General features: G+C 38.3%; 20 protein-coding genes and 3 long non-coding RNA genes across 33 annotated transcripts; 11 read left to right on the forward strand and 12 right to left on the reverse strand.

The window, feature by feature from the left end:
- Positions 1-8612: 8612 nt before the first annotated feature.
- LOC108067638 (uncharacterized) lies at positions 8613-144867 on the forward strand. 3 transcript variants are annotated; one of them, XM_017156760.2, is made up of 15 exons: positions 8613-8929; positions 12589-13522; positions 41740-41814; positions 78902-78988; positions 83804-84541; positions 86863-87251; positions 94157-95402; positions 98179-98277; positions 98731-98857; positions 98953-99049; positions 108402-108534; positions 114735-114955; positions 139556-139817; positions 140837-140912; positions 143424-144867. In XM_017156760.2, the coding sequence occupies exons 5-15, from the start codon at positions 84244-84246 to the stop codon at positions 143650-143652; spliced, it is 3177 nt and encodes a 1058-aa protein (XP_017012249.2). In that variant the 5' UTR covers positions 8613-8929; positions 12589-13522; positions 41740-41814; positions 78902-78988; positions 83804-84243; the 3' UTR covers positions 143653-144867. The 3 variants fall into 3 exon arrangements, with proteins under 3 accessions (XP_017012249.2, XP_017012250.2, XP_070075821.1); XM_017156761.2 differs by lacking the exon at positions 78902-78988; XM_070219720.1 differs by lacking the exons at positions 8613-8929; positions 12589-13522; positions 41740-41814; ... (1 more) ...; positions 83804-84541; positions 86863-87251 and adding an exon at positions 92555-92832.
- On the forward strand, positions 27199-27696 carry LOC108067641 (uncharacterized). Its single transcript, XM_017156765.3, has 2 exons — positions 27199-27358; positions 27420-27696. The coding sequence occupies exons 1-2, from the start codon at positions 27354-27356 to the stop codon at positions 27592-27594; spliced, it is 180 nt and encodes a 59-aa protein (XP_017012254.1). The 5' UTR covers positions 27199-27353; the 3' UTR covers positions 27595-27696.
- LOC108067640 (uncharacterized) lies at positions 88911-89768 on the forward strand. The gene has a single exon (XM_017156764.3). The coding sequence runs from the start codon at positions 89023-89025 to the stop codon at positions 89581-89583; it is 561 nt and encodes a 186-aa protein (XP_017012253.1). The 5' UTR covers positions 88911-89022; the 3' UTR covers positions 89584-89768.
- Ptp36E (protein tyrosine phosphatase 36E) lies at positions 117853-121429 on the forward strand. Of its 2 annotated transcripts, none has more exons than XM_017156762.3 (2): positions 117853-118067; positions 118291-121429. In XM_017156762.3, the coding sequence occupies exon 2, from the start codon at positions 118363-118365 to the stop codon at positions 120406-120408; it is 2046 nt and encodes a 681-aa protein (XP_017012251.1). In that variant the 5' UTR covers positions 117853-118067; positions 118291-118362; the 3' UTR covers positions 120409-121429. The 2 variants fall into 2 exon arrangements, with proteins under 2 accessions (XP_017012251.1, XP_017012252.1); XM_017156763.3 differs by having other exon boundaries at positions 118294-121429.
- On the reverse strand, positions 133273-134068 carry LOC138912022 (uncharacterized). Its single transcript, XR_011417655.1, has 3 exons — positions 133905-134068; positions 133520-133834; positions 133273-133460 (listed from the first exon to the last, which is right to left on the reverse strand). It is a non-coding gene; the product is annotated as an uncharacterized lncRNA (long non-coding RNA).
- A 647-nt stretch (positions 144868-145514) lies between the features above and the next one.
- On the forward strand, positions 145515-147050 carry JMJD4 (jumonji domain containing 4). The gene is made up of 2 exons (XM_017156794.3): positions 145515-146240; positions 146295-147050. Exons 1-2 carry the CDS (start codon positions 145639-145641, stop codon positions 146947-146949), a joined length of 1257 nt encoding a protein of 418 aa, XP_017012283.2. The 5' UTR covers positions 145515-145638; the 3' UTR covers positions 146950-147050.
- Positions 146976-148131, reverse strand: LOC108067657 (uncharacterized). Of its 2 annotated transcripts, none has more exons than XM_017156795.3 (4): positions 147897-148131; positions 147587-147813; positions 147356-147532; positions 146976-147303 (listed from the first exon to the last, which is right to left on the reverse strand). In XM_017156795.3, exons 1-4 carry the CDS (start codon positions 148101-148103, stop codon positions 147051-147053), a joined length of 864 nt encoding a protein of 287 aa, XP_017012284.2. In that variant the 5' UTR covers positions 148104-148131; the 3' UTR covers positions 146976-147050. The 2 variants fall into 2 exon arrangements, with proteins under 2 accessions (XP_017012284.2, XP_070075770.1); XM_070219669.1 differs by having other exon boundaries at positions 147587-147830; positions 147897-148029.
- Positions 148132-148195: 64 nt separating this feature from the next.
- LOC108067608 (uncharacterized) lies at positions 148196-149097 on the reverse strand. Its single transcript, XM_017156717.3, has 3 exons — positions 148865-149097; positions 148629-148805; positions 148196-148578 (listed from the first exon to the last, which is right to left on the reverse strand). Exons 1-3 carry the CDS (start codon positions 148987-148989, stop codon positions 148341-148343), a joined length of 540 nt encoding a protein of 179 aa, XP_017012206.3. The 5' UTR covers positions 148990-149097; the 3' UTR covers positions 148196-148340.
- Positions 149098-150941: 1844 nt separating this feature from the next.
- LOC108067607 (uncharacterized) lies at positions 150942-152144 on the reverse strand. Its single transcript, XM_017156714.3, has 4 exons — positions 151944-152144; positions 151641-151873; positions 151405-151581; positions 150942-151338 (listed from the first exon to the last, which is right to left on the reverse strand). The coding sequence occupies exons 1-4, from the start codon at positions 152133-152135 to the stop codon at positions 151101-151103; spliced, it is 840 nt and encodes a 279-aa protein (XP_017012203.2). The 5' UTR covers positions 152136-152144; the 3' UTR covers positions 150942-151100.
- Positions 152145-152599: 455 nt separating this feature from the next.
- LOC108067617 (uncharacterized) lies at positions 152600-154440 on the reverse strand. 2 transcript variants are annotated; one of them, XM_017156727.3, is made up of 4 exons: positions 154330-154440; positions 153498-153786; positions 153031-153437; positions 152600-152969 (listed from the first exon to the last, which is right to left on the reverse strand). In XM_017156727.3, exons 2-4 carry the CDS (start codon positions 153708-153710, stop codon positions 152705-152707), a joined length of 885 nt encoding a protein of 294 aa, XP_017012216.2. In that variant the 5' UTR covers positions 153711-153786; positions 154330-154440; the 3' UTR covers positions 152600-152704. The 2 variants fall into 2 exon arrangements, with proteins under 2 accessions (XP_017012216.2, XP_070067568.1); XM_070211467.1 differs by lacking the exon at positions 154330-154440 and adding an exon at positions 153936-153998.
- Positions 154441-156081: 1641 nt separating this feature from the next.
- On the forward strand, positions 156082-170663 carry Socs36E (Suppressor of cytokine signaling at 36E). Its single transcript, XM_044393496.1, has 4 exons — positions 156082-156441; positions 166623-167430; positions 168032-168851; positions 169595-170663. Exons 2-4 carry the CDS (start codon positions 166677-166679, stop codon positions 169902-169904), a joined length of 1884 nt encoding a protein of 627 aa, XP_044249431.1. The 5' UTR covers positions 156082-156441; positions 166623-166676; the 3' UTR covers positions 169905-170663.
- Positions 163252-164181, reverse strand: LOC138911958 (uncharacterized). Its single transcript, XR_011417587.1, has 3 exons — positions 163903-164181; positions 163616-163839; positions 163252-163557 (listed from the first exon to the last, which is right to left on the reverse strand). It is a non-coding gene; the product is annotated as an uncharacterized lncRNA (long non-coding RNA).
- A 2465-nt stretch (positions 170664-173128) lies between the features above and the next one.
- Positions 173129-181892, forward strand: kel (kelch protein). Its single transcript, XM_017156749.3, has 6 exons — positions 173129-173701; positions 175473-175874; positions 176777-178015; positions 178081-178667; positions 179150-180165; positions 180226-181892. The coding sequence occupies exons 1-6, from the start codon at positions 173253-173255 to the stop codon at positions 180973-180975; spliced, it is 4443 nt and encodes a 1480-aa protein (XP_017012238.2). The 5' UTR covers positions 173129-173252; the 3' UTR covers positions 180976-181892.
- Positions 181893-181905: 13 nt separating this feature from the next.
- LOC108067631 (uncharacterized) lies at positions 181906-192208 on the reverse strand. Of its 5 annotated transcripts, none has more exons than XM_017156750.3 (8): positions 192136-192208; positions 188297-188844; positions 185117-185477; positions 184006-184409; positions 183809-183930; positions 183596-183711; positions 183422-183539; positions 181906-183367 (listed from the first exon to the last, which is right to left on the reverse strand). In XM_017156750.3, the coding sequence occupies exons 2-8, from the start codon at positions 188601-188603 to the stop codon at positions 182897-182899; spliced, it is 1899 nt and encodes a 632-aa protein (XP_017012239.2). In that variant the 5' UTR covers positions 188604-188844; positions 192136-192208; the 3' UTR covers positions 181906-182896. The 5 variants fall into 5 exon arrangements, with proteins under 5 accessions (XP_017012239.2, XP_017012240.2, XP_017012243.2 ...); XM_017156751.3 differs by having other exon boundaries at positions 192010-192189; XM_017156754.3 differs by lacking the exon at positions 192136-192208 and adding an exon at positions 190645-190691.
- On the forward strand, positions 186481-187970 carry Grl36b (Gustatory receptor-like 36b). The gene is made up of 3 exons (XM_017156755.2): positions 186481-186812; positions 187044-187653; positions 187767-187970. The coding sequence occupies exons 1-3, from the start codon at positions 186481-186483 to the stop codon at positions 187968-187970; spliced, it is 1146 nt and encodes a 381-aa protein (XP_017012244.2).
- Positions 192209-198731: 6523 nt separating the features above from the next.
- Positions 198732-199311, reverse strand: LOC108067609 (uncharacterized). Its single transcript, XM_017156720.3, has one exon. The coding sequence runs from the start codon at positions 199268-199270 to the stop codon at positions 198932-198934; it is 339 nt and encodes a 112-aa protein (XP_017012209.1). The 5' UTR covers positions 199271-199311; the 3' UTR covers positions 198732-198931.
- An 819-nt stretch (positions 199312-200130) lies between these two features.
- Positions 200131-200630, forward strand: LOC108067628 (uncharacterized). The gene is made up of 2 exons (XM_017156742.3): positions 200131-200227; positions 200292-200630. Exons 1-2 carry the CDS (start codon positions 200223-200225, stop codon positions 200518-200520), a joined length of 234 nt encoding a protein of 77 aa, XP_017012231.1. The 5' UTR covers positions 200131-200222; the 3' UTR covers positions 200521-200630.
- A 20105-nt stretch (positions 200631-220735) lies between these two features.
- Positions 220736-222284, reverse strand: Slc25A46b (Solute carrier family 25 member 46b). The gene has a single exon (XM_017156724.3). It carries the CDS (start codon positions 222165-222167, stop codon positions 220827-220829), a length of 1341 nt encoding a protein of 446 aa, XP_017012213.2. The 5' UTR covers positions 222168-222284; the 3' UTR covers positions 220736-220826.
- A 5251-nt stretch (positions 222285-227535) lies between these two features.
- Positions 227536-229486, forward strand: LOC108067612 (uncharacterized). The gene is made up of 2 exons (XM_017156722.3): positions 227536-228326; positions 228957-229486. Exons 1-2 carry the CDS (start codon positions 227551-227553, stop codon positions 229285-229287), a joined length of 1107 nt encoding a protein of 368 aa, XP_017012211.2. The 5' UTR covers positions 227536-227550; the 3' UTR covers positions 229288-229486.
- Positions 229487-239693: 10207 nt separating this feature from the next.
- On the reverse strand, positions 239694-241782 carry LOC108067599 (protein croquemort). Its single transcript, XM_017156704.2, has 4 exons — positions 241354-241782; positions 240180-240976; positions 239933-240026; positions 239694-239870 (listed from the first exon to the last, which is right to left on the reverse strand). The coding sequence occupies exons 1-4, from the start codon at positions 241780-241782 to the stop codon at positions 239694-239696; spliced, it is 1497 nt and encodes a 498-aa protein (XP_017012193.2).
- A 247-nt stretch (positions 241783-242029) lies between these two features.
- Positions 242030-243345, forward strand: LOC138914976 (uncharacterized). 2 transcript variants are annotated; one of them, XR_011420676.1, is made up of 4 exons: positions 242030-242186; positions 242247-242431; positions 242646-242721; positions 243180-243345. It is a non-coding gene; the product is annotated as an uncharacterized lncRNA (long non-coding RNA). The 2 variants fall into 2 exon arrangements; XR_011420675.1 differs by having other exon boundaries at positions 242045-242431; positions 243180-243343.
- Positions 243346-245650: 2305 nt separating this feature from the next.
- On the reverse strand, positions 245651-247667 carry ninaD (neither inactivation nor afterpotential D). Its single transcript, XM_017156796.2, has 5 exons — positions 247515-247667; positions 247148-247450; positions 246251-247062; positions 246098-246188; positions 245651-246041 (listed from the first exon to the last, which is right to left on the reverse strand). Exons 1-5 carry the CDS (start codon positions 247641-247643, stop codon positions 245835-245837), a joined length of 1542 nt encoding a protein of 513 aa, XP_017012285.2. The 5' UTR covers positions 247644-247667; the 3' UTR covers positions 245651-245834.
- Positions 247668-249045: 1378 nt separating this feature from the next.
- On the reverse strand, positions 249046-251188 carry Arr1 (arrestin 1). Its single transcript, XM_017156792.3, has 4 exons — positions 250958-251188; positions 249880-250687; positions 249368-249497; positions 249046-249307 (listed from the first exon to the last, which is right to left on the reverse strand). Exons 1-4 carry the CDS (start codon positions 251064-251066, stop codon positions 249260-249262), a joined length of 1095 nt encoding a protein of 364 aa, XP_017012281.2. The 5' UTR covers positions 251067-251188; the 3' UTR covers positions 249046-249259.
- Between the last annotated feature and the right edge of the window lie 3558 nt (positions 251189-254746).

The following is a 254746-nucleotide window of genomic DNA, read 5'->3' on the forward strand; positions in this document are numbered from 1 at the left end:
GCGTCGCTGAAAGGTGCAAATTAAAGCGCCACCTGTGGCCAGTCAAGTGCCCCAACAATGCGGGAATATATATCAAAGGGCATGTGTCCAAGTGATTATACCAAAAGAAAGGTTTCGGGCATCCTTTTAAAGATGCCACTCCAAAATTCGACTCAAATTGAAGATTGGGCACCAGAATTTCATTCAAATTATTCTGTAATTTTCCCAATTTATGAGTTAAGAAGCATTATCGATATGTTGATGTTGTAGAAGTACTTACACTTTAAATATATCAGGCTACTGATAGTCTGACTCAAAACGCAATATTTAATTTTGTTAAATAATTTTACAATTTAATAAATGTCAGCAAAAATTTAATTTAATCCCCACTCGGGGCATTTAAAATGTCACTCCATCCATATTAATTTTGGTTGGCAGGCACGCCCAAGCAGGGGCACACTCACGAACCGCTTAAGGACTTCATCGCAGCCCTTGGTCCTGTCATGCAAGGAATCCATCCAGGAAAAATTCACGGAAAAAAGGAAAAACTTTCACACATGTATGCTTATTTCTTGGCCATTTAACGAGCTTTATGGGCAGTTTTACTTTACACTTAAGTGGCGTTTTAAAGCCCGAGGGGAAATCGCCGGAGGAGGAGGAGGGCCAACGATCGTTTATCAGTGCCAGAGGAAATGCAAAAGAAAAGCCGCTGTTAATTTCATTACGCCGACTGCAAAGGCTGCACAATCGTAAAAAAAGACATTTAATTGCAGCTGCCAAACGATGCAAAGGCGGCGCTGGCCATTTTAACGATCAAATTATGGCCGAGAAGGAGTTGCCGCCGCCCAAGAGAGAAGTCACAATTCCAGCAGATATCCCCGGCAGATAATGTCCTGTCCTTTTTTGCCATGGCGCCAGCTGTCATCGTCCTTCAGCACTAAAATCCCCCCTTTCCAGCTTAATGAGAAGGGAAAGCCCGGGTGCCAAATGTATTTAAAGTTTTCCCCACAACCTTCATCGTTGCATCTTTTTGACTACCAATATGGAAACTCATCCCATGGAACAAGTAAAAGATTAGAGCTAAGTAATCGCCTTTAACACAGATAAAATGTAGGTATTTTGAACAAATTGAAAATCTAAATAAACAAAAACCAGCAGAGCATGTGCTTAGCAAAAACAGACCAAGGCGTCGATTGACAAAATATTAATGGAAAAGTCATACAAATGAAATTCAATAGCCAAGGCAAGCGAGTACACGGGGAAAAATAAGTAATAGGTAATATGGTAAAGGAATAGGTATTTATGACAAATATTTATATCCGTTAATCGTAGAATAAAAACGTATATAAAAAAGTTTTAAAATCGGAGAATCCATTAAAAAGTTAGGAGTAAGTAACCGGTAACGGGTATCTGGATCGTTTAAATATATATTTATTAAGGATTTTTGAAAATATACTTACAATTGTACCAATTTCTTTGTATTTTTTCTTTATGTAAAAACATTAGATAATAACTAAATACAGGTTACTGGTGCACAAAGGCCACCAGGTGAAAGCGTTGTGTGCGGGGCAAGGAATAAGTAGGTATGTATATGAATATGTAAAGATAAAACCCCGTTTTGGGGCAGAGCTTGAATAGAACTGATGACAACAACAGAAAGCAAAACAACATATATGTATGTAGTTAGATTAGGTCTCTGAGGCTCTGTGGGAGATGGCATGCAGAAGATGCAAAAACCCAAAGGCTTATGCATGCATTTTGAGCAGAGAAATTGGCAACCAGTTAAAGAAACTTTGCAGATTAAATCTCACTCTTTTTTTGCCTTTCTGGTGAATTTCTCCCCCTAATGATTTCGCATTGAATCTAGTCATCATTAGCGTTCGAGTACTAGAACAATGTGTCGGTAATGTAATTACTTTGCTTGTGCGTCAAATGTGGCAATCGAATGGGATTATGTCGGTTGCATCATCGACAAACAATAGACACACTTTGCGGTCGAATGTCAATGAAAGAGGATTATGTTCATACTCAATGGCATAAGTAAAAGGATTATTAAAAACCAGATTGTGTTTAAGTAAATGTGGTAAAGCAGATTCAAAAATAAGCCCTTAATAGAAAGTCTTATTAGAAGTTTAGGCTTCGAGTTTAAAGTGCCATAGCCATGTGAACAAAATGATAACTACATTTATGTTTTCTTTGTTTCTAAAATAGTTTTTTTGTTTAAAATTGAAGGGCAAAAAAATGGGATTTTGATTAGATATTTGCACTATCCTTGTACTGTGTTAATGTCCTTGTATTTATGAACACCTTAATACTCCTTAAAATGTATTTTAGCAGCCAATTTGCGATTCCATTTTATCACAAAAGTTTCGTAGTGCCTTTCTCCACCACCCGACTTCTTAGCCTCTTATCTCACAAGCAATCCCATTAAGAATGCAAGTTGTGAGCACATAAGAAAAGGAAAGGAGCACAGGACTGGTTCATTATGCATGACAACTGACATATCAAGACATATGGCAAAAGCTGGCAGCAACCTTAACACCCTACTGCCCCCTGCCCCCGGCCATACATTCCCTTCTCCTCCCACTTCCATATACATATATTCTTTCATTTTAGGGGGCGTTTTAATTGCAAACTGGCACACAAGGAACCCATTCGCGTTGCCTTGGCAGTCGCCTCCAATATTGCCTCCTGACCATGGCCATTAGGGGCGGTCAAGTGGCCACCACGCTCCCATTTCCACAACCTCCGCCAGCACCGACAATCAGGCGAACAAATTGGGTTACTGCTCAACTGTCTGGTTAATGGCTACAATGACACAATTAATTGCATGTTGGCGGCCATTTCCAGCACTCGAGAGCCTCAGCTGCCACCGCTGCCAACGTGAATTAAGTTTTGTGCAAAAATTTAATATGCGGCAAATGCTAGAAATAAATTACTAATTAGTTTGAAGATGCCCCAAGGCAACGAAGCATCAATATCGAAATGGGCACAGGCAAAATCGAAACTTAGGCACCATTGATGGCTGAAAAATAATGACTTTTTGGTGAAAACTGAAGATTTTAAAATAGTATACATTTAAAAATAAAATAAAAAGCCATATTTTTTATGCGGTGCAAAAATTTTTGCTAAGAATTAATAAATATTTTATTCTGTAATTCTTAGGAAAAAAACAAATAAAAAAGCCATTTTTTTTACAGTGCAAACACCTTTCCTAAGTAAATATATATAAATATTTTATTTTTTATTCATTCTTATGAAAAATATTTGCACTGCATAAAAAAGATAGCATTTTTGTTAAATATTTTATTTTTTAATTCTTAGGAAAAATTTAAATAAAGCATATACTAATTCTTAGGAATAATATTTGCACTGTATAAAAAAGTGGGCTTTTTATTAAATAAAAAATTGCATATATTTCGTTTACCTTTCAGAAAATTAAATGAATTGAAAATTGAGCAAAACTTTTAGGACACTCTTTTCAGAGAAACCTGTTAATAACTTTTGCCTTGGCCTCCCATCGGGGCATATCTCACATATTCCTTTGCCCCTTTTTTAGCCAAACTGCCGGCGCCGGAATGTCCTGTCCCGGGTCAAAGCATACTTCCTGCGATTGTATTGTGTTTAGCCGGGATAAGGAAGCTGATGCAGAGCAGAGCGCTTTAAACTGCAAAAAGCTTTCGCCCTTCAGTCGCCCGGTCTTCCATTTTCCTCCGCAGGGAAACTTTGCCAGCAGAAGGCAGCTCATAACAATGAAACTTTGCACGCTTTGGCAATTATGTGAGTGGGCCAATACACACACATATGATCCTATATCCTTTGGAAAATTAACCCACTTCTGCTCTGCCATCCAATGTTTTCTTAGTTGCGTCTGCAGTTGTACAATTTTCATTCCGTTTTATGGAGAGTGTTTTTACATTTTTTCCCTCAACTTTCTTAGGTTTGTTTCGTAAGGTTCCCCAGCAATTGGCCAACTTTTGTTTAGTTTCCATCGAGCTTGAACAAGAGTTAGTCCAGACTGGGAAGTCCTTTGATGGGTTTTCTTCACACCCCTTGGAAAGTGCATTTCTATGTTGAGTGAATTTATGTTTCACATATTTCTGCCTTACCGCTGGCTCGGTCAACTCGTAATATGCAAAGGAATTCCTGCACGCAAATGCATTAGGGCTTTTTATATCTGAACCATGAATATGCAACTTTGGCGACGGTCACTCAAGAAAATTTGCATTTTTCCTACCGAAATTGCTGTTTGGCATGAGCGGTGTAAAACAAGAAAAACTATGGCCTCAACTGGTGGCTCATTAAAATGCTTTTGAGTCGCCAAAGTCAAGTTGCTAATGGTGCGCCCTCAAACGCATGAAAAGCTGGTAAAAGTTGGTAATGCGTTGGCCCGTCAGGAGCTTGCCACAAATTTTCCTCTTCGCAAGTCCAAGTAAAGGAGTGACCAGAGTCAGCGAATCGCACGACTGAACGCCAACCAAATTACATTGTCCATAAAAAGTACTGCGAAAAACGGAGTGTGTGTCTTTGTTAACTCCATTTAGCGGCTATTAAAATTTTTGTACGTTGCAGCCACAGATAATGAGCACACACAAAAAGTTTTAAGGCGTTAAGTTAAAATGTTGTTAAAATAATTAAGGAAGAACTAAATAGGATCTTATAAATATGTATTAAATGTATGAAGTTAAGTGGAATTCGTTTTATTTTTATAGTTAAACAAATTGTTACTTAGCACCTTAAAATGAATGTTTTAATGTAAAAAAAAAATAAGAACTTGTTGATTTGTTTATTCATATTATTTTAAAAGTAGCTGGGGTAGCAAAACATAGCATCCCAAATATATAAGCTTCCATGACCTTACATTTTCAAATAATTTTTAAATAAGAAACATTGAAAACTGTTCTTCTACTCCTCGTTATTAATAAAATTGCATCGCCGGCTACGAGCTTTTACCCCACAAAGGGATTGCAACAAGATGGCTTGTAATACCTCCCTTGGGAACAATTCGTCTTGTCCTTGTCCGCAGCCGCGTCCTTTGCCTAATGCGTAAATGCCTAATGAAACGCGTCGCGGCCGAAAAGCGAAAAGAAGTTTTGCAGTTTAGCACAGGACCACCCACATTTCCCGCTCCCGCTTATTTCCCAGGGAAAAGCCCTACAAGCCAGACGACAAGCCGAACTAAGGCGAGGACAATAACGACAGCGACAAGGACAACGGAGCTGCAAGGATGCAGCCGCCCAGTGACAATAATTTAATTTAATGTGTTTGCATGCAGCGACAACAAGAACAACCTTAACCACCGAGGAGGATGCCGTTCTGGGACCCCAAGATAACTCACAATTTGTGGCCGCTGCAACGCGACTTGCAACGCACATCTTGCCACGCGGCAATGGCAACGGCAGCCAAAGGCAAAATTTATGGCTCCTTCCGTTGGAGATACCCTCGCCCTCGCCTTCTGGGAGGGCGGAAAATTCATGCTGAAATTATTAGTGTAAACATTTTGCATTTAATTAATAATGCGAGCAACGAAGCCGCGCTGACAGCCGTGGCCACAGAAGTATGCAGCGAAGTGGGACCAACTTTGTTGCCAGCAATGCGATAATAATGAGGCATCGACTGAAATGGGATTGGGAAAATAGATTTAAATTAATTTACAGGACTGCAAGCTGATTATAAGTATTTAGAACGTACGGCATCCACGGCAATAATCCATCTATAACTTTAACCAGCAGCAAATTATTACCAAATAATATTAGGAAATTACAAATAATCATTTTAGGCATATACAAATTTAATAAAAATATAATAAAGTAAATTGAAGTCTTAAAAAAAATTCAAGGCGAGTTTAACGCTCTTAAAGATTCTTCGAACAAGCCTACCCCAATGAGAACCCAATAGCCAACGGCCTAAGTAGCGAAAATCCCTAGCTCCCAGCTCGGCTTTTATCTCGCCTTTCCTCGCTTATGGGAAGGCATAAATTGTCTGGACATTTTCTAGACATCATAATATAAAGCCTAATAAATATGCGACAACAACAAACAAACAAATGGAAATCAAATTAAGCTTTTGGAAAAAAGAGGAGAGGAACCAACTTAAAGACGGAGATTGTTGTAAACTGAAACGAGGGAAGAGAGAGGTAAAATGGGGAGCTCAAATGCGAAGTAATGAGCATAAAAATGCTAACAGAACCACAAAGGAAAAAGGTAAAGGGGCTGTGAGTAGGTGCCAAGACGACCGTAAATCTTTTTGTGGCGCTTTCAAGGTAAAATAACAATTTAAGTTTATTACTCGGATAAAAGACAACAGTAAGAAAAACTCCCCCATGAAGAAAAAACTGGGAAAAAGGAGACACAGCACTGACCACTGAGGGGCTGGGGCTGTTGCTCGGAAAACCCCCGCACAAATCTATGATATATGACAGAGAGAAATGTGCGTCAGTTGCCAGGACAGCTGTGTGGAGATTTGTTCGTCCTTACTTTCAGCTTTTATTCCATTTGGCGCACACACAAAAAGTTTCTTCAACCCAAGAGCAGAGGGCGAGAAATAAAGCAATGACGACGATGCTGGGGCGGGAAAATGTTGAGGAAGTCTCCGAGTCGCTCTTTTATGTAGATTGTCACAGTTGTTGCTCGCTCTTATTTTTCGTGGTATCTTTTTTTTACAAATCTCCAAGATTTTCTTTTATGGCGGCACCATACAAAATTAACAGGCCAACTACCGTAAGAAGTTGGCCCAAGCAAACAGCAAGTGGGAGAAAGAGTAAGTGTCCTTTTGGTGACTAACAAAACTTCTCCGAGAAGCAAAACTGTTTCGTGGTCCTTAAGGATGAACAAGGTTTCCATATGACTGCCTGGATAATTATTTTGACAAGCCTGTCGCCTTCAGTCTTGTTTTATTGCCCTCCGCTTTTAATTCATCAAGGCTTTCAGTAGATTTGCTTCATAAAATGATGAGAAGATTAAAGAAAACAAGAGAGAAAGCTATAGCCGCGTACCTCGACTATCAGACACCCATTACTTAGCTAAATTGAGAGCAAGGGAGATGAAGATACGCAGTCGTCATAGCTACTGGCGCCATCTAGCGGCTGTTTTAAATTTTGCTCATAAATTTGAATGGATTTTCCGATTTTAAATTTTTTCTCTACATTTCGATACTATAGTTTATATATTTGCCCACACATTTTGTTTAAAGTTCATAGTGATAGCGATAATTAAGTGCATAAATTATATTTCAAGTATGAAACAACTCAACTTTTGTGATCGCTTGTACGAAACGAATATACCCAGAAATTGTGGCTGCAAGGGGTATAAACAATTTCCAGGAATTCATACGCAAGATTTCTTGCCGTGTAGTCTGGAGACACCTGTGCGTTGGCTACCACCTTTTTGGCCAGCTCCGAATCGACTGGAGTGGAGTGGAGTGGAGAGAACTGAAGGGCAGTGGTGTGAGCCAAACATGTGCGCCACTTAATGGCCAAAAGCAGTCGAAGGAAGTGGAGCAGCAGACGGCTTGACTGCCGGCTACTGGATGGCCCTGCCACTTTGACAGAGTGCTCCATGGACACGGAGCGTCCCAGATTCTCCCCTTTTCCGCCCCGCTGACAAATCACAATTCGATTGTCTCTACGTGTCACTTACAGGACACGGGGGCTGCATTTAGGCAGCGTCCCTCCATTATACAATCAAGGTGCCACCTCCCAATTTTTCCTGCCACTTTCCCCAGCCCGATTTCCTCGGGCAAACAAAGCAGTTAATGGCTTGCAAGTTGAAACAACGCCTGGGTGTTTGTGTGTGCGTTAGTGTGGGTTCTGGCCTGCTCCACTGATTTTCCAGGGCCTTATATCAGTTTTAATGTCCTGGTTTTTGGCCATTGCTCGCCGCCATGGCTGCCATCCGTGTGGTTTAATTAGCGCTGTCTGCCAGTCAACCATGTGGACAAATTTGTAGATTGGCCACCGTTGAGCGTTTAGGCCAGCTTTTCATTCGACCAGCAAACCGTAGTTCGAGGTTCGGGTTTCGAGCTCATTGATTGCCTTTCAAGGAAGCTGTGATTAGGTTTATTGTGACGTACGAAATTAGTGGGCTTTATTGTGGTTCGTCTGAAATGTATTTCAGTTTTCTGTTCATAAATTGTTTTGTTTAAGACAGCATAAATATTAAACTATTGGTTATAAATATCATTACGTAGCCAAAAGATGTTCCAATTAAGTTGCACAAAGTATTCAAAACTATACAAAAAACGGAATTCTTAAAAATATCTTGTAACGTTTTAAGTATTTAAATCAAACTACTAAAAAAAATAAACAAAGTCTATTTGAAAGCTTCAAAAAGCTCTCTCCCAGCAAGTGTCCTTTTCAGCTCTCTGGATGTGGACTGCAAGCTCAGGCAATTTCTCTTCCTAGAACCAGATGCTCTTAAATCAAAAGCTTGCCTAGCGAAAGCTCTCGCAGGGATGCTGTAATAGGTAGAAGTCGCTGCCAACATCCTCGGATCTCTGCCGCCACTCCGGGCAGCTTCGTTCGCTCCTCGCTTTTTTCGTCCTGGCCTCGTCGGTTCTGGCCTGATGTTGTAGTAGGTCCGGCCACCGTTGAAAGGCTGGCTAGTTAACCACAGCGTTTTAGTCAAGCTCCAGCATCCGTTCACTGAGGCGGCCCGATGCTGCTACGCTCCCCGAAAAATCCCAGAGACGAGCAACGCGTGCGGTCGGTTGTCTGTGTGTGTCAGTGGGTGAACAGTGCGTATGAGCGATTTTCGGTGGCACTAAAGGAGGCCCGAAACGAACCGGTGGACCTTAAAGTTGTTGGGTAAACAACGAAAAGTCGGTTACGCGTGGCGAGTAACGGGTTGCGGATTGAATAAACAAGGCCAAGAGCGAACAGAAAGTGCACAAACTGGAAGGAAAAATCCTAAAAACTTCTTAAATATTAAACAAGAAAAACCAAGCCAAAAATGTAAGCTCAGCTAAATTGTGATTCCCCTAAAAAATAGCCATCAATCCTTCCACACAATATACCCCCTAAAATCAAAATCAAACATACCCTAAAATAAAAAAAAAATTAAAAGTTACCAAATCCTAAATCCTACAATTTAATCCTAAAAGCAAGATATAATTACTAAGTAAATAAAAAGAAAAGGATGATGACTTAAAAATTGTTAATACCGAATCACAACAACCTATCAGAATATTTACGGAAAAATTCTAATATTTGAAAGCCAGACATTTTGTTCTACAAGAAAACCTTTAACAAACAAAACAAAATTCAAATTTAGCAAAGAAAAAGTAATATTCCCAACAACTCACAGTTGCAAATTCTTGCCGTAAAACTTTTCGGTCTTTGCTGCAGGATTTTGCTGATAAATTTTGAAGTATCTCTCTCCGGTACCAAATTGTGTTCGATTTTCAAGTAACCGAATAGTTGGCATAGTTTTTGCTCTAAATGCCGAGCGAAGGCCATAAAAACATATTGGCAACATTTCAAACTCTCCAAAGTTCTTTTACCTTTGGCCCAGTGCAAGACCCAAAACAACAGCACACAAACAGCTAACAAACAAACAGACTGGCAAACAAAAACCATTTCGCCCAATAAATCATTGAGGAAAGGCAGCAACAGCAGCAGGAAAACTTGTGAAGAAGACGAAACTTTTTTGTTCCAAATATTTTGTAAACGGGAATGTGAGCAGCAAAAGTTGAGGAAGTCATAGGAATTAGTTATGGAATATGGCCGGACAGTCTGACGTTTGAGCAATGTTGTTTGAGCGGCGAGATGGATTTTGCCTGAAAAACTATTTATTGAAAAATTTGCATCGATTTCTAAGCGCTGTAACTGATGTGCATCGGGATTTCTTACTTTTTCGGAGAAAGGAAACTTAATTTTTTGCCCAATCTCCAGGGATAAATCAAGCAGCAGGTTCGTTTACCTAATCGCAACACATTCGCAAAGCCATCAAGCCCGAAATCACAAAGTGGCCAGCAGACAGTAGACGCCCTGCAGGATATTTGAACTGGCCTCTGAAAATTCTCGGGCATCGTCTCTCTCATCAACTTAAATTGTGGGAAATTAATCAAGTTGAAAAGGTTTCTTCTGGTCCTCTGGCCTGCAAAGACGCCACAAAAGATTGCGCCTCGGGTTTCTGGGGCGGTTCGGTCTGCCCTTTGTTTTCTGTTATTGTTATGGCCTCCAAAGTCTGGCTCTGACTCACAAGACAAGTCAACATGCGAAGGGCGAACCTTTTTTGTTGCTGCCAAAAAACCTTTGCTTTGCATTCAAGCGGAAATTAAAGCAACTGCACTGTGAGAAAACCGTGGACTTTTGAGAGATTGAAATACTTGAGAGAGAAACCTATTTTTTTTAAGTTTAAAAGACATTTTAAAATTATATAATGACATTTTTGAGGCATCAAAAAAGTTTGAATATCTAGATTTTTGTAGTATCAACACGAAATAAGAAGCATTCATAATAGCTTTTGCTAACTTTATCTACTTACATTTTAAAAATATATTTCCGAAACTTTAAAATGAAACCTCTGAAATTGAGCTTTCAAAGGGGATCTGAAATTGATTTGTGTTTTTTTATGTGTGGTTTACAAGGCAGTGAAAGCAAAAGGCCGTTGGGCGTTTTTGCCCACACTGCTCAAATTGAAATTGTGTTCCTCGAGGCCTGGAGCCATCAGCTCATATATATACATACAAACACACGCACACACACAGGGAAAGGACACGTGTAACACTTTCTGCAAAGGAAAAAAAGGACCTTAAAGCGATCCTTAAACGCCAGCCAGAGTTTCAGTTTTTTCGCCTTTCTGGGTCAACGCCTGGTTGACATTTTAGCTCGGGCGCAGAGTTCATGGAAACCCTTTTTTAATTAATACAGTCTGTGCAGCAGCAGCAGCCCCTCTCCAGTTGAAACCTCATTAAAATGCGTTCGAAAATGAGACCGCAGACTATGAACATTTTGTGTTTGTGCAGCTCTCCGCTGCGTCGGCTTTAAAAGCGCGAAATCATAAAACGACAGTTGATGAATTTTAATTTTTATTATCAGTATTTTTATGGACGCCCACTCGGCCCTCAGGTATTTAATATAATTTAATTAATTAGCGCACTCGAAAATGTGTCACCGGCTCTGAAAGGCTAATGAAATATGGAGCCTCATTAGCAGATCCGTCAGAGCAAAAGGCTCAATAGCCGATTCAAGTATATCCAGATTATGAGTAAGCAGATTGTGTGTGCGAAAATATATAGTCAAAGTGCAGCTCTGCAAGTGAGCAGTTCTCATAAATAAAGCAATCGTAAGCTCTTTAAATATATAATTGTATGTGTTTGATTTTCCACAAGCCGTTTGACTGGGAAATTATTATTTGATTGAGACTTAACTGCAACTAATTGCCAGCAGTTTGACTTTGATTCTGAAATATTGTTCATCAATAAATTCATTGAAACAAAGCCCACAAATTGATTTATTTGTGCGCAGTATTACTTTGTTTGGCTCGAAAATTTCCAAGCAAATATTGAATTTAAGCACAACGTTCACTGTTTAATCCCCATTACATTTTACGTTATTCCAGGCCATAAAGGAACACAAGTGCATATAATATATTTGCGTCGCGCAATTTCCAAATAAACCATTTACATTTGCGTTGGCAAAAAACCATCAAAAATAAATGAAGCATAAATGCCAAGAGCACACGAAAAAAATAAGAGAATTCGTGGAGAGTGAGGAATGTGAAGGGGCGAAGTGATTTAATTTTTCTGTAATTTTCTTTATGGTTTCTTTTTTTATTTTGTAAATCAACGTGGGAGTGTGAGGCCATTTTAGGGGGAGAGTAAATAGGTTTTGCGAGGAATTAGAAACACGAAGCGCCATTTGGCGGCAAAAATAACCGGAAGGAATTATAGCAGGCCTCTCCTGCCGTCTCCCTCTTTCACCCGGAGCCCCGTCTCTTTCTAACGTCGGCATCCGCGAGGAGGAAATTAAATGTTTTACTGTCTGCGGTAAGAGATGAGAACACAATTATAATTTCATGCAGGCGACAGCAGGAAGAAAATACTTGGAATAAAATCAGTGAAAATGGAAAACATTTTCCCATTTTTTGCGGGTGTGTGGGTGCTGCATTTTGGTTTTGTCAGAATGTTTCCATACACACCAGGCAATGTCCTGTTAAGAGGATCAGTGGAAAAGGCGGAAAAGCATGAGGGAAATGGCGGGCAGAGTGGGAGAAGCTCAAACTGAAAGGCGGAAGCGTGGAAATTAAGTAATATGCGAGGCGCAAAGCGCCTGGAATTAAATTAAAAAGGAAATGGAATGGCCATCAAGTAAAAAGAGATCTGGACTATAAAAAATGCTCTTAGTCACAATCTACAAAGTGCTCATAAAAATCTTTGAAGATTTGTAGTTTGGCGAACAACAAACTATTTTAGAAGTATTGTATGGATAATATATTCTCAAGTTCTAGAAAATAAGAGAAATATTACATAACAAATATTTTCTGTTTATGCCGACTTAAGAATCTTTTTACTAACACTTTTTTTAAACTCACATACCAAATATATTTTACTAATTCAATTCTTCTTTCTCTTTTCTCTTCTCTTCCTGCCTTTTCCACACCACAACAGAAGCATCAACATCAACCGGAAATCAACTAAATTGTCGTCACTCCAATCAAGTGGAAATTTGATTAAAAAAAGGAGAAAAGGCAGGCACCAGGAAAAGAATTCAAGGGAGAAAAGAGGAAAATTTGATAAATTCGAAAGAAGGCAATAGACGAGTGCGGAAGGAAAATAGAGTGCGGGTCTATCAAAAGGTAGCAGCAAAGGAAATCAACACGCACGCACATGAACGAGTTTGTTGCACGGTTACGGCGAAACATTAAAAATCAGCGGAGCGTAAAACTTACACAAAGCTTGAAAAAAAGAATCCAGAATCCCACGTGAACAAAGAGGACGAAAAAATACATAGCTACACTAAAAATAAAAACACAAATACAACAGAGTAACGAAGTGAAAGAACAATTTTTAGTGGAAAAAATTAAAAGATTTCGCTGGGGAAAAAAAACTAAACCAGAAAAAAGGAAAAGAGGCGAACAACAAGGTCGAACCAGCTGACGGCCAGGACATATAAACGTCTTTCTTCTGCTTTGGGCTAGAGCACGAAATTAAGTGCAGATTATCAGAAGATTATATTTTAATAGCATTTCAAGCTGTTTCCTTTCGGCCAACAAAGGCGAGACAGGACCTCCAAGGACTCCCTCAGAAGAAGCCTGACCCCACAGTTTGTGTGTGTGTGCGCTACAAGTGCGGCTTATTGCATGATTACCGCCAAGGATTTTTTTCGGGCCTCCGTCCCAGGATTCTGTGCCCGGGAATAGCTAAGCAAACATATAAGCGTGCCAGAAATTGAAATTAAAGAAGGAATTAAGTGTCGCGAGTGTGTGTGTTCGGCTTAATAAATTGTATGTGCTAGTGCCAGTGAGTGTGTGTACACTGAAAGCCAAATATCAACCATACGCCGTGTGGCCAGCCTTGAGAAAGCTGCGAAAAATAGCAACAGGTAAGATTCCATCTTATCTATTCACACACAGTCTTTTACACTTACTGGGTGGCTGGTGGCTTTTGCAGACTGCCTAGTACTTACTTTCCCAGATATATCGGTAATATTTCTGTGATAAATATAAATTGTCTTCTATTTGCGTCATCACTTTAAAACAGAATTTTTGATTTTAATAAACGTGCAAATATTTACTTTTTCAATCAAATTTTTCAATTTGATGAAAGGCAATTTAAAACTTATATTGTGGAAAATATTATTTATTTTTGTGTATTTATGAATTTTCTATAAAAACTAAAAAAATAAAAAAGAAAACGCCTTTCTATTTTTCAATAAATAGTTGTGTTCAAAATATACTTGCGCAAATTTTGTGTGCTATTGGCTTTTCATGCTGAATTAAAGAGGCATTCGCATCCTTTTAATGCCCCATAAAATATTGAGCAATTTCCCAGACTCGTATTTTTCCCAAGCCTTTTTTTTCGCACAATCCTCCGCAATGTCTGCAAGTCATTTAGGAAGCCCTTTTCGCTATCCGCAAAATCCTACGCCACAACAACTCCGTGGCCTGCACTCCACTGTTAATTAATGCCAACCGAGTTTCCGCTGCAGCATATTTAAAAACGCATTAGCTCTTTTGGCCGCTTTAGCTGCCGAGGCTGTCATAATTCCAACCGAGCATTAGCGAGCATAAAGAGCGCAAATATCTTTCACACACACGCACAGAAATGTGTGCAATGGAAAATTCTTGTAATTACTTTAAATGCAAACGAACGCGCGCTGTTCTCTCCTGTTACTGAATGGAGCCTTTTCTTTTTTCGGTCGGTGTCCTGGGTGTCCTGGGTCGGCATGTGTTGCTAATTTCATTTCGCCGACAGAGGAACAAAGTCACAGTGGGTGGAATTTGCCAGTGGGTATGCGTATGGCCACTGCCATTAAGTCGGAGGAGTCACAGAACGAAACTTTCATTCACGTCCAGGGATAAGGGCGATCCTGCCATTTCCACATCCACCTGACACAAAGGACACTTGCGAAAATTGCTTTTGTTTCGAGATTGTGACTGCATACCCAAAAGCTTAGGGCAAGTTTGGTTGTCCCTCTACAGAATTTTCAAAAATAAGCAATTTATTCAAAGATTCTCTATCACTTACTAACTTGAAAAATCTTTAAAAGTGTTATATGTATGTGATAAACATAGTTTGTTTTGAAATGTTACCCCTTTCTTATGGCTTTCTTAAATGACATTTTTCCCCAAGTGTAATGATGATGAGACCGACTGCCTCCCGCTGCCGGAATGGCCCATTGTTGTTTGTTGTTTTAATGTTATTTGCCTGGCTGCCATCGTAGTCTTTGGAATCTGTCACCGTTTTACGTGACAATACAGCTGCAACTTTGTGTCCTCCGCTCGGAGTGGCGATGGTGTGCGACTGCGGTGGACCGCTGCGGTGGTGCGGTAGCTCATGAAGTGGGTGGTTTCCAGGTGCTTACTGGGCTCGGGCTCCTTGGCCGCTCGGCTGACCCTAAGCCAGCTTGCTGTTGTCGCATTGCGTGGCTGCTTACCTGTGGCCTCACCTGACAAAACTTTAACACAAAAATTTCATTTAAAAGTTTCGCTCTCGCTGCCTTTTGCCTTCATTTGGACCTACGCCAGATGCTTAAAACTTTCTGTCCCGGGATAAGGAAAAGGGAAGGGGAACGGGAATGGCATGGCAAGGGCCTTTCTTTTATGGCAACTTTAGCAAATGGACATTGAGGTCGTTGTATGACTTTGGGTATTTTCTCCGTCATAAATATCGCTGGCAATTTTTCCCCGGTCCTCGGGTCCTCGGACACTCTATTAGCATTGGCGAGGCGAACTCGCCTCCTGCTGAGGACATTTTTAATGTCCCTCCTTTGAAGTTGGGAAAATTGTTGTGAATGTCCGCGCTGAAAGGAAAATGTCGGAACTTGCTTTTGAGATCAAAAGTTTGTGATTTACCTGAACTATTTTGTGTACCCACCGACGACTGCCTGCATTGTTAAAATTAAAGTTAATTTTAAATCCTTAATTGTGGGTTGAGCTTCGTGCAATTCCCGGAATTCTTGCTGTTTTTCCAATTTCATTCGCTTAAATTGGTTTTTTGGTTTACGCCAAACAAACACAGCCCAGTAAATTGTTAAACTGCTTTTTTTACTCGGATCTCAGCTGCACTTAAAGCGAATATTTATTTAACATCTGTTGTTTTCACTGTTTGTTGTTATATTGGCCTTTGCGTGACTAATTAAACTGTTTAATTGCATAAATTAAAGCCACGATTGGCAGTGCTGAGCATTGGCTATTTGTTTGACATGAAATTTTGAGCAAACATATCAAGCATTTGTTTAGCATTTAATGTGGCAAAAGTGCAAGAGTAAATTAAATGATTAAATTCAATTCAGATTTCAGTTTCCTGAAAAGGAGGAGAGTAAACCGTTTCAAGGAAGCAGACTATTTATCGACCATAAAGCTGATTAATATAATATTGGAAAATGTCTAGCATCAAATATAAAAGACACTATTTATTTAATTAAGGAGGCTTATTATTATTTATTTTTAATGAGACAAATAAGAACTTTAAATTGACAACGGTTTTGTCAGAAGAACTGATACTCAACAAAAATTTTATTTTGTTACCCTGAAAAAAGTTCATTCGAACAGATCTACGGCTTATAATCGCTTACATTTTGTTCAATATTTATCGACTGGGAATCGATATGGCCCCGGGTGCATTTTTTGTAAAACAACACGCTGTGAAGCACTCGAGATGAAATCGCTCCCTCCAGCCCAAAAGGGATCCTTTAAAGCACTGCCGTCGCCTTATGACGCTGTAAGCACTTATTAGACGTTACAGGGCGGGGACAAGGACGAAGACGAGGACGAGGCCCAGGACAGGGGACACAAAACTCCGGACAGAGACCCCAGGCAATGGAGCGTGCTGCTAAGGAGTATTCAACTAATAAAAATGTCAAAACGCATGAAGCTGATGACAAGTAACGCAAAATGACAGCACTGGCAGAATGGCAGGACTAACGTCCTTCCACAGAGAAAAATATTTCATATTTTCTGTACATTATTTTCCACCTTCCTGAAAATTTGTTATCAAGACATAATTATTTTATTTAAATTTATTAAAGGAGGAAAACATTATTTAACATATTTACCTGAAGAACATACTTCGAATTTTTCTCTCTGTAGATTCCCGGCTTTGGGTAGAGAACAACTTGAATTCATGGCTTGTCGCATGCGGGCTTCGATGTCCCTGTGCGGGCAGCAATTTGCCACACCTGCTGGGAGTGTGTGTCTATGTGGCAGCCTGTCCCACCCCACTCTGCTTTCCGCCCGCAATCCTAGGTTTTCCCCAGCTAAACTTTCACAATTAAAACTTGGCACTTTCCCTCGCTTGCTGCGCACGCACGATTCGCATTCTCGCATCGCAACGCAACGCTTCAATTTTGGTCCGCCCCCCGCTGTTTGTTTATTGGATTAAGTAGATTTATCATATCAGATGGCAAACGCTGACTAAATTTATCCGCAGCAAAACTGCCTCCCCCATTACAGAACACATATCAAGAGCCCAACGACTTCTCGTTTTTAATTACGCTGTTTTTTCCACTGAGATCACGTACAAAATAAAATATAAAAAAAAAACACAGCGCAATGCGTTTGCTGGCAAAAGTTTTCTTTGCTACGTGTCCTGCCAACAGGCATTTTCAATAAATTTTCCTATGCTCGTGGAATTAATAAAAACACAGAAAACTTTTGCACTTGGCCTAGCTGCAGAAGGTCAAAGCTTAGAAGAAGCGTTAAAAAAAAAAATTAAAGCCAGTTTAAAACATAAGTAAAGAAAACAATTTTAAGTACTACAAATCGGGGAATGCGTACTCTATATATTTTGTTTATACTCCTAATTTATCTTAAGTAACACGAAATCCTGACATTTCTCTGATATTATACCGAAATCTAGTCATGACCTGAAAATAGATGATATATCCAATTGATTCCTTCGTGTCACAGAATTAATTCTTGCTTCTTGGCGAAGCAGCTCAAACATTTCGCTGAGCAACCAACTATATTTCATTCGTTTGCTTTCATGTGACGCGGTCGCACGACATCAAACACACCGAACAAGCGGCGTATGCGTCATATTAAGTATACGCCCACGCGACACACGCTCTGTGTGCTGCTCTCCCCGATTTCTCTTTCGAACTCCAGGCTCGTCTGTTATTTAAACACAACAATTAAAACGATTTTGCCTGCGCACATACACACGCACAGCAGCTTTGTTGGTGCTGTTTATTTAGACGCAGGCATGTAGACATAACATTTCGGTCCAGGAACAGGAACAAGGAGCACAAAACTCTGGCTGAAGCAGAAACAAATTGAATGAACACGCGCCCCGAAAAGCGTTTAATAAACACAAAAGCAACAGCGGCAGAAACAGAAACTTAGGCCCGAAAGCGAATCTTGACTGTGGCGGCGGCCCCCTTTTTTGGCCTCGGCTTAATGAAATGTAATGATGAGTGGGCGGCCCCCGGCTCAAGGGGGCGTGGCCGGGACATCCAGAGACACACTGAAAGTGGAAGGAGAAAGTGAGAAAATGGCAGGCCTAGACAGCAGTTTTGATGTAAACTGGAAGTGTAACAAATAACAATGGCAAACTGCGTGGAAACAACAATGGAAATGGGGCAGGGGATTATGTTTGTAGAAGGGTGGGTATATACGAGTATGTGCACAAGTTGTTGTTTTTAAATGTAACTTTAATATGTATATATTTACATGTGTGGATTGTTGTCGTTTGTTCGAAAGCGGAAGAAGTTCGACAAATCACATCAAAAAGTTCCTAGAAAATACACAGATACTTAAATCTTATTTAAATAAATAACAAACATTATTTTCTTTTTTATATAGTTAAACTTGAAATTGAGCAATGAAGATTCATTTTGTTGTTATAAAAATAATAAAGTATAAAATATTTTTTTTTAAATAGTAATATTTATTTGTAGTTATTTGTCCCACATAAAATTATTGGAGTCAAAGGGAGCGGGAAGAATGGGGTTTACCTTAAGGGTTAGCCCACTTCAAGGGCTCTTTGGTTAAGCAATTTAATGCGCGCACAATTAAGTCAACAACAGCAGCCAGGACTTCACTTTCGGGGTCCTTTTTGTTTCCGTTCTTTCCCTCTCTAGCACTAATTTGCATATGAAACATCCAACCCGCAACAGGAGCAGGAGTACCAGCAAATTGGAGCAACATTTTTTATAACCAGGGGAACTTCGAGCTGCGCAGTACAGTTAATGTCAACTGCATACGCTTTTCCCATGTGTGTGTATTTGTATTTCCCTCTTGTCTGCAGTCAATTGCCAACAAAAGTTTTGTACCCCAACAACGGACGTGCATTTCATTAATCTCTCCCTGGTTTTATTTTTCCTTATTTCTCTCACATACTCACTCCTCCATGCCGTTAATACAAGGAGCAAATCATTTTAAATGCCATATCAGCGTAAAAAATCGTAATTAACGTTAAGTGCTGATTTGTTGGCAACATGGGGGAGTTGCCTTAACTTTTTATCTCATCCCGAGCCCCTCTTAACCACTGCGGTCGATTGGTTTAATCAGAGCTCTTCGATTGAAGGTTGTATTTACGCAGATATATTTAACCGGTTACATGGCCATTTTTGCTGAGTTATTACAGGCACGGAAAATCATTAAAATTGCTGCAGAATATGGCAGCGAAAATAATTTTATGATTACTACACTGAAAATGCATTACAATTTTTAAAACTTTGTTTGTATGCAATGTTATTTTTATTGTAAACTTTGCAATGTAAATGTACTAAAAATAAAGGTGAACTAAATCCTTTCTGCCAGCTAATTTTCCCATTTCCAGTTCTAATAGAATATGCTTGACAGGTAAAATAACTAATTAGTTAATGAACAGTTAAAGTAACTTATTAATTCAAAAAAAAAGGTACAAGTACAACATTTTGAACAAATGAAAAAAAACGCGGGGATTAAATGAAACTCGTAAACTTTTTTCTCTGTTCGATTAAATCGATCTGAAAAGCCAACGGGTTTCAGGGCCACGATTTTCTGAACAAGTCAGCATTTGTTACGACTTATCAGGGTGCTCTCCCCCGAACTCAGTCAGCACCTTGCAGACTGTTAACGATCTTTAAACGCCAACTGACACACATTCTCCAATGTGATGTATGGGGGACAGAGTGCGAAAGAGTCGCCGGAGAGAGACGGAGCATGCTTGAGTGTGCCATGCGTAATGCCAAAATGTTCTACATACATTTAAGTTAAATGCCAGCCATATACAATCCTCTGAGCAGCTCCACTTGGAAATTACGTGACACATTTCTAAGGGCCGGTTTCTCGAGTGCCGGCTAACATTTCTCGAACAGATAAAGTCCCTACTAAGGCATTTTGGCTTTCTCAAGCATAAATGTGAGAGCTAACTTTGACAGGGACTCGGAGTCCCTGTTAAGCGTTTTCGACTCGATAGAATGACAGCTGATTTCCCAAAGCCAACTATGAAGATGAAACGAAATCACAGCTGACTTTTCCTTTAAATTATACCCAAACAGCTGATGAAATAATCGAAGCACGCCATTTTTTACCCTTCACAGCACAATTCTGTGCGTTAACAGCACTCTGTAATTGTTTCTCGTTCAGATAAATTAAAGCAGTCGAGAAAGCCGATTTGCTTTTACGAACAGTTTATCTGGTATTTAAGTTTTTCGAACAGATAGCTATCAGGGACTTTGACAGGGACTCGAGAAACCGGCCCTAAGAAAGCAAAACTAATGTCACTGAGCTTCAGAGATATATGCCGGAAGAGTAGGGGCTCTGGGGGTAGTTTGGGGGTTCTGGCTTGACAAGTTGGCATCATGGAAAAAAGCTAGCCCAAACACTTTAGATGTCATTGTACCGCATTTAGATTGAGTTGCTCTCCAAAAGCAGGAGCAGAAGCAGCACCAGCAGCCAAAACATAACACCAACTTGAGGAGAGTGCGGAGTGCTTTTGGGGTTATTTTGGAGTGGGTTTCCCGGGCCGCAACTCCCAACTCCCCGCTCTTCCACCCAACTCCTCCCCAAGTGGTTAGTGTCACTTAAGCCCGAGACTTTGGCACTCGTACATGCAGATGGATGCCAAGGGAGATGGATAGCGAAAATGTTTCTATACGCTCCTTTGGGGTACTCTTAATGTGGCTGGAAATTGGTGTTTTATGGGGATGTGAGGGGTCAAATTATAAGAGATTTATGGGGGTATTTATTCTACCTATTGTTGTCATTATTTCATAAAAAATGTATTGTTGTTTTTTTTATAAATATTATTTATTGAAAACGCATTTTATAAATGAGGAAACACTTATTTAATATTATTTATTTGGTTTTATTATTTTAATAACATTTTGGTTCAAATAATATTAGTAATTTAAAGAGAATTTTAAGACTGATTTTTGTATCAGTACTCCTCGAAAAATAATTTTTTTTTAATGGTTTTCCTGAGTGTCAAAAGTTTCGACCGCAACCACCTGTCCTTTTCACCACCATTTCGGTTTTGGCTTGCTAACTGCGCACTTGTAAATAATTGTCTATGTAAAGTTATACAGCATCATTGCTGCTTCATCTTCTTCTGCTTCTTTGGTCGACACGCCCCCTCAACACCGCCCACTTGGGCTCTTCTAGAGCCGAGCTCTGCATGCGTTGTGCATAATTTGAGTGGATTTTGAGGGGTATTCAGACATTCATACATGTGGCAGCGCATTAAACATAAATTTGCAACTGCAGTGCGATAAAATATTTATAAGTCAAACGCAAATGTTTAATGGGCAAACAGACATCGGACGACGAGGCTATATCGCCTGATGTTTGCCCCGCAAATAAGCAAATATTTGTGCCCGGCTTTTGGCGCCGGCTAAGCCTCAACCATCAAACACTCCACGCCTGTCAACAATATTATCAATTAAATTTATGAGCCCAATGGGCCCAAATCGCCTCTGCTTGTCTAATGAGACTATCTAGCATGGTTTGGTATTTCTGTGTGTTTGCCCACCAGTCGAAAATATGGTAAATTAAAGCGCTTTAAGGGCTTTGAAACTTTAAACAGCAGGCTTGGAAATGAGAACAGGATATCAATTATAATCGTACATTTCGATTATCCACCATTTTTAATTTAATAAGCTTTATACATTTCCAAATATTATTTTAGTTTATAATTTTTTTATTAGATCATAATCCTATTAAAAACTCTAATTTCGGATTTAAATCCCACAATTTCCACTACTGCTTTTCAGGTGATTGAATGCTTTATCTTTAAATTATATAATAAAGATATGTCATCCCAAAATGCGTTTTGATTCGAACAGGAACTTAAATATTACATTTTTAAAGTAGCTGTCAATTTTTTCAGTGAACTGTTTAAAGAACATTTCTGAAATATTACAATCACTAATTTCGAAATGAACGCATTTCCGCAGTTAATTCCCAGATTCCAGGCCATCTGCATAAACACCTCTGTGTGCGTTTAAACCATATCTATCAGTGGCCTATTGATCTAACAAATAAAGCACAAATTGTGCACTTCCGGGGAAAGCGTTCAATGTGCTTCCCCAACCCTTCCGCACCTCCCTCAAGTTTCGTCGGTGCAGCAGGGCATAGATCTCCCATAACTGATTAACGTTCAAATTGTTATCAATTTGTAATTATGAAAGCACTGTTGGGCTTCTGCCCATATGCAGACATCTCTTCCCATCCCTTTCTGTACATGTAGCTCCTTCTCTTTCCATCTGGTTTAATTCCCTCCTGCTGTTTTTGGGACGAAAGTGTTGGCTTGGCATGAAAAAGCGTTTGCGGTTGGGAGCGGCTGTTGCGGTTGTTTTCCAACACCCCCGCTGCTCGTTGAAAATGCAACAGCAGCAACAGGAATAAATACCCTAGGAAACCAAAATTGGAAAATGCCAGAAAAAAAATTTAAAAAAAGGTTTAAAAAAATGGTTAAAGTTTAAAAATCAATTAAAGCAATTTTTTACTATCCTCATTACTTTTAAAAAATTGACAATATGGAGGGCAATATAATTTTTTGCCACAAACAGGCTTACAACTTTTTGTTAAGTACTAAAAAACACTATTTTATAGTAATCAGCCAAAGCAAAAGAATTAAATTATCACATTTATGTATGTTCAGAACTTGAGATATTCCCAAGTCGAATCTTTGAAGTTTTACTACACCCGCACCACCCTTAAGTCACCGAAAACTCTAAATTTAAAAGCACCAAAGAGAACGTCTACAATGTACAAAATTTCAACTCATTGGCTTGATAAGAAAGTCCTCCCAGCGTAGTGATCCATTTTACAAGTTTCTAACGAGTAAACCGAAAGATAAATCTGAAGAGCAGGGAAAGGGAAATAAACAAGAGTCGGACAAATAAGCAAATCAAAATGATGCCAACGAGTGGCACGAAATCAAATTGAAATTGAAACTAGACAAAGTGAATTGGCAGGGAGCCACAGTTGCCATTGTGCCAATTTTGGGGTTCGTGGGGTTTGAGGGGGCTGGGGATCGGGATGCGATGTGTTATACAATATTATCATGCTTATATAATTTGCCCGCACATACATACACACACATTGACACAGAAATATATAGAGACAAACACATGCGAAACTGCGATAAAGCTCGAGTAACAAAGTTGAATGGCTGTCTACATCGCAGGACGATTTTCGGGGAAGGGGAATTCCGGCGTATCAAAAGTTATCGTGCTTGTGTCCCTGTGAGTTTGACTGGAGCCAAGGATTATCAAAGTATTAGAGGAGCAGCGCTCCAGACTCGGATTCAGACTCAGTTTTAGCTCTAGCCTTTGCGCCAGCTTCGTCTTGAGCTTTGACTGCTCCTAAGTTTTCGCACTTTATGGGACATCGTTGTCGTTGTCCTGCTTGCCAAAAGCCTCGGGGGCTCATGTGGCAGGCTCGACTCGTCATAAAATCTCTTCCCAAAACACTGGGAAAAATATATAATATATTTCTTTAAACAATATAATATAATAACTATAAGAAAATATCAACTTTCATGACAGTAAATAATTTATTTGAAAAAATTAATGATACGCTTTTTAAGGATAAACGTTTCCTAACAATTTTTCTTACAAGTGCCGCTTTTTCTCCCAGTGTAACTACCACAGTGAGTGGAAATCGCAGAAAACGGAAGCTGGGCCAACGCACATGCATAAGTGAAAGACAAAAGACGCCAAAAGACAAAGGCACTGGGCTAACAAGAAAAAAACACGAGATAGGGAAAGCAATAGGAACTAACAGGGCAGGGGGACCAAGTTAAAGGAGCAGGAATTGCAACTTGCTGGGACATGTAAGAATTATTATCTGCTCTTGCACTCTCAAGTGGCCCCCAAAGAAATGGGGAGGGGGACAATGAATAATGTCCTTGGCGCGCAATGCGGAAATGCAGGCTGCTAGGACCCAAAAGGATACAGCAGTAGGTAAATAAAACAGAGTAATAAAGGAAATATGCTTTCGCGAACATTTCAATCGAAATAAAATTTTATAGCCACCGTTTTATTTTCACTCAGCAGGCAAACCAAAAGCGCTCACACCACACCGAAGTATACACGTTAAATAAACTAACTTTTTCCAACTTCCGCTTTATTTTTACAAATTTTTGGCAGCAACAAATTCCATAAATGTCTATAACGCATTGAATTTCTGCGGTGTGCGGTTGGCGGATGTTTTATTTTTAAAATTCTCTTCTAATTTGAAAATTGTTTGCTGCTTCAAATATGTTTTGCGCCCTCTGCCGTTTTTGGCACTTAGTTGGCCTTTGGCCAAATTACTCGGTGCTGGCTAACGGGGCGTGTGCGTAATGTGCTGCTTTGCTAACTTCTCTTTGAAGTGGCACACGTGAGCATGGCAAACAATGTGCCATCGGGCATTTTTGCGATATTTGCGAATTGGCTGCTCACTTTGTGGAGTTCTGTTTTCCTGTTTCACAGTTTCCATTATTTAATGGTGGCCAATTAAAATATAATCAGTTGGCTAATTGAATTGCGTATTATGTGGGTCAGTTAGTGTTTTTAGTGGTTGGAGAAAATTAGAAATGGAGATAAAACTTTGTATGAGATTGCAGCTATTGGAACATTTAAATAGAGCTTGGATTGCACCAATTTGAGTTTCGACAATAGCATTTATACAACATTGAAGGGATTATATCTTTCTAAAAAATAAGACAATTCGGTTTCTTCTAAATTTCTAAAAAATAAGACAATTCGGTTTCTTCTAAATTTTATCAAAGTAGTATCCCATGTTAGCTTTCCATATTTTGTAATGTTACTAACTTACTAACGTATTTCATTGGAAATTTTTACTAAAGTTTACAAAATAAAGGGCTTATACATTATATCGATTTTTTTTTAAATCGTAGGGCCGTTCTTTGATCTTCCTTCCACCACCTCTCAATATAAAATCAAAACCACATTATTACCTCGACGCCAAGCCAAAAACATTCCCGAGTCATTTGTATTTATTTCTTTGTATCCGCAATGCAAATGAAGTTGTTCCTCTGGCTGTTACAGTTCTATCTTTGTTTTTATTATTTTTGCAATTAAATTTCATTTGTGGAAAGCACCCACATACACAGAAATGAAATTGCCAGAGGGAAAAACAGCAAGAAGCAATTGCTGTGAAAGAAGTTGCCAAAAAAAGGAGGGAGAAAATGTCTATCAGGGCAAGCGGAGGGGAAAAACAACAAATAATAACGGCGTTGATTTCATTTCTCATCTGGACCTCCGCCCTTCTGGCCCTTTATTTTGTCATCCCCTTCCATTGGCCGTCACTTTTTTCGTTTCCTCTTTTTTGCCCGCTTTGTTTGTCTACTTGTTAGCAGCCGCCTTGGCATTAACACGTTAAAAATTCGCTGTCCGCTTTTCCGCCTTTCCCTCTCCTTTTCACTATTTCCGCTTCCTTTTAAGTGAGCCATAAAAAACAAAAATCAACGAACTTTCTGTCGCCCAACGCCTCGTTATTTGTTTGGCCATGTTTACGGAAATCATTAACATTTTCCTCAAGCTCCCAGCGCAGCTCTAATGAATTGGAAGTGAAACCCCCAAGAAAATGACTGAGTAAAAAAACAGCACAAATATACTGCTGTATAAAAGTAATTTGCAAATTGAAGAATCAAGCAAAGGGAAAATATTCCTCTTAGATAGGGGATCGATAGCTCAGTATTATTTTATCTAAAGAACTACTTGAGGGAAACACAAGTGGTTTTAAAATTGTTAATTTTAAAATTATTAAATTTATTACAAATTAGAAAAAGTCAGTAGTTAAATATTGCTGGGTAAATTAGTTTTTTGGGTTACCAAAAATTTTGCACTTTTAAAAGGAAAATTTAACTGAAACCATAAGTAGGAACTTTAAAGTTTAAACTAAATTGGTTCCGGTGATTTATTAGGCTTACTTTGAAAGTGGGTAATTGCCGCACTTTTCCAACACTTTCCCCTATTTTCCAGCTTCCATCGCACTGCGATGGCCTTCTTTTCAAGCCCCATAACGCGACCCCAATGGGGCTTTTCCCCCCAGCCACTCTCGGCACAACTCAACTTAACTTTTCACTTTCAATTTGCCAGGCTCTGCGGCCCATAAAGCGGGGCGTTTATGGCCAACACGCGTGGCCAACACACTGAAACCCGAACAAGCCACCGAAAAAAGAAACTTTCATAATTCATAAGCTGGAGGAATAAACTGCCGACTGAGAGAATCTACTAAGCACACGGCAGCACTTGGATTTACGCTTTATAGGGGGCAAATGTGGTATGGGATCCGTGAGAAGGCCGCAAATCATGTTTTAACAACTTAATAAGTTGGGAAACGCTCGTCCAGCCAACCGAATTTGAATATTGGCCCAGAGTCGGGACATGTGTCTAACATTCTGTTTTTTCCCCAGCCAAATCTTATGCGTCTTCTACCTCATGACGTGCGCATTTTCCTGCTTCATCATCAGAGGCAAAAGGAAAAAAAAGGGAAGAGAAAGATGAGACCACTCCTCGATGCTTTTTATTTGCGCTGGCTTTTTATGACATTTCAAGGGAAAATTTATATAATAATCATAAAAGCGGGAGAGCATGACCGTTGCGGAAATGCTGCGATTTATTTGTATTTGCAGAGTCTTTTCCGCTCACTATGTTTGTGTTTTATTTGCAGCCAATTGATTTGACTGGCGGCGGGCAACTGGTAAGAGCGATGATGGGTCTGATTTTCGTTTTTTTTCGGTGCCCCGGGGATTGTTTTTGGCGATGGCGAACATAAAAGTGTAACATCATATGGAGCACTCGTCTTCTGGTGCACGAAGCCATCATTGTTGCCACTGCGGCTCACTTTATGTGGCATGAATGCTTTTATGACCGCCCACACATCGCACGGGCAAAGTCGGAAAAATCGCTGGAGAAGCGGGAAAAGCTTGCACGGCTGTTTGGCCGTTTCACTGCGCATCAAATCAGGAAATTGTTGCAATTAAAGTGTAAATAATGATGCAGCTAACAATGAATTACGAGTGGATGGGAAAAGAGAAAGGAAGTTCCTACCCGCTGGTTTAGGCCTTTAAACGTTTGCTAAAAACAGAAAAAAATGTTTTATTCATTATACATTTCCAAAACCTACCATTTTATTTAAACAACGTAGGCTTTGACAGAGAATTCCTTTGCCACGTTCTCCCTTCCCTAGAAATTCTTTAGTTTACCCCCAAAACTCTACAAGGAAACATCTAACTTTCAATTTTTATTTCAGTTTTCGAAAATAACTATCAGAATGTTGTGAGTATAAAAAAAAGAAAACATAACCTACCTATTACAAAAAAATAAAATCTCGACTCAGTGAATCGTTCAATTGGAATTCGGGACTAGATCTGAAGAATTATCGTGATATAAAGCAACGTGTAATGAAAAAAATCGGGGATCTGGAGCGCAGGGGAGTCATTTGGGGTCGTCTCATTGGCATCGAAGATGGCAAGGACGATCCTTTTTTTCGATTCATGAGGGAGAACGCCTGAGTCGGTTCACAAAATTATAATAATGTACATTTATAAGTTACTTTAACGCAAGACAAGAATATACTCGTTCAATAAACAAAATGCATTATCATGCGTAAATAATTTGAATATATTATTTTTTATGGCACTCGTGTCTCTCAATTATTCGCTTAGCCTTTTATTATGACGCCGTTGCCTGGACAACGATTCAACCGCAAAAATGGGAACTAAAAGAACGGCCTGAAACAAGACAACTTCGAAAATGTTTCCCAGGTTCAGCCAAGCTGAAACATATTGCACAGGCACAGGGAAAACTGAAAAGCGAGTTGGGTGGCGTAAAAAAGTTACTGAAAAATTGCAGAAAAATGACATTAATTTTAATGCATCGCGACAACCCGAACAAAATGGAAAATACAAAAATTGTCCCAGTTTCCACTCGTTTTTTAAATTAAAAATTGTTTGTGGCGCGCATTTTGCATTTTTGAAAAGCGGACACTGGATGTGTTGCCGTGAATTTTTATTGTGGATTTCCTTTTATTGGAACGAAAGGAATCCTTTACCTTTCCTCGCCTCCCCGCTTGTCACTTGAACTGTCAATTACATTTGTGAACCGCTCATCCTCGAGCTTCCCCACATCAAACTCATTTTCCTGTGCATGCATGCGAAATTTTCCTTCGATTCTCTTTATTTCGGTTTCATCTTTTTCGGATCGGGGTTTTCCGCTCATATTGTACTTATGTATATTCCTCAGTAGCGGCATTTGATTAACATTTAAATTTGCCTTCGGCGTATGTGCAACTGACAGTTGAGTTTGGCCTGTACTGCGGTACATTTTCTTCACGTTTCCATTTCGATTTCCCTGGGCTCGAGTGCAAAGTGTGTGCTTATGACACACAATAATCAATTGTTTTAGCCCCACTTATCGAGTGCCAATAGAATCCTAGCTGCGTCCTGTTCTGGACATTCGATTCGGTTCCAGTCAAGTCTAGTTATTGATGATGGCTCTGGAAATCGGACTACACTCTGACATATATTTATATTACTCGCTGCGGCAAATTGTTTATTGTTTATTGAAATGAAATATTGTTCTCGGGTGCCTCGGCAATTTGCATGCGTTGATTGCTAAAATAAAGTGTTCTCTCGAAGGCAAATCAAAATGCTGCCGTTCGCTTTGTTTGAGGGAATAACAAAAAGTGCTCACAACTATTGCCAAATCCTGTGTGATAGTTCATTGGATATGCAATTCCATTTTTCATTATCTGCTCCGACACATTTATTTATATTTTATTTAACCATTTAAAATACAATATTTGGAGACTTTTGGAGGGACAATTTAATTTATAATTTAATTATTTTTTAATTAAATTTCCAATTTTACAATAGAAAGTCTAAAATATTTATTAATCACTATGGACGGCAGTCCATGTAGTGACGAAGCGCACCAGGAGAGTGTGCGAAGGCGACTACTATATATACACGAAGAAATGAAAATCTGCTGTGATTGTCAGATCGTAATGAGTTATACACCAATCGAAAGGTATTGCAAAAACTTAAAGGATTGCATACCAAGACTTTAAGAAAACCAATTGGATTGGGAGAGAGAGCGGTGAAAGTGAAAAAGTGCAAATTTCGAAATTTGGAGCTGTTGGGGCCGGTGGGGATAAATGCCCCCTCGCAATGTTTTAGTTGTGTTCCTATTGAAAATACCGGTCATATGATAAAATCCGACGCTCCGTTCAAAAGTTATAGCCAAAATAAGATTTTCTTCTTCTTCCCAAAATGAAAATTTAATTCTGTTTGTCAGTTTGTCCACTTGTCCAAAATATGCTTTTTAAGTTCTGAAAATTTGATATGACGTTCATCACATCGATATAAAAAACTTTTGTTCTACCACTTTTGGAAAAACCCGCTAGTTTAGCGGGAAAACAGCTATAAATAGCTAAAATTCGGAAAGCCGTAACTTCTATACTACTAAAGCTACAGACTTGTGCTGCATCTCGTTTGAAAGGTATTTTTAAATGCTATAAAATGCTTCTATATGCAATTTGTGTAAATGTAATAGTTAAAAAGATATGAACAAAATAAAATTTGTTTAAACTTTTTTTTTAGCTTTTTTTTAATTTTCTCAAAAACGGCTCTAACGATTTTCCTTACAACTTTAAACTGTATAGCCCTCGAGATTCCTTAAATTTTGGTATATATCATGTTTATGTAAAAAATCGCGTTTAAAAGTTATTCAGAAACGAAAATAGCCACTTTTGCCAGCTCAGAACAACTAACGCTCCCTGAGTATTGAATTTTATGGAAGGGTATCCGAACTGTATTTTAGGGTCATGGAATCAGTAAATTTGCACTTAAGAGTTCCATATAGGAATCTTTTGTTCTACGACGTTTGGAAAAAGCCGCTACTTTAGCGGGAAAAAGCTAAAAATAGCTAAATTTCGTTAGCTTGTAAGTTCTACACTACTAAAGGTACAGAAATGTGCTATACCTGGTTTAAAAGGTATTTTGAAATACTTCAACGCCTTTTTAACTTAATTTGTTAAAATACAATAGTTTAAAAATTATGATTGACCAATTTAAATTTAAATTTATATATTAGCTCCTATGAGAGCAAATGTAAACAAACAAAAATTCTGATATCAAATAAAAACACCTCTTAACGAGGTAAAAACCTAGTGACGACCGCACCTTCAACATACAAAAGTTCTGATATCAACATTTGTGACGAAAAATTATTACACTCGTCATTAAATAGACTTTCTAATATTTTCTCATTCGGCACGCTGCTATAGAAAATGCCTGTGAAGGGAAAAAGGCTGGAATAGTTTGCTACGGCGGGCCGAATGTGAAAATATTAGAAAGTCTATTTAATGACGAGTGTAATAATTTTTCGTCACAAATGTTGATATCAGAACTTTTGTATGTTGAAGGTGCGGTCGTCACTAGGTTTTTACCTCGTTAAGAGGTGTTTTTATTTGATTTATTAATACAACAATTTAAAAAATTTGAAAATTTTTTATCTGCGAGCCTGATATTTAAACACAAGGTGTGAAATATGTGAAAAATTTAATTTCAGATACATTTCATATTTTAAAATCATTTAATTAGGGTTATTTTTTGAACGTGCTTATATATGTCAATAAGAACATTTTAAATTGGCGCAATCTTACCAAGGATGTATCTTTAAATAAAATAAGCAAAGTTAATTGGCTATGTGCAAAATATATATTTTCCGGATACTGCACTGTAGTGGATATTCCAATCCACAAATACCTTCCTCTTTAAGAACTTTACTCGAAAACTGCAAATTCTGCGCCATGTGAGTGTATGGGATGCAGCCAAAGTAAATCCTGGCCAGAATGGTGGCAGGACTTAAGTACGTGTTGATTATGGAGCGTGTTTGTTATTATTATTGTTGCAGCAACATCTTCTTCTTCCTTTTCGTTGTGGTTAATGGTAGTGAGCAAGCACCCGGGAGGGTGGGAGTTGAGTGGGGCGGTAAAACTTATACACCATTTACCATATCCCACGACTAGCAGCAAACGTAGTTTTTTATGCAAATATTTAAGAGCATCATCGAAGGCACGGCGAGTGCAAGATTCTTTCCACTCAACGGGGTGCAAGTGTGCGTGTGTGTGCAATAATGCCCCCTGCGTGTGTGAGAGTGGGTGTGGTGGTGATGGTGATGGTTTAGGGGGAATCCCCTCCTGCGTAAGCCATATGTAGATATATGTTTATGTCTGTGCACTACACTCGACGATAAAATCGTCATGTAGTCGTAATGTCTGCATCAAATTGCATTTGCCCAACGCCTCTGGCGCGTTGCTAACTCTCAGTCCCGCCCACTTTTCGCCACCGCCCCCGTTTCCCACCACACTTTTCCCTATTTTTACCAAGCGTGTGGATATGGGGGCTCCATATGTGTCGACATCGTCAACGCAATGTGTATTTATGCGTAGTTTAATGCGGTTCAATGTCTGGTAACGACATCAAAACACAGCCAGGATGGAAAGGAGTCAATGGGGAGTTTTCCACCCACTCCACTCACTGAAGTCATAATCATAATCAGGAATCATAGTCAGTCGCAGGAAAAAAGAAGAAGAAGCTGCGTCTGACTTGAATAGATATTTTTATTATTTTCAAATTGAATTCGCATATCGTTAGTACCGGCAAAGATCAAGGGAAATCGGGGAGCGTATTGAAAGTGCGCTTGAACGCACGTTAACCAAATCGGATTTGTTTAATATATGATCCGGAATGCGAATTTGATTGCTAAGTGCATTTCATGTGCATATCGATGGTTTGACAATGTTATGACAGGACTTAAGTGGGGGGATTAAATGACAAAATACGAAAAGTCCTAAACGGTTGCTAAGGGGGATTATTTGGAGATTTCAAAGGAGCGGCAAAAATAGGGGAAAGTAATTTAGGTTATTTTAAATGGTTAAATAGCTAAATAACCCTTGCGAAATCCATTTTTATATGAAATCAATTTCCTGGTTACAATCAAATAAATTCAAATATTTAGTTACAAGCAACAGTTAAGTTTGAGTCTAAGATAATTATTTACAGAATTTTACTTAAAGATAAGACAAACGATATATTACCCTGGTTGGCCTCTATTTTGAATTCATCCCGGGCTCGACCTTGGCTTTTTCCAACCCGAATAAGACGCCCCATTCGTGTCATTCGCTTGTCTAGAGGCATTTTATCATTCTGCTGATTTCAAGTACCAGCAGAGATGTATTTCACTCAGTGTCCTGGATCTTGTTGGCTGCGTATCCTCGTGTCCTTTGCCACTCGACGATTTGAAGATGCAAAAATGTCCATTTAACCGAGATTTATGGCAGCCAGCAGGGTTATTTATGGCAATTTGTTTTATTTACACGATATCTGCCAGTGGCCAGATGGAAAGCCACCTCCATTCCCTGGCACTAAGCACTCGCAAATAAATTTGCACAAATTATTATGGGTTAGGGGATTAAATGCAAACACGCCCTGGCAAAAAACAGCAAGAAAAACCGGGGAGATGTGCCTATAGCCATGGTTAAATGGATAAAGTTCAATGGGAACATTTCTGGGGAGAGGGAAATGCTGGGGAAATCCAGCCCGCGGGTCAGTTTATCGCATTTATTGGCGCTCTATATTTTATACATAAATTCTGAGCCACGTTGCGTTGTTGCAGGTGCAGCAGCTGCACACAAAAACAAACTGGCAAACACGCAAACAAACGGAAAAATGAAACCAAATGCAAATAGCTTAATACACATTTTTTGGCCTGGCCAAAACAAGCTTTTCCCTCTCTTATTTTATCCGCACCTATATACAAACATATATCTGCCTACATATAGATGGAAAACAGGGAGCCCGGCAGCATAATGAATGCCACATAAATCCGCTGGCTCCGTGCACTAGATTTCATGGCTATGATTTTGTAATAAAAATGCATTTTTATTACGAAAATAAATTGCATTCCTTTCGCTGCCTTTTCTTTATTTATCATTTTTTCTCTCTTTTGTCAAATTGTTTGGATAGTTGAAGTGGGTGAGATAAATCCCTCAAATCTTTATTTAAATTCCCACGCAAAAATTACCCAACAAATGCTGAAAGGAATGAATGGAGCACGGAAAATGCTGGCAAAACAGGCAAATATTAATTAGTTAATTTAGGTTCAATGGCCCAGAAACGTGGGAAGCTGGAAATGATTGCTTATTTAGCTGAATATCCATAGGTTAATGTGTCGTGTCCGTAATAGGAATTAATTTCGGGAGCTAGGCAACTATAATGGAGAACTTAAAGACTGTGCACGTTCAAATTTTCTAAGAAAATTCTGCAGAAGGGAAAATGAGAATGAAATTAAATGAAATACATAAATTATTGATTATTGATTATAAATTTCAGCTATGCAACTATTTTGTATTATTTAAAAGTCACGCATTTAAGTTGTCAATCTTCCCTTTTTCCGTTCCATTTAAATTGATTTAGTATAAGCTCCAAAATGTATTGCGTATACGCGATGTGAGCCGCTTAGCGTGCAAAACTGTTGCATGTTAAACGGGATTTCGTGTCGTAAAAACCGCAAAAGCCAAGCAGCAACAAAATGGCACAACAAATGGCAATGCAAATCCAAAATGGCGTCAACTACAAGAAGAGCAGCCAACAACAAGAATGTTTATCCCTTTTTAAAAACTTTTATTGTGCAGTCGAGTGTAAACAAAAAATTGCCAAAAAAAATAAATACAAATACAAAGACTAGACGGAGACACTCATACAGAGGCGCACACAATATGGCAGCGTGGAAAACTAATATGCTGTAATGGCTTAGGACTTTCAGGACTTTGAATGGCTGCCCTCACATTGTTATCCTTTTCTTCAGCCTGCGTCCCTTGGCTTTTTGCGTAAACAAGTCAGATGGGTAAAAAGCCATGACAAACAGTTGGGCACTGAGAAAAAACATTGCTCTACACCTAAGTCATATTAAAAAGAAGAAACAAGAAGAAGGTCTATAAAAAATAGACCAGTTAAATTTATTAAATTAATAATAATTGTTATAAGAAATATCAAAATAAATTATGTTTAAACAAGAAAGGAAGCTAGCTTCGGCAAGCCGAAGCTTATGTACCCTTGCAGATCATTCTATTAATTTACAAATCGCAAAAATGTTAAATTTCTTATTATTTCACATTAATTTTTCGATCGTTTCTATCACAGCTATATGATATAGTAGTTCGATCTTTTAAAAATTAAAATCGAAATTCGGAAATATTTCAAAATAGTCATATCCCAGAGTAGAAGGAACTGTAATAAAAACCAACAAAGATATAATTTTTTTCCCATTAATTTCCATTTAATTTTTCGACCGTTCCTATGGCAGCTATATGATATAGTGATCCGATTTAAAAAACAAAAAAACCGAAATTCAGAAATATATTAAAAAAAATGTTCCCAAGAGTAGAAGGTAAAATTTTAAAAAACACCGGAGCTAGAATTTTTTTACGTTTTTTTTTTTTGATCCTTCCTATGGGAGCTATAAGATATAGTTGTCCGATCCGTTTGGTTCCGACATATATACTACCTGCAATAGAAATACGACTTTTACGAAAGTTTCATCCCGATAGCTTTACAACTGAGAGACTAGTTTGCGTAGAAACGGACGGACAGACGGACGGACAGACGGACAGACGGACATGGCTAGATCGACTCGTCTAGTGATGCTGATCAAGAATATATATACTTTATGGGGTCGGAAACGTCTCCTTCACTGCGTTGCAAACTTCTGACTGAAATCATAATACCCTCTGCAAGGGTATAAAAAAGAGTTTAAAGTAGCTTGCTCAGATGATCTAATAAATAATTTAAAATATATATAATGAAAATTGTCATACATGTTTTAAAAAACACCGCCAACTTTTGTATTTTTGTTCAAGTACTATTTTTGCACTGTTTAGGAAATTTCCCTGTTATTTTTACCCCCTTTCCTTTTATTTTTAGCCATCCTCCGATTCCGTCAGTGACTGCTGCATATGTTTGGCTTGACTTGTGTCTGCTTAATGCGCAAAATATTGCGATGATCAATAACAATCGCCTGTCCCCCGGAGCTCTAAGCCAAAGTACACCCCCTCCGTTCCGCCCCTGGAAATCCTCCATTAGCCCCCTATTGCCATTTGTTGTTATCATGTTTGGCGTCATTATTGTTGTAATTTATTTACGCTCTGCACATTTTTCGCTTACGCCTTCGCTCAGTTTTTGCCTTTTGTCCATTTTTATTTTGTGTGTGCGACTTTTATCAGTTGCGACAAATGTGGCAAGCTGGAAAAGCCCCATTCCACCCCCTCAAACACACAGTTTTTCCGCTGCCTTGGTGTGTGTGTGTGTGCATTTGGCATGTGTGTTGAGCGTTTGATCTTTCAATTATGGTTTATGGTTGATTGATAATTGAATGTCTAATGTGGGCAGCGAGAACCGAAATCAAAGTCTGCCGTCTGATTAGGAAATGGGTTGATGGTGGGGTTGATTTGTGGGTTCAAGTTGAAAGAGATATATACTCTAGATTCCAGTGTTTTAAAAATATTGCAACATTTAGTTACTATAAAAGCCATTGAATTGAGAAGTATGATTCGAAGTTACATGCATTTACTTTGTTTATTAAGTAACTTTATAATTTTGTTTACAATTAGGTTGTGCTTTTCTTATTTGTCCAAATTATATACATTTTAATGTAAAAAGTGAATCCAACCATTTTATTTTAAATTGTACAAAAATAATTTCCCTCTTTTTTCAACCAGGTCGCATTAAATCACCGTTTTCTTTTCCCCGAGATAATAAATTATATAAGAACGAGGTTAACACATACAGTTGACCTTCCCTAAGAGCTGCCCAAGTGAATACCTAAATAAGCAGCATCTGCTTTTTGTATGCCCCCTATGCCACGCCCCTGCTTCCTCTCACCTGTCATGCATTAATTTGCGCAAATGACAAAAGCATGTTTGCTAATGGAAAACCTGTCTGTCAAATTTGCTTAAGTGAGTAAAATTTATTCTCACCTTGGTTATTTTTCCACTGCCCTCTCGATTTCCTTTCTTGGATGTCAGGAATGACTTTCCCTGTTGACTCGACATCGGGGTTAATAATGAGCTAACATAATTAGTGGGAAAAGTGCAGGTTGAGTAGAAATTGCAGTGGCGAGTGAAATGGCTGCGAGACTCTCCCATTTATCATCCGATTGTGGAAATCGTCTGCATTTGACACTTTCCTCCTGGCAAACAATAAATTTAAAGCCAGTCCGAAGTGAGAGCAACAAATTATCCCCCAGCACACATGCCGACACAATTAGTTAGGAGCTCGAAGGAGAAAAAACCAAAACACCACAAAAATAAAGCTCAAAATGAAAACTATGCTCTGGTGATTTATGTTCTTCGAAAGTTGCCCAAAGAAACGAGCGAGACAGTGCCGGAAAATACGAAACTATGCTATGCAAAACTTCAAAAACAACTGCCGAGGGGCAGGGGGAAAATCGAGGGGAAAAGGCCAAGCCGCAGCAATAAAAATTGACGGCAGGGCCAAGGATAAAGGAGCCTGCCTATAAGGGATACAGGCTCTGGGCAAAACCCAGAGAAACAGCAACTAAGCCACATGTGTCGCGCCCCGATCGAAAGCGCCGTAAATTAGGTCAGCGGGAAAAAAGGGAAAATGTCGAGGGCGCTGCGGAAAAGCGGAAAAACCTTCAACCAGAGTGTAACTCACCCACAGCGAAACAAATCGCTGAAGCATACCAAATCATGAGGGTAAAACGTGCTCACACTTTCAAGCTGGTAGGTTTTATTTACAGTGAAAAATATTTCGGAACTTAAATTTATCTAGAAATTCACGTAAAGCTACGAATAAAAGGTGAACATTAAATGTGTGAATCAAAGAAACTATTACTTTACCAACATTTTGTATGTTTTAGCAGCTGCAGATAAGAAAGGATTTAAAATCATATGGTAACATAATTAGAGCTTGAATAATTTAATATCTGTTTTCCCTTCGAAACAATATATTGTCCAAATATCAAAAATATCGAACACTTTCAAGCTCTAAACCTAATTTCACACCAGCATGCGGAAAATTTTATTAATTATTTTAAGGACTTCTTATTTGTTTACAAAATATTTTTTTAGCTATTTTTCAATAATCGTCAACGTTTTTCTCAGTGGATAATCAGCTCATCTGATGAATGTGCAGATTTATAAAACTACTCCATTTTGCCGCAGTAAATGTATTTATCAATTTGCAATTGCAAGTAGCGCAGCCAGACAAAAGAGAAATCTCAGGGAATTACATTTTATTGCCATGCGGTTATATACGTTTTTCGTTTTTTATCAGCTAAACTCGTTTTCTTTGGATAGTCAGGTGCCTAAACCTGCACTAAATAACTTAGCTCCATCTTCCCCACGGTATCTGGCTTTCTGGGTGGCAAACTTTATTTTCAGTACGGTCGAAAGTTTCAGGAGTGTGTGTAAGCCACGAATTCCTTTATTTTTAGCCATTGCTGCAGTTTAAAGTTAAGCCAAGTCGTTGAAAAGTTGGCTTTGCGGCCAACGGCAGCCGGAAGGCTTCAAAATAAATGCGCTGGGAAAGTCAATCAAGTGTTGCAACATCGACTTTCTATCCGCTGCCCTGTGCCACTTGCCACTTTCTCCCGGAGTTTCCCAGTAACAGCATTTACATCTTGATTGCAATTGATAGGTGGTCGGCAGGGTAAGTCGAGTGCAGCAGGAGATAGTTAAAAGGGCCTGGCATTTCCTATTAAATATTAATCACGCTGAAAGTGGACGATGGAGAGTCTGCTGAAATCGATTGATAATGGAATGCCGTTCAGTAATTAATTCGAATGATTAATGCCTCAATATATATACGCGAAACAGCTTAAAAATATACAATTTAAATAAATCCCGCTAAAGGAAATCCTTTCATATAATATTATAAGTATTCTACCCCATTTTTTTGATAACTTTATTATCCTTTAATTTTTACCATATTTTTTAAATTTCTTGGCATTCATTTTCTTTAATGTTCAGGTTTCTCGAGATGCTACCTGCTTTTATTTATTTCCCCCAGCCTCGTTTTTCTCATTTTCTTTTTTGGCCTACAAAATAATTGCCTACTTTTTCGGTGCCGCCAAACTTCATTTGAATTCTCCGAGGTTTTGGAACCCATGGGAATAAGTTTCGGTTTCCTCGAATGGCGTTTGTGTTCTCCAAACTTCCCCTGAACTTCCCTCATCAACCAATTGCGACTGTAAAATTATACAAATTAATTTGGGAGCGACAATTGCGTCGAGTCTCATTTGAGTGGGAAAATGGGTTGGGAAGCAAAGAGGAAAATCCCTAGGCGGGAGGATCTATTCCGGTTGCCATTTCCTGTTTTGGCGGCGGACTGTGGGCGTGGCATCGCATTAATTATGCTCAAGTGTCCGCTGGGAAAGCGGCCAACACTTGTTCCATAATGACTTTTGTACCATCAGACGACACGCCCTCAAAAAATTAAAAAATAGGGAGCATCAGGCTTTTGATTTGATTTAGGGTCCAAGCAGCTTTAAAAAGCAGAAAGCAAGGGAAGAGTAAAGGATTTTATTGCACAAAAATAGCGTCAAGAGTCGAGCTGAAAATTTATCGGTACAGCAGCAGCAAGGCAATATATCAGAGATTTATGTCAGCATCATCACCCACCTAAAACAGACAGAGACGAAATGTGAAAAATAGAAAGAGAGCAACAATGAACCAACTATAAACCCGAAAAGAAAGTAAATAAAACGCAGAAACGCAATACAAGAAAAACAGCACCGAAAAGCTAAGGAAAGCTGAAATTGGTGAGCGTAAAAATGAAATTGAGCAGCAGGCTCCAGTCTATCTTATGTGTGAGTTGGGAAAAGCGGAAAAGCAAATGGCAAGCAAATTGTAAACCTTATCAGAGCCTGTAGCTTCAGGATGGGAGAGGAAAATGGGAAAACGGATAAAATGGAGGAAAGCAAACATGCAAATAAATCTGTGGCTCCCAGAAGTTGCTCGACTTAATTTGATTGAAGGAAAAGCTAAAAAAAATGTGGGAGCAAAGGGAGTCAAGTGACCCAACTAGGAGACAACTGCTTCTAAGATTTCCTCTCAGCGGAAAGTAAAACTTTAATTTGTCCAGGAGAAGTTTTCAAGCAAGCGCTGTTGTAGAAATCTTAGACTATGATTTCTACTTTGTGTAGATAAGAAATTAGGGGTGCCACAGAAAACAAGAGGGTTTTAAAATGAGCTAAAAGGATAAAAAAAAGAAAATTCAGTATTCGAAATACAGTTTCAAACTCTACTTTCTTTATTCAAAGTTCTACAATATCCACTTTAAAATTATTTATTTATTTCTCCCAGTGCGTGATTGAAATAAAAGTTTCTTTGTGGAATGTCATTGATTTATTTCTTATCTTCTTGAAAAGAATTTTTTCTTTAATGCGTTCATTTCATTACTCATGCTCTCATATTTCGTTTGATTTCCCCACATTATTCAGCTGTGCCTGTTTGCTTTTATCTTTATTTTGCCCACTTTTTCCTCGACTTTTCCTCCTCCCACCGGCCACTTGTATTTATTTGTTCTCAATTACTCTCGCATCTTGAGGCTGCCAACATTTTTAAAGCTTAACAGCATTTTTCCACCCACTTGACTGCTGAAAATAATATAAATTTATACATATACATATATATGAAACCGGGAAGAAAAAGCGAAATTGTTCAGCTCTTATTTCCATTTCTGTGGCTTATTTCGCTTTAGCCCATTTCTGTGCCATTTGTTATTGTTGTTTTACGCTTTCGCACTGCCGCAATTTTAGATATTTCTTTTACTCGGCCAAAGGGAAAAAGAAGCAGAAACAGAAATTGTGGCCGGCAAAAAGTTGAAGTTTATTTATTCTGCTGTGGGTGTGGAAAAACAGGGAAGCGGGAACGAAAGCCACCTGCACTTTTTCTTTCACGTGCCAGCGACCACGAGCCACTTTTCCAGGAAAACGGGATGGAAAATGCCTGGACTTTCATTACATGGCCAGAAAACGCAGAAAACTTTTCACTTGTTCTCCCGCTTTTCTTTTTTTTTTTTGCTGTTTTTTTTTCTTGGCCTGCGGCTCTGGCTGCAGGTATTTATATTTAAATGCGGCTTGCGGTTCGCCATTGCGCCTATTGTTATGCAATGAAAGTTTGTTCGCCAACAGAAACTCCCTTAACCTCAATTTCGGATGGGTTTCCCTTCCTTCTCGAGAGCGCCAGTCCATTTTCATAAATTTCCCGGACCCACCCGTCTTGTGGTTTCATGTGTCTATAGCAGCCATTCCTCAGCGACCTTCAATGTCAACGTTTTTATTATGTTATTGACTTCTAACCACATTTTCACACCAAATAAATGTGTCCTTGACAGAAAGGACACACAAAGAGGCAGATAAATGCGGAGAGATACCAAAGAGTAAGAGAAAAAACGTTTAGAAAACTCAGTGAACCATAATTTGTGGTGGTTTTCCTCTCTCCATTATAGTTTTTGGAGCCTATCTTCAATTCCAATATAAGCTCAAAGCAGACTATAGATAAATATGCATAAACATAAATAAATATATATAATTTTTGTAGTATATGGCCGAATTCTTTCATACATTGTAAACCGCCCAGGCATAAATATATATATTTTTATACATATTTTTTTAGCCTGTGACGCAAAAAATGTTTGCCTTGCCGACTTCTTGCCTCCTTTTGGGCTTTTATTTTTTGCTGTGTGCTTGCAAAGTGAAATTTATTAGAAACGCAAAATCTGTTTGCAGATTGTGTATAAGATTTGATTATTTATGGTCAGTTGTTTGTTGTGGCCAGCAAGCCAGAAGCCAACATTGAAAATTGGCTAACAAAACAAGCTAGCAAAAGCGGAGGAAAAAGCGTAAACAGATAGCGAACGCTGGCCAAGAGAGTTGATTTATGTAAATTTCTTGGTTTCGCCCACAAAAGTTGAGGCGGAAATGTTGTGGAAATATGGAAAATTATATTCAATAAAAATATCCTCCTCAAAAGCCACAAATTCGCATTTAACATAGAAGGAGAAAACTACGAATTTCTGATCAAAGTTTGGATAACAAATACATGCTTTTCAATAAAAATATCTGTCAAACGCCATGAAATATAAACATAAGCTAAACTGCCAATTCTCACCCAATATTTTTGCAATGCATAGTCGAATTTAAATCAAAATATACTTTTAATATTTTATTCAATTGTTTTATTTTTTACCAATCTTTAACACACCCTAGTTAAAAAGTGCTTTAACTTGGCGAAATCTTAATTTAAGTCGGTCCTGGACCCAAACAAATCTCTCTGAAAGTTGGGGTCTTGGGTGAATACTCTACAACATTCTTTCAGCGTTTGTCTGCCTCGCTTCCCCATCTAGACACAAGTTTTGCATCCACTAAATTAAACTAGGAAAAATTCCCCTGCTCACACAAAAAACTCTTCAACACAAATTCAACTAATTAACTTAAGGCTCCTCGAGGAAGCAACCAAAGCAAAACCAGACCATTCCAGAATTCTCCCTCCATCAACAACAGGAAAGGCAAATAATTTTCAACAAATTTAACTAACGTCGAAAAAAACTTTACCCTGTTGTTGCTTTCAGAATTAACCCGACAGAGAAAGGAGAAATTGAGAAGAGAACCGGAGAACTGGAGCGTGAGGCCAAACTAAACAGCAGGTAAGTTGGGTAAACAACTCGAATCGCAATTAACGCAAAAGGTAGGGTAGGGTCCCGGGAATACCCCAAAAATAACCGCCACTTGCCGCATGCAAGTGAAAAACTATTGGGCTATTGGGGTTACCTTAATGAAATACGCGTTACGGCATTTGCGTTTTCCATGAATAATACATGATCCAGGTGGACACAACTGCAACTGTTGCGCCAGGCGTGTGTGCGGCTTTTTTGTGACTGACAAACTGCCAATAAGTTTATTTTAACCGCCAGTTATCCAGTGGGAAAACTTGAACCAAACTGCCATTAAGGGGTTAAATAGGAACTGTTCTTATTTTTGTATTTTTCCACCCTGCCCCCTGTTGTACTTTCGCAAAAAGTTTTTTCGCTGAGTTTTCGTTTTTATTTCGTGCGTCCGCAAATATTGACCGAATTAACAAAAGCTGCTGCAAAAGTTTCACCGCAAACAAAGGCGAGCAAATGGCGGGGGCGAGGAGTAGTCCCTTCTCTTTTACACATCCATTCCCCCGCTCTTTCACTTCCCCTGTAAGTGGGTTACTTGGACCTGTCCTGCGAAGTGTCAACATGTCTTGGTAACCAACAAAAAAGTGAACTCCCTGCAGATCGTAAACTTATGACTCTAAGCAAATTTGTTATCTCAAAGGTGGACAATGAGGTGAAGAAATTTAATCGTACCTTTTGAGGCTTAAATTAAACAAAAAGTCTAAGAGGAATTCCGTTTAGCAATATTAAAAACTTATTTTAAAATGGTGATACTTTCTACAGGGCATTTTATATTTAAAATATTCTTAGAAATACATTATGTATCCGAAAACAATGTTAGAACACTTTTGATTTAGAAGGCAAATATTTAAAATATATATTTACTTTGCAAACACATTTTTTAGAAATTCGACCAAAACAAACTTGCTGCTCAAACGAAATAGTTTCAATTTAGGCAGAAATCTATGGCCAAAACAAATTGTAACCAATCCAAAATATTCCGAACTACAAAAAATAAACTAAAATGGAATTCAAAGGGGGATGTGGATGTCGGAAGCCAGGGGAGTTTGGCTAAAAAATGTGGCCATGTTTAGTATTTGTATTTGGAAATTCCGTGCACGTTCGGCCACGGGGGTACGTGTTTGGTCCTGGGAATCGAGGAGCTGCACAACAGATATCCACCCCCCGGGCAGTTAGAGTCCAGTTAGTTTGAGAATCGGGCGGGGTGGGGTGTGGAGAGCTCTGAGGTTTGTCGGGCGAAATGCTAAAAGCAAAAAGTCATGCAACTAAATCCTGTCGAAAACGTTTTAAACTCCCAAAGAAAAGGAATAAAAAGGATTTGTGCTAAAAAGCAGTGGAAAATGCGAAAGTCAGCGGGGGTTGGCTTAGAGCGGAGACTAATGCAAGTGGCTGACTTAAAAAAAGCCAAAATATGTGGTTCGGCCATAACGAACTTAAATGAGCCAAGAAGGGATTTTCTCGGCTAGTGTCCCGCAAAAGGAGCCAAAAGTGGGTCCTAAAGAATTCGATCTCGGCAAGTAATTTACACGTCTTAAGTGCCTAAATTGAAACTTGTAGTTTGGAATTGATGGACCTCAAAATTAGTTTAAATTATTTACAGATATTTGGCCAAACTCAGTGTTGGCAAGGCTTTCATATTTAATCTAATCTAATTTATATTAATTTTTCTGTCTGTCCAAAGTCTTAGAAAGTTTTAATTCTGTAATTGAATTTTCAATTTACCAAGCAGTCCGCCTTAATCCAAGTAGAGTACAAAATATTGGGTATTCCCCATTACAAATCCTCTAAGTGAAGTCTGTTGGCAAATAAGAACTTATATTGCGTTGAGTCAGCACTTAGTGCAGACCGGCATGCAACATTGCATCCGTGCCATGCAGCTGTACCCCAGTCCTCCTTCTTTCCATTCCTCCTAGCCCAATTCTACCGCATTTTCGCCCCAAAAACGCCCCTTATCGGGGAACTTCCGAGTTGTCAATGACTGTCAGCGGCAGACAAGCAGAAAAGCGAGGCACGACATTGCAGTTGGGTATCAAGGGGCATCTGTATAGCGGGCACTGAGAGGCGGTGAAAAACTCCACACTCGACACTGAACTGGTGACATTTCAATTTTCACACACGCTCTGCGGTTTTTGGCAAACGAGCAGCTCGGCAGGAAAACCAACAGAGGGCGAGAAGGGCGGAAAGGAAAACTGAAAAGAAATCAAAGCGAATCGATGTCTTAAGTGGAAGTCCAAGCAAAAAGGCGTGGCTGGCCAAAATAGGGGTGTGGCCGCTATTGACCGCAAACCACAAAGTGCAAATTAAAATTCAATAAAGCACAAAGGGCCTAACCCAGTGGAACTTATCAACTGAGAAACTTCAAATACAGTGGACCTTTGGTAATGTGACTTTATTAAAATAATACCATATATGTATCCTTTTTTTCTGATATATTTTTGAGAAGGAGAGTTTTTCTATCAACGATGAGAAATGATTTTGTTTGGTTTAATTATAAAAATAATTAAAAATACATTTTTAAGGAATGTCTGTTTACATGAACAAATGTCGCCAGTCAATAAAATTAATTTCGTCACATTCATTTACCCTTTCGATTGACCTCTGTAACTTGAAATACAAGTTTCGTTCGGACTGTAAATTTCATTGGAAGTTAATTTCAAGCCCCAACCCCGAAGAATGTCCTCCCTCAAATTGCGTACTAATTAGCCACAGAAATTACTTGGTTACTGGGAAATAGCAAATGGGCGTGGGAATTCAGGGATTGGGAATGTCTGGGTCCTTTGTTAGGACAGTTCAAGGTCCTTTGACAAGGTCAGTCGTTAACCAATGCCCCCCCCCTCCCTTTCGCCATGGTTAAGCTTATTTGCACCCCACTTTACCTTACTCTTTTTCTCTATTTTCTTTGTGCTTGAAATTGCATGCAAATTTCATAGCCCGGGGGCTTTTCATATGAGGCTTTTCCGAGAGCAACAAAGGCTGAGCCTGCCAGGGTTTTTCACACTCGCCTCCTGCTCCTTTCCTCGTTGACATTGTAAATAAATGGGTGTGACTGAAAACTGTGTCAAGCTGCAACTGCAACAAGAACAATAAAAACAATGGCAAACAGGAAATGTGCAAAAATTTGTTTAAAATTTCAACAGTTAAGCTTCAGACTGTGTTTTCTTTTGCATATGTTGCACACTTGTGTGACCACGTTTGTATGTAGATTTAAATACACTTTATTGTTTGCGGCGCGAATTGGGTCAAGCAAATTGCAGAACAATCGGACATGAGAGGCCGTGAGCTATTAACAACTGGTAATAAGTTATGGAGGATATAGAGGAGGTGCCAATGTTGACGGGGTGTACTAATTCTGAAATAAGGATAATAAGAAAAGTTTCAAAAGTCCGCATGTATATTTCACTTATACCATATTTTTCAAAAGCACTAATAGCTTTAATACTCACTTCATATTTATGTCTCACTCACTATCTCTTCAGACAGTCTTCATATCTGCAGCTCTTTATCCTTGGTTTCCCCTCCAATTTATGCTCCTGTGCGAAAATAAATCTAATAAAAGCATGGCAAACATATTCATATATCAAGGTGCCACATAATTTTTATGCGGGCAACAAAAAGCGAGAATAAAACAAAATAAAAAGCAAAGAGATAGAGGGAAACCCAAGGAGATAAAAGGGAAGGAAGGGGTGAGGCCCAGTACAGAATAAAAATCCCACAAGTGCATAAATTTCAAGCGGATTCTTTGGGGTTATGATGCTCTCAGGCAATAACAACATCCCCGGGAATGAGGTAAATTTAATATGCCCGTTGCACTAGGCAATGAAACAGCTTGTGCAACTGCAATGGTGCAACACGTGCATGTGAGCCACACCTGCCGAGATTTTTGGACATGGCTGCATTTCCCCCTTTGCCTTACGTTACCCACCAAGTTATGGCCACAATTTCTGGCTTCCAACTCCCGCTTTCTTCCACTCTCTTTATGCTTCCTAGGGCTTTTTACACCCTTTTTTGCATTCACAAGTCGAGATTTCCAGGGGCAAACTTTACACTCTAGAAAAATTATATTATTTTTTTGTCAGTATGTAGTTTTTCTAATCATTAATGAATTTTCTTTTCTTTTTATTTTTCATTCTGCTGAAGCTGATTTGTCTAATTGTTGTATTTCCTTTATTTTTAAAAATTGCATATACCAAATCAATTCAGTAGATAAAATAAAAAGTGTAAAGATCATCTACTGCTGATACCTTCAAAATAAAATCTTCTCTCTATCTCTAAACAAAATTTAAAACCAAAAAACGATTTTTTATCGTGTGCAACTGGAAGTGAGAGAAAATAAGCTCTGTGCCGCATAAAAAACCAAAAAGTGTCACCAGGACGACAAGGTAGCTTCAGGTTCTGTTGCTCCTTGGACAGAACTTTGCTTCAGCTTGAGCAAATAAAATTTTTCCAAGCTCTGCAGGTGTGCCAGGAGCGTTTTTCTGAGGTGAAGTAAGGTACACCAGTGGCAGTGGCGGAAGGCGGGGGGCGTGGCCCCTCCTATTAGCCTGGTTCGCATGCCAACTGAAGTGGCAATAAGTGCCATGCATATTGTCGCCAGCAGCTGCCGCAGACTCTGCGCAGCCAAGGGAACAGGGGCAGAAGAGGGTTAAGAGATTGCAAATGCAAGTTAGCTGGCAGAGCAACTTGGCTTATTAGAATTACAATCGGTGGATAAGAAGTATAAGAGGTCGCGACGTTCTAAGAGCGGAAATAAGTTCATAAACCATTCAGGAAAGTTTTAAAATACTATCATAAAAATTATGAATAAATGGGAGCAGGAAGGAAACAAGTTTAAATTATTAATATTTCTATATAAGAAGCACATATCCATTATTGAATTGTTTTAATCTTTAATTGTAATATTTTATTTAAGATTTTATTAATTTTTTAGCTTAAATTTAAAAGTACATTTTTAGCTGATCACTTCCTACATTTACAATTTTTTTCTGTAAAATCCTAACTAACTTCTAACTATTGATTTATACTTTACTTGTGGAGCAAAGTTATGTACAACTAGACATGGCCATAAATCTTGTTTCTTTTCAACAAACTCTTAACTTCAGTGTTGTGTCACAATTGTATTAAATCTAAAATTTACCAATCTTTTATTAAGCACAATACAAACTTCATACCCAATTCTTGTTAGCCAAGCCGTAAAAGTTTCCACCCACCGCAGACACTGCGGTCACAACAACATTTATTTCAACTTTTTATCAACCATGACTTTTCCAACTCCGCTCTTGCTGTATTTTATTTATCACAAATTTCTAATGGATTTTCCTAGGGTTTTTATGAGAGGGAAGGGGAATGATTGGCCCGGGCCTTCGACTTTGGCTTGTGTGCACTTGACTTGAAGTGGTTTATCCATGTCAACACGGCTGCCTTGTCAATGTTGGTGGGTCAGTGGTCTCGGTGGTTTCTGAGCCCTATGCAAATTCGAGCCGCGTTCAAAGGTCAACAATGGCGGGCAACAAAGGAAAAAAGGTCAAGCAATTAGTGTCACATCTGCCTGTCCGTCCAACTGCCAGACATTTGTTGAAGCTTGTTCAACAAAAATGGAGGACGGGAGTCCCTCCTTCCCCCGGGTTGATAAGATAACAGATAAGGGTATTATTACACAGGCACTGCGTTTGACTTTGATTTGTGTGCCTAAATGTGCATGTGTGTATGAACTTTGACCTGGCAGCTGGGATTTTCCAATCACTTAACTTTTCACAGCTTCCACCTTAAAGATCACATTAAATAGCATGCAAATGTGCCTGCCACATGTGACTTGAGCTCGTGTTTTATTTACACCTCGCAGACAACCTGGTTTCGTTTGTGACACATTCTGTGTTTTGCCTTCTTACACATAAAATTTAATTACGCATACGCTCAGTAAGCCCGGGCATTTCTGGGTAAACTCTTCATATTACTTGCACTATCCTAATGAGCAGTGCCAAGATACTCACACAGCTGCTTGCACACAAACCGTTTAAGGGAGTCACAGGGTAGATGTGGGGCGTATGAGGCATCCAGGTAGCTTGTGGATTAAGTGCTGTTGCTTAAATGTCTGCCAAAAGCACAAGTGTAATTTAACCAATTATTTCCATTCCATTAAATATATGTGATTGAGAAATAAATTATTTGTAATACCAAATTCTGTCTGGGCTCAATGGTATTGCTTTTGTGGCTTTAATTAAGGAAATTATACTAATTTGATTCAACAATTTAGAAAGCTTTTCAATAAGCTAAAACAGTTAAACTAAAAATGAAATGAATAACTATTCTGTGCTTCTAAGGAACTGGCCGTATAAATTACAATAGAGTATACTGAAATGTACCAACAGACCTCTCATCATTTATTTTACTTTCCAGAAAATTGTCCCACTTTAAAGTAGAGCTCACTCCCCGTTCGAGTATTCTCAAACCTCTTCCTATTCCCCTTTTTACATATTCATTGCGTTGTAGCCTGTGGGTGCTTGCGCATGAGTACGTCCCTTTTTTAGGCTACACTCTATTTTCATTTTACTTTTGGCACACGGAGTCACTATTTTCTGGAGTGGCTGCCTCGGCCTCGACTTCTGCCTGCAGTTAATGTAATATAATCATCATCATCAGGGTTCTCCGGCTTTAATGGCCTGGCGTCCTAAGATATGTTACACTTTTGCACCATCGTGACTGGCACGAAAATGAAATGATTTGTATTCGCGCGAAAATAAATTATGTGCAAGTATTTTAAATACATTCACTGAGCATTTTTTCGCCAGCTGTCTTTTCTTTTTGTTCCGTTCAAAATGAGCGCACAATTTTTCACCAGCTTGGCCCGGAGGAAAATGGAAAAGGAGGTGACTCTGTCTATGGGTTCAACATAATGAAAATGTCGAAGTGAAAGTAGTAAAATTTACATAATCTATGCGCACGAAAATAAATGAGAAAAAATCACAAGCGACTCCATCCCCTCTTACACTGCAAAGATAAACATTTGATTAAGCGTATTAGAAGGAAGGAAAACGTAGGGAAAATGGCAGTGATGGAGGGAAAATATCCTAGCAGGTAATGCTCCACTTGATAGTGGAAAGCAGCAACTTTTGATGGCACAGCGCCAGCGATAGAGAGACGAGAAAACTTTATTAGATGTGAGAAATATTAACATGGCTCATAGTGTATATATATGTATCTACGGGTGAGAGAAAAAGTTCCCCTGGGAACAACAACTATGCAAATCGACATGGAGCACTAAAGGCAGTGAAATGGCAAAGTTGTTGATGCTAAATTAAAATGCATTCTAAATGCAGCCACGACAATGGAAGTTCTTTGAAGTCAAGACTTTTGAAAAGCAAAAGGAGTAAGGAGCGCGCAGACAGATGGAATAATACATAGAAATAAGCGCAGAATAATAGAAAACAATGGCAAAGTTGCAAAAGAAGTCCACTGTGCTTTTCATGATACAATGAGAGAAAGTAAAGGCTGTTGAATTTTTGCCTCAACAGTGGCTTCTTTTGCTTAATTGACTGAGGGTCTGGGAACAAAATGTTGAAAAATTAATTTTTCCTAAATATTAATTTCTGTGTAAGATAGAAAGCATTGGTAAAATACATAATATTAAAGCAAAAAATATTTATTTTTTAGGACCAACATTACTAGTTACTTTAATTGTCAATCTACAGCCTCCAAAAATAAAAATAATATTTAATTTGTGGAAAGCTTTTCTAATACAAATATATATTTTACTGCGAACGGTTTCTCCTCTTTTCCTGCTTTATCAACGCTTTCAGCAATTGTCAGTCAGTCAGTCGCTTTGGTGGCGCGAGCTCTTCAACAATGCGAAAGCCAAGATAAGCTCAATAAAACTGTCGCCTTGCCACTTGGCAAATACATTTACATATGCTCTCTCTTCCCCGGTTTTCCTCAGATTTTCCATCTCCCTTTTACTTTGTACAAAGGAAAAGTGCAACATCAGCGGGAAAAAAATGTGATAGTCAGACTCACCAACGCTCCTCTCTTTATTCAAATGTGCAAAATATTCATTTATATATTTCAGTTCTAGCCAGGCTTTTCCGCAACCAAAAAAAAAAATAAAAACACCCAGCAAAACACTTGAAAGGAAAATGCAAACGTCATCGACAACAACAAAAGGCTCCATCGAGTGGAGTGAACTCTTGTTTCTTGCCCAGGTTCCACAGCTTAAATTGGTTTAACCTCTCAACTGTTCCTGCAAGATGCCTGTCCCAGAATTCGGCAGGAATAAAATATTAGGCAATGAGGGATCTACCGAGGAACAACATTTAAAATTCCCTTTCTGTAGCATTTATTTAAAATTTATGCTGATGTCTCCGACTGTCTGTGGGCCCACAAATGACACTCGCCGAAAGAGAGGAGCACATCCTGGGTGAAAGAGACGGCCTCTCTCATGTGTGCTTATGTAAATGTATTTACTTGTCTGTCGTCATTTTGAGGCAGTCGCCAGTCACAATCTGCTACATTTCCATAAATATTTTAGAAAATTTACATAAAATGTTAAAGGCGCAGAAATTCCAAGAACAAGATGAGCCGCAGAAAAAGCGACAGACAAGCGGAGAACACAAAATAAAAATTAATTCATGACGACAAAAGTCAATTTTGTAAATCCACAAAACATATGGTGCAAAAAAGCCACAGCACATATGTATATATGAAATGAAAATGCAAACGATGTGCGGATGCCTCGGCTTTTCCACCTCTGTTGTTTTTTCTCCGCCACCACTTTTAGCTTTCCCTGGCACGTGGCAAAAATTTAGACGCATTGGGCCGCATAAAATTGCATTAAAAGCTAATGAGCTTGAAATAAAAGACAATTTGCTTTTGAATTGAAATTTTCTCTCCTTTTGTGGCATTGGCATTTGGTCTTTTGTTTCCGTTGCGGCCAACCAAAGAAAGCCATTAAGGCGAATTTTCTTCAAATTACAAAACCAAAAAATCACCAAGGGGTGGCTGCAAACGTGGAAATTGCGGTTGGAATGTAAAGTGCTGACCTCAAAATGCTGCAGGGAAAAATTTACTGTTTGCTTTAGAAATACATTCACATATTTATTTGCACATTTATTTGGATGATGGAAAAATACAAATATTTAGGTAATTTTTTCTAAAATTTCGAATGTCAATATTTCTCATGTGTGCTCGTATTTCTCAAATACTTCCAGAAACTTGATTACATTTTTCTGTAAGTCTTTCGATATCTTAAATAAAAGCCTAAACTAGTGCTTGCTAATCTCTAATCAGCTCGTAAACTGTTTCTAATTACATTAATCTAGCCACCCAGTGACCGGTTATCTCAAATCCTTATTCCCCACATACTCTCAACTGCCTCTGTATAACCATATCAGTATCTCTTCCTTTCAAGTAGTTTGCATAGCTCGTAGAACAATTTGCGAGTAAAAAATTTGCTGCCATTGCAGTTAAATGAACCAACAAAGTGGGCGAGAATCTCCCTATACAGGGTGGGCGTGGCATTGTGCTGAAGTGTTGTTCAGTCTTCTAACCTCATCAATCGTTTACTTTATGGTGGAAAGGCTTGGCATTTATTGAAGCTGCTTGCCAAGGCTTTTGTATATACGATGCAGCAGCACGATATTCCACAAACACTGGAGGAAATATGGTCAGCATCTATTAATCCCCAAAAATAGAAACTGTAATATTTTTAAATCTTTAATTGATTTTATATGAACATTTTTCGGAAGTTTAAATTTAAACATGTTTTATTAGCATGAATTTGTTTTTGAAGTCTTTAAAACACAATTTCTCAGTGTAACGCTTGTAGCTCCAGGTCCTTTTCCTGACTGCATGCGTATTTACAAGAGGACTAGGGGGCGAAATCTCGTCCGACTCGACTGCGTCTGTCGTTTGCATGAGGCTCGTCATTTCTCTACCTCCCGAACCAAGGAAGGCCCACCAAACCGCCCGGCCCTTCCTTAAATCTGGCCCATAGAAAGTAATCTTAATGGCTTTTTTGTTGCTGGCGAAGCAGGAGCTGGATGCGGTTGCAGCAAAAAGGGAAAAAAAAAGTCCGGGCAGGCCATGAAAATTGCAAAATGCATTCAACGTTCCGGGGGCCAAACGCATAAATTGTAACCCCAACAAAACTCCTGGCCTTTCTTAGACAGCCGGCTCCTGCTTTTGCCTTTGCTCCTGCTCGTGTGGCGTCTGCGGATTTGAATAGCCAATTTGTTTGGCATTGTTTGCCCAGATACTCCTGCTCGAGGAGGCGGCTGTGGGAGTTTCGGGAAATCTCGCAGAACGGGCATTTGCATTTCTAAGATAAAATGCAAATATTTCAATTTGTAACTTAAGCAAATTGCCTCAATGAGTGCAGCTGTCAGTCAACCTCAATGGCATTCTCCACAGCCCCCTATCCCTTTCTTTTTTCAGACCAGAGCCTTCGCTACATAAAGAACCTTTAGAGTTGATTGCTTTCGGCAATTGACCGTAACATATTTGCCACATATCGTTCTGAAATGCACACAGTTGTGTGGGAATTTGAAAGAAGTTGTCTTTGGATTTTTGTGCATTTTATTGATGCATCAATTAGCAGAAAACGATTTTTGGGAATTAGAAAGGATCGTACTGTTAATTGAACCATAAAATAGTAAAACCATAAAATATTTTAAAATAAGTAAAAAATCCTTTGCAAAGTCACCCAAAGTGCATTGTGAGGCAATTTTATGGGCGCACGTCTATTTTATTGAGTTTTTGTTTAATGGGTTTACGAAAGACTTCTAAAATTGTCTTAATTTAATGGTCAAAAGGAAATTGTTCATCGAAGTGTAAACCACCAGAAATCAGTTCATACGTGTTGTGTTATTTATTCTTGGTGTAAATAAAATAATTTATTTTCTTTGAAAAATATTCATGCTCTCAGCTTTTTTGAATTGCTTTACAAAAATTAAATAAAAATGTAATTGGATTTATGACTGGGAAGATGGAATGTAGCTGTGACAACAGATGTTAAATACGAAGTTATGGATCACTTTGAATTTATTTATATTTTTAAATTTTAACTTTTCGGACATTTAATATTGATGCGGTTTAAGCTTAGCATTTCCTTGAATTATTTAATAATAGTTTACGCTATATTATTATTTCGCAGCTGTCAAGTAATCACAATCTTCTCAGGGCTTATTAGCCAAAATCAACATCCTAATTACAGTAAATACAATTTGGCAACAAGTATGTGAGAATGGCAAGTAGCGGGATGTTAAGTATTCGCTTACAAAACAAGAGGAACACAGTAGGAGCCCAATAGATTCGACAGCTACACCTACTGTAGAAACTAATAGCGAACTTGCATGAACCACTTTGAAACCAGCGGCAATGCCTTGGAGCAATATCAGCCAACTAATCATCAACAGCAGCAACAGCAACGAAGTATCTTTTTGGTAGCAAATCATCAGCATTAGTAGCAACAACAGCAGCAACACCCTGCAGCAACAACCGTAGAACAGATAGCAATAACAGGAGCACTACAGCAACTCCAAGCAACTCCATCAGCAACAGGACACGAATTCAGCAGCAGCAACTTTAGTTTTCGAGCTGCAACAATAGCAACACATCGGAAACCTTGCAGCAACCACTTTCTGAGCAACAGCAGCAGTATCCCCGCAACAGCCTAAGCAAACAAGCAACACGGACAACAAGTTTGTGAACAACGCTGGGCTTTTGCTTGTTCCAGTTAGTGTTGCTGCTGTTGCTATTGTTAGCAATAAACTTTTTTTGTCCTTTCTCAGTGCAAGTCGCACTCTTTTCTCCATTTCGCCAGAATTTCTCCACAGCCGCTGTCCAACTGTCTTATGGGCTTGTGTACTTGTTACTCTTGCTGTCTGTCAGTCAAAACGTCATTATTGTTGCTATGGCTGCTGCTGTTGCTGTTGTTGGTGTTGCTGATGTTGCCGCTGTTGGCTTTCTTGTACAAGCTGCGTGTTGTTTGAACAAAAACTATGCACACACACACACTGAACACGTCGAGCAGCTCGAGAACTTCTGTGGCTGCACTTTCAAGTGGGCGGCGTAGGCGGTGAAGGATCTCGGGGGCGTGGCCAACTGGGTCCTGACACTCTTGTTTGCTAACAATGCAATGTATGTCAAGGCAAAATATGTTCATTCAACTCAACAAACAAAACAGCTGAAAAAACCGCCCACACGCACACACGGAGTGGCAAAAACAACGGGCGGAGGGGGCATCAATAATGCAAGGAAACGAGGGATTTCGCCCTGATATGTGTGTGCTACGCTGGGAGAAAAAAGGTGATTTTAAATCATACTTTAAAATTTTATACAATCTTGAAGTGATAAAAACTTCCTAATGGTTTATTTCAACTTAATATTTCCTTAAATTAAAAATAAATATTAATTTGCAATATTAATTATTAATAAGTATTCCTAAATGATTTCTATTATATCACTTTCGTTCTCAGCGCATGAGTGTGTGTGAGTGCTGCTCCTTGTTCGTTGATTACATAAATGCAATCGAAATGTACGAACGCTCTGCAATGGAAATTGAAATTGCAAATGGCTAAAGGCTAAAGGCCTTTGTCCCACCCACCCACTTTCCTAACTTTTTGGATGGTCTATGTGTGACCTTGGATGGGAGTGGGAGAGCCACTTTCACTGCTGAAGTACAAGAATGTGTTGGAAATCTGGTGAACATCACAATTGAAATGGTTCAAGTGCTTAGAAGTGAAGTATGGCTCTGTTTAACAGAAATCACAGAAAGTGTTCTTGTGTTCTGAGCTTTTGCAAATTTTGAAGAGGTGATTTTTATAACATTTCATCTTTTAGGTTTCTTTAATAAATTTAAACCAATAATTTTGAATTAAATTTTTATTTATTTTGTTATTACGAAGCTAAAATATTTCCTAGGACGACGCATTATGTACATTCATAGGACCCTGTCCCTAATAGACCCATGCTAAATAAATGTCCGTTTCCAATGAAGCCTATCTGATGTTCTCAAAAGCATTTTCATGGCCCCACTTTATTTGCCTACACCCAGAGAAATGTGGGACTATTTTTTAGGTAACGTATGACCTAAAAAATTTAAATAGACTAAAATGTCAGATTTAGGTAATGGGTTACCTAAAAATATTAGCATGTGGACTATCTTCCTACTTTTTAGGTAAAGCTAAAAAGATTTTTAAGGCCATCGTAACCTTAAAATTGGTCCATAAGACCTAAAATTTAGGAATAATTTGAAGTCGATTTTTACTCACAATTTAATACAAATATTGGTCCCTAATATTAATAAACAAATTATTCATTTTTTATAAGTTTAATATAAAACAAATTTATTCGACTTTTCTTAAAGCTAGTGATGGAAAAGATTCAATATATAAAATCAATACCTATGTGGACTATTTTCCTACTTTTAAGGTAATAGTGCCCTATTCTAAAAATAGAATTAGCCTGTGCCCTTAGAAGCAGGCTTTGGTTTTGCCGCAGGGCCTTTAAGTAGGTCCGTAGACCAGAGGCTAGCCTATTGGACTCTCGCGCAGAAGACCCGGGATCGATTCCCACCGAGGACCAAATAAAATGATTATTTTTTCAGAAAGATAAAATATTTACTTATCCGAATAAAACAATATAAGCAATTAAAATAAGCAAATATGTTACTATCAATGGTAAAAATGTTAGCTTTCTTAAAAATACCTAATATTTAGGTAATTCTGACCTAAAAATCTAGTTCACTAGCCATTTTTTGAGGTAACCATTACCAGAAATAAATTCAAGACTGCGTACAAAATATAGTCCACATGGACAACATTTTAGGTAATGCATGGCCTTGGCGCGTTTTTCTGGCCATGTTTCCTAAAATTTTAGGTAATTAGGCCCCTTTTTAGTCTATTTTGTTTTCTGGGTGTACCGTCATTTGAATCTCTTTATGCGTTAGACATTCATGGTCCAACTTTAATGACAGCAACAGCCCCGTCATCATCGTCAGCAAACATCTTTTTAATTAGTTGTTTTCCTTTGCCCAAGGAAAAATAACAAGAGATATTGCAAGGGAGAATAATGGGTAGGGGAATTGCACTGCTGCCTTTTGGAGTCTCCTCTACCGGCAAAAATTGCATAACAACTGCCATTAAAAGGCAGACAAGCAAATTAAAATGCACACAAAACAACAACGGGGCGAAAGGGAAAAAATTGGAAAACAAAACAGCGGCAGCAACAATGGGAATCAACAATAAAAACAACCGTGACGAGGCAACAAAAAGTTATAAACTTTGTTTAAAAAACAATTACAAGCGCCGTAGAAAGACGGCATAAAGAAAATATTAAAAAATATAAACTTTACAGTCGATAAAAAGCGCCAAAAGGCGAGACGCTAAAAGAAAACTCTTTATGACAAAAAGGAGAAGTAATAATAAACCGAAGTGGGATTCCGGAAGGAGTTCGGGATCAAACAGGGACGCAGATACGGGCTCCGAGCGGGTCAGGGATACGATTACAAGCAAGGATACGGATACGGAGGAGATACAGATACAGGTCCAGGCGTAGGCACTAAACGGCCACTTAAACGTTAACTTGATTTAGCACCTCGTAACCAAGAGAATCCCGAACAATGGAGGAAAAGGGGCCAAAAGTCACAAGTGGCCACTGTGGGCGTGGCACCGAGCTATAAAAACAGATCAGCAAGCTGGAAAAAAAGAAGAGCCAAGCCTCGGAAGAATTGTTTGGGGGAGAAGCAATAAAAAAATGGACAAGCAGCCAGAACGAATGAGCAAACGAATAAACGAATGAATATGATGGCCAGGAAGATTAACAATCAGAGTCCTCCTAAAAAACGGAGCGTATGCGAATTGAGTTCAAAGTGATTAGATAATTGTCGTGAGAAAATCGTAAAGTTCTAGGCCAGTTTTTCATTTTAATAAATGTTTGCAGCACTAAGAATATTAAAATTACTAAAACATGTAATTAGTCATTTACGAAATACCTTCTAATTACCTGAATAAAATACTTTTGTATTACTCCAAGAAAACTTATTATTGGATATTAATTTAGTTCGTTTTAGTACAAATGCCTTGCGTAGGCTCTGAATACACTTTTTAAATATTATTATTACCCAGCAGTTTGCTTTCATTTTCTGCATAATTTCCACCCATTCAATTGCCTTCCCCTCCACAGGACAACAGAAACGAGCCTTATTATCACTGAATTGTGCAATTTATTTCTCCCTGAACTCGCAGATCAAGTTGGCAGCACTTCATTCATATTCACCTGTAATCGCTTTCATTTGTCTGCGAGTACAGTTGCCCCAACTAATTGCGTCATTAGTTCGGCGAAATGAATAATTGCATATTCTCGGGGGGCGAAGCGGAGAGAGTGGGATAGATACTGGGGGGAAACCTGTCATAAGTTTTATCACAAGTTTATCTTCAACTTCTAGCGACTGCAACAAAAAACATTTGATAGCAGGGAAAGGGAGTGAAGCCTACAAAAAAACGAACTCAACGGCAGAAGGCAAAATGCACACAAAGAAAAAAGAAATGCCAAACACACAGGGAGAAGATGGAGACATATTCATGGCAGAAGAATGACAGGCATATAAGGGTTCCTAAAAAGGGGGTGGCAAAAAAAATGGAGGGGTGTGTAGTCCAAGGAATAATGTCCTGCGGCCGCTTTGGGAAATGAAAACTTCTTTGTAATGTGAATGACTCTCGGCCTTTGTGGATCCCTCGTTTCTGTTGCTCTTCTCGTTTGCTTTCTTTGTATACCCTTTAAAGGTTCAAGTTACTTTTATAAGGGTATCTGGTTTCATAGATAGCATAAATCATACATGGATATTAAATAAAATGCTTTAGTTAAGAACCTAATTCTATATTGAACTTAATTATCCAGTTTTATTTGTACTTTTGTAAGTCTGAAATTTAGATTTGTAAAATCCCTAAAATTATCCTTGAAATTACTACAAGTGCATTCAAACTTCGGCTTGCCAATTTCTATTAACTTCTTCTTTTTTCCCTGAGTTTTCCTGGGTTTCCCACATTTTTTTGGTCGGAAAAGTTACGCGAATCGCTTGCAGCTGATGAGTAGTCCAGTGTCAGTCTGGGGAGTAGAAAACTATGTGGGAGACTGGCCGACATGAAAGTGAACGCAAAAAGCGGTGGTATCGCTGAATTTATCGCCCAAAAACCGCACAAACCGCAAAAGGCGGTGAAGGCAATGGCAAAGGCAAAGGCAAAGGAATTCATCATCGTGCCGCCCTTATCATCATCATCATCGTGATGACCATCGTCATCTGAAATATCACGTATACGGAGGTGTTGCGGACGAAGTCCTTTGGGCTCCCAGCGGTCTCCTGTTTGATGTGGCCGCCACCGCCATGCCCTTTATTATATTTCTTTAACTTTTTCGCCTGTCTCCTGTCTCTCGCAAAGTTAATCCTTGGGCATCAATTTCCCGAAATAATTTGAGCAACATCAAAAGTTTTAATATGCCCAATGATAATGGCGCCTCAGTCACCCGGCCGAAACTTTTTTATTGCTCGCGCTCCGTAATTTCTTTGTCATGAGTTATGGCACCCAGCTGGCTGGATGTCCCCGTTCCGCTCCCCCGCTGACGACCTTTGACCCGGCTCCATTATATGGCCTGCGGTCAGCGATAGTCATTATGCTGTTTATTGGGCACCTCACCTGTGGGGCGGAAAACGCAGGATGTTCGCGACGGGTGACTGAAGCACTTCAGGATGCGAGTCTCCCCGGATCTGATGAATCGTTCCTGGTCCACCGCGGTAAAAGGACAATGAGGACACTCAGCAGGCGACTCGGTTGAAAGGGAGCCTTTGTGAACTCATTGCGGTTAACGATTGCCAACTGATATATCGCAATGACTTACTTAATGAAAATACTTCTTTTCATTTTATTTGTGCCAGCAATCTTATTAAATAAACATGACTCCACCAATAAGGAATTTTAAATTTTTATTGAGATTTTTTAAAGCAAATAATAATTGGAAAATTTTACAAAAGATATTTATAAACATCGATTATTTGGATCTAACAAATCTCAAACATTTTACTGTCCGAGTTTTTAGCTATAATAATCCTCACTGTGTCACAAGAATCAGCAAACAGCGTTCAGTTCTTTGAAATTAGTGGCATTAGCGATGTTTGCCAATAATCGCATTCGATCGCCGTTTTCCAATTTGGCGTTTTCTAATCAACGGCCGGCCCGGAAAAATTCGCAATTAAACCGCAACGCTAAACAGAGACGGCAGGATTGGCACAGAAAGAGAGCGAAGGCAATAAGCAATCTCGGAAATAATGCTCATAATCAACAAAGCAATGCAATTAGGCGATATATCCAGGACACGGCCATCCTATGGATGACGGAGCCCCGAAATTATGCAACAATACTTGGCTGCGTAACAACGGACTCGGTCTCTTTATCGCACCACGCCTCCTCCGCCTGCTGCCGCCCCCTTTTTCTTTGCCAATTAAACGCATTTGGTAAAAAACAAATTTCGAGCAGGAGGAGAGGACACAGGATGCTGAATCCTGCGGTATGCACACTGCCATCGATGGGACACACCGACACAGCGACAGGCAGCAATAAGCGAAAAGCCTGAGAGCAGGTGCAACAACAGCTCGCTCATTTGTTGCAGATACACTGCGAAAAAAGAGTTTTCTTTAATTTAGGGCGAGACACATATAGAACAGCAAAGGTGGCACGCTTTTAATGATTTCTTTCACCAATAAGAGATTATGGCATGTGTTATACAATTTTAAAAAATGTTTATACTTAAGTATAGATAAGGTTACAAATTAAAGAATTGACTTTTTTACACATTTTAAATAAATTTATAATAGTATTGTTGATTGGTTTAATCTTAGAGATAATTTTTGTGAGTGGACTTATAGGTATTTTTATTTTAACAAAATTTTTGGATTTCACAAATAAAACTTTTACTAGACTTAAAAAGTGTCCAGTGTGTCGTGCCAAAAAAGGTAATCCATTTATGATCGCTTCGACATGCAAAAACCTGAATTATAAAATGTTTAATTACTCTACCCTTTTTTCTCTGTGCACATTTGCTTTTTCCTGTTTCAAGGACTGTTCAACGTTGAAACAAGTTTATCAACGTGTGAAAATTGCGAAGCGCAATATGCACAGACAATAACACCAATAAGATGAGGAGAAAGAGGAGCACACAATGTGGGCGAGGGGTTGGGGTTGGAGCAAATGGGAAGGGGTGGGTAAAAGCGAGAGGGTGGAAAAGCTCAGAGAACGAAGGAAAATACGTCGCCATGCTGGCCGCATATTCAAATGCAAATCACGCCATCAATATGCAGCACACACTGACATAGACTCATATATAGGAGACACCTACTATACCACATCCGCCCCCTATTTTTGCCCACCCCTGTGTGCTCTCCAATGTCGAACGTTGCATTTTGACAAAATTATCCCTGGACGGGGTTAAATTTTGTGGTCATGCGATGCCGGCACTGAAGCTCCAATGTTCCACTGATGATGATGAACTGGATGTCGATGACAAGGCAATCTTTTTTGCACCAGCCTCCCGCTCAGTCCCTCGCAACCGCTGAAGTTACCGCTTACACGTGTCAGTCGCCAGGCGACTTAGGGCATCACTATAGTACTTATGCGATGCCACTAAAAACTTGTAGATTTTTAATTATGACGGCAAATGGAAAGGAATATCGAAGGCCACCACAGAGATTCGATTGAGCAGTTTCGAGGATAAAACCCCCAAAAAGTACAAGAAAATTTGATATTCAAAAAATATGCAACAAAAAATTTGTTATGAAATCTCCCTCCACAAACAATTTATGGATCCGCCCCTGATGTATATCATATATGATAAATTAAAAAATAAATTTAATTCATTTAATTAGTAATCATAAATGCTCTTATGCTCCTTATAATATTTCAAATTCAATCAAAATTTTATATTTTTGTAATAAATTCATTTTTTAATAGTTACCTTTCTTTTCTTCAAAATTATTTTTGACACCGGCGCGCTATCCATTGCAATTTAATCAGCCCGCCCTCGCTTAACCGCCTGCATTGCACTATGGGGCATTTGACCACTTTTCTTGGCCGAAATTAATAACTCGGTCAATTCAAAAGATATTGACTTAAAACTTTACCAGTCGAAATTTTTTGTCCCTACGCATATTATATATGAGAATCATCCGGATCGGACAACTATATCATATAGCTGCCAAAGAAACGATCAAATTTACTTTGCTGTTTTTAGAGATAAATGCACATAACTTTAAAAATAGCAATTATGTCAGTTTTTAAAACAATATTAAAAGTTTCGTACAAATCGGAAGACTATATCCTAAAGTTCTCAAAAAGAAGGGCAAAGGAAAGTATTTAATCTACATTTGTACGACTTTTTTGTTCAAAATTTTTTTTAAAGCCGCTAAAGTCCACTTAAGTTAGTCAATTACAAAGCTAAGTATTTCTACTCTATTTTGATAATAATTTAAAGCCAGAAAATTACTTACTTCCTTAGCCACCAGTGCAAACGATAGGAGTGTGTGAAATTTGAGGTTAAGGTCTTAAAAATTAAATTACAGAAAAAGTGGCAATAAGTGGCGATTCTGACCATATACATTTTAACAGCAATTAAATAATCTACAAATCCCAATAGGTTCCAGAAGTGGACTCCGCTGGACTCACTTTGTTGCTCCATTTGAAATTTAGTTTTCTTCCGAAAATGTACTTGCTAGACCGCTTCCTTTAACACTCATTTATAAGAAAAAGCCGTCTGATTTTTGTCGTCTAACCACACAACTACTTAGTACATAGCATAATCCTTTAAATCCAATCCAAAAAGTTTACTTGGATTGCTTAAAAACTCAAATTTACAGCATTTTAAAACTGCAAGCAAAAAGTCGAAATACAACAGCCCAATAATTGAATTTCGAACAGCTGATTTAACAGCTTCTAACTTCACAGAGGCGACCTCTATCGGATTTCTGTAAACGTAACATTGTTAAATGGTCTTCTGTTAACACGTCCCCAAACAACATTTTTTGTTTTAACGACTTTTAAAAAATGGGTTTTGGCCAACCAAGGTGGTCAAATGCCCCATAGTGCATTGGCCAGCTCAATTAAGTTAAAGCCTTGTGTTTGAGATGTCACGGGCAACTGTGGGATGGCCAGGGCGATGACGATGCCACTTTTGCCGGGCATCGATTTAAAAGTTTCGCATCTCGGGCTCACCCCCAAATTCAGAGGGTGGCAGGGGTGCAAAAAATAAGTCACTCACTTAAAAGTTGGGCGCCTGCAACGTTGCAAAGTTTGCTCAGTGTCCATGTCCATGTCCGTGTCTGGAACCCATGTCCCTGCTCGTCGCTGGTCAGTTAGTTTCAATTTTAGTTTTTCAGTTCGCAGTTTGCGTTTTCCCTTTTTTTAGGGCTGGGGAGAGGGATCTGGAATAACTGGACACTGATTACATGTGACAAGTTAATGAGTTTGCGGCCAAACATGCTTTGTTGAGCAAATAAATTAATTAGCGCTCTAATTGAGTTTTTTTTCGAGTCTCCGCTCTGCTTTAAATAATGCACATAAATCACATTTCAATTACGCTTTCAGGCCTGATGAAATCCTGCCGCCCGACTTGAGCAATTTAATTTATAGGCGAAGCAATTTCAATTTCCGCGCTGCAATAAATAAACATATAAATGCATGCAAGTTCTCAAATGAGTTCGTTCAACTGAGATTCAACAGTCGAGCAGTGCCAAAAAACGAGAATTTATACTGAGCTCCCTTGGTTGGTTTCTGTTGCCATTGCGCATCATTAAGCGATAATTATTTGGAGCACAGCGCGAATTCGAGGGGAGAAAATATTGCATTTTTAACAAGAGGCCTGCCAGCAAATGATAAAGCGAGAGTAAGATTGCAGAGTCGAAACTTAAATGGATGAAATATGGCCGCGAAGAAATTTGTAACTTTTGTTGGTATAAAATTTGATTTAAACTGCCTTACTCTTGGAGTGTTCTGTGCAAAAGAAAGCTAATTATTTTTATGATGTATTTTTCAGTAGCTTTTGCTAGACAAAATGTTATAGGGGCTGTCCATATATTACATAATCACCTAGGGGGTCATTGAAAGGATTATGATTTATGTTTGATTACATGCACAATGTTTACGTAATCATTTTATATGTAATTTTTATTTTAAAGAATTTATTTAAAAAGTTTTTTCCTTTAATTATATCACAAACTTGGATAGGAAAGCAGAAAAAAATTTTTTTTTGCTGGGCGGCGAAAAAGAGAATGTTTATTGGTTCAATCACACGAAGGAAGCGAAGACCTGGAATGGCTTGACGAAGAGTATGTTGAAGATAATTTCAGCGTAGACGAACCGAATGTGTCATACCAAACTCCATTTATAAACAATATTAAAGATTGGGTTGCATCTCCGTTTGAATCCACAGATTAAAACAACAAATTTTTTTGTTTATTCCTTGTTTATTAAAAGATTACTTTTAATCACTAGGTTGGTGGGGGGGGAGGGGTCAAAAATATTGGAGATAAAAAATACAATTTTTAGTGAAAATAAAAATAGGATTGATATTTTCTCAATAAAATAGTTTTAATAGTTTAAATTAGTTTCATTCAAAAAATAATTAAACAAGTCAGATAATAACTCCCTCCTTTTTTATAATATTTCCCCTTTAAAAAAATTAATTCCAAACCTTTTTCCAGAAACAGTTTGGAGCTCTCTCTATCGCTTTTTCCTTTTGGCTTTTCCGCCTATTATGCTAAATTAATTTTCAGAAACCCGAATCCCTGGAAAAGTGGTCAGGCAAACGGAAAACCCTTGGACTAGGCCTAAGCTCTGCTCAGTGCACTAACAATTGACTTTTCCTTGAAAAGTCCAGAAAAACCGAGAGGCTATTTATTTGTCAATTTGGAAAAGGCAAGCCAGAAAGGCAACTAAGAAGCAAATAAATATCTTATACAAAATGAAATGAAAGGCTGGGCCCAAAAGAGTTAGAACAGAAGCTGAATTCGAAAAAGAGAGGCAACCAAATCCCATAAACACGACATGTCACAAAGGGAAAAAGCTGCAGAATGGTTCTTACCAATTTAAAGAAATATCAAGCCAGGAAAGAACCGAAAAATAAAGCTGACAAAATATTGGACAGCGGCTGGGACTCTAACATATTGAACAAATTTCCCGAACTGGATTTCCCCAATGACTTTGTTGTTCTATTTCGTTTCTTTCCATTTGCATTTCAAATTCTATTTGAATGACTTTCCCTTTGGCAGTTGGCAGTTAATGCTGGATTGACAAAAGCCCTGACCAGCTTGACTAATCAGGATCTGCGACTTGCCCCTAATTAATTTGCTAATGCATATGCATGACCCGAACAATTGCTGGGGGGGCAATGGAAATTTGGTTAATTGAAGGAAAGCCACATTTGTGTTTGGGCATAATAATTGAATTTATTTTTCTTTTGGGTTAAGCAAAACAGAAGCCAAACAGGGTATAAAAGAATACCGAAAAACAAGCCAGGGACGTAGTTTCAAATAAAACCAAAAGGAAGCACTTTTGATTGATTTGTGTATTTCTTCTCATTCCTTTTTATATGCGACCAGTGATTTATTTTTCCAACGAAATTGAATGAAAATTTAGTTTTGCAGGTACATAGTCCGAAAATGCTATTTTTATACATTAAAATATATAATACAAATTTTTTAAAAATATATTGTGTCCCCCTCTTAACGCCCTTTTCTCGCCTTGCGGAAATATGCAAAACAACATTTTCAGCCTGGTAGTAAACACACATTGCCCTTCTCTTCTTTTCGCGCACTCATTTACATAATTATAAGATAAATAAAAATTTTCCGGCAATAACAACGACCGAGCTTTTCCATCCTCGCCAGCTTTTGTTTCATTTTTGATTTCTCGCTGCCAAGGACGACATCTAACAATTTATGCAAAGTGCTGAGGGAGGAAAAGGCGGAAAAGCCGAGAATGTATGGGGGCGTGGCAGGCACATGGAAATCATAAACAAAAGTTTTACCGAGTCTAAGCTAAAGTGTGTGACAAGCGGATGGCAGAAAGTGCCAAACAGGAAACTAACACGGACAGTGAAAATTTCTCTGAATTTTATTGTAAAATGGAGAATGAGTCTACGAGTGCCCACAGTTGCATTTTATTCCGGCTGGCAGCTTAAGTGGCCATCGTGTCGAAATCCATCGCAGGCGGAATCAGCATTAACTTTTGACACTTTGATTGGTTGGCCAACAACATCGGTTGTCCGTTTTTTAATTGAAATCAGAAAAGTGCAAAAAAAAATTATTTTCACTCTTTTTTTTGTTCCGGCTCTCTGGGTTTGTTGCATAATTGAGTTTATTAAAATTTGAAAGGCGAACGTTAAATGTCTTTCCCTTGTTTCATTTACCTTATGAAATTTTAATTTGCAACTTATGAATATTTCATGCTCACAAAATGCTCTACACAATTTTCTTTTTTCGGTCATGCCAACTTTTTGGGGGTTTTCGAGGGTTTGTACATAAGAGCGAAGAAACTTTATTTCCAAAAATGTAGGTCAGCTGTCATTGTGCGAAAGACTGAGGTTTTCCACACTTAATTGAGCTAATTGGGTTGAGAAGTTGGGGAATTTAAAACGTAAGTTATTGTGACAGAGAAGAGGGCATTCGGATTAAGATTTAACTTTTTTATTTAATGTAGAAAGCCTTTTAAAATACCTTTTTATAACACATACATTTCTTAATTCTTATACTATTCTAATTTGAATAAAATATTTTTATTATACTTAATTTTTGTTATTTCTAAAGTTTATTTCATTTTTATGGTCGAAAAATCAATCTCCTGAATGTTTTAATTTATTTCTCACGATTATTTACGTAATGTAAATTCTGTCTGAAAGTCTTAAATCTTTACCATACAGACCGCAACAGCGAGCTCACTTTGTAAGGGGCAGCTCAAAAGATAAATTCCCCAGCGCAACAAAGGATTTAAAATTCATTAATAAACACCTGAGAGTCTCTGGGAGAAGGACCACCACGAAGAAATCATCAATACCCGTCTGCCTTGCTCCTTAATTAAACAGTTGATACTATTGCCACCCCCATTTTCCACGCCTCCCATTTTCCCGCTCTTAAGGGTGCTCGATTGGGCGGACAACGAAGCAAACAACTTAAGCTGATATGAAAATTATTTCGCTCTTGTGTCGACAATTAAATGCCACGCCCAGTGCATGTTGTGCCGCCCCAAAAAGTACATAATTAAAAACAGAAATGCTGGGGGCGGGGCAGGTTGAAAAATCTGTGCATTTAATTGAAAGCCGCTGGAGAAGGACAGGCCGCAATCAGCTTGGTCCTTGGTCCTTCGCAGCGGCGTCTTCTCATAAATAAAATACGCCAAAGTGAGCCGCCAAAGAGTTTGTCTTAATGCCCCCGCCATGGTTAACGTGGTCCTGTCCCCGCTTCCTCCTCCTGCTCCTCGTCTGTCAATCAGGCTTTTCATCAGCTGCTGTCGCAGTTTGGTTTTCCGTGAAAAGTCCATGTTGCTGCTGTTGTTTTTGATTACAGGGAGCCGAGGCCATTTAGCAGACAGGCGGGTTTTTCCGTCCTGGGCCACAGAAACTCTGACATATTAATGAAGTTCAGGACGAACAAGTTGCCGCAGCAACAAGCTTTTTAAATCAATTCGCGAAAACAATTAAAAACTTGACTTTCGCTGCCACGCCTTCTTCGTTTCACTCCGCCCCCTTGTGGGTGAAATGCTGACACTGCGCATACGACATGTGGCCCTAGAGAAAGCGCAGAAAGAACTTGCTCCAAGTTTCTCTGGTTACTCGACGGTATTGTCATGGACACTCGAAAAACCGTGGTCTGTAATAATTATCAGAAATTCTTCATGAAAAAATTAACAAATATTTTTTAATTAAATATATATTTACAAATGCTCTTACAATTAAGTACTCAAAAAAATTCTTTAAGAATTTTTATTTTTAAAAAAAATATTTCAGTTTAGAGAATGTTATCTATCTATAGAGGAAATAGTATAAATATAAATGACTTGAGTGTTTTCCATCTAAAAATATAAAGGTTTAAACAATTATGGTTCTGTTTTTGTTTACTTATACTAAATATTTTTATTTTGCTCAGTGTAGTCACACAGAAAATCATACGAAGTTAAAGAAAATGTAATCGGGTGGGAGGGAACGGTGAACAAGTGAGTAGAGAACTCTTCTAACAGCAAATACAATTCAACAAAAAAGTTTCGCTGCGCTTTGCATAATTAATGTTTTAATGTCAATCATACGCACTGTGTGCCATGAAATATATGCAAACTGATTTTCGCGTTTTCCAATTTACACCAGCTTTTGTCTGCCGTCTAAAGTTTTGCTGGTAATTAAATTTGTAAAATTTCCATTTACAATGCTAAATGTCTGAGGAAGTCTTGTGCATAAATTTCAAATAACACAAAACTTTAAACTCAAAGACCGATATCTTTTTTCGAGTGGAAATGAAACTGAAAAGCGAAAGCACTCAACGGCAGAATCCTTTAGACACCTGCTGCCAAAGAAAGGAAAATTGATTACACATGACACGCCCACACTAATGTGCAAAAAGCAAACTATAGTGAGATGAAAAATCACAACAAATATTCGACAACAAACAAAACACTGACAATGGCAAATAGTAATGGCATTGCCTTTGGCAACAACTATGGCTCAAGAACAACATCAAACACCATGGGAAAAGGATCTCAGATCCTGCGGCGAACAATGTGACAAACGATGTGTGAAGGAGTCGCTGCTGCTGCTCCTGCTCAGAAATCCTGAAGCGTTAAGACGGGGTAACAAAAAATCCAACCACACAATTGTCACGGGGGTTCAGAGGTTAAGGGGGTGAGTTCCATGGCGGGCATTACGTATACGCAGCGTTGAATTCGGTCATTTTTCATGGCTGGCAAAGACATGGAATGAGCTGAAGACGATGACTACAAATCGTGACAAATTCTTGATGCGGGTTAAGTTACACATTTTTTTTGCCCCAACTTTCGGTGATTTTTCGTTTTTTTGCTGCGCCAACTTTTTGGCTTAGGAATACATTCTAAAATATTTCTGACGTCTGGTCGACATGTAGGGATTGCCTAGACTTAACTCCCTTATCCGCTATTCAATTCGGGCCACCATAAAAATCGAGACGAAGACCAAGGCGACAATAAAATAAAAGGCGGCTCCCGGGTAAAATGAATTTTAAATATTTTACGGATGAATACGCGGCGTTTCCGCTGTCAGCACTGATGGGTTTTTGCCCTATATACACGATTTTGCATTTAAATTTTCGGTCATAAATTACACTGCCCAAATAGGGCGGTTAGAGTGGGTTTTTTTTTTGCTACTTGCTTTCCTATAGCTCCACCACCTGACCATTACGCAAAAGCATATTCAATGACAGCATTTTTAATGCAATTTATGGTCGTTAAGGCGACAAAATATAATAAAAATGAATAATATGCCAACTGCTGTGCGGGTGATGCAACACGTGACAGGGTCCTGCCACAGGACACAGAATTCTGAGTGCGGCATACAGGACCCACACATTACCGCCATCACCACACCCACAATATTTATGGGCGCCGTAAATAAATCGACGCGCCAAATGTGCGAAACAATACATAACTCAAAACGAACGCGAAATGAAACGAGGACAGCTCGAGAATACAGGGCGAAAATATTAAAATATTTATGGAATGTAGGAATAACCACAAAAATTAAAAAGAAAAAAAGAAATATTTTTTCCAACATAAAATGGCAAACATTGAAACACTTTAGCTAAGAAACTTCATCAAAAACTAATCAATAGAAATCTCCTGACAAGTGCTCAATCAATAATGCATTCGATTTTTTTCCAACTCGTAAGATGAGGCCAAATAATATAAATATTTGATGATGGCATTTTATATAAGCATTCAGGTAGAGGGAATACATAAGAAGTTGCCAGGTACGCAGCCGTAAGATAAGCTTTCAGATAAACAATTCAATTTATCAAAGCTTGAAAAGAATGTCAGGCGTTGATCTGAAACAGAAATTTTTATATATTTTTTTCCTGGCAGTTATATATGCAGGCTTATAAAAAGCCCAAAAAATTGTAATTATTGACATTTCTTAAGTAAAATAAAGAAAATATCTAATAACAATACAACCTATTTTTACAATATTGATGAATTTAAAGAATTCCTTTAATTCTTAGACACTTATGAAAGTCTGTAAGTGCACCTTTATCTAAACCTTCCCCCCATAAAATCCCCTTTCGATTAATGAGAGAAAGAGAGGGCAACTGACCTCCCTCCCGATCATTATCCATCATACACCTGAGCATGTATAAACATTTATATCAATATACACGAAAAAAACATTATGACCAAGGGGAAGGGCTCATAAAAAATTCAAAACGGCTTAAGTAGCTTCAAAGTAGCGCCAAAAACAACAAAACAACTCGCTGCGAAAGTGAAAAGTACACAAAACAGGGCCGGTGGAGAGTTCTGGTTAGGGGCTCTCGAGTGGGATGGGGTTGCAGCATGTTCTGCACTGACCCGGAACAGAAACCAGACCCCAAAAAAAACCGACCCAACTCGACACGCATGTTTATGTGCTTTTTACAGCTGCTCTCGGCTTATCTTTGGCCCAAAGTTTCTCCATGTGAGTGTGTGCTTGCTCGAAATGATTTTAAAAATAACTTTTGCGGTCATTTCACTAAATGTTCAGGGGCAAGGGTCCATCTGGGTAAGGCTGCTTGGATAAGGGTTAAAAATATTAGAAAGATGAAGGTAAAGTATGCGTGTTGTGGGTGGTTATTAGGTGGCTGCAGCTTCAACTGTTTTTTGGTCTCACGCGTCTGGCAACTTATTAATAGGTTTTTAAATACGTTATTTATTGGGGTGAGAAAAAGAGGTTGAGGTTATTCAATGCCTCATTAAAATTAAAAACGAAAATTAAAGAACGAAAGTTTGTTGGTCAATACTAGTAAGGAATTTATTAAAAACAAGAGAGAACGCTATAGTCGGGTTGTTGTCCCGACTATCTAATACCCGTCACTCAGCTAAAGGGAGTGCGAACGCTGTGTCGGGTTGGTGTCCCGACTAATAATCGTAACTCAGCTAAAGGGAGTGCGAGGGAGATAGATATATAATTTTTGATTGCGTATAACTTTTTAATGAATGGTCCGATTTGAAAAATGTCTTCTACATTTCGATAGATATAAATATACACAACAAAATTGCATTTATACTTCTCGGAAATCTTTAAAGATGTGGGCGCAGGACCCGTTTTAAAATCGTTAGTGGGCGATTGTGGGCGTTAGAGGGGGCGTGGCGCTCGGCTAAAATAAACTTGCGCTGCGTAGGAAGCCAAAGAATATGTGTGGGAAATCTCAACCTTCTAGCTTTTGTAGTTTCTGAGATCTCAGCGTTCATACAGACGGACAGACGGACAGACGGACATGGCTAGATCGACTCGGCTAGTGACCCTGATTAGGAATATATATACTTTATGGGGTCGGAAACGCTTCCTTCTAGCTGTTACATACTTTTGCACGAATCCCGTTACTCGTAGAGTAAAAGGGTATACTAGATTCGTGCAAAAGTATGTAACAGCTAGAAGGAAGCGTTTCCAACCCCATAAAGTATATATATTCTTGATCAGGGTCACTAGCCGAGTCGATCTAGCCATGTCCGTCTGTCCGTCTGTCCGTCTGTCTGTCCGTCTGTCTGTCTGTATGAACGCTGAGATCTCAGAAACTGCAAAAGCTAGAAGGTTGAGATTTCCCACACATATTCTTTGGCTTCCTACGCAGCGCAAGTTTATTTTAGCCAAGCGCCACGCCCCCTCTAACGCCCACAATCGCCCACTAACGATTTTAAAATGGGTCCTGCGCCCACATCTTTAAAGATTTCCGAAAAGTATAAATGCAATTTTGTTGTGTATATTTATACCTATCGAAATGTAGAAGACATTTTTCAAATCGGACCATTCATTAAAAAGTTATACGCTTTATAAATTGTCAACATATATCTATCTCCCTCGCACTCCCTTTAGCTGAGTTACGATTATTAGTCGGGACACCAACCCGACACAGCGTTCGCACTCCCTTTAGCTGAGTGACGGGTATTAGATAGTCGGGACAACAACCCGACTATAGCGTTCTCACTTGTTGAAGAATAATTTCAGAACTTATAAAAGTAAATGATTTTCCGTTTTAAAGCGTATTTTGTGACAAACATTGTTCTCTGCGTTTTGCCACGAACTAATAAAATGTGTGCGAGACGCTAAGAAATTGGTAAAAACTTTTGCGTGTTGGCTGGTAACCATTTCCAACTGCCAAACAGATAAAAACGCACTTTCCAGGTAACAGTCGGCGAACTGTGGATGGAGGACGTGGAAAAGGTGCGTTGGGAAAACTGAAGAAAAACACATGCAAGGCTTTCCTTACTTCTGTGCGCGTGTTTTTTATTATTGTTGAACTTTTACATGGCTACAATATAAATTAAAATGGCAGGCACTCTACGGGAAACGAGGGCTTGGGGCATGGCCAATGAAGTTTATGTGCCGCGCACTTTACGCGAAATCACCACTCCACCCTCCTCACATCACCCTATTGCATTTTCCCTCTGGCAGCTGCCATACGAGATTATGTATCTTACATACAGATGTGGTTTACGATTTAGTAACAGCCGATATAAAAATATATATAATATGACAATATTTTTTAATTATTTATTGTAATAATTTTTCCCTATATAAGAAATTAAGTTTTTATTAAAATAAACAATTTAAAAAATGTTTAGTGCTGATTTAAAAATAACATTAATTACCATTTTTTTGTTAATGTTCTACTGTTTTGCCCACTATTGTATATACCAAAAGATATTCATGTGCAAGTGAAAATGTAGAGCAGAGCCTACAGAAAGACAGACAGAGACAAGAACAGCGCGGTAGAAAGAGATGGCGGAGTGGCAGGATGCTGAAACAGATTCGACTCTTAATAATTTCCGCACTCGAGTTGATCGAAATCATAAAATTTTATGAGCCTGCCAAGAGCCGAGTAAGTGGAGCCTGTATCTCTCTCTTTTTCTGCCCGCCACTCTCCATCTCTTTCTACTTTTCCAGTCCGTGTGTTGGCAAAATGGCTGCCACACTCAGTCAGTCAGGAAAAGTCGGAAAAAGGCCAACAATGCGACAGATAGACAGTCAGACATGAAACCCGAAGGGTGGCCAGGCAAAGAAGGCTGTCAGGGAACCTTTTTTAAAGCCTCCGGCTAAATGAGCGTTCAAGTTATACTCGTTTTTTTCACCACATGCTTGGAAGGAACGAATATGATAGATGGTTAAGGGAGTCTGAGGAAAATAAAAAAAAAATGTGACGAGGGGGATATAAATAATTGTTCTGTCTGAAGAAGATCTATTGATTTTATTTAAATGTCACTTCACTTAAAGAAAAGAAAGTGCTGGCAAGTAGTAAGGACTGACAGTTCCATATTCTCTTTATAAAATCAATAAAGAAAAGAATTGCTTTTGTAAGGTATATAAAATTCTCATACTATAATTTGTTGGCGAAACGAAATCGTTTTAAAAGGTTTGCGTTTATATTATTCCCTAAGGCTTAGTACTATTGTTGTAAGTAGACGAAGCTTTTCAGCTTATTTAGATTTCCACAAAAAAATATTAAATTTTTTGGTGGCATACTTCTATAAAATGGTAACCAGATTAATAGGACCAAATATTGCTAAATGAACAATTTCAATAAACATAATTATTAAAATACAAACAATAAAAAAGAAAGCCAAATTTTAAGTTGAAACAAGAGAGAACGCTATAGTCGGGTGCCCAGACTATCAGATACCCGTTACTCAGCTAAAGGGAGTGCGAAGGAGATGGAGATAAAAACTTTGATCCGCCGTAACTTTTTAACGAATGGTCCGATTAAAAAAATTTCTTCTACATTTAGATAGGTATTGATAAACACAATAAAACTGAATTTTTACTTTTCCAAAATATTGAAATTTTTAAAATCGTATATAAGCGATTGTGGGCGTTAGAGGGGGCGTGGCACCCTTTTGAAACAAACTTGCGCTGCGTAGGAACTCCTAGAATCTGCATGCAAAATGTCAATCTTCTAGCTTTTATAGTTTCCGAGATCTCAGCGTTCATACAGACAGACAGACAGACAGACAGACAGACAGACAGACAGACAGACAGACAGACAGACAGACGGACAGACAGACGGACATGGCTAGATCGACTCGGCTAGTGATCCTGATCAAGAATATATATAGTTTATAGGGTCGGAAACGCTTCCTTCTAGCTGTTACATACTTTAGCACGAATCTAATATACCCTTTTACTCTACGAGTAACGGGTATAAAAAATTGAGACCTCTTCCGAAGCATATTCCCAGCTAAAGCCCACCAAGATTTTCTGAGATTTGATTTTTGAAAACCATAAAAGTAAAACGGTGAACAGTCCCCGAAAATTCTGACATTCCCGGCTGGCTTTCATTTTTCATCATACTCGCATTATGTGGAGCTCCTACCGTTTTATTTTTTCCGCTGGCTACAATTTGCCATTACGTCGATTTATGCGCTGCTGGGACTAAAAATATTCTCCACCGCCCCGCTAAATAATGCACTTGGGAAATTAATTTTCCAACTCTGGCTCAGCATTGGGAACGCAGAACGTCTTTGGCTGCATCAAGTCATAATTTTCGTGGGAGGAACTTACGGGGCGAATTGATTGAAGTTTTTCCAGTCAGAATAAATTAATTCGATTGTGCAATACAAGCTGCTCAATTAGTAGGAGAGCCTTTGAAGAACTGGGGTCCCTGGGATTCCCCCTGCAGCTCTCCACTAATTATGTTGTTTGTGCATTGCACTATGGGGCATTTGACCACCTTGGTTGGCCAAAACCCATTTTTTAAAAGTCGTTAAAACAAAAAATGTTGTTTGGGGACGTGTTAACAGAAGACCATTTAACAATGTTACGTTTACAGAAATCCGATAGAGGTCGCCTCTGTGAAGTTAGAAGCTGTTAAATCAGCTGTTCGAAATTCAATTATTGGGCTGTTGTATTTCGACTTTTTGCTTAAAATGCTGTAAATTTGAGTTTTTAAGCAATCCAAGTAAACTTTTTGGATTGGATTTAAAGGATTATGCTATGTACTAAGTAGTTGTGTGGTTAGACGACAAAAATCAGACGGCTTTTTCTTATAAATGAGTGTTAAAGGAAGCGGTCTAGCAAGTACATTTTCGGAAGAAAACTAAATTTCAAATGGAGCAACAAAGTGAGTCCAGCGGAGTCCACTTCTGGAACCTATTGGGATTTGTAGATTATTTAATTGCTGTTAAAATGTATATGGTCAGAATCGCCACTTATTGCCACTTTTTCTGTAATTTAATTTTTAAGACCTTAACCTCAAATTTCACACACTCCTATCGTTTGCACTGGTGGCTAAGGAAGTAAGTAATTTTCTGGCTTTAAATTATTATCAAAATAGAGTAGAAATACTTAGCTTTGTAATTGACTAACTTAAGTGGACTTTAGCGGCTTTAAAAAAAATTTTGAACAAAAAAGTCGTACAAATGTAGATTAAATACTTTCCTTTGCCCTTCTTTTTGAGAACTTTAGGATATAGTCTTCCGATTTGTACGAAACTTTTAATATTGTTTTAAAAACTGACATAATTGCTATTTTTAAAGTTATGTGCATTTATCTCTAAAAACAGCAAAGTAAATTTGATCGTTTCTTTGGCAGCTATATGATATAGTTGTCCGATCCGGATGATTCTCATATATAATATGCGTAGGGACAAAAAATTTCGACTGGTAAAGTTTTAAGTCAATATCTTTTGAATTGACCGAGTTATTAATTTCGGCCAAGAAAAGTGGTCAAATGCCCCATAGTGCATTGCCTTCGATAGCTTCTTGAGCAAGGCCGAAAAGCTACAAGTTTCTGCCATTTCCCTACATGCTTTCCACGTCTCCCAAGGCTGTCTGTTTGGTAGAAGGACGAGGAGGGTGGGATAACGGGAAAGGAGACCATGTTAACCATCCAAATGAAAGCAGGAAGGCACCCAAGGAGAACCAACAACAATCAACAACAGAGGCAGCGGCAGTAAAGCAAACATAAATCTGAGGCAGGGGTAAAAATGCAAAAAAGGCTAAGGACTGTTAACTACCTCATAATACAAATATCTTATTAAATATTCCATGCCTAAAGTAGTTTAGATTTTATTAGGAACAATAACTGTTCGTAATTTGAAGGATCTTTAATTAGTTAATATTTCCTTAAAATTATATTTGTATGAGTTGCAAAAGCTTTGACAATTCCATTTTACTCTTTAACTTCCCAATTACTAGGTATTGGCGGCATCAAAAACAAAAGCCAAGGCTGAAGCTGTTATGTTTATTATGCCAGGCATGTGAGTTAATTCTTTGAACTGTTGAGGTTGTTGTTATTAGTGTTGTTCTTATTTCTCGCTGGTAGTGGGAAAGCTACGAATATGCCATTCCTTTTCCCCCACTTCGCCCTTCACTTTTCCATACTTGCCTTGATCATTATTTTTATTTCAGTCGCGTGCATGTTACACAAAAATGTTTGATAAAGATGTTATTTGATACCACAAGCACACACCCTCGAATAGATAAGGTGCCTGCACGAAAACACAGGAAAAACTAAAGGAAACGCGGAGAAGAAAGCGGGGCAAAAGTGTTGCATACTTAGAAGGGCGATAATCGAGGGTGGGAAAACGGGCTTATAAATAAAGTGAAAAATAAGCAGTAGCGGCAAACTGGCAACTAAAACTAGTTAGTTAACTATGTTGAACTTCATAAATAGTAATTTAGCTTATAGAAAAAGGGAGAATCTTTGCAAAAGCTGTGCAAATTTAAATAGGAAAGCGAACGAATACAGAAACTTTATGGCAACGGTTTAAAATTACTTATTTTCTATGTGTTATTCAAATATTTTTATTAATAAACTGGAAAATATATTTATGAAAGCCGAAACAATAATAATCTATTTATTTTTGTTGAAAGTTTCAAATTAAGAGATTTTCTGGTTACAGCTTTAAGAAGACCACTGTATAATAAATCCCCTGAATCACCGATGGCATGTAGCATTCCACTTAGTTATGCCCAAAACCTAATTACAGCTACGGTCATAAGACATTACTTCTCATCCACGGAGATTTCCGTTCGAGGAGCTCGAACCCTTAACGTAGAGTCTGCTCGCTAACGACTGCATCATTAACCGAAGTAGGACTTCTCCAGGCAAACCATCCAATCTGCCCTTCCCCCCGACAATCTTATTATCCCAAAAACCAAGCAGGATTATCGACACCGAACTCCTTTTCGGGAACAGAGCCAAAAATTCAACTTAACTGATACATTTAATTTTATTTATAACGCACGCATGGCCAGAGAACAAGAGTTCCGAGTGTAAGCATAAATATTAATGCACTCACCAAGGTTAGTGGATAAGGATAAGGATGTCTTGAGCAGGGTTCGGTATACCTGAAAGCAAACTTATTGGCTTATTAAAGTCTAATGCTACACGGGACGGTGTGTGTTTTGTGATAATGAAGCCAAACAACACCTCCGACAGGATATCAACCATTTAGGCCTGCTACACAGCAAGAAATTTGGTCAACAGTGTCTATTTTACAATGGAAATGAAATTTAGAAACAATTTAATAATTGAGGAAAAAGCTATGAACATTATTGTTTCTCTTAAAAAATGCATTAAAATAAATTATTATAACGTTTTAAAATAAATTAGGGCCGCATGTTTAATTTAAGTTAAAAATCTCACTTTACATTACACATGGACGAAAAAGGCCTTTTAAAGTACTAGAAATTTTCATAAATTAAAAATTTTTTTTTTAAAGCAAAATTAATAAGTAGTTCACTTTTTCCCGGTGGACCCCACCTCTTTAATTGCTTCACCTAGCCATTGAAGTCGAGTTCAACACTGAATATTAATGCCAAAATTTTCTGCTGCCCGCCGCTATTTAATATCGATGTGGATTCCCCACCGGCAACCTTATAAATATCCCAAAAAAGTGAGAGAAGAAAAAACTTTTGGCCGACAAAGTTGAGCTCATGAAATGGTCAAAACTGTTTAAGCCAAGGCCAATATTGGGCATTAAGTAGGCTTTGATGAGCCATACCCATGAATAAGAAAGAAGCTGCCCAAGTTGTTGTTCCTCTCGATTTTATGACGTTCAAAAAAGCAAGCCAATAAAGTTTCAGGGATGGTACATATGCCCCTTCCCTTCGAGGAAAACTTTCCTACTCAATTTTGCTTCGCCACATTTTTTGTTCTTTTGGTTTTTGGCATTTTTAAAATATTTATGTTATTACGCTGTGCTTAAATTTATGAATTTGCCAAAGTATTTAGTCAATAGCTCAGCCTGATAAAAGCCAAAGGGAAAACAAACAGAACTTTTCGATGCTGCATATTTTATGCTAGCTCCCATCGAAGTAAGTGGGTAATATTTATGGGAATAAGGTCTTGAATTTATGTCGAAAGTTTCGGCTGCTTAATGTGCGGACAGTTGAACAAAAGGCTGAACTACATTATGAAATTTTAATAGATGGTCGGCACAGGAAAACTATTTTAGCTTTCGATTGGATAAGCTAAAATAAATGTCTTTCCTTACCACCTGACATAAAATTTAATTAGGTTTTTTAGAAAAATTTTCCTCCACCACCTACTGGCCTTATATAAAATAATAAATTAGTAATTGAATAAACTCTATTTTAAAAGGAAGACTATAATAATATGCACAATTAATTTTACTTTATTAAACCATCCGAAGAACTATAACGTTATATGTTGTTTCCATTTTTAAATATTTTCAAATAACATTTTAATGTGGTTTTATTATTCCAAATATCAAGAGCAATTAAATTGAAGGAAAAGCCATTAGCCTTTGCCATTAACAAATAAAATTAATCGGAGCCTACAGAAAAGCGAATAATTTAATTTAAATATCAAATGTCAAGAGCTGTCAATAGTGCATGTAAAACAAACGAGTAAATCCAATTCAAATCGAGCAAGAAATTTTACTCTAAAGTGAAATTACATTAATTTAATGAACATTTTAATGCAGACACTAACATACAAATGCGATTGGGACTCGGCCGACTGTTGTTTTCCCATCCAACGAGTGCTCTCCGTGAGCATTTGGAATTGAAATAATTTAGGGAGGTATGTCCTGAGTGCAGTTCTGCATCTGACCATTGTTTTCAAGGCCCCAAACGACCCGGCCCCGAAACTCGAGCAGCGGCAATTTCCGCTCCAAATGCTCTTCTCGGCAGGGGAAATTATTAAAAGCGAAACCGGGCGCGCTATTATTTTTTGACACTGATAAATTTACGGAGCAGGGCGGAAAATGTGGAGCAACGAAGACCTTGTAGCACTAACCTCCTCTAGAAAAAACGAGGACTTCATGGCTAACGGGGAAGTAATATAAATCGGTCCCCGGGGATAAATAACTCTATATTAGTTATGACAGTGTGTGTTTGGCAACTGCATTCGGATTTTTTTTTCTTTGCCTGGGTGTGTGCTTGTGGTTTTCATAATTGTTGGCCCGCATTTCTTTATGACCAACATAATTATGCAAATTAATATCATGCAAATATGCAACGCCACAGCCAAAAGCAACTCTGACCAAAGCACAAACAAAATTATTTAAATTGAATTGCACACAGAGTTGGACGGCTATCTAACCCAATTTGTTGTTGTTTTATAGCTGGAAGCAGTAGGTAAATACTAAGATAGGTAATAAAATTACTGAAAATAAAAATGGAGATATATATGCGTTTGAATTAGAAAGAAGAAAATGTGGGGATAAATAAAATACTAAATAAGTAAACTAACGAAACCAAGTAAAAATTCTACGAAAAAATAGATCATTTTATTAAAAAATTTTATAGCCTTAGGAATAAAGCATAAAAACAAATATAAATAAATAAACAAATACTTATTTTTTCAATTTCAGAACAGAAAACTGAAATCCCTTGAAGTCAAATGCAACTAATTAAGCAGTCACTTTAAGCCAAGACAAAGGATAAAAACCGATTTCGAGGTACGTAAATAAGTCAGAGTGCAGTCAAAAAATACATTTGGTTTTAAATAAAAATAATAACAAAGACCAGACCTCTCTAAGTCCCAGCCACAAAAGATTCCGAGGACAAAGAGGAAAGTGCTAAACTTTTGGGGCTGACTGTCACAAGTGGAGGGCAAGTGAAGGGAATGCGAGTTTCGGGTTAAGCTGTTAAAAATTCAAAACTCTGGCCAAGACTGCATTGCTCCGCCCACATATATCTAGGGGGAGTTTACCATGTTAAATTCTTCGAGAAAATGTCGCGCATTGTTTGACTTGAACTATGCTGTAAGTTATTTCTTTATTTTAAGTCACGCTCGCCATTGTAAAATTCTTTTTTATTTTGCATCCGCAAAATTCACACATATACGCACAATTTCCAAGCGCGACTTTTTGAAAATTTTTAGGAAAAGCAGGAAACCCTTTCTTTGCGACATGCTTAAGCTCAAGCTTTATGAGGCCACTAAAAAGGGGAAGTGAATGCACAGGAAGGGGTGCAGCCATATATTAGGGAAGTATGTACTTTTGTGGGCACTGAAAAAAAATCCGCCGCCCATGAGTTGTAAGGGTTTTATTAATGTATTTGGCTTTATTAGTCCAGCAATTTAATACATTTGCTTTTTTTTTAAAGCACTAATAAATACAAAAACTTACTTATACATACTTAGTGATTTTTTTAAAGAACGGTTTTTTACAAAACACATAATTAGAGTTATAAACAAAAATCCATATTAAATTATGAATTATTTTTTAGTCCTATTAAGCCATCATTAAATTTATGAGGATGTTTCAAGAAACGTAAACGTATTTTTTCTTGGTGGATCTGAGAATGTTTGTATATGCTCGTTTGCTGGTGTTAAGTCAGCTAAAAGCCTTTGGTCCAACCACTTGAATTTTCGGGTGCAGCGTAACTTTTTAGAAGCGGATGCAAGCTGAATTACACGAGATAGAAGCGAGGAGGGTTCGGAGCTTGGAAGGCGGGCTTCACAAAGCCAGATGACTATTTGTGGGGTGGCGAGAATTCCGGGGGTTTTCGGGGGGTCAGTGAGCCCGAAAAAGTTTTATGCGAGCGCCAAAAGTGCAGTCAACGCACTTAGGACCAAAGTCTAAAAATATGAGTTGCGAATGGGATTGCTAAATGTGCAGAAAGTGGACCAGAGGGGTGCTAGAAAGCGGTATCCAAAGCTGAAACTGCGAAAGTTTTCGTTTAAATAAATGTGGCAGCTTAGCCAAAGGCAGCTGGCTGTGGAAATAAATTCCGTAATGAGGCGAAATGTGGCTGGAATTTGTTGAAATTGATTAGAGGCTACCCGGGAATCGTCCTTGAAAATATTAATGGATTGCCGTAGGCAAAATAAAATTAACTTTTTCCCTGTTTAATATATGTCTGTAAAAATAACAGTTTTTTGTACAAAATACCAAAGTTTGACATTATATTTACACCTCAATACTTATTGAATCATGTGTATACATTATTTGTTAGTTGTTACCTCCCAATTAAATCATTTAATAATTTTACTTTATTTTTAGATTAAGTATACACAATTTAACAAGAATTTAAATTGCGAAAATTTACTAAAAATAATTTAATTGGAGTTATTAAATAAAATGCAAACAATATCAGACATTCACATAATAAATTCAATTTTGAGACCGAGTTCAATTGTTACAATGTTTATCCTTTTTTGTGGCGTATTGTTGCACTATTTGGTTAACTTTACAGCCTTTGCAGCTCACTTTTATTTGTTTAACACATTTTCTAGTGTTTTTCCTCTCGTTCTAACGCTATTCTATCTGCCTCTTTCTAAGTACCTTTTTGCTTTATTCTCTGGTGAAATGATTTATTGCGTAAATCATAAAAACGACAGCAACGCAGAAAGCGAAAAAAAAAGTTGAATAAAATAAATTTGATTTGCTCCTGTATGCATAAGCTTATGAGTGTGTGTGCGAATTGTACGTGTGCGTGTTAAACAAATTTTTATGGCCCACCTATGGGCGATGCATACACTCCAAATGGTATTTATGACCCTCCGCCAGAGAACTCATTATACGATCCCTCTCGCCCCGAATTGGAATTTTAAAATACTTGTATATTTTACGCTCGTGTGTTGCGCTTTTTTATATTTTTATTTGCAATGTCAAGAACACATGTTCGGGCTTTTTGGATAAGACTACGTGTCAAAAATTAAAAATGACACCCACTCGTTTCCAGCCAAGTTTATCAAGTTATATGCTGCTTGTTTCTGGCCTGTTGTCTCTGTTCCTGACTCCTCATGCATATAAATCCGTCCGTAATAGATCGTGTCTAATTTATGAGCTACGCGAGCATTACAACAACTTATTACATCACACTCGTACACATACACATGCGTGATTCCGTGGGCGTCGTGGGAATTTCGGCTTTTTTTGGGATACTCTTTCAAAGGGTTCTATCATTTCAGCTGACAATTACAACTATAAATCACAGTGTAGTTGTAATTGGTTCACTGTCAAAATGTATTTAAATTTAAAATTCTGTATTTTGTGGGAGACTCTATCTAAGGGATCTATTCTATTCTATTCTATTCTATTTAAAATTTCTGTATAGTTACTAGATAGGATCGATGCAGGCTCAGTAATTTCTTTGAATTAAAATAATAGTTGCAGGGTATATTATCTTCGGTGGTCCTAAATTAACTTTCCTTGTTGCTTTTTTTGTAGCATTCTTCTAATTTACGCTTTGCGTGCTCTTGGCCAAAAACTCTTGGCCCGGCTCGAGCATTTTCCATTAAGTCTGCAGCTGCTTTACTCATAATTCATGCCACCCACACACTTACACACACTCACACTCCCGCACCCACACATGCACAGAGACAGTCACAGATTGGGGCATGTTAATTTGTAGGCCAGTGCAGGCGGAAGTCCTTTTTGAGGTCTTTAAACGCAAATGAAAGGCGGGCCGAAGCTTTTACTGCCTGCCATGAACCCATGTATCACTTGTGCTGCTATCTCCCTCCCCTTTTCTCCCGTCTCCCTTCTGTCTTCTCCCTCACACTTTCAGTGCGTGTTGCTCTAAATTAGATTTTCATTTGAGTTCGGCGTTGTCCTTTCGGGTTTTTCCCCTATTCCTATTTGTATGCTAGTTATCGGGCAAAGGGCCTCGCACTTTACGACCCAGATGTAAAACCCTTTTACAGATATAGACCACAAAAGCCAAGGACCGAATCAATGCCAAAATTAATTAATCCAGCCAAGTTAAAAGGTGTCATAAACCAAGTAATAAATGTATCATGTGTGTAGGAGAAAAGTGAACAATTTGGGCTTGTAAAAAAATTACCAAGGATAATTTTTATAAAAATAAATTTTAAAAAGAGATAAAGTTTAGATAAATTTATAAGTCAAAGCCGCTCTATAAATTATTATCTCATACAACTAATACCTTAGAAGTTTAAATGTAAACCAAATGCCCAACTATCTGAAGCATTTAACCGTTCTGCAGCTGCAAAACAATGTGAAACAATTAACTCATTACAGGCGCTCATTAAGTGCCACAAGTTGATTAAAGCCTTCAAAACTTTTGCCGAAAATAATGTTTGGGATGGGCGCCCTGCTCCCAGAAAACAGTCCCAAACAATTTGCTCCCTGGCGAGACTTGTGACAAGTGAAGTGCCTCTCGAAATATGCCCATGATAAAAATGTTTGCTGGTGTTGGGTGTTGGGTGTTTGGTTGTTGCTTGTTCGGTTGTTGCTGCTGCCTGTCGACAAAACTTGGCGATGGCAAACTTCTTAAAAATACTTAAGAAGCGATAAATATCGCAAATACACACATATACATACCCACACGGAAGGCGGCTCTTGTGACTCTTGAAAGTTAGCTCAAGTTGCCTATTTGTTTCTCTTCACATTTATGCCCCCTTCTCGGTCTTCCCAATATATATAGATAAATATATATATCGGGGAAATTTCCGCACCGAAGCCACTTGTTGTTGCTGTTCAGCCTGTTCTCATTATCTTTTAACGTTATTATTACGTTGCATACTTTCTGTGGAGCTTAGCTGTCATGCCATTCCATTATTTTTGTGCCCCTCGAACAAATTCCTTTTGCCTTTCCCGCCTGTTTGCTTGATTATTATATTTGTTTTGGCTTTTGTTTTCGTTTCGCCGGCTTTTGCTTATTAAAAAGTTGCCATCGATTATGCGAAAAGTTTGACATCAAAATATTAGAAAGTGGCGGGGGAAAACGTCGTTGCCTAGCATAAGGCGCCCCAATTTGGCCTTAAATTACTCGAAGGGCGCTGAAAAAAACTTCAATCGAATGAGAGATCAGAAGTAAAAGAACTTTTCCCAACACGCGCCTAAAAAATCAATACACCAATGGTCAGCTAATTGGTAGGTCTACAGGTGCATTTAAAATTAATGAATGGAAAAGTAATAATAAAAACTTAAAAAATATTTCAAAAATTATTAATTGCATAATATAATAAGTCAAAATACATTAAGAAAAAATCACCCAATCGAATAAAATAAAAAACACAATTAAATTTAATGAAATGTGTAGCCTTGAGCTGCATTTAGTCATATCATTATGAAAACCAAACTTGATTGATGCCCAAAAGTGTATTCTTTCCTCGGCTGGCTTGGGAAAATTCCTTGGTAAATAAGTAAATAACTCCCTCCATAAATTATTTGTACATATTTACAAGCACACACTCGAGCTGATACTCTGGCAAACAATGAAATCAATTTAGAATAGACTTTTCAGCACACATATCGCCTAAGCCTAATCTCATCTCTCACTCTTTGGCTGTCTCTTTGCAGTTATTATAGACAAACAACCGGCGGCGACTAAGCCAAGTCTATTAACAGGGCAAACAAAGCCGGGCCGCCAAAGGAAGCTGTATCTCAAAAAAGAACCGGAGAAAGCACAAGAATGTGAACAGTATAAAAGAAAAAAAGATATTCCGGAAAGCTGGCAATGAGAGGGCCAAGACGACAGGGGGCGCGGGCCAGAATTGAAACAGTTAGCTGGCAAATCGGATTGCGAATCAGCTGTATTGACACAAGGAAATCGTTAGCCGGCTTAGCCAGCAAGAGGCCAAATTTAAAATTAAAAGTATAGCAATAGCAAGCCAGTTCGAAATCAAAGTGATATGCTAATGCCCCAGTCGCGGCGGAGTGTGGCATGAATATTTCATGAGCAGGGCGATGACAATAAGCCGGCTCCGGGAATAAAAGCAGAGCAGAGTGAAATCAGGACGATGACGGAGCTAAGACGAGCTAATGGCCTGCACAAGCAGCACTCCCTGAGAGATCGACAGGTGCATCCCATGCTGCACGCCCTGGCGGATCACGGCTGCAACCTGAGCAGCGGTGGCAACAGTGCGGCCAGCACCACCAGCAGCAGCACGGCCACGGCAACCACGGCACTCGGTGGTGCTGCCGGCAGTGGAGGTGTCTTAAATGGCGGTGCTGCCATTACCACTCAGCGGAGCGTGGAGTTCGACGAGCACGACATCTTCTACGTCTCGCCATCCAAGCGAAAAGGAGCCACCACAGGTGGGTTTTAACTGAAGTGGTAGTCAGTACCGACTCATCAATGTCAATCAACGCGATAATTAGTAATATTATATTTTTATACCCTTGCAGAGGGTATTATGATTTCAGTCAGAAGTTTGCAACGCAGTGAAGGAGACGTTTCCGACCCCATAAAGTATATATATTCTTGATCAGCATCACTAGACGAGTCGATCTAGCCATGTCCGTCTGTCCGTCTGTCCGTCTGTCCGTCTGACCGTCTGTCCGTCTGTCAGTCTGTCCGTCTGTCTGTTTCTACGCAAACTAGTCTCTCAGTTTTTGAGCTATCGGGATGAAACTTTCCCAAAAGTCTTCTTTCTATTGCAGGTAGTATATATGTCGGAGCCGACCGGATCGGACAACTATATCTTATAGCTCCCATAGGAACAATCGGAAAAAAAAAACTTTAAAAAATTCTAACTTCGGTGTTTTTTGAAATATTACCTTCTACTTTTGGGGATGTTATTTTTTAAATATTTCTGAATTTCGAATTAATTATTTAAAAAATCGGACTACTATATCATATAGCTGCCATAGGAACGATCGGAAAATTAATGGAAAAGTAATAGGAAATAAATTCTAGCTTCTTTGGTTTTTGTTGTATTATCTTCTACTCTAGAATATGACTCTTTTTAAATATTTCCGAATTTCAATTTTAATTTTATCGAAATCGGACGACTATATCATATAGCTGCCATAGGAACGATCGGAAAATTAATGGAAAAGTAATAGGAAATAAATTCTAGCTTCTTTGGTTTTTATTGTATTATCTTCTACTCTAGGATATGACTCTTTTTAAATATTTCCGAATTTCAATTTTAATTTAATCAAAATCGGACGACTATATCATATAGCTGCCATAGGAACGATCGGAAAATTAATGGAAAAGTAATAGGAAATAAATTCTAGCTTCTTTGGTTTTTATTGTATTATCTTCTACTCTAGGATATGACTCTTTTTAAATAATTCCGAATTTCAATTTTAATTTGATCAAAATCGGACGACTATATCATATAGCTGTCATAGGAACCATCGGAAAATTAATGATAAATATTAGAAAATTGAACATTTTTTCGATTTGTTAATTAATAGGAATGATCTGCAAGGGTATATAAGCTTCGGCTGGCCGAAGCTAGCTTCCTTTCTTGTTAGCCGTTCAAATTTGTTAAATAATGGCTTTGTTGAGGAGCCAGCTTTCAAAAGTATACTATTTCTTTGATGAGCCAACGCTTTGATTGGCATTGAAGAGGTATTTTTGTATTCTTCGGAATATTCTGTCTGCCAAGGATGCTGTAATTAGACCTTTCCTGTTTTGTGCGCTTTACCAAGAAGTGTTAATTAAATATAAATATACTTAGGTTTCTTATAGAAGTTCAATGTAGAAAATGAAAGACATAAAAGAGTAGTTTTCTCATTTTTTACGTTATTTTTGATATTTAACTTTATTTGTGATAAGGCTGTCTATAAACAGTGCTACCAACAAAAAAAGGATGTAGGTTAACATGCAATAAATAAAAAAAAATATCTTTTTGAGGTTCAACAAAGAAATTACGTTTTAGAAAAAATAAATTAAAACAAGAGAGAACGCTATAGTCGGGTGCCCCGACTATCAGATACCCGTTACTCCGCTAAAGGGAGTGCGAAGGAGGTGGAGATAAAAACTTTGATCCGCCGTAACTTTTTAACGAATGGTCCGATTTAAAAAATTTCTTCTACATTTTGATAGGTATTCATAAACACAATAAAACTGCATTTTTACTTTTCCGAAATATTGAAATTTTTAAAATCGTATATAAGCGATTGTGGGCGTTAGAGGGGGCGTGGCACCCTTTTGAAACAAACTTGCGCTGCGTAGGAACTCCTAGAACCTGCATGCAAAATGTCAATCTTCTAGCTTTTATAGTTTCCGAGATCTCAGCGTTCATACAGACAGACAGACGGACAGACAGACGGACAGACGGACATGGCTAGATCGACTCGGCTAGTGATCCTGATCAAGAATATATATAGTTTATAGGGTCGGAAACGCTTCCTTCTGCCTGTTACATACTTTTGCACGAATCTAATATACCCTTTTACTCTACGAGTAACGGGTATAAATAGTAAATTTGTGAAGTTCATATTTATTAATTAAGAACTTACTAAAGAGGGTTCCTGAATATTATCGTAATATCAAACGCTATGTAATTACAATTATTATATAAATAATATTGGAATCGTTACCATGAAGTACTTAACATAACTTAATTTTTAATAATTTAATAGAAAATAAATAAACTTAAAATATTCTAACTTCCTTCAAGGTTCTGCCGGCAATGTGGTGACCTTCTCGAATTTTGTGAGTGAGCAGCGGCTCACGCCCTCCTCGTCGAACCGCGGATCCCTGAAGCGGAGCAAGGGCCGCTCCAATCAGTCCCTGTGCAGCTGCGATGCCGGCGATGAGGCCCAGCTGGATTTGCAACCGAATGCGGCCAGGCCGCTGTACGAGTACAGTCTGGAACGAAAGCGCAAGACGCACACCTACTCCTGCGAGCAGAACGCGCAGATACTCATGAGACTGGAGCGCGAGCGTAATCGTAAATTATCGCTGACTGGGATGGAAACGGGATTGGGAATCGGACTGGGATTGCAAATGGGAATGGGATCGAGCGGTGGAGCAGGTGGTGCGGCAGGAGCTGTCGGAGACCCCCAGGTGAGTGAAATCCCGCTCCACTTTGTGTAATTGTAATTGTAATCATGAGCAGCCAGCGGCACGTAGCTCCACCTGAAATTCGACCCAAGTTTGGGGCCCCTGCAACAGGCAAATGCGATAAGCAAACAGAGCGCGGCACGTAGAAGGTGGATGTTGTAGTCTAAGCATCAACTGACTGACACCTGCCACACCCACTGACTCCAGGGGTTCGGGTGGCCTCCAAGCTGTTTCCTAATTCCAAGGGGAGTGCAGGAGTTGAAGTTCACCGAGCATTACGGCACATAACATATGAATTTTGATTGTTGTGGCAAATGCTGCAAGGAAGTACTCCGAATCGATAAAATATATAGCTGGTTGCAAAGTGGATTTCTGAGATTACTTTAAGAAGCGAAATGCTCCCAGATGTCACTTTAAACAAGAAAGGAAGCTAGCTTCGGCCAGCCGAAGCTTATATACCCTTGCAGATCATTCCTATTAATTAACAAATCGAAAAAATGTTCAATTTTCTAATATTTATCATTAATTTTCCGATGGTTCCTATGACAGCTATATGATATAGTCGTCCGATTTTGATCAAATTAAAATGGAAATTCGGAATTATTTAAAAAGAGTCATATCCTAGAGTAGAAGATAATACAATAAAAACCAAAGAAGCTAGAATTTATTTCCTATTACTTTTCCATTAATTTTCCGATCGTTCCTATGGCAGCTATATGATATAGTCGTCCGATTTTGATTAAATTAAAATTGAAATTCGGAAATATTTAAAAAGAGTCATATCCTAGAGTAGAAGATAATACAATAAAAACCAAAGAAGCTAGAATTTATTTCCTATTACTTTTCCATTAATTTTCCGATCGTTCCTATGGCAGCTATATGATATAGTCGTCCGATTTCGATAAAATTAAAATTGAAATTCGGAAATATTTAAAAAGAGTCATATTCTAGAGTAGAAGATAATACAACAAAAAGCAAAGAAGCTAGAATTTATTTCCTATTACTTTTCCATTAATTTTCCGATCGTTCCTATGGCAGCTATATGATATAGTAGTCCGATTTTTTAAATAATTAATTCGAAATTCAGAAATATTTAAAAAATAACATCCCCAAAAGTAGAAGGTAATATTTCAAAAAACACCGAAGTTAGAATTTTTTAAAGTTTTTTTTTTTTCCGATTGTTCCTATGGGAGCTATAAGATATAGTTGTCCGATCCGGTCGGCTCCGACATATATACTACCTGCAATAGAAAGAAGACTTTTGGGAAAGTTTCATCCCGATAGCTCAAAAACTGAGAGACTAGTTTGCGTAGAAACAGACAGACGGACAGACGGTCAGACGGACAGACGGACAGACGGACATGGCTAGATCGACTCGTCTAGTGATGCTGATCAAGAATATATATACTTTATGGGGTCGGAAACGTCTCCTTCACTGCGTTGCAAACTTCTGACTGAAATCATAATACCCTCTGCAAGGGTATAAAAATTATAATTATATTATAATTTATAGTTATAAATTTAATTTAAGGAGGTAGTAGTAGGGTAAGCATTTTGTTAAATTTATGTTGGGCTATGCAAGTTTCTTTGTTGCTCTCCAAAAGCTAGTCGAAAAACTATCGTAATCGAGTAGTTCCAGCCCTTAACTGTCGGCCAGTTTGAACAGCCCGCCCGATTTATAAACAGTATACGTTCACACTCACAGAGCGTTGATCTCAGTCAATCGATATTCCTCCCGATATTCAGTTTAAATCGAATTTCCGATATAATCATAATGGCCAGCAAACGACTGGGCAGCATGGCGTCCTCCGCTAGTGTGATGCAATCGACGGCATCGATCTCCAGCAAGGTCAAAAAATCGAAAAGGGCGAGGCTGCCGACCTTTGACCTTTCGCTGAGTCAGAAGGTGGACATTAAGAAGGCCTTCGATTTGTTCGATACCCAGTGCACGGGCTTTATCGAGACCAAGGAGCTACGCGTGGCCATTCGCGCCTTGGGATTCGAGCCGAAAAAGGAGGAGATCAAGCGCATGATGGATGAAATCGATAAGGACAAGACGGGAAGGATTGCCTTTAACGATTTCCTATATCTGATGCGTCAGAAAATGGCCGAAAAGGACTCCAATCAGGATATGATGAAGGCCTTCTCCTTTTTCGATGACGATCGCACTGGTAGTATCTCCTTTGCCAACCTAAAACGCGTGGCCAAAGAGCTGGGCGAACAACTTACCGACGAGGAACTGCAGGAGATGATCGACGAGGCCGACATAAATGGAGATGGCGAGGTTAGCAAGGAGGAGTTTCTCAATCTCATCAAGAAAACCAATTTGATATAATCGCTTTTCGTTTAAATTGAACCCTAAAAACAGGGAAACGACGTTGTTTTTATCCCATATAGATTTACTCATTTCAGGCAGACACAAACGCACTTCTAACATCATACTGACCCGCACACTTAGTAGAGTATCTTGAAGAAGTTTGGATATGCTTCGGTTTAATAAAGCAACGCACTGCAAATGCATTTTGGGTTCTTACGTTCTTGGAGGCACCAAATGGCCTTCTCGCCAGGATGCCACCTGTTTTTTCCCATTAATTACACATTGGTGTGTCTACTATGCGAAACTCGGTGGCATGTGCCTTACTTTTTGTGTTAAACTGTATTTTTGCATATTTCTTCGGTGGAATTTGAGAAAGAGCATTTTATAAGAGTACAACGACTATGAATAAGAAGTCGATAAATATGAATCATTTTTAATAACGTGTGTATGACTGTACGAAATTTTTGTTCTTATATTAAATAAGATAGTTTATTCTTCTAAGCTTGCTAGTTGTTTTCTCGTCCGCATGCTTAAGTTAAAGTTTGCACTCCCAGACATTTAAAAATGTATGACGAAAAATAAAACTAAAATAATTGCAAAAATTCGACATGAAACAAAGCTGGCTGACAATTCCACATGGTCAATTTGAGTCGTTAACTAGAAAATAAAATTAATATTTTTAAAATATAAAACTTTTGTTTAATTGAAAAATCGATGCTTAAACATTTAGGAGAAACCAAAAATATTTCTTTATTCCCAAAAAAAATGTTTTTTAATTATTTAAACCATGATAAATGGGTATCGCAAAGTGCCTCTCCTTTTTAAATATCCACGGTTTGGCATGCCATTTTTTGCGAGTTTTCTGGCACAGGCCCCTGTCATGCATAACAAATCTCTTTGACACATTTGATGTATGCCTTTCCATGGGCCTGCTCCACTTTCGGCTTTCAGTTTTCAGTTTACAGTTGAGTTTGTTGCAGCAAATTGTGGCTGCAATTTGGTGGCATGCGTGGGCGCTTTCCCAACTGCCGGAAGAGCTTTCCCATTATCCATCTCCCTGCATTTCTGTGCTGTCCCTTATTCACCCTTCAACTCTGTGTCTCCGCTCCGTTGTTCAAACGGCAAACATAATTTAGTAGCATCGTTTTTGGGTTTTTATTTACGCTATGCGTTACATTTAGATCCATTTAGTTGCTAGTCGCTCTTGGGCTTTAAATTTATCAACTTCTAGTTGAAGGAATGGTCGGAACGATTGATGGGTAGATTGATCTATGGATGACCGACTGGAACTGACTGAACCGGACCAAAATTTATGCTATATTGCGGGGTCCAGCCAACAAATAAATATTATCCGAAAACATTTTATTTAACATTCCCAGAGCGTTTTAAAAGGTTAATTACTAAAAAAAAGTTTTAAAAAAATTGGAAACAAAATTATTATGAAATATTTTTACTATTTACATATGACAAGCCAATATGAAGTATATGCACCATCGAACTTTAATAAATACCAAAAGCACAAACAAATTAATATCTGTCTAATAAAGCCTGCACAGAAGCAATATATATGAAGCACTAAGACCACACTTCTCACACGCAGTTTTTATGGCCAAACTTGCCACGTTTACAGCTCTAATAAGTGGCCCGTTTTTTTTTTTTGGCCAGCTGGCTTTTAAAGCCAAAACAAAAGCCGAAATGGCCCTTGATAAAGTCGTAAAGTTAAAAGCTCTGATGGATAATTACAAATTGGCAGGGAGAGTTCTTGGACTTCAGGAAAAACTAAAACAAACTTGAGTATTTATAAAAGTTTTTTGCTTATTGCTTTTGCCAAATCGATTAAAGGCGATTGTATTTTCGGGGAGGGGCGGTCGCAGAACGGGGACAGCCAAAGTTCGAGTAAAATATAACCAACACTCAATTTTACGAACATTTAACTAAATACTCGAACAGAGGGAAAAAGTGAGACAGAGAGACGTTCGTAAAAAAGTTTTTCGCAAACTACAAAACTGCCATAACTCAACATTACGCCCGACACACAACCCCCATGCCTTGGCCATTTTTCCATGGCAAAATTGTTGTAACTGTAGCAAGAAAGTTGAGAGAAGGGTGCTCATACACATATACACACACACTGATAGCTACATAAATTATAGTAAAAAATTGCACAAAATTGCAGCAAAGTAGACGAAAAATTATTATAAAATGTGCATTATGAAATTTAAAACGAGACAAAGACGCAAAGCATAATCCAAAAGAGCACGAAGATGAGAAGCGCGAAAGGGGATCCCAGAAAAATGTCCATGCAAAAAAGTGGCTGGGAATAAGCCGGGAAAAAAGTCGCGAGGAAAAACTAAGGCGATATATCAAGCAATTTAATGCTTAAAAACGCAACGAGATGCGGTTCACCACAAGTCTTCAAACCCTTTCCTTTTTCCCCTCTCCAAAACCATAAACTCGGCGTCAAATTTGCGGCATAAACGCCGAATAACCTACTATATACTGTTGCGCACATTTTTGCGAATTTATTCGCTTAATAAATATGTGTGTGGGCTAGGGGTTTAACATGGCAAGTAAAAAGGGAAAGCAAAGAGCTCGCGTTTAATTAGAGAGTGATTTGCTATCTCAACAGCTGCAAGTTTCGAGTGAAAAGCTCAAGGGAAAAAGTATGAGGGCTTTCGAAAAATAAATGAATGGAGAAAAAGAGTTGCAAGAGATATATATAGTGAGCCCTGCCACTGTTTTAGGACAGAGTACCAACGTTTTTACTATGATCTTAAGAAACAATTTTAAAATTACTTTTTTAACTATTAATAATATTGGTTCTTATTTAAAATTTGATTTAAGTCAACTGGCAAAAACAATTACTCCTTAGGCCTAGTACTTACTTCAATCAAAAAGCCAACGAAACGAAAATTTCTATACAAAAATGACAGGCGGAAAATTTCGTGTTCAAAATGTTGTATGGAGATTTTCATTTCGTAGGCTTTTCGATTAAAGTGAGTACTAGGCCTTACACAAAAATATTTTAAACCCAAAAAAATTACAAGATGGTACGTAGCAAGACGACCGTTCACAAATTGGCCAGTCTTAAAATATGCAGCACACGCCACCGCTAAATATTTGCATAAATTATTTGAGCTGTCGTCGGGCGGAGGGTCAAAAGAATAAATAAATTACCAAATGAAAATATGAATATTTCAATTTCCACTTAAGCAGCGGACAGGATGCGACAGAACACGACACCGCCATTGAAAAGGACAAGACAAAGTAAATAAAAAATAATCAACAAAAAGACAACACAGACAACAATAACGAGCCGAGGTGAAAAGAATTCCTGGGGAGCGGGCACAAAGCAATCAAAATTCAAAGGAAATTTTTATTAATGGCAATGCGTTTCGTTTCGCCCAGACGCATAAAAATAATTCTACCAAAAAAAAAGAGAAGGCAAAAAAGATGGGGAAGCAAATCAATGCAAATGTATTTCCCGTAACTGAAATTCAATTTCAAGTCCCTAAGCATCTCCTGTCGATGATTATGACGATGATGATGATGATGATGATGATGATGGTGCTGGTGATAATGCTGATGCTGACCGTAGCAAATTCAATTAGGGCACTTGGCATGGCCTCGACTTGGGGAAACTTTGGGAGTTTTCGGGGGATAAACCTTTTTGCTTGCCCTTTTTCGCACGCCTTTATGGCTCTCTGCCTGTATGTGTGTGTGGGAGTCTTTCAGTCTGAACCGGTGTCTATGGCATAATTAAATTTTATGTAGCCAGGGGGTCAAAGGAACGTCTTCAGACCGCCCCACCTCGCCACCATCTTTGTAAATCTCTGGCTCCTTCTGGCAAATTTTCGCCAAGTAACGTCAAAAGGAGTGCGTTGCATATTTTTCAGGGCCCGTTACGGGCGAAACGAAAGTTTTTACGGTATCGAAAGGCAGTTTTTATATGCTCTCGCAGCGAGAACTTTAATGCTTTAGTAGTGTTGGCAGTATTCTGGATAAAAGCCCTGTCATCTCAATAAAAATAAAGTTATATTTAAAATTTAATTTTTAAATATATTAAATTTTCAAAATAAAATATTTTTATCCAAAATTGTATTTTTTATTTCCATTTGCAAGAGCATCAACTAGTTTACAGGATAAAAGCATTGTCATCTCGATAAAAACGATAAATATCTTGAATAAAATATTTTTATAAAAATCTTATTCTTTATAATCCATTCGGATTTCCATTTGCAAGACCTTCGACTAGTTTTGATAGTTATTATACAGGATAAAAGCCTTGTCATCTCAACAAAAGTTGAATAATATTTAAAATTTAATTTTTAATATCTTAACTTATCAAAATAAAATATGTTTATGCTTAATCCTATTTATTATTTTTAAATAGGTCATTAAATATCCATTTGCAAGAGCATCGACTAGTTTTGATAGGTCCACAGAAAAGTTATTCCCAGTTCAATCCTTTTTGAAGGCACGCTGTGGGGTTACTTCCGCCGGAAGCTGCTCATGTCCATATTGATTTAATGCGATTTCCCCTTTGTCAACAGCTTGATACTCACTTCCTTTTGCCTCTTTCTCCTCCCAGAGCGACACGCCCAGCTTGTCGGATGTGGATGTCATACCGCCCGTGCCGCCGCCGCCATCGATGAAGCGCAACGGCAGCATGCGCAGCCTGCGATTGTTGCAACATCTGCAGCAGCAGCAGCAGCAGCACAATGGCAACAACAACAACTTGTCGCAGCTGTGCAGCAGCGATCTGCTGCAGGATTGCACGAAGTCCGCACTGGATGAGTGCACTGCCACATTGCTCAAGTGCACCATAACCAGCAATCACAGCAGCAGCAACAACAGCAACAGCAATTGCAACAACGCGAGCAACATTAGTCACAATAACAACAATCAGGTGAAGCCAGACCTTTGCCAACCGCCTGGGCACGCCCACAATCATAGGCACAAGCTGCCAAACAATGTCACGCCCACTGCTACCCACCCGCCCCCGCCCCCCTTTGCCGCCCACGAGGAGGACGAGATATTCTCGCCGCACTCGAAGAAATCGGACCCCAGCCTGTGCTTCGTGCCAGGCGGCGGCGGCAATGGTAATGCATCCTCGAAATACAATACCATTGGGCCGAGCAGCGATTATGCAAGGCATTTGGCCCACTACAGTCGATACCTGCAGAAGCAGCACCACCAGCAACAAATGGCGCACTTCCAGCAGCAGCGATGTCGCTGCTTCTCGCAATCACTGCTGAGCTTCCCCCAGCCGAAGCAGCAACAGCAGCAGCAACATTCGAACCCACAGCAACACCACACCCCACAGCAACATCAGAAGGCCCCCCAGCAACCGGCCATCTTTCACACCAGCAGCATGGACTGGACGCTGCCAATTAATAGTCGCAGCTTTGGCAATTTGGTGAACATGGATGGGTCCGGTGGCGGTAACGGCGGTTGTGTGCCGTATCAGAAAATGCCGGGAAACGCAGTTTCAGGTGGTGGTGCAATGGCAAACGGCGGCTTGGGCCTGGCCGCCTCGTCCACATTCACGCTCACCTCCTTCGACAGCGATATCGGACATGGCCTCAAAGAACGCGAGTCGCAGACATCGCTCCACCATCCGCACTCGCATCCGCACTCCCATCCGCATACGCATCCGCATCATTATCACGCCCATGTGGGCGGTGCAGCGATGGGCGGAGCGGGGCCGGGTGGATCGGGTTCGGTTACGCCACAGAAACACCACCAGCTCCACTCGAGCGTCACGAGCATCATGCCATGGAAGCACCGCCAGTGTCCCAGCAGGGGATCCTCCAGCTCCGGCACCAATTCGTTCCGTAAGTACAGGGGAATTCGGAATGGGTTGTCGGGGGAACTGTTTTTAGAGGGATTATTGTGCGGGCGGACGAAAGGTACCGTTATATTTTTAGGGACATTTCCACAAAAGGTTGACAAGAGCTGCAAGTCCGATTACTTTACTGCTGGTTTTTTTTTAGAAATTTAAAGCGGATTAAAAAAAAAACCAGCAGAGATACCTTAGCAGAAATACCTAAAATAAATAAAAAAAACATTATATATTACTATCGTTAATTTTATAACTTCCAAAATATTTAAAATATTTACAAAATATCTAAGGTATTTGGAATCTTTTCGGATTAATCCAAAATATAAATTTATTTTGATTGTTTCCAATTTAAATATTATTCTATTTTCGTTTTTTATCTTTGCATTAATTATAAAAAGTTCATTCAATGGCAGGTGCAAAAACGACGCAAACTTTAACGTATTTTACAGCACTTCTAAGCGCAAGCCTACTCAAAAATTTCAAATCCCGTTTAATACCAAATTGCCCAATGGAGTTTAGGGCTGGTCAATTTGAAATACCCATTTAAGACGGAATTTTATGACGTTTCGTCGTCTCTTTCGAGCCGTATGCATCGGTATTTGCCTGGTAGTTCTGCCAGACGTTGTACATGACATTGCACTTAATATTCCGCTACCCGTTCGCTGCTGTGCCACGCCCCCTGGGGGCTTTGCCATTTAGTCGTTAGCCGTTTGATTGTGCTTCATGTAACATGGCTGCTAAATGTTAAACGTTGCCAATGCCCGCGTGACTTTGGTCTCATCATCATCAGCAGAAACATCAGCAGCGGCAACGTTGTCATCGTCATCTCCACATCCCCATTGCCATCCCATCATCATCATCATCATCAGTCTCCAACTCATTCCCATCCTCGTCATGTCTCCTGGCAACTGCAATTCGTTAGCAGTCAAAAACTGCGTAACTGCGGACGATGTCCTGTCCCCTTAAATTTATGCAAATCGCTGGCGCGGCCGCTGCCAACTGGACTCGTTACACTTAGGGAAATAATGATCTTTTACCTGTTTTCTCATCGGAGTATGGATTCTATAATAACATCTTCAGACCCGAAGAGGCATTTTAACATTTTTTTGATATCATTTACTTCCCCATTTATTCCATTTATTTAAAAGTTTTATTCTTGACGATTCATGACGATATATTTTAAGTAAACATATCATTTAAATATATTTAATTAAGTGTTCTAGTTTATTATAACATTTTTTTTTTTAAATAAATAAATATTATTTTTAATATATTTTTTTTTTAACCAACATTATTTGCACAGTGTACAGTACATTTCTAGTTCATGTAGCATCGCACCTCATCCCTTGATTCTCGTTAGGTTGCACATTGCCTTTCATTTGCCACTTGCTTATCGGTAATTCACTTTGGAGTCGCCCAAGTGCCGGCCACTGTAATCAAATGGATACATTGCAGCCATCGCTCTTTCAGCTGGCTGAGTCCAAAACCAGCATTCGAACCCAAATCTAAGGAGCAGCAGCTAGTTTTTCGCCTCACTTGGCTTATTTGCTTAGCTCCAGCATCAGTAACACATCTATGTACCTTCGTCCTTATCAATCGGATTTAGTTGCATAATGAAATTTGGCTTGCAATTACAAATTACCAGTCCTCCATTGATAGTCGGCATAAGTGAAATCGTATAATGAGATTTGCATTTCCATTGAAGAGCTTTGCTTTAGTTTCATGTAACTCAGATTTTCAAAGAACGACGAGTGTGGGAGATACTTAGGCATCATGCAGGCCTTTCTATGTTTGCAGTAATTAGTAACAATGGGAATTCAGTGAAGTTTGAGTTACAATCGAAAGCAGCTTGTGGTTGCGGCTCACTTATTGGCTGTTACTCATGTTACTCATTTAATTGTAAAGTCTTTACCCTAAATTTACTTTAGTAAGATAACAGCTGTAGTCTTTATTCTTAAACTTAAGGGTTTAATTAGTAAATTCAGGTAAAATTAAAAAAAGAAATATAATTATTACAATAACTCAAGTGTAATGAAATGAAAATAGTCTCTTTTAAATTGCATAAACAATATTTAGGTACCATAAATAAAATTATTTGAAAATGCAATTCCAAATCAAACTAACAAAAGATTCCCCGGGCAAGATGAACGTTTCTTGAATCACAAAATCACTATTCTCCTTGTCAGCTAATTTCAGCACATATCCAACAAGTTGTTCCGCTCGAACGAACTCGATTTACTTCATTGGGAACTCGAGAGAGGACGAAAAACCAACTTGAAGATGGTTTCCCCTGACCCTTCCATTTTTTGTTGGAACCGAAAACCAACACAGCAACTCAATTTTAAACGTTTAACTAACCATATTTCCTTATTATCGTTTCTTTTTTGCTTCCTCCTCGACCGCCGCAACTTGATGCTGATGTGGATGATGCCACTGTGCTTTCCTGCAATGATGCTTCTTTTTCCTGATTTTCCTGATGCTTTTCTGCCATTGTTGTTGCTGCTGTAATCAATGCCACTGTCACGGCAATTTGCACACACACAAAATGCAACACAACAACGAACAATGAACAATGGAACCACCATGTCGATGATGATGATAATGACGATGACGATGATGATGATGACAACGATGCTGCAAACGACTTGGCATTGAACTGCCAATAACAACGACAACAATCGATGTGGAACCCTCGGTCATCATGAATGCTGATGACGCCACCATACCTTCAATATCTACTCGTCCTGGACGTCCTGGGAAACTTGCAGGATTCGATGCAGCCAAGCACTGGCTGGCTGTGAGCTCCATCCTCCTGATAATTGGCGCTGCCAGTGTGGCCGTGCCACTGGCGCTACGTGTGGCAGCAAGTGAGTATCGCATCGAATCGATTCCGAACAGGGCGCCCCGACATACCCAACCCACCAACACAGATCCGAGCGACTGAGACATGGACACTCCATAGACAATAAATCAATTACCATAACGCATTCGACACGTGGGCCGGCACTGGAAGTGAATCTTTGGAGCAATAGTGTTGCACGAGGGTGTCCTAAGTGGCAGGGCCTTTAAGTTAGTTAGCAAGTGATTCTGTTGCGTACAGAGAAAGACTGAAAGGACGAAAAGAAACTACCAAGAATGACTACTCCTCTACTCTACTGACTTCAAAGTATCCAAAATATATATATTATTTTTGTGGTACAGTCTAAGGTTTACTTACGATTTCTATTACTTCTTATTTTTGTGGCCAGGTTAAAAGCTTTTTAAAACCAAACACAATTATTCGATTATTTGTTCCGATTGTAATCGAACCCATTTTGCAGGTGCGCCCTTCGAGGAACGCTTACGCGTTGCCGTTCAGCTTCTGGATCAAGTGCCTTTAATCGACGGGCATAACGATTTACCCTGGAATATTCGCAAGTTCCTGCACAACAAACTCAACGACTTCAAGTGAGCATCCATCACATAGAAATGCAATTAAAATTAATACCAATTTGTGTTATTATCCCCACCTACACCCACCATCCACCACCCACCGTCCGCAGTTTTGATGAGGATTTGCGCAATGTTATGCCCTGGGGTCGCAGCCATTGGAGTCACACGGATCTCACGCGACTGAAGAAGGGACGCATATCAGCACAGGTAACTTCGCACTTCCTTTTAGCAAACCTTTAGCCGCTCACCTGGAATTATTATTGCACGTAGATGAAAGTAAACTTGGCAGTTTAATTCTCTTCCGTGGTCAGCGATTTAAACTGAGTACTTTATTTATTGACAGCATTTTTTTGGATACATACAACATACAACATTTAACTAAGAAGATTTCACAATAATACTAATATTATTAAGAAAATAGTTTTTTCTTTGATTTGTTAATATATATTATTTAACTATATGTTTATAATATTATCTCCATAAGAGCATCCTTACTTCTACCTTCAGTCACAGCGAAAAATCGCATTTAATATTTTATCTGCTGGCAAGTCGTTGTCCAGGCAACAGGCGACTTTTGCTCTCAGTCAGCGGAATAAGGCAAGAAAAATATTAATTATGAGCCACTCACGGAGCTCAGGAGCCGGATGCCCCTGAAGCTGCTCCTTCTGCTGCGGATGATGAGGTTCTTAATTATTTTTGCCAAGCTACCGACCAGGAGCGGTCGGATATCCACTTTATGTCGTTATTGATTCGCTTATGGTTCGATTGCAAGCCAGTCAAATTTGCGAGACTTATTTAAAGTGGCACCAAGGAGAGTGAGTAAACAGATCAAATGATATGGCTCACAATTAAACTGATGAAATTGCTGAACTAATTGGGATTGGAGAGGGAATTCCTAATGATTGACGTGGCCAGAGCAACCAAGATTAATGAGGCAAACTGGGCAGAAAATACCGAAAGTAGGAAGCGATTAACCTGGGCGAAGTTCATAAATCAATGGGAAACCGAAAACCACTTGAATATTTCAAATTGTCCAGAGACTTTTCCGCTGCCCTTTTTCCCCTTTGCATTTTACGTAGCCCAACCGCAAAGACGATTTTTCACGTTCGCCGCGAGAGAAAGAGAAATGCGCCCGCGAAAGGTAATGAAGGAAAAGCGAAAGCGGGAATTTCCACCTGCTTAGGCCATAATGAAAATTAACTTTTCCATTGCAATTCGCTTTGGCTCCCTGCAGAGCCATACATTCGGATGCATTTTGTGTTTGTGTTGAGGGCTAACAGGTAATTGCAGTTGGCCAACTACAAGCAAAGTTGGCAGCCGCAAAGTAAAATTATGCACCACTCAATTTAATTACCCAGTCAAATAACTCGAAACCTTACTCATGTAATCACAGAAATGGGGAGTGTAGAGTAAATTGGTACACCGACAGAAAATTCAACAATTTTGGCATACAATTTTTAAATTTCATCCATGCAGGGATTCGTGTGAAAAGGGGGAGGAAGTTTTAATTCAAAGAATATGCAAGAATGTATTTGTTTTGGATCCGCCCCTGGCTTAAACAAACCTACTCACAGACTTTGTTCGTTTCTAAAATATTTAAACTGCCATGCACCTATTGACACTTTTATTGAAAAAGGGAGCAATTGGCTTTGTGCTCTTACCCATAAATCAAACCACCTGAGTGAAGAGTGATTGGAACGGTGTTATTCAAAAAACACTGGTTCGAAAAAGACTGTATCGTTGAGCTCCGGCTGCATTGTGTAAAATTAATTATTATTTTTTGTCACAAAACTGTCGACGATATTCTAAACGATGCAGGCTGCACCTTAGAATCGATTTCTTAGTCCTGGTATAGGATGGACCGGTTAGAGGATAAATAAGACGAAGTAAAGAATTTTTTTTTGCCTGCCGAAAATGTAAACGATTGATTTCAGTGTGGAGAATTTAATCCTGGGAGCGTTACCTTTTTAATTATAGCTTAAAAATCCCATTTACCCAATTATTTTTTGATTTTTAAAGTGAAAGTCATGAAATAACAATAATTAAGTACCTAAGTGTAGTAATAAGTTATAGGAAATGCGGTATTCAAAAATATTTCAAAAATATTACTTAGAAAAAAAAATACAACAATAATCGTTTATATTTCTAAATTCCTATTACTACAAAATTGATTTCTCTGTAAACTCTGAGACCTTCCTGAGGGCTGGCTTTTATGGAGCACTAAACGCGATGCTTATTAAAACTTAACACTTTCAACAGCCGCGATAGGACTCAAATTGATGGCAGCCCACACACTCCCCATTTTCCTTTCATTTTCCTTCTGGGGAAACCCTGCCAGACACACTCACCCTTGTGAGCCTTGGAAAACTTCTTGATTTCTTGTTCGATAGTCGTGGCAAGTTACTGCGGCAATTTCTGGTTTCTCCTGTTGGCTAATTGAACTTGTTGACGTGGCTTCCTTTGAACCACTTTGACAGTCGGCTGCCTTCGTGTGAAAAATATTGTGTAACTTCTGAGAGTGCAGTTAATTGCGAGTAGTGCTTGGAAAATGACTTCTTTGGTGCATAGACTTGGGAACCTTTATAAACTAACAAAAGTATTATACTGAAAAAAAAATGAATCCATTACCAATGGCCAAATATTTTTTTCTGTATTATGAACTATGTAGCGTTTTTCTCCCGACTCATAAATGTACGCACTGCCTGTCATCTGAATAGTTTTTTATGGCTTGCAGCTTAATGTGTTGCATAACTGCGATTTGAAAACTTTAGCAACACTCGATTCCCGGCAAAACAAGTTAACTCAATAAACTCGCTCTCCTCTGACTGGCAACAACAACGGGAGTGAGGAAAACAGCCATAACAACAAGCCAACAACGTGGCGACTAACTAGTTGACAACATGTTTCAACAATTGTTGCCCAAAATGCCAAACGTGCAATGAATGCGCCTCTGAAAGCCATAGGGAAAATTCGCAAAAAAATAGGAGAGATATGGGAGAAAAAACCGTTTAATAGACTTGCTGGAAAATCACGTTTAAACCATCAAGTACTCAAAATCTTGTAGGTTGGCAACCAGTTTTCAGCGGCTCAGCCTTTTTCCACCGAAAGCCAACATCTGTGGCCAAGGCAATGGCTTGATGAGAAATAGAGGAGATCAGGATAAATACACAGAGAGAACAGGGTAGGGGAATTGTTTGAACAAATATTAAATTGAATTGAATATAAGTAAGAACAGTTTGATTAAAGAAAATGTATAAACTGGAACTGAAAGGGTATTATAATATTTGGAGTTCTAACTTTTTAAATCTTACAGTGCACTGTAAGAGAAACCAGTAAAATGAGAGAAATCAGAAACAGGTAGCAACAATGTTGAAACATCATGAGGCCCCAAAAAGTTGGCCACTGCTTTCGGGGCCGGGACACGGAAACGTCGTGTTACGCTTGTCCGGCTGCATGGCCGCCTGCATTCTTCCTTTCCTTCTAGCCTCCTTCTTGGTTTTCCTCCTTGACTCCCCCACCCACACAAACACACAGACAGAGGGGGAGTCAGCGGAATGGAAAGTGCACACACAACGAAACAGTAGCAGAAACAGAAACAGGGACGAAGGGCTTGCTTGGAGCGGAAGTGGCCGCAACGAAGAGTCGTCGACGAGGCTGTAATCTGGGCCAGGACATCCAGGACATTCGGGGCATGCAGGACATGGAGGACAGGCCAACGCTGAAGGAGGAAAACTCACTGCTCGACTGTTGTCTGCTTGTGTTTATAGTACTTTTGAAGTGTGGGAACATCACATAGGCTAATAGGATAATAAGTTTAAAAACCAGTCTTCTAATTTGTATTTTTAAATTTAATAAAAAGTTGTTATTATATTTTTTAGATTATAAATAACATTACGTCTTAAAGTTTTTCCCCCAAATGTCCTTTAAATATTATCATTTTATAGAACCTTTTTTATTAAAGGCTTTTTTCCAAGTTTATTATTTTAGGGTATAAAAAACTTCGCTCCCCAGTTTCCTTATATTTTTGTATTTCTTGTTGAATAACGCTTATCTTGCTGCAACATTGGCCTGCAATTTATATTTACTTTTAGAAGGTATTTAGTGCTGTTCTGACTACCGACTCAGAGGTAGACACGGAAGTAGCCACTGAACCAGACCCACAGAGAACTCCACACAATTTTTTTGTCTTGCCAGAATGATAGTGGTTTTTCGGGGGATTTGTATTGCGGGCTTGTTGCATTCTTGTGGGATTGTAAAGGTGTTGGACTTGCGGTTTTTGCTGCTCACCACAAGCTGTTGGGCTTTAGATTCCCTTTCAGCCCATTTCGCCCTCCAATTCCGCCTTTTCCCTGTAATTATTGTATGCATTGCCATGCCGCAAGGCAATCAAATGCAGAGCTGCCCGGGGGCGGAAATAATTTTAAATGCATAACGAACACATTCATGGCATTGTCCTGTGCACAAAAGTGACACCAAAAAGCCTCGAGTTCCGTCTCTGAAATGTTGATTAAATGCTTTCACAAATATGAATATATTTATTGTATTGTCGTGGTAAATTCTAATTAAGCGGCCAGCTAAGACCTATAAACACAATGCACACAAATTAATTATTTAATACCGGCTGGCAATTGAAATTAAGCCACAACTTTAAAGCAGGACCTTGAATTTGAATATTTATTGGCGCTATGAGTATGCACACATAAATCTGAACGCTCGGGGCAGCCTCGGTCCCAGCTGCTGTTGCATTTGTTATTGTGTATTCTACTGACTTTAATATATGAATGCTATAACAATAAAAGCAACAATGTTGCACAAGTAACCGCAGAGAGACACACAATTTTGCACGGAGGAAAACTAGCAGTGGAATAGTTTTCAGATTTTAATCAATAAAACTATTTAAAGTTGCCTGGAACTCACCATTTGGTTTTGCAGTGGGGAAGAAGTGGTTGATGGGTTTCCAATGTATCATACTCATTTATTTCTAAGCAAAAATATAGGTATTCAGTAAGATCAAAAATTCATAATAGATTTATACATTCTCTTTGCTTCTATAACAAATCTTAGTTAAATAATCAAAATCAAATCGACGCCCAACGCTCCATATAAATATCCCCCCATAATCCAGGCCTAATAGCATATCCTCAAATATCTCCTTTGAGCTTATTTTTAGACCCAGATTTTTTTTTCGCCTGCATACAGCCATACATACACCCATACAGCCACATTAGGCAAACACATTCACACGTGCCGCCCATCGACAACAAATCACGCATATGGCCACCGCCACCACAACAACAACATTGTCAGATTCACAATTAACTTGAAGCCAAAATGTTGTCCTTAAGGGAGTTGCTGCCTTTGTTCTTGTTGCTGCCGCCAAACAAGTTTAAATATTAATATGCTTTGTGCCCAGGATGTGGGGGCGAAAATGGGTCTGGGAAATGGGAAATGGGGCGAGGAACAAGGACGATGATGAGGCTGATGACGATGATGGTTCGAGGAGGGCGAAACACCAAAGGCGACGCCATCCAGGCGCCGACGACACTTTGGCCACGATAATGACGATAACGATGGCACTGCAGGGGCGACAAACAGGTGTATTTTGACGTGGGCGTGGCACTGGGCTAATGGCAAAGTGCCGTGCTTAAACACACTTGAAGGCGCCTCAGAAAGCCAAGTACACAAAAGGCCACCCCAAGTTCCATTTCGAACCAAAAGCATCCCGACTTACCCGACAAACAAAGGTACTTGGCCATTGTAAAGTCATATATGTGAAAAATGCTGCACGGATGTGGGCTAAAATGGCATAATACAACCATCAACAGGTGCCGCGGGAGACCCGAACATAAATGAAATATTTTCTTCCCGAGAGAAAGAAAAGAATTCCAAGTTGCATTGAATATGCCAGCAGGCAAGTGCTGAATATAGCTTAAAATAGAAGGAAGGAAAAATAAGGAGAAAAACAAGTATGATAACAGCGAAAACAAAGTAAGCACTGATAAAAAAGCTTTTTAAAATAAAGACATTATTCAAAATATTATGTAAGCAACATAAAACTTGTATTTCTATTTATTCATAATTTATTTAACATCATTTTAGTCAGAAGTTTAAAGGAGACATGACCGTCTGTCTGAATGTAAACCAGTCTCGGTTTAAAAGCTATACATCTTTGCAAAACTCTGTTTCCCTTTGTACAAAGTATATTTGTAATACGATGATCGGATTATTTAATAGAACTAAAATTCTAGGTTTGGTTTATAGCCTTTTACTTCGTCGTATAAATATTTTCTAAGTATTTTAGATGTACCTACAAGGTCATTAAAATAACATAAAACAAAAATAATTTAAAAAAAAGGAAATAAAAATCAAAATGGCTTTTTCATATAACTGCCATTTTAAAGATCTGGAAGGCTTTCCGAAATTAGGAAGCTATTTAAATTAAATAAATTATCTTCTATGCAAATTTTTTCTCTCTGTGAAAAAGCTTAAAGCATATACAAAACCACCGCTGCCTCACAATCATCTCACGAGAAAAGGCGATTTAAAGTTGAAATTTTCGCCTACGCCACGTTGAACCTGTTGCCTTCAATCAAAACCCCAGACAGACATTTCACACCATTCCACTCCTTAAAATCCGTTTGAATGCCCACCAAAATGTTTAAGAGGCTTTGCTCTGAAAAAAATTAGATAAAACCGCGCCCACAAAAAAGGGACACATGCCGAGCAAAGAAATTCAAAGTACGCGTGGAAAATAACGCGAACAAAGCGGCGGGAAAGCGAATGAAAAAATGAGTTTTTACCCCGCTCTTCTGAATCCTTTGTCTGCGGTAATGTCGGGGCATTTTTCTTATCTACCTGGAAATGTTCAACGCGAAGCCGCAAAAAAGAAGCATTTAATGAAAATTGCTTTATTTGGCTTTTAATGTGGAAAAAAGGGAAAAGACGTTTTATTTAATCGATAAACGGGGAAAGGATGACGTATTTATATGTGAAATATTTAGAGTTCGATGACATTGCCTTTATTACCAAGTAATACCAATAATAAAAAGTATTTCATATAAAACATAAAAATAATACTTGCGTGTACTTATTTTTATTTTTTAATTTTTTGTGGATTATAAATATTTTTTAAGTTAAAAATTCGATAATTATTAATTCATTCCAAAATTGGAAGCTCAAATCCAATTATTGTAACTAGCTCAATTACCAGAAATAGACGAATATACCGCATGTTCCATGCAATCATATTTTCCACAGATATTTAAACCGGAACCCAGACACAACCATTAGCAATGTTATCATTTATCCCTGCGCTTCATTATTTCACCCGGAAAACATAAGCACAGAAACACCTCGAATTCCGAGTCCTAAATCCAGGAGCGCAAATGAACGCAAATGGTAATGAACAGAGTTAGTGCGGCATGGTCCGTACAATTAACCCGAATTGAACTAATGCCCTGTGCTCCGACCACCTGATAAGCCCCCCAGTTCCCGGAACCTTACGACCATTTTTGGGGTTTTTCGGGGCTGGTATGCATAAGTGAGCTGCCCGGGAAGCCCGACTAAAAATCAACACTGGGAAAATGTGTTTTCGGTAGGATGGGTTTTCCCAGGTCCCGGTGGATAAACTTTATGCCTCCCAAACGGAATTTTCAGCTGTCCCTGTTATTGTTCAGTGTTTATTTGGTCGAGAGGGAGGGCGATGGCGAGTTGCAGAGCAGGTGCTTGGAAATCCACAAATTTCCTCGTCTGTTGTGCAATTAAAATTGCACAAATGCAGGGCCAACATCCGAGTTGACCCAAGTCCCCTGAGTCCGAGAGCACAAATCCAATTGCACAACTAACACCGCACACAGCAGTCCATCTCTGGCCGTAATTGTTTTTCTGTGACTCGTTTATTGAAAAGTTTTACATATTTCATATGCACACCGCCCAACCTGGGAAGCAAACCGAATTTAGCTCCATGAATTACGCCAAACTTTATCATCATCATCATCATTATCGTCAGCAGCTGCAGCTGCAGAAACAGAACTGAAATGGAACAAATGAACATTTAGAGTGTTGCTTGTTTTGGTTTTAATTTACTGCCTCGGCCCAGAGAAATGGTTTAAAACTACGTGCTTAGCTCAGGGAAAAAAGTAAAGGAGAAATAGGGTATGTTTCCCTGCTTTCGGCTTCCGTCTTCCGGGTTTCTGGTTCAGGCCTCTCACGAATTTATATTAAAAATTATTTATTACGGCACTTGCTCAGTTTTCGCTTTTGTGCGAGTGTGCAGAGCAAAAAGCCAAAACTTTTTAATTGCTCTTTTTTCCGAATCGCTTTTTGCCACTTTCCACAGCTCGTTCCTCATTCTGGTTTCTGTTCCACGGAGACACGTACATGCTTTTATTTTCCTTTAATGATATAACGTGATGAAACTGTTTTGCTCATTTTTCCTTGTCTGCTCCTTTTTGGGCACTCTCTTGAGGAGTTTCTGTTTATGGGAGCTTGTATATCATCCTGCGCAATAATGTGCAATTAACAAAAAACTTTCAGATGCCGGAAAAAATGACAATAAATCGTTACGACTTTAGAAGGAAATTCGGTATATGTATCTAAAGTTGTGTAAAGAAACTTCAGGAATAGAGTATAAACTGCTTACTATTTTATTCCACTAACCAATATCTACACATACTAAAACAAAACATTTTTTAAATAATTGCATTTGCAATTGGTAAAAATATAAAAATAGTGCAAAATTTGGTGATAGGAAAAATACTAAAAAAAAATTTGAATGTGCTATTAGAAACTAGCTAAATAAGATGCATTGAAAAAACATTGATTGTTATACAAACACTTATTTTTAATAAATGACCGAGCTGCAAAAACTGAATAAATCATCTTAGCCAACAAAACTAGAATTTAAAATTCTGCATCTATTTTTATACCCGTTACTCGTAGAGTAAAAGGGTATACTAGATTCGTGCAAAAGTATGTAACAGCTAGAAGGAAGCGTTTCCGACCCCATAAAGTATATATATTCTTGATCAGGGTCACTAGCCGAGTCGATCTAGCCATGTCCGTCTGTCCGTCTGTCTGTCTGTCCGTCTGTATGAACGCTGAGATCTCAAAAACTACAAAAGCTAGAAGGTTAAGATTTCCCACACATATTCTTTGGCTTCCTACGCAGCGCAAGTTTATTTTAGCCGAGCGCCACGCCCCCTCTAACGCCCACAATCGCCCACTAACGATTTTAAAACGGGTCATGCGCCCACATCTTTAAAGATTTCTGAGAAGTATAAATGCAATTTTGTTGTGTATATTTATACCTATCGAAATGTAGAGGACATTTTTCAAATCGGACCATTCATTAAAAAGTTATACGCAATCAAAAATTATATATCTATCTCCCTCGCACTCCCTTTAGCTGAGTTACGATTATTAGTCGGGACACCAACCCGACACAGCGTTTGCACTCCCTTTAGCTGAGTGACGGGTATTAGATAGTCGGGACAACAACCCGACTATAGCGTTCTCTCTTGTTATATTTATTATATTGTATACATTTTTTGATTTTCAGTTCTGGGCCGCCTATGTCCCCTGTGAGGCGCAGCATCGCGATGCAGTGCAGCTGACTCTGGAGCAAATCGATGTGATTAAGCGGCTGACGGACCGCTATTCCCCGCAGCTAACCACTTGCACCTCCGCACAGGGTAAGTTAACCGAAATATCGCACATACGCCGCATGGACCACCTGCATTCCTCAAGCCGACAAGGAACTGAAAGTATTCCTGGAGCTGGAAAAATGCCAGCCAGCCAGGAATTCGACTGTTTCTGAGCTTCTTCCACTAGTTTTTTTGTGCGCTATTTTCTTTTTTTTTTTGTGTGCCGGTTACGCCGGAAAACTTTGAATCGCGAGTCTTGGGCAAAAGTTGTTGAAAAGTATCTTGGCCGGCTACCAAAAAGCAGTTTGTCGGAGTAGATGGCGGCCCTTGAGGCGGCTTTTTGGTCTGCTGCTTACCGCGTGCCATATTTTTGCACCATTTCCTTTGATACGCTGCTCACTCACCTAGTTGCCAGCCGGAGAGGCCTCGTTTAAGCGAAAGGAAAACAGTTCATATTTCTTTGTGTGAGCGGGGGAGTAAGGGGTCAAAGGGAAAACAGAAAAGGCGTGGCAGTCGCAAAGCTTCCACTTGCCAAATAGCAAACAAAATCCAATCACTCAGAGAAATATGTATATAATATAATATCTTTTAGATTTATTAGCATTAAATTTCAAGATTTTGACTAAGGAAAAAATTCTCTGAGTCTCATTCTTAATTACACAGGAACACAAAGTTAAACTTTGTAAAATTTCCACGAACCATTTGAAGTTTTCCATGATATTTGGGTGCTTGTGAATAAAAGCCCCATACAAAATTATTTTCCATCACCTACAGGTTCCGCGGTATAGCTAAGAATACAAAAAACCGATGTTTGCCGACATTTTGAATTACGTGGCCTATAAGATTGGACTAACCTTTATTATTTTCGGTAGGACCTACTCTCAATACATCACGGCACTATTAAGAAATAGTCCCCATCGTGAAACATTGTCAATGTCTTTGGAATTCGACGCCAAAGTTGAAACTCCCAAAATTTTCAGAATTTCTATGATGAAAAAACAATTCTGAGAATTAAATCCTAAAAGGAACTAATTTTAAATATTCATTGAATCTATTGTTCATTGTATTCTTTAATTTCGGTTTAAAGCGATTTCATGAGAATATTTTTTATTGGATATATATACTAATAAAACAGTTTCTTTTATTTCATTATCTACTCCTAAATGTTGTCAAATTTTAAATAAGTCAAGGCATCCTACAGAATGGGAGTAAACATATACATGGGTCTATGTATGTTCAGTGAACGTATTTAGTTCTTAGGTTGCCATGACTTATTCAAAATTTGACAACATTTAGGAGTAGATAATGAAATCAAAAAATCGGTTTTATTAGTATAAAATTTCCAATAAAATGTCCTCATGAAAACGCATTAAACCGAAATTAAAGCATACAATAAACAATAGATACAATGAATAGTTAAAATTACTTCCATTCAAGATTTAATCCTCAGAATTGTTTTTCCATCAGAAAACTCTCTACAATTTTGGGATTTTCAACTTTGGCGTCGAATTCCAAAGACATGGGCAATGGTTCACAATAGGGACTATTTTTTAGGAATGCCGTGATGTATTGAGAGTAGGTCCTACCGAAAATAATAAAGGTTAGTCCAATTATATAGGCCACGTAATTCGAAATGTCGACAAACATCGGTTTTTTCTATTCTTAGCTATACCGCGGAACCTGTAGGTGATAGGACATAAGTTTGTATGGGACTTTTACTCAGGAGCACCCAATTATCATGGAAAACTAGAAATGGTTCGTGGAAATTTTTGGCTGTGTACCTGTGTTATTTGTTTACTTTTTTAACTCCAATCAGCTAAAACTATTTTTATTTTTCATTTATTTATTTGGGATACAAAAATGTAACTATGTCTGAAATTACTTGTAAAAAATATATTCGCTAATATTCTTTTAATTTACTTCAGTTAGTAATAAATATATTTATTTGAGTGTACGAAAACAGCAAAGAGCGTAGCTGAAAGCAACGGAGCAGCATTGCAAGTAGCAACTTTTGACTTATGCTCCGACTCCCCGGCCAGCATTTGAGTTTCCTTGTTGGTTTTCCGTTTTGCATTCTGATTTGCACTCACTCGGTTCTTTGGGTCTTGGCAATATTTTAGTGCTGCAGCTGAGACTGCAGCTGCACACACACACACTCGGAAAATGGCTGAGAAAAAGTGTGGGAAAAACTAACAAATCGCTTCCGGCATTTGCGTTGAAACATTTATGTGGCCGTAAATGGAAATGTCAATAAATCATGACTCAGAAAAATCATCTACAAAATAACAAGAAATATGAAACAGGAAAACTTTTAGCAAAGAAATATTACTGCACAATCGCATGCACTCGATGGGTGAGGAATGGATTAATGATGTTTTTTTTTTTTTCTGAAGCCCATGCATATTTTTGACAGGAGAAGAAACAAAGAAAACATTAAATCGGAGCATATATGGACAGCTGTGTGGAGATCAAACGGAACATCGGACTGAGCAATTTGCCAATCTCCTTGATGGCCTCAGTTTTCTTTTTTCCTTCTCTCTGTCCGAGTCAGCAGAAACATTTTCCTTTTAATTGATGTGTTTTTTTTTTTGTGCTAAGAAAATTGGATTGAGTGAAGCGAGTGAAGTGGCAAATTGAGCAATAAATTTGATTAAAATTGCAGAGGATAGGGCGAAAAAATAATGGAAAAACAAAGATAAATAAAAGAAATAAAAACGGAAATGTTCCGAACTGCATGGATACATCATCAATGATATCGATGGTTTTGTTTATGTTTATATCGTAAGCTTTTTAATAATTTAGTATTTGAAAATCGTACCGTCACAGTAATTAAGTGGTTTATAATCCCTTCTTTGTGGATTTTTATAGCAAGCTTGCAATGATATATTTAATTCTGAACAATAAAGCTATTTTGTTTTGTAACAATTAAGGCCATGAGTAACATTTGTTGTTCTGTGGCCTGTCATTTGCTCGCCTGCCCCCATTGAGCACTCAGTGCATTGTGGTTGTTCCAGGATTCTAATTCCGGGTCCTGGGACTTAGCCCTCCTCCCTCCAGCCCTCCAAGCTGTCAGTTTATCCCTGGCCAACAAAACATTTCGCTGGGCCATGCAATATTCACGCTTGTCTTGGTCCGGCCAGCTTTGATCTGTTTCTTGACATTTTATTTTGCTGCCAACGAGCACTTGTCAAAATACTTGTGCTCTGTTCATTCATTTATTACCATTGTTTTAAGCCAGCCAAGCTTGAGTCGTGTTTGCTTAAAGTTGTTGGCCAAGTTTACACTGAGTGGGGGTAAGTACATATTTTCTGGAGTGACGTGAAGTGGAGTTTTGTCAAAAACTTGACTCAATGGTCAGTGGCAAAGTTTTAAGGATTTAAAATAATAATTTTGCATGGAAAATTTGCCAAGAGCTCCTTTTCCCAGCCTTTATTGTTCCCCTTTTCTGGAGCTGCTCTTGCCGTTGCTTTTGGTTTATTGCGTCAAGTGGCATTTGGTTGGGATTTTCATTTTGAAATGTATTGGAGCATTTCCCGTGTGCTCGAGTGTGCGAGAGAGTGCTCCACGGTCAGTGCCTCAATTCGCATCCGATACGGGGGCCATCTATTATACATTACGGCCCCGGTCACCAGAAATCGAAAACAGTAGCAGTCACAGTTTCAGCCCCAGTCCCAGTCACAGACAATTACATGCAGCCCGAGTCAAAGTCCTGGCTACAAAATTGAACTTCAGCTCACGTGGCGCATTTTAGTGCCTCTTCGTCCTGAGAAGGATTCGCCAGTATTGGTTTTGGTATTGGCCCTGGTACATTTGTTTATTTGCTCCATATTTTAGGGTTTTACGACGTTTCCGACATCGACCAGGTTCTTGTGGCAGGTATTTCGGCTTTTGCCAGCAATACAAAGAGGGGCTAAAGGAAAATAGAAGGGAAAAGTCGAAGAAAAGCACACTGAAAAATATATCTAACAACAGCTCTCTGTTTTCGCTCGGAAAGGATTCAAACTTTTTTATTTCATCTTGAAATTAAAATAATATTTTTCTCAGTGCAGGCAATAGGAAACAGCATCGAGAACAATTCCCGTTTCCTTCCCCCTGCCGTTGCTTTTGATTTTCCACAGCTTATTTGCTTATAGCCATGAAAACTTCGCCAGTCCTGTGTGTCTTGAGTCCTTTTCCTGCTGCCAGTTTCTCTTCCCCGTGACAAGGGCAAATAATGCCTTTTGGCCTTCGTTATGTGGCTAAATTTATTAACCCGCTTTCCGTTTGCCTTTTCTGTACTTGTGAATGTGGGCGATACATTCGAAATGTTATCAAAATTGGGCACACAAAATGCTTGATTTGAATAGCTGGGAAGCACAAATTTTATGGTCGAAATGAAAAAGGTTCGGGGAACATGTTTCCCCAATTAGTTGCAGATAAATCGAAAGGGCTATTCAATGATTGACAAATCCATTAGAATGGAAATGTTTTTCTTATCAATCAATGACACCGTTCCTGCTTAAAAAATACAAATGTACTTTTATCATTGGAATAAAAACGTCATTGAGCCATCAATTAATATTAATTATTATTACTCTGTAAATTATAAATGTATAGCCTTTTAAAACTTAAGACAACATTTCCCTCTCGGATAGCATTTGAATCTTTTGAAAAAGTTGAAGTCAATAGCCAATACTTTCAAGCCCTTCAAGCTCTTTGCAAATTTTCCATGCAAAATTATTATTTTAAATCATTAAAACTTTGCCACTGACCATTGAGTCAAGTTTTTGACAAAACTCCACTTCACGTCACTCCAGAAAATATGTACTTACCCCCACTCAGTGTAAACTTGGCCAACAACTTTAAGCAAACACGACTCAAGCTTGGCTGGCTTAAAACAATGGTAATAAATGAATGAACAGAGCACAAGTATTTTGACAAGTGCTCGTTGGCAGCAAAATAAAATGTCAAGAAACAGATCAAAGCTGGCCGGACCAAGACAAGCGTGAATATTGCATGGCCCAGCGAAATGTTTTGTTGGCCAGGGATAAACTGACAGCTTGGAGGGCTGGAGGGAGGAGGGCTAAGTCCCAGGACCCGGAATTAGAATCCTGGAACAACCACAATGCACTGAGTGCTCAATGGGGGCAGGCGAGCAAATGACAGGCCACAGAACAACAAATGTTACTCATGGCCAAAAAACAATGCCGAGCCAAGTTTGAAGTTTAAGTTGCGCCCGACCACAAAACCCCAAAAACATTTCGGCCACACATCTGTTTAGGTTGCAGAAAGGAGAAAATTACAAAGGGCTTGAAACGAAAAAGTATTTTCAATTTTCATTTAATTCCCAACTAGGTGTATAGTTAAGCCATTAAAACAATTATTAACTTTAAGTAAAGAGAGAAAATTAACCTAAAGTTATCTTAATAAAAACAATTTTCATAAAAAAGGAGAAAATTACAAATGGCTTGAAAAGAAAAAGGATTTGTAATTTTCATTTAACTCCCAACTAGGTGTACAGAAAATTAAAACAATTATTACTCTAAATAAAGAGCAAGACACTTCAAGTATTAAAAAAACAAGAGAGAACGCTATAGTCGGGTTTGTGTCCCGACTATCTAATACCCGTGACTCGGCTAAAGGGAGTGCGAGGGAGATGGATATATATTTTTAATGAATGGCCGGTTTGAAAAATGTCTTCTACATTTCGATAGGTATAAATATACACAACAAAATTGCATTTATACTTCTCGGAAATCTTTAAAGGTGTGGCCGCCAGACACATTTTAAAATCGTTAGTGGGCGATTGTGGGCGTTAGAGGGGGCGTGGCGCTCGTCTGAAATAAACTTGCGCTGCGTAGGAAGCCCAAGAATATGTGTGGAAAATCTCAACCTTCTAGCTTTTGTAGTTTCTGAGATCTCAGCTTTCATACGGACAGACAGACAGACAGACGGACAGACGGACATGGCCAGATCGACTCGGCTAGTGACCCTGATCAAGAATATATATACTTTATGGGGTCGGAAAGGCTTTCTTCTAGCTGTTACATACTTTTGCACGATTACAATATACCCTTTTACTCTACGAGTAACGGGTATAAATATCCTACAATTATCTTAATAAAAATAATTTACATACAAACTAAATTAGGTAATTATAGGCATTGATTAATTTATTTGGTCCTTGGATTATATTTTTTGATCAGGTCCTTTAACTTAAATTAAAAGTTATGTTAAATTGAACTTTGTATTTTTTATTCGCCTTGCAGACATTATAGATGCCCACAAAAATCAGCAATTGTGCTCCCTGACCGGAGTGGAGGGCGGTCACTCCCTGGGCGGATCCTTGGCGGTGCTGCGCACCCTGTATGCCATTGGGGTGCGGTATATGACGCTGACCTCCACCTGCCACACCCCATGGGCGGACTCGAGTTATGCGGACGCGCCGACCTTCAACATGAAGCATGGCGGCCTAACCATATTCGGCAAGGTAAGTCCTGCTCCCACTTTCTGCTGTTACAGCTGATTTAATGCTAATTAGTTGAACGGTCCTCGGTCCTTGGTTCCGGGTCCTCGGCCGTGGGTTGCTGTCCTTTGAGGGGCTTACATGGGGATTTGGTCGCTGATGAGGCGTCCTTTCTGTCCGTCCCCGTCTGCCCAGTATTTTCCCCTCCACCAACTTCATTGTTCGAGTTACTGGGGTCAACCGCAGTCAACGCTTTGTTGGCTTAGCCATAAACATGTGCAGTGGGACAATGGGTGGGGCAAAGGTCCACTGAAAAAAAACGAAAATTTAAATGGGGTTAATACCCATAACGTTATATAAGGATTTTAGGACGTTATCTCCAACTATCAAGATCAAACTAGCAAAAATTTTAAATTAAAACAAGAAAATCGATTTTATATATTTAAAAAAAAAAAGTAATCCTGATTTTTCTTTTTTAAGTAAAATTATAAAATATTGTTCTATACCTATACTAAAAAATCTTTAATCTTTTTTAAAACAAGTAAAATAGGGGTTTATGCCAGTATCTCAGTGTATGAAGGGAAATCGCGGAGAGGTTGAGTGAGGGTAGTTGTGTACTTAAGTGCTGTGCTGCGTGGGTTTATTGGGTGACTTTGGGGGTCTGGCGGGTAAGAAGGATCTGCTGGCACCTTGTGCCCTCTAATGGCTCAACAGTTCGCAAATTAGGTGCCTACTACAGTTTACAATTACCAAGCGGCTTTGCTGTGGGATTTATGTGTGACCCGACCAACCGACAGACCGACGGACCGACCGACCGACCGGATCATATATATTAAATTAGGCCCACGGACTCCTCCACAGAAGTGATCCGATTCCGATTCCTGTGGCCAGCTTCGGGAATTAATGGGGCATAAGCGGTGGCGGCGGTTCGCATACTCGAATCTATTATGGATTTGGGCTAAACAGAATCCGAGAGTCGGGACATCGATTTCATGGTTAGCTGCTAATTGGGAATATGCAAATAAGCTTACTAAATAATCCGCGAAAGATGGGAACAGCTGGCTGAGTGTTCACGCTTGGTTATGGAGAACCTCGTAGGGAACCAGTTAGTTTTGAAAAGAATTTATAATTTAAAAATATTTAAAGTGAACTTAAAGTAAATTTTATGTAGATATTAACGTATAATATATTATCAATTCATTTCACATTTAAATTTATTTTTTTTATGCATTCAATATGTTATACTTAGTTTCTATACTAAAATAAAATATAGTAAGTAAAAATGAGCTCAATTATATCTTGTTTTATACTTATGGCCTGACCCATTTATTATTGCATTAATTTTTCCAATGCAATTTTTACAATCTAAATTTTTGATGAAAAGCCATCTGAACTTGAAATTCCATCAGCATTTCTGGGCTCTCAATCAGCGTGAGGTCATCAAACTTGGTGCTGTCAAGCATCAAGGCCAGATGACAATCAAATTTTAATCAAAATTTGCCTTCTTCACTCAGTCAGTGCACACAGGCAGCCATTTAAATATACATCCCTTGCATTTTTACTTGTGCTTATTTTGAGATGCCTTGCACTCGTGTCGGATTCGCGTGTAATTATTTTGAAATTCGAAATTTTCTCGAACACCTCGAACCCCAATGATGAGGTTCAAACACGATTACAGCGAAATGGCAATTTGTTGGGACTGTTTGTTCTTGATGGCTACTCTTGACGGGCCTCCGCTTCCTCTTTTTCCGTGGGCCAGTGCCAAATGCTATTTACAGTGGTCCGCCGGGACAGACAAAGTGTGCATGCGGAAATAAAATGTGCAAAAATGTGCACCCAAACAAACCGAACGCATAGAGATTACAAAAAAAACAGAGTCTAACAATAATAACAATGGCAGCGAAAATATCAACAAACCATCACAGCTGGCTGCTGGCGAACAGGAAATGTAAATTACTGAGGACGAAATATATTCTCGAATTATTTATGCGCAAAAATGATATATTTCTGCGTGTTTGCTTTCGATTTTTCAATGACCAGCGCCCTGCCAATTAAATATGGAAAACAAAATGCCAGCGAATACCAGCGTCACTTCCTCATTTAACCTGCGGAATTTTCAATTACACATCTCAAAACAATAGGCGACGAACAAAATACGAAAATGAAAAGTGAAAAACTCGCTCAGGGCGCAGGCGCCAAGAGAATTTCCCAGCGAGAGCGAAGAAATGCGGGAAATAGCCAAAAAGAGAGGAAAACATTCCTTGGTGTTGGTAAATGGAAAATTTTAGACAAAGCTGAAATGAGCAGGCAATGGGAAAACGAAATTTTCATTCATACTATAAGGTGAATTGCACAGTGATGGAAATTGGCGGAAAAAAAAGCACGATTTAATGATCTCACATTATTAAAACATAAAGTTTTTCTATTAGGTCATATATATGTCTTTTAAAATTTGAGTTGGAGCAAAAATAAAGCCGTATTTAATTTTTTTTTTGTTAAATTAATTCTATAATTTATTCAGTTATGTTTACATTTTTTTCAACATAAATATTATCAAAATAAAACATATAAAATCCATTTTGACCCTTTTTCATTTAACAAAATAGTATCTAAGCAATTCGTAATAAAGAATTATATTTTTTTGGCAAAGAAATGTTCTTTTGCATTAACACCCATAACGATTAACCCACGGTGGCCACTTAGCGCTGTCCGCCCGCGCTGTCTAAAAATACCCGCCCCACCGCTGTTGCGCCCATCAAGTGGCGCCAGTCACATGGGCCATGGTGAAAACGGGCTCTCTGCTTAGCATTTTCCCGCTCGGCGGCTCTCTCGCCGTCTTTTGCTCGCTCTCGTCACGAATTTCCCTCGGTTTTTGTGGTAGGAAAAGGCTAGTTTTCGATGGCAATCGGCTCTTTGGAGCGCCGCGGTTTCAGTCGCCGAACGATTTTCGCCCCAACAACGAGGAGGCAGCTGCTGAAAATCGACTCGTCGCGTTTTTTGTAGTGAAGTGAATGGAATCGAGGGAACGAGACGGAGGAAGGAAAAGCAAGAAAATACGAATATACACAAAATATACACGAAATTCTTTTTATAAAGAACCAAACGGGCAACGCAACGCACATAAAGCCACAAAAAGGTGAACAAATTAGCTAACAAATTCGAGTACTAACCCGCCCATGTTTTTGGAATGCAATATGTACTAACCCAGCGAGAAAAGCAAAAGAAAAATCGCTGAAAATGCAGAGGCAAGTGGACTAATCGACTACTTCCTCCTCCTATACGAATCGAAAAAAAAACACCCAACAACGACGACGACGACAACACTTTCTGGCATCGTGATTTTGATGATGACAACGCAGCAGCTTGTGGGAAAGCCAGAAGCAGCGGAAAACGAAGAGAAATCAGCAAAAGCAGCACCACCAGGAGGAGAAATGACGGCGGCCACGGGGGGTGGTAGTGGGGCGGGGAGCGGAAAGGCTGGAAAGCACAGGTCGAGGTCATCCGCCCGATACGACGATGTGGAGAAGCAGCAGCGGAAAAGCCGAGCCATCGTCTCCATACCGAACACCATCAAGCTGAGTATGCTCAATAGCGGACTCCTTTCGTTCGAAAGGATAAAGCTCGAGGCGCGCGACGAGAACAACTCCTTGTCGAAGACGATACCCAATGGACCCATCGACATCCGACACTTTCTGAAACTCTGCGACCTGCGCAGGAAGTTCCCGGTGCTCTACAAGCTCGAGTTCCAAACCGCCGCCAAGGTGGAGAGCAACACCTGTCGGCATGCGATGAAGAAGAACAACCTGGAGAAGAACCAGAACCCCAAGTGCATTCCCTACGACTACAATCGCGTGGTCCTCGAGAAGGTGGGTGGCCTGCAGGACTCGGACTATGTGAACGCCTCCTATGTGGACAGTCTGCTCAAGCCGAATGCCTATATCGTGACCCAGGGTCCCGTCGAGGAGACCGTCCAGGCCTACTGGCGAATGGTCTGGCAGGAGAACATCAGCGCCATTGTGATGCTGACGAAAACCTTTGACTTCGCCAAGGTCATGTGCCATCAGTACTGGCCCCCGAATATGGAGGTCCACGAGCAGTACGGCGACATCTTCATAAATATCGTGAGGGAGGAGCAGCTGGCCAACTTTCACATAAGGACATTCAGGCTCTACAAGATGAACGAGAAGCAGGAGGTGACCGACGAGCGGTTGATCCTGCAGTTTCACTACACCGAGTGGTACTCCCACTCGTGTCCCTTCTCGAACGCCCTGCTCGAGTTCCGGCGACGAGTGCGTCTGGTGGTGGGCAATATCATCAAGGACGAGGACGACATGCGCGGTCCCATCCTGGTGCACTGCAGCGATGGCGGCGGCCGGTCGGGCGTCTACATGTCCATCGATGCCAACTTGGAGCTGGCCGAGGAGGAGGAGTGCTTTAACGTCTTCGGCTACCTTAAGAAGCTGCGGCAGTCGCGGAAGGGTCTGGTGGAAAACGTCGAGCAGTACAAGTTCATCTACGACACTCTCGAGGAGCACATCATTTGCGGCAAGACCTGGTTCCCCGTCTCGGAGCTATCGGATCGCCTGAAGGCCAAAGCCAGGCGAAATTCGGGCACCAAGATGAACGAGTACCAGGCGGAGTACGATCAGATTTGCAAGCAGACACCGCGTTTCACCATCGGCGATTGTGCCGGCGGCCATCGGGCGGATAATCGGGAGAAGAACCGGGATGTCCTGTGCGTACCGCCCGACAATTTCCGGCCCTACCTGACCTCCTTCCAGGGCAACGCCTTCACGGACTACATCAACTCGGTGTTCGTGGACGGCTACACCAAGCCGCGGGAGTACATAGTCACCGAGTGGCCCATGAAGCACACGCTGGGTGAGTTCTGGTCCCTGGTCTACGATCAGGAGTGCTCGGCCGTCGTGGTCCTCTGCCAGCCGCCCTCGCAATCGCAGCAGTATCCCTCCTTCTGGCCGAACAAATCGAAAATGGAGAAGTACGGACCGGTGTTCTCCGTGCACTATGTAATGTCCAAGAGCTATACGAACATCAAGCAGTGGGAGTTCAAGATCAACAAGAAGATCGTCTCGCTGACCGAAATGATGGCCGGGGTCAAGGCCCCGACGCGAACCGTCCAACTGTTCCAGCTGACCTGCTGGCCGATGGGCCACAAGGTGCCCAGCTCGACCAACTCGCTGGTTTACCTGATGAACATGGTCGAGATCTGGCGGAACAAGGTCGACTACGGTCCTGTGTGCGTTGTCTCGCCCGATGGTCGCAGTCGCGCCGGTGTTTACTGTGCCGCGAATGCGTGCATCGAGCAGGTCATCCAGCACGGTGAGGTCGACGTCTTCCAGGCGGTGAAGACGGTGCGACGACATCGGCCCCAGCTAGTGGAGAATATGACCGAGTACAAGTACTGCTACGACCTGGTACTCCACTATGTCCTCCACTTCCTCAACAAAAAGGAGTGAGGCCAGAGTTCAGGAGAGTTGGTTGGAAATTAATTTGTTTATTGGTACTTTTTCTGGAGCAGTGCTTTAACAATGGTTAACAATGATCCGAATCCGAAATACTTGTGGTCCACATTTGATGATGCCTGGATTTCTTTTTTTGTAATTCCGGGCACCGCCTTAAAGCAATAATACTGAGTATTTTTGTTGTCCACACAAGGAGAGCCAGAGAAGGAGAATTTATTTGTTACGAGCGTCGAAATGTAATTTCACGCCGCTGAAGAGATACTTTTTAATTGTTTTTCGAGCATAAAACAATGATACAACTATATACTATATAAGCTTTTTGATCTGAAATGTATGTGCCATTTGTAACCCTAGTTGTTGTTGTTATAAACAGAAGGATATGAAAAGTGTGATGGGGATTATGGGTATAGAGTGAAGTAATGAAACGATACGAACAGAGAACTATTACCATTAAAATTTATATTTATATCTGTAGTTACTATTACGTTTACTCTTAAAACTTGCTACCTGGGCAATTGTTGATATATATCTAACTACATATACCTACCATGAATCTATTTATACATAAAAATATATATATGAATGTTATGTACTGTTGTAAATGGGAAACGAAACGTTTTTCCCATTGCTGTTGGCAGAACATTATTTTTATTCATGTTAACGAACACAAAGCGGAAACTTCAAGGTGTTGAAGTAAACAAACTTTATACATATTGTTTATTTATAGAACACACAAAACACACGGAACACTCAAGCAAGAAAACATAGTTATATGATTGCATCATGATTTTCCTGTATTTTCGCATTTATGCATTCGACACACAAACCTACCTACATATATTGTTGTAACTCTAATTAACTTATTTTTTAAATTGTTTATAAATGTGCGTATGTCCATTTTATCCTTTGTAAAAACCAATCTACATGTGTAAACATTTAGCACAAAAATCGTATTGGATTAGGCTAACGAAACGAAAATGAAGCCAAGAACAAATGAAACGAATCGAACTTCAAATGTGTTTGTTTTTATTTTTACTGGGTGGAAGTTGTAATTTTCAGATAATTGAGGTGAAATAAATTCCGGCATAGTGATTTCTGGATTGAGATCACTTACAGACTAATAGACATTTAAAATTATTTATTGCTGTTTTATTGAAATATTAAAAATAATAATTTAACTTATAATAAATCAAATACTTTGTGTTGTTTTCTTTTAATACTCACATTATTATTTTGAAAAAATGTTTGTAAATGATACTTGGATCTACAAATTCTTTCAAATTTAAGCACAATTTTTTTTATATATCCTTACTCATTTATATTACTATTTATTTAGTTTTTATATAGTTCTTTAAATTTAAGACAGCATTTTGTTTATAGCTTTTGTTGCTTTACTTACTAATATTTATTTGCTTATTAATCAAAAATGTAGCTTTTACTTCATCTAATTATTAAATTGAATGATATTTCTATATAGTAGAGTCCTACATTTTAGAATCAAATCGATATGAACATACAGATGATCTTACCCAACACAATTTGGCATTCCTCGACTGAGTCATAAAATCGAAATATCAATCAAAATATTTGCCTCGCGCTTCGAGACTGAGATCATTTCAGGGCAGAGTGGTTCCAGATGAATTGGCAAATGGATATAAACAAAACATTTAGCAATCCCGCAGGGAGAACTAAAACAACAATCCATATAAACCTTGACCAGATTACAGTTTAATGCGTGCAAATCAAACAGAGGCGTTGTCCATATAGATATGGCCTTTTGATAAGGCACGAAGCACGTTGGGTAAGCGATGAAGTAAGGGGTGAAGGGGAACCGTGTGCGGTCGCTATAAAATCGATAAATGACAACACACTTTGCTTTAGTCGGCAATAAAACCAACGGCAATAATAGTAAAACTTCGTGGCGAGCAATGACATCAGCGGAAAATCGGAAAAGCGAGAAAAGTCCGCAATATGAAATTGAAAAATTGTGTAAAAATCCAAACCGAACGATTTAAGCCAAAAACGAAAATCAACCTGACTGGCAGAAAGTTTTCCATTTTCCATTTTATTTATACGATTCTTCTTTATCCTCAATGGATTTTTGGCATTGTTTTCATCGCTTTAATTGTGGCACTCATGCAGCGCGGAAATTGTTGCCATGGCTGGGGCTAAATTTTCTGCCAGACAAATAAACCAATTAGCTTTTTGGAAATTTATCTTTACGAGCTATTAATACAAAGACCAGCGCGTGGCCAAACATATTGCAGGCAAGGTTGGAGGGGACGAAATTTAGTTTTAGTTAATTAAAAAGTCAGTGGCAATTAATTTAGGGGCTCTGCCCGAAAATTTATGGCGCGCACATAAAGTTATGAAAGTGAATCAAAGTGGATTGGCGAAATTGGAATTTTTATAGAGGGAAAGTTAGGGGAAACTTTAGTGGGATAGCTGAACCACTATAGTTAAATTACAATTTAATATAAGACAAAATTATGCCTTTTTTCACAAATGTGTAAGTTAAAAAATGAATAATTTTTTAATATTAACTTTTATTTTCTTATCACAGATAAATTAAAATTAAATACCCTTAAATTCATAGCCGTAGGAATATAATTTCTCTTTCGGGTTTGGTATTTAATTTTTTTTGTTGAGTGTGAAAAAGTTTACAGCTTTCTGATTCTGAGTTGATTGATTAGTTTTTGAGTTGAAGAAATGTTTACAGTTCCTGTGTGCGAATAGATACATTGATCAGGTTTTCTGGTTGGTCACTCTTTAACTTGGCCAAGTAAATCACAGTTTTAATGGCTGCCAGCGGGTGTGCGAGTGTGTGTTATTGTCCTAAACATCCTGAGTTGTTAGCACACATGTTTACAATAAACCCGGCCAGTCAACTTGAGTGCCAACAAACCAAATGGCAGCTGCAAAGTCCAGACATGACAAGCTCATGTGCCTTTGTGTGAGTGTGTGTGTATGTGTGCGTGTGCAGGACAATGAACATTAAGCAAATGCAACACATACACACTTTCTGGCCATATGCATGCATATAGCTTTATATTCCGAGTCAAAGTCAGTCACTTAGGCGGCCAGGAGCGACCATTTCAATTTGTCAGTCATCAGCAGGACCAAGTGCACTATCGTTGTCTGCGTTTGCATCCATGTGAGTGTCGGTATGTGTGTGTGGACCCCAACTATTTGTATTGTGTGCCTGTCAAAGTCGTCGTGTTAACATTAATTAAATCTATAGCCTGACATGCACAATACTGCACTTCCCATTGGCCATTGTCTTTTGGCCAACGCATTGAATTATTGGTTTTGATTCGACATTTTTCATTAACAAGGGAATTCCTGGGCTAATTAAATATTGAACAGCACATTAAGTAAACACGCATTTATGTGCTTTTGTTTTAAATGCAAATTGTTACGCTGAAAAGTATGCTAGGCCCCCGAAGGGGAAAATAATCTCTCACAAGTGTTTTATTATTCACATAATTGTTTTCCGTTTTCACCCACAAGTGTCGATTTTGTTGTGTACACTCATAGAAATTTTTACCCTAAATCGCCCTAAAAAACTGACTTTTCGCCCGTGGATTTAGAAAATCGCCCATAAATCGTATCCGCTGGCGATTCGCCCGTGTATTTAGAAAAATTTTCTAAAAAATCCCGATGGAAATTTGGTTTAATTTAGGGTGATTTTTCTTGAAATAAGAAATATTTTCCTGTTTTTAGGGTGATTTGCCCTAATTTTAAGGTGTATTTTTCTAAAATTAAGGGCGAATTTTCTGATTTTATAGGCAAATGCCCTAAAAAATTAGACAAATTAAAAAAAATCGTGTTTGAGCATGCTTAACTGAATTTGGGAAGCATGTTTTTTTTTTAATCGTCTATATTCTGGGACTGCTGCTTTAATTAAACAACACCGGCGGAGGACACCGTTTCATATTATTGTATTGGTGTGTAGCTTATATGGGAGCTGCGTTAAGAGGGGGGCCCGATCTATACAACACAGCCGTTAGAACTGAAAAATCATGTTTGTAAACGAATTAGGGAAATAAATATGAGGAGAAAAAACAACTTACTTTTTTTGGTCGTTGCGAGAATCGAACCCACGACCTCTCGGTTTAGAGTCTAACGTCCTACCGCTGCACCACAGACCCATCGCGCAAGACAACGAACAAACTCTGCAGACATCTTATTTTCTTGAGGTCTACGTTATATTTTGACTAAAGGCAACTATATATATATATATTTTTTCCTGACGATTGTGACAATTAGTCCCGTTTTCTTGCCAGCAAACACAAAGATGCTTTTAACTCAGAACTCCCATACGTTTTAAAGGTTTAAAGACTACTTTAATTTAAAATTCGGACGAAAAAATGTCCTTAGTATTATAACGTTTACAAAAAAAAAAAATAAATAAAAATCAAGTTGAATCACACAGGGTTCGAACCCACAACCCCACGACCTTAGTCCTCATATAGCAAAGTTGAAAGCGCAAGTGATTAGACCGCTGGGCTACCGAATTTCACACTTTTGGAGTGATTTTTAAGGCGAATCGCCCTTGTATTTAGACAAATTTTAGAAAAAAAATTAGGGCAATTCGCCGTTGGATTTAGAAAAGGTCAAATCGAAGCAAATCGAAAAAATCGCCCTAATTATTAGAAAAATAGAAAAATTAACCCTAAAAATATTTTTTTATGGTCACCTGCCTTGAATTTATGGCAAAATTGTCGTGAAAATAGAAAATTTTTCTCAGTTCAAGGGCGAAAATTTTTTTAGGGCAATTTTCTAAAATGTAGAAAATTATTTTTATGAGTGTACATTTAAATGAAGTGAGCTGATTTGGCTCGAGGGGTGTTCATTTATGATTTTGTTTAAAATAGCTTAGAATATTAACTATAATACGAAAATAAATAATACGGAAATACGATTTTATAAGTGTTCCTGTCCCACAATCAAATTAAAGAAATATTTTAAATTGCTTTTTGTATTATAATACAACAAAAATCTTCTAGCATAAAAATGTTCTATACTATAAGTAACTGGAAATTACTTACCTGATAGTTTAATTCAAATTTTGTGCTAAAAATTCTTTTCTGATTTCTGTTATAAAATAGTCTAGCATAAAATACCTTATCTATTAATTAAATTCAAGTTTTGTGGTATAATAGATTTAAATAGACTTTAAATAGTCTTTTATTTATTTTTAAGGCCCCTATCATAGGGGCCCTTTAAAAGTAAAGGCTTCGTTGTATATTTATTATATCAAGTTTTTTTCCTGGTCAATTGAAGCATTTTGTTGCACTCATAAAAGTCGCCAAGAGCTGGGCTTTTTCGAAATTAATTGAAAGCGGGTCGGAGCGATGAAAAATTAAGCCCTAGGCCGTAAGTAGAAGCACAAAAGGCATTTGTTTAATTATTTAAATTTAATTTCATGTCTCTTCAAATTAGTGCCACTCATTTTCACCCCGAGCACGTGAAAAGTGTGTAAAGGCCCACTCCTTTTTTTCCCACATTTTCTGCATACATACATATGTGAAAGGGTAGAGGCCAACACTTTTTAACTCATTTCCATTACGTGCCCGACCCGTGGGCCGACTTTGCTCCGGCTTCTCTTCCTTTTACCTGGCGTAAATAAATGGCAAAATGTTTTTGCATTATGCTGCCAACATATTATTATTATTCTTATTATAAACTCGTTTCGTTGGCATGGCGGTCGCATGCGTGACTGAGTGCCGAGAAGTGTGTGCATACAGGTGTGTAATGGGCATCACTGCAATTGCACTGCAGGTGAGGGAAGCAAAGCAAACACACGTAGACGGAGCGTAATTGAATTAGCCGTACAACGAGGCCAGAGTCATGGCAGCAGAGCGGGCCAGAAATGCCTCAAACAATGGCTAATAATGCCATCTGCAATTGCCTGGCGACAGGAAAACTTAAAGTGGATGCTGCGGAAATTGCGAACAACTTTGGGGAGTTGATGGCGAAACAAATAGAGGGAAATTCTCTAGCATTTTCTTAGACATTTAGCAAAAGATGGCGCTCTATGGGGGATCGACAAACAATAATTATTTTTTAGAATCCTTGAAAGGTTTAAAGGAAAACTAAAGCTTTAGAAAGACATTGAAATTTAAAAATATGTTAGAAAAATTAAGTTGCTTATCATTATAAATAAATAAATAATTTTGTTGAAGAATATTTATAATCATTTTATACTTGCATATTTATTAATATATTTTGTTTATTGATTTACTATTTAATTTTGAAAAAGTTCTAAGAATACTTCAACATTTTTTCCCAAAAAGGTCAATTAAAGTGCATTTTCGATTAGCCATTAAAACCACAACAGAATTCCTCCATTAATCAATCAATACTTTAGGTTTTGTCAACTGGGCCAGCAATTAAAATACTTCAAGCAAATAAATCATTTTTAATTCAATGTTTAATATTCCCAATTTAAAACCAAATTACGTAATTCTTTTCATTTTATATTTATTTCACATTTCTGGTTGAACGAATTGATTGGCGATTTGTAATTTATTCATTACATTCAACCAAATAATTGCAAATCAACGAATATAATCAAATATTTATTGATTTGGCTAATGGCATATGCCATATCCAGCATCAATAATAACAATGGCACCAGCATACGTGAACAGCTAGTTAGTAATTATGTAAGCCGCATAAAATATTTTAGTGATAGCAAAGTAATGTGAGATATTCCTAAATTGCTTTCGTAAACCAGAGTACACACTTTAATTATTATTTATTGTTTTATTATTGAATCTTTCTAAATTTAAAATGCAATTGAACTAGCAATTCATATAATTCGATAACTTTTTAAAGGAGTCTATAACCCAACCTATTTAAAAGACATTTTTTCAAGTATAGCTTAATAGTTTCCCATATTGTTCCTTGCATTAATGGTTGATGGTAGTCTATCCACCTACACACTAAGCTCTAACATTATTTAATTAAATATTAAACTATAATTCGATTATTTTACACGTAAAGTTTTCAAGTTGTCGGGGCGTTTGCAAAAATTGTTAATGACATTTAAGTAGACAAAGAGTTAAGGGCGGAGGGCGGGGCATTTCAGGACAACTTTTTCATGCTCTGGCCAAACTTTTTTGCGGCTTAGTGTTTGCATGTGCGTTGTAGAATGCACAAAAGCGTAATTAAATACATAATGAACAAGAGCCGAACAAAATATAAACAGCGGGCTGAGTTTTGAGTCGGGCTGAGTTCGTTGCATATCAAATGTGTCTCATATGGGTGGGTTATGCAACATACGAGTATGGTTGGGGCTCAAAAAAAGCTCTACCAAATTTGTTCAACAACCGAGCAGCGGAAGCTCATTATGAGTGGAACAACAAAAGCAGTGGCTGTTCATTTTGTTTATGCTCTTGTGGAAATGCATCCGAAATTTGTACTTTGTACTGCTCGAAATTAACTGCGAAACAAAAGACTTTTGTTTGGTGTCAAAAGAAGTGTTGACTGCAGTTGCCTCGTAGGCGTTTAATTAAATGCAACTCGAGCTGTTTGGAGTGCACATAAAATAATGTGTCGGGATTTAATTTAACGTTTTTCCCCTGATTAGATTTAAAAATCACTGAACCAATTTCGACCTTCCGTAGTTAATGGCCAGAACATCAACTGAAAATATGGTTTAGCTGTGTGACTCAGCTGAGAAATCTCCACTTATCACACTGCCCACAAATCCTGGCCCCCGTGTCAGTTTCTGCTATCCATCATCATCAACCAGCTGGCCAGCTGGATGAATATTTAAGCCAGGATCCCAAGGAGCTGGGAGATTCGGCTGGCCCTCTTAATTAAAATTACAAAGCTCAGGCCACAAGGCAGCTGCTGTCAGAAGGCGAGCTGTGCTCCAAATTGCAAACATGCCAGTAGCACTTATTGTTATTGCTGCATTTTGGCTACGGATATGGGAAAACACTTTTCGAATTTAATTGAAAATTATTGTATTTGTATTTGGGCCGAAATACACTGGCCCAGCATCGATTACTAAACAGTTGGCCCAACAATGGGTCCCCAGACAATCGTTGTTTCATGTTAATCAAATCAAAGGTCTCGACTCTGGGCTTCAAGTAATAAGCTGAAATTGTATTAAATTATGTTTACCCAATGGCACTGAAAATGCATCATTGTTGTTCCATTATTGTTTGTTATCATTGGGTGCAGAGGGAAGCTATCAGCATATTGAACATTTCTTGGACTTGAACGAAATGCGAGTATCAAGAACTTATCAGACCAAATTAACACGAGGATATGAAAACAACAGTTTAGAGTTCTAATGGAGCTCAGAGCGGAAGGTAAACTTTGGGCAAGGAAATTTGATTTGTTCTGCAAAAGGAGAAGCCAATTAAAATATTTTAATATGATTTCTAGCATGGTTTCGAAACTGGAATCATAAAGTATGGAATTTCAATTTTTAAAGCACAGTTGTTGCAATTTTAAAATTATACATTTTGATAAAGATCGGTTTAAGCTCTAAAGTATTGGTAAATAAAACTTTCCATTTGAACTGTAGAGGTCGCTTAAAGCGTATTTCAAAATGCAAAGCTAGTTGGCCATTGGATGAAATATACAAGTGCATAAAGAATTACCACATCAAATGCTTAAATGAAATTCAAAAAATATGCAAGAGACGAGTTCTCTTTGCAGACCCTTGCCACAATCGGGTCTCCGCACTCCCGTGGAAGGGGGTTTCCCACGCCTCCACAACCTGATTTTACTCTAATGGGAATTACGAACCGCGACTAAAAACGTCAAAGGTGAAGCAACAGCGAGTTTGCGGGAAAAATGTAAATGAAACATATCGTGGATCAAAAACCAACTGTGAAAAACCAGATGGAATAGCTCCGCACACGCATACAAAATACACATATATACATATATGCACGCAGACATAAGCAAACACACGTATGCATAAATTTCACGCACAACTGAATTACGATGCGAATGATGACGAGGCTGCCTTGAATGTATGTAATGTAATATGTTCCGCGATGGATACGGAAATCTGCACAAAGGAGCGTTCAAAAACAACGGAGAGTGTGTGAGAGATAGAGAGTGGGATCGATGTAATCACTGAAAAAAATATCATTATAATATATTGATACAGAAAGTTATTTCCATGGTCCCTAATACTATTGTAAAGTAAATTAAACTTATGAGTTTCAAAAAATATTTATTATTATACACATTTTTAAATGAGTTTTAAAATGAATGTTTAAATTCATTTAACTTTTAATATCTTAATTAATGTCTTAGTGCAATAAGTATTTCTACTCATTTTAAATAAATAAATAAGACAGTGATGTGGAAATAATTTAACAAAATTGATTTAATTTTAAGAATTTAGTTTCTTTGCGAGATTTTGTTTCAATTTCTCTTATGTTTCTGTCGGTGTTTTTAGAGATTCGGTTGGGTTAGACAGTTAAATAGACAGGGCTGACAGGTTGGTTGGGGCGTGCAAAAATTCAGCTACGCCATCATTAATCTTTATTTGCGCCCCACCTCAGTTTCCCCACCCCTCTCGCCATCAAAAACCGGGCGCGTGAATAATTTAGCTACCTAATAATAAATCATTGCAGCCTGTGCATTAGTTGACTGTCTCTTAGCTCTATCTGTCTCGCTCTATCACACCCACACACACACATACAGGACCGGAAGTGCAGAGTTACATGCTTAAATGCTTATCAAATTTTATGCGTCGTCCCTTTGTGTCTGTGTGACTCTCGTCCTGTCAGGGACTCCGCTCCACCACTAATGAGCATTAATTAATTGCCGAGTTGGCAAGGGGGGCGGACCAGGATGTGCCACGCCTACCTTAAAGGTCTAGCTGAGCGGGAAACATTTTTGTCGGCTTTTAGGCGCTTTTATTTTGGTGAAAAGTTAAATATAACTTATATGTAATTTTATCTGCTGTTTTTTGTTTTTGCGAGCATAATGAACTCAAATGGAAAGGCAAAAAAATGATTACCTGGGAAATATCCCCTTTCTTTTTGGCCAAGAGACAATTATACTTATTTTAGCTTCACGAACTTTAAATTCATTAAAAGAAATTTAAAATTAAATTTAATTCAAGCCTTTTGGTTGGTTGCCTCTCAAGTTTTAATACATTTTCATAAAAATCTCAAGTATTTATTAAATTGTTTAAATAACGTATTCGATGGACTTCATGCCACATTGTACCAAACATTCAACATTAATAAAATTGTTTATTGAAAGATTTCGGTGTTTGTTTTATCATTTCTTTTATTTTTGACGCCGGCACATTTCATCTTTTTAAAAGGAATTTGAGACAATAAAAACAATTTGCAGAATTTCGTATGCAACATAATTTGATTACTTTGGCAAATAAAGCACGATGAAGCAAGCTGACAAAAATGTTCGGAAAGTGTGGGCTAGGTGAATAGGAATTTTAATTAAACCAGGCACACACATCTGCACGTATAAAAGACAACAAATTATTGCCTCAAAATTCTGGCACTGTCCACTGAATAACTGGAAGACTAAATGGATGGGTGGGAATGCTATAAAATATGGTAAAATATTTGGGCATCTATTTGCAACTTAGTTTGCGGTTTTCGTAGAATGCAATAAAATATTTAAATGCACAATCAATAAACTGTGTGTCCGCTCCCCAAAGAAATTCAGCTTTGCAGTTATTTTGTCGAAATGGCATTTCTTTTTCCTCAGTTTTTTGTGTTGCTCAAAATGATATTTCGAACAGGGCCTTGCGGTTGATGGCAGTGTCAAATGTACAAATATTTTCAATTAAAAATGTTTCTCGCTTTCGTCCAACGATGTGATATCCCTTGTGTCAATTTAATTGTTGTCCAGCCCAGGTAGGCTTGAACTTTCCTGGCCTATGCAAATTGTTGCATAATCGAGTGCATTTCCAATTTGAAATTCTCTACAATATCCTGCTCGAAATGTGAGAAATATTTCTGGGGAACAATCGCTGGTATGGGCATTTTTGGCCATTTGACATTTCGTTGTAGTTCATTAAACTGCAAGTTTGGGGAAAACAATTTGTAAATTATTCTCGGCACTGTAATCTGTCAAATAATCTTCAATTTCGCATTGCTGGACCCGCCCTTTTAATTCGTATTTATATCACAAACACTTTTTGTGCGTTGGCTTGGAAATTCTCAACAAGCCAAAGGCGACCAAATACCATGGAGGGGAGTATACCTGGGATTTAAATGCTATTTACACAGCTTTCATCCGGCCAATAACATGCGCTCAAATCTCGGAGTCGGAGCGAAAGGATCGGAGTGGTGGGAATAGGAAGCCCCACAGGAGGAGCCGAGTCCCGAAATAGTGTTGACCCTTTTGCCATTGTCTGGGCACGTATGAAAGGGCTAAAAATGTGACACTCCGGGAATGGGAAATGGGGAATGGGCAGCTCGGGCTTAGGTGTCTCTCCCTAGGTTTCCACCTCGAAGCCAGCCAACAGGCCCATTTCAGCCCACTCCCAGCCCAATCCGGCAATTCCAAAGCTGGCCGAGATTCAACTGGAAATTGTGCACACCTGTCGACAGACAAAGATGAAAATAATACAGCTATGGGACAACAAATAGGAATTTTAAAAAGGAAGTGCTTGGAAAAAAAATTAAAATTTTTTCAAAACTAATTAAATTTTTAAAAAATTATAAAACATTTTAAACTAAACTAATTAATTTCCCATGCAATTTATAGATTGATGGATTGTATTTTACAACATTAATAATTTAATTTTATCTTCAATTGTATTTACAATCATTGATAAAAAATCGAAAAATAATAAAACCTTTACAAAATTTGAAAACTATCTAAAAATGTTTATTTAATTATTAAATATTAAGTCTAATATTTAAAGTAAATGTCATTTACCAACGTTAAAAGAATGATAAAGCGTTAAAAGAATGATAAAGCATTCATATTATATTTAAAATTTAATACCATTTTTATTTTAATCATGATATTTATATTAAATTTGATGTACCTATCTGAGTATGCCTCTAGTTTTTCGTCCTTATCTGTAGAGGGGCTGTGGGAATAGTCGAGCGGAGTGGGGAATATTTCTTCCGCCAGCCCCTCGACAATTCCCGGTTGAGGCTCAGGCAACGTTATTACCTTGACACATGTGTAACGGCTTTGTCTTTTTTTCCGTTCTTCTACCATCCTTCCTCGCCCTTTTTTTTTTCTTGTGCCGAATTCAACTGTAACAACAACTGCAAAAGCGGCTTTTGTTTGGCCCGTCGACAGACTGAGCAACTTTAACCCCTCACCTGCATCCTCTCACCCTTTGACCCCTCCGCGTTGTTAACACTGCGATGGGCCTAGCGTGTTGCTAATGCATGTTGAGTCGAGCTTAAGACACAATTTCAGTCTGCTGGAAAAGATTTGTGCGCCCCCTTTGATGTGAGCCCAAAAAAAGGCGGCCTAGAGCAGCCGAAATCCATTTAGCAATTTCCTCATTTTCAATCAGCTGGGCGACGAATCCCCGGTTGGGGCGCCGGCAATCTCTTTCGGGTCGAAATGATTAAGTATGCTGCGTGGTATACCCTGGAGATGTCAAAAGTGTGACAATTTCGTGCGGGTAAATATGGGAACAAATTCGGTGGAGCCATAGTGTGGTATAAATAAAAAAGTTGTTAGTACTTTTTGTAATTTAATTTATTAAATTGATATATACAATTTTTTCTAGTTCGTTTTGTTAGTCATCTAGACGGGTTCTCATAAGTTGAAATTGAAATAATATAACAATCACCAAGGAAGCCTTAAAATTGAAACACAAATCCACTCAAACCAAAAAGCCTTGTATTGATTTTGGTTACTTCTGCATCGTTTAATATTCATTGGGATTTAAAATACTTTTGTTACTTTTCCAGTTCAATAATCGCTCACATAAATCGCATTTGGCTGTTATTAAAGTCCCAGTTACCTATTCCATTCAAACTGCAGAGTCTAAGCGATTTGATGGCTTTTATAAAAAACAAGAATCTGAACCGACTTTATAGTCGCCCACTCGCAAGCTTAAACGGAAAATAGATGAAATTGATTTCCACATTGGCAATTTTCTAAGCGGACTCACGTTTGCACCTGACAACTGCAACCGGCTGACCTCTCAACTCCCGACCCCCAAGTAAATGTTTCGACCAAACATTTTGTCATCCATCTTGGGCCAAGATCCCAAACAGCCACGTCGCTGTCTATTAGTTTCTTTTGCTCCTGCTCCTGCTCCCAATTTTCCCTGCGGGTTCAGACGTCGCCATCAACAGGAGCATCCATTTCCCAGTCTCAATCTTGGCCAACTGCAGCTACTGGATTTTTCTTTTTCGCTGCAGCACGTTTAGCCAGCTTCCTTTTTTTTGCTCGACTTTTGCTCGCTTGCAACAAATTGTGTGCCCTGCTTTTGGGAAAAAGAGTGGAGAAAGGTGGGTATTCACTAACGACACTTTATAAAATATTCAACTTGCCTGCCAGAGTCGGCTGCTAGTTGAATGTGTTGCTGCTGTCTTGGCAGCTAAAAGTTTTTAATGAATTTTTTAGCAAGCTAATCGAAGTCAATGTTAGTTGAAAAATGCATTAAATAACGTGGCACGAGTGTTCAACGCGTCGTATGCGCAATGTCGCCAGCCAAATGCTGGCATATCTGTAACAGCGTAAGGAGAGTGTTTCTGGTTTTTATTTTTCATTTGCTTTAAAAGTCTGAGCTGCCACTTTTGACTTTTTAATGTCAGCTCTCGCAGAAGGTCAGACAGTCGGAAAAGTGGGAGGTGGAAGGGCTAACCAGCCGCATCAAGAGTTTTCATGTTTTTTGCCCGTGCAGAAGAGAGGATATAACATGCTTATCAAATTTGCATTGCAAATTTGGAATTTTCCGCTTGCTGGATATGTGGAAAAAGGGGCAAAATGAAGGGCTCGGTTAAAGGGCAGAGTTGGCCGAATAATAAGATAAATATTTTATTGTAAGTGCAACTCAACTGCAGAGGAATATTTTTGTTGAGGGTTTTTACCCTCTGAACCGAATGGATGTTTATCAGAAAAATCAAACCCACCTTATCTGCTGAAAAAATATGTTTAAAAATGAGGTACTTCTCCTACTAAGGACTTTAAAGTTAAATTAAAAAAATACAAATTAATGGTATTAAAATATACGCCGAGTTTTAACGTGAAATCCATCGTAAAAAAAAAATGTTAGCCTGCAACTGAATGCGAAAACTCATTTAAAACCTCTGCTGAACTCCTAATTAACTTTCTCTACTTGGGTTGGGTTCTTGTGGCATTACCAAAATATTTATCCAATTAATTTCTACCCTGGTTGCCAAGCAATTTATTGCAACATTTTCATTACGCTCTTCGCATATTTTCACTACCTTGGTGTTTGCTTTGGCTCATCGCATCTTCTATATCTCATTTTCCCTGCTTATCTTAGCCGGATTCGTTGCCTTTCCCTTTCGAGCACCTTGCTATGTGCACCTGTAGCCCCTGGCTGTTTTTCCAGTTGCAGTTTTCCCCAGTACTTTCCACGCTCTTTGATTGCTCGCTACCATTCTCTTCACTCCTCACTCCTCGCCTCCAAAGTAAGCGCCTCAATTATAGACTCAGACAGAAAGATAGACAGCCATACCGGGAAATGCGAGCCAAACGCAACTGACGAAAGAGGCGAGCATTTTTCTGCTATTTCAGGCGTGGTGAAACTCGTGAAAAGTGAAGAAAATGTGGGGCTAGAGGAGCTCATAAGTAGGGATCTAAGTATCCCGAAGCAAGCTTGGCTGTGTGACCTGCAACTGAGCTTTGGGTAAACAGTGTGCTTCACTGCAGTTTGGCATTTGATTGTTAATCATTGCCAATATTCCTGCGGGGATCAAAGATTACAAGATTGAAGGATAGGGAATTGGCACGTAAGACTTAACATTGGATTTTAAGACATGGTTCCGTGAATTAATTTAACTTAAGATTTCTGTTCTTTACTTAAATTTTCCTGAGCTTCATTGAAATATGTGAATTTTTTAAGCTTACTCTTAATTATTTTCAAAAGAAAAACCTATTCCTTTTTTAGAAATAAATAGATAATAAATTATTAAAGGACATTTCCATATATCTTTACCAACTTTTAATGGTTTTAGTGTTTTTATTTTCAATTTGCAAATAACGAGTTCAATGTCAGCACAAAGTTGTTTGGCATTTTACAAAAATTATTAGCCAAAATAATGAGACTCCACGCCCAGAAAGCAGCGGCAAGTCCACACTTTATTGCCGAGGGTTTGGCTTTTCAGCCTTTTTCCTTATTCTCCTCGAATTTTCCGACCCCTGACAACCACAGCCAGCAATGACCTAATAAATCCGTTTTATGTCTTGGTCCTGGCGCCGCCTTCATTCGACGACTCCAATCGCTTGGACGGAAATGCCAGCGGCGTCTGTTTGTGGTAAGCCCTTCAGACAGGGCCTCCATTTGCCCATCCTTATTTCACTTCACTCAGCTGAAACACTGCAAAAAATTTCCTTATAAATTGTAAACTAACTATTGTATACTATAACTAAAACCTAAGCCACATTCACCAGTGAAATTAGTGTACAGATAATTATAAATATCAAAAATAGATACTAGTAAAGTAAAGTCAGCATGCTAAGTTTAAAGTAAGCTTTAAACTTAAAATTTACATCAATGTTTAAAATTACTTAAATTTAAATTAGAATAAGTCATAATTTCTAGTTCTAAAAACGCTCTTAACTTTATATTCCTCCATGTACTACGTGCCATTTCAATTCATATTCAAATTCAAATTGTAGGCGTGGCACCGCCATTTATTGTCTGCGCCATTAGCTGCACTAATGATCCATTCAGCGGGAGCCAAAACAGTGTGGGGGGTGGAAAAGAGGGTACGCAGGGGGCAAAAGAAAAATCCGAAAGGGAAAAGGAAAACCCTAAGGCGGCCATATTTAAATAAGAGCCGGGATGCAGACTCCCACACACAAATAAACCCGTGCCCAAGTGAATGCCAACACAGACAGACACATCGGCATTGTCAATATGCTTAATGGATTTTCAAATATTTAAACAACCCCGAGAACCCAAGACGATGGCGGTTTTCCCCGTCCTCGTCCCAATACCCATCCCCATTTCCATTCCCATCCATGAATGCATTTGAACACATTTACGCATTCAAACATATAAATCAAATGTTATGGGTGCCGGGCTAATGGAATTACAAATTGGTATTTTCTTCTATTTGCCATGCATAAGCGATAATTGATAATTGATAACTGGGTCAGGAAAATCCGCATAATGCAGATGAAAGGAGGAATACATAAAAGTTTCCTCAAATAGTTATAAAGCTGTTAAAATGGAGATTTTTTAGCTGCATGAGAGTTTCTTCATTTAAAACTATACCTATAAAAATAAGATTTTAAAATTGAAAATTCAGGGAACTAACTACAAGAATCTTAAGTTTTTCCTTCTCTATTTTCCCCCTTGCAAACGCAGGCACATGCATATCTCAGTTTACTCATACAAGTTATGCGGATATGCATTTATTTTATTTCAATTTAAAGTTTTAATGAGTTTTTGCATTGTACCCTAATGCTCCTGTGAAAAGGGCCAACAACTTGCCGGGATTTATTCCGTGTCGAGTTTATTTATTTACTCTTCACAGCGATTATTTCGAGCATAGTTATTCTGCACTTTTCCTCGTGCGCAGATTTTCCTCTGTTGTTGCCCAGATTTGAGCGAAAATTTTAAATTAATTTGAAAATAAATTCAATTTAAACGCGGCTGTATAGTTGCTGCTCTGTTGGCTTAAACTAATTGCCCCTGCAGTTGGTAAATCTCTGTGCAAAGTGAAATGCAATTTTTATGTTTGGCCTTGGTTGCCCAAATTCACAAATTGCATATTAAATATTTTCGGAGAACAAATTCCAGATCGACGCGAACAATTTCAATTTAATTGATGGCGGGTCAAAATATAGCTGCCAAAAAAACGTAGAAATTCCACAAAAGCTTTGGGGCTAATCTATACAAAATTATTTAAATCATGAAAGCAATTGATACAAAATTAATAACAATCGAAGCGATTTCTCTGTTCGTGTCAAACTGTCAGGAACTCGCCATTGTTGTGAAAACATATCCACATAATAACAAATAAAATAACCACGTCTGAAATGCCCCTGACATTAATGAGTAAATGTGAAAAGTTTCCATAGAAATTGACTTACAAAAAAATGCCTCATTGTCAATGTTGAATATTGTCCGCCTGGCTTTGTTCAGATGTCCTTTTACAGGACATCCAGCCCCCGGCTGAAATGTGTCAAAGTAAAAGCACAAGTGGAGACATTTTCCATAGTTATGTGCACATAAAAATATTAAAATTTCTGTTTACCGTGAGAGAATCAAATGTTGTAAGAAAGTATTTGGGAATTCCCTTCATTTTATTTGCCACAAACAAACCGAAAACCTGCAATTAAAAATTCAATTAAATGCGACTGGTCAGCATCGAGTGGAGAATCGCCCACAAACCCGAGAGAAAAACATATTTCAATTGAATTGATTATAATTATGTATATTTTATAACTGCCAAATGATTGCTGGTGTTGGGTTTCATGCAAATAAGCGGGTTGAATATCAATAAATATGTACTTATGTACATCAGTAAATATTGCCTGACAAATTATTTGTTTCCGGTTGCCTGGCTAAGTAATTAATCACCAAATAATTTGGTAATTTTAATTTACTCCTCCTTCCCTTTGTGGGCACGCAGACAAGTGCATAAAACCAATTTGTGCCTATGCACCGTTAATTAAGATTTAATGCCCTACTAGCACTCAAAATCGAATCCTGCCACGCCCCCTTAGCCCATTTCTATTTGCCATTTTGTGTGCGTAATTAAGCGACAATAAGCATTTAATACACATTTTCTCTTACGCACACACTTGCAATTTGTTGCTGACAGTGTGTGTGTTTGCCTTCGCCCTTAATGCCACGCCCATTAAGTACACACTCCGCCCAATTGCACATACACACACACACCACACCAAACAGCTACAAATTGTTGGCTAATTTGAGAGGCACCGAAATGCCGCCGCCTCCAATTGACATGGCTATACGGTTGTTACATAAATATATGCGTACATATGTGGGGTGAATATATATATATATTTATCGGCATGCTGATATCTCGTGTGTATATATGCCTGCAATTAAAAATTATCAGCGGGGCGGCATCGGACATAAAATACACTGCAAATTGGCCAGGGAAAAAAGGATAAAAAGGGAAGGGATTTTATGGGTCTTGGTTGTTTTGGAAAACAGAAATTCAAAATGGGTTTTACATTTTAGTGGTTTTAATTCCTCTTGTCGAATATTTCATAGAAGAAAACTAATCCATATAATTTTATTTAATTTTAATGAAATATAAATTAATTTTATTAAACAAAAAATAAAATAAGTAAAATATTTTTTAAACTTGGTGACTAGGTATATTTTTTCAATGTACATTTAAATAAAACTATACTTTTCAAACTGAACTAAATGCTCAATTTCTAGTCGCACTGTGTTGCCAAACGCATAGATAAATCTAAAAATCTATGTCGAGATAAGAAGGCAAGAAAAGTCTCCATTTGGGGTAATTCTTCCGCCATTGAAATGTTTAATCACAGTTCCCTAATTTAACGGCTAGCAGTGTAATAAATTTTGCCCACATAATTTGTGCGCTCCTTGGGAGGGGGGAAACTTGCATCAGATTAGTAATTATGTAAGGCCCACGGACTCACCCAATGAATCCCCATAAATCCGCGCATAAATACAAATTACACTGGCAGCCAGCAATATCAATTTACTTGGGGCGGCAGCGGGTTAAGGGGTCAAGTGGCAGTCAAAGGTTAAATAAAAGCCCATGCATAATGAAAACCGTTTTGAGATGTCCTTTGCCTCGGTGGTCATTACTTATGTTTTATGACATGCGGCTTAGGTTTTTATGCCCTCGGCATTTCTGACTCTGTCTAGAGGAAAATCCCACATAAGTATATTAAAATAGAGGGAGATAGAGACGGCATCTTAGCACTAATCACTGACTAAGTAACTAATGCACACCTCTGATTAATCCACTACTCGAATTTCTATGCGTTGCAGACAATCATCCGCGAAATGAATCGACTGGGGATGATGGTCGACCTGTCGCACGTCTCCAAGGGAACGATGAGGGACGCCCTGGAGGTGAGCGAGGCACCTGTGATATTCTCACACTCCTCGGCCTACGAGCTCTGCAACACGAGCCGGAACGTCCAGGACGACATCCTGCAGGCTCTGGCCAAGAACGGCGGCCTGGTCATGGTCAACTTCTACTCGAAGTTCCTCTCCTGCAGCGACAACTCAACCGTGCACGATGCAGTCGGTAAGTGCTGCCCTTTTGTAAAACATTTTTTATTATTTATTTGAGTTTTAAAATATTTTAAAATATTTCACATATTAACCTGTATTTAAAGGATTTGTTAAGAAATCTCTATTGTCTTTAAATCCATAAAAGTTCTTAAATAAAAGTAGTAGTTTAAATAGTTTATTATTCTTTCTTTACAAATGAGAAATCACAATTATTTACTGTTCAATAAATATTGAATAAATTCAATAAATATTTTTATATTTAAAAAATTATATTCATTGCAGTTTCTGTACAAAAAACCGGTTTTAATTTCTTTTATACCTTTGGCTAAATGCCTTTAAGAGAACTTTGCCCCATCCGAAATCAATCAAAGCCAGTGACTTGGTCGCGGTTGCTCTTTGTTGTGTGGGATCCTGATTGTCAGGCTATTGTTTCAGTTAGTTCATTATTGCCTCCTCCCTCCTTTATCCTATTTTTGGCAGTGCCTCCTTTTCTCCCCTTTCTATTCTGATTTTTGTGCCATTGCTTTTGACGAGCCATCAAAATGGCTCTCGTAATCACTTCCTGGATTCGTTGTCATTCTCTGAGCCACCTCAGATGTCTTTCTCCTTTTTATTTTGGTTTACACTGGGAAGAACATTAAAATGTAATAAAAATACTACATAAAATAAAATATAGAATTGTTTTATATCAATTTTTTAAAGCATATTTTATTGAAATGAATAGAAAATAAAAAAAATTACACTATATTATCATCTGAGAAAACTAGTAAAGAGCATTTTTTTTCCAAGTGTCTATCTTGTAATAAAGCTCTCTAATGTCCATTCCTTCACTTTCTTTTCATGCCTTTGTCTTTGCGGCTGCCGTGGACACATTTCAAAATCGCGAAAATTTTAATAACGCTGACTTATGACGGCAAATACAACAACAATGGCGCGACGGTCCTTCAACAATGGCCCCTAATGAACTTGACAACAAATGGCAACCCTGCCACCGGATATCCTTCCGCTGACCAACACACTCTCAACACACAGCGCATATTAATCACATTAAGCGAGTCGCTGGCATCGATCACGTTGGACTGGGCGCCGGCTACGACGGCATTAATTAGTAAGTAAAAGTCATTTATTTCACTTAAATTCGCATTTCTCCCCTCGCTTGCCGCCGTCCATATATGTGTACCTATAGACTTATTTATATATGCACGACGTCCTCCAGGTGGTTTCCATTCCTTCGCCTGCCACACCTCCTTCTTTTTTTTAAGTTATTAATTGATTTTATTTAAGGCCGAGGACTTAACAGTGGCATATTGCCAGCGGTGAGATGGATGTGGATAGACCGTTATTATTTTACCGCTCATTACGGGCACTTTTCCCCAGTCGTATTTTTTCTGGGAGTTTTCCGCGAACAACTTGTGCAATCTGTTTACGAGATTTTTAAGATAATTTAATGAGCTCAAATGGGTGGCGAGCGCTAAAAGATTATCAGCTAACGGATTGGGGTGGGCAACTTATGGTAGTCGTAAAAGGATTAATCTGGTAAAATAAATTTGACGGACAACACTTAAAATAATATTAAAAAATAAGGACAAATTAATAGAACATTTTTAAGAAATAAACCATTAATTTTTCACATCTGCAAACGCATACTAAATTCTAAAGTTTTAAAATAAAAAGAGAAATAAGCACAGATGATCGAAAAATAAATCTGTAATTTAAATGGGATGACTGTAGTATGCCATTAAATCACTCGACAATCAGTACATGGCTACAATTTGATCCCAAAAATGTTTAAAGCCTGTCCTCATTAGCTAAACCAAAATGTTCATTACCTCAATGGGCGGTGGTCCAGTGGCAGCGTGTCCTTTCACTGCACTCATCGTCATCATCATCATCAACGTCATTCGTCTTCATTATCGTTGTAATTATTCCCGTGATGCTGGGGAGAATTCATTTGCATAGATTTCCATTTCATTGCATCGTGGACACAATGCGCAAACAAACAAAATGTTGAAGCCGAAATTTTGATAAAACTACCTGCACTCCCCAATTTCTATCTCCCTCGGCTGTTTTCGAATTAAATATTTTCAGTACATGGCCAAAAATGAGCATATGAGCTGAATTTCCATCAAAAATAACAACAAGGACAACGGCAAAAAATGTCCATGTAAATCAATTTCCACCGAAATGAACTTCATTTTGTTTTGGTTATTGGGCAACGCGACCACAGAAATGTTTTTGAGGTGTTTGGGGCCAATAAAAACAAGAAAGCTGAAATTGCTGTATATATGAATATTTATGGGGCAATTGCCAGAGACCAAAATACGAAACAAACATGAGCATGACACAATAAATAATCTAAAATTCTATGAAATTACTAAATGTCAAATGGTCTCGTTTCCGGTTCATGTCAAACCACATGGTGGGTGCGCAGGGGAACATACCTAATAAAACGAAATTCCCCATAAGGGGTTCGTTGGGTTTCATCTATGACACCTTTTCAGCTTTTTTGTGGTTTGCTTATTTAATTAAATTATCATTACCTGCTCAGATAATTTTGTTGAAATATTGTGAATTAAATTTAAACTTTTGGGCATCAAATGCCACAAATGAGTGCTCTTAATTTGTCAACGCACGGAAAAACAATTTCTGCTCGCAACGGAGATTTTAAAAATGGCTACAAGTCAAAGGACATGCAATTTGTAGTCGGACGCAGTTGCTATGGCTTTTTTTTAATACTTAAAAAGTATTTTGTTGACTCAACAGAGTGTCAATAAATATTGAAAGTCCGGAATAAAAATATGCAATGATCTGATAGAATATTTAATGCTTATTATTGTGCTCTTTTTAACGTCTTTAAATAATTTTGTTGTATTGTTTGTTTCTAACAATATTTTTAAAAATGTATTTTATATTTGTTCTTCTCTTTGTTTTTTGAATTATGACTTTTCAAAACTACTTGTGCAACAAACACATTTTTTTAATATCGCATTTCCTTTCACTTTTCATTGTATTCAGTCTAAATCTTGTTATACATTTAGCCCCACAATTTATGTTTAATCAAAGTGCGCTTATTATTATGTACATCATATTAAAATAATAATCTAAAACCAAATCCATGAGTTATTTAAATATATTTAAGCCACAATACACTTTAGAATTTATTCTTACCCAAACTGAGTCTAACGTGTTTGCTGTTTGTGTCATATATACCGTGTTTGGCCTAAACGCCTGCATATAAAACTAAATTATTATTTATTTCTACAAATGCCTGTTCATAAAATATGATTACCGAGCACTTGAGCGTTCGGCCAGCAAAATGTTTATTTATTATTTATTTTCCTTTGTGTGCCATTCATTATTTATTTGTTTTTCTGTGTTGCTTGACTCAATGCGACTTTATTACGCCCAGAATGTCCTGCACACGAGTTGTTTTGCCTTTGGCTCTGCCTTTGGTGTGCTTATTCAATTTATTTCGTATGTAGTGCACGAAAATTAAATTTAATTGTGCGTAGAGATTTTTTGAAATATGTGTTGTGAACAGAGCAGCAAAAAATATTAAAATTATTTATGATCCGAGAAAAGAGGCTAATATTTTGCGATTCTGAAATCTGATTTTTAGTACCCCCAAAGGACTGGAGGATGTATCTTCATATCCGACTCTATTTGCTGAACTTCTGGGAGGCGGTTGGACAATTGATGAGCTGACGAAACTGGCTGGTGGAAATTTTCTGAGAGTTATGCAGCAGGTGGAGAAACTGAGGGACGACAAAAAGGCTGCGGGCGTCAAACCCTTCGAGGATCATCCGAATTTCCGCACCGACGACCCCTACAATTGTACATCCAGCTAATTGAGCACTGGACCCAAACACACAGAGGTTGTACCAGAGATGCCGGGGATGTCCCCAAAATCATACGCGAAATCGATTGAACTCCTGCTTCATATGTATAGTGAATAATGTAGCAAATTTATAAATATAAATTGGCTAAATTACAGCATAGATATGTACGATTTGTATAAGCTTTATATATGTAACTTTAAGATGTATGGATAGTTTCCACTTTTCCCGCGGTAATCGAATCGAATTACTTTTCATTTTGGTGACAATCTACAGACTGCCAAACAAGAATAAACCTAATTATAAATTGCACAGGAAACCCACACAAATTAACTGTAAAGGCTTTTAGTTTTCTATCTCGAATCAATATACAAACCAGACTTAGTTATCTCATCTCCAACTGGACCAACAAACACTTCATTTCTTTCCCCTGGGAAACCTTAATTATTCTAATGATTTACACGAAAACCACATATCAAGTATGTAATAAACTAAGATATTGAATTTATATGGTAATTATTTAATTTACTGCATTCAAAGTCAATGCAAATACTTGTGAGTGGGAAAGCATACACTTAAAAATAAATAAGAAAAATATTTAAATTAATAACTATTAGGAGAAAATAAGAGAAAAATTAAACAACTTAGTTTCACTTAAATAAAATGTTTAGTTAAATTTTTAAGCAGTTTAAGGGCGTGAAAACTTAAAGAATGAATAGCGTAATAAATACTAAATTAGTTCGTAAGCAATGTGTGGCCGTGGCTCTGCCTGCTACACAATAAATTGTACATAGATTCCGAATGGAATATGTATAGGAATACTTTATAACATATAGTTGTCACGATTTTTCCAAAATACATATTCCCCCCTACACACACAAATAGATCTTGTCGCTCTGTCAGTCAGTCTCTCTGTACCTTCTAAACAAAAAGAAAACCCAAGAAGAAAATCTAGTAAAATGCGCCTAGTCTAAGTAAACAAATTATACATACTAAACCAATTATTGCAAACCGAAAACCAAAATCCCAATACAAAATCAATAATTGTACATTTTTGTAAGCCGAAACCGAATAATAAATAACAAATCTCTTTACTAATAAATTATACATAAATATATAAAAGTAAATCTATTGTTACGTTTTGTACGGTTTTGTATGTGTATATAGCATTTTTACCTATGCTCTGATTTTTATTGTCATTATATAGTTTTCTAGCAATCAATTCAAGCGTATGTGTCTGATGAGCAGAGTTGTTGGTAATCACTTAGTTTTAGTCTGACCTGGAAGGTCAAAAATAAATATCTGTAAAGTTTATACATATACGAATATGCCTAGATATAGAAATTTAACCGAACTAACATAGAAAGACATGCATATATACACAGAACTCGATATCCGATTCTCCAAATGTCTCTTAATTTAATTGATCTCCTCTTTAGTTCACGATTAAACGGAAACAAACACACAATCTCAGACACGTATATGTAAAACCAAATTGTAGTTAAAAACTTGAAAATGGTAAAATGTTTAGCGGATAAAACTCAAAAGACAAACTGCAGTAAATATAAAAACAATTAAATAAAAATCAACGTGTTGTTTTTTGTCACATCAGGAGGTTGGGATATTTTGAATTTTCGCGGCTTTCAACGAAAACACGCGTTAGTGTATACGGACCTGGTATTTCGAAGTTTTTAGAAATGTATATTAATTTAATTAGTTATTTTAGACTTACTTTAATTTTTTTTAATTCAGCAGATATTTAAAAAATACAGTTTTTTATCCATCATTTTTAGTATTTTTTAGATTACATAAAAAATATTACAACTATCGCTTAGTTACATATCGATGATTGGAATAATCGATACCCCAGACTTATGTTTATTTTTGTGATGGTCACCCACTTTCATAACAAAAAACAAAATTTCCAAATTATCATCAAAACAACTGCCATTGCATGATTGAGGACTTGTGGATTCTGAGGACCCACTGCCAGATCGAATGGCGTCAGAGGAGCGGGATGGGGACGACGTGCTCCAGTTGCATCCCGAGGAAATCGGGGAAAATGACAGACAGCTGCCCACGGAAATCGAGCGGTGTACTGGCCTGAGTTATAACGATTTCTTTTGGCGTTATATGCACAAGAATTTCCCGGTCATCATAACGGACGTCTCCAACGACTGGGAGTGCCAGAACTGGACCGTTTTCCAGGAATCCCGGGATCTCAACTCCAATCCGAGTCCGTCTTCCATCAACTTTGACTACCTCAAAACCAAGATATCCAACTGCCCGGTTCCAGTCGCCGATTGTAATTCATCGTATTTCAATAGTCATACAAAGCTGGAGCTGAACTTTCACGATTACCTGGAGAAATGGAGGAATGGCATTGAAAATCACCCATCATCATCGTCGCAGGAAGTCAATAGTAATGTGGATCCCAGGGACAATCTCTACCTCAAGGACTGGCATCTGGCCGCCCAAATGCCGGGATATAACTTCTATAAGGTGCCTAAATACTTTGCCTCCGATTGGCTCAACGAACAACTGATTGACCAGAAGAAGGACGACTACAGATTCGTCTATATGGGACCCAAGAACTCATGGTAAAAAATTCTTTAAAAATTGTTATCCCTATACTTAATTCTCTATTATTTCAGGACATCCTACCATGCCGATGTGTTTGGCTCCTTCAGTTGGTCCACCAATATTGTGGGTGTCAAGAAATGGATTATAATGCCGCCGGGCGAAGAGCTCAAACTGAACGATCGCCTGGGAAATCCGCCATTCAGCATAGACGAGAAAATGCTAGAAGAGCACAATGTCCGATATTACACCATCAATCAGCGGGCCAATGAAGCCGTATTCGTTCCCAGCGGCTGGTTCCACCAGGTGTGGAATCTAACGGACACCATATCCATCAATCACAACTGGTTCAACGGCTGCAATATATCCCTGGTCTGGCAGAACCTCAGGAACAATTTGAAGGCCGTTTGCAAGGAGATCTCCGACTGCCAGCAGATGGATAACTTTGAGGCCCACTGCCAGACAATGCTGAGGGCCAGCTTCGGTATCAACTACCTCGATTTTATAGGGCTCCTGGAGTTCATAGCCACTCGCCGGTTGGCCGAGGAAACCTCAACCACCAAGTTTTTACTATTCGATAGCTATAGGAAAAATGATTATCATGTGCAATACGATCTCGAGTGCTTGAGGAAGATCACAAAGACACTCACAGAGGATCCGACTATCCAGCGTAGTCCCCTGCAACTGGAGGATCGCTGCCAGCGATTGCTCGCCCGATTAGAAAACTAGTAATAGCACATGGAAAAGGCCTTGGCTTATTTTTATACCAAACTTGTATTCATATACAACCGATAGTCGTAATATTTTAATACAGATATTTAAACGCCCAACTATTCGCCCTCGGGCCAGGTGAAATCTCCTTTGGTGGGTTCCGTCCTCAGCCAAAGGCATTGGTCGATGACTTGGAAGCCGAGCTTGTTAAACATGCCGGCGGACGGTTTGTTTGAGTGACCTACAAGGGCCATTACATCGTGACCTTGGAAGGCAAGGCGGTACGAGATTTCCCTAGTAACTACACTGCCAAATCCCCGCCGTTGGTAAGAGTTTTTCACTTGCAGCGCTCCCAAGTAGCCGCCTTGTAATCTGCGAGATTTATGAATGAGGTAATGGGATTACAATAAGCTATGTGGCTTACCTGATGCACCAGGCCACCAATTCTTGAGGGTCTTCCCGATACAATCCAGCACTGACGCACATGCGAATCTGTCTTTCTATAAAGAACAGCGATCCCATATGATGATTGGGCCACTCTTCGTTAATCAAAGGAGCGTCTGCCACATTCAAAGATCTAAGTATAAATCCAGCTGGTGGACTAAGTTATGGGGGGCATTAAATTATTCTTGAAAAAATAAACAGTATTACTTACTTGACTTTAAGTTTGAGAGCTTCTTCCGCCTTTAAATAAAACAAATCCGTAGAATCCCTGAACACCAAGCTTAACTTTTTTGACTCGACAATACCCTCCAAGGCATCAACATGCCTGAAGGGGATAGAACTGCATTTCAAACCCATCGACCAGTCCAATAAATCCAGTGCTCTTCCAACAAGACCATTTGCGTTGTTTAAACTGCCCACAAACAGTTGATAGCGATCCTAAGAGACGGTCGACTCTTAATTTGTTAACTGGTAACTTGTTTACTCATAAAAAAAAAACAATCCCTATATGTACTACTCACCACTATAACAAAAAGACCCGCCTCTCTAGCTTGTTGCATATCCAGAGTATAAATTCGCAAGTTCTTCATATAGGGTTGTTTCTTCAAAAATTCTATAAAATTATCCAGACAGTAATATTCCTGGCAATATTTTGGCCAGTCTTGTTTGTAGAGTCCTTGAAACTCCTGGAGATCCGGCAAGCCAATAACTTTCAATTGAGCGCACATTTCCGTTCAGAAACAACCTTCCCCTTCAACTAACCGAGCAAAAATAGATTAAATGCTTAGCTATTGGTGATAAAATCACTCGCTTGACAAGCAGCTTCTATATTTCTCTTTAAAGAACTCTCTTAAACAGTTTCTCTTAAAACTAGCCCATACATTCTTCCCTCACATGATAAAACGTTACAATCCTAAAGGATTATTATAATAATTCATCAAAGCAAATATTTGCAGATAAATGTTTTATAATAAATCTTCATTTGGAGCTTCCGTGAACAGCCAATAACACTGATCTTTGATACTAAAGCCCAATTTTTTGAATAGGTTTAGCGATGCCTTATTTTCTGAAACAACTTCGGTGATTATGTCCCGTCCTTGCTCAGCCTCTCGTCTAGAGTATTCTTTTACAATCATAACGCCAAAACCTCGGCGTTTGTAGGAGGGTTTGACTTGGAGGGCTGCCAATAAACCATCCTGAGCCCTGTTAAAAAATAATAATAATTATTTTGTACCTTAATCTTAAATACTTACCTTATACACCAGGCAACGAGTTCATTGTCCTCGTCTTTATACAAGCCCACACTGGTATTATAGCAAATTTGGCGTTGTATATAAGAAAGACCGCCGTGTTCACTCCATTCCCAATGGTCGTTAATCACTTGAGCGTCCTCTAGACTTACAGATTTTAGAGAGAAGCCAACCGTTGGTCTACCAAAATTCTTAAATTAGTTGAAATACTTATTACATTGTATTTTGTATATACGTACTCCACTTGAAAGTTTAGTGCTTCTTTTTTGCTTAACACCATAAAATAGGTCATACCATCGAGTTCTACTTTCAGATTTTTCTGCTCAATAATATCGTTTTCAACAGTGAAATATCTTTTTGGCATAGAAGCAAATTGTTCGCCGCCCAAAAAGTCTATTTTCAATAAGGATTCCTTCAGAGCACTTTCAGATCTTTCAGCTTCCAAAATACCGACAAAAATTTGATAACGTCCTTAAAATATAAAAAAGATCTCACATGTTGTAGAAAAATCTATCACATTCATACCACAATCACAAATAATCCGTGTTCTAGATTGGGAAGAGCGTAAACTTTTACATCCTTCAGTTGGGGGTCCCATTTATGGAGATCCAGAAAATTATCCAGGCAGTAGTACTCCTTGCAATATTTGGGCCAATCTCGGGTGTAAAAACTTTTAAGATCCTCCAGTTGCTGGACGACTTGCGTTTGATGATCCATCTCGGAAACTAGTCCCTGGCAATTTATACACACAAAATTATCTTAGATAGTAATGCACTTTATAGATGTTATTCATTTTAGCCCTTGTAGACATTTCTGTATCTCCAATTGGACCAAGATACCTGACCACTACCTTGATCATGATCCAGTGATGATCACCCTGGCTCAGAAAACTCTTAGAAAGCTTTATTTGATTTGTTTTATCTTAAAACGTCGATTTCAATTACTTTAAGCTGTAAAATAATTAATATTAATTTAGTAATTAACATCGACGCTCTTTTAACACGTTTGTAGAGCCCTTGAAAATCTTGAAGATCTGACAAAATAAAAACTTTTAATTGAGTGCATATTTTAATCATGCGAGACAACCTTTCCGATCAAATCACCAAGCAAAAATGGAAACGCTTATTGGTTTTATCTGTTTAAATCATTAAGATAGTTAAGCAACTTCTATTTTTCATTAAGAATTCTAAAGAACTGGTCAGATTCTCTTTGAAGAATACTCTTAAAATCGGTAGTTTAATGATTTACAAGAATACACAAAAAATTTTGCAAAATAGGTCTGTTTAATCCGCTGCCTAGTTGGAGACAGCCAAAGGTGATATTTGCAAATGTCAGTGGTTGTTGTGTGTTGTTGTTGTTGCGCCGAAGCTCGATCTAAATATTAAAGCAACGGAGCCAACGATATTTTCTTCACGAAGTTCCGTCTGAGACTATATTTTGCTTTTGCTTATACATTCGGTTGGGCTATGCATTACAGGAACGCTTATGATGTACCGTTTTCATTGTGGATCATAATGCTTTACAGTAGAGGGTAATATTCTAGCATACAATTTTAACTAAAATAAAGAGGCATTATTGGGTCACTGATCACGATGAAAAAAGAAAACAAAATTTCCAGAGAATCGTTTTTGAGATATTTGAATAAGCTACACTTTTGACCACTTGTTTTACTAAAGGTAACAGTTCTCAAAAACCGATGGTCCAAATAGGAAATAGATGCACCTTTCCGAAAAGGTATGGGTATGGGTATGTGATCGGAGCGAAATTGATGGACATCTAACGTCTGAAAGTTTCAAAAAAGTTTCATTTTTGGGTTTTTTTTCATAGCCAGTTTTTAATAATACTAATAAATATTATTAAGTTATTTTGAATATGCAGATCTGAAGGACTGTTAGTCCCAAAAAGTTGAGGAAGAATATTAACAAATTGGGTGAACATTCTAGGAGATAAGCATAGTTTAGTAAAATGACTCAAAGTCATCACAAGTCAGCAGTGGTACCAAAAATGTTTTTAAAGGGAAGTCGCCTGTTTTGCGATTTCCAATTTATAGAAGCGATCAAAATAGTGTCATGTAATGTGTGTACACTTGATTCAAAATATTTAATTTATTTTAAAAAAAAATCGACAAAGAAAATCTTTGGATTTTTTCGACAAAAATATCGAAAATATACAATATTTTGGGTAGTTTTATTTGTACATTCCTTGAAACTCCTGGAGATCCGGCAAGCCAATACCTTTCAATTGAGCGCACATTTCCATTCAGAAACATCCTTCCCCTTCAACTAACCGAGCAAAAATAGATTAAATGCTTAGCTGTTGGTTGATTAAATCACTCGCTTGTCAAGCAGCTTCTATATTTCTCCTTACAGAAATCTCTTAAACAGTTTCTCTTAAGACTAGCCTATGCCTTCTTCCCCCAGACGATAAAACGTTATTATAATAATCCATCATAGCAAATATTTGCAGATAAAAGTATTATAAAAGATCCCCATTTGGGGCTTCCGTGATCAGCCAATGACACTGATCGTTCATCCTAAAGCCTAATTTTTTGAATAGGTTTAGCGATGCCTTATTTTCTGGAACAACTTCGGTGATTATGTCACGTCCTTGCTCAGCCTCTCGTCTAGAGTATTCTTTTACAATCATAACGCCAAAACCTCGACGTTTGTAGGAGGGTTTGACTTGGAGGGCTGCCAATAAACCATCCTGAGCCCTGTTAAAAAATAATAGGTTATAATATATTTCGTACTGGGCTCGGACCTTAATCTTAAATGTTTACCTTATACACCAGGCAACGAGTTCATTGTCATCGTCTTTATACAAGCCCACACTGGTATTATAGCAAATTTGGCGTTGGATATAAGAAAGACTGCCGTGTTCACTCCATTCCCAATGGTCATCAATCACTTGAGCGTCCTCTAGACTTACAGATTTTAGGGAAAATCCAACTGTTGGTCTACCAAAATTCTTAAATAAGTTGAAATACTAATTACATTGTATTTTGTATATACGTACTCCACTTGAAAGTACAGTGCCTCTTCTTTGCTTAACACCATAGAATAGGTCATACTATCGAGTTCTAGTGTAAGATTTTTCTTCTGAATAATATCGTTTGCAACAGTGAAATATCTTTTTGGCATAGAAGCAAATTGTTCGCCGCCCAAAAAGTCTATTTTCAATAAGGATTCCTTCAGAGCACTTTCGGATCTTTCAGCTTCCAAAAAACCGACAAAAATTTGATACCGATCCTTAACAATTCACATAACAAAAATATAAATAAGATCTCACAAGTTGAAAAAACCTCTATCACGTTCATACCACAATCACAAATAATCCGTGTTCTAGATTGGGAAGAGCGTAAACTTTTACATCCTTCAGTTGGCGGTCCCATTTATGGAGATCCAGAAAATTATCCAGGCAGTAGTACTCCTTGCAATATTTGGGCCAATCTCGGGTGTAAAAACTTTTGAGATCCTCCAGTTGCTGGACGACTTGCGTTTGATGATCCATCTTGGAAACTAGTCCCTGGCAACCGGACTGTGATTCAATTTATACACAAAAATTATCTTAGATAGTAATGCACTTTATAGATGTTATTCATTTTAGCCCTTGTAGACATTTCTGTATCTCTATTTGCTGTCTGGCCGTATTTATTGTTGGACCAAGATACCTGACCTCTACCTTGATCATGATCCAGTATGAATTTTAAACTGGCTCAGAAAACACTTAGAAAGCTTTATATGATTTGTTTTATCTTGATATTTATATTTTAATTACTTTAAGCTTTAAAATAGTTCATATTTATTTAATAATTAATATCGGTTTTTTAACACGTTGGTAAAGCCCTTGAAAATCTTGAAGATCTGTCAAAACAAAAACTTTCAATTGAGTGCAAATTTTATTCATGCGAGACAACCTTTCCGATCAAATCACCAAGCAAAAATGGAAAAGCCTATTGGTTTAGGTAATAAAATCATGAAGCTAGTCAAGCAACTTCTATATTTTCATAAAGAATTGTTAAGAATTAGTCAGATTCTCTTTGAATAACACTCTTAACATCTATATATGTTCTTGTTGATTTATTCATTGCTGGGCCAAGATATCTGACCACCTCCTTTTGGTTTGATCATGCTCCAATAGTAGTGCTCGCCCTTCATCAATTTGAAGTTTAGTTTCTCGAACACGCGACAGGCAGCAATATTATTCATATTAACCAGGGCCGTAATATCCTGCTGCAGATCGGTGGCAATAGCCTTGGAAATAGCGGCAGCAACCACTAACCCCAAACCACGTCTTTGATGGCTTTGGATCACTTCTAAAGCTCCGAGAAAACCGCTTTGGAGCCTGTAAAACATAATTAAAAGAACATTTATTTTAGTTATTTAATAAATGTATAATTTCCTACCTTAAGCACCAGGCACATAATGAACCAGACTCCTTCTCATACAATCCCACATTGCTGTTATTAGTGATTAGCATTTGAATGAGTTTTAGGGAACCAGGATGACGGGCGGACCAAAGATCGTTTATAAGATCTGCATGTTCCAAACGCACTTTTCCTAGATAATAACCCTCCGGGCACTTAACATCTTCCAATTTCTCAGCCTCCTGGCAGGTCAAACTATACATAATTGTATTCATTTCCCGATCCATATGAAGATTGAGTTCCGCCGCAAGCTCTTTGTAAATTTTATGATGGGCCTCATGAATAGCACTTACTTTGAATCCTCCCGACCAATCCAAATATTCCAGCGCAATTTTCAGATCCGTTTTCTGTTTACTTAAGTTGCTAAAAAATAATTGATAGCGATGCTAGAATGGGAGATTATCAATGACATAAATCAACTACATTTGAAGATAACTTTAATTTACCACCAAGATAAACAATCCATCGCTTTTCCAGTCATTATCTAAAGTGTAGAAGTTGAGGTGATTTAAACTCGGATTTTGATGTAACCACCTCAAATAATTATCCAGCCAGAAATAGCCGACACAGTTGCTGGGCCAATCCTTCAGATACAGCTTTTGCAAATCCTTCAGATCGCCTATATCTGTGATTTTTGTCAGCTGTTTTACTGTTGCCATGGTGAAGAGAAATACTTGACTGACTGTTTTGTTGTGACGATCTCCTTCTTGTTTTTTTTTATTTTCTTGATAATCCCTAAAAGAATTTGTATACCCTTATAGAAGTATCGTCATATTGTGCCACTTCTTATAATGAAGCAAGGTACAAAGGATATCATACGGTTTTAGGTCGATATAATTAGATAGCTTAAATTGTATCGCCATGGGTTTTGTTTAATTATTTACATTCTCAAATTTATTTTTCAACCATCGACTTAAAGTAGACTTTTTCATATTTTTAAGAGTATTAAAGCGTCCGACTTTCTTTTCCTATAAATTAGATTAGATTAGAAGACCTGATTGTGATAATGTAGAAATGCTAGGTGATAAATTTAGCGGTAAAATACTGAAAAAAACTTCTAATTTTGTATACTTAATAGCTTTTGTATATTTAAATTGCATTTACAAAAAACTTAAGCAAGCTTATAAATAAATTTTTTGTGCCCTGCAGTTTGACGATCTTATTTATTAAACTATTAGGTTTTGCATTAGTGGGAACGGGACAGATATACTGTCTTCCATAAAAGAAGGTTTAAATACGTGATGGAAAAATAGAGCAACGGTAATGTTCAAAACCTACCCAGTTTCACAACCGTTTTTGGAGGCACCGTTATCTCGCTTTTCTAAGTTCTCCACCCGCTGGTCTTCTTATTTCTGCTTTATTTTTAAGGGGCGCGTAACACCCTGTGAGACTGTTTAGTTCGAGTTTTTTGACAAATTTGACAAAAATGGCGCACCCTGTGGGCCTGATTTGTTCGAGTTTTTTGGCGTTCCAATCATTGTTCCAATTTTCACAGTCAAGAGGAAGATGGAACGGATGGTGGATGGAGTTCTGTGGGAAGACCCAATAAAAGTTGAATCTTTAAATAGTTAATTAAAGTTAAATATGGCCATATTTTGATTAATTAAATTTACTAAAACTTAAATATTAATTTTAGTTAATTTAACTATGGTCATAGTAAACTTAAACAATCATAAATTTACATACTGTGTTATTGCTATGGTTTACTACGATTTACTACAATTTACTTCAATTTACTACGATTTACTACGATTTACTACAATTTACTTCAATTTACTACGATTTACTACGGTTTACTTCGGTCATAGTAGACTTAAACAATCATAAATTATCATACTGTGTTATTGCTATGGTTTACTACAATTTACTTCAATTTACTACTATTTACTACAATTTACTTCAATTTACTACGGTTTACTACGATTTACTACGATTTACTGCAATTTACTTCAGTTCACTACGATTTACTACGATTTACTACGGTTTACCACGATTTACTACGATTTACTACGGTTTACTACGACTTACTACGATTTACTACAATTTACTTCAATTTACTACGATTTACTACGGTTTACTACGATTTACTACGATTTACTACGGTTTACTACGGTTTACTACGGTTTACTACGACTAAATTCGGTTTACTACTAAACTATGATATTAGATATAGTTGTCCGATCCGGCAAGTTCCGACCTATCTATATACTGCTACAATAAAAATACGACTTTTGAGAAAGTTTCAAACCGATAGCTTTAAAACTGAGAGACTAGTTTGCGTAGAAACGGACAGACGGACATGGCTAGATCGACTCGTCTAGGGCTGCTGATCAAGAATATATGTATATACTTTTTAGGTTCAGAACAGTCTCCTTTACTTCTGACTGAAATCATAATAACCTTTTAAAGAGTATAATAAGATATTACAAAAGATGTTTCTTGCTCTTTCCATTATTGCAAGCGATCTATTATCTTTAAAGAGATATGTAAGTAGATAAGGCATAGTCAAATCATCCATGCAACCATTCTGCATATCTATGGTGTAACCATAACATGGATGTTTTCGTACGCGTTCTGCGTACAGTACTGCTTACACTTTGGCCCACTCATAGCAACCTGTTTGCGAATGCTTCTCCGCCCATAACAAACTACAAATAGTTCAACAATAGCAAAAATTAATATTTTCCCGCCATAGATTTGATTTGCGCTCGCGGTCATCTTTCAATTTTTTACAGTTAAGAGAAAGAATTTAGAGTTGCACCGAAAAAACATCGCCTCAAAATTGGATGGCGGACTAACTGGGAAATTTTCGCATGACAGTAATTAACTTAAATTTAAAACATATTTTTCGCCTTCTGCCGTTTATTTAAAATTGGTGATGTGATTAAAACATCGATGGTCGCCAAAAAAAAACATCGATGTTTCTCAAAAAATTATCAAACTTCGATGCATCGATGTTTTTATCGATGTTTCTCGTAACGTAAACGTAAGTTATACGTAACACCGGCTCTCCGTCATTAACTCAAAACGGAAAACGGAACGGAACGAAGCGGACGCAGGGCGAAAGATACAGATACTTTTCGGGGAAGAGATACTTCTTCGTATTCGTGCGTGTTTCGTTTCGTCGAGAGAAATTGCACAAATTGACGGAATTGCACACTATCGAGCGGAAAATCGGTTGAGCCATCGCAGATCGAAAAGTGCAATTAGTGTGTGCAAGTGTGTGTGTGCTAGTGTCACCTCAAAGAGAGATAACGTCAAAAAGTAAAAAAAAATACAAAAAAAACCTGTGAAAGCAAAACTAAAATATGCTTAAACTACGGTTTAACCAAATTGCCAACTAGCCAAAATAACCAGCACACCGAAAATAGCCAACAAATCAAAAAAAAGGTAAATTAAAAAGTAGTGAAATATTTGTGGTTATTGGCATTCCATGAAACGCTCGCTGCTTGCATAAATTACAAAGGAAAATAGTTGCCGTTCGCTATATAATATTTGCAAATGCCATTGATAAATTCATTGGGGGAAAGGCATATTTTTCCGAGAACTGGGAATAAGGGGAATTGTCGTCTGTACAGCCATAATATATATTTACAATATATATATTTATATGCTCGCCCGAGCTCTGTGGGCCCAAAAGAGCGATACGAAATTCCCAGAAACGCATTTTCTAATTTAGACCGATTTCTGAGAAGTGACAGACAGCCAAAGCGAACCAGCAGATACAAAGATACTCGTACTCGCGCTGGCACTCTCACAGATATACAGACACACACTCACAGCGTGGTTCGTGCGCCAGTATGAGTGAGTGTTTGATGATGTTGGCAGCTGGCCGTTGTTGTTTTTGTTCGGTCGGGCTATTGAATGAAAAATGCTGCTGCAAACATTTAACACCGCAAGCCAAGCTGAAATGAAGCTGGCCCTCACACAGCCTCAAAACTGAAACTCACGAACAGAAACCAGATACAAATACAGATGCAGATGCGAGCGCACGAGCAGATGCGGATACAGTGGAGCCTCGCTTTAGTCGCGCCCCCCAAAAAATATTGTCCAACCAGTGACTCACATTCCACTCGGTGTTTTCCCACGACAAACATAACCATATCAAATATCACTGATAACATGAGCTGTCAAAACATGTAGCGCTTAACCCATGTTGTGCCTTTAAGCTAGAAAACTATGCAGCTGGCTTACCTTTTTGCTTTGGAAACAAAAAAAACTATGCTCGTTTTTTGTTCAAAATTATTTCTGATCAGGCAACTGCATTCTTCAGCTTTCATACGGCTAAAAAATATTATATATCGGTGTCTTAAAATTTAAAAATTTATTAATATCCGTCCTCGTCTTTAATAGCCAATTTCAACTAAATGTACAAATTTGATAAAATATTTACCAGCAGGAATCACTGAAGTATAAATTTATTTTTAGAGGAACAACAACTTTATTTGATATATTTAAATTCTACATTTATAAACTAGTGTAAAAGAAATTGCCCACTTTTTGGCAAAACAAAGCATCAAGTAATTAAATTATCTTGAAACTTAGGATGCAAAATATTGATATTAATTATGATATTACTAATTATGATATCTCATACTCTCTTTACGCCACAAATGGTTTTAAATCAGGGTTTAATTTCCAACTCGTTTAGTTCATATTTTAGGTTCAAACCCTGCTTTTAGTTTGCCATATAGATCAGAAATCGGGTCCAAATGTAAATGATCGAAAAGTAAGTGAGTTCTATTTAGTTTGCCCACCTGTAACTTTGATAACCATATTCTCGTTTGCATAATAAACTAAAAGTAGGTCCTAAACTGTACATTTGCAACCTTTTTTCTCTTTAAATATAGGTTTAGTATAACATGAGGACGAGAAAATGTAAAAGTATAACCTAATTAGCTCAGTGAGATATGAATGTTATCAAAATTAAAATGTAAATTAATATATCTAAAAAATATGAAAGGTCTGTCATTCAATACATCGCTTCCTTTCTCACTGATGCTTCACCGTACTTGCACTGTTCTCTTGGCCGCACCAATACCAATATCGAGACCCGGTTGCTGCTGTTATTGCCCATACCGTTGTTGTTGTTGGACCTCTGTTGTTGGCCATGGCTTCTTGCTAAAGGTGTATAAATGTAAAGGTGTAGCCGCTGAATTCGGCCGAAGCCGTACAACAACAAAGGTGAAGGAGACGGAGGAGAAAGAGGAGAGGAAGAATGGTAGGGGAACATGGGAACATCGGCGCTGCTGTTGTACCCTTCATAAGAAAAGGTGTTATTAACTTCGTTTGTAATGCGTCAAATTGTTGTTGTCTGCGCTCGTTCCTCTCAGTGTGTGCATGTGTGTGTGTGCACTTTTTTGATTATTCTTGGTAAAAACCCGCTTGTACCATCTTCTTCCGCTCATTTCCTTGAATTTTCGTATTAAACTTGAGAGCCTTTTCAATTTTTTTAATAGCTTTTCACGTGAAACGGTTTCTCGAACACAGGATAAGTGCAGTGTGAGTGCTGGAGCGAGATAGCTGCCAGCTAGGAGCGAGCGAGAGAGCGATCTTGCGAAAAAATGCCAAATTGTCTGCCCAGCAACAATTCGGCCTATCCCTCTCTCTCTACGTATATATCTCTCTCTTTCGCGCACCTAATCATAGGTAGATTATTGCCCTCCTGCTTACACCTCCACCTCTCCCTGCCTTTCATCCCATTGTTGTTTGTTTTTCTTTTTTTATGAGATTTTTCGTTGGAAATTTGATTTTGTTCGTTTATTGTTAATTGTTCGCGTGAATTTGTTCAATTGAAACGCAATGCCAAAAGTGAAATGTGGGCAAAACACTCAATTGTTGGTGTGTGAGTGGATCTCGAGTGGGTTCACAAGGGAAAACCAGAGGGGGGTTTCAATATAGAGATGTTTTATAGAGAACTGCAATTAACGGAAAAACACACATGTTGTTATTTACAGTTCTAAAGCCACAAAAGTGTTGCCATAAGTTATACTTGAGCAGCACATCGGATTCCCCAGAAATTATTTCATATATAATCTTGGTACTTAACACAATTGAACTTTTTTTAAGTACATTTTTTTATAGCTGACTTAACCGTGTTTCCATTGAAACCCAGTTAAATGGAATGTACTGAAATTACAATTTAATATACAAACAGAAAAACTATAAGGTATTTCCGCTAAAAAAGCAAAAAGTTACTTTTTGTAAAAAATACAGAAATTAAGTTTTAATAAAACAAGCTTATTTTAAACTAAAAACGTGCAATATGATCAAAGAATGCTATCTCCTGTTTTTCAGTTTCCCCAGCGATCCGATTCTAAAGGTAGCTTATGTAAATTCTCTATTTGTGTCTTAGTTTTGAAATCTGAAATCCCTGAGCGGTGACACTAGCAGTATGTTTGTTTGCTATGGCCAATAATAATAATATGTATATCTCGACTTGACCTTACCCCCCAGTTGTTTTTGCCCTCGTCTTTATCGTTATCTTAGCGCATGTCAGCCTGCCACCCCCTCCACCACCCGCCAGCACCCACCTTACCCCATTTGACCCATGGTTACCTACATATTTGCTTTTCCCTGGAAAAGCCAACGAAATGCTTTTGATTGTTCTAAGAATTTCGTTTCGTTTCAACTTTGCAAACGTTTCTGTTGATAAGCGAGTGTGTTTGTGAGTGGGTAGTGGGTTGTATATGATGGTGTATGGAAATGTTGATTTTGCGGTTCGTAGTAATTTATCAATGAATTTTTATAGAGCCTTGCGTAATCTCTGGAAGATTGTCGGACTGACTACGTATTCGCAAAGGTCGATTTAGTACTTCAGATAGCTGATTCCGTAATCGCTAAATTTAAAACTACATATTTAATCAATCACGTTTACTACCCATTGTTAGCTGTCGTATCGGTAAATAAAACGCCAGGTTACTGCCCATTGGGGTTCAGTTAAGAATTCAGTTCGAAGCTAAAAGCAGGTAAAACATTGAACACTTTAATTAAAATTGATTGTTTGCAAACAGTACAAGAAGTGCAGTCACGTTTTTTGCGATAAACCTACCTCAATAATGATTTTAGTGGTGAAGATATAGGGGTAAAGTGAAAGTGAACAGTGTATGTTTTATGATTCATATTATTTTAAATTTCAAGAAATATTCCTATTAACCAATTTATTCATCTGAAATAACCCGATTTTAATCCGAACTATTCTTAATCTCCATCTTTATCACTTTATCCTATTCGTATAACAATCTTTTCAAGCCAAAAAAAACTTGATGATAGGTTCAAAAACCTTTATCTAAGTTATTCATGGTTTCAGCGTATCTGTGAGCCATCACTCAAGATAATACGATTATGATATCACAAAGCTACCAAAACAAATCTCAGAAGCACCTTAAATATGTATATAGTTTGTGTTCCGTTACTGTTCCGTAACAAAAGTTCTGTGAGTTCATGGTCATAATTTCAGCTCAGCCCAGACTAAAGAAACCCGACGGCACAAAAGTATCTAGGGAAACCATCTTTTTATTTTGGCCAGAACAAAAAAGAAAATAACAAAAAATCATTTGGGCCTAACCCGGACCTGGAGCGAATTAAGTTGAATTTTTGTTAGTGCTTTCGTTTAATCAGAAAACCGCACACAGACACAAGAACTCCATGACTTCACCATCATGCGAGTACCGTGTGCATATTTTCCAGGAATTTTTCCACCGGTATGTGTGTGTACGTCCGATGGATTTATCATGGAGAAGCCTGTTCGCTGTGTGCGAATTTCCAAGAAATCGCCTCTTTTCACATTAAATGTTAATATTATTATTTTCGTTATTATCGTTTTCGGGCCTAGATAATCAACACCTCTCGGTCTCTCCTCAACCTTCTCGTGATAACAAAATGAGAGGCGAGATAACAAGTGCGAGCGTAAAGCGGAATATAAACAAAATGATTCCTACGTCAATGGAGATATTGTACCCCTAAGGCCTCTTAAGACCCCGTCGAACATAATCAGTCACGAACTTTGTTTAGCTCGTGCCCCATCCGACTTAACTGGAAACGCTAATTAAAGTTCCATATAAGTTTGGATGCCGAATCGCCCCGATGAGAACCGTTTGTTTATTTATCACTTTTCCACCCGTAGCGCAATGAATGGGCAAATTACGAATCCGAGTGCCCAAAGCGTAATAAATCTCATTTCAATTTTCCTGCGAAAAATATATCAAAATGAATACACTTTCTCAGGATCCCCAATCCCCAGACCCAGACCCCCCATTCCAGTTTCTTTGGCACTTTACTGCTCCGCTTTGCATGTGATTTTATTTTCAAGCGAACTTCATTTGCGAATTCCCAGTAAATGCAAAACAAAATGGAAACAAAAAATAAAAAAAGCGACGTCGGCAGCAACAAAAAGTAATTGAATTCGCTTTAAAATCCTACGCCTCTGCCCCGCAGATTTTTTGCTTCTGAGTCGCTGGCTTTTTCATTGTTGAGGTTTCTTCTCATCGGGAGTTTCCTTGACTTGACAACAGAGTTTATCGAATTTTTCACTAATTTTGCAATATAATAAAATATCTTTTATCTGAGGTTTACGACAGCTTCGTGACTGTATGGTTAGCATGGCACGCGGTAGTTGAACTTACTAAAAAAAAAATTGTTAATAAATATACATATGTAGTTCGTTTGACTATTGAACTCAGAAATTAGTAATCTAAAAATGTAAAATTATATTACCAAATTAATTTATTAAAAATATATTCAAGAAATGGGATTACTATAGCAATTTAATTTATTTTTTATAGAGTATCGAAATGTTTTTTCGACTTTTGACTTGTTGACTTGCTCCTTTGCGTGTCTCACTTTTTTTTTGCACTAGCCCACATTCCGTCCCCCATTCGCCCCGTTGACCGCAATTCATTCTGCTTTTTGCTGCTTTGTTGTGACAATTTCTGCGTAAAGCATAATACATACAACATACAGTGGGACAGCCAGCTAAGCCATGACTAAGTTGTTGTTGGCCAAGTTGCTGGGAAGGTTACAAAAACTTATTTCGAGTGCCCGGTCTCCAAATGGTTTTTTAATAACGGGCCTTGACGATGGGGCGCGGTACAAAAATTATTCACTTACAGATAATAGGATTGGATTTGGATTGTTTTGGGCTTAGATAAAAAAAAAACACCCTGCTACGAGCTTCAAATTGGCAACTCTTGTAAAAGCTCATTATTGTAACCCAACCCCTTTCTCAGTATTCATTTAAATACCTCTTTTTAAAGTTGTCAACCTTTTGGGACTCCCCTTTTTGTTTCAAACTATCAAGATAATCGTGTTTTTCCATATAAATCTCTTCATCTGTATCTTTGTCTTAATCAAGGTTTAACGAAACGTATTATACTTTAAATTTAAATACTGTTGCCTATTTTTAGACAAACAGTTTGCATACTAATTTGTAATAAATGCAAATAAAATTCACTTTTCCTGCTCCACATTTGTATATCTTCTTTCAGTGAATATTTTTATAAATTCGGCATAATTTGTACCGAGTTTTTAGAGGGGTGAATCCCCCCGTTCATTAGGTAGTCGGAGTCCCTTATTAGCCATTCAAACCACTTCGTGTTGTTGGCTTTCTTTCGCCCATTCCCATTTCCATCCGTCTCTGCCCGGCAACATTTATCAACATTTTTACCCCGAACAAGTTATGTATTAGATCATTATCCGCATTTGGATTTCTGACGAAATTTCGCATTGTCTGCAACGGCGCAGAAAAACTTCAGCTGCTCGTTGGCTCCGCGTGGCAACTGAAAAGAGTGAAATAAAAATAAAAGTAAAGAGCGGAGAGCCAAGAAAAAGTTCAGCTCGACGAGCCCTCGAAATACTCGGCCGATAAAAATGCACGAGGTTGTATGTAGTTTGTGTGGTTTACCCGGAGTTTCGGTCCCTCAGACAGCCTGCTACTCATTGTCTGAGTGACTCATGGAACGCCTTGTCCTACCTACGGATACCCTCCAGGTGCACTGAGCGAAAAAGGAATGAAATCAACAAAATGTTGATAACTAATAACAGATTACAAAAACTAGTCCTTCATATTGGGAATCATATTAGTTGGATATTGGGATCATACATTTTAGAATCTTGTCATATAATGTAATTTTTATAGTTTTAAAAAATGAATAATTTATTATTATTTTTTTTTATTATTTCTATAAGATATTCGCAGTGATTTCGAAAAAAAGCCTCTTTTCATATCGTATTCTCTTTTAAGATCTTCTATTTTCTCGGTGTACCTGTCCAAGCGTATCCAGTCCCTCTTGTTAGTCCCGAGTTCGGTGGTTTATCTGCCGTTTCAGTTTTGTATTTCCATTGAAAAATTTTGTTACGGGCTGCCGCTGTCTCATGCGGGTCTCTTGGAATCTGAAGTTGAATCTTGAGTTCAAGTCACTCTTTTTGTATTTCATCATAGTCGTAAATATACAGCAAAGGTTGCCGGAGTCGCTGAGTCTCTCGGTTAGGGGGAAATATAATAATTATCTGCGGTTAAATGCGAACGATCGTGTCATACGTTAGCCAGAATGTATTGATTACTCACTCGATTAAATCGTATGATTTGAATGCGATAAATTGCCTGCAGCACGTGCGGCATGGAATCGTGAATAAAAAGTATCTACAATCTACTTATAAAAGTGTGCAAATTACCGTTAGACTGCCGGCACTCAAAGCAAAGGTGAATACAAATTGAATGGCTGGGGCCTTATTTTCCATCGGACACTGTATAATTTGAACGGCAGTGCCCCCACACACATCGTTTTCCAGCTAAAACACTTAATTTGTAATTTTTCGATTCTCGTTAAAAAGCTGCAATTTTTGACTGTTTACCGTTTGTGGGTCGCATTTCCGGGAAATAACTTTAATATTTTCCCCTCTATGTTTGGGAAATGTTGTGAAAATATATGCACTGTTAATTGCTTGGATTGTTCGACAAGGTTTTCTGTACTGTTTGATTAGGCCCAAACATACATGCCCATATGCGGCTCGTTAGGTGATTAACACAAGGGAGTTCCATGGAAATCGTTCAGGGTTGATAGCAGCTGAGGTCGAACAACAGTCGATAACTTTGAAGTGATAAACGTCCGTCTGCAATCATTGTTCCAGCGAATTCCCTGTATGGCCCACCCCAAATCAATTCGAATTCTATACATACACTACTGGCTGGGGAATTCTGCAAAATTCCCTATTGCAATTGCCGCATGATTCGCGGAATTGATAAACATTATTTCCGATTAAGTCCTGGCCCGATGTTCTTCTTTGATTACATATCGCGGCCTTGTTCTTGGTAATTTTTAATTAATCGCTGCGATAAACAATCCTGATTAAGTTCACATAAACAGCGCGGTCTTAATCGTTAGTGCGAAGACTGAATTTATGGTCAAAACAAGGTGTGTTTTATTGGAAAGTGCTTGATTATTTTAAGCGGGTAATTTCACCTAGCTTATGTAGTTAAAAACATCGAAACAGATTGGAAGGAAAACAAAATCATATTTCCTTGAATTTGTTTTTGAGGGTCAACTTCGCATTTCAATTTTTAGAAGGTTTAAAGTTCAGTTCCAGGAATCCCAAAACAGATAATAGCATTGAAAAATGATTAAAGTATGAACACAACATATTTAAGAATATTTCATTTGGAATTCATGCTAATACAGATTAAAATTATTTTTTAAACTTATTTTTTATCAAAAGTTTTTAAAGTGATTCATAAAATCTAAACATTTTTTAATAGATATTCCGAATCGGAAACGGAAACGTCAGATTCAGAAACATGCAATTTCCGATTTTCTAAGAATGTTTTACATTCTTTAAGAATGAAAATTTACACATTCTTTAAAATAATTTTGTACAATTTTTCAGATTTAATCCGAATGTTTTTGGTTTTACCCCAAATTCAAATTCTTAGAATTTACTGGGCTTAGGTTAAACGTAATACATTATTACTAAATATGATTTCATCCGTCAAATTGTCATGATGCTAAATAAATCAAATCAGTCGTTTTGTATAGTTAATAATTATTATAAATACCGAGAATTCAGACTAAATGTGAAAAATATATTAGTTTTTTTTTCGGAACCCATGTCAAAGATTTCTTTTGAAGTACTTGTTCAAAATAAAACCCGACGAAGTTACGATTACAAAAGTCCCAGAAAATCACTAATCAGTTAAATACGGGAATTATTGTTTCCTCCCCGCCATGACTGATCACTATCGATCAATCAGAGGTTTTATTAGCCATTGGGTGATCTAATTATTTCGCCATTGAGGGAAACAACCACCTGCAGAAATCGATTAGGAAACCGCAGTGATATTGCTCATAGTCAGTCCTACACGATTTCGGGTAACTACCAAGAATTCCTACCGCAGACAGATGAGTCAGTATATGTGTAGTATAACCTGTGCTTTTTACCTGTAGCCAAGCTCCTTCTTATATGGCCCAACTTCGGAACTAGATGACGCACCTTGGTGATGTGGGTGTGATAAGGATTTGTCAGTGCGAATTCAATTACTCAGCGGAAACCCACTTCCCCGGTAGTCAAGATGACGTACCCACGAATTAAATCGAATTTATCAGTGAATAATAACAGATTTTCCATGAATTAAGGGTTTCGGTCCTCCAAGTAATAAAGATAAGACAACTTGACCCAGAAGTAAGTAACATGTGATGTGGGGTCTTTGAAGGCGGGGGTACTACGTGCATGACGTGGTGTGTACTTGCTTTCCACATTGATTTCATCAGCTCTCCATGGGCGAGTGTCTAAAAATAGGATGAGCCCATTACAGTTTGCTGTGTATTTGTGCGTATGTACTTGCTCTTCTGGGGGCAATTGATGCGTAGGATTGGAATGCCATTGTGTATCGTCCTCATCTGCATGACGAGATCGCGAGATCCCGAGATCCCTACGCGGGTGAGTCAGTTCGTGGGGGATATATCTCCCAGAAGATCAGCTGGGGGGAGCACCATTAATCAGTAGTTAGACAATAGCATTTAATTGCCCATTTGACCGGCGACCGAGTGAGTCCCTTTTGCCACTGGAGAACTCCGTCCGTCCGTCTAAGTGGGTAATTAATGCACTGGTGAAGCCCCCACCAAGTGGCTCTTTGCTGTAGGTCAAGACATTTCGCACGCCGCCGGAGAAACTGGGCAAAACTCGTTCCACTCGGCTCCCGGCTATTTCTGGATGTTGCGAAATGTTCGGGGAGCAAATATCGAAAATAAGAGATGCTAACTAAGCTAGTCAATAATTAACTGGAAATTAACAGAGGACTCTTCTCGTAACCAATGTAATAATTACCCAAAGTAAACTGTTTAAAATATATATTTTCGGAATACATACACATAAAAAAAGCATGTTCCCGCAAAATCGATATGGTCATGCAAAACCCATATCGTTTTTACATGAAATACCCTTTTCGTCAAATTAAATTTGATCTTAAATAATGTAAAATCGATCTACGTTTTATATCCATTTTTTTTTTGGTGTATATAAGCAAATATTCCTAGAAATATAAAACTAATTCCATATTCCGTTTCATTTTATCATTCCAGGAAGCCACCAGAAAACCCACCCCAAAAAAGACTCTGTTCCACATAGACCTTCCAATGGGTCATCACCTCAGCAAGCCCACTGTACGCGCCAATAGCCAGGATAAGAACGATCTGCCCGCAAGTTCGAGCCCCCGGGAATCCGTAGCACTAGTAGAGACCATCGGTCTGGACGAGGAGGCACTGCAGGTGGAAGAGATCCTCACGGAGACCGCGTCCGCCACATCGTCGTCGGCGGAAGTGCGTCAGATCATAATTAAAATTCAGCTGGCCAAAATGGAGAACGGCAACGTGGGTCAGGTGGAAAACCATCTGGAGGAGGAGGAGCGGCTGGAAGACGCCGCCTCGCTGTCTGCGGACACGCTAAATGCAAATGGGCATTCGCATTCGCAAATTGTGAATGTGACGCTGGAGGGCGGCAATGGGGAAGTGGGCGTGGTGACAAATCGAACTGCTGGCAGTTCAACGGAAGCGCCAAAAACCGAAAGACAGCCCGTGAATAATAACAATTTAGCGGGAAGCGTCGGGGCTGCGATAAGTACGTTACAATTGCACGACGGCAACAGCAATAGCAACAGCAACATCTGCCCCAGTCCCAGCAGCAACATCAGGCCCGGCAGCAACACCAACTACCCCGTGGAAGACGACGACGACAATGACGACTTGGATGAGTCGCTGCTGCGTCGGCGTCGGAGCCACAGCAACATCCACGAGAGCCACGAGGCCGAAGTCGTCGAGTATTGCGAAGTGCTCGAGTCGCTGCCAGTCAGCAATATGTTGTCGGCGGGAACGCAACACACTAGCAAGCAAGGTGGGCAAAAAAGTCAAATAAATACGAGAGAGTTTCTATTAAATTGAAAAGTGCACAGTGGAAAATTAGCAGAATTATGCTTACCTAAAAAAATATTACATTTATTTAATTATTTAAACCATTTATCGGAAATATTGGTGTCGCCCTAATCAGACGTTTTATTCGGTATCAAAATAAAATAAAAATATTTTCATGACGTGTGAATTTAAAATTTTGAAATACATTGGATATATTCTAAAGTTTTAGTGCATTAAAAAAAACTAAATTAAAATCTGAAAAATATCAGTTTAAAAAATGTTTAATGTTTAGTAAACAAAAAAACCAATGAATTGAAAATGGTTTCGAAATAACAAAAAACCGCAAAGTTCGTTTACAAAAAGAATTAAATGATACACTAAAAATTCCACTTCCTTTATTTTTTAGTCATCAGCTTAGTGAATAACTCGAAATTATCAAACCATATAAAAACGGAATATTTGTAATATTCAATAGAATTTTCCCACTGTGCAATGTGACAGACAGATTTAAAGAGAATCAAAATTAATCTCATCAAATTTAAAGTGAACCAAATTACTCATAAATTGTTTATTCCCAAAATCAGTTTCCAGAAGCAATAATAGCAACAGTTGCTGCCGGAGTCGCAGCAGTAAGACATTGTCCATGGGCGCCACCACATCCACATCCTCCGCCGGATCCGCATCCGCATCCGCGTCCTCGAAGCGGCGATGCTGCAAGTGCAAGTGCCGCGATGCCTTCCGAGGATTGAGAGACATGCTGCCGAGCAGCAATTCAGTGAGCAGCAAGAAGGACGCCGGAGCGGTGGCGACGGTTCCGAGGAAGTCCCGGACGGCGGATCGCCGCTCCACGCCGCCCACTTTGGGGGCATCGAGTGGCAGTGGGCAGCATCGGATGCAGAGCCAAAGGAAGCGGAATTCCGTGGCTGTTCCGGATGCGAGTCATCACCATCACCAGGTGATAATCCGCATTACTTCGCCACGCTTTGTGGTTGAGTCGCCCAATGGTGGTCGGGTCACGGTGGTCACCGAACCAGCCCCCGCCGCCCCGCAGCCTCCCCAGACTCCGCCCCAGCCACGCCCCCTGATGTCGTCAGGCGCCCCCGCCCCCGGAATACCAGGAGTAATGGGCAACCCCGGAATCGGAATCGGAGCCCGCAACATGACCGTGCACTCGCAAATCGATTTCATGCACTGCCTGGTTCCCGATCTGGAGAAGATCACGAATAGCAGCTTCTACTGGGGCAAGATGGATCGCTACGAGGCGGAGCACCTGCTCGAGGGCAAGCCGGAGGGCACCTTCCTGCTGCGCGACTCCGCCCAGGAGGAGTTCCTTTTCTCGGTCACATTCCGCAAGTACGGCAGGTCACTGCACGCCCGCATTGAGCAGAGCGGTCACAAGTTCAGGTGAGAACTCGTTCTTATCTGGGGTCACTCTCTAGAAATTCCCATTTGATTATAGTGTCGTTCATTAATAGATTAATTCAGGAATGAGCAGGTCAATGGAAGAGAAAATTCTCCGGAATTCAGATTAAATTTTTTTGATGTCATCATTAAAATACTAGTAATAACTGAGGTTACTCAAATTTTCTATTTTCTATTTTAAAATAATATATTCTAAAATAACTGGGCCTTAGTACCTATCATATAATTTACTTAAAACTCAATGGATCATACTGGTTAAGAATATAACAATTTTCCATATTTTATTAGAATTGCTGAGTAATATTCAAAAGTTTTATTTTTCATTGACTAGCAACTTGGCTGCATGCATGTGCAGGTCAATGGAACAGAGAATTCTCCGGAATTTAGATTAAACGTTTTTGATGTCATCATTAAAATGCTAATAATAAATGAGGTTATTAAAATTTTTAATTTTCTATTTTAAAATAATAAATGGCTTTTAAAATAGCTTGGCTTAGTATAATAAAATTAAATTAAAACTCAATGGATCATACTGGTTAAAAATATAAAAAAAACTTCTCTTATTATTATTCTATTTGTTGAGTAAATAGTTTTATTTTTTCTTTGATTAAAAACTAGGTTGGTTACTAATAGAGATTAGAAATATAATGTGAAGACACGTTTTCTAAATATAATCTTATAGCTACCATAAACTGCAAACTAATGACATATTTTTATTTTTACAGCTTCGACTGTCATGATCCGTGTGTGTTTACGGCGCCCACGGTGACCGGACTTCTGGAGCACTACAAGGACCCCGCCTGCGTAATGTTCTTCGAGCCCTGCCTGACGATGCCCCTCCACCGGAGGCAGACCTTCTCCCTGCAGCAGTTGGCCCGCGCCACCATTGTCTCCAATACCAGCTACGACGGGATCAACCAGCTGGAGCTGCCCGGCCGGCTGAAGAGCTACCTCAAGGAGTACCACTACAAGCAGAAGCTGCGCGTCAAGCCCATCGATCAGAACACACCGGTGCCGTATTACGGTGACGTATAGCGGGAGGAGCAGCAGGTGGGCTTCACCTACTACGAGGATGTGGAGAGCGGCAGCGAGGTGGACGAGGACGACGACGACGAGGGTGTCAACATACGGGTCTCCTATGTGCAGCACGCCGAGGTGGTGGCTCAGCTTCAGCAGGCCACAGGACCAGGAACCTCGAGCAGATCCTCCAATCTTCAGGAGCAACTCAGCCGGCTTCCCAATCGCATGGTCGCCGCCTTTGGCCGGATGTCGGCCAATCTGAATTGCTACCAGAAGACTGTATCCACACCAGAGCGCCGCTCCTCCTGATGGAGGAGCAAACCCAAAACCAAAACTCAACCTGAGACAATCCCAGTGCAGCGTGTGCCGCCACCATAAAGTTAAAGATCAAACGGAAACCATAAGCTAAAAAAAGCCCCAAACAACAAAAATCGCTCACTTGCTACAAGACTGTCACGGATCGAAACACTGAAACGTTTACCATCTCAATCTGAGAACAGAATATTATATAGGAAAGTAAATTGTATTGATCTTTTGACTTGTGACCTTCTTGTTAGTAAGCCAGCGAAAGGTAGAATCAAAATCGCATCTAGCTAATTGTACTATAAAATAGGTATTATCACTTAAAAGAAAAACCCTCTCCTACAACCATAAGCATTGCAAAGTATTCTTGTAATATTTCGTTGTATTTATTTTAATGTATGGAATCTAAATTATGTGTAAATATGATCTACAGAATACAGACTAGTTAGTGTAAAACTCTCATTAGCCAAATTTCCAAATGTAATTTTCACCTATTTATAAATATAGTGACCTTCTTCAAAATGACCTAGAAAGGGTGGGAAATTGGTGTTCTCGTAATAACTTGCCTCTTAATTTGTCAAAATGTTTCTTCGTTAGGTACAGTAAACGAATAATTAATATCCTTTTCTCTTATTCCATTGACTCCCATATTCTGTCCCTGAGAAATGAATCCCTGGACCTAGGAGTCATGTTTGACAGTAAATTTATGTTCATTGAACATATTAACTATATTATTCCCAAGGCCTACGCTATGTATGGGTTTGTAAAAAGAAATGCCGCGCAATTTAAAGATCCCTACACGAAGCTAAGCTTATATTCAGCCTTCATTAGGTCAAAACTGGAATATGCCTCGTTCATCTGGAACCCGACGGGTACTATTCACATAAACCGGCTTGAGCGTGTACAGAAACAGTTTCTACGTTTTGCCCTTCTAGCTTTAAATTTCAATGACCCGGTCCCGTCTTATTCTGCCAAATGTCGGCTTGTTCACCTTTCTTCCCTAGAAGATCGGAGAACTACCAGTTCATTAGTTTTCATATGTGATTTGCTGACCTCTGAAATCGACTGCCCCGCACTGCTGGGCAGCATAGGGTTATCGGTGCCTGGTAGATCGTTAAGAACGTTTGAACCATTTTTTGTACCGGCTTACAGAGCCAATTATGCCCACAATGAGCCGTTGTGTAGAGCCCTGCATTTTTATAATAAGTTGCCATCTCACATGCGGTTGGATCCATGCTCCCCCAGAGATTTAATCAAGAAAAACTTGTATAATTATTTTGCCTCACTTAGTATTTAATTTAGTATTAGTTAGTAGCCAGTTAAGGTTTTTTTTACTGTTGGCGAATAAAGAAATAAATAAATAAATATACTTTACTTATTTATTCGAAGTGATTTCGTTTCCAGCGAGTGCTTTGTTTTTACATAAACTATCAGTTATACACGTGTAGAGCATTTGTAAATATTACCGATTTTCGCATAAGCTATAGCTATATTAAATATATACCTAAATCATGTATTCCTATCTAGGTGGTTGCTGTTATTCATAAACATTCAATAAGCAGTTGTTTCCAAGACCTATTTAATGTATTTGACATATCCAAAATGTTGATGAGCATGAGTATCAATATTCAAAAAACAAAAAATTCAAAAAAGAAAGCCAAACAAATAAAGTTGATCAAGATATTAGCAAGAATTTATGTGTTTTTAATTAAATCTGTGGAATTGGGCGTTTTTCCCTTTTTTCACATAGCAAAAATTTACGTCGATGAATGCTTACAGATCTTATTTGCTTTGAATCGCCATTTCAAAGTGTGTTTACGAAACTATTTTCATGCGTTTTTGAATGGTTGAATTCATATAAACAAACATATAAATCTTATTAGTTCCGTGCAGAGCGGTTGCTTTGGTTATAATTCCCTTAAAAAAGAAAATTAATTTGAGTGTCGGTTTTGAAAGAAAATCGCGTTCGAAATTCGTTGCGTCAGACTAAACGACCTGAAGATCATTTTTTTTGACGACTATATCTCATAAAGTCCGATCGAATTAAAGTTTTTTTTTTAATTCCTTATAAAAAATTTAAATTAAAAATCTGCTTATGTCAGAAACTCGCCATACAAAGGGCATAGCTGAACGTGCCTAAGAAAACGTAACATCCCATTTTCCCATTTTCAAATATTTTGATCCACTTGACTAGTAATATGGAATAAAGTCAGCAAATTAATATTAAATATTCGTTGAAGAATTTTCAAAAACCATGAAAATATACATTTCTCTGCTAAAAGGCTGAATTGTTGAATTTGGGTCAGGTGTTTCAGATTTTCCATACAAAATAATACTTTCAGAAAATTTTTCCATTAGGGTTGAATTTTCAACAATTCAGTAATTCAACAGTTTGGGGAATAGCCTGAATGTAAATTTTTATTGTGAGGATAAATAAATTTTTAAAATATAATCTTCTGGTTAAAATATAAAAAAAAAATCAATTTTAAAAAAATTGCTAAATAATTTCTATACTCGGATTGACCGTTAGGTAAATACCAAACTAATATTTGCGACCAGCCGTCGCTCAGTGTGGTCACACTGCTCTGGTCGCGCCGATTATTATCAATATGTTATACAAATGATGCGCGCTCAAATCGAAATAAACAACACAATTTACGATTGAAAATACCTGTAGAGGTGAAGAAACGATGCTCGCGGACATATACTTACAATGCAGATTTGACTTTTACTTAAATAAATATTGGTCCGATTATTCAGCTTCATGTTCATGTTCACGCCATCAGACAACGAGAGCAACAATCTAATAAATGTTTAGCATAATATTAAAAAATTATAAGACTTTTTTAAAACGGCAAACATCGATGATAAAGCGCAATTATCGATATTTCCAAAATGTATAAATACATCGATCCATCGATGTTTCCATCGATGTTTGCCCACCGCTAGCTAGTCGCGTCCAGAAAGTGTACAATTTTTCACCACCTCGGTTTGTTTTTTCCTGACTGGGCGAAGCACCTCCGATTTGCGATCCGATTTCCGTCTCCGATCCGTTTTCGGATGATAGCTCTGAGTGCGCTGCTAACCAAATACACGATCGGTATTATGAGCAACCTAAGCAATGGCAACAACAACAACCAGCAGCAGCAGCAACAACAACAGCAGGGGCAGAACGCACAGCAACAACCGCAGAATGAAGGCGGTGCGGGGGCGGAGTTTGTGGCGCCACCGCCCGGACTAGGCGCCGCGGTGGGCGTGGCAGCGATGCAACAGCGACAAAGGCTGCTGCAGCAGCAACAACAACAGCAGCAACATCAGAATCCCGCCGCCGAAGGAAGCGGACTGGAACGGGGCAGCTGCCTGCTGCGATACGCCAGCCAGAATTCCCTGGACGAGAGCTCGCAGAAGCACGTCCAACGGCCAAATGGCAAGGAGCGCGGCACAGTGGGCCAGTACAGCAACGATCAGCACACGGCGCGATCCTTCGACGCCATGAACGAGATGAGAAAGTAAGGATAACTCGAGTTCGTATCGGGGGGTCTATTTCAAATCGATCCTCCGACTTCGTAATCCCTTAATATGCTACCTGTGTCAGGGTTATTAGATCCTGAAAAATGTGTGAACATTTGAGACATCTGTTCTGGGTACAGATTAGAATAGGTTTCATATGGTATTTAGCCCTGAAAAAAGTGCACTTCAGGTAACTGAGCATGTACCTTATCATAATGTCTCTTACATAGGTAAAAATGCAGCTCTTAAGAAACAAAAGGATTTTTGGAAGTTCTATTAACTGTGCGTTCTTTAAAATCCAAATTATTTCAAATAATTTTACAACGCTAAAGCTGTCAAAAGCAAGATTCGCCTACATTGTCAAAAAACCAGTCTATTCCGTTCTTATTTATTGACATTGTCATCATAATATTTCCAAAATATGATGAGTAATCTTTTTTAATAGCCAAAAAAATATGAAGCCATGTTTTAAATCAGGCTGATAACGGGTTTAAGATTTACACCGCCTACAGAATTTACGTTTTACCGGTTGTTTTATTTGATTTGTGGCTAATTACTTAAAGAATTTATTTAAAAATAAATTATCTTTGTGCCTCAATAAGGCATAGATTGCTAGAAATAGGAAAAAATTTTATTTTGGTCCGTAAATAATTTTTTCCTTGTCCAAAAACGAATCTTTCTTTTGACCTACCTCAAAGTATACCTACCAACTTTACTAGAACAGAATTTTTTCATACTTTCTATATTTAAACCAGCTCCCTTTGTTCCCGAACAAAGGAGGCATAATTAAATCCCTATATTGGACGGGGACAGGTGGGCCGTCTGCCTCTCGAGTTCTCTGATTTGGGCCAAGATGCGAAAATATAATCGCTGAAAATGTCGGACGATCGTCACTCACATATTTGCGCAGTTCGCTTTGTTTATCTGTCCGTTGCTAATATTTGTGTTTGCACACTATATTTGCCGACGCTTTTGTCGTGGGGCCATTCGCATTAATTATTGTCTAGTTTTTATTATGATGAGTTTCATACGCCTTCGGTTTTCGCATTGGGCCACGACCTTGAACTTGGTGGGGCCAAAATCTTTCGGTTTCGAATTTTATTTCGATTCCGCTTCCGCGTCTCCGCTTTTGGGTATCTGGAAAACTACTGGCGGCGTGGAAACTTTATTGGCAGCTTACACAAAACAAGTTTTTTCAACCCAATCGGAATTGGCGTCAAAAGTGAATGTGGTGTAATCGAAAACGTAAGGCATGCGTTGTAAACTGGATGAATATTCATTGTTTGCGATTGTATTTAAACAACGAACTCGAGATCCATGGGCCGTTTATTTAAAAGTTCTGAAGAGAGTATTATTTTTGTCACAAAATACTGCAAAAAACAAAATTTTAGCATTTTTTCGAGTAATGATAATAAATTTAAGTTCGCCCGTAATTTATAATTTTTAGTCGAATTTTATATAGTACTAATAATAACCAGACTTTATATTTTTAATACAAAACATTCATTTAATTTTTTTGCGGAAAAAAATTAGATTTACAAACATCTACAGCCTTGAAAATATTCAGCACACTTTTAAATTGTTTATTTGGCAATCAAAACGGCCCATTACAGGAATTTGAAAGGTCAAATAGAATTTTGTTTTGTTTGTAATCGACTTAAAAGTTGTTAATACTGTTGATGCATGTCGTTAATTTCAAGGAAATTACTTTTTAAAAACATTAAGCACATTTGCACTAGAAAACTAATTTATCCCGTTTTATTTTTTCAGACAAAAACAGCTCTGTGATGTGATATTAGTGGCCGACGATGTGGAGATCCACGCACACCGCATGGTGTTGGCCTCCTGCAGTCCGTACTTTTATGCGATGTTCAACAGCTTCGAGGAGTCGCGCCAGGCGAGGATCACCCTGCAGAGCGTCGATGCCAGGGCCTTGGAGCTGCTCATCGACTACGTTTACACGGCCACCGTGGAGGTAAACGAGGATAATGTACAAGTCCTTCTAACGGCCGCCAATCTGCTGCAGCTGACGGATGTGCGAGATGCCTGCTGCGACTTCCTGCAAACCCAGTTAGATGCCAGTAATTGCCTGGGCATCCGGGAGTTCGCCGATCTTCATGCCTGCGTGGAGCTTCTCAATTACGCAGAAACCTACATCGAGCAGCATTTTAAGTAAGTGGCACGAGATTACGATGACGCAATATGGGCAGGAAAAATAAATCTGTTTTGATTTGCGTGCTAACAGATAGGAATATGTGTACCTTTCAAGTACATATATCTGTTGGTAAATCAAAATTATTAAGTTCTACATTTGCGATTGTATTTATTAGCATTGTACTCTTCAGCGTTCTATAAACGTAATCATTAATTCATTTTTAATTCGACTTGCATTTAAAGCGATTGAGAATTTATGGCTAGCTTACTAGAAATAACCACAATATAGAAACTACAAAATTAGATTAACAGGTTTATTGATAAAATCCCTTACAGATTGCGAGGGTAATAATAGTTTATTAGGTTCAAGTGTATTTTTTTCAGACAATAATTATTTTGCCTATATTATTAAACAATGAAATAGTTTATTTAATATTCTTTGCACATATTAAATTTAAATGCTTTAATTTCAACGTCTTTAAAAATACTACCAAGTAGTAGTTTATAAGACAATCACGTATTGGTGTCTAAAAGCACCTATTTTTTGACGCAGTTCTTATAACAGACTGCAATGTTATAAGATCACGTTTTAAATAATATTTTAAAGAAGCTTTGTTATAATATTAACTTCAGCAAAATTAAATTAACAGAGATGAAATTTTCAGAACATTTCCTTAAAAATAGTTTAATAGAAATTGAAAATTATATATCTTGGCTTAAATCAATACCCATAATAATATAGTATCTTTTCATGAGATTAAGATATATATAAATGAATATAAAGAGACGCAAAATCGAAAGCAAATGTGCAATTAAAAACAATGAACCGGTTTGCTGGCGATTAATTGAATTTCGGCTTACTGCACTCTGCGCATTACTTGTGCCCCAGTACTGACTGCTTGAATTTGGTTTATTTGCAGCGAGGTGATCCAGTTCGATGAGTTTCTGAACCTCTCGCACGAGCAGGTCATCAGCCTGATAGGCAACGACCGGATTTCGGTGCCAAACGAGGAGCGCGTCTACGAGTGCGTGATCGCTTGGCTGCGCTACGATGTCCCGATGCGAGAGCAGTTCACCTCGGTGCTGATGGAGCATGTGCGCCTGCCGTTCCTGTCCAAGGAGTACATCACCCAGCGCGTGGACAAGGAGCTCCTCCTCGAGGGGAATATTGTATGCAAGAATCTGATTATTGAGGCGTTGACCTACCATCTGCTGCCCACTGAGACGAAATCCGCTAGGACGGTGCCCAGGAAGCCTGTAGGAATGCCCAAGATTCTACTCGTCATCGGAGGACAGGCGCCAAAGGCCATACGCTCCGTGGAGTGGTATGATCTGCGAGAGGAGAAGTGGTACCAGGCAGCCGAAATGCCCAACCGACGATGCCGCTCGGGCCTGAGTGTCCTGGGTGATAAGGTGTATGCCGTCGGTGGATTCAATGGTTCCCTGCGCGTGCGTACTGTCGATGTCTACGATCCTGCCACCGATCAGTGGGCCAATTGCAGCAATATGGAGGCCAGGCGATCTACCCTGGGAGTAGCTGTCCTAAATGGCTGCATTTTCGCAGTGGGCGGATTCGATGGCACAACGGGTCTGTCGAGTGCCGAGATGTATGATCCCAAGACTGACATCTGGCGGTTTATCGCCTCCATGTCGACGCGTCGCAGTTCTGTGGGCGTGGGCGTGGTGCATGGACTTCTCTATGCCGTCGGCGGCTACGATGGCTTCACCCGTCAGTGCTTGTCCTCCGTAGAGCGCTACAATCCAGATACGGACACCTGGGTCGCCGTGTCGGAGATGAACTCGCGAAGGAGTGGCGCCGGTGTGGGAGTGCTGAACAATATCCTGTATGCCGTGGGTGGACACGATGGTCCCATGGTCAGGAGATCCGTGGAAGCCTACGATTGTGAAACGAACTCTTGGCGTACGGTGGCTGAAATGTCTTACTGTCGCCGAAATGCTGGCGTGGTGGCTCACGACGGCCTGCTGTATGTGGTCGGTGGCGATGATGGCACCTCGAACCTCGCCTCCGTGGAGGTCTACTGCCCGGACTCGGACAGCTGGAGGATATTGCCTGCCTTGATGACCATCGGACGCAGTTATGCGGGCGTCTGTATGATCGATAAGCCCATGTGAATGGAAGAGCAGGGTGCATTGGCTCGGTAAGTTAATTGAAATAGATAGTTGACAAAGCGATTTATAATTTTCTCTCTTTTTTTCTTTCTAGCCAAGCTGCTTCGCTGGCCATCGCACTGCTGGATGATGAGAATAGCCAGGCGGAGGGGACAATGGAGGGCGCCATTGGTGGTGCCATCTATGGAAATATGGCGCCAGTTGGAGGAGCTGCAGCGGTTGCAGTTCCAGCTGCGCCGGCTCAAGCTCCCCAGCCGAATCATCCACACTACGAAAACATCTATGCGCCCATTGGCCAGCCCAGCAACAACAACAACAACAGCGGTAGCAACAGCAATCAAGTTGCAGCCAATGCTAATGCCAATGCCCCTGCAAATGCCGAGGAAATTCAGCAGCAACAACCTTTAGCACCAACTGAAGCCAATTCCAACAACAATCCGCAGCCACCAACAGCTCCAGTGCCACTACAACCACCACAACAACCACAACAACAGCCAGCACAGCCACAACAGCAACAACCTCAACGCATACTGCCCATGAATAACTATAGGAATGACTTATATGATCGATCTGCCGCGGGAGGAATCCTTGGGTCCAGCAGTTCCGCCGCTTACGATGTTCCGAGAGCCGTGAGATCCGGCCTCGGATACAGACGTAACTTTCGCATAGATATGCAGAATGGTGAGAATTAAATCTAATATTGACCAGAAGACGATTTAATCTAATTGATTGATCGCAGCTGTATTTAAATTAACCCGTTTTAGTTATAAAACTTTTGCCTTGCTTCCCGTAAATATTATAAGCAAACTTAGTTTTAACATTTATTACGATGATGTGAAAACCAAGCTAAAATCAAACAAGAAAACAAACAAATAAGAAATATTTGCTAGCATTGGTAAGCGAAGTTCAAATCAATTATAAGTTTCAAATCGGTTCAAATTTAAATTAGAGCCCTGTTTAATAGAATTGAATGAATGGATGGCATGAATTCCGAAATAATTCAAACGACAATTTCTTTTAAAGAAAAAAAGGGCCATATTTTTGTCATTAAATCTGCCTGAATTTTATTTACTATTTATTTATTTATTTTATTTATTTACTCAAAATCGGTCATCAGAAATACTGATTAAACTAACACTTAACTCTTCCTTTTAATCCCATAGGAAACCGCTGTGGAAACGGGATTCGATGCAGTCCACTGTATTCGAACAGTCGCTCCAATTGTCAGCGCCAACGCAGCTTCGATGACACGGAGTCCACAGATGGCTACAATCTGCCTTATGCCGGAGCGGGAACCATGCGATACGAGAATATCTATGAGCAAATCCGGGATGAGCCGCTTTACAGGACATCGGCTGCCAATCGAGTGCCGCTCTATACACGTCTCGATGTTTTGGGCCATGGAATCGGAAGAATTGAAAGACACCTCAGCTCGTCCTGCGGCAATATCGATCACTACAATCTGGGAGGACATTATGCCGTGCTAGGGCACTCACACTTCGGGACAGTCGGACACATTCGATTAAATGCTAACGGATCTGGAGGAGCTACAGCTGGCGGTGCAGGACCCGGCACCTGCAATGTTCCCAATTGTCAGGGTTATGTGACAGGTGCTGGTTCCACTGTCCCCGTAGAGTACGCCAATGTCAAGGTTCCTGTGAAAAACAGTGCCTCCAGTTTCTTCAGCTGCCTGCATGGCGAAAATTCGCAGAGCATGACAAATATTTACAAAACGTCTGGAGCAGCAGCAGGTGCCATGGCTGCCCATAATTCCCCATTAACGCCAAATGTCTCTATGGAGCGAGCCGCGCGATCTGCTTCCGCTGGAGCAGCAACAACTGTTGAAGAGCATTCCCCGGCGGATAATATTCCAAGTTCATCGAATGGCATTACCAGTCGGACAACGGGAGCTATTCCCAAGGTGAAAACTGCCAGCAAGGCGTCCAAGGAGTCGGGAGGATCCTCCACAGCAGCATCGCCAGTCTTAGATAAAACTACATCCACTGGATCGGGAAAAAGTGTAACTTTGGCCAAGAAAACTTCTACGGCAGCACGTTCAAGTTCTTCCGGAGATGCCAATGGAAATGGGACCTTAAACCGCATCTCCAAGTCCAGTTTGCAATGGTTGCTAGTCAACAAATGGTTGCCGCTGTGGATAGGCCAAGGACCCGATTGCAAGGTAGGTTACTCTAACTATTCAGATAATATAATTTTTTCTCACTATTTATCTTTCCGTCAGGTGATCGACTTCAATTTCATGTTTTCCCGTGACTGCGTTAGTTGCGACACCGCTTCGGTGGCGTCTCAGATGTCGAATCCGTACGGCACTCCCCGTTTGAGTGGTCTACCCCAGGATATGGTGCGTTTCCAGAGTTCCTGCGTGGGACCTTGTGCCACAGCCGGTGCAGCTTCTACCATACGAAGGGACACTAATGCGTCCGCTCGCCCATTGCACAGCACTTTAAGTCGCCTGAGAAACGGAGCGGAGAAACGGAACCCCAATAGATTGGCTGGAAACTATCAATACGAGGATCCCTCGTACGAGAATGTACATGTACAGTGGCAAAATGGTTTTGAATTTGGAAGATCACGCGACTATGATCCGAATTCCGCCTACCATCAGCAGCGTCCCATGCTGCAAAGGGCCAGATCGGAAAGTCCTACGTTCAGCAATCAGCAAAGGCGTCTTCAGCGACAATCGGCCCAGGCTCAACAACAATCGCAGCAGTCAAAGCCGCCGGGATCGCCGGATCCCTTCAAGAACTACAAGCTAAATGCGGATAACAACAGCTTCAGGCCAAAGCCAACGGCTGCCGATGAGCTCGAGGGCGCTGTTGGTGGAGCAGTAGCTGAGATAGCTGCTCCAGAAGTGGATACCGAAACCGTAGATCCTGTCAACTTGAGTGATAATGAGACTGAGACATCAAGCAGTCAAAACAACCCTTCAGGCACTACCAACAGCAACGATGTGAATGAGCACAATGATTAGACATTGATCAGATTAGTTCAGGCAGAGAAGCGTTTTATAAAATATTTCTTTTCAAAAAAGTTAAACTTCTCGAGAAAATATTCTTTAATACTTTGTAAGACTTTATATGGAATGTAAGCTGGGTTTTATATTTTTTAGAGTCAAACGTGATACCAGTTTATCGTATACAAGCTAGTTTTTACATGAGTATTCAATTATAAATTCGCTATGCACATGTAATTTTTCTTGGAATTTACTCTTTAGAGGCTCTAAAATTCTACTTGGAGAAGTTTGACTTTATTGAACTTTTAATTTTGAATCAATAACAACGCTACTCCTCAAAATTGGATCTCACAAAACAATAATAGCAAAAACGAATCGACCAAAAGAAAATTCGAGCAAATTAAAAATATATTTTAACAATCAAAATAGAATATCACATTAACATTGTAGAATTTTATGTTACTTTAGAAACGGGCGACTTTAGGTAACCAAGCAAAGCTCAAGATCGAATATTATGTTGCATACTGTAGTTGTAGTTGAATCCAGAATTTTTGTGTGTCATGTGAAGTTATAATAAACCTAAGAGCCATATCATATCACTCTCCGTAACCATAAGCAATATGCATTTGATATGATAATTTTGTTTCATTTTCCACTGCCTACTCTAATTTCCATTACACATTGGCATTTGTCACTTGCTTCGTTCTAGTACTTTAAGTTATGGCTTTAAATCGATAATAATGTTTAGCAAACTATTGTACAACCTCTCCATTAAAACCTATCGTTTAAGTCAATTAGAATTACAGGTATTATTTACATGCATATATATACAAACGCATATACAATACTCCAAAATCGGTACATAATATAATCATACTTACATGTGTATTGAGTTTAACTAATTCATAATAAAAAAAAAGTTCAACGAAACGAAATGCGGGCTGTGTTGTTTTTCTGGAAGATTTTTGTTTTTATTTTAACAAACTATTATAAAATTGGATGCTTTGTTCTCATTGCTTTTTTTGTTGTTCATATACACAGATACATTATATATCAATACCGTTAAATTAAAAAATACAATATCTGTTCGTAATATACTCGTATTTATAGATATATCTTGCCACGCTCCCGTCCTCTGCCAATGCCCTCCAGGGAATTTTCTTCGAATGAATTTCGAACGCTCGAGGTTCGAGTCGCCGACTTAGCCGATATGTTTTCGCTATGCTCCCTCACATGGATTGACTCAAAAAAGCATAAACACTGATGAGCGCTAATTGAATTTGCATAGTATACGTATATGTTTATATTTTCTTGAAATTTTGCTTCTAATTCGAATATTACGGGAATGCTTTACTCTTTACTCGTTACTCTTTGAATATTTGTAGTAATTTGTTTGGCTGCAATTTCTCGCTATGTCTACAAGCTTTGTCTAAATCGCTGATAAGTTCTTTAGGATTAGATTTTATATATTTGCTGCTGTCGCTGCTGCTGCTCTTGATGTTGAATTTGTAGTATACTTCGTTTCACCGCCTCGTTCAATGCTAAACTTAAAATATACACGAAGAACTAAGAACTAAACTAGAGAAATGCTTTAAAAAATTAGCCCAGAACTATACAAAAACGCTTTAAGCGCCTCGCCTCCCTTCTTAACTTCTTGCTGTAACCCAGATCAATTGCAAAAAAAATAATACACATCGGTACTTAATGGCCAAAATAAAATAAGCGACAAAAAACAAAATTTATAAAGGTTTGGAATGTTTTTAAAATTATAAATTAGATTAGATTTAAATGTAAAAGAAACTTGATTGAAAATATTGAGAATAATAACAGAATGAGGAATATTTTTAAATCAATGCAAAGAAGTGCCGCCTATTATATTTTCGCATTAACATTCGCGATATATATTCTGACATAAACCCAGCTTTCAAGATCCCGCTCTCTATTTGGGCAACTCGTAGATCTGAACGGGCAGCGCCTTGGGCGTGATTATCTCGTCCTCGAAGTCCTCGTCATCCCCGTGGATGGCATAGTCCCCGCCATTGTGCTCTCCCTCGAACTCATTGGGCACGATCTCCACATCGCTGGGCCGCGAGGTGCTCCGTGATCCTCCGCCGGAGTCGCTGCCGTGCCGATTGGATCTCGTCTTGGTCGACTTGCTCACAAAGTCGCGCAGCATGTGCGAGTACAAGATGTCGTCCAGATAGTACATGGTGCCCAAGTTGTATACAAAGACCTCGCTTTCCGTGATCTGGGCATTGTTCACGCTGGTATAGTTGCTGCCCGGATTGCGAGTGATCTTTATATGGCCACCGCCGATTGTCTCGAAAACCTCATTATCGCGGAGATCCCGGTTGTACAGACGGCCCTTGACGAAATGGTTTAGCAGCATTTTAACGCCGCGTTGTGAGGCCTACGTAAATGATTCTAAATACATTTAATATTTATGATAATATTTAATACTCACCATGACCTCATCGGATAGTTTATCGAATCCTAGCTTTTCAAAGGCCCGATCCTCTGGCACAAAGAAAGTGTAATTGGCTCCCGAAATGTGGGGAGCAATCTCGGCACTGTTTAGATATCTTTAGGGAAGGTAACGATTTTATTTATTTTAACAATGAAACTACTAAATTCTAACCTGGTAATCTGGGTAAATCGCGGATCTCTCTCCAAGGCCAAAAATGAGTGGGACAGGAACTGTGCTCCAAACCAGGGGAATGCCAGCAGTGGAGGCGTCTCCTTGTCTTTGTGCATCTACAATTTTTTATTATAATAATTTTATCATAGAAAAATTCTATATTTTTTTTTCTAATATTCTCCTCCTGATTTTCCAAGTTGGCCCAGTGCTTACCTGATGCAATTTGGAAACCACAGCTTCTGTGACGAAGAGCACTTCGGAGATAATGAACACCTGATTGCCATTGGAGAGGTTGTAGTCGGACATAATGCTCACATTGTTCACCGTGGGCGTGGCTATCGAAGGAGGGAAGGGCCACATACCGTTGTCATAAATTGAATTTGGGAATGTAATTTATGAGAGCCACTTACGTTGGCCGTGGAAGACGACATCCTCGCCACCCATGGTGGTCACGACCACCTCATCCATATTCCGGACATCGGCCAGCCGCAGGGGTCGCTGCATGGGCAGGAAGTGGTTCCTAAGCACCGACTCGGTGAATTCGGGCACGGAGAACGGGTAGAATCCCCAGTCGATGGGATGCCAGCGCTGGAAGGCGTTGTCTGAGGGAATCAGCACCGTGTACGCATTGTCGTCCATAATTCGGGTCAGATTGCTCTTGGAGAGGAAGTGCTGGAACACCTTGGTGCCCGTCTTCATGTTGGCCAAAAAGGACATCAGTGGACTGGCCTTCGATTCCTTGATAACGGGCTCCACCTTTGCATGCGCGTTCGTAATGTTCGGCTGTTCCAACGGTTGGGGGTCGTTGTAGCGGCTGTATAATGCACAGAAAAAAAAAAAAAAATTTAAATATAATACATTTATCAATTTAATATTTTGAACTGCCGAAAGCTATTTAATCATCTTTGTACTGCATAATGCGATATGGTAGTACAATTTTTTTCAAACTGAAAAAGTCATTGCCTAATTTGTTTTTCTGTGTGAAATGAATATGCAGTGGATGATTATGGGGATGCGGTGGGACTAGGTCCACAGATTGAGATTGAGTTTCGCTCGACGGCCTTGGTCAGAATTGCGGAAGAGGAAACCCACTAAAGTTGGAAGTGTGTGTGCGAAAAGTTGGACCAGCAAAAACTTTGTTTGCCGCCTGATAAATTTCGCATGAGTGCACTTTTGACCGCAAACAAACTAGGACTAGGAACTTGGCAGGAATCCTTTACAGTGGTTATCAGAAAATTTAACAAGAACTACTATTCTTTATTTATTTAATAAAAGTAACATAAAGCTACTATTTTGTTAGAAAGGTAGTGACCGTTCTTTCTTGGCTTTACCATTTAAAAAGAGTAAAATTTTTAAAAACATTTTTTTGTTTCTATATGTTTTAAAATGTTTGTTTATATTAAAAACTTTTTAGCCTTTGACCTCATATAATTTTTTTTACAAATGTTTTTTTTTATTTATTTATTTATTGGCATGATTTGGAACCACTGTGTGCGAATAGGTGGCGTTGGTCATACTCACTTGTTCGTTTCCTGAATATTGCGCTTGGAGTAGGGCGACTTCCTATCGCCCAAATAACCATCAATTGCAATGGCCATCAGGTTCTCATTGATACGCAGCTTGTGGAGTATTTGCTGGCCATTGAGTAGCCAAACATTGTTGTGGGATTTTTCCAATTTACGGAAAACGATTTTGTGTCCGTTCCCATTGCCGAAGGACTCCTCCTCCTCCTTGCTGTTGCCATTCCCATTTCCATTGGCCGCCGCGCTGTAACTGTCGAAGATTTTCCCGGGCACCAAATGCTCCAACATGAACTCCTTTAGCCGCGGTTTCTCAATGCTCCGCACATCGATTTTGGGCACAATCAATGTGTACGGTAGGTCTGCCGGAATATGTCCACCGGATCCGAGCGAACATGCAAAGGAGACGGAGAGCCAGTTAGCTGGGGAATTGCTCACTTAAAAATGTAAACTGTTTTCGTTTCATTTACGGCTAAGTGCTGCGCTCAGCACACCTGAATCCCCAAACTGTCCGCATGCTAATCAAGTAATTAACTTTGTGCCCTGCCGCGGGGTACATCTGTTTTATTTTTTGGAGGGCGTGTTGTCTACGTGGCTTTAATTAACTTATATTATTATGGCACACGCGTCTTGGATTCGTTTTTTGGAAGGTGTGTCAGAAGCTATTTTCAATGATTCTTAATTACTTCATTTCTTGTACCTAACGTTAAGAAATTGCTATTCATTTATAAGGAAGTTTTGGATCCGAATTTGAGATTGTTTTTGTGAAAACTAATATTTATGTAGGTTAACTGTATAATACTGTATTGCGAAAACTATTAAATTTGATTATTTATATACCCACGATATTCAAATTTTTGTCAGAAATTTGTAAAGCATATTCTTGATTAGCATATGGATTTCGATACTTATAAATTCATACGTTCTATTCATACTATTTAGCAAGAGTATTAAAACATTGGCTTACCAAAGTTTGTTTCCGTACCCGTTTTAGTTAAAATTCAATATAATTAATGTCAGTTTTTATAAATCAAAAGCATCCATCTATCTTATTTTCTGATTGTGTAGATTATATCTATTTAATTTTATTTTATTTTAACAATCTCTGACTGTAACAAACTTTAGCTATTTAAATAGATTCCCTATGTTTTTCTCCGAACAACTTTCCCATAAGCTTCACCTCGGCTTTTTGTCCTTTATGTTCGCATATCCCCAGCTAACAGTAATGGCTAAATTGAGTATTTTTTGTTTATGATCAACATTTGGACAGCTAAACGAAGTCATTTGTCAACGTCACACATTTCCATTCTCTCATTTTCTGAGTTTTCCGACTGTCTATAGCTGTTTCGAGGAGTCAGTTGCGCCATGTCCTGTCTAACGAGCTTTCTGCAGCTGCTGCAAGTGCTGACAACGCTTTCGGGTTGCAACATTTACAGATATGTCGAAGGCAGGCGGGTATTCAGACTGAACCATAAGATTAATTTTCTGGTGGGTGCTATGCACAGATTCTGGCTGCGACCCTGGCTGCTGTTGATATTCATGATGCACTTAATTTACTGGGTGCTGGAGTTCCTCGGTGGACTGGCGGATCCCACGTCCGGCAGCGAAAGACCCCTGAATCTTATCTACGGAATGGGAATGACCATCGGCAAGAATCAGAACTTCTTCATCGCCATGGGGTTGGCCTATCATTACAGGTATTTTCTTTTATATAACCTATTAAATCACTGGGACTACCAAATTATTTATAAAGGTGTTAAATAGTAAAATTTAAAGTAAGACAAACTTCCGGCTTACAAAAAAAATTAAATATACCTACTATTTGACTCTTTTCTAAGTGATTTTAAAACTCTTGTGATGCACTCTGAAATAACTTATTTTTAAAATTTATATTTCTATTTTTCTTTAATGGATCGCCTAAAGAATAGGTATCATCGGACTTTGATGCGACAGGTTCTCAATGGATTTGTGAAGACCTTTTATAGCTACGAGAGAATCTGTGGACGGGCACCGCGAATGAACTGGTGGATTTATGGTATCCAATCCTACAGAGTACTTATTGCTTCATCGGCGCCTATCATTGCGACTTCTTCTGTGCTAGTTCCCGGTCTAGGACAAAATCTAGACATATTCCTTAATAAATCTGGAATAATCTTCGTCTGCATTCAGCCTCTTTTGTTATCTTTGGCTGTATATTTGGGCCTCGCGATCCTCTATGTCTTTTATGATATCCAGGTGCATTGTAAGCAAAAAAAACCATTTCAGCTCTACGTTTTTTACAGACAACTGATAAAGCTTAGGCACAATTTCGACTGTTTGGCCAGGCCCTTTGTGTGGACAGCCTTGTTGGAGAATTTGTGTCTCTTCATATCAAGCTTTCATTTGATCCTGTACGATCAGCAATCAGTAGAGCACCTTGTGAAGAGTCTGATAACCATCTTTATATATCCGATCACCCTTCTCCATATGAATGTGGGAATCAGCACTGCCGAGAAAAAGTTCGGCCAATTTAAGGCCAATTTTAAGCCACAGCGACAGGTGAGAAAGATTTAATTTTTAAATGTAATTTATATTTTGGGAGAATAATTAAAAATATATAATGTTATACAATTTTCAACAATGCAACTACATTTTGTTCTTTACGATTTTAGACACAATCGCTATGGCTTTACAGGCTCGTAATAAAAGCGACTGTTGATAGAAGTGATACTAACGTTTTTCGTCTGGACCGTGGACTTATTTTGGAAATGCTAAGACTTGGTTGGGTTTTTTCCATGTTTACAAATAGCTTGATGCTTAATAGCACCGCCAGGCTTAAACACTTTCAGACTGTAAATTATAAAAAATTGTTGTAGCTTTATAAAATGTTTGTAACAGAAAAAATTGTTTACTACTAGTGGTTTTTTATATTTGATACTTTTTATAAAAACTTTGTAAAATTTTATAAACATTTTTGATACATTTTATAATAACTTTCTAAGCTTTTAAAAATGTTAAGAGAGATTTAATTATATTTAAAAATTGGTTGCCCTTAAGTTATATTCCGGTTTTATATGGTAAACATAAAAAAAGTTATAATAAAGCATAGTAAACTACAAAAAAACCTAAGGAAATAGTTCTCAGTCCTTTCCGAGTAAACTTTTTGAAATATTTGCCTCATTTATTTTCCCGAAACACTCACCTGATTTTGGCTTGTAACCATACAACTCGAGGACGGGAAAGCCATCGTCGATGAACCGGTAGACCTGCTGCCACTTTTCGTCTTCCTGGTTAACGCGCTTCAGGATGGCCAAATCGGGCAGCACTTTGCCCTCAATCAGCTTGGCATTCTTCAGGCTGGCATCGATTCCGGTTGTCAACGTGGATGCTGTTGCTGATGCTGAAGTTGCTGTTGCTGCTGCATCTGCGACAGCAGCAACATCGGCAACTTGCAGCAGCGACAGCAACACGAGTGTTGCCACCGGCACTTGCAACATTTTGCGCGACATTCAAGATTCGGTTTCTGTTTTATTATATTTCGTATTCCTCTGTTCTTGTTCGTTAGCAAACTGTGAAATTATTTTTAATTGCTAGCACTTTTGGAGAGTTTTCGTTTGTTGCTTGTTTCTTTGAGTTGTTGCCACTTGTTCTACAGTTTTTTGATAGTTTTACGGTACCACGAGTTTATTCATTTTTTGTTGTTTGCTAACTTGTTTTCGGCCGGGAGAGGCTTTACATAATTGTCAAGTGCTGGAAGAAGAAGGGTGATTTTGATTAGTTTGCAAACTTTTAGCTTATTGAAATTCCAGGCGTTGCCCATGCGACTTAATGCGGGTATTCAAGTGTTTTGTATGCAAATCGTATAGCGTTTTTCGCCTCTCTATAAATACGAATATCTATGCGGCTATAAATATATGTATAAAATAAGAATAGATGGCTTGAGTTCATCACGCCGATATTTGCATTCGGTGATTTTGATTGCAAATGCAATCTGGGGAAAACCCGAAAAGGGCGGCACTCTTACGACGAGATGCCAGCCAGATGGGAATCAGGAATTGTTGAATTTGCACACTTCTAGTCGTGATGGGCCCTCTCGAATTTTGTTCTCGTTTTGCATATGAATCGTGGCTGGATAATAAACCATAATGTGCGACAATTTGTTTATTTGCTGACCTCTGCGCTCAAATCTGATCGCATACAAGGCTGTTCACTCAGCGGCATGTGCACACAGATACAAATACTATGTGAAGAAAGTGAATTAATTTCAATTAAAGTTGACAAAACTAGATGGCAAAGTACGGCGTAAATAAACCCAGAGAGAAAGAACTGCGACAAACACCAATCAGATCGAGTAAAAGAAAAACTCTCAACCAAAGTAAATTTTCCAAAGAATCCGGAAGTTTTGGCTGAATTTAAACACTTTAAAATCTGTGTCGTTTTCAAATGTATATTTTTTGCTTGAGCCCAGCACCTTTGGCGCGCATTTGCGAACTGAACCGCACCGATTCCCGATTCGAACTATACTGTGAGCCCCTGGGGTGGTCAAATCGACCGACTGGAAGACCAGAGCAAAAGCCTGAGACAACAGACAAGTCGGACGAGAAGCAGAGGAAAACGGGCTCAGCGATGCCCGGTGGGAAATGGGCTGCCGATGCCTCAGTCGAGGGAAACTTGATGGCCCCGAATCGGTCTTTAAAGTGTAATGGATACAATACAAATTTTAATTCGTTTTTAAATCGTAAAGTTTTCTGAATAAATGCCAAAAGTTAGTTTCTTTTATTTTATGTAAACAGATTTTTAAAACATCCCATAATATTTTTTTTGTTTTTTTTTTTGTTTTTAATTCTAATTGCAAGGAATTTAATTTTTTTAATAAATATTTTATGCAAGTCTTGTCCTATCGATCCATTGTATATGTTTTCCCAGGCCGACCCGAATGAAACAATTTCCTTATTATTTAAATTCCCTGTGCATTTGCCACCGGGCATTTATCACTTATCACAAACGCTCATTATTCATGATTATGCTTTGGCTTTTGTGCAAAATTGTGCAACTACCGCCGCAGTCCCGGCTCACATGGACTACTAGCTGTCTGGTCTGTCAGAGGTTCCCCCATTTTTGCGGAACTCCCCTCCATCGTTCCCAGTTCCCATTCTCAAAAGCCAATACCATTCCCATTTACATTTGCACAGAGAGAAACAATAAAAAAGATGAGTAAAATCATATAAAAATTTAAAAAAATTTTAAGTTTTACTTCAGAGAAAAAAAATGGACAAAAGATCAGATTGATATGTGCTGGTTAATTTTATATTTTTTAAAGATCAAGTTATTCATATCATTTTGATTTGAATAAAGTTTATGTGTATCCTATTTTGCATTATTTGTTAAAAAATACTACATTAGGTATTTTATATGATATGATAATATATAAAGTTGATATGTTTGAATCATACATTTTACAAAGAAATAAGGTAGAATTGGCACTTTTTCATATCCATTTTGTATACTTTTTATAATATTATTGAAAAGAACTGTTGCCCTTTGCCGTACCTTATTTGCTAATTAATATTTTTCTCTCAGTGTGGTCGCCAGTCTGGAGACTGGCAGCAATTGCTGTGATTGTGCTGACGAGGTTTTGTGGCCGAGCTTTAGCATCAGCCGACTGACTGCTGCACTATATAAATGTTGTCTTGCCTTGTTACAACTTTGTATTTTTGGCTTCTTTTCGAACCTCTTTGTGTGTGCGAGTGCTTGTGTGGTTTTTAATGAGAGTCTCGTGCAGGTCTTTTCCATTGTTGGGGACCGACTCTGCCGGTCGACGATATCGTAATTGATATTATTGTCAACCGGAGGGTTTATTTATACTTTAAGTCGCCTTTTAGTGAGGGGCATTAAAGATGCATTTTGAATGCGAAAGGAGCACTCCGTTTTTATCCTGATTAAAGTTTTGCTTTTCAACGGACGCTTTTCGGACTGCTTTAACATTTATGTGTAACCTGGAATTGCTTAAATCATTCAATCTACTTGTCTGTGATGACAAATTCTTTAATTCATTTCGCACACAATCTGTTTGAGGAACTGCATCGACAATTACATTAAATGTCGAACATTTCCCAGTGCTTAACTGCCGGACTGGTTCAATCAAGTTGCGTGAACTACTTTAAAAATTACCCACTTAAAGGTGAGTTTAAACGACTTGTAATTGGGATCTTTGGGATAGTTTCCGGAATACTCTCTTTGCCGTAAACACGAGCTTTCTTTGGCTCGCCTTTTAATTACTTTTCCACGTAAAGCTTGCCAACTTTTCGTCTTTTTTTGCACGTTACATTCTCTCGTATGATTAAAAAATTCTTGGGAAACAATTTTCATAGTTTTTAGCCGGAGAGAAGCCGGTAAATCTAGCCAGGCACGCACACACTTGTTATTAGGGGAAACGGATATGGAAATGGAAGGGAAGAGGAAGAGGCAGTGAGGGTGAGGGTGTGGGTAGGAAAACTCCATTGACGAATTTGTGTATACGAAAGCAGGAAGCCTGTGGATAGTAACTTGTAGTAGTGATAGTGACAGTGATAGTAGTGGTAGTACTACGACGACTACTACACAATACTACAGTGACCAAGAGCAACAAAACAGCAGCCAGCAGCAGCAGCAGGAAGAGCAGCAGCAACAATAAACAGTCCGCAGAGTCCAGAGTGCAAACCAATTGAAATTAATTTGCATAATATAAATCTGGACATTCAGCAATAGAATGGAGCCGAATCCACTTTATCCCCCATCCCCATTTTCCCCTCGATGCACAGGCCGCTAATTCTGGGATTATTCACAGTTTATTGCACTTAGTTTTCTTGCACAAAAGTTCTTGCTCCCCGACTGTTTTTCTGTCATTTTCTACATATTCCACAATGCTTGGTTTACTTTCTCTGTTTTTCGTTTCACATTTTCATTGAGCGTTTTGTGTTTAATTGGATTGCTTTGGGTTTCAGTGGCTTGTTGAATTTTTCATTGCAGTTTTTGACTGATACTGGTTTCACTGGACTTTACTTTTCCGCTCTACGCAGCTCGCGCGTTGCTCTTCTGGCAAGTGTTCCGTCTGTTGTGCCGGAAAATTGACGACAAATTGAAAGCTTTCGTCTTGGTTGCGTCGCTTGTCGGTGCTTTTGGGCTCCTTGGTTATGGGCCAGGGTTGCCAGGTTCCTTATAATTCTTTAAAACACGGACCTAGCTCAGCAAACATTTTTCAATTCCGTTAAATAATAAAATCAAAGTGTTGAAGATAAAAAATGTTGTTTTGAATATTAATGACTTATATTTACTTTGGCAAACAATTTTGAAAAAGTTATCCAAGACCTATTATTTCAGGTAGATTTATCTGTAGTAAGCTTATACATTTAAAGTAAAAAGCTTCTTTTTAAATCTGGGACCCAAACCCTGCAACCGCTTTTAGATATTACGTATACGAACTGTAAACATGTAATCTTACTGTAAAGAAAAATAGAATAAAAACCGTTAAAAAAACAAAAAAATTAAAAAACTTGTAAAAAATCGCAAATAAATCAAACATACTTTGGATATATTATAATAATCTTAGTTATCTTAAAGATTATTTAAATGAAAAAAATACATTTTAATTCCTATAACATAATTGAATAATTCTAATACGCCATTAATAATTCTGTATTTTGTATAATAAAACCAAATGTATGTACGCAGAGAAAATTAGGAAAAGTTTTGTAAACCAGGGGTAAAACATAAAAAAAAAGTAAAACGCTTCATAATAATGTTGTTTTATTTACTTATGATTTTTAAAACGTTTTTAAAATGTTTTGACCTTTTTTTGTCCCTAAAACGTGGCATAATTTTCTCTTTGTATTTTAATCAATTCTGGAAATTCAATTTATAACACAGGCCAACAGTGTTTTTGGTGCAGCCCTATGGGCATTAAATTGTGTTAATATAGACGGATATAAGCATATCTGCATACTCAGTTTTCGAGTTTAACGGGTGGTATTTGTGCAATCGCGGTTTGAAAAAAGTAGCAACATTTTATATTTTCATTTAAGATATCTTCGAGGGTCTGTGCTCAGTTGTAATAAAACCTATGCCAAAAAATTGCTTAGATGCCCTTCTACATAATTGCATTTAAGGTTCCATCATTATTTGAGTTAATAAAAGCCTATGAGCCATTGAAGTAATTTGTTCACCTCTATTTACAACCAACTTGATGCGGTGAACAGGCTTAAAAAAATACAAGGAAAAATATGTGCCCTAAAATATTTTACATGATTCTAGAGGCGTCTTTTCCCGAATTTTTGAGATAAATCCCACTATTGTACTTCGAAAAATGGAATTTATAGAATTTTTTCCGTAAGAATGGGAAAAGTAACAAGTATTTTAGAGTCACTCTTACGTAACGAGTTTGTCGTGATTTTACACAGTAGGCCTTTTAAAGATAACAGTGGCGTCGCCTTAAAATTGTGGTGGGGATTTTTTTTAAGGCATATTAACTCCTTAAAAATATAATTTGTCTATGTTCGGCGCCTACTGCTAACCAAATTGAAAGGCACATTTTTACGAATGTGTCAGATATTTATGTAAAATGGGATTTAAAAATAGTTGTTACTTTTTAAGTTCTTACGGAAAAAATTCTATAAATTCCATCCTTTGACGTACAATGGTCTTATTTGTCTTAAAACTCGGTGAAAGACGCCTCTAGATGCCTGTAAAATATTTTAGGGCATATATTTTTCCTTGTATTTTTTTAAGCGTGTTCACCGCATCAAGTTGGTTGGGAATAGAGGTGAACAAATTACTTCAATGGCTCATAGGCTGTGATTGACTCAAATTATGATGGAACCTTAAGTGCAATATTGTAGAAGGGCATCTAAGCAATTTTTTGGCATAGGTATTATTACAACTGAGTACAGACCCTCGAAAATATCTTAAATCAAAAAATTAAATGTTGCTATTTTTTTCAAACCGCGATTGCCCAAATACCACCCGTTAAACGCGAAAACTAAGTATGCAGATATGCTTATATCCGTCTATATTAACATGTTTTAATGCCAATAGGCCTGCACCTTTTAATAAAGTCCATTTTGTTGACCTGTGTAATTTAATCATCACTTCTATATATATCTGTGTTACCACCAATCAGAAAAATTCTATTAAATAATAAATCAAAATAGTATTATAAAAGGTTCTTAACGTTTAAACTATTTCTGTTATATTTTTCTGTGCAATTTATACTCTAGATTATCCGCCTCAAATGTTTCAGTCTATTCTTCCCACTACTTATCCTTAATAACAAATTAATCAAGCATACGCCATGCACACTGCACACACACAGGCAGAATAACAAGACATTAACACATTGAACAGCTCTTGGCTGGCAATTATTAACACATTAACAGCTCGCTACTTGGCTATTTGCACAATTCATAATTATAATATGCAGGCATCACCGGTAGGCGACACGTGACAATAAAAACAATACATAAAATATGCGCCAGCAATTTGTTTGTGTTCCGTACACATAAAAACAATGAATAAGTAATATTAAAAAAATCCATATGGCGCCCATACAACAACCGTATTAAATGTCAAATTAATTTTCATGCCATTAAATGCACCAAGTGCTACCGAAAGCAAATATAAACAAAACAAATGTATATAGAACAATCAAACGCAAGGACGTCCAATCAATGCGACCGATTCAAGGTTTTCCAAACAAACCGAGAACGAACTAAAAATGGAGAAAAACAAGTGCAGAAATGAAAGCAAAATACGGACCGAAAAAATGTGCATAAATATGCCGCAGAGCTTAGGGAGCCACTGGCTTAAAGTCTTAGGAATCGTCTGAAGAGTGAACACATGGGCAACGAATAAATATGGCTATACCATTTATCCGGACGAGAGTTTCCACTTCTGCCGAGAGTCTTTCTTTTATTCGGCAACATGTATTTACATAGATTTACATTGAAAACACTTTAAATGCCTGGCAATCAACGCAGGACTGCGTAGAGATCCTGGGGCCCTGGACCTGAGCCCAATTGTCCTGGCCGAAACATGGTTAAATGACATGAAAGACCGATGCCCCTTGGCCAAAAACAAAAGTGCAACGAGGTCGACCGAACATACACACAAACACACACACACACAGTAAAGCAAACTTTGTGGTTAAAACTAAAGTGGCCTTTTTAGCATTCAACAAATACAAAAAAAAAAAACAAAAGTGCCAAAGAAGGGGGCTTCGAAAAGTGTCCAAAAAGTTGAATGGAGAAAGAATTTTGTGCCCGCTCATCTGCATTTGGCCACAGTTCTCACAGTTTTGGCCTCTTTTTTAATATTTCAACACAATTTCAGCATTGCATGGCAATGGCAATGGCTTTGGCCACCAGGAACAAAATCCGGAGGACTTCGGTCTTCGTGCCGCTCTGCGGTAATTTATGCATGCTGTTTGCCTCCTCTCGACTGTTGGCTTTTGTTGGTTTTAAAATAAATAAAAGATGTCACAAAAATGCTTTGACATGCTCGTTACTCTGCCGAATATATCCAGGCACAATATATACAAATTTACTTGATTTAAAAGCCGCTGCATTCCCTGCAGTACCACACACTTAGATAAAAAACTGAAATGTTTTAAAAACTAGACATGTTAAACTGGTATTTAGAATGTAAACTTGGGCTTAAAATACTTTCCCTGTTTATTTCATTTTTAAAAATTAAAAAATTGTTTTTTATTTTTATTTAATCTGTATTTCAATGTGTAGTAGAGTAACAATTTTTGTTGACGGTATGCGGAAGGACGGGGTATCCCCACCGAAAACTACTCAACGCTTTGAGTGCCATCCTTTTTGGTATTAACTGAAATTATCACCAGTAGGCCATGTTCCGAGGCCATTTGAGGAGGCCTTACAATTGGCTTTATTTTGGGGTGGAAACTAACTCAGAGAGGGTCTTATCACTGAATTGGTAGTTAGACTTAATTGAATATTCAAATGGGTGCTGGCTTGCCAATGGAAGAGCTCATTGGTCCACAGACAGCTTCCCCAACTTCTCTTCAATTTAAAGCTGGGATTTGTCAATAGTTTTGATTTAAATAAACCTTTAGTGCGCTTTAAGAATTGCAAGAAAAAAATATTTTTTCAATTGGTGAAATTTTAATTAGTGCGGTCACACTTTGTAGTCTTGCCATAATTAAATTATACATTGTGAATACGAAAAAACATGCCGCTTAAGTATGGAAAATTTACATAAATAATTAACATAAAATTGCCATGTATTGCGGCCTTTGTGAGTGTTCGACTGAAAAAGCGCTTTTTAATTGCGAAATCTATTATAAATTTTCCGTGTTAAGCGTTGAATTATGCAATGCTTTGACCAATAGTTGATCTCAGTAGTTTAAATTTAAGTTGTGCATTAACAATACTTTTATTGCCCATTTTCTTTGATTTATGAATAGAATCTTTTGCCTCATGCATACACATTTTATTTATTTTTTTGTCCGTGACTCCACTTGTTCCATCCTGCTTGTTCGTCCTTGCTGAGTGGCCTAATGAAAAGCGTTCAAGTGAGATTTACTTAAACAAATTCTAAGACACATTTCCCCAGGCAGTGGCCAAATGGCAGTGGAATCAGATGTCTTGGCTCTCTAGTGCAGCTTAGGATGCTGTTGCAGCCAAACATTTTATTTGCATTTCCACAGTTGTCCTTCACTTGCTTTTTGCAATTGAGTTTCTCATTTGTGTCCTTTTTCGCTGGATTGTTCAAACTCTGAATAATGGAGGTTGTGCTCGCTTGTGCAAAATGCTGTGATTTAAATATTTAAAAAGTGAGAGAAATAAAATGGAAGACAGCTTTTGTTTAAATGCCTTTTATGTGCAATATTGAGCCAGCAGGCAATCGAGCAATAAATCAATTCAAAATAATGCATGTGCATATCGAATATTTTTTCCTTGCTTTGGCTCAAGGTTGTTTTGGTTTGCAAAAAGAGCAAGAGCATTTGCTCTGAAAAATGGTTTAAACACAGCTTTGACGGGCCTTTAATAAAGCGTTTTTTTTCTTCCTTTCTTCCTTGGAACTTTGTAATCGTTAGGTGAATTTCACCTAACTTAACCTAACCTAACTTGCTGCGAAAGCACTGAAGAAATGATACCTAAGAGTAGGAAAATAATTGAAACATTATTTAATTATTATTAAATTATTTTTCAATTATTACATTTTAGTCATGAGTAAGTCATTTTACTGATTTTTTTACGAAAACGAAAATAATATGGTTCTAAATTCTAAGATTTTATAAGTACCTTGACAAAGCTTTTTGAAATTTATACAAATTTAATATCGATGTTACCAGAAATTTACCATGCGCATATCGATTTGATCCCGGAGTGTTTGTTTTGTAACTTTCTTATTAACTTGCTTAACTTGTACCCTTATTATATATTTATTAAAAAGTTATTAATACGGCAAAAAAATTTAATAATTTTCCAGGGTATTCCCAAGCTAGTGTTTTTGCTTCGACGCAGAACAAAGTGTTGCCTGGCAGGTTTCGCCTTAGTCTCCGGTGGTCAGGGACCGGAAATGGCATTAATGCCTAAGCCCAACGCCCTTCGCGCCATTATAATTAAATGCGCTGGCGACGGTCCCCACTTTGCCTGCGTCTGGCTCGCAAAATAGTGCACCCTGCAAATAATTAGCATGGCTCGGAATCCTGTGAGTAATTAAGGTAAGTCAGCTGTTGCCCTCGTCTCGAGTGGTAACAAAAAGCGGAATGAGCAAAAAAAGTGTCGTCCATTGTCAACGGAAATTAAAGTTTAATGGGGCGATTTTTTTTCTAGAATTTTCAAGTGCGAAATGAGCTTGTCCGGCTGTTTTTACGCTGACCAAATGTTCGTAACATTTCAAGCTATTAAACTAGAATTTTACCAACTTGATGGCACACAAGTTAGGGAAAAAAAACTGTTGTGAAAACATGGGAAATTTGAAAATTTTCTGGTAGGTAAAAGGGGGTGTACACCAGTGCCAAGTGAAAAGCAATTACAGAAGTGATTTAGAAATATGTACATGTGGAAATATTTAGAGAACCAATTCCAAGGGGAATGGGCGAGTTGGAAATTGTTGGCTTTTATTTGAAAGCGAAAGTAAAAATAATTTTGTGTGTCAAACACAGGCGCATATGATGCCAAAATGTAAATATTCTGATTTATTTCTCACTTCTATTAAAGAAAATTTGCTTTAAAATAATCACATTAGCACTCTCCATTACTGAACAACTATTAATTAAATTCAAATTACCATATTTGGTTTAAATAGTTAATTGATAAGGCATTTATTGTATTTGCCGTGCTTTGTTAATCTGTTTGATGAATATTGAATTAATTTGTATGTCAATGCCATACAAAATGCGTATTTATTTTTCAGTTAAATGGCTCAAATTGTTGCAAAAAATTTCATTGTAGTTCCATTAACTTTTGTTTGCTTATCTCTCTGGTCACTTCAATAGCACAAAGCCCTTTATCTGGCCAACTTTTTGCTCTCTAGATTACGTTCAATTACGGGTTGTAAATAATTAGTTTATTAAACGAACAGTTATCACGAAATTTTATAAGCACTGTCTAGTCAGGAATGAAAAACATAGATTTTTTAGATTTAGTTTTTATTTATTTTGAGCTTATTTTAAATCATGGGTTTTTGGTTCCTAGCGCCTAATCAGTAAAGTCGTTTCCTTTTTAGTTAAGCATTCAATTTGTTTGCACAATACAGTTCGATGGCCACCGTTGAAAAATAGAGCGGCATTTTTATGCGATAACGCAGCGAGTTAGTCACAGAACTTTATATTTCACCGCACTTTTATGGACTGCACCTCCAGCCAGATCATTACGGCGGCAATAGCCACATATATGGCCACGATCATAAAGATCTGCAGGGGACTGGCGGTGAAAACTTGGACCACCAGCATCACGGTTCCAAGGACAAAGACAAACGAAAGGAAGACAATCATCAGGATGGTGGACCAGTTGCGAAACCAGGCGTGTTTCTTATCCGGTGGTGGTACGTAGATCGGTTTTAAGGGGCTGTACTCCTTCCGGTACTGGGTCTCATAGCCGCTGGTGAAATCGACCTCATCGTGAAACGTCCCCGGACCCGAGGTTCCAGCCTTTGTCTCATCCGTGTCCATCTCGAAACGAGCTCTCCGCTTGACTAAACAGCGATTCGCTGCTCTCCGCGTATTTTCACCGATTTTTTCTTTACCTTTTTTCTTGATTACCAATCAGTTGGGGTCTGCGTTATTATCGCCACGGCAGAAGGTGTTAATTGAGGCAACAACAAGGCAAACGGAGAACCGTCAAAAGCTGACAATCTTTTTTGTGTTGTTTGTGACTCAGATAAGATATCTTTATAAGTCTCAGAAAACCCATCAGAGAATAGAGAAGAAGAGACTAAGAGTGACAAGAAAATCACTTCTAAATAAGACATTGCAAAGAGAGATCACGGCCAAAAGACTTTATTGTTTTTCTAAACTTAAAAAAAAATTTTTAAATTTAAAATCTATTAATTCTGATAAGAAATCATTAGGAAAGAGGTTATTTATAAAGCTAAGCTTTAAAGTGTCACTCAATAAACTAATAGTCTTTAAAGTCTTTAAGATTTTTGTTGGATAACGTTTCAGCTCTCTTTAGGCTCTCTTAAGATGTGGTTTCAGTTATACGCTCTGATATTTTTGTTTTTTTTCCAAATACCCTTATAAAGAGCGCTACGAAATTTGTAATCGCATTTCAATAAATGTTTTAAATTTTCAAAGCTGTGAATAAAATTTATTCCATAAATATAATTGAGCTAAAGGCACCTATTTTATTTAATATGCCTACATTTTGTTTACCCATCATTTTTATTAATAAATAAAACAAATTCTTATTTTTGTCTTTGGGCTATTACATTTATGTAAAAATGGATAAAATATATATTTATTTAAATCCTTTTGTTGCGCAGTGTAGCCCTCTTAATTGAATTCGATTTCTTAGAAGACTTTTGAGTGCACATACTGCAGTCTTGTAAGATACGTGCTCTTTCTTGATTCTCAGTTTATCCAGAGCCTTAAAACTGAAAAGATCATAGGGAATCGAAACAGAATGAGGTATATTTCAAGGCTTATTGAAATACTTAAAAAATTAAAATGTGATCATTCTCATATTTTTAAGGGAAGACAAAAATGTTTTATTGGAAGAATCCAGCATCATTGAAATGGATCAACCTCTTCAAGAAAGTGACGAAGAACAATCCGAAATTGAAGTCGAAAGTGTTAATGAAGAAGAAGGAAGTCCTTATAGGTTTTTGCAAAACTGTAATTTTGTTGGTCTATGGATGTGCGTTCTGTATAACTTTATTATGATTTTGTTTATTGTGCTTGTATACGTTTATAAACGCTGAAATTGTAATTTTGAAACTAATCGAACCTAAGTCCCCTTTATTGCAGATAATATCTAGCTAAACTGAGCTAACTTTGTTTACATCAATGGAAAATGAAAGCCCTAAATGTACTTAAACTTTTCTCAATTTTATTGCGGCCAAACAATTTAAGTTGTTGACAAAGTCATCAGCATGCAGCAGGCAGCGGCTTTCGAAGAAATTGCAGCATCAGCAAAAAAATCTCAAATGAAGTTGCCTCTGTTGCATTTTTAGTTTCTTTCTTGTGCATCGAAAAAACTTTTATTTGTTGCAACTCTTGGTTTTTTGCGTTCAACAATTACGCAAATCATTCAGAGTCACTCGGCTTGATTTGGTGTTTATTTTTTTAATGATTATAATGATTTGTTTGAACAAATAGACACAGTAGAAGTTGAAATAATTTTATTATCATTTTTTTTAAATAATTTTTTAAATATTTTCTTTTATTGCCAATCGAAAAATGTTCAATTTTATAAACCTATTTAATGGGTAAACTTTACTGCCTATAAAGTGAAGCAATTTGTGAACTTTTATATCAACGCAGCTAATCTGATTGAGAAAAGCCATCGTATATTTAAGCTTGGCACGATTGTGGCCCAGTTTTGTGCACCTTGGCCAGGACTCATTATTCAAACCTAAGACGCAGATTAAAGTGAACGCGATAGAATGACTGGCGGAGTGAAAAATGCAAAGAAAGAATCAAAAATTCATGAGGCGGTGCGCGCGAATTATAGCGACTTACTTGATGGTTTAAAGGCGCTCTTACCACGGCTATTCAGCATTTTCCCCTGTTTGCCCGCCAACATGCGTTTGTTGTTGCAAACTTTTTCCATCAAAAGTTTCGGTTTTCGATACGCCTGCTGGTGGCAGCTCCCGATCCTGTTCCTCGTTCTCCATTCCGCTCCTGCTCCTACTTGAATTCCGCTCCAGCTTCAGCTGGGGAAAAGTGCCACTTCCGCTTTGCGTCAGTGCACACGGGTGCCGAGCACAAAAGTGTGACTGAAGTGGCTGCCACCGCCCACCGCCCGATTTTGCCACCCACATTGGCGGCCGCGGCCAGGGCTCAGGTGTTAATTAACTTGGGGGCCGGCACTAAATTTTAAAACTGCAACTTGCCCAAAATTAATGAGACTGACGTTTGTGCGAATTACACGAGCGGTGGAATTATAATTTTGCCTCATCGGACAAACTGCAGAAACGGCTAACTTTGAAGTGGTCAGAAAGGAGGGCCAGCCGGTCATGAATATTTAAGCATTGAGCCATCAAACTATTGGCTCCTTCTGTCACTTTAATAAGGTTACTTTATTTATATGAATAACTAGAAACATGCAAGCCAATTCCCTTTATAAAAATAAAAACGTATTAATTATGTAGGTTTTATTTTCAATAAAATGGTTAAAATAATTGGCATTAAGTAATATAGAAAATATCATAAATTAAACCTATGGAATATTTGTTCTCTTTATTAAAAGGAAATACAGAGTTTATTTTGACCATTATAAATGAAACTATAATGAGCGTATTAAGGACTTTACAATTTCAAGTGCCTGATAGCTTCTCATCTTTTCCTGGATGTTCGGTTAATAAAGTCATAAGCTAATTAAGATAGTGTTTGAAATTCACTTGCCGCTGAATTCTGTGTGCAATCGATCTTTGGGCGGTGTGTGTCAACAGGGAATGTTGGCCAACAACTCGGAGGATTAAGACGAGGACGAGAATGTGATGCCAAATAGCAGACGGCAAGTGAACTGTTGAGCTCAGTGCATGACACTAAATCAATTGGGCCAAGTGTCTGTTGTGACATATTCAACTAATGATGACGGATCAAGCATGCGGGGCACTAAGTCACTCACACATGGTCGCCAGTCGAAGGACGAAGGACGAAGGATGGAGACCGTAGTCCTGGCCTTGTCTTTGTGCGACACCGTAACTAATTTCCCTGCCGGTCGGTCACTTGTTGTCCCCTCTGCTAAGGACATTAAGTTCAGCTTGCAGGACAACTTGTCACGGACACTACACCATCTCGGCACCAACTCAGTTTACACGCCATGCCGGTGTCATCATTATTTATTAATTGCATTTAATGCTGATGCAAATTGTCCACTACTGAGGTCAGTGGCTCGACAAGTTTCTAAATCACTCTTTTGCTGCTGGTTTTTCGTAAACACTTACTGCAACTAATTGAATTTGGCCTGATCGTTTTATCTCATAAATTAGGCAAAATAATTTCGACATTATTTCATTTAGGAACATAAATAACACTGTGCAACATTTTTAGGGTTATAAAATGTAACCGCAATTCTGATTTCATTGGCGGAAAGAACTCATCGAAATAAGCTAAAACCCATTTGGGTTTCTTTGGCTTAGCTCGCGTTTACCTATTATAGCGAGTTAAAGTTTTACATACAAAATTTATTTGTAACGGCCATATCTTGTGAACCGATTAAAATTTTACTATCAAGTCTTCAGTGATTATGTAGCTATGAACCCAAGGAACAAAATTGACAAATGACTCTTGCGAAGACGTACACCTAGCGCGTTAAAAATCGAAAAATTAGGCAAATTTGTTTTTTAACGCGCTAGGTGCACTAGGTGCTAAGTGCGCAAGAGTCATTTGTCAATTTAGTTCCTTGGGTTCATAGCTACATAATCACTGAAGACTTGATAGTGAAATTTTAATCGGTTCACAAGATATGGCCGTTACAAATAAATTTTGTATGTAAAACTTTAACTCGCTATAAAAGGTAAACGCGAGCTAAGCCAGAGAAACCCAAATGGGTTTTAGCTTATTTCGATGAGTTCTTTCCGCCCATCAAATCAGAATTGCGGTTACATTTTTCATGTTGCACTGTGTAATTCAGCAGGCAAATTGTGGTTTGATTTTGTTTTTTTGGCATGAAATGTTGGATTTTAATTAACAAACTACAAAGAGAGGGGCCAAAATGTACAATATTCGTAAATATTTGCAAATAAATTATGGTAATTCATACAAAATTTTAATTGTAGTAGTAGGTAGTTTAATTTTTTTGTTTTATTTAATTTGTGCATTTATCTTATTGATTTAAATGAATTCAGCAACCCCAGGGGTTGTAAAAACATAACGTAATATATATTTTAACTTATCAAATTAGAAACTTATCAAAACACAAAAGCAATGCAAAAAAAGGAATCGACTGTCAAAAGAGTTCTTCATGTGGTAAATAGTTTTAAATATTTCACTGATTGCATAGAGTTTATTTGTAGACTAATTGCAGTCAGACGTCCTTATTTAATTGCAAATTACATTTGCTCTTTGCAGCATCCACAATCCGCTTACCCTCTAATGCTCATTAAACGCAATTAACTTTCCACACATTATTGGTTGGTTTTTCGCATAAAAAAGACCAGTTGAAAAAGTAAAAATACGTATGATTTTTTTAAGTGGTGACAAATTGGGCATGAAGATTGAAATTAATTTAAAGCTATTTTGACAGTTAATGTTTTCTCTTTGGATTGTTAGTTTATTAAATTAAGCAGGCATTAAGCGTGTCTGTGACGGGTATTTGGGTCATCGGTGGGAAAAGCAGCGAAAGGGCTGGAATTTAATTAAATGCGCGGATAAATTATGCAATATAATGGCAAATGCACTCGCACACTTGCATACGCAATCGCTGCCTTGGGCGCATTACGCATACGCATTACTCTGGCACTCGCATAATTATTTCCAAATATTAAATTCAGCCCCCGAAAAGTATGTGCCAGTCGCCGCTGTTGTTCTCATTCGTCCCCTTCTGCGACATTATTAATGCACTTTTTTCGGGAGTATGACCGGTCTTCTCGGGCACTACAATTATAACACAACACAATGTTATTGCTCTAAAATAGAGTGTTAATTCCTGTTAGCCATTTCTCTTGAAAATACGCTAACGACTTGCAGTAAATGTACCAAAAAAATTACTTACATGTAAAATAAATATATTTTAAAAATAATTAATAAAGCAAAATTTATTCCTCAAACACCACAGTCTGAACGATTTTTTTTTAGAATTATATTTATTCATTTGAAAATGCAATACTTGTGTTATAATAATTACCCATTCTCTTATATTTGAAAAGGGACCAAATCAAATAGTTAATAAGAAAACTCGTACAAAGTGTATTTTTCAGTCATATACACCCAATCAAAATAGATATGAAAGGATGATCAATTTGACATTATACGGTATACATTTTTACTTGATATGCTCGAAATGTAAGCAACATGTTCTAAGTAGTTAAATGCTATCACGCTCTATTTCGAATTAAGAGAATTAGTTCTTCTCGCTCCTACTGGTTGTCATTTTGCTTATTGCTCTATCTTTCGAAGTCAGAGAATCTCCAAGAGAGAAATCGGTATTTTTATTTAAACTTTAACATGCGAATATCGGTTTGATTTTGGCGTGTTTTAAACAATTTATTCCTGAACAATTTATCAAGAACTGCCGACGGAACAACTGCCGTGGCCACCGCACCGTTTGTTTGGCTGTCTGTGCGCCAAGAGGGCTGCTGGATGCGTTGGTAATGGTAATGGGCGTGTCACGGTTTCAATTTACATGGCTGCAGTTCACACGCATGTCCATAATTCGCACAAGAGCAACAATATTGCCATTGTGGCTGGTTGTTATTAGTGTTGTTGCCGCTGCCACTTTCCGTTTCTCGTTTGTTGCAAAACAGTTTGCACATTGTTGTCATTAAGGACAATCGCTGTTGTTGCCGCTCATCTGCGTGGTAATAATGCCATTGTTTATGTTGTTCCTGGCCTGGCATTAATATCACAGTAATTTCAATATTTAGTCAACCACTTCATAATGTGCGGCTTACTAATGATTATTAATTATTGTCGAATGTTTGCCATGATTTTGGCGCAGCTTATCCCTTGTGCGGTTTTGTTATAACTTGGTTAGCCACACACTAGGTGGTAATTACGGGTATAAGCCAATGCAGGTACAACTGGACACAAAAATGGGTTCTAAGGGCTCAAGCTGTGCTTTGTTGTTATTCGTCACCATCTGAAATTACCAAACTTTACCTGTATAATAGGTTAATTCAGCATCCGCACGTTTTCAGCACATTATACACTCCATTACCAGATTATCGATAAGATGTGGTGCGTTCATTTATTACGTGGCCCAATCCCAATGCCCACTAATTACGAGCTTGGTCAACAATTAAAAGTCATTTATTATCTCGGCCGCGTCCTTGGCAATAACAATGAGTTATGGCCACTAATTAAATCAGCAAATTACAAGCACGCACATTACATAAATTGTAAATTACGAATAGTCCCCCCAAGGGGTGAATATCTGTCCCATCAGGTGAATCCTTAAAATGTGAATGAATTGGTTGTCGATAGTAAATACTTTTTATTTACAACACCAAAAAATACGTCCTTTTATATATTCTGTGTGACTATTTAAATGAGATATTATCCTTTGGACCACGACAAGGGTAAACTTTGACACAAAAACTTAAGTTTGAGCTTCTAATGCTTTGGCTTGACATTTTAAGGCTATTTAAGTTTTCCCGGGTTGTTTTTGTTCTGAATGTAAATGGCCCTTCCCCTACGCCAGTGGTACATGTGTTATATATGCCGTGCGTATGGATTATATATGCATATAAGCATTTTCTTCGCACATCCAGATGGCTGCCAAACCACAAACGACACCCCAAGGCGAGCTCCGAGGGTAAGTCAGCTGCTCCGAGCCGAGATACTGATTTTCCTGCAGCTCCTGGTGCTGTCAACACTCGACTCTTAGGACTGTCTATCACAAGGATGTACGGCAGCGGGTATTCGAAGAGGAGCGACCTGTCTGCCCTGCCAAGTAGATGCCCTAAGTCAGCTCCACAGGTACGTATCTGCACTCCGAAAAATGTGCTTTCACTAGGGAAATATTTTTTAAATTAAAGATATTTATTAGGTACCTACTTAATAACTAAATAATAACCTCGAGTCCAGCTAAAATACTCGCATTTAGAAATAGGTCGATTTAATCACTAATAAATCAACTTGGAAATTTTTATTTTTTCTTCTGTATTAAAAATATATTTAATACCCATGTCATACCTTGATGTCTATAATATGGATTTTTAAAATTACTATTGTATAAATGGAGATCTGTATTTAAGTCTAAGGAATTATTTTTAATACGTATTTTCAGAAATGTAATAAATATGTATTTATTTGTTTTTATTTTTTCCTTAAACTAAAGCTTGTTTTTATTATATTGTCAACCCTTTTATGTAATAATTCTATGTAATATTCTTACTAAAATTCTGGTGCATTTTTCTCTCTGCCTAGTCTAGATGAATACAAAGCGCAGACAGGTGAAGTTGGCCCCAACATTTCACTCACTTCTCGTTGGACTTTAAAAACAATTTATGCAGCATTCTCTGTGGCGATGTGTGGCAAGTGCACATGGCGGGTACTGAGTAGAAGTAGTAGGTATGCTACATATAGTTGGCAAGCGACCCTGGCATGTCCCGAAAAAGGCAACCACGCTGGGCGAAACCGCTCCGTTGGTCTGGCTTCTAAAATGGCTAGGAGCAGTGACAGCAGCCAGTGCAAAATACGCGTTAAATGCGCAAAGCGTGCGGCACGCGCTGAGATTGCCAGGAAAAATGGGAAGGATATGGCGGAATGGGCGGGGCCTGTTGTGTGTGAATATGTTGTCAAATTCTCGTAAGGACCTCGGCTTTTAGTTGTTGCCTTGTGTCTTCTGTATTTCGGGCGTATTTTTTTCTCTTTGACTGAGGAAGGCAGTCAGCCAAGAGCCGTCAAGCATATTTCAAAAACTCAACTCCTGAGTGTGATAAGTGCCTGCTTACAAATACATTTGCGTAACGTCTTCTCCTCGCACTCGGGCCCTCTTGTATATCACTTTTATTTGAGTTTGCGTTTTGCATTAGGCATATTACGCATACGCCAGCGTGCCGCACGTCCCATGCATTATCCTAGTAGCCCACCCCCTCGTTGGCGAAGTGAAATTAGAAGATTATGATTTTTGCCTCGGTGCTAAGCCCAGCTAATGGCTTAAGCTTATGTTTTTCAGCACATTTTGCTCAAAAGCTGTTTTCAAAAAAAAAAATGCCTAACTAATTTCCTGCTAAATTATGAGATTTAAAAACCGGAATTTGTTGAGCTGGATAAAAGGGGATCTTGTTTGTATTTGGCTTGTTTTGTGAACTAGCTGTATAATTATTAAATTCTTGGTTATTTATTTTAACCACTTTAGGGTCAAAGTTGAATTAACATTTTAAAATAGTTAAATTTAATATGGCAATATTTTTTGCCAAGCAGAAATACATAAGTAAGCGAGATTTAAGTAGAGGAATCGCAAAAAGCTCAGATGATCATAGCTCAGACAATGCAACCTTTGTGCGTTGAAATCTTTAACTACACCCAAAAAAAAAATCGACTGAAATCGCCCTTGGTTTTAGAAAATCGCCTATGAATTTGCTTTACTGGCGATTTTGTCTATATTAAAGAAAGTAGGTTTTTAAAATCAAAGACGTTTTTTCTAAAAATCAAAAAAAAATAGACTGCAATTTAGAAATATTTTGTTAGAAAGTAAAAAATTATTTCTTAGAATTTAGAAATAAAGGTTTTCTAAAAAATAGAAATACGGTTTTTTTTAAATATAGACAAATATTTTTTAAATAAAAAAAAAAATTTATCAAATTCAGAAAATACAAAAATCTATTTTCGGGCTTCGGAATTATACCTGGTTGCTTCTGTGACGCCACGGCCTTTGTGTTGTTTTTTTTTTCGTTCTTGTTTGTCACCTTATTTTAATTTCCTTTAATTGAGCACATGGGTGGTTTCAAATTGGAACTGAAATGAGAGTACAAATTACAAATTATAAATATAAAAACCCAATAACTTACTATTTTGAGAAAAACATCTTGGTCGCCGCACGCGGGATTCGAACCGCTAACCGCTCGCGCCTCACAGTTTGCAGTCAAGCACTCTACTAGCTAAGCCACGGAAGCATCACGTGAGGCGCTGTACAAAGTCTATTCACATTTTGTTCTCCTATTTTTACTCAAATTGATCTGGCTTTCTTCTGGTTATTCCTTTTAGTTTATCATTTAATTTTACTTTTAAATATTTATTGATTAATATTAATATTTATATATTTATTATTATTATGGTTCAATAGTAACAGTAATTGAATGTTTCAAATTTGAAAAACTTAAACAAAATGCAATACATTTTTTTTATTAATATGTAACTATTAGTGTTAAAAAAAAAACAAAAAGACACCACGAGTTTTTAGTCTCGACGTGGGTTTGAACTCACTCTTGCAGCCGCAAGCTTGAATAACATATGCATGCACGCACGCGTTAGACCCCTAGGCTACCAATCCCGGAAATTTTCTTCGATTAATAGCGATTTTTTCTTAGGCTAAAAAAAACTTTTCTAAAAAGTCTATAAGAAAGGAAATCGATCAAATACGGTTAAATTTTTTATTTTCTAGAAAAATATTTCTTAATATCACACATTTTTTTCAAAATGTTAGAAAAATCTTCAAAAAATTTTTCTGTTATTAGAAAAACAATATTTCTATTATGTAGAAATATTTATAATTTTAATGTCAATTTTTTTTTAGTTTTAGAAAAGTTCAGTCTTTTTTTTTCTAAAATCAATGGCGATTTTAACCCTCAAAAAAAGAAAGGATGATTAGAAAAATAAACCTTATAATTTAGAAAAAAATTGATTTTTCTGTATTTCAGAAAATATTTTCTAAAAAAACTCGTTCAATTCAGAATTTTTTTGAAGATTAGAAAATTTTTCTGAAGATTAGAAAATTTTTCCTCTTTATAGAATACTTTTTTGAAGCACAGAAAAATTTTTTTTTTCTATATTTAAGAAAAAATAATTTTTTGAGTGTACATTTCCAAGTGCACAATTTTATGAAGTCGTGGCAACAAAGAAACGCACAGACAACTCACTTAAATATGGACTTCGTTGCATTAAATCTCTTGTTTCAGTGTGCATTTTTTCTGCTCGTCGTGAAATGCTGGCAGGCTGCTTTGTGTTTTCTTCAGGCTTTCTATATTTCGAGCATTAGCATCAACAAAATAGAATGATTGTATATTACATTTTTTTCGGGAAAATATATTTTTATAAAATTGTATTGTTGCCTGTGGGCCATGCATCATTTATGGCAAACAAACTTAACCAAGAAAATGCATTTTCCTGTAGCTGCTTCAACACATGATTTACCCGCTCACACATGCATAGTGTGGGAAAACTCATGCACATTCACTCGCACACTTGAACAGCAATGTCAATGTTTATTGATGCAAAACAAGATTTTCCCGCTGACTGCAGAGAAAAATTGCAAAGGCAAGTTATTCCGTTGAATCGTGACTTATTTTAATCGGTTTATTTTTTACTGACAAATGGATGTATCGAATAAGGTCAATGGTTATTTTCTCAGAATATGCAATGCGTCAATTAAATAGGAACTCCTTTGTGAACCAGTAAGTTTAAATTTAAATGAGACTAACTTCCTTAAATGACTCACAGTTTCCAGGAAAAACAAATGTAAACCATGTTTTTTCCATATTTAATAAAATAACATTTTCAAATCAATTTAAATGTTTTTCCTTATTTTCTCTTAGCATTTAGACGCCATTTGCCAAGAAAAATAAATAACATGCTGAAACATGAAAACACACTTGAACCCAGCTCAAAGGACTCAAGTTTACATTGGTTAATGGATTTAAAATAGTTTCCGACTTGCCTGCAGTTCAACAGGTAAGTTTATAACATTCTAGTGCAATTTCCTTGCCCCATTCCCAATACACATTTGATGCCTGCAGCTGCAACACGAAATCAACACAATTAACAAACTTTACAAATAAACAGCAACAGAGAGTGAGACTTTCATTTGCACTTCAGGAAGACAAAGTAATCATGCTGAAACACCGCAGTATTTGATGCAAACAAACCTGTACAGAGAGCCAAATATATTTTAGTTCAAGAAATGATTATACATTTTTTAAAAGCAGTTAGTTTTTTTCAAGGATATGGGTAAATTTCTGACTTGCAATAATGGATATAGGTTGTTTTTACTTATTATAATTTAAAAAAGAAGAACGCTATAGTCGAGTACCTCGACTTTTTCCATCCGATTTCTTGGACTCCTGCTGCGTATATGTTTTTAAAGTATTTTCGATATATTTTTTTTGGTGTACCTCCTGCAGTGTGTTTCTAAATGGTAAGGCACGAAGACAGCTTTTAATTGCAGGCGCTTTGGCAAATGCAGTGCAGGGTTCAGGTTGCGGGTTGAATGTAGCAGGTTGCTGGTTGGCGTATACCCACCGAAACCGGGTGACTGATTCAAAGTTTTATTCGGCAGCAAGTGCTGCGCTTAACCAACCCGAAAGCCGGCCCCACCAGCGGTGCCGAGCATTAAAGCCAAGTGCAAACATGACAATGACAGGCAACAGGCGACGACGGGCAGGATTCGAGGGGAGATCGAGGGACTCGGGGCAAGGACTCCAACCATCCTGGGGAGGCGACAAGCGGCAACAGCCAAAGATTATTCCTGGTGCTTAAATTTGAGCGTGAGGCTGGCTGAAAACGTGAGTGAGATGCGTGTCATGCTCTAATGCTCATTGCGCAATCAGTTGGCCTTAGCTCCTTAACTTGGCTCGAAGCGATGCGAGCGTGACACACCAATACGCCTTGATTCCTGGCTATTGATTTAAGGAAATTCTGTATATCGGATAATTTAAATAAGAAATAAGTCTTAACATTTTACAATTTTTTTTTGATTCCCAAATTGTTGAGTATACATATATTTTAGTATTTACAGTTTAGGCTTAAATTTTATAAAGTAGAAGAGCAACCATTTTTGCTAAAAATGGCTTTTTTATTTTATATTAGACATTCCGTGAAATACTCGTTGGTACTAGTTATCAAAGGATATTTAATTTCCTTCATTATTATTTCATTTTCATTTAAAATTAAAATACCTTTAAAATTAACTTAAGTGCTTTAAAAACTTAGTTAGACTTCCGTGTGCACCCAGAGAAATGTGGGACTATTTTTTAGGTAATGTATGACCTAAAAAATTTTCATAGACTAAAATTTCAGATTTAGGTAATGGGTTACCTTAAAATATTAGCATGTGGACTATGTTCCTACTTTTTAGGTAAAGCTAAAGAGATTTTTATAGGCCATCGTAACCTTAAAATTGGTCCATAAGACCTAAAATTTAGGAATAGTTTGAAGTCGATTATTACACACAATTTAATAAAAATATTGGTCCTTAATATTAATAAACAATTTATTCGGTTTTTTAAGTTTATTATTAAAAATTTTTATTAGACTTATCTTAAAGCTAGTGATATAAAAGTTTCAATATATAAACTCAATACCAACGTGGACTATTTTCCTACTTTTAAGGTAATAGTGCCCTATTCTAAAAATAGAATTCGCCTGTGCCCCTAGAAGCAGGCTTTGGTTTTGCCGCAGGGCCTTTAAGTAGTTCCGTAGACCAGAGGCTAGCATATTGGACTCTGGCGCAGAAGACCGGGGATCGATTCCCACCGAGGACAAAATAACATGATTGTTTTTTCAGAAAGGTAAAATGTTTACTTATCCGAATAAAACAATATAAGCAATTAAAATAAACCAATATGTTACTATCAATAGTAAAAATGTTAATTTTTTTTGAAAATACCTAATATTTAGGTAATTTTGACCTAAAAATCTAGTCCACTAGCCATTTTTTTAGGTAACGATTACCAGAAATAAATTCAAAACTGCGTAAAAAATATAGTCCACATGGACAACATTTAAGGTAATGCATGGCCTTGGCGCATTTTTCTGGCCATGTTTCCTAAAATTTTAGGTAATTAGGCCCCTTTTTAGTCCATTTTGTTTTCTGGGTGTGGGACTATCGTATGTTGATCCTGACACAATTCCCAGCTTCAACCGCATTACTAACAAGTAATCATAATAATTGATGGCCAAATTGTAAAACACGCAGAAGTAGGAAAACATTTTGCCTCGAAGTAAACTGATTAGATTCAAAGCTCCGATTTAAGACATGTGGGTAGACCACAGCTTTAAGCCAGCAATCAATCATGGCACACAAAATCAATGCCACGTGCAACATTTTTGCATGTGATGAGTGACTGTGTGTGTTTGAAATTATTTGTGGTAATTGTGGGGATGTGGAAATGTGGGCTTGGGGGCTGAAAAGAGTTCTGCCAGTTTCAGGTAACATTAATGCGCATTTAGCACTCGTTTTGCTCTGGCACAAATGTTGATTTTTTGGCACCGGGGGCGGAAAAGTCGTTGATTCTCGTCTAACGTGCCTGGAAATTTAAATGAGCAAAGAAAATAAATATTTGGGGTGGCATTGAAAATCAGATTCGTGTTCTACTTATGTTTAGAATATTAGGGCGCAGAATAAAATGAAAATCAAATTACATACTTTTTGGGGAAAATTCAGGCGTGCCAACGTACGTATTATTAGAAGCGTACTAAATACGGGTTTTAGTAAAAGTAAATTTATGAATAATAAAAGCTGCATTTATAAAATTTCAAACCGAAAACGTTTGTATGCATTCTTTTCTAAAATAATACAGTTATTAGTTAGTTTTGGATAGTTATTTTGATATTCATTACTCCGAAATTTCGGCTTTCTTAACCTGAAATCACCTATGGCCCTAACAAAACTCTCAATTGAGCTTATTATTAGCACGAAAATGTATACAAATGGCTTTTGATTATTATTCATTGTCTGCTCATTTCGCCCAACTTTATTCCCTTTATATTTAGGATTTTTTCCCCAGCTAAGCGAGCACGGGGCGTCAATTATGCTAACAACCTCGAACACTCATAATCACTCCACAGGCAATCGTTTAGATAAGAGCGCGCCCGTCGCGTTAAGTAAACGCTGCGGGATATGCGATGGCATTAGGGGAAACTGCGGCCGGAAAAGTCGGAAAAGTCTAGGCGCAGCATTGAGAAACAAAAGCACGATAAATGCCATAAACAAGACCGAAACTTTCGCTAAAGGAGGAAAAGAGGCGAAAGTCCAATAAAAGTCACGCAGTCCACGATAGAGAAGAGTCAGCAGAAAAGTCGGACAAGTCCGATTCGCCGGCCAAGAGTGTATAAAATAAAAAGAAGCAGTCATACAATAATTGCTAAGCAGGAAACCCTTGCGTACAATTTGCAACTAGGTGGCAACACCAAGGCGCCTTTTCCGCTTTTCCTCCGCTTTGTTGAACCGGTAACAACTCTCCGAGGACGAGATTTATGCGATTGCCGATAAGGACACTCGGCCAAGGAGTCGTCGAGTCAAGTCCTTTGTCGTGTAATGGCATTCGTAAGCGTTCCCAACGGCAGCTCCTTGAGGCAATCACATTGTCCTTATTACTCCCTTCCCCCCGATGTTCCATAGTACCGCTTGCTAGTTGCAAAATTTCCATTTCCATGGCGAGTTTTTCCTCGAATTTATTGTTCTTTAAATGCTGATTTCAATTAACATTGAAAAGCAAACAAAAACTTGTGTTTATATTAATTATTCATTTACAATCCCCACTGACTGGCCTTACACAACATTTTTTGTTTACGCTTTCACAGAGTCGCATTTTAATTGGCCTATTTCGATTGTTTTTCCCAGTAACATATTTATGATAATGTCCTTAGTTGTTTATAGAAAAAAGGGGGTATAAATTGTGGGGCGTGAGAAGTTGGCCACAGCGAAAATACATATTTATGAAAGTTAAACTTTACGAGTTTCCATAATATAAGCTTTTATCGATAAAGTTATTTTTGACAATGTCTAGACTTGGACATTTTTTGCATCGATTCGCTTTGCATTAATTTAAGACAAATTGTATAGGCGAATCTTTTTAAATTTGTTCTAGTAAAAACCCACTTTACATTTATAAATGAAAGCGATTTCTTTAGAAAAATCAGTATTTTATCTGGGTCGATGAGAGAGTATTTTCCATCATTCATAATAGAGTGAAAAATCGGGCAGAGTAAGTGAGTGGTGGAAAAGTTTCTCCATAATTTACAACTATGCTCTACTTAGCATTCCCATTAAGATCTCGCAGCCAACCTGTGTTGACCTAAGGTCCCGAAACGGAAAACTTCACGGTGGCCAAGTTAATGCGGCTACAAATTCGCGCTATCATCGCGGAGCGCTATCGGCGTCATTCATCATGCGCTGCCAAACAATTGACAACAAGGACGAAGAGCTCGACGAGGCGCCAGGACACTAAAATCCTCCGAGTAAATCCAGCATTTACCTGCAAATGAAACTTTTGAATTTTGATTGCGTTCGTTGCCGTTCGTTTCGCTGTGGTGTTGGAGTTCATTGTTATGTTAAAGTGCTTTCTTTTTATCTGCTTTTCTGCTGGGGCAACTTAAACTGGGTCGTCAGCCGTGATGTTATACCTAGGTTACGCTGAAGGAGTGGCCTTTAATATTACTCTAAATGTATTGTTAGAAGTTACATTGAACATTTTAGAAGCAAGAATTTTAAATTAAAATATATCTACTTTTAAAACTTAAAAAAAGGGTTTTAAAGTTTTGGCAATGTCAAATTGATCATTGTTTTTTTGTAAGCTTAAATTTGAATTAACACTTCCAATTACACCAAGAAGGATAGTTCCTAATAGAGTTGGACCCCTAGATCACAAAAAACATATCAAAAATTGTTTTTATAGATACATTTTTTAAAAAGATTTTTTAAAAAGTTTGTTTTTGGTATGCCTGTGTTTTTTTGTATATCTCGAGTTGGGATAATCATTTTTGGTGATATCACTATGGACGGCAGTCCATGTAGTGACGAAGCGCACCAGGAGAGTGTGCAAAGGCGACTACTATTATATAGCCGCAAAATTGAAAATCTGCTGTGATAGTCCGATCGTAATGAGTAATACACCAATCGAAAGGTATTGCAAAAACTTAAAGGATTGCATACCAAGACTTCAATTGGCTTGGGAGAGAGAGTAGTGAAAGTGAAAAAGTGAAAATTTCGAATTTTGGAGCTGTTGGGGCCGGTGGGGATACAAGCCCCCTCGCAATGTTTTAGTTGTATTCCTTTTGAAAATACCCGTCGAATGAGGGGTCATATGTCAAAATCCGACGCTCCGTTCAAAAGTTATAGCCAAAATAAGATTTTCTTCTTCTTCCCAAAATGAAAATTTAATTCTGTTTGTCAGTTTGTCAGTTTGTCCAAAACATGTTTTTTAAGTTTTGAAAATTTGATATGACGTTCATCACATCGATATAAAAAACTTTTGTTCTACCACTTTTGGAAAAACTAGCTAGTTTAGCGGGAAAACAGCTATAAATAGCTAAAATTCGGAAAGCCGTAACTTCTATACTACTAAAGCTACAGACTTAAGGTATTTTTAAATGCTATATACGCCTTCTATATGCAATTTGTGTAAATGTAATAGTTAAAAAGATATGAACAAAAGAAAATTTGTTTAAACTTTTTTTTTTAGCTTTTTTTTAATTTTCTCAAAAACGGCTCTAACGATTTTCCTTACAACTTTAAACTGTATAGCCCTTGAGATTCCTTAAATTTTGGTATATATCATGTTTATGTAAAAAAGCGCGTTTAAAAGTTATTCAGAAACGAAAATAGCCACTTTTGCCAGCTCAGAACAACTAACGCTTCCTGAGTGTTTAATTTTGTGCGTGGGTATCCAAACTGTATTTTAGGCTCATAGAATCATTTCAATTGTTTTAAGGAGTTCCAAATAGGAAACTTTTGTTTTACGACTTTTGGAAAAACCCGCTGCTTTAGCGGAAAAAAACTAAAAATAGCTAAATTTCGTTAGTTTGTAAGTTCTACACTACTGAAGCTACAGACATGTGCTATACCTCGTTTAAAAGGTACTTTGAAATACTTCAACGGTTTTTAACTTAATTTGTTTAAATACAATGGTTTACAAATTATGATTGACCAATTTAAATTTAAATGTATATACCAGCTCCTATGAGAGCAAATATAAACAAACAAAAACTTCTGATATCAAATAAAAACACCTTTTAACGAGGTAAAAAACTAGTGACGATCGCACCTTCAACATACAAAAGTTCTGATATCAACATTTGTGACGAAAAATTATTACACTCGTCATTAAATACACTTTCTAAGATTTTCTCATTCGGCACGCAGCAATAGAAAATGCCTATGAAGGTAAAAAGGCTAAAATAGTATGCTAGGGCGGGCCGAATGAGAAAATATTAGAAAGTGTATTTAATGACGAGTGTAATAATTTTTCGTCACAAATGTTGATATCAGAACTTTTGTATGTTGAAGGTGCGATCGTCACTAGTTTTTTACCTCGTTAAGAGGTGTTTTTATTTGATTTGTTAGAGTTGATCTTGCCGTGTCCGTCTTTCCGTCTTTCCGTCCGGCTGTCCGTCCATCTGTCCTGTCCGTTTCTATGGAAAATAGACTCATTTGATTAAAATAATATCACTTGAAAAATAATCATTACGTTGTGATCGATTTTTTTTTTATCTTAAATTATAATTTTTTGAGGAAATAAGTAAAATTTACAAAACCATCAATAAATTGTGATTTGTATTTTTACTGAAATTTATAATTATATTTTTAAAGATAAAATAATCGTAAATAATACTGATACTGATAAAACTGATACAAAGCGGGAGAAACCCCACCTCGAATTGTTCGTAAGACGGTGGATGAGCTGTCAGATCCGGCACTTCATATGCAAAGTATGATCCACTTAATGCGATTTATAACGCCACTCCTTGCTTTCGCCTGGAATGGAATAGGGGGCGAGTTAATATATATTGGGCAAAGAGTGCTGAGTAAACTGGGTGAGAGTGGGTCTGCAACAGCTGTATTCTGGGTACGTCTCCATACACGCCGGGCTCGTTTGTTCCGCCTGTCATGCCCATCATCTCTGGGATTCTATCCCACCATCCGCCCGTTCTGCCATCCTGTCACCCGTCAACGCTGTCGCCTTCGTCCTTTGCCTTCGATGATGCTGCGCTTTCAGACGGGGCGATTATGCCGAGTATGCCATTGTTGCCTCAGCCTTAGGAAATCCATTTGAAATCCCCAGTTTAGTGTGAATTTATACGAAGAAAACTCACTTTTCTTTCCGTCCCTCGGTTTTGCTATCTGATTCGGCTGCCCTTTATACTTGTGTTTACCTCATAAACTCGATATATTTCGTTGTTTCAATTTAACGCCAAAAGAAAAGAGCTCCTTAAAAAAGGAAATCACCATCTTCGAAAACTCCCTATTCTTCCCTCTTTCCCACCGCTCTTATTATGTAACATAATTGTGCGCAATGCTTCCATTTTAACGCGGATTTTTGTTTTTCGGACCTCGAACGGGGAGCAAAAGCAAACTCGGGCACCCGCGTCGTATTCGGTATGTCGTTGGCCATTGTTCTTCGTCCCGTTTTCCCTTTTCCCGGGAGAATTTCCACAGCCGTGTGTACTTCGTGCAGAGGATGAAGGATGGCTGCGTTATGCAAGCATATATTTAAACACGAGTGCCGGCAAATGCAAGCAGATGTCTGTGCGAAGTATCAGTTCGCAGAATGGATTAAAATGTTGCACAATAGTTTAACAAAACGGTTATGCAAGTATGTAACTGTGTATAACTGTGTATTGAGTAGCCTTATTTAAAAATGCAGTAACTGAACGGTAAATATAAAATTATAATAAAATTCAAGCTTTAAAAAAGAGAATGTGCTGACAAAACAATAATTATTTATTTTTCATCTTAGTTCCATTCAATAAAAAATTAAATAAATTAAATTTGAATTTAAATAGATAAGTAAAGGTCATGAAAATTATTAACAGAAACAGCAGTGTAATTAAGTATGCCTATCGACAGAATATTTCTAAAAATCAGCGGACAATCTGTAAGAAAAACTATGTGCTGCCGTAAGAAAATTGTCTGTTGAAAGTTGTCCGCCTGCAACTTAGTAACTCATTAGCAGCTACTTAAAATCTACTCGAGCAACAGCTGTCAGGTGCTCGTACTCGTTTTCGTACTCACACTCGCATATTCAACCCTTGCCACATTTTCAACTCAAGCAAATTGGCTGCCAGGCCGTATTCAAAATGTCGCATGACGGTGGCAAATGTCAACAGAACTCCACATCCAGGTAAACTGACAGCCGGGTCTCCGGAGTCCGGGGTCCGACCAGTCGGGTCCCCGATCCTCCGGCGGCTAATTAAAAAATGGAATGCTGCCAGTGCGCACACACAGGAAAAAGTGTTGAGGTCTCGCTGCTGGGAATTGCGAGCTTTTCTTTTTAAAGCTGATGAATAATATGGCATTTGGTTTAGTCGAGAAGCACACTTCATTTAGTCCAGGCCCACTTCATTTTTTTGTTGCTCAGCTGCTCTGCACCTGTCAATGAGCTCATTAAATTGCAATTTGAGGAGATAGCTCGAAGTAAATGGAGCTTGTGCTTCGCTGATTACCAGCAAGTACTCCATTCCCAAGTTTCACACTCCCTGATTTTTCTCTTGCTTTCTTGGCAAAGTTGAACTGCATTTATAATTAAATATGTCTGCAGTCTTACTTGCTTTTTGTACTATTTTTTCTTAGCAGCTAAGGGAATTATTTTACTGAAACTGCAAAATGATTATGCTGATAGGAGCGTGGCCAGTAAAGAGATAAAAAGTTTGAAAAGTTTCCACATTTGTAATTCCATTAGGGATAGGTTTGAAAAGGTGTCTAATAAACTTTTTAAGAGTAATGGGAATTTAAAAAGGTAATTCTGAATGAGTGCTTTAGAAAATACACTTTGCCTTTCTTGTAGTTTTTTAAATTACTTATCAATAGATTTATTTTCAGTTACATCATAGTTGCTAATTTAATTGGGCAATTACCTAATGTTGTGATTTCGCAGTTGAAATAAATAAATTCTTTTAGATTTAAGAATATTATTAAATGTGTAGTTATATTACAATGACCACTTGTAAATCGCTATAAAGCGCTTCGAATTTATTTAAAGTTCTGTCCAGCCCACGAAGCCCTTTTCATCTGCGAATGCGCTGCCATTTCTGATATATATAATTCCCTGACAGACCAATAAAATTGTCACATTTCGCAACATGTCTCTGACAGTTGTTTGTGGCCAGCAGCTTCGTCTCCTTCTTCGTTTGAGCCCGGCTCAACCGTTTGTTGGTCCAGTTTATTGTTGGCTTGGCCGAGCGCGGACCGCCCGGCTGATGTTGTTTTTGGGGTGCATGTGCATGTGCATGCTTCATTGAAATATGTTTTTCGTTTACAGCTGCTGCAGAACAAGCCGAGGCCGACTGCAAAAATATTTTAGCAGCAGGGGCAAAGGCATCATCCTGCGGTCCAACCACGATACCGCAGCAGGCGGCCGACCCGAAACCAAACATACGAACATAAAAAAAATGGGAAACACCAGAGGCAAAACCTTCATTAATCTTATTCAATGTCCGGCACATACTTTAACCCATCCCAGCAAACATATATGTTTGTGTTTGGCCGCAGAGGGGTCGCAGTATAAACAATTTGCACATTTTAAGTTGATTTCTTCGGCATCCTTTGGCTCACATCCTGGGATCCTCGCAGCAGTCACGCGTTGCATACGTGTGTATTAAGTATACGCCGTGTGCTGTCTTGCGAATTGGCTTTACGGCTTCTGGGGGGCACGGAGCAGCAGCTTTATGTGCATTACGTGCACACAAACAAATATAAAAACGCAATCCTAGCGATTTCGAGTACCTGCAGCACATCATTGGAAATTGTAATTTTAAATTATCGTGGTTAGTTCTACCGCCCCCTTTGGAGTAGTGGGCAAAAGCAAACAATTGGAGATTTTGTGAAAATCAATTAGCCATGACTTATGCATAGATAAATAGAAATTGAAAGGCTTCAGGAGTCAACACTGCAGGAAGCACATGAATTAGCATAGGTGAGGCCTCAATTTACATGCATAGTATTTTGCCAATATTGGCATGCATACATTGCGCATTCGACGTGTGGACCAGTTGATTTGGCCCCGCAGGATGACGGCCCGATTCCGGGCTTTCAATAAACAGAATTTTGATTAAATATCCAATGGTCTGACACTGGCGTTGTCTAAATCGAAAACACCAAATCTCGTCGTGCAAAGGATGTGAAAGCCTAATAAGGTTTATTATTTAATTGAAATAATTTAATTCTCCTTTTTCGTTTTCAATTTTTTCTTTTAAATATAAAGTATTATAAATTATGTTCATAACTATTAACATTTAGACTGGCTTAATCCAGGGAATATTTTCCTAGACTGATCACTTCCATTTCGACGCTAGAGATGCTTGGCGACAGTGTCGTAGAGCTCTTGTTGCAGGAAATGCCATCGAAATTATAGGGCTGTACTGTTCGGGATGCTGGACGATTGGAAACACCGTCGGCTATTTGATTGACGATCCATTTGGCTAGTTTGATTATTGCCACATGGGCCACAAATTGCAGGATCATGGCTCCAAAACCCTTGTAGAGTCCAGCAAAACCCTCTGAGCTAATTGTTTCTCGATAGCAATCGAAGACTCCGCGATAGTTTGTCAGAATCGGGACAACAGAATAGCCATTATCGAGATTATCGATTATTGTTCGGGTGCCCTGCAGTTGTAGACGATGCAGAATGGTTTCATATGGGAAGAAAACGGCCTCGGTGGTTAGCATTGCGATTAGTCCGGCATATACTTCCGCATTCTGGCTATCCAGCTTGCTGTCACATATCATTCTTCCGCGATTTTCATGTGGAAACGCTATTCTCCTCCGCATCATGCGAGTGGAAACGCCGTGTATTAACAAGTGAAAAAGATACTTTGTGATGCCAATCGAAACACTGGGCCCGATTATTGCCCAAGCGGGTAGCATTCGCCCTTTTTGCGGGGCACTCCAGTAGAAGAGACGCAGAGCTCCCTCCCTCAGGACATCCAAGAGCCCTGTTTTTTCGCTGGCAATGTCGCTTTGCACGGTCTTCACTAGGGAAACTGCGTGAAATGGCACAACCATCCCGATGCTTATGCATTTGAGGAGAACATGCTGTCCGAATCGCTTCAGGGTCGTTCGACTATCCACTTCCTTGGGCCAACTGGTGAGTTTCGATACGGAATCGTCGATGGCGCAGGACATTCCGCGCACAAGGAGGCAACTGCCCATTCCCTTCCACAGTGTCGTTAGTCCTTGACGTCTGTGCAAGTGGACAATGCTGGGCAAAAGAGTAAAAGGATGTAGGTGGTAACATTTGGACGCATTATAGACCTGACACTGCCAACGCAATACTATAAAGGGATGGCTCAACACGTTTTCGGTGAGTAGGGAAACCCAGTGAACACCGACGGCCAGATACTTGCGAAGTGATGTATCCTGCTCCTGGTTATCTAAATACTTGTCCAGCATGCCGTCCTCCAAACTAAGATATTGGATTTTGGCAATGGCGTCTTGATCAGCATTTATGTTCTCCACAATCGACTTCTCCCGGCAATCAATGCTGTTCTCCAAGGTTTTCTTAGGGTTGCTAGTTCGATGTTCTTTTTCCAGGCCTTCACTACATGTTCCACTATTCGTGTCGAGTTTTGGATGGTGAGCCTCCATTCTACTAAGAAGATTGTATTTGTGTATGATATATCTATTCTGTATGACTGAGAATCGTGTTTAGCATATCTTATTATTCGGAAGTAGGTACATGTAAATGAATAAAATTTGAAAGTGAATAGTGACAGAAATTCCTTTAACTTATATTTACTTTGAGTAGAGAAAATATTATTAATATTACCTAAATTTAAAAGTGATGTCCAAATAAAAACTAGAAAATAACACATTAAAGAGCAAAATTTTGTGACCATAACAGACAATTCCCGTCCACTTGATTATACTTGTCTCATCATCATTTTTCATCTATTTGCGAGGCATTCGCGTGGAATTCAAAATGTTTCCCCTCTTTAAGCGTGTGTATTGCTTTCAAATCATCCTCAATCTTGCGGCTTGCGGTTGGCTTTTAGTCTGCGGAAATCAAAGGACATATTGTGCGCCGCCTGGCATCAAGTGCATCATGTGGCAAGCGGAGCCGGCAACAATGTCATTGTCTTCGCCAGGAATCGGGGGGAATGGGGGCCAGAAATTTTCATGCACATTATGCGGGCGGAGAAAAGGAGAAAACTGCAGGAGGGGAAGGTCCTGCGTTGGCATGGCGCCCAACTTCAAAGTCACAAAGTCAATTCATGGCTCCTGCAGCCGACGCACATAAATAAGCCCGAACAAAGTTGGCCCAGTAAAAGGCTTTGACGGATGGGCGGCTGACAAAAGTGGCTTTCGGGTGGCAAAGTCCGCTAGTTGATTGCGCATTAATTTGTGAGCCACTCTCTATGGCTCTGAAATCCCTTAACCATTACCTCAAGTCTCACTGAGTTATTATTTGCTTAAAGTTTTCCCCGCCCAACAAAGAAGAGCACAAACGCAGAGACTTCAAGATTTCTCTGTCTTTGTAAAGAGAGAAAGTTTGAAAAGTAATAACAATGGCCAACTGACTGAAAGTTTATTACAATGATGATGTTGATGGCTGGAATGCATTAAATTAAATACAAACGAAAAGAAAGCAATTCGAAACTACAACTAGCTTTGTTTTTGTCTGCCTTATTTACATGCAGTTTTCAGTTTGTTTTCCCGGCTCTTGTCAACATCATCCAGCAAAACGAAAATAGATGAGAGTGTTCTCAAATTCGGATTTTCTATTTCGTAAATCGAACGAGGTTTCAATTGGGCAATAATGGGAAATTAAAACCAACTGCTAAATGCTAAATATTTTCTTTATCTGTAAGGAAAACATTGGTAGGTGCTTGAGAGCTTGTTTAATTTATATTTGTTCTCAAAGGACTTTATTTTTATAGATAGATCCACGTTTATCTGACGTTTTATTAGAGAGAAACAAATATCATTGCCTCTTTAATACACATACTGTACAAGTATACACAATAAAAGGCAAAATTTAAAAATACTAATTCTGCAAGTAGAACTGAATTTGAATCAAACAAAATGTTTACTCGAGCCAAGTTCAAGTTCAAGATCACAAGCCATCGCGCCCCATAAAGTATGCAACATAAATTACCAAGACCCGAAATCCGAAATCCGCTCCCAGAACGTATCCTTTCGTTCGTTGGTTGCTCTCTTAATGCGATTGCATTTAAATTTATAGCGCCCGGCAACAAAAGTGCAGCATATTCCTGCATTTTTTTGGCTTCTTTTTTTGGCACTGCAATCAGAAGTGTTTGAGTGCCGGAAACAACTCGTTTTTCTTGACGGCAGCAGGGAGCAACACGTCGCTGTTTCGCTGCCTATCTGCGCCGTTTGCTGATATTATTATGGCTTTGTTGCTGTTGCCGCTGCTGTCGTGTTGCACTGGTTGTTGCTGTTGCAAATTGCATGCATTTGCACTTGATAAGCAAACACGAAGGAAGGGCTGGCAAGAAAAATCAACACGGGCCCGGGAAATATGCATGTTCTTGTTACCGGTAGATTTCCATTTTAGATGGCAAAGTCGTCGCCGTGGCGTTGTTTATATTTATGATTGGGGCGGGGGGCGTGGCCCGCTCTTGCGAGGGATGACGAGTTGCAGTGCAATCTGCGCCTTACGCAAACCAATCGAATGCCACTTAATTGGCTTTTTATGCGACGCCCAGCTGCTACATTTACTGATTCATTCACTGAGTTTCGATCAAGCCGTGGCACAGAAATTGCAAATGCAATTTGAAGTTGCAAGGACATTGTCATACCATTTTTATGGCTCTCTATTAAACTAAAAAGTCAACAGCAATAAAACTATAAGAGAACTTACTGAAGAATATGTATTTTTATCAGGAAACCTCTAACAATCAAATGCACAAGGAAAAATTATGCACTCAAAAAAATCTTCATATGAAAAGATGATCAATTTGATATTATGTAATATCAATTTCAACTGGATAAGCGGCATATCAATTCAATATGCTCGAAATGTGAACAGCTTAACTTTAAAAAATTGTGTAAAAATAACTTAAGCCTTTATACAAACGAAATACATAAAAGTAAAATACAACCTCAGTTTTAAAAATAAATGTAATGACAGCGAGGTAAATATATAAAGTTTTATAATTTTAACAAGGATTGTGTCACAGGATGAGCCTCTAAAATCATTTTATTTAAAATTTGGATATGTTCCTCTTATTGATAACTATTTTTCTCCCTAAGTGTGTTTTCATGGCTTTGACGTTCAGCACTTGCCGTTTGATGTCGTTGTTGTTGCTCTCGAACACACTCCTGCAGTTTTCACATACATCTTGAGCCAGGACAAAACAAGTTGTTGATCACATAAAGCTGACTTCAGTCGAGAACAGAGCTCGGAAAACAGAGAGCTGAGCTAAGAGCCTCGACCCGAAGCGAAACTGAACGGGCGTCACTTCTTGTTTTTGTGCCGGGTTCAAAGGTAACGCAAATGGGTACGACATGCAACCCGGGGTCGGGGAATGGGGGCGTGGCTGGGGGTTTTGGGTCGAAGGTGGCCAAGACTGCCGCCAACAACTAAAACAAAACATTGACATAAATACGTGAGTGCTGCTGTGGCTGCGGTTACAGCCAAAGTTTGTGTTTCCTTGGTTTTTTTTTGGCCAGTGAAATGCCCTTGGAAAGTAGGTATTACAAATTGCTGATGAAGTCTGCCGGGAATATATGGCTGAGTGGGTGTGCTGGATTGGAGTAAAGTTTTTTTTGGTTCGGTCATAAAATTTACTAAAGTGGTTTTGGGTTAAACAATGATGGTCGCAACTTTAAGGAATACCTATTGCTTAAGACTTTTAAAAAAAATTATTCGCATAAATAAATTAACTACCTACAATAATTCAAGAACATACATTTTGTAATTGAGATCTTATAAAAATTTTGAATTAGGTTTTAAAAGATGTTTTAAAATTAAATTATAGCTAACAAAATTACAAATTAAATTAAAGCTTTTAGAGTGAAATAAATATGTTTATAGTCATGAAATGTTTATATGAATTATTTTTACGGTTCCTTGAGGACTAAAGTGCCCATTAATAATTTAAGAGCATTCCCTGTTCCTTAAATAAACTCGATAATTTTTCGCCTTTTACATTTCCCATTTTCCTTTCTGCTAACGACGTTAGTTTGTTCACTTTTTCCACCTTGTTTTTGCTTATTAGTACATAGTTTTCATTTTTATGCGACTGCTGCACGAGCTTTTTTATACTCCTCGTAATACATTTTTTTTTGAAGGTTGCTTGCCGACTGGCTTTGTTTTTTCAACTGGGCTTGTACTTGGGCCATAAATTTTTAAAACTTGAACGCGAATGTGTGCCATGGTGTGCATTGTTGATGTTCTTGCCGCACTTGCAGGCCTGAAAATGCAAAGCTGGAAATTCGCTGTGAAACATTTTCCCGCTGGTTTATGATGTTTTTTGTTGCTGTTGATATGTTAATCGCGCTGTGCATGCAATTTTAGTATTATTTGGCCATTTGTTTAATTTTAACGCCACCTCGGCAGTATTTTTTGTCACATGGTATGCATTTAACATTAAATTTAATAGGCCCAGCCGAGGGGCATTTAATTTTAATTACAAGGCGGTTACAAAAAACGGTAACCTATGCCGCAAAATATGTATTATGTAAATTAGTGGAGGGGGGGAAGTACTATTACACACATGCTCTCCGCCCTTCCAAATACAATCAAAGGTATGCTCATATAAATGCCTCGAATTTTATTGTTTTACGTGCGCCAAGGTCCTTCCTAAGCTGCACGAGTGTGAGTGTGGGACCTCATAAATGGTGTAAGACGGCCATAAACGCCTCTCCTTTGCCATGTGTGTGAGTACCTTTGTCATAAAATGTGCGTAAAACTTCCTTGTGGCATTTATTGATAAAACGTTTGGGCAATGAATTCCTATTTGAGAAGAAGGCTTAAAGCCAAAGAGAACAAATGTTATCAGCCGGCAGGTGAGGGCATAAACTGGAAAATTGCATGCATACCAGACATGTCATCCCGGCGCATTATTTATTCGATAATGATTACATAGATGGCGGGGTGAAATTCTTATCGAGTTTAAGAAGTTGGGTTGAGGTGCTAGACCAAAACGAAAAAAAAACACGGGGTAGGTTGATTCCCTGAAAGACGATGGATAAATTAGAATTAATATCTTAAAATATTTGAAAATAATATCTGGTTGAATTTAAATCAATATTTATTATTAATTTATGTTATTCATACTTACTTTAAATAATTTTAAATAAAAAATTAAAATAGAGGCAAAGCAAAGCGAATCTAGAATAAAATATTTCAATTTAATTCAATTAATTTTGAGCAAATTGTACTGTTTTCCTGATAAAGTTTTAGGTATAAACTAGTTTTTAGTATAAACTTTAAATTTAACTTATCTTTTAACCCTAAAAGATAACGGACCTTTTAAATATATAAGCTGGTTTTTATTGTTAATCAACTTGTTTTACAAAAAGCATTTACTTAAGCTTAAACTAAGACATTAACTTCTTATGAATCTTCGTTAAAACCTTTCTTTAGCTTTTAAGGCAAACAAAAAAAAAGCCATGAGAATAAAGTATTTTATGATTATGGTAAAACTTTCAATTTATTCTGATTTAGGTTCTTAAATATACCCTAATTTATTTAAAAATTTCGGAGCGAATTAAAACTCTCTTGCAGCCCGGTAATGAAGCACTAAAAATGCAAGAAAACTTTTTTAACTTTGGTTTGACTCAGCGAAGATGGCGCTTCTTTCGCCCCCCAAAAATTTCACAACCATGAGGTGGAATGGGTCCAGATACATTATCTCCAGCTAACATCTTGTGAGCGTTATCGTCGAATGTCAATGGCAGTTATCTGTCGATAGATACAATTGCTCTCAGAAACTGATATAAAAGCGCTGTTCAGCGAAAATTTCCCAATAGCAACGCGTAGCCCACATCGAATTGGGCCAAAATGGATTTTACCCTGCTGACGATTGCCCTCGTGCTCTCACCTGTACTTCTATTTGCACCTGTCCGCTGTCAGGTGGCCTCCTGCAATGCGGGGAGCGGTGCTGTCCGCCAGAAACGCATCGTTTTCCGCAGCCCGGGAACAGGTGAGATGGCCAAGTTGGACACTTGCCAGTACCGCGTGGCGCCATGGAGCGTACAGGTGTGTCAGGTGCGCTTGGACTTCGAGCGTTTGGAGCTGCCGCAGCCGCAGTTGAATGCCAGTTCCGGACTGCTGGAGTGCGTTGATTTTCTGCAGATTCAGCATTTCCGGCTCTGCGGTCGCAGCAGCGGTCAGCACTTGTATTTACCGAATGGCCGGGGTCAGGAGCTGCAGCTTTTGTTCCGGCTGGCCACGCCCCTCGGCAAGCAGTCCAGCTGGCAGGTGACTCTCACCCAGCTGGAGTGCCCCAGGGACTCTGGTGCATCAAACACAAGGCAACCCGAGGTTCAGACACCAACTGTGCGGCCGTTGCTCCCATTTTTGGGCAACTTCCTGCCGCGCACCATTTTCGGCGGACAAAGTGGAATCGGTTCGGGTTCCGGTCCTGCTGCCCAGCTCATCCAGACCTTAACCTCGCCCTCATTGACTGATCTGGAGATGCTGGCGCCGCTGGGCTGCGATCAGTACTTCAGGACCGCGACTGGCGGCATCGTGAGCTTCAATTTCGCTGGTGGCATCTATATGCCCAACATGAAATATTCGATTTGCGTCAAGGGAGCGGCAGATAGCGAGATAAGGTGAGTGAGTCAGCCCAGCAAAGGCATTGCAAATATTTATTTGAGAGGCTTGGAATTTATAATTAGTTATGAAAAAAAAATGTGTTCAACATTTACCGTAATTAGTTCAAATTGGAAAAGAAATGATTTATTTACTTTGGTTTTCCCATTGAACATTAAAATAAACAAGCTTGTTTATTATGCATCCACAGAAAAAAAATTCGATATAAAATTGGGTAACTTCTACCATATTTCATATCAATAGAAAGCCGACATGATTAATGTCAAATTTAAGATTCAAACATAACATCCTGATATTTTAGCACATCTTAAAAGTTATTAAGATACTGTTTAAAAATACCAAATGTAGTATTTTTTAACAAATATTGTAAAACATAATCTCTATTCATATGAAAATTATATGAATAATATAATCTTTAAAATATATCAAACTAAACTTAGCTTGTGCCCAATTTTTTTCTGTGTAACTTTTCGTAATTAAAAAATTATAAAAAAGAATAAATTAAGTATCAAATGTAAATTATACAAAAATATACAAAATTATATTTGTTATCACATCAACTACTATTTAACTTGCGGTAATTATTAAATATTAATAATGTTGATTTATTTTTTCCCAAACACAATCAGCTACAAGATCGAGCACTTTGAGCTCTCAAAGGCGAACGCCGAGCAGCAAGGACCTGCCTACGACACCGATTGCCGCAGCACAGTGTTGACCCCGTTGCGTGCATCCGACTATCTGAGCATTCCCAATGCCTACATGGTCGGCAGGCCGGAGCTGCAGGCCACTTATTACTGTGGCAATGGATTGGGCGGCCAGGAACTGGTGGCCCGACCACCGTTCGTCCTGCGATTCGCCAGTGATTCGCAGTCCAGTGGCTCCGAAACGGGCTTCCAGCTGACCTACACGGTCCGCCGGTCACAGGATACTCCTCCTCCGTTGACCACAGAACTGTAAATTGGCATAAATAAAGCCGCAGTCTTAACTAAATCAACGCACACAAGTCAGCTGGAATTGACATTATTAAATGCTGCAGTGATACTCGCACTGTGAACCAGGACATTCCATGCCCACGGATTTGCCTTAATTAAATGCCCGGCTCCGGCATTAAGTCACATGTATCCGTATCTCAGTATATGCAAATAAATTATGGAAAGCCCAGTGGCATAAATGGCATGTGGTTGACAATTATGGCCAAATGCGTAGGGGAAACGGGTTCAATGGAATGTGGATAGAATTTCATAGTTGATTATTTTGCAGAACAATGTGGAGCTTTTAGCTTCGAGTAAGAAAATAATGTGGAATAGATATTGGCCTGGCATGAGTTTGTGGAGGCACTTAGTTCAGAAATTTAATGGGACGAATTTATCGTACTGGTATTTATAACGGAATTCTCATATCACTTCACAGTTTTGCCAGTATTTTATCTGATAGATACATTCCATGAGGCTTGAAAGGAATTTCATTGGTTTATTAATTACAGAATTGGTTATCTTGGATACTTAAATAAATAGGTATGTAAAAACTATAATTATAATAATTATTATAAGAAGAGAAAAACTTAAAGTTATTCTTTATTTAATTCATGAATTTAATGTTTGTGAATTTATCGTACTGGTATCTGAGACTAATAGATACATTCCATGAAGCTTGAAAGGAATTTCATTGGTTTCTTAATTACGGAATAGGTTATCTTGGATATTCAAATAAATAGGTGTGTAAAAACTATAAATATAATAATTATTATAAGAAGAGAAAAACTTAAAGTTCTTCTTTACTGTAGCAGCTACTTCCCCAAGGTATTTCGCAACATTTTGGGCATCACTCTTGGGAACTTTAAATAAAATAGACCCGACAGCCACGCCCACGTGGATATTTACATATATAATTGCAAACTGGTGTAACTTGTTTGGATATTCCGTTGGAGGGACAGCCCCTCGCCCACTCAACCCCCAGAAACTTTTCACACATGGCTGCAGGAGCGGATGCGAAAGCTTTTCAGGGGGATGAGGGTGGGGATGCAGTGACATTTTGATGCCGACACAGCTGCCACAATTGCCAGCCCATGTATTTTTAATGAAAATTTAACAAAATTTCTGCGGTTTAAGTGCGAAAATTGCTGAAAGCGAGCAGCGCAGGTGGCTGATCGATATACATGTTCGGCGGAAGCGAACGCGGAAGTGCGAATTTTTGTGCGATTCAGTTGATGGAGCACATATGCAAGCTGCTGCAAAATGTCGAGCAAATAAGGCCTTAGGCCAAACGGATATGGAAAGGGATAAATTCAGCATTAAAGGGGACATTGTTAAGTGCCTGGTAAACAGAATGAAATTGCATTTGCATCGATGACCCGAACACTGGGGATAGTCATATGCTCCGACACGATGCCAAACAATGTGAGCCAGCTCGTTTTGTCCAACATCGACTGCCTTCCCTCTCGAATTTATGTAGTCTGTTTTTTTCTGGCCAACACTTCTGCCCGTTTAACGTTTCTATCCTGGGGCAAATTGTTTTTGCAAAAGATGCTCCGGCATCTTGGACTTTCTTTGGGCCATCCTTCGCCTTTGGCTTTCTGCCAGCCAGAAAAAGGGACTTAAAGTCTTGTCCTTAGCCCAAACTGGAAAACCAGCTGGAAATGGAGCTTGCATTACATATTGCATTCGGCCTTAATGGTCACTTCATAAATGCAGGCAATTAGAACGCTCGGCACACACTGCGTATGCGTGCTAAAAATTTGGCAGCTGCTAAAAGCCATGATTGTTGGCCAGGCGCAGTTTTAATTGCGGAATTTCGAGAAGCCAGTGAATAACTGAGATGTTTAATTAGTTTTTGGCTTCCAACTAAGTATACGCATATTTCATTACACGCTGCTTGTTGGAATTTGAATGTTCAAATGTACAAAAGTTACATTGATGTACACGCATACATTCATGTCCGCTTCTTCTTCTTATTTTTTGACGTTCTTTTGCTCTCTCGATATTCTCCTTCACTTCTATTCTGGCATCGAGAGCGTGCGGTTCATACAGTTTAAATCTGCGTTATTATTTATTCACTGGAAGGTCGTCTGCTTAATACTTAATTGTATTATATCCATTTATTGACAAAACCATAGGTTATGGGCCCAGACACAATTGCAGTGAATAAATAATGGTGTTTTTAACGTTACAATGTGAAAGTGCATAAAAGTGAAAAAGTTATATGTGTGTGTGTGCATACGAATATGCGTATCTACATACATGCGGTGGTCCATGAACAACAAGGAGCGATTCCTAAACTATAGAGAGTTAAATTGGTTTTATATATATAACGCTGCGAAAAATTCGCTGCAAAACAATTTTATATTTCCAGGAAGAAGCTACATACATATCACCAATTCGCCGTGATCTTTCTAGAACTTCTACGAATTCGCCGAGAACACATACACACACACAAACGCTTCGACAAATTTGCCGCAAATCTCCACGTTGCGGCGGGACAGTGTTGCCAGACAGTGCTGCTGCTGAAAGACATTGTTGCAGGACAGTGTTGAGCGACGTTAATGCTGTTGAAAGTTGCTGGCCGCTGTTGCTAAATATTACTTTGAAAAGTTGTTGTTGCGGAGTTATTGCTGTTGGAGGTTGCTGTTAGGTGTTGCTAAGAAGAGTTGCCAGGTAGTTGTTGCGGTATTTTTCTTTATAGAGAACCATACAATGGATAAAGGAAAAAGGAATATCAAACCGTTTGATGGAGAAAAATATTCAATATGGAAGTTTAGAGTGAGAGCGCTGTTAGAGGAGCACGATATTTTGAGTGTTATAGATGAAACTCATGCAGAAGTGACCGATGAGATAAAAAAGGCAGAACGCAATGCAAAAAGCTTAATAATTGAATATTTAAGTGATGCTTTCTTATCTTACGCTAACAGTGAAAGCACTGCTAAGCAAATTTTTGCAAATTTAGATGCAATTTACGAAAGGAGAAGCTTGGCATCGCAACTATCTCTGCGAAAGAAGCTTTTAGCCATGAAATTAAAAGGTGACACTTCACTCCTCAATCATTTTAATTTCTTCGATGACCTCATTACTGAACTTATCGCGTCAGGAGCAAAGTTAGATGACATGGATAAAATTTCCCATTTACTCCTAACTCTTCCACCCAGTTATGATGGAGTTATAACCGCAATAGAGACTCTATCAGAAAGTAACTTGACTCTAGCTTTTGTAAAAACGCGACTTCTTGACCAAGAGATTAAGCTTAGGAATATTAGTAAGGACACGAGTGTTAAAGTCTTGCAAGCAGTAGGTAAAAGAGAGTTCAAAGATACAAAATTTAAAAGTAACGCAATGCAGAAGTTCAAGAAGAATCCGTCTAAGCCAAGTTTCAAACCGAAGCCAAAATGTTTTCATTGCGGCAAGCCAGGTCATTTAAAGAAAGATTGTTTCCTTTTGAAAAGGCAACTGAATCAGAACTTTAGTGAAAACAAAAGGAAAGATGGGCAGGCTCAGATGGCAACAGCAGCAACAAGCCAACCAGAGCGTAGTTTTGCCTTCATGTTGAGAAATGCAACTTCCAGTTCAATGGCAAGCGAGGCTGAGTTTATCTTAGACTCAGGTGCATCGGACCATCTTATAAATGACACAGCACTGTTCTCCGAATACGAGCGTTTGCAATCAAATGTGGCCATCGAGATTGCCAAACGCGGAGAGTTTATCTACGCTACAGCCAAAGGAGTGGTCAATCTTAACAGCTGCGGAAACCAAATCACCTTGCAAAACGTTTTGTATTGTAAGGATATTCCACACAACTTACTATCGGTAAAGAAGATGCAGGATGCAGGCATGACCATCGAATTTAACCCTGGAGGTGTAAAAGTATCTAAAAATGGTAAACTGGCCTTTAACGGAATATGTGAGTACAATGTACCAATTATCAAATTTCAATTGAACAGTAAAATATTTACTTCTAAAATTTCTAATAGTGCTGAGTATCGATTATGGCATGAAAGATTAGGCCACATAAGTGTAGGAAAATTTTTAGAAATAAAACGAAGTAGTTTTTTTGAAGATACTAATATTTTAAAAAATATTGATTTAAACCATGAATTATGCGAGGCTTGTATAAATGGCAAGCAATCTAGATTAAAGTTTCAAAAATTTAAGAATAAAGAAAATATTACACGGCCATTATTTGTTGTCCATTCCGATGTCTGTGGTCCAATAACACCCTCTACCATTGATAATAAGAACTACTATGTAGTTTTTATTGACCAGTATACACATTACTGTGTGACCTATTTAATTACTTATAAGTCGGATGTGTTTTTCGTTTTCAAAGACTTTGTAGCAAAGAGCGAGGCTCACTTCAATTTAAAAATTGTTAATTTATATATCGATAATGGAAGGGAATATCTTTCAAACGAAATGCGTGATTTCTGTGTTGAAAAAGGCATCAGCTATCATTTAACGGTTCCTCATACTCCACAATTGAATGGTGTATCAGAACGGATGATTCGAACAATCACCGAAAAGGCTCGATCTATGATCAGTTGTGCTAAACTAAATAAGCATTTTTGGGGTGAGGCTGTTTTAACAGCAACCTATTTAATTAACAGAACCCCAAGTAAAGCATTGCAAAATATAAATAAAACACCATTTGAGATGTGGCATAACAAAAAGCCACTGTTGAAATATCTTAAGATATTTGGTTCGACGGTATATGCTTTAAATAAAGTTCGAAAAAGAAAGTTTGACGAAAAGTCAATAAAAGCTATACTTGTTGGATATGAACCAAATGGTTATAAATTGTGGAATGAGGAATCGAGGAAATTTATGATAGCAAGAGATGTTGTGGTGGATGAAATAAACATGTTAAAATCAAGAGTTTTACATGGAGAAGATTCTGAGGTTCAAAGTAATATTGTTGAACAAAATATTGAATCTTTAAGTAGAGAAAATGAAGAGTTGGATTTTCCTTTGGTGGAAAATGAGGAATCTGTTGATTCTGAGTTAAGTGAACAGCTCAATGAAAATTCCACATGTCTAGAGAATGCCGATCCAGTTGTTGAAACTGGTGATAAATTAAAAGAAAATAAAAATGATGGTGAAATCAGACGCAGTGAAAGAATTAAAAGTAAACCCAAATTATCATATCGATTTTTAGAAAGATGTCTCATGAATACTCAAATATGCTTAAATGATATTCCTAATACCTTTGATGAGATTAAGTTTCGTGAGGATAGATCTTTCTGGGAGAAAGCTATACAAGATGAACTAAATTCTCATTTTCAAAATAATACGTGGTCCTTAGTGAATAAGCCAGAAAATAAAAACATAGTTGATTGCAGATGGGTATTTAGTACAAAACAAGATGAATTTGGGAACTTAGTGAGGTATAAAGCAAGACTTGTAGCGCGGGGCTTCACTCAAGAATATATGACTGATTACGATGAGACATTTGCACCAGTTGCACGAATTTCCAGTTTTAGATTTTTGTTGGCACTTTCAAATCAATACGATTTAATGGTTCATCATATGGACGTAAAAACTGCATTTTTAAACGGAACACTAAAGGATGAAATCTACATGAGCGTTCCAAAAGGCCTAAATCACACTCATGAGAATAAAGTATGTAAACTTAATAAAGCTATATATGGTCTTAAGCAAGCTGCTAGATGTTGGTTCGAAGTTTTTGAAAGTGTGTTGAAGGATGTTGGATTTGTAAACTTAGGAGTTGATCGATGTATTTATATTTTGGATAAGGGAGATATTTCGAGAAATATATATATCTTGTTATATGTGGATGATGTAGTAATTGCTACAAACAAATCTGATACAATGTCCAATTTTAAATCTTACCTTCATGACAAGTTTCAAATGACCGATTTATGCGAGATTAGACACTTTATTGGCATAAAAATTGATAGAACTGATGGAGAGATTTGTCTTAGTCAATCAGCATATATTAAAAATGTATTGAGAAAATTTAATATGGAAGATTGTAATTCAGTTAATACTCCCCTTCCAAGCAAGTTAGACTATTTAGCTCTGCAATCAGAAGAATTATATGATGCACCGTGTAGAAATTTAATTGGCTGCGTGATGTACATTATGTTATGTACACGGCCCGACTTAAGTACTTCAATAAGTATTCTAAGCAGATATACAAACAACAACAATAAGGAACTATGGCAATGCCTTAAAAGAGTTCTTAGATATCTGAAGGGAACTGTTAATATCAAGCTTAGATTCAAGAAAGTAGCTAATTTTAATAATATTCTTACAGGATATGTAGATTCCGATTGGGCTGGAAATGAAACTGACAGAAGAAGTACCACTGGGTATCTTTTTAAAATGTTTGAAAGTTGTTTGGTTTCTTGGAGTACCATGAAACAAAAGTCAGTTGCTGCTTCATCTACTGAAGCAGAATACATGGCCTTGTTTGAAGGAGTAAGAGAAGCTCTTTGGCTAAAATCACTAATAAATGAGATTAATCTAGAATTAAGTGGTCCTATAGATATTTTTGAAGACAACCAAGGTTGTATAAGTATTGCAAACAATCCTACTTGCCATAAAAGAACAAAGCACATAGATATTAAGTATCACTTTACAAGAGAGCAAATTGAAAAGAAACTAATTTGTGTAAAGTATATTCCCACAGATCTGCAACTAGCCGACATATTGACGAAGCCATTACCATCTGCACGGTTTATTTCCCTGAGAAGCCAGCTGGGACTGTCTGAATAAACCAACTACGAGCCGTAAAACTATTGCTGAACATTCATCACCTTTAGAAGCCAAATATGAAATGGATCTCATGAAGTCTTTTGTGATTAATTTGAATTTCCTTATTTACTGAGTCTTAAGTAATTGAATTGAATTCATATTCTTGTTATTTTTTTTTGAATGGATCTAGTTGGGTTTTACTGGGTTTCCCCAACTCTTGCAGCAAATGCTGGATCTAATGTATCCCCAGAATTGAAAACGAAAAATGAAATGAAGAAACAAATTAAAACTAAAGCACAATCTCATGTCAAGAATTGAAGCGATAATCAATGTAACTTTTGAGGTGGCGTGTTGGAATTTGAATGTTCAAATGTACAAAAGTTACATTGATGTACACGCATACATTCATGTCCGCTTCTTCTTCTTATTTTTTGACGTTCTTTTGCTCTCTCGATATTCTCCTTCACTTCTATTCTGGCATCGAGAGCGTGCGGTTCATACAGTTTAAATCTGCGTTATTATTTATTCACTGGAAGGTCGTCTGCTTAATACTTAATTGTATTATATCCATTTATTGACAAAACCATACTGCTTTTCAATTAACCCTCTTCAGATATCAATTCACTAGCAAAATATTAATTTTACAACTATACCAGCGAGTATTTATTTTCTATTCTCAGTTTTTCCAACTGAAAACTGTAAATTGTTTGGCGGCCACTCTAGCCATAACCAGTTTTATGAGAGGAGAAACGCGAACAATTCTGGCAGGTTTTTTAAATTGAATTTTTAAATTTTTTCCCCTACACGTATTCACTGATTTTTTCTCTGTTGTTTTGGAGTTAGCGCGAAATGGTCTCTGTTTATTTAAGCATTTTTTCGCTGCAGATTTCCCCGCTGAAGCTGTCAACTTTGTAACATCTGACCTAACGCCAGAGGACCAATGCAATTTGGCGGCTAACAAAATATAAAAACAGACCCAGATCCATTGCAGATGGCATAGAAAATTGTAACACAATTTCCCAAAAAAAATGCCAGATGCGGTTTCAACATTGTAGTTAAAATGTCACAAATTATTAATTGCAAACGGATTTATTTAGCGGTGAGTTGCTGGCTAAATTTAACATAAATGTTTTGCCATGCGTTCATAAACTACTTTGAGCCCTTGCATTCCGAAAAATTGTAGGAATATTTTATAAAGTTATTTTTAGAGCAATAAGCAATTAATAATTTAAGAAGTTGGGTGCTGATTCCGCATGTAAAAATAAAAAAAATGACCCCATTTAATGTCGGCCTTATCGCGGCTTGAAGTACAAGGATTTTCACAAACTTAAATGCCAATTAAATAACATTAAATTGTGCGAAGAATGAACCCCACAAAAAAAGTCCTTGAGCCGAGAGAGACTGTCAACATGACAAAGGAAAAAATTAAGCAGCTAAACAGGGTTTTATGGACGGCCGGCAGAAATAAACAAACAAGTCGGGGGCCAATGGAACCTCCGGAAAATCTGTAAGCCAAGGCAACATGACACTGGGCCAACTCACACTCAAAAACACACTCGGACTTGGCCAACATACAAAGGCGCTGGACCAGGCCCAAGCCAAAGCCAACAACATAATCTACGGGTTGTCAGCAGCCCAAAAGCCCATAAAGGCAAGGCAAACGAGCTGAAGGTCGATGGGCGGAAGGGGAAAACCCAGCCAAAGTGGGTGGCCCGGGAAAAGCAAACAAATTAGTATGCACGTCAGGCAGCAGATTAGGACACCGAAGTTTTCGCGACATAAACGGACAGCAGGCCACAATGGGAACACAAGGACCTTCCCTCACCCATCCGGGCATTCAGGCTCTTTTTTCTCGGTTTTTCGGATTTAGCCAAAATAATGAAGTCGGTCACTGACGCGATCTGTTGCTTGTTATGGCAAGAGAAAAAACCGCACAGGCATAACAAAATGTTATAGCAAAAGCAGGTGAGTATTTGGTTTCAGTTGGTTGCTTCCCATGAATTTTTCACTGAATTTGTTGTTATCATTTTTGCAAAATTGTTAACTATTAAAACCATTTTAAATTTCTTAGAATAATTTTCTTTTATTAATCAAAGTAAAAAAAAACTAAATACCACTCTTTTCTATGGCCTATTATTCTATTACCCTAGTCACAAAAGTAATATACCTGAAACCCGCTTATTATTGGGTATCATAAGCATTAAAAAAAGTATTAAAATGTCAGCCTGTCTGCGTACCTTGACAACCAATTTTTCTAAAATTAAACGTCCTTGTTGCTGGTCACCTTTTTTCTTTAGCTGACAGACTGCTGCTTTTAATTTTATTTCTGCCTTTTTTGTCGTTTTTGGGGCGTCGCTTAAATATTTCATTAAAAATTCCACGCACAATTGCACATAGCTGTGGTTACTTGGAAATGAAAAAAAAAAGCCCAAAAGGAATAAATCCTTAGTCAACCCTTGAAAAGTCACAATTTACTTGTAAAACTAAATTAAAAACGATTTACTTTCAGAAACTGGCTATTATCAAGCGTTCAATGTCAAAAGAAAATGTGTAACAGAAAAATAAATGAAGCTTTATTGGCGAAGTCTTTTAAATTTTCGTAAATAAATAATAAAGTTCAGAGCTAGGCTGTAAATCAAGTGCTGACCAACAATTTAAAAAGAAAATGCAAAAATGCAATAAAGTGGTAAATGTATAAGCCGAACACAAAAATGATAAACTAAGCTTGCTGTAAAATAAGTTTTAACAAATATGTTGGAATCCTTTTATTAACATGCCGTTAGCAATTTGTCAAGATTAAATTTGAAAACAAAAATATGCAGGAATTTATGCTTGACTCATGTTGAAATAAAGAAAGTATTTTGTGCCAACAAAATTGTTATAAAGGTAGTGTTGAATTTCAGCCGTTTAACATATAAATCGTAATATAAGTACAAAGTAATTAACCTATGCGCTAGTTTTTCAACGGTGTTTTAAATAAACTCTTTAATAATCTACGTTCTCTTGTTTAGCTACTTATTGATTTTTAGTCTTTTGTATAAAATATTTGTATTTATTTATGGCAATTCTTTAACCACGTATCTTATTACTCCAGCTTGCTCACCCCAACAAAGATTTTGTTAAAGTTACGACCGACACATACTGGCAGTCATATAATTTTCATATTTTCATACATTGTTTAACTTGTTCCTTCGTCCTTTTCGTGGGCCACAAACAATGTGTGTGCAAAACGTAAGTTTGCGTGCTTGGTGCATATAAATTAGTCGCTTATAATATTCTTTTGGCATTTTTCAAATTTCCAGTTTGGTATTTGCCGGCTCTGCCTGGTGAAAGAGTTCGTACGCCATAAAGTATACACCTTACGTGCTCAAGGATTTCTCCCTCCTTCCTTCTTAGCATAGCATGAACGAACAGCAAAAAACAATTATTAACATATTAATAAATTTTAGCATATTTGAAAGGCCATAATTTAGTGTAATTCTAGATGCCTGCAGCTGGGCAACACCTGAGCGAAATTGGATAATCTAGCCGAGCACGTAATTTGCATTTTTTATGGCCCGTCTTTAAAGACCCCTGACTGATTATAGCCTTAAACAATGCCCAAAAATTTCACCAGTGATTAGCCGGATTATTGCTTTGTTAGCGCTAGCAGTCTTATCAGTTTCAAGTGCATTTGACTTGTTTGTCAACCACGTCGTCTTTATGACAGCCCTCGGGCTTTTGGTCATTGTACCACTTGTGATTCTTTGTGAGAAATAGGCCCATTGCGATAACCGATAGTCCTAGGATAAGTAATCCGATTCCCGTATACACTCCAATAATCGCAGCATTTAAGGCAAGCTGTGGAAGAAGTCATTGAATTTAGTTATTCTCTTATTTAGTAACAATTAGGTTAACTTTACCTTTAGTAACCTTGTGAGGCTTTCGTCTAATTCCGCATGGATTCTCATGGTAAAAAGAGGTGCATAGTGATCATAGGCCACATCCTTGAACAAGCTAAAGAAAGTTTTAAGTGCTTTGATTAGCTTTAAGTGAATTTACTTGAAATTATAATTTATAAGTTCAAGCTGGATACTTTAGTTCATTTTTATATTTCATCCATTTTAAAAGTTTAATTCGATTTCGGTAAAAACCTTTAAAAAAACTCACTCAATTGCCTCATCGCGCACCACTCTCGTGCTAATCATGAGCTGGCCCCTCAGACTCATTGGAATGCCGAGAGTAGGTTCCATTATCACAAACATTCCGTGTTCGGATTCCTCTGGCCGCAGACCCGTGGTGTTTTCCCTGTACAGTTCGTCAGTGAGGTAAAAGTGCGGATGCGACATGTAGAACGGGCCATTGAAGGCCGGCGGTCCATAATCCAGGACTCCGTTGCGCGGACACTCGCGATTCTCGAGGCAAAAACACTTAGTGTCCGGCGACAACTGGCCGTTGTCGAGGGTATGATTGGTGGACTCATAGCGCCAAACGTCTATGCCATCGATGGTCAGGTTTTCCTTGGGGAATAGGTTCAAGTAACGCGCTGCATCGGATAGGAAAATGGAGGTGGGCTGGTTCCACTGCCTGTCCGGTGACCAGAGTTCGCCCGTACTGCCATTGACCCTGCCACATTCGCCGGGATAATAGCTGGTCGTGTTCGCTCCGTTCCACAGCAGGAGATCCCCCATCTGGCCGAGATCTCCATGGCCAGTGTGGACTGTAAAGTTTCCCTCGGCCGTCTTCGAGTTGTTTCGCTCGTAAAACCAGCCAAAGGTGTTGCTGTAAACTGGCAGCAAGGGCGAGTGCAGCTGCTCCACGAAATCCAGCAGATAGTCGTAGTAGCCATCGAAGAGCCACTGACCAGCTGTGTGGGTCATGTGGGTGGCGCCGCCTTCGCGATTGAGGGCAAAGTTCATGACCTTGCGCAGGATGCGGCGTAATCGGCGTGAATAGAAGGCAGCTGTCTAAATCAGACAGCGGGATTAGCGGGGATTACTTGATGTGGGGACAGACATTCGCACAGAGACTCGGTACTCGCAATATAGACTTGCTAATATACTGGATTTAAGTATATTCGGCTTCTTCAAAATCAAAATATTAAAAAATGTAACTTTAAATCATTTTTAAAAAACTATAAGTAAATTTTCCGTTTTAATAAAAATTTATTTAGTTTGAAAACATCCGCGTTTCATTTTACAAACAAATTTAGACAATGACACTTTTTTTTAAATATTTAGAAAAACTAAAAAAATATTAAGGAGTGAATCAGAACATGTGAGTAACTTTTAAAGTATTTTTCAGTGCTCGCATAACACAACCAATAACTTGAAATAAAACTTACCAGAGTAGGAAAATGTGGGGCCACAACCACATCCTCCAGCGAGCCGTTTGACTTTTCGGGGAGAAAGTGCCAGGTGCGCTTGCCAAAATAAGTCACCTCGGGCTGATTCCACTCCAAGTCTTCCTTAACCTTGAAGTCGCTGAAAGTGTACGGCCCCAGCTGCTCAAAGTTGGGCTTCACGCCCTCGGTGTTCAAATCCTCCGGATTAGTCCAGTTGAAGAGGTAAATTGTGCTATATAGCGGCATTGGCGTCGTCACCCAGCGTTTGTAGATAAAGGAGTTGGGGGCCAAGGGCAAGAGACTACGAATCCATTGCCGAGATACAGCTGGCCAAGCTGAGGCCAGAAAAATCCCGATGGCCAGGATCAGGCCACCCAGGGTGAAGACCCAGATCTTTTGCTGGCGCACACTACAACAGCTACAACACATTGCCTCCGATCGATTTTTGCAACTGGTAGGCCTGCCACTTTAACTTGTGTTATTTATAGGCGAGCCCACTTTTGGGATTCATTGATGTTCCCATCATTGAGATTAGATTTAAAAGCGGGAACTCTCGAATTAACGGCTGATTCTTCTATTTTTAACGTTGTTTTGAATTCTTAACTTGGAACACTTATGATACACTCATAAAAATTAATTTCTAAATTTTGGAAATCTCGCCATTGAATCGGCCTACCTTTGAAAATAGAAAAAAAATTTCTTGTTATTAGAAAATTGGCCTTTGAATACAGAAAACCTTTCTTGATGGAAAAAATTCAAGAAAGAATTTTTCTTAAAAATAGAAAAATGAAAATCTCATATGTCTGTTTTGCCGTCGCAGCCAAAACATTTTTGTACGTATTTTAGGACAAAATCACCTTTGAATATATGAATGAAATGACCGTAGAATATAGGAAAGTAGCCATTGACTTCCTTCGGCTGCCGAATGTTAACGACAAGAAAAACGAAGTGGGACGAAGGGCCTACCCGGCTACCGACTTCTCTGATCCCCCGAGCGTCAGTTGTGAAAAAAATTCGTGAGTGATGGACGTGATTTTCAAGCGGATAAGAGGTTAAGCCTTTTTCCAAATATTCAAAGGTATGTAAATATATAATTTTTTGTATAGCGGGCGTACAATTGTATGTATGTAATTAAAGGATAAATTTCAAATCTCTTTACCAAGCGTGTACCAATTTAGTTGAATGGTTTTTTAGCTAAGAGCTACGTACATACATACATTTGTATATAAATCTGTGGGTGTAGAGTTCTATAATAACTTTATCTTATTACTCGCATTTTATTTATTTTTCAGAGTGAAAATACCTGCAGTTGCATCAGCCAAATAATTTGTTTAGCGAAGCTGTAATTTTGTTTTAAAACATTCTAAGGTAAGAAAAATATGTTGTATTTGTTTGACATACTTATGTATGCATGTAAATATCTATGCATGTACGCGGCTCACCCGATCTGAAACCCGATTTTCAACCCTTTCATATTCTGCTCCTCTCTCTCGCTCGCTTGACCTACGCGTCGCGACGTTTCTCTCTTCACCTTCTTAAAACTGACACGATCTGCCCTGCTTACATTCGGTCTCCCTTCGCGCAAAGGACTGTATGTAAATATATATGTATGTATGTACGTGTCTCTCCCGTGCCTCTCTCTCTCTGAAATTCGATTTTCAACCCTTCCTTCTTCATTTTCTACCTGTCTTGCTCCTCTCTCGGTCGTCTGACCAACGTGTTTGTATTTTGGCTATTATTAACATTACATTATTATCTATTATCTAAAAACATCTATTCTTATCTAAAAACAAATCATTGATATCCCAATAACTCTTTTTTTCCAGATGAGGAAAGCCGAAGAAAATAATTTTTTATGCCTGCAACTACATATTTGGTTATAATAATGTTTTCTTAAGTCAAAAATGTGTTATTTAAAATTGTTTAAATGTTCAGTGTTAAATGTTTTAAATTTAAATAAATAAAATATGCAAAAGAAAAAACCAAGTTACATTTTATTTTTAGGGTTTCAGTGTTAATATAAAACTTCCCTTCAAGAAATATTATTTCTTAAATCAAGAAATAAAATTTCTTGAAAGGAAATTTAAACAAGAAAGAATTTTTCTTGTTCAAAAGGTGCCTTTCTAAAAAACCCTTTCTTGTTTCAAGAAATTAAATTTCTTGAAACAAGAAACAAACCACCTTTAAAACAAGAATCGCCTTTCTTGTTTTAAGAAATATTTTTTCTTGTTTTTATGGTGGCTTTCTAAAAAACCCTTTCTTGTTTTAAGAAATTTAATTTCTTAAAACAAGAAATATTTTTTCTGGTTTTAATGGTGCCTTTCAAAAAAACCATTTCTTGAAACAAAGGTGAGGTCGCCTTTGGCAAAAATTCAAGAAAGAATTTTCTAGATTTTAAGGAAATTCTTCGATTTTTTTTTATGAGTGTAGGCTAATCAACAAAAGCTTGCTGCAATACTTGGTCAAGCACGAATTCTCTTCAGGCTCATTTATGGGCTGATTAAAAAATTATTGGGGCTTTTAGATAAGAGTAAAGTTAATCAAAATTATTTTGCATTCTACTTAAGGGGTACATTGTAAAAAAAAGTATACAATATAAGTATACAAGCTAGAGAGTTCAGGTTTAAAATGCTGCGGCATTCTCTCTTGTTTAAAGCTCAAAATTTTAAATTTCCAATTTTATCGAATTTCTTTTTGAGTCAAAATCTGCCAAGTGGGCCACCCCTGTTCCGAAGGTCCGATTTTCATCGAACTTTTTTACTTTTCCGGTTCACAACGAAAATATAAGAACTTCATTTGAACGGTTTTGCGAAATTTTGAGTTTTACCGGAGTTATAGGGGTCAAAACATGGCATTTTTGACACTTTTTCGAAAAAGTTGCTCTCAGTCATTTTTTCATAACTTCCGAACGGTTAGAGATATCTTTATGATGTTTTCACTAATCGCTCAAGAATTATTATGGCTTTCCATAAAAAAATGTAAAAAAAAATTAAAAATTTTTTTTCTTAAAAATAAATTAACATTTTTTTTTAGTTTTTATTTTTTTTAGTGTTCTTCACCAGCTATAGAGTTTAAAACCATTTGAAAATGAAGTTTGATTCATTACGAAAAAGATCAAAAAAAAAAAAAGAGTGGCCCGGCCAAAGGTTTTTCGCAATATCGATTTGAAGAAGGGCGCACAGCGGTTTCCCATACAAAACGGCAAAAAGTCCCACATTGACAGCTGACGCTACGCTCGCTACGGCATGTGTTGACCAGCCAGTTTTCACGAGCAAGCCGTTTTTGTATGGGAAACCGCTGTGCGCCCTTCTTCAAATTGATATTGCGAAAAACCTTTGGCCGGGCCACTCTTTTTTTTTTTTTGATCTTTTTCGTAATGAATCAAACTTCATTTTCAAATGGTTTTAAACACTATAGCTGGTGAAGAACACTGAAAAAAATAAAAACTAAAAAAAAATTATGATTTATTTTTAAGAAAAAAAATTTTTAATTTTTTTTTACATTTTTTTATGGAAAGCCATAATAATTCTTGAGCGATTAGTGAAAACATCATAAAGATATCTCTAACCGTTCCGAAGTTATGATTTAATGACTGAGTGCAACTTTTTCGAAAAAGTGACAAAAATGCCATGTTTTGACCCCTATAACTCCGGTAAAACTCAAAATTTCGCAAAACCGTTCAAATGAAGTTCTTATATTTTCGTTGTAAACCGGAAAAGTAAAAAAGTTCGATGAAAATCGGACCTTCGGAACAGGGGTGGCCCACTTGGCAGATTTTGACTCTTTTATGTTCCGACTTCCGGAAAATTGAGCCAATTTTCGTTTCATTGATCATAGATCAGAGCTTCACTTTGCCATACAGATCAATATGGATAAGTAATGCCAGCGCTAGAGCTCGAAAAAAGTGAGTCTTGGCCAACTGTAAATCATCTGTACTTATGGTAAAAACTCAACAAATTGAAAGTTTACATTCCAGGAAATAAAACAAGGTTATGACCAAAATTCATGGAAAATTTGATTTATGGGCAATTTTTAAAGTTCGAGTTTTGTAATTTTTTCTCCAGCTTAGCTCTTATAGTTTCCGATGTCACAGCGTTAGATTAAAAAATCTTGAACACAAAAATGTTTAACAGAGTGACGGGTATCAGATCATAGATGCACAATATTGAAACGTTCTTGGTTTTTTTTTTTATTTTATTTATATTGTGCTTTCTCGGCAATTACTAAATATCTCTTACCCATTGCCGTGGCTTTAGTAACTTGGCAGATTATTTTTATGCATTTAAAGAACTTAGCATTAATTTAATCGATCCATTTTAATAAAGTAAAAGCTTCAATGTTACATAGAAAAATTGTTAAAAGTAAACTTAAACATAAAGCTTACCATAAGAAAAAAAAGGTCTACTGTAAATTATCACATCTAGTTTTTTTTGGAAAATCACATTCATGTGCTTGGCTTTATGCAAAATGTTAATACTAAATTACAAATTTCGGTCGACATCGTTGGCCTCTGTTCCTGGTTCATTTGGGGTTTCCTCGTTATCCTTGAGAGCTAGTCTGTCCGATTCAGATTGGCCATACCACTTCCTCTTAATGGTTAGAAGGACACCAACAGCTATAAGAATGCAACCCAGACACAGAAGTCCCACTCCAGTATATCTTCCAATCGCAGGCAGATTGAGCGCCAACTGTAATGATAATTATTAGCTAATTAATGTACATAATAGTTTTTTTTGACACTTACCCTAAGTTCTGAGGCCAGGGCTTCATCGATTTCAGCTCGACTGGCGGTGGTGAAAAGAGGTGCGTAGAAACTGGGAAGGTCCTTGAGTATGCTATTGGTGAATGATAAAAGATTTTGTTAAATTATTCAAAAATGTTTAATATTATTACTTACTCAATAACGGGATCTGGCTCTATGTACAAAGTGATCATCACGTTGGCATTGACCTTCAGCGGCACTCCCATCTTGCGCTCCATGATGATATAGAAGTTGTTCTGATCATAGTTGGGACTATAGCCGTTGATCGTGTTGCCATAGCTCTCATCCGCGTACATAAAATGATCGGCGGACAGGTACATCGGAACTCCCTCGGCACAAGGCGATAAATCTGTAGCGCCGCTGGCTGGACAGTTGTCCGGCTGCCTTTCCAAAGGACACCAGCATTTCGTGTTCCCATTGATCTGGCCATTGTCGAAAGTGCTCGGTGTTATTTCGTACTTCCATCCGGTAATGCCCTGGATCGTTTCGCTCTCGCCGGTAAATTCCAGATTTATAATTCGACAAGTGTCCGGAATAAAGATGGTCAAGGCCTTCTCCTTGGGCTCGTCTGGCACGAAGAGATCGGTGGTGCTGCCATTGAGCCGTCCACACTCACCCTCGTACCATCCCGTGTGGTTTTGGCCCTTCCAATACTTAATTTCACCCATCTCCTTAATGTCACCCACTCCTGTGTGAACGGTGAAGGGTCCTTCGAAGTCCTTGGATCCGTTGCGATGGAGGAACCAGGCAAAGTGATCATCCTCGATTGCCGGGGCCAAGGGATTGTTCAGGGTCATGGCGTAGTGAAGGAACTCATCGTAGAAGCTGTCGAAGAGCCATTCGGCTGCAGTGTATGTCACGAAAAGATGTCCTCCATTCGCATTCAGAGCCTGGTTGAACATGAACTTTAAAAAGGCGTTGCTATTACGCATTTGGTTGGAGGCAGCCTATAAAAATGAAAGGTTTCTCGTTAGGATTTTCAAAAACTATCAAATCATATAAATATTATTTTTGGAAAAATATGTTAGTCACCAGCGACGGTAAATGTGGGGCAGTAATAAGATCCGTTTGCTTGCCACCCGACAGCTCTTCCTCCCAGAACCAAGTTCTCCTGGGGCTGAAGGTCACCGTTCCGTTATCGTGCCACTCCAGATCCATTTTCTTTCTCTCCTCCCGATAAACATACGGACCCAGTTGTTCGAAAGTGGGTTTCACTCCATAGGCCTGGACATCTGCGGCATTTGTCCAGTTCCAAAGATACATGTAGACATACACGGGAATGGGCAGCACCTCCCATTTTTCAAAGGTCTTCGAAGTGGGCGTCAGTGGCAGGGCCTTTTTAATAAATCGTTCAGTACTCCTCATTTAATTTATCTATACACCCTTAGTCCTCAATCACCTTCATAATCTGCGTGTCTATAAAGCCGGGCCAGCATATTATGGCCAAGAGTCCGGAAACCGCGAAAAGGGTTCCTAGTCCAAAGACCCAGACCTTTTGTTGGGTCACTCCACAGCAGCTGCAACACATGTTGAGGCGAGACAAAGGCTTCCAAGCGACTGCCCAGCGGAAAAATAGCACTACTCGTTTTATTCATGCACCACTTAGTAGATTATCCACTAGTAAATAGCGCAGCGGCTAATCAGCATGTCTACTGTACTAATTTGCTTGGGCTTTTGTTTGCTCAACTGATAAGGTGGGGTGATCGGGACTTAAGTGTATGTATTGAGCGCCCAAAGACCTTGATTAATGCACCGAATTTCTTGTGGGTGTTCCTTTATCAGCCAGACTAACGGTAGTAGCTGCTTAAAACCGCCGAACGTTAACTACCAAAACCACTTGGTAACCAATATCAGATCGTAGGTGTACGAAATTATCAGACCCATGGAATGACTATTAAGGGGCACTAGCACCTAAGCACTAGTATACACTAAAATATTTTTTATTTAATTTAATTTTTAATTTCATATAAAAAGCAATCTGTAGAGTACTTTCTGCTTCGCATAATAAAAGTAGGTAACCAAAACTAAAGTTGATTAAACTATAAATGCGGTCAACTATTTCTGCCTTGAGTGTCGCCATCTTATCGGTTATATAGGCGCTATGCGTATTTGGAATGCAATTTTATTGTCATGCATTGTAAATGACCACTTTTGAAGACGATAATCTAATCGGGATTAATGAAATTCGATTAAAGCTGTTATGCGAAATCATGTTGACTAATCTTCCACCTGGTTTGCCAAAATGTTGGTTTGTTGCCCCAACGTGATTAGCTACTTTTTGAACTGTGTTTTCACCACAAATTGTGACCAAACTGTCAGAAAATTAATAACAGCCAGACGCTTTATCGTAAATATTTCTAACCAATTAAAAGTGCCACAAACCATTTGGCTGTAAGCATTCCCAACTTAAATTGTCGCAGTTTTAAAACAAAACAAACAATTAGTTTAAGTTTTAAGTTACTTTAAATACTTTCAATATTCACCTTACATTTAATGTGTTATATCAATTTATCCCTTTATTCTCGTCTTAGTGCAGTAAATTTCCTGCAGCATCTTTGTCCTGAATTAATTAGGCTGCTCCTCAGCTTCTTAGAGTAGCAATAATTGGAATTACTTAGCCACAAATGCAAGACCCACTATTAGCAATTGAATAGAATGCATTGGCTTCTGTTGATTTCCCCATTGCACTCCAATAAATACATAATCAGCAAACGTTTCTAGATATCAAATTCCTACTGAGGAAACGCCTTGTGATAGTGCATTATGAAGTGTTTGGCATGTGTGCGCTCTATTCAACAGATTGAATGTTATTTAGACTATTTCTCGTTCTAAATTCGACCGCATCGTGGAAGACTTATTAATATTTCTTCCAATGTTTTTGGTGTGTTTTTTTTCCTCAGTTCCTTTCAAATTTAATATTCCCATAAAGATACATAAACTCTGTTCATATTTAATTGTTGGTTGAGTTATAAATATAATACACATACACACATATATGAATATTGGATTTGCTATATAGGAAAAGTACGACGACTGCAGTTCAGAACATTTCAGCAACATCAGCATTTTTTAAGATCCACAAACATCGGGTAGACTTTTAGAAATACGCCATTTTTTGTCTTTGGTTGAGGTAGCCACTTCTGTTTAGGCCTCGATGGAGCCCTCCGCTTCCAGTTGGGCCTTGCGGCTTGGCTGCAATTAAGTGATTGATTGTTAACTATTTTAATAATATTTGGCAATTTTTCCTTTTACCTTCGGGTGCATCAGGATAAACGGAAGCTCAGCGCAGAGCTCACCGCCCAAGGCGCCCAGGAAGAGCTTGACCTTCACAGCATACGAGACAATTATGCCAAAAGCATCCCTGGCATCCTGACTTGCAATCCTAAAACGAAAAATATATTTTATATAATTTATAATTTTTATAAATTTAGTAAGGGAAATTATAATATGTAATAGCTATCCTATAACCTATATGTTTTACTATTCAATTAAGAAAAAATGATTAAATAAAAGGAATCCTTTTTTAATGAATAAAGAGAAAATACATTTTCACCTGTATTAAAATTTTCCGAAGTGTTCATTAGGAATTTTGCATAATTGACACATTAAAAATTGTAGATAAGAAATCCAAATAGTTTTCAATTTTAAAATATGATTTTCTCAAATCTAAAGATTTAAAACCTTTTTTTTTAGAATGAAAATAACTCTATTAAAAAACTTAATTTTTGAATTCAATAATTCTGAATCCTTTTTGTTGTACTTACAGTGTAGTGGAGGCCAGGGCCGTCTCCTTGCGCTTAATATCACCCTCGACGGCGATGCCCGCACGGTCGCAATTGGCCACCAGGGTGGGCACCAGGTACATGACCTTCTGCAGACTGGATCCCGGGTTCAGGGGACAGCCCTCGCTCGTCTCCATGAAGGCGATCGTGTTGCGGAACTGGCCGTTCTGGAAGAGCACCACATCGACGCCCTGCTGCACCATGGCCTTGACCTTCTTGACCACCTTGTTGGAGTTGTTGCGCACGCAGATGTTCACCGAGATCTTCTCGCCGTGGTGGTACAGCTGCTTGTCGAGGGTGACCTCCAGTTCGAGCTCCCCGGGCGACAGGAGGAAGTCCTTGCGGACGACGGTGCAGGGCTGGATTCCCTGCTTGGTGGGTGCGTACTGCACCTTGCGGATGCCCAGGTTGATGGTGCTCCTGCGATGCGAGCGATCGCAGTCGCTGTCGCCGGTGAAGATCTTCACGAAGTACTGCACACCGCAGGGCTGGCTCTCGTCGCTGGCCTTCTGCTGGAGGACCACCGAGGCCGGCGAACTGGGCGGCATTTGCATCACGAAGGGATAGGCATTCGAACCCAGCTTCTTCAGCAGGCGCTCCTGCATTTTGGTCAGCTGGATGTCCTGCTTCTGGGGTGGGCACACCTGCTGCGAGACCAGTGTCAGCTCCTTCTGGAACCTCAGGCCGATCATCTCGTCATCCTCGCGTCCGTAGCGGAAATTGCAGACCAACTGCACGAAGATCTTGCGGTTCTGGCGCACGTACTCATCGTCCAGCACCACGATTCCATCTGCAAAGGCATTCTAATTAATCGGAGATTATCGAAACAATGGCCCAGCCATGTGGTTTGCCTGGTCACGTAACTAATAAGCTTGAGTTTTAAATATTTAATTCTCATAATTCAAGTACAAAAAGGTAAATGTTTTTTACACGGCGTAATATATTTTGTAGGTTATGTTGTTGTTATTTAAATATGTACGTAGACTACCGAATTATTAATTTATAATGTTGATTTTATGCAGATTTAATCTTTTGAGTCCTTTACTTTTGCTATACCTACCAATGGGCTCCACTTGAGTAACGGAATCCACAAAGTCACGCCTGTTCATGTAGAGCGTGATCATGTTGTTCGGGGAACACTTCTTAAACACCTTGAAGTTGACCACCATTTTGAAGCCGTTAATTCGAAAGATCTGCCGGAAGTAAGGGAAATAATTTAAGAGACTTTCACGTTTCGCGCTCGTGTGTTTCGGGATACGCCGCGTTGCGTGGTTCGCTTGGCTATTAATTAGCGCTCATTGGCAATCCGGAATTTATACCTCGCATAGTGGCACCTGATGCCCCTGTAAATTCAATTAGCGGCGCAGCAGAAATTCAGCAGTTCTCCGGCGGGACACTAATACGGCTTCCGCAACCTTGCTGCGCAGTGTCTTTGATATTGACATTGCAGCCGCCGAGCGAAATCGGTAGCTTGAACATTAAATAATGCGAGCACAACACGGCGTATTAGCAATGCAGGGCACAGAAATCCAGAAATAGCCAACGAAATCGATACAGTCTGCGTATTTTGGTTTGTCGTCTTTCTCCAAGTATGACGTATTCATACACAAATATTACGTGCTGCCCGATTTTCCTTCCCTGTTTACGTAATTCTTTTTAATTTAATTGAGGCTTTAACTGTCCTCTGCTAAGTACTGATAAGCAGGTCGTTTTCGTGGTAGTTCAATAATTGAGGCCCTGCAAAAATATTTCATATAAGTGGTACCTCTTAATAACTATCAGTAGTTTAATTATTAAATTTAATACTTGTGGTTTATGGCATGATTGCTCGCTGCAATACATACATAATTTAATTAATATAATGGACATGGAATCGACCAAAGGAGGTATTATTTTTTGTAGATTAATTTTTAGATTTAATTACTTTACCAACAGAAAAATAAATAAATTCACATTTATTGACAGATAAACATTACGATTTAAATAAAAGAAAATGTTGACAATTTAATGTAAAAATTGCTAAAGTTGCAGTTCCATCCCCCAAGTGTAGAAATTGTCAGTAAATAATGGGACATAAGCACTTAAACTTCACCAGCAACTGTCACTTAAGGAACCTGCACATTCAATTATGTAAAAATATTCCCTGCAAAGCCCCTGCCACCATCACCATTTGGCCGTTTCCATTTTATGCAATGAAATCACATTAGCATAAAGTAGGCTACTTAACAAAGTCAATGAACGTAATTATTATACTCCTGACATTAAAAATATGAACAAAGTTGTGTGAAATATATTGTTCTTTATTGTGTGGTTGGGGTCGGGACGGCGGGCAAAATGTGGTGGGGTTTGCCCCATCCCCATTCGTACATATTCGTGTGTGGAAAAGTGGGGGAAAGTGGCGGCGGACAGTCGCCAAGGGTCCAACAAAACCGACAATGAGGCCCTTAATAATAGCAAAACTTTTGCACTCACGACGTGTGGGCCAGCAGGAAAATGGCGCTGGTTATGGGCTTGTCTCTCATTTAAATACATTACAAGTGAACTTTCCAAGAGGCGTGGCAACGGACTCTTCCTGGGGAGTTGGCAATATGTTGTAAAATGCGTCGCGTTTAAGATTCTGTTAAGATGTAGTGTAAGGGGCAATTTAAAAGCCTTGAAGCCTTAAAATCCCAATCTGTTACTTTTTAAATTTAAAATGTAACATTTAATTTAACAAATATACGAAAAGCTAAGAAAAATGTTAATTAGGGGAGAGTGGGGGAATTTCGTCACAGGGGCAATTTCGTCACCTGCAATATCTCGGAATCCATAAGTCGTAAAAATATATAATTTTTTTGTTTTAGTCCTTCAAGACGGCCAGACACAACCAATGCATTTGTTTTGCACAGAAGGCCAAGATAATTAAGCTATAATATTAAATGTGTTTTAACAGTTCAAAAGCTACATTTAGTTCTCGACGAAATTTTTTCTGTATGCCACAATTCAAAAGGAATAAGATACACGATTTTTTATATAATACACAGTGCTATAATGTGCATTTCTGCGTCAGTGATTTTTAACTTCGCGCCTAATTTCGCAAGAAAAATAATTATTTCTAAAAAAGTACGGTCTGGGGAAATTTCGCCACCCTACGCCAAGGGTAAATTCGCACCTATTTTAAATACATATTTTTATATTTGACGAGCTGGCTAACGAACAGACTACCAGCAGCAGCAACAAATATAGGACGTCAACAAAAATGGTACGCTTGATCAGTGTAGCATATTTTCAGGCGTTAAACTCCCTACATTTTTCAGGTGACGAAATTTCCCCAGTTGTGTGGTGATTTTACCCCCCTGTGTGGTGAGATTGCCCCAGTATATTGGTTTTACATTTTATTTTTTTATAAATCACCAAGCTAATTAAAAAAATAGGGGAATGTCACATTTTAAAGCTTGGTGCTAACCGCATTCAACAATAAAAATAGAAATATGATAACGTGTCTCAAGATGGACAAAAAATAGCTTTGAAAAAATGCTGACGAAATTCCCCCACTCTCCCCTAATTAGCAGTCATTTATAAAAGTTTCTAGATATTAGGCAGTTTTTGGTTTGAATCCTCTATAAACTTTGGTGATCCTTGACTCTTTAGGTGTGGATTAAAAAAATAGTTTTTGTTTTAATCAGTTGCATACTTTTTTAAATCGTGAGTATTTAAGTTAAGTATTACGAAGTACATAATATTGCGATACTGCTTGAGAGTGTCTAATTTTCCCACTACCTCGGGACATTGTGTGGTCAGTGGAAACATCTTCCATATATCTGTTTGTAACCAAGCAACTCGATTGCTGGCGACCACAAACTCAGGCTCTATTAGTTGTGCTCAATTGTGCCAGATGCGTATGGTATTAACCCATTTCCAATAGTACCTCTTCAGACACTAATAACTTCCCAATTCCCTCCTCTTAAAGCGGCTGCAATTTAAACAGCAACGGAAGCAGTTTGAAACTATTCTCCTCCTTCGATCCACTCGAGAGCTAATTTGGGCAATTCAATTGCCTGACCAAGGCGAGACAAAGTCGTCGGCCAAATTGCATTGCACAATCAGCGCGATTGCCATTGCCACGGTCCGAACGGCGGAGTTTGGCCAAGAGCCCAGAACAGGCATAGAAGCCAGTGCAATTGTCGTTTGGGAAAATCGACGGCCAACAGGAGCCAGAGTTTTAGCAAGAATCGGACTAAACAGAAAGAAACGTTTTAATTTAAAAACATTGCATCGAGAATATTAAATAAAATTAATTGTGGACTTATCAACAGATGTAGGCATTTGAAATCTAAGTAACGCATTACAAGAAATAGAATATCATTAATAAGAATCTTGGGATTTCATCAAAAAAAATTGTGTAAAAAAATTGTACAAAAATTTAAATTTTGAAAAATATGTATTCCTGGTGAACTTAAATTAAATATTTAATTTAACATTTGAAAAATAAATCAAATTTAAGATTTTATTCTATCACACTATATTAATTTACAGTTTAATGTATACATTATATATTTAAAATACCTAAAATACAAATCTTTTAGAGTCAAAATACAACAGTTGAAATATTTTACTGTGTCGCGTTTAAGAACGAGGAGCAGGTCCACCAACTTTCAGGTGGAAACTTGGCCCGAACCGAGGCACCTTGATGCATGGCCGACATCTGCCATTGAAACGTGCGCTCGGGCAGCCACAAAGTTTTAGGCCAGAAGTCGGGCGGTGGGCTACTGCCACTCATCAGCCTGATCAGGGCCAATAGCTCGGAAAATTGCAGCGAAGCCGAAATTGTTGTCTTATGAAAAGTAAAAGCAAACAGAATTGGCGCCCA

This window comes from Drosophila takahashii, chromosome 2L (genome assembly GCF_030179915.1).
Source record: "Drosophila takahashii strain IR98-3 E-12201 chromosome 2L, DtakHiC1v2, whole genome shotgun sequence".
Lineage (NCBI taxonomy): Eukaryota > Metazoa > Arthropoda > Insecta > Diptera > Drosophilidae > Drosophila > Drosophila takahashii.

Excerpts from the sequence above, each read along its gene's own strand:
- LOC108067638 (XM_017156760.2), top strand. The coding sequence starts at position 84,244 with ATGACGGAGCTAAGACGAGCTAATGGCCTGCACAAGCAGCACTCCCTG. Across the intron at positions 114,956-139,555 it reads GCCTAACCATATTCGGCAAG|ACAATCATCCGCGAAATGAA; the intron begins GTAAGTCCTGCT and ends TATGCGTTGCAG. Across the intron at positions 139,818-140,836 it reads AACCGTGCACGATGCAGTCG|CGCATATTAATCACATTAAG; the intron begins GTAAGTGCTGCC and ends CTCAACACACAG.
- LOC108067640 (XM_017156764.3), top strand. The coding sequence starts at position 89,023 with ATGGCCAGCAAACGACTGGGCAGCATGGCGTCCTCCGCTAGTGTGATG.
- Ptp36E (XM_017156762.3), top strand. The coding sequence starts at position 118,363 with ATGACGGCGGCCACGGGGGGTGGTAGTGGGGCGGGGAGCGGAAAGGCT.
- JMJD4 (XM_017156794.3), top strand. The coding sequence starts at position 145,639 with ATGGCGTCAGAGGAGCGGGATGGGGACGACGTGCTCCAGTTGCATCCC. Across the intron at positions 146,241-146,294 it reads ATGGGACCCAAGAACTCATG|GACATCCTACCATGCCGATG; the intron begins GTAAAAAATTCT and ends CTATTATTTCAG.
- LOC108067657 (XM_017156795.3), bottom strand. The coding sequence starts at position 148,103 with ATGTGCGCTCAATTGAAAGTTATTGGCTTGCCGGATCTCCAGGAGTTT. Across the intron at positions 147,533-147,586 it reads GCTCTCAAACTTAAAGTCAA|TCCACCAGCTGGATTTATAC; the intron begins GTAAGTAATACT and ends CCCATAACTTAG. Across the intron at positions 147,304-147,355 it reads TTGGTGGCCTGGTGCATCAG|ATTACAAGGCGGCTACTTGG; the intron begins GTAAGCCACATA and ends TAAATCTCGCAG.
- LOC108067608 (XM_017156717.3), bottom strand. The coding sequence starts at position 148,989 with ATGCCAAAAAGATATTTCACTGTTGAAAACGATATTATTGAGCAGAAA. Across the intron at positions 148,806-148,864 it reads GCACTAAACTTTCAAGTGGA|ACCAACGGTTGGCTTCTCTC; the intron begins GTACGTATATAC and ends GAATTTTGGTAG. Across the intron at positions 148,579-148,628 it reads CTCGTTGCCTGGTGTATAAG|GGCTCAGGATGGTTTATTGG; the intron begins GTAAGTATTTAA and ends ATTTTTTAACAG.
- LOC108067607 (XM_017156714.3), bottom strand. The coding sequence starts at position 152,135 with ATGGATCATCAAACGCAAGTCGTCCAGCAACTGGAGGATCTCAAAAGT. Across the intron at positions 151,874-151,943 it reads ACGGATTATTTGTGATTGTG|GATCGGTATCAAATTTTTGT; the intron begins GTATGAACGTGA and ends TGAATTGTTAAG. Across the intron at positions 151,339-151,404 it reads CTCGTTGCCTGGTGTATAAG|GGCTCAGGATGGTTTATTGG; the intron begins GTAAACATTTAA and ends ATTTTTTAACAG.
- LOC108067617 (XM_070211467.1), bottom strand. Across the intron at positions 153,438-153,497 it reads ATGGATTGTTTATCTTGGTG|CATCGCTATCAATTATTTTT; the intron begins GTAAATTAAAGT and ends CTCCCATTCTAG. Across the intron at positions 152,970-153,030 it reads TTATGTGCCTGGTGCTTAAG|GCTCCAAAGCGGTTTTCTCG; the intron begins GTAGGAAATTAT and ends TATGTTTTACAG.
- Socs36E (XM_044393496.1), top strand. The coding sequence starts at position 166,677 with ATGGGTCATCACCTCAGCAAGCCCACTGTACGCGCCAATAGCCAGGAT. Across the intron at positions 167,431-168,031 it reads GCAACACACTAGCAAGCAAG|TTTCCAGAAGCAATAATAGC; the intron begins GTGGGCAAAAAA and ends TCCCAAAATCAG. Across the intron at positions 168,852-169,594 it reads CAGAGCGGTCACAAGTTCAG|CTTCGACTGTCATGATCCGT; the intron begins GTGAGAACTCGT and ends TTATTTTTACAG.
- Grl36b (XM_017156755.2), top strand. The coding sequence starts at position 186,481 with ATGTCCTGTCTAACGAGCTTTCTGCAGCTGCTGCAAGTGCTGACAACG. Across the intron at positions 186,813-187,043 it reads GGGTTGGCCTATCATTACAG|GTATCATCGGACTTTGATGC; the intron begins GTATTTTCTTTT and ends CCTAAAGAATAG. Across the intron at positions 187,654-187,766 it reads ATTTTAAGCCACAGCGACAG|ACACAATCGCTATGGCTTTA; the intron begins GTGAGAAAGATT and ends TTACGATTTTAG.
- LOC108067631 (XM_017156750.3), bottom strand. The coding sequence starts at position 188,603 with ATGTCGCGCAAAATGTTGCAAGTGCCGGTGGCAACACTCGTGTTGCTG. Across the intron at positions 185,478-188,296 it reads TGGTTACAAGCCAAAATCAG|ACCTACCGTACACATTGATT; the intron begins GTGAGTGTTTCG and ends ATATTCCGGCAG. Across the intron at positions 183,540-183,595 it reads CGATTTACCCAGATTACCAG|ATATCTAAACAGTGCCGAGA; the intron begins GTTAGAATTTAG and ends CCTTCCCTAAAG.
- LOC108067609 (XM_017156720.3), bottom strand. The coding sequence starts at position 199,270 with ATGGACACGGATGAGACAAAGGCTGGAACCTCGGGTCCGGGGACGTTT.
- Slc25A46b (XM_017156724.3), bottom strand. The coding sequence starts at position 222,167 with ATGGAGGCTCACCATCCAAAACTCGACACGAATAGTGGAACATGTAGT.
- LOC108067612 (XM_017156722.3), top strand. The coding sequence starts at position 227,551 with ATGGATTTTACCCTGCTGACGATTGCCCTCGTGCTCTCACCTGTACTT. Across the intron at positions 228,327-228,956 it reads GCGGCAGATAGCGAGATAAG|CTACAAGATCGAGCACTTTG; the intron begins GTGAGTGAGTCA and ends AAACACAATCAG.
- LOC108067599 (XM_017156704.2), bottom strand. The coding sequence starts at position 241,782 with ATGTGTTGTAGCTGTTGTAGTGTGCGCCAGCAAAAGATCTGGGTCTTC. Across the intron at positions 240,977-241,353 it reads CCCCACATTTTCCTACTCTG|ACAGCTGCCTTCTATTCACG; the intron begins GTAAGTTTTATT and ends TGTCTGATTTAG. Across the intron at positions 239,871-239,932 it reads GCCTCACAAGGTTACTAAAG|CTTGCCTTAAATGCTGCGAT; the intron begins GTAAAGTTAACC and ends CTTCTTCCACAG.
- ninaD (XM_017156796.2), bottom strand. The coding sequence starts at position 247,643 with ATGTGTTGCAGCTGCTGTGGAGTGACCCAACAAAAGGTCTGGGTCTTT. Across the intron at positions 247,451-247,514 it reads TAGACACGCAGATTATGAAG|GCCCTGCCACTGACGCCCAC; the intron begins GTGATTGAGGAC and ends TTTATTAAAAAG. Across the intron at positions 246,042-246,097 it reads CCCTGGCCTCAGAACTTAGG|TTGGCGCTCAATCTGCCTGC; the intron begins GTAAGTGTCAAA and ends TTATCATTACAG.
- Arr1 (XM_017156792.3), bottom strand. The coding sequence starts at position 251,066 with ATGGTGGTCAACTTCAAGGTGTTTAAGAAGTGTTCCCCGAACAACATG. Across the intron at positions 249,498-249,879 it reads GCCCTGGCCTCCACTACACT|GATTGCAAGTCAGGATGCCA; the intron begins GTAAGTACAACA and ends TTTTCGTTTTAG. Across the intron at positions 249,308-249,367 it reads TTATCCTGATGCACCCGAAG|CCAAGCCGCAAGGCCCAACT; the intron begins GTAAAAGGAAAA and ends ACTTAATTGCAG.